Here is a 272075-nt window from a genome sequence, read left to right on the forward strand (position 1 = left end):
TTCAAATCATCAATGTCATCATGTGTGGAAAAAAAAATTCTGATGTTCTGCTGTTTACAACAGGTCCCCTCTGTGTGCATCTGGTGGAACCTTTATTAATGGGAGGTAGAGTGGATTTCAAGTCCACAGATCAGAAAGAAACAGGAATAAATGATGCAGCATGCCAAGGGACAGACTTCCTTTCAAGCCAGTGACAGCTGAGGCAGCCTGGCTTTGCTACCTTGAACAGTTAGAGATAAAGTGGGCCCCTAGCAGCTGGAGAGGAGTCCCAGTGCAGAGGATGTTTTTAACCTCTGCTCCAAGCTTCCAGCAGAGTGAGGCAGGAGGTGATAAAACTGAGCCACTGTGCCTTGATGGCTCAAGATAGACTTGACACTGCCAGGACAGCCATATCAGCCTGAAACTGTGCCAGCTCTATTAGGGAGTACAAACCACATTCCATTCAATGTCAAAAAGGAAACAGAATAGAGATGTGCTATAGGCAGCAGCTATGGGAAAAGATAGAGTGTTCTGCATTCAGCTTTGAATCCAAGCTTTTCACTTCCCTACCTTGGTGACAATTTGGATCCCACAAAATCAAGAGGATTTAATGCAATATCTTATTTTTGTAATTCCTTTTAAGCAGAGAAATGAAATAAAAGACTAGTTCTTTAAAACTAATCCTTTCATACCTGCTATACTCCAACCAAGAGAAAGCTATTTCTTTCAAGGCCCTCATGTCTGCTATGCCTTGACTCCTGATCTCCAGGACTAAAGACATCTATAAAACCAAATGGAGATTCTGGCACCGCTACTATTCATATTTAGCTTTACAGAGTTCAGAGGGGTATTTTATTGGGAAAAAGATCAATATTAAGAGCTGACACTTCAGCTGCTGATGTTTATTATACATTACTAATTTATTGTTAGATTCAACTTTTCCACTGGGCCCAGAGGTGCTTCTTTACCATCCCAGCCCCTCATCTGACCTCTTGGGTTCTGATTTCTCCCTTTAATTCTCTTCATTACACCCCTGCCTTGCCACAAGGCCACCTCTGCCTCCCTACTCCACTACATGATTTTCCTGGCCACTCTCCACCCACACCTGGACCAGAACATTCAAGTGGTGGGTCAAGGAAAGAAAGCAGCACTGTAAGTTCTTGGCTGCAGAGAGAAAGAAAAGACCCACCTGGAGAATAAAAAGCCAGCAACACCATCAATTGATTCTTTTTTCCAGCTATTCATTAAAACATGCATATATTTAGCCTACTAATATCACACAGGCTCCACATATAAGCAGAAAACCTCATTCTTTCTGGCCTCAGTCTGACTTGCACAAACCACATCACCCCAGAAATAACAATGCCATGACAACAGTTAAAGGAAAGGATCTGGAAAGCTTCATGTGGCGTTAGACCGCAGCACAAGCTCAAGCCAGTACAAATACCAGAGAAAGAAGTTGCACTGCTTCCTGCTGCTGTTTATTTGTATAATTAATTGTCATCCCAGCCTCAAAAGGTGATGAGGATGTTTGCAATCATGGTGCTTGAGACCAGAGACCCCTCACTTCCCGCTTTGATTGTGGCAGAAAGCGCAGCTGCCTAGAACACACCTCGGTCACGTCCTCGGTATCCCACTGTGCCAGCCCCCATCCAACAACAAACCACACACCCTTTGTGCTTTGGGGTTTAGGGGTACCATGGGTAACCCAGGCTATTCCCCAAGTTTTAAAAGCCACCCAAGAACTCCCCCTTGTTAGTGTACAGTTGTGCTACCAAACACTCCCAGTTATATCAGGACCCCAGAGAGTCCCGTATCTGGAAGTCAATATGGACCCAAATTACTTTCTCATGCCATTATCTTCTCCTGTCTTTTCCCTCATGATAGGGGAAAGCACAGCCTGCTGTTGCTGTATTCCCTTGTGCTTTCCCAAACTTCTTTTGCAAGCATTTCTTCCAGCAGTTGGCCCAGTACCGCACTGTGTGCGGTTCGTGAAGGGCAGCTGCGTTTCCCTGAAACACCCCTGGCTATGGAATCGTTCCGGTGGGTGCAGTATGGCTCTCCAGCAGCCTTACTCCCTTCACCCACGCGGCTGTAAGGCGCGGGCTCTCACACACACACTCGAGCTGGATGGCTCCGCGTTCCCAGAGGCAAAGAGTCAGGAGGGCTCTCCCGTATGGCATCTCCACGGACGAGGTTTATTGCATCCTGCCGCGAAGGGAGACCAGAGACCAACGAGAGCGGGACCAAGCAGTCCCAGGGCTTTTGTACCAGAGCAGAGGGAGCATCAGGGACCAAAGATCTGAGGGCACGGGGGTGGTACAAAGGCAGGACTAGGGAAGGGGAGCCAATGGGGAAGGTCTGGGGGTGTGTAGGGTAACAAGCCAATGAGACAGACCAAGTCTGCATGGCACCACAAAGCCTGGTGGGAGAGGCTTCTCCTTGCTCGTCATATTCGGGGGTGTTCTTAAACCTCGGAATTGGTCCGCCAGCGGGCCCCTGCTATTTCGGGGCTCCGTGGCCCCTCAGCCATCACAGTCGCTGGCTCGGTCACCTCAGCAGCCCAGGGCAATCACTGAGTATCAGCTACACGATCACCCCTGGAGAAGGCACTTAGGAAAGACTGAATCCCATGTCTAGTGGGGCAACAACCCTGTGGGCCTGATCAGAGCTTTCCAAACAGATGGGCACAAGTACAGGCACTCAGAGACGCTGCACAGACACAAAGTCTGATGGCTGCAAGCAGGATTTCCAGCCAAGCTCTCCCAAAAGGATGCCCACCCCGGATCAGGACGCTCTGCTCCACAGGATATCGTCCTCCGCAGCCAATCCTCAGCTTCCCCTCACTGCTGCAGCCACATGAAGTGGTGCCTGACCTCTGCAGATCGAGAGAAGCAGAGTCAGGTGGAGAGCGAGGTGTTTTAATGCAGTGATCGCACTGTGTGGGCTCTCTGCTCGAATCCCTGCAGAAGAGGCTCACACTAACTGTTGTTTCTGAAATAGCTCCATCAAAATCAGCACACAGCACCGCAGCCAACTCTGATAACACTTCCATATCCATTCACACAGCAAGAAAAATGGGGAGAAAGGAGAGGAGCAATTTTACAGGATGTGAAAATGGAGCCTGTAGCAGTGACGTACTGCAGAACTTGTTATTTTCTCTGTAGAAATATTTCATGTCATGCCTCTGACCCGTGAAGATAGTTTAACAGGGAACATTCCAAACCAATTTTTACAGTTATTTTTTTGCCCTCAGGACTGAAATATAAAAGTAACCAGACAATTTGTGCAGCTTCTGGTAAAAGAGATGAAATAAAAAGGCTGCTATTAAACAGCTTTATAGTAACTACAGTATGCCAGAATCATCATACATATATTAATATAATACTGCTGCCTTCCACTTGCCTCAGCCCTCAAGTGATAAACCAGAAAAAGTTATCCCAGCAATTGCCTGGAGCAGTGAACAGTGTATTTACACGCTGCACTGGGCATTTGTGGGGTTTAGGGAAGAAATACCATTTAAACAAGCACATGTACATTTTACATATACATAGCACAGCACCTTTCTCTACCTGCTGCACCATTTATATTTTACGGGGATCTTTGCAGCCCAAGGAGCCCAGTGTTAATTTAAAAGCTGCATCCTGCAGAGAGAGTGGATGTTTGCTCTGTGATTGCCATCTTGTGGCCACAGAAACCTGTCCTGCTCCATGTTTACTGCTCCCAAACAAATCCGTCTTGGAAGAGGCAACCTTTTGGCTATTCCTTGAGCTGTAAGGGGTAATTTAGAGCTCTGGCTGACAAAAAGCCACGTTGTGGTGTCCTTGTGAACAGATCAGCCAAACCCCCAGCCCTGTGCACCTAAATATTGGTGGGAAAGGATGAAGTTGAGCAGCTCCCAGGTGCTCCATGGCTTCAGCACAGCAGGAGCAGCAGCTGACTCTGCTTTCCCAAGAGCATGGAAACAGCCTCTGGTTGTTGTCATTAATGATATCGTTAAATCATCATTTGATGACTAATGAAATACAGCTGAGGTCACACAGCAAGTCACTACAGGAAAAGAATTCAGCAGTTCTGGAAATAACAGCTTTTATCTTTATTTCATCTCACCTGAGAAAGTGCACATATGTTGGTTTAAGTGGAATTTATCATCTCTTGATTGAAAAAATACCAAATACTATTTTTGATGAGTACCTTAAAAAATACATCTCTTCAAATATATACATTAGAGAATATATTGGCTAGAATTCACACACTGCTACACAGCATAAGCACAAAAAATAAATTATTAAAATTACCACCCACAGAGTGTCTTGCCATGAGTTTAGGGTATTTCATACAGTGAGACACCACAAATCTGAAGGCAAATGAGACTTTTCTGCTGTGGTTATAAAATTTATCATGCAAAACATCATTTTATCCATGCCACCAACTGAGTATTTTGATCCTTGCTCTCAGACTCATTGTGTAGTTTAGCACATCTCCAGCATGAAATATGAATACATTGTAATTCCAACAACCACAAAACCCGGAGGCAGGAGCTTGGAAGGATTCCCAGCAAGAACTGTAAGGGAGAGAAATCGCCCAAACTCTTTAATGCTCATTAAAGGGACAAATGTAATTCAGTCTTAGATTTCCCTAACAGGTTTCAACAGAAAGGGAGCCTTAAGGCTTTCTAAACAAGAGTTGAAAGATTAAACAAACAAATAAAAAACCTACACAAACCCAACAGCAACTTCTCCCTTAAAAATTGCCCTCTGAATTGGGCACCATTCTAGATCCCAAAGTTTGCTGATCCCTTTATTGTGTTCTGGTCTTCTCTGGAAGCACCCACCTTACCCACCCACAAGAGATTTTTATTGTAAGAATTCCTATTTTAACAGGTGCTGGTAGCTGCTATACAGAAAGAGTAGTTTTTAAAAATCGTCCTAAGAGCTCATTATATGAACATGGCCAAATGCAGATAACAGGTACCTGTTATCTTTCTTCTTTGCCTCTCCTGAAATCTGTTCTACCCCAGTTCTTGTGTCCTCTAGAACTTCCAGCTCTGCCAGTTCTTGCAATAAATTACAGCACCCACACATCTTACCCCTTCTGTGTCCATAGCGTAATACCACAAGACATTGAAGAAGGGGCAGTCAATAACTAACTCATGTAAGCACAAGTTAACTATTGGGAGACAGCAAATGTTAGTTCAGACATCAGAAGATGTTAATTACAAAGCCTGAGAAGCTGAATTCACCCTAATCTTGTCAAGATAGAGGGGACAAGGATCATCTCAGAGATTGCTGAATCATTTCTCAAAGGACTACGCATGCCCAGGGAGAAAGGTGAAAAGTTCACTGCGAGGATAACTACTGGCCTTCATCAGAAAGACCCCCGAGGAAGAGGAGAGGCCTTCCTCAGCGCGACCACCAGGACACACAGCACACACATGGCCCATATGCTAATGACTTCTGAGAAATAATTTGTATAACCACACCTGTCCCAAGGAATGTGATGAATATTCATAATTTAACCCATAATACTTGTGTTGTAGAGAGCACCAGGTGTGTGTTTGGAGGAGCGATCCCCACACACCCGGCGCGCCGAATAAAGCAAATACCCGCTTCTCTGACTCTGTCTCTGAAGTGTCTCCTGGCCCGGTTGAGGCACGATTCAACATTTTTCCCTATTTCATCCCTATTCTGGGATATCTCCATCAGGCTCTTTTAGCCTCCCCTTTTCCAAAGAACTGACTGGAGAAACAGAAACATCTGCTAATGGTACCAAACCTTTTCAGCCAGGGAATGCCATTTGTAGTCTCCCGGCACAGATCAATATGTAAGTGCTTTCAGAACAAAACCAGCTCAATTATTCCACCCAAGGCTCACACACAACAGACTAATTGGTTTAATTATTTGGGGGGAGACCAGTTCTTTCTTTAAAAAAGAAAAAAAAAAAAAAAACCAACCCCACTACATCAGGTAGACCTTTCTCTTGAGATCAGCACTAACCCACCAAGCACAAAGCACGAGGGCATTCATGCTTGAGGCAGTCCTTTACCTGCTCCACAGACAGGAGGGAGAAAAATCTACAGCTAAACCTGTTGCAAATTGGAAATAGAAAGAACCACACATATATACACAACACAAACACTACTTTCCTCCTCTTCCTCAGCCTCCCATCCCTGAGCCATCCTGCTCTCACTGAGCTGAGGACAACAGACACCTCAGGTTCCCTCCTCCTTTTCTCAGTACCCCGCTGGAGAACAACAATCAATACCAAGTTCACAGGGAGAAACACAAAGCTTCAGCCTGACAGTTTTTCCCATCCTTTTCTAAATGTCCTCTGCAAGCAGTGAAAGCATCCAGCTTGGGCTGCAATCCCAGCTGCTCTGTATTCATCTTCATTGTGACACTTGGAGCTTCGACACCCAGCCAAACCCACCCAATTAGTGCATCTCCCTCCTGCAGCACAAATACTCCATAACACTCAGCTCAGACTCAATTTGCTTGTAGAAAAAAAGAAAAAAAAAAAAAAAGAAGGCAGTAGAACATTAGGTGTGGATTTGACTCATTGTGAAAAAGGAACTTTGATTGTAAGAAAAGTAAAGCTTTGCAGTACATTAGGGAAAAGTGAAGCAAAGCCATTCTAGGAGAGGCAACTAGTAACAGATGTAATCAAAAAAGCCACTCCCAATTCCACTCCAGATCTGCCTGCAGCTGTGCCTCAGAAATCCGGGGCAAAGCAGCGAAGGGCAGAGGGGAGCCCCAAGCCCATCCCAAACCCCAGCTCCCTGCACACACAGCCCCAGTGCAGCACAACAGCCAGGAGCCACATCTGTGCTTCAGAAATTCCCTGAAAAACAACATGAGGGGCTGTTTTATCCCTTAAAGCTTTGTTTCAACTGACCTAAAGCAAAGAACTTCTTACAGTAGCCAGAACTCAGATCCACTGGTTAAAAGAATTACATTAAGAGGAGGCCATAAATACCCTCCACACATACATCCTTGCAGGCTCTTCCCTCCAGATTGGAGCCTCATCCCTCCAGGTGGTCTAGTTCTTCAGAAAAACAACCCTTTCAGTGTCCTGAGAGGATGAGCAGTTCCCTACCCCAACATCAGCAGTTCCTGCTCCCTCCCCAGGGAGGAGGCAGCTCCCAAGATCAGGCTGCTCCCTCTCCCTGCCAGCACAACCAGCAGAAGGCAAAGAAAATCTTCCCCTTCACTGCTCGGTCCCTCCCTCCCTTAAGGGAAAACAAACAAAAACCACGAAGCAAACAAAGCTGGTATCTTCCATCAAAGCCCTATTCAGAAAGGTTCCCTTAAGTTCAAGAAAACCAAGGGCTCCGAGTTGAAAGTCTTAATTAAAATCAAGCCTTGGAGGCTGTAGATGGCTGGAACAGGAGCACACCCTCAAACCTCACACTCGATTTCTCCCCAAGGAATGGGGATCTTGGAATTACAGCTCAGTCTTTTGGCAATCAAACATCAAGGGGGCACAGAGACACACTTCAGGCAATCCCCAGCCCCAGCAATACCAGAGACAGAGGATTTACCCCAGAGGAGTGATAGACACATTAATAATTCCAACAATGAGCATTGTTTAAAAAAGATGACACAAAGGTCTCCCTCTGGGGGAACTACACGAATCATAAACTGGCTTTCTCAAGAACATTCAAAATGCAACAATAAAACTTCAATCAAAGAAAGATAAGCACTAAAGTGAGATTAACAATGTCCAGCACTTTGACATGTAATATGATCCAAAAGTAACATGAGCAACAGGAACAGCAAAAGAAATCCTGAATACACTGATGTAGTTTTTCCTTTAATTTTGGGAGGTCCAGAAACAGAAGAGAGACTTTTCCTCTAGATCCCCCTCTCCAAGTCTGACCTTTGAGACATTAGAAAGAGGGTTAGTTCCATTTTGTGTATGATTTCCTTGGAAATTTTACTGCCCTCTTGTAGGAGCCAAACCAGCAGCTCAGCATTATTCCAGTGTTTATTGGGATGCAGGGCATACACTGCTCACAACCATCCTGCAGGGCTGACCATTGAGGTGGTTATTTAAGAACTGCTGCTCTCACTTCCACCCACCCCAGCTGCAGAGAGAACCAAAGCAAGGCTGCACATGGCCAGATCTGTGACCTGTATGTCATGTATGTTTACGTGGAGGCCGGTGGGCCTGCTGGACAAGGAACAAAAGGAGTCCCACGGTGGGATAAGTCCTAGGTTCCTTTCCCACTTATGGTGACTGAAGGGCTTCCCCCAGAACACTTTGTTCTGTTAATGTACCCCAGTTCTGCTCCCTGGTTGGCTCCGTTGGCCACCACAACCCTGGTTACCTGATATCCCCTCAGGGCTTCTCTATTGGTTCCCTTACCCTGGACCTCCCATTGATCTTCCCAGGGACTTCTCTGGAACCTTGTGTGGGTGCAGAGGCATTAATATCTCTCTTGTAGAACCCCATGTGAATACCCTTCCTGGTGATTCATCATCAGACTGCTTTGCCAGCTGTCTGATGTGTGTGAACATGTGTGTGCCAGCATGCTGGCTGCTCTGAGAGGCTCCCTTAGAGGCATTTTTGGGAAGGCTGCAGCATTTTACCATCCAGTATCACCACAACGTGTTTAATTCCAGTAAACACAATGGACCCTCTCTGGTAAAAGTTTACAAAATATTTCATGGAGGATGCAAATAAACTGTGCTGTAGGTGACTTTGTTGGGGTCTTTGAAGCCAAATTTAGCAGCTTGCCACAGTGACCAGTCCTAGTGAGAGAGGAGAGGACAGAGAGAGGAGGACAGCTCAGCTGGGGCAAGGCTCATAAAGACACGCGGGCCACACGATCCAGGAGCTCAGGCAGGTGACAGTAACTGCCCTCTTTGGCTGCCACCATCTCTGTGGAACGCAGGAGTCTGGGCAGCTCTTTGGGACTGGACACCTGAAGTTAGGTTAGATTAACCTCAGCTTAAGTGCTTCAATAGAATTTTAAATCTTCAGGGTAAAAAAACCCAACCAACCAAAAAACCCAAGCCACCGAATTATTTGTTATTAATTTAGTTTGAAGAGGAAACAGAAGGTAAACATCTTTCTTAATGAACTTCCAGTATTCTGTCTGTGGTGTTTACTGCTGTTACTAGTAATACATCCCATCAAATAAAGCATTTATTTTAATTGGCTCCTTGAGTGTGTGATCAGTTTGTTTCTGCAGATCTTTGACACATCCACATAAGACAAAAACTCAATGCTTGAAAGCAAGGTTACTGTAAATCACCAAAAGTGACACGTTTTCATGAACTTACTTAAATGGCTTTTTTCCTCCTGATTACAGCATCTATAATAGCATTCTCTTTGATCAACTCTTTGACTTCCACAAGTTCATATTGGTTCAAACTCAGTATTGGTTTAGGATAAAGTGTATGCTGAATTTGGTCACCTAGTGTAAACAGACCTTGTCATGACTGTATTAAGTGTCAAAGGACTGGGCTGGTACCCATTTCACTTACATAGTCCAGCAGTAATTAAAACATTTTTCCTCTCAGATATAAATCTCTTTATAAAGAATAAATGCTATTCTTAAAATGCACATTAGCATGCCTAGACCTTGTGTTTTCAGAGACACGGCTAGTCAATGTCTAATGTGGTGAAAACAAAACATTACATGTATTTTCTACAAAGGTTAAAAATTCAGAACACAAAACTGTGAAGCTGGGATACAACACGCAAAATCAGAAAGAACAAACAGTGCATTCAGAAATTCCAGCAAAACATGAAATAAAAGTGAAATGAAAAAGAAATAGAACAAAAATAATTAAATGCCTTTATGATCAGGCTCAGTTTACAGCCCCCACCTCTTGTTTACACTGACAGACCCAGGTTTGGGGCACCACATCACTCACACCATCCCTGGTGCTGCCTCAAACAGCACTTGCTGTTAAATGGTCATCAATGTGAAAAGGAGTCTGAATGGATTTCTCATTATGAAATTACTTCTGGTGGCACAATATTATCTCAAATACTCCAAAGAGCCACAAAAGGATCATTATTCCTTTAAAAAAACCAAACCAACCAAACAAAAACAACAACAACAACAAAAAAGACTTTCCCAAAATTTCTCTAAAAGGGTGTAATAGCTTCCTTTGGTCTGAGGAGGAAAATAAACCCAAAACAACAACACAAGAACCAAACCCACAAACCACATAATGGGGAAAGGGAAATGGTTGGGTTTGGGTTCTTTTTTTCCCTTTTTTTTCCATCATGTAATATCCTGACTCCCAACGGAATATTTTCACCGGGGAAATAAATGGTTTTCTAAAGTTCATTAAGATGAATGGGAAAAAGACAAGTGCCATCATGTGGCACCAAAGTGTGTAAAATTTGTGTTGATTTTCTCTAAATGCATAGCATTATTAAACACATACACATAGTAGAAAAATCTTATAATTTAAAAAAATCTGTATCTGCCAGAAATCCTTTGAACTTACAAAGTCAATCAAATTTCAGAAGCATCAGCCCCCAATTAATTCAGTGTAACCCTCTTTAAATAATGCTATGTTAAAGATAAAGAGACATGACTGAGAATTTCTGATGCATCATTACTTAAAGAAAAATATTAATAGCTCATGAAAATTATGTAAATTAGGAATGAAAAATGAATTTGATGATTGGAAGGAATAAAACCAACTCTGTGGGCACAATCTGAATGGAAAAGGAGTAGCCCATACTCAAAAGAGAAACTGCTTTACTTCACAGCTGTGCATCACTGAAACAAAATAATAATAACAACAACTCAAGTGCATCATAAGTCCATGTCCACAAATCTTAAGGGGATGCTGCATGAGAGAAAACTCCATGGTTCTGATAGGAGATGTCAATCAAGGGTGATGCCTCAAAATCACTTTACTAAACATGAATGCAGAAAATACCATACAGAGGAAAAAAAAAAATGTACCAAGCTCTTGTCATTTATTATCTCCCAAGACCCCTCAAACCTGAAGGAGGAGCTGCCTCCTGTTTCATGACCAATAATGAGGAAGGTTACAGGCTCAAATTTGTCTCTTTACAGGACTACAATGTGCCTCACTAGAAAAAAGTCATTCCCATCAGTGCTGCCCACACAGTAATAACTAGTTTAAATATAGTTATTAACCTCATAAAATCTACCAAAATTAGAATTGTTTTGTTTAATGACCAGCCATTTCTTAACAGCTGATGGCATCCACTGTTTCTTGTATTGTGTTTCTTATTAAAAAAAAAAAAAAAATCAAAGGAAAAACATCACTTCAAAATTCAACATCTTGGCCTTGTTTATGTTCATCTTCAATCAACTCCTTCAGTCCCCCATGCAGGTGCACAGCAGCAGCAGCAGCCCCTGACACTGTAGCAGGGGGGAATTTTCTTTGTTTTCTCCCAAATTTGTCCTTGTCCTCTGCATCTCCAATACCAGACCCACAGTCACAGTCCAGCAAAGGCCCTAATTAGAGAAATGCATTAAGCTGAAAACACAGTGGTGTTTCCTGTGGCACTGGAGATGGATGCTCTGGAAACACAGACTGAGCACTCACTTCAGTGCCAGCAGGAATCCAGAGCGTTGCCTGCAGGCTGAACTGGGAATGAACCTCCAGTTGCTTTTGTAGGCAACATGTGGCACATTCAAGCAACATTACTCCATATAAACATAAGAAACAGGGATTTACAGTTTCTACTTCTCCTTCTGCCTCTCACAGAACTACTTTAAATAAGCCTCCCCAATTTCCCGCTACTTCAATTTGGGAAGCTGAGAAATGCTGGATGTAAAGTATTACAGAAGTGTACTGTATTCCCAATTCTATCACCAGCTTCAAATTATTTCAGCATGAAGTGCTATCTTTTCCCTGAAGATTTTTATCCAAAGAGACAACAATCCAGAAGCAGTGTTGAATAGGTGCCTCTCTAGACACAAAAAGCCCGAGTCAATTATGTGCATAACTATGAGCAATTCTAACTTTGAACAGACTTCAAATGAGAAAATATAGTGTTGAATTTACATCAAGTTAAAAAAACAACCACATTTCAAAATTATTTTCTTTCTTTTTTTCCTCCATTTCTCCAGATCAGGCTTTGTATTCCTACTCTACCCCCTCCTGTGACAGGAAACTACAGCATAATTACCCCTTTTATCAAACCACAGGCTTTATCTTAAAACCAGGTAAGATTTCTGCCTTCCACAACTCCAACAGGAAAGTTGTTTCCAAACCTCATCCACATCAACTATTAAAAATATCTTTCTTTCAAATTTGTTTATAAACAGTGACATGGATAAATATGTGATTCTTTGCACCACCAGTGTTTGGACACCACATTTATTTACTCCTCTGAGAGGGTTCTACCACAGGGTGCCCAGGACAGCACCAGCCCATCTCAATCTCAAGGTGCCAGTGCTTCTGTGCAACCCTTTAGGTTCATCATCCATTATCAAGTTCCATTTCCTTACCCAAACTCCCAACATTAATAACATGGATATTGACAGATGATCACTTTTCCCTCACCTTAGCCAGGAATTGGAAGCAAGGCATTGTATGTGAACATAAAATAGGTATAGATTATGAAGGAAAAGTCTTCAACACAAATAACTGCACAATGATTTATGAATCAGTTTTTTGGACAGATGACAATTAATGAAGTTTAATTGCAAGAAACAAGGTAAAGTGTTAATTGAAAATACTACCATATTGTTCACCTGTTTATTTTTATGGTCTATTTTTCCATTATCCAAAAGAAAATGGATAGACTTCACTCAGACCTTCCAATTTATACATGTTAATGTTATTAGTAGATACAGATTACTGAAAATCTTCAGGTTTTACTTGTTTGGCCACTTGGATTCCCAGACTGTGACATAAGCTCTGAGTCCTGGCTCACAAAATTTTTTGTTGTTTGCAATATTCGAGTCGACTGTATGTGCAAACAGTGTATAAAGGAAAATTAGCCCAATTTCCATGTGTGTGAAAACACATTTCTAGAACTTTAAGTCAGATTGCACTTGATAGGGTGTCTCAGGCTTAAAGTAGCTTTTATTTGAAAGACTTATTTGAAAGCACAAGCCTTCCACTAGATTTTACTAAATGCATTCTCACCTGTCTTTTCTATAACATTCTAAAACCCTGATTTGACTTCATCTGTGCCATGCAGAACTAAGATGCTGCTGTGAACATTTTCAATGGGAGTTTGCAGAAAGAGCAAACCACAAACAGCTTCTGCTAACGAAGGATGCTGCTAACAAAGGATGCTGCTATTTCACAACATAAGCCTCATGGAGCAGGAGACTGAAGACAAAGCAGCACTTCGCCCAGAGCTGGAAGACAATTGTAGTGATAAAATAAAAAACATTATTTAGCTGTTTCACCAACCTCTATTTACACAGGTCCTCAAAATGCCCAGCTGCACTGCCCTTTTCCAAGGCTCTATCATTATTAGCTTGTTACACCCCAGTGGTTTCAAAACCCTAACTTTTTGTTCCTGTCATATTCACTATTTTATAATCTTTAAAAGAAATAGGAAAGGAACTCTGTACTAACCTATAAAATATTATTTACTCAATAGGTGGATGGTTTCTTTCAAGCAGTCACTACCAACCTCCCATAGCTACAAACAGAAATGATAAAGTACAAGAAACCTTCACACAACTCTTTGAAAAATGCTGCATTTCTGTGAACAATAAACACCTCCAGTATCACTTTTCTTATTCCATAAAAACTTTTATTACCTTTTTTCTTCCCTAAGAAGATGGGCGAGCACACATGCCAGTGGCTGCACTGTGACCAGTACAAGAATGTGGTGTGGAGTCTGTACATTCAATTTCTGACTTCAACAAATAAAGCCAACAAATGACATGGGAAGGGGGGGAAGAAAAAAAAGTGGAAAGAATGAAATCCCAATCTTAGAGGGAATGTGCTTACACGTAAGAGGAAGGATTTCAAAGGAGATTTTCCCATCCATACAAATACCCACTTGGTACTTATAGGAAAAAAAAACAAAAGAAAAAAAAAAAAAGGGAAAAAAAAAAAGGAAAATTATGTTATCTGGACAGCATGTTCCTGTGGGGTTTTGTCTGGAGCACAGGGGGTATAGGCAGTAGCTGCAGACAGACTGCCAATAAAAAGCACAGGTGAGTGACTCCTGTTTTATACCCCATCCCCTCCACTCTCTGCCTGCCCACGCTCCAGAAGAGCTCAACACCTTCATTCCTAACTGCAAAACACCAATACCTGCAGATGGAAGGTCCTATCAGAGAAAAATTGCTCTATTAGTAATAAATTAGAAGTTAAACACTTGCCAGGTCAGGGGATTTAGATGAGGAACATGAAGTTGTTTTATTAAACTAATTTCTTCATTGAGTGCAGATTATTTGGAATCATGCTCTTACAGTTTTATCTTTGAGAGGTAAAAAAAATGATTGCAATGGGCTAAGGCAGGTTTACTTTCCTGGAGTTCTTTGGAATGGATATCTTGCATGATTGAGCAGAGCTTTGTTCAATTCTCAAAGCAATTTACTAGGATTGAGAACAAAACGTTTGGTAGAGCAAGTTGTTCAGTCCTGGATGATTACTTCTTATTCCAAAACAATTACAATAAAGGGAAAGTGGGTTATGTTCCTGTAAAAATATGACTCTTTCCAAGTAGCAGCAGAGAAACACATGGATACACAATCCCAGTCCACTAAAGAAAACAGAGTCAGTCCATATTTTGCCAAAAAGTGCCTAATTAAAACTCACTGCTTCTTCATTTTTAATAATTTCAAAAGAGCTGTATAAAGTAGGATATATCCCCCCCAGTAATCAGAAATGTGCTTTTTCCCATTCTGTGTTATTAGTTCCAGTTCCATGCAGGTTGGAAGTCGCTGGTGCAATGCTGAACCAAACACAAGCAGAGCAAGGGTATTGCTTGGGACTGAACTTCAGATTATTGGATCAAATAAAATGAAAAGCCATTGCTTTGCTCTGCACTTGTTCCATTGACAAAGGGCTTCTCCCAGCTCTGGAAATGGGAACTCTTAATTGAAAAGCTTTGGGCTGTGTTCCTCATACCACTGCATACCATTTACACTCTGGAACTGCAAGTGGGGGAAGGGAAGGAAAGCAGCCTCAATTTTCAAAGGTTTCTGCCACTGTAAAGCAAAACCTATTTGGAAAATTGAGACCTCATCAGCTTTTATCTGAGGAGGGAAAGCAGGGGATAAATTCATTTCAAGTCTGTGATAAGGTTATTGAATAAAATGAAATACAATAAAAATCATTTAGCAGCTAGAGAAAACATAAAGAGAGACACAGAGGTTTGAACGCTCAGGCTTTTCATCCAGGCAGTCAAATAGTCAGCAGAGTTTTAACCTTTACATAAATAGCTTGCTTTCAAACATTTACTAAGCCAACAACACATCATTCAGATGTGATCAAGACACATCAACACCTAAATGCTGTTCTGCATCACAGTTCATACAACTCCTGAAGCCCACAGAGCCCTACATTTCCCTAACACTTGGGACAACATAGGGAAAGCAAAACTCGAAAAGACAGTTGGTGACGACTGTGGATTTATAAGAATCAAGGAGAACTAGAGATGTACCAACATATGGGTCTGTCATTGAATCCCAACAATTTATTCCAAGGTTCCCAGGTGGTTGCTAACAGTTGTTGTTAGTTGGCTTAGCAGTGCTGGATGGTGAAGTGCTGTGACCTTCCTAAAAGCATCTCCAAGGCAAAGATGCTCGGAAGGACCACCACACTCTCACACGTGTGCACACACACGGATAGCTCCTTAAAATAGGTCAAAGGCAAAGAGGCAGGAAGGGTCTTCGTACGAGGTTCCATGGGAGTTTAACACAGCCACGCTCGTGAAGGGTTCCAGGGACGAAGACAAAGAACACAGGAGGGTCCAGGTTTATATACAGGAGCAGAGAGAGCATCAGAGACCAATGATCTGAGGGCACAGGGGCGGTACACAGGTGGGGCTAGGGTAAGGGAACCAACAGGGAAACTCTGAGGGAGTGGCAATGGGGCAAGGGCCAGTGGGGAAACAGGGAGTGCAGAACCTTCTAGGGCAGGGACATAAAAGGTATAAAGGGGCAGGGAGGCCAACGGGCCAACCAGGGAAAAGAATTGGGGTACATTAACAGAACAGAGCATCCTGGGGGAAGCCTCTTTTGTCATCCTAACCTGGGGAGGATCTCTGATACTAGGGATTGTCCTACCAGTGGACTCCTTGTCCCTTGTTCCATAGGCTCACTGGCTGCCACAGCTCCCCTTTCTTTATTAATTAAAAAGGCTTCCCCTAGGGATTTCAAAAGCATACATCTTAAACAACCAAAAACACACAAAACAACAAAATACAGCCAGAAGCACTCACAACCCAACATCCCAGCAAGTCCTGAAATCTTTCAGGGGATTTTTCTTCTGGATGCTGGCGTGGATGCTTTTCACAGTGGGTGGTGTCTTTTGGCTGCGGCACAGTCCAGGCACCCAGAGGATGGCAGGGTGATAGGTGTTGGGTGCTGCTCTAGCAGGTGCTTTTCCAGTGGAGGCTCTGGTTACAGGACAGCGGGTCGGTGGTGGAGATCTGTGCCGTCTCCATTTCCACACTGTGCTCGTTTGGTCTTCTGGCTGCGCCCTGTTTGTCTCGGTCGACATCGTGTCCATGGGAGCAGTATTTGCCGGGCCAGTGTAGGGCTTGATCTTATCTGGCAGCTCCCAGTTACCGTCCCTGGCTGTTTGCTTCCTCACCCCAGTCCAGTGATCCTCAGACCCAGCATCGGAATCTGAGGAGTCACTGCTCTCCTCCTCCAAAGAGGAGGGAGCTTGCCTGGCAGGGGTGCAGGGTTTTCGGCAAACCGGAGCAGCCTGATGTTGTGATGCTGAGATGGCATCCATCTGGTCACCACCACCACCCCCACTTCTGGTCCTGGTAGTGTGGGAACTGGAAGCGGGTCGGATCCCAGGACGGAGCCGCCAATGGAGGGGGTGGGAACACAGGAAGGAGAGGCAGGGTCTGTGGCCAGAAGGAGATCCCCAGTGGAGGGGGGAGATCCCAACACAGACATGCCCAACGACGCAGGGGAGGAGCTGGGAATGGAGGAGGGGCTGCACGTGGGGACACACGTGGGAAAAGGCGGGGGGGCAGCGAGTTTGTAAAATGGCCACTGCCGCCACATGGCCGGCGCCATTTTGCGTGGTCAGAGGGAGGGCGGGAAAACTTGGAGAGGGAGAAGACAAGATGGCGGGGCTGGCCACATTGCCAGCACCATTTCGGGAAATAACTGGGGGTGACAGAACTGGGTACACAGGCATAGGCAAGAGGGTTAGGGAAGAGCCTGGGACAGCCTGGCCAGTGCTGTCCAGGGAAGGGGACAGAGAAGATCAGGAGATGTCAGGGAGACAGCAGCAACCCTGCGCCCTTGGGCGGGATAATTCTCCCAATCTCTCCTGAGGCAGGGAACAGGGGTCAGGAACACGGGGAGAGGAAAGCAGCGTAGGGGTTTTCAAACTGGAGTTAACATTTCCCAGCTGTTCCCCAATACCCTCAACAGCTTTTACTAGCTTGTAAAACAAATAATCTTTTCCTGACATAAACAACCAATGCACAAAACGCTTTAAATACTTAAATAACCAATGAACAAAATGTTTGGAATTTTCCCTTGAAAAATGAAAATTCCCCCAAACAAGGCCTCCCACAACTTGGAGAAAAGCTTCCTACAGGAGACAGGTCAACTCAACCCCCATCTCCCACTCTTCCCAACACCCAAGAAAAAAAGAGGTTAATAGAAAAGGATATAAAAGTGACCCATAATACTCACAACAAAGGGTCAACTGAAATTCTCAGGGTGGTCCAGCAATCCCCGACCAATCCTCTTTCCCCAGGAGGGTTGCTGGTCACCTCTCGGATCAGCCTGATAGAGCTCAGAGCTCTCTCTGGGGAAGTGGCTGCGCTGAGAGTGACTTGCTTCCAGCGGCTCAGGCTGCTATAGACGCTTTCAGGGACGCTTCTGAGAGCTCCTTGTTCAGGCACCACTTTCTCACAGTCTCCAGCAGCTTAGCAGTGCTGGATGGTGAAGTGCCGTGACCTTCCTAAAAGCGTCTCCAAGGCAAAGATGCTCAGCAGGACCACCACACTCTCACACACGTGTGCACACACACGGATAGCTCCTTAAAATAGGTCAAAGAGGCAGGAAGGGTCTTCGTACGAGGTTCCACGGGAGTTTAACACAGCCACGCTCATGAAGGGTTCCAGGGATGAAGACAAAGAACACAGGAGGGTCCAGGTTTATATACAGGAGCAGAGGGAGCATCAGAGACCAATGATCTGAGGGCACAGGGGCGGTACACAGGTGGGGCTAGGGTAAGGGAACCAACAGGGAAACTCTGAGGGAGTGGCAATGGGGCAAGGGCCAGTGGGGAAACAGGGAGTGCAGAACCTTCTAGGGCAGGGACATAAAAGGTATAAAGGGGCAGGGAGGCCAACGGGCCAGCCAGGGAAAAAGAATTGGGGTACATTAACAGAACAGAGCATCCTGGGGGAAGCCTCTTTTGTCATCCTAACCTGGGGAGGATCTCTGATACTAGGGACTGTCCTACCAGAGAACTCTCTCTGTCCCTTGTTCCGTAGGCTCATCGGCTGCCACAAACAGCAGATCCCTTCAGTGGAAGACATTTGTACCTGGCAGCAAGATGGCAAACAAGCTTGGGGAGGGATACAAGGTTTCTTCCCCCTTTCACAAAGTTCTTCTGCATAACAGAGCTTGAATTATCCCCACCTGCAACTTCACCCCAAACTGCCTCATCCCAAACCAATGAGAGGGCATTGGCTGCTCTCAGGGCTTCATGAAAATAGTGACTGTTTGCAAAAAACACTTTTCCAAAAGACTAAGGGCCACATTCCTTAACCTTCACAGTGCACAGATGTAAATGACAACAAAGTAGAAGAGAAAGTACAACAAAGGACCAAAAAAAAAAAAAAAAGACAGAAAAGGAGAAAAATCTGAGGATAAGTGGATATTTTAACATCTGTGTTCCTCTCTCATTTACATCTCTGGGCAAAGATGGCCAGCACTGCAGCTAATTAGTGCTAAATCTGGTAGGCAATTTTTGGATGATGAGCATACCTGTCTATAAAGAACAAAATGAGACCAACAGCTTAGTTTGAAGGCTAGAATGAGCAGCCATCAGGTGAATATTTTGTGTCCATGAACCAGAAACTGTCTCAGAGTACTAAAAATGTTTGGAGTCCATGCCTTGCCTTACCTCCTGAGACAGTTTTGAACTACCTGCCCTACCTTGGTGTGTCCAGCCCAGCAATAAACTCGCACTTGGAAAATCAGAAAAAATTGCAGATCGGTGCTTTTAGCAACACTCCAGATTTACAGTGGGCTTTTTTTCTCTCTCTCTAATAGATAGATCTTTTATATAAATTAATTAGGTACAGTTGAAGTGCTGCTGGTTGAATATTAAAGCATCTGCTTTTGCTGCCCATTTGTACCAAGGAGCTCGTTGAAATGCCAGGTTGCTGCAGATTTTATGCCAGCCATGTACAAAAACAATTACTTGCAAATGAAGCTGACATCATCTGCCCTCCTGTACTGGAGGCGTTCATCAGATGTCTTACCTCTGCCATGTATCACTTGATTCTCTGAATTAATCTGCTGGGTCATGAAACCTGCTCATTTTAAGTTTTTAGAAGATTGTAACAGATTTTTAACCCTCTTTCATGCTCTTCAAGTGACTCTAGCATCTAATTCATGGCTAAACAGCAGAATAGATTTACTTACCACTTCAGAATGAAAAACAAAGTTGAGGAAAATGGATATACTTTTACAAAAATATAACCTTGCAAACCTTTTTGGGGCAGACAACATGTTTATGGCTTTGTGCTTGCCTACAGCAAAGGAGTTCTGGTCCAGGGCTGGACTTGCAGATGCCCCCTTAAATACACAGTAAAATTATACAGGGGAAAGGAATTCAGGGGAGAAGCTGAAAATGGATTTTTTTTTTTCTCTGTGCATACAAACAAGATCAGCCCCGGGAGAGGATGAAATCCAGCCATGGAACCAGTCCTTGAGCAGGCTCCTCTTCCCAGCTTCCCCAACTGGCTCAGCTGAGCTCTCCCACCCCTTCCTGGAAGGATCCATGACTCCTGCCCTCCCACCTGTGTCACCATGACAAAATCAAATGTTGCTTGAACACTGGGGAAATCTGGAGACAGCTCTTGTTCATATATGCATGCCTCAGACTACTTTTAGGATTTTTTTTTTAAATTCCAAAACTGGTGCCAAGGGACTTCACAGTGGTGTGTTTAGGGCAACAGACTGTTCAGCCTTTCCCCCTTTCCCAGCAGCAGCACATGAGGTTATTAAAGACTTACTGCTTCTAGCTCTGGTTCCAGGTTACAATTAACATCCTGAGCCATAGGAGCTTTGCAAAAGCTATAAATTTTACCTGGGTTGCAGAAACTTACTCCTTGCTTTATCCCACTTGGCCTAGTTATATTAGAAAGGAAGAAGTGAGATTGATAAGTAACAATGTAGGGGAAAAAATAGAATTTATCACGCTGAAAAGGCTTTAGCCCTGCAAATGAGTTTTTTGCAGCAGTTCTCAGAATCAGGAATGGTAGAGGCAGCACCCCTGGGTAGGGCTGCTGGACCAGGAAATCTCAACAGCCCAATCCCAAAGGCACTGCAGGCAAGAACAAAATTCTGTCCCAACATCTAATAACTACTTCCCACACACATACACCTTTAAAAAAAAAAAAAAAAATCCATGTTTTCATTCAGTTGGATAAAGATTTACTAGAATGAGAATCTTTCTGCCTGAGCAGAGAAGTGGGAAAGGGGGAAGAAAAATGCCCCATATCAGAACTGTGTGTTTTTACTTAGTATTAGACAAGGAGAACATATGAAGTATTTAAATTTTGATTTGAACCTCAAAGAACATCTTGTTCTCTGGGGTAGCAGAGTCCAGCAGAGAGAGCACTTACCCACACTAACTACTCTGCATATGGTTCTTCTGAGTAAGAGCACCAGAAGGCTCTTTTTATTAAAATCTTGACACCTTTCTTTGCTTTTCAGTTGAAATTTTTCCAGCTATTTGCACATAAAATCATGCCACTCCTTTGCAGAGCTAAGACATGCTTTTTTCTGACAAAGTAGGAGGCCTTTTTTCATGCTTACGAACCATCCATTGCTCTTTTAGCTTTAAAGGAGCCACATCAGCAAAAATATTGCCAGAAAGAATTGCACCCAGGTGCAATTCTGAACACCGCAGCTCAAAGCACACTGTGGATGCACCAGGGATAAAACCAGGCTACAAGACCTCCAGGATAACTGGCTACATGCAGAGTGACCAAATTCAACACTTGTAGCAGCATAAAAATCCCTGACATAAATGAACTCAGAGCATAACTAATTAGGAAACTGATTTCAGGGGTTGCTAACATTGGGGGCCCATGGATTTCCTGGTCACAGCAACACATTATGGTTCTTTTGGGTTTTGGATTTCTTTTTTCCTACTTTTGTGAGCACAGATTAATGATGAGTAACCATGGGTTTTGTCAGATACTGTGGAAAGCTACTCAGGGCAGAGAGGAGGTGGCACAGAAACTCAGCAGCTGCTCCCTCCTCTGTAAACTGGCAGCCCACCATGTCCTGGTGAATCAAAACCACAAGTGAGGAACAAGGAATTAGGGAAAACACCAGAAAACTGGTAGGCAAGCTCCTATGCTGGCAATAACTCCTTTAGGCCTGGAACCCTACAACTTTCCTGTTACAAGTATGTGAATGCAAACAGAGCTCTCGTGAAAGGGATCCTGCCTCAGTCCATCCCTGTGATAACAGCAAAAATACTGTACTCCAGAGAGTTCACCGTGTTTAGATTAACTCTTCCATCCTCAAGACATTAAAGAAAGCCCTTTAAATTCCTTCAGGGAATACCCTTCTCCAGCACCCAGTTATTATCAGAATGCCAAAGCTAAAAATTCCAGAGAGACAACTGGTCAGAGCCCTTACCTGGAGCTTCAGCTCTGAGCTGCACCAAAGCAGATCATCAGTATCACATACCCAGACCAACAAGCAGAGATTTAACATCTGGGAAAAGGATTATATTGTAGGGAAACTCTTACCTGCCTTCCCAAATTCAGCCATGCCTTAACCTGGGGTGACTCTAGAGCCTCCAGCCCTAGTCTGAGCCTGCTCACAGGGAGCTTCCTTCAGCAGAGCTACCCCACCCCACCCCTCCTGCCACAGCTGTGTCCAGTTAACTTGGGTACTGCCAGCCTTGACCAGTTCCACTGGCCTTGCTCCAGCACAAATCCATCTGTGTGGCCAAATGGCTTGGATGGTCACAGCTCTTAGGACAAGTAAGAGTGTTTTTGCCTGACATGGTGAAAAAATCTGGTGCTCTCGTTAATAAATAGTCAGAAATGGAGAGATGTACCTGCTGCTTCTGAATTCTGGGGGAACAGGACCCAGCCTCATGATTTTGATGATTTTTCAAGGGCTTGCTGAGTCAATGCCTCATTTGCAAGGCTTGGAGGTGAATAATTGATATTACGTAGGTCTTAAGTGTTTAAGCCCATGAATACCCCACTTAGTGAGTGCAGGAATAGAAGGAATGAAGTCCAGGCCCTCTGTGACCACATGTGATTCAAATTTCTCCCTCTGACTCCAGCCAGAGCACAGGTGTTCAGCATCTCAAAAATCAAGGGTATCTGCAGTCTGGGACCATGACCTTATAAACTTTCATCCAACCAAAAATACCTGACATACCCAGCTGATGTATTTTTTGAGGTAAAATCTTCAGAATAAGGTACAAATACTCATGAAATGCACAACTCCTTGAAACACTTTTAAAACTCCTATGCATCCATTAAATTAAGTGACATATAAATAAACATACAGATCTGAGTTCTTTACAGTGATCTCACTTCTACTATATGTGTGCTAGCATATGCTCTGGCAATTAATGATGTTTGTAAGTGCTGTGATACTACTCTGGGCAGGGACTAGCACTTGATATTGATGAAGTCTTAAGTAATTTTGTCTAATACAGTTAATGAAGTATATGCTACTAGCTGGAGTATATCAATCTCTTCACTTTAATGGCAATATATATATAAATTCATTACCATAAAAATTTACTAAACTCAATTTTTGCACATTTTCTTCTCTAGGCCTCCTTACTAGGCTGATCTCTGGAGGTGGCATGGCCACTCATAAACCAAATTGTGTCTGTAAGTGAGATTCTCACGTGCTTCACAGAAACATGTGCTCTGTGTCCTTGAGAGCAAAGGATCATTTGGTATCAAAGTGCAGGTAAACTATGAAGGGAGTAAAGTAATGAAGCAATGACATGCTCATTAGGAACATAATCTAACTGGAGAGTAGCCCCATTAAACCACTGGTTAACTTTACACAGTTTTAAGGCTGTTACAAGTGGTAACAGCAATTATGTGCCTCATACTTTTAGATTAAGGGAGTTGGCTGAGCTAGAGACTTCCTGCAGCCTTCTCTGAGTCTGTCTGAAAGCACAGGAGAGGTTCCCAGAGGATAGGCTGGGGGAAAGGCAGAAAAAAGGTACGAATCTGGGGATTCCTTAAAGCATCAGCCTGGAGCAGCCACAGGCCATGCTGCTTTTACTGAAACGGGCACTGGACACAGGCTCAGGACCACCCCAGACCTGTGGGACCAGCTGTCTCTAATTATTACAGTTATATACTGAATATATAACTGAAATACTGATGCCCAGAGACACCCTGTGCCCGGCAATCTTGCTATCTAAAAGCAGTAGAAGAAAAATTAGGTTTCCCCTCGCCTTGAGCATCTTCCCCACACTGAACTGCAGCCTTGAGGTGCATCACCAGTGGAGCATTAACCTTCTCCTTGTCCACAGCCCTTTGCCAGTCCTTCTGCAGCTTTCTTGAACAGAAAAGCATCCAAATAACATCCCCTTGCCTCTGACCAGGATAAAGAAGCTGTTTCATGGCAGGAGCAGCGCTGTGTGTCCTTGTGAGTGATGTCTGCATGGGTTGCCAACAGCCCTGCCTGTGTTGGGCGAGAGGATCTGGGCAGGGGTTTCCCCTCCTGCAGAGCCCTCCAGCAGAAACATGTTCATTACTGTACTTAAAAGTTAGCAAAACCTTCCAGAGCTGGGAAAGTGGGATAGCACAGGCCTGACCTGTTCATTAATTTATCATATGTGCTTCACCTTCATTTGTTCTTGGTGATGTTTTGCATAAGCACACACAAGTTTCTGAGCTTAAAACATGCTGGAAAATGTTGGGTTTACTCTCTGCAAGTAAAATACCAAATCAGTTATGCCAGCTTCAGAGCTTCACATCCTTTCAGAGCACAAACTCCCACTCATTTATTATTCTATTTGGAAGATCTTGCATGGTACTCAGACTTTCTCCCTCTGGGGAAAATCAGCATATGGCAAAGGCAGGAGTAGAGCAGTAAACGCATTCAAGTGAAGTCCTGTTCCACTGGTTTAATTGCTCTGAGGTGAAGACATAATTTGCTGGAGGATCTATTTGCTGGAGGATATTTTCAAACAAATCAGTGAGTTACTGTGGCTAATTTTAAGTGCAAGTTCCAGAGGTATCATTCAGCTTCTTTCCAGCTAGAGGTAGGAGAGTATGGAACACACTGCACAGCTCGGTGTGAATTGTACTGAGGCAGTTGCTTACTACCACATCCCAAGTTCAGAGAAGCAATATAGCATTAATTCATTATTTTAGCAATAGATCCAATGCTGTCTGCATGCTACTGAACACTTTTTTTTCAAATTATCCTTTGAGTCTTGCTGCCTGCAAAAATCATGGCAGATGAAAATTTTCTTAGACAGTTTCTTACAGACTTTTTTTGCCAGGTGGTGGGTGATCTTTCTACTCTTGTGTATGTCACAGCCTCTAATTATCAGACCTACCCCTCAGATCACTGGAATTCACTTTATTGACAGGGAACCAGACAGCAAATCTAAAAGATAGTCTTCAGGCTTTGTGTACAAATTTTCTGCTCAGAGATTTGGGGAGAAGTTTCTTCCATCTCTCAAAGGCTTTATTTAATGGCTCTCATACAAGTGAAGATAGATGCTTACAAAGTGTTTAGGACCTTAGAAAAAACCTAGTTAAAAGCATCTCTAGCATTATTAGACAGGTAGAGAGCAGGATATTTATTTAGTTTAAAACAAAGGTAGTTATTTCTACATGGCTCTTTTAAATTTTTAGACAATTTTATTGCATTTATTTTTCCCACAGGTCTCTCCTCCTCATTCCTGGCTTGCAATTTCATCTGTACCCACAAAGAACCTATGAATTGTTGTTCAAGAGTGAATTTTCTGCTACAAACTGAACTTTTGTAAGATGAACATCTTTGCAGAAACCTGCCAGAACTGACAGATTAGTACAAAATACCAATACAGATGTCAGTTCCCACAGAACCAGTATTCTTCACAAAAATCTCATCAGCAGAGTCACTTTTAAGTATCTGGGGAAGAAGAACAGATTGGAGAGTCAATGAAATAACTTCAGTATCATCCAAGAATTGCAAATCAGTAGAGAAGAAAATAGCAGGCGTGCATGCAAGAGCAGAACAAGGCACAGCCTTCAGAGAGACAAGCAATCTAGTGGTGTTTTTTTAAAAAGTGACAGGAAATCAAGAAAATAAACTGAAATTCCATTTCTGACTCATTTTAGGTAATTTATTTCACCTCTGAGATGAGCCTAGTATTACTTACTATGTAGTATAATTAAATTACATCCTTGCCTTGACAAAGCCCTTCTGGAGCCCCACACTGAAGGCTCTGCAGGTACAGATGATAACAATCCAACAACACAGGAACATTTTAACTTTGCCCTGCTGGGCTCCAGGACACAGACATGAGTTAGGTACAGCCTTCACCTTGAGACAGTCAAGTGGACATTGCACCTGCAGTAAATACAAATGGCCATTGCATTAATGGACATTACAAAAGGATGAGTTTTAAACAAAACACTGGGTTTTTTTCAAGTCACAGCTACCTGCACCTTTCTTTGTCTGTGCCTATCCTGACTTTTATGTAAACAACTTGAGGAATGTGAGCAGCACAGATTCAGCTTCACAACCTCTGAGGGGAGAAGTGTGAAGCTGCAGCATTTTTTTCAAAAGCTAGAAGAAAGTAAAATACATAATCCCCATCCTACAATAGTTTGATATATAGTCCTGAATTTCAAACAGGTTTTCAAATCTCCAAGAGCTTAGACTAACCCCGAAGTTACATATGTCTGTTTGGGAAGTTTAACTGTAAAATTTAAAACTTTTGATTGACCCCATTATAATCTCTGCATTGCTGAATTCCTCAGTATCTTTAGAGTAAGCCATTTGCTACCAGGGCTGATGTCACACATCACTTAAACCAGGAATAAGAGTCACAAAAGAAGACTTTTCCACTCAGCTGGAAACAGCATTCAATCTTGGCTTTTTCTGTAAGTGAAACCTGCACACTTGAGGGATCCCAAGTACAGCCTCTATTCTTTCCCACAATTATGCTTGAATAAGTCATTTCATCCAGTTACAACAGGCCAAGACAAATTTGGGGATAGAAAAGCAACATGGTTCTGTCAAACAATGTTCCTATTTTTTTTTTCAAGATAGAAAACTTTATTAGAGATTTGCTTAATTTTTGCCAAGTATCTGTCCATAATACTCAAACTTTTACAGTAATTAACATTAATTGGCACATAGCACTTCATTCCATAGCTTCATCTCAGTGTGGTGTAGAACACAGCTGAAATTCTGCAGCACAACATGGGCTGAGAACTGACAGCCCATGAATTCTGCTGTAGTTGCTACAAACTGCTTGGGGGCCTGGCTCCACTAGACAAATTTATGCAGATGAAAGACCAGTTTGTGTTAATATAGACATAAATATTTTTATGAGCAATAATGGCTGTTTCATACAAAATTAACCCCCAGGAATTTGTCTCATATTCATGGATCCCATGTCATTTTGCTGTGGCACGTACCCGACCACTTCTTGGCTGTCCTCAATTAAATGTAACCTTGAATTTCCTATTATCAAAGACCTTCCCATTCATTTTCAAATTGCAATCACTTCATCTCACAGTGTAGTAATCTTCCCTCTAGCCTTCCCTTGTTGAACTGAAGCATTATGCAGCCAGGACAGCATGGTAAGAACCATCCCACAGGGTAACAGATACTTGTATTTCATTATGAATTACTCTTGGCAGCACAAATTCAATATTCTGCAGAAGCCACACAAGGAATCTGTGCACACGGGGCATAATTTTTATTTCTATAATCTAGTTCATATCTTGCAATCTGTGAAGAAACTGTTTCTTCTACAAATTGAGCTGGCTTTCTCCAGAATTTAATCCCTGTGTGCAGAAAAAGGTAGCTTGTGTGGTATCCCAGCCTGCTGGAGCACACACAGGCATGGCTGTGACTGCTGTCATGTGGAACTCGTTTGTATAAATGAAGGACAACATTCTCCAAGGAAGGAAAATGCAGCCACAGAGTACAGTTAGAGTCAGAACAAGCTCTTGCTGCTGCAATGTGTTCATTAGAGAAGCTACAGGGGAAAAAACTCCAAAGCATGGCATAATTAATTAATTCTTAATGCAATTCCTCCCAGTATAGGCAGGGATAATAGTTTTTCAGCAAGTAACTGAAACAATCTCATGAACAGCAGGTTTCCAAGTTTTGAGTGACTACACAAGTTTTTGAAAATTATTTTTGAATTGTAAATACTCAAAACACCTTATCTCTTCCACAACTTTGAAATATGCATTAAAACAAAGATTATAAAGGAATAAAAAGCCCTTGTGTTTAAACATGGAGTACAGACCCTTATACACTACACTGCATCAGGATTTGCAGACAAGTAACTCAGCCTTCATAAAACGGATGAATCTACAAAAACCCTCAGTTGAAGTTCCACTCCCCCCCAGTCTCCAGCTGTGTACATCTGTAAAAAACATCTCACTGCGCTGAATATCTTAAGTCAGTCCCAATTCAGTGAAAACTGACTGAAAATACAATAGAATTCCAAAAAAATCCATTATAAATACAGACCCCTGACCTTCTGGCAAGGCAGGAGGAGATCAACGGAGAGGAACTAAAGCCAAGGCTCCTGCATCACCTTTCCCACCTCCCCTCTGCTTCAACTCTTCCTCCAACCTGTTTAGGCATAAGAAGACATTCAATACTGCACAGACAAAATGAGGTCTCCCATGGCAGGAAATCTTATGTGCAAAATACAACACTCTGAAGACTCGGATCTCAATTCGGCACATTTTCAATCTCTGTTATGAAAACCATATTGCAGCCACTTCCAAGTGCCTGATCAGCTTATAAGATTTCATTCAGATTAAGGGGTCTCAAAGCAATTTAATCAGATGTATAACTTGCATGGTTTTAATAACAGGAAGAAAATACACGGGAGCAGCTGCCTCTGTTAGTGCTCCAGAATAGGTATTGCCATCTCACTGTGACACAACAGGGGACAAAAATGTCCAAGTACCCAAGAGATGCTTTGTTCCAGAAAAAAACAATTTTTGTTCCATAGTTTCAACAGAAGAAATCCAAAAAAACCACAACAGTGTGTCAATAAGTGCTGCTGCTGTTTGTCCAAAGGAAATGCAGAACAAACCCAGCAGGATTCAGTGGGAGAATCAGTGCAGGTGTTTGGGCGTCTGAGAGACCCCCAGAGGGATTGGACAGACTGATTTCAGACACCCTCCAGAAGAATTCTGCATCCTCCCTGTAGATATAACAATTTAGAGCACAAAAGGGAATTTAGAGGGTCACCAAAGGCCTTGCAATACTTTGAGAAGCAGCTCTTGGCAGGAAACTAACTCCTTTCCAAGGTGTGCCATGACTGTCACAGCCCATGGATAGGTTCAGCATATCCACAGAGAGAACCTAATTTGCTGTCTGATCAGCAAGCAGTTGGAAAAATCATGTAGCAGTTGAAACAGTTCCACATGGAAGAGATTTACAGAACCACAACTTCCCCAATAATTTTGAGAGCAGCAATCTTGGATATTGAAGGAGACATGAGAGAAAAAAAAATCATTCAGTCCTTCAAGAATTTGCTAAACCTGCACCACAAACACAGCTCGTGGACAGGTGCAGGGTCAAATAGCAAATTCAAGACAGACAGAGTTGCAAACCCAATAATTTTCTAAATACCCAGTGTTACTCTAACATTTAGATAGGTTTTTTTTCTTGGAGGTTTCCTTTTCTAAGCACCAACCAGCCTAATTCTCTTTAGCTTGCAAAATCAGACAAGATCACAGCCTGGAGGGGAAAGGCTGCCGAGATAAATATTTCATGGGCTACATCAATAAAATTTATTTTGCCAAGGAGAATGGAAGGAGAGGAAAAGCAGAGAAATAATTCATTAAAAGAACTTGAGCTTAGCAGGGCTGGGGAAAAAAGCCATGCTAGTAAAAAAGGAATTAAACACAGAGGTTTTAAATAGGTCAGAAGCTTAAGTACTCTTAACACATGGCAAACTGACAAAGAGCTGATCTTTTCAGAATGAGAGTACTGCAAAGTGTATACTTAACAGTAATTCACCCCTTTCCAAATAAATATCCCCAGACACACAAGTAGCAGTTTCAGCTCCTTCCTATCATCCAACTTTTAAGACTTGCTCAGTACATGAAAGTGTCATTGCTCAAAACCTATTACAGAATGCAACTGGTACCTTGAGGTCTCCTTTATTTCTCAGAGCAAAAGTCTTCCCTGATTGATATTGGATAGGGCAATAAGCTGTGTTTTCCAGAAGACAAAAATGCAGCAGCAAGAATTAAGTTATTTAGTTCAAAGCTTAAACTTTCCTGCAGTGCAGTAACCCAGCAGCCTAAAATTTGCAACTTGCATCACATATTTTGCAAAAAATGTTTCACTTTTTCTTTCTTTCTGCCACTATTTGAAGCTATTTCCAGTGATACAAAAGTAAACAGAACCTCAGTTTTATGACACCTTTTCCATTTACTCCCCTGCTCCATCCAATCTGGACCTCTTACAAACAGGTCAGCAAGATGAGCAAGGAAAACCAGCAGAAATTCGTTGTGTTTAGGCAAACAAGTCCAGGACCCAGTAATTCCCAAATTCTAACCCCAGACCTGCCAGTGACTTGCTGTATAGCTTTGAATCACTGGATTTGGGCATTTTGTTTTCAAATGGGTAAACTGGAGAAGCACATACTCTGCAGAGTGGAACAGTCTCAGGACATGTAGATTAAATAGCATTAAAACCCTTCACATCCACTTCAGTGAGATTTGGTAACAGGCAAAATTTACGTTTTTAGAAATCTTTCATTTGAAATTATTAAATAATTTTATGGGTGAAATCACACTACTTAATTTTACTTAATGATGAAATACAGAGATAAGGAAAGAGAATTACTTGGTAACCACAAGCAAACCATCTCCCATCAGCAGAGCTGTCTCAGGACAATCTGGTCAATACCATCCAACAGCCAAATGTTCTGTAAGTGATGCTGAGCTGCCCTCTAGTGAAGTCAGAAACCACTTCCAGCACCTGGATTTCTGAAATTCAGGACTCAGTCCCAAATACATTTTAGCCAGATTTGTTTATAACAGAAGAAACCTACAGCAAGCATCTTAATACAGTGTGCTTATGATTTAATTTTACTCTTCTGTCCTAGGGTCTTTAGTTTAGGTTTAGATTAAAGATTGTGCTCAGTTTAACACCTCCAGAGCATACCCTGCTTTTTCCAAGATTTGTGAATTTAAATTCTCATTTTACAATGAATCACTGGCAAAACCATTTCAAAGACCTATTATATCTAAACATATGATAGTTTACTTTTTAAACAGCATGACAAGAATTCATCAGTATGCTCCTATAGTCAAAATTTTTGACATGGTTATAGAATTACATTTTTCTCATGCTCAGAGTACATTTTCTGGGATGCCACTTTCACTGAAAGTGAAATGACCTCAGTGCTGGTTACTGGAGCACCTTGACTGGTGCTGTTACTGCCCAAAAAGCTCCATTGTGGGAAGGGGTCAGACATGACTCACAATTTATTCTCAAAGCAGGGTTTTACTGTAGCAGGTTCCTAATCAACCTTTTTTTTCATGAATTTAAGCAGAACAAGGTGGCCACATCAGGAAGAGAGAAGAGGTGCAGGATTTGGCAGCAGATGAAGCAGCAGCTGCTGTACCCCAGTCCCTGCTGGGGAACCCTGATGGCATTGCAATTTCACCACTAATTTAAAAATCATGTGAAACTCAGGATTCTTTGCTTTCACAGAAAGGTAAGACTGGGGTCTTCCTTAAGAATTAAACCCATGTTAGATGCAGTTGTTTCCGTGACACAGGAGGCAGGAAAGCATAAATAGGGATGAGGTTTTTTCACCTCTTGCTTTAGGGCACCTTGAAGCTCCAGCTGGGAAGTTGGGCTGAGCTGCAACACCAACATCAACAGGGTCTCAGGGGAATGGGCTCCTCCAGGCAGCAAAATGCTGTTTCCAACCCAGCCTCAAGTGAACCAGGCTGATGGAAAAGCTCCTGCTTATAATAAATGCATGGAGCACAGGTCAGTTTACACAAAATTTCTGTTTCAGCACTGGAATATTTCTTATGCTTATAATAATTAAGACATTTAAGCACTTCTGGAAGACACCAGCTTGAGTGCCAAGCAATAAAATCTTACTTGTGAGCTTACACAAAGCACTGGAATAAGTTGAAACAAGTTGCCTGGAAACTTACCAGGTATATTTATTTTAAAAAACAAACAAAATTTTAAAATACATATGTTCTATTAGTATTTTGTAACTTCCATATAAAAAAAAAAAAAAAAAAAAGTTTTGATTTTGTCAGCATCCTTGTATCTGCAGGTTACAACACCTGGGGAAAGACCAGTAGAGAGAATTTTGTTAGTATTTTCCAAACACTGAGCCATCACAAAATTCTATGCAAGCTTAACATGCAGCAGTCAGTGCTGCTTCCAGTCTGAACAAGTTCAGCCTCCCCTCATTAACACAGTTTTTGTCAATCCACTGTATTACTATCAAGGCTACAGGTTTTTCCAGTTTCCCAAGAAGACATTTAAGTGCACAATAAAATCCTATCTACACACAAACTATGCTTCAAACTTCAGTAATTCATGTAATGGTAATTTGAAATGATGCAGACTTGTGGAGGCTCACAAGACACCAGAACAGGATCAAGCCAAGGACCTGCCAGCCTGCAGCTGCTTATCAACATTGCTGAGTTTGATTTAAATATAATCAGCTCAGTCATGCTGACAGCAGTTTTTAGTTGAACTATCAACTTGCTGCATTATCAGAAAAGCTGAGAATGACAAGGCCAGTCCTATTCCAGCCCACAAGTGACCCAGGCAGGACAGATCACACAGGGCTAAGAAATTCTTCCTGCCATCTGTAAAGAAGTGGAGGCAGCAAAATGAAAATTTTGAGGCTCCTCAAGCCAATATTGTGAACAGCTCTAGTGCTATTTTCACCTCAGTTACTGGTTCATTTTCCCTGTATCTTCTTTTAGAAGGATGAATAATGTTTCAGCCTAAAGAAAAAAGAAATTGAGAGATTTAAAACTTCTCAGTAACCTGTTGAGGGGGCAACACAAAAAAACAACAGCTCTTCAGCAGTGTCACTGAGTATCCTTAGCTAATCTGAAACATGGAGCTTTGAAACAAAGATAGCAAACATCCACCTGCTAGAATTACTTAAGTGCCATTATAGTATGCAGTTCAAGTTCACATAAAGGACAAATCACAAGATTTATTCACATTTAGGAATATTTCTAGAAATTTTCCCTGTCAGTCTTGGTAAATCATTAAAATCTCATCTTAAAAATAAGCAGTTTTTCAAGCATCATGAAGTTATGAGTTGAAATAAAATAAATATTCCTGCTTAGATTAGCACTACTCCTCACCCCTGACCACACCAGCAGGGGAGGAAAATAAAAAAGTATGGAAACAGGGTGTATTTCATAATCAGACAATAAACAAGGGTTGTTCTCCAGCAGGGAAAGCCAACTCCACACTCCAATAACTCATCAGGTGAAATTCAGATCAGGAAATTAAACCTTATCACTTACAGTCATCTGCCCCATCTTACAGAACACAGATGTTATCTGGGATTAATGGACCTAATTTAGTACGTACCTAAATAACAAAGCTTTGCCTTTGTTATTTGCTACAGAGAAATATCCACTTCTGGGAGAGAAGTCCATAGATTGAGTAAGATAAATCTGTTTTCTCCTGAACACTGGGAAGTTTGAGAATACAGTGTATGAAGGAAGGTGCACCTATTGAGAAATAGGTGAGAATTTAAAATTAGAAAAAAAAAACACTAAAAATGAAATTAAATTACAAATCTATAATTGAAGGTCAATGTTAAGTTCAAATGTTCAGTTATATTCCTACCCTACATGACTCCATATATAGAATTCTGCTGGAATTCTACTGGAGAAAAGGAGCAGGGAACACACCATGGAACCAATTATTGCAATTCTCAGGCCTACAAATCCTCAGAATAATTCAACAGTTCCACTGTTGGCAAGAATTCTGATAAGGCTGGCAAAAAAAAAACAACCCTAGTAAGATGGTTACAGTTACCAGCTGCTGAAAACTCGCATTTGTTGCTGAGTGATATTTACAGCACTGAAATAGAACCACAGACTGGTTGGGTTAGAAGGAACCTTAAAGTTTTCATCCAGTTCCAACCCCCTGCCATGGTCAGGGACACCTTCCACTAGACCAGGCTGCTCCAAGCCCTGTCCAACCTGGCCTTGAACACTTCCAGACATTTTAGAAGGCACTTTAAAAAGGTAAAAAGGTAAACTAAACTACAAAATGTTATTTTCAGAGCAACTTTACTAAAGAAAATACAATTATATTCTTGTAAATGCAGAGTGTCTTGGCCATGTCCAGATCTGGTTGGTCCAGCACATTATACAGTATCTGTATCTGCTTCTTATCAGTTTTATTATGTCACCAGTATTTTTATCAAGATATAAAAGAAATATTGCAATAAAGAAGCTGAACCTACCAATTTGACAGCCTCATCAGTGTCACGGGAAGCCACTGCCAAAATCTCAGTGGTGGGATTGAAGGTCACACAGGTGGCAGAAGTAACAAGGTTCATTATGGCTTTAACTGGTTTAGGACGGTTTTCTTTGAGGCAAGTATCAGTAGTGTATAAATTTACAACTCCAGAAGATGAACTAAAGAATAAAAATGAACAAAGATTATTCCAAAAAGCGACATTTCAGTACATATTGCCTTGTTATCTATAGCCACCACTCACCAGGAAATGTAATTTCCAATTAGTTAATGGAGTTTGTAGTAATATTTTGTTTGGAGCTTGATTTTCCTTTGGAATTTATAACAGTATTTATTGGAGGGGTTTAGGTTTTTGCTGATTTGGGTTTTCTTTTTACTTGTATATTAAGAGACTCAACTCTGATGAGCCCATCTCCTACCACGTGAATTCAAAGCAAGGAGAGTTTGGTATCAAAATGTTCTGAAATAACTTCAAGTTTTTTACTGTGGGGGGTTTTTTATAACTGTAGCATAAGTTCATTTAAAAATCCTCTTCTGCAGTGAGTTAGGAAAATACTCCTGTGTTTATTTGCTGTTCTCATTTAAAAGAATCCAGACACTGGCTGAAACTGCATCTCAATAAATGTATTTGGAGAAACAGTTTCAGCCTGTGGCTTTGAGTTGAAGCCCTTCTGAAAGGCTAACATGTTGCCTTTCAGGAAACAAATTCAGAGTACAGGGAAGAGAATTAGAAAATGGAGAAGACCCTGAATCAACATTCCTATTACAGTATTTGTAATTTCTGTCAGTGTGATTTCAAAATTAACTGCTGGACCCATACATGGCAATACTAACACCAGTATCACTCCTATTGTTTTAAGTGTACTATGGTATTTTATATTTACACAGAAAAAAAAGTAAATTATTATCATAAAATAGGGAATATTCATCTATTTATGTCTATTCTAAGCTTATTAGAACCAAACCATGTTCCTACACTCTCACCAGACACCCATGAGTTTACTGAAGAGCTTCAAAATGAGAGCACGAGAAACTGTCAAAGCTGTCAGTCACTTACCCACATGCCACATACTGGTTATTTTTTGAAACAGCAATGCACTTTCCTTCCAAAGAACCTTCATCTTCAAATTTGTGTAGACACTTTCTGCTTCTCACATCCCAAATGAAAACTTCACCTTCCTCTGATTACAGAATGAAGGATATTAGAGAAACCACATATACACATCACTTCGTTGGTCTATTTTGCTAAAATAAATTTAATTAGATGACAACTAGAAGCTCATTTACAACTATCAAATATAGGATATTTTTAAAAAACCCCAACAATTAAAGGCATACTAAAATAGTTAACTCCATTCTTTAACGATTGATCACTTAGTTGTGTTTTTAGGTGAGATACTGGCATAATTTTTAAAATTATTTTTCTAAAACAGTAAGTGACTTCTAAGAACTCATGCAATTAAATGGAATTATGATTGGAGCTGTTGGAATACTCACTTGAATAGCTGTATATTTTACTGCTGTCTGGGGTGAAAGCAGAGGCAGTGCACCTTCCATTCACCTTCATAGTGCTGATCAGTTCTTTTGTCTGTAGGATGGAGAACAATGGTGACAGAGATTCTACCAAAAATCTATATTAAAGTTGTTTCCTGTCCCACAAAAATCTTGAGTTAGCTGACATTCAGAGAACAGCACCAACATTTTCAGTGCCTGCAGAGCAGAGCACAAGCTCCTGAGTCCGACTACAGCTGGATCAACAAACACTTGTTTGCTCCCTCACTGAAGGGCCTGAGTTACACAATAGAACTGAACTTTCTCCTTTAAAAGTATTTTTCCCTGTGAAAGTTTAAAACAAATCCAGCTGCCATCATATGGCATTTTAAAATTCAGCTGAAAGATTGCTCTATGCATTATGAATCAGTATTTGGCATGATTCATGAACAGGGTACAACAGCATGCACTAGCATGACTCCCAAAAAAGCAGTCCTATATTCTATCCCCAGGTGCCTGTTCCCATGCTGTTTCCATTCCTTTTGCCAGCACAGTGCTCATGCAAGCAGCTGAAATACAACACTGACATATGACATCTTACAGCTGAAAACCCCACGGAACTGCCCTGAGCTCCACCAGCCCCACGGAGCTGCAGAACAAAGTCTCAGAGAGCCCAAAATAATTCCCTAAAGCTGCAGTGGGTTGATTCAGCAGCACATTTTTGAGGGCTGTCACAGTATGTGTCATACCTTGGCTTCAGCTGAAAGTTAGATTGCCTTGCAGATGAGACAAAAGCAGATTCAAAAGGGAAAAGGTGCCAAGGAAAATGAAGCTACATGAACCACGCAGAGAAAGTACCTTCATGGACAGCAAGTGAAGGTAACCTGAGGTTCCAATTAGCAGCATAAATGATCCATCTGGAGAGAGCTCGAAGTTTCTGAGAAATTTTTCCTCCACACCTTTAAAAAGAGATTTGAAACTTGAAATTGGTGTAATTTATTCTTTGACCTCAACATTTAGAGGTAGGATGACTAAGACCTGACTCCAGCTTTTCATTTCTGCAATATGCTGTCACAGTGAAGCTGAACTCAACCTTCCTCCTGTGTGACAATTAATATCCCAGAAAAATTAACCCTCAAGGTACTTTATTCTTTGAAGACAGGTTAAAAATACAACCTCCAACTCACTGCACTTCCTTTTAAAGCAAATTCATGTGCCATCTTTATTTGGGACAGCTTGAACTGTGCCCGGACACTCAGAGCTGCAAAACATACCTCGTACTTTTGGGATAGGGATGATACTCCCAGCCATCATGTCATACACAAAGAACATACTGTGGTGAGTGCCAGTGGCTATAACTTGTTCTCCATCCATACTGAAACGAGCCTTATAAATTGGAAAACTCTCTAAATAGATGCTCTGTATTTTTGGGTTCCTTATACCGTCCACCTTCAAAAAAGAAAATAACAAACCAGGTTGTCATATTGAGGAATATATCAAATACTTTTACAGAGAAAAATCATATCAACTACCCAGATGAGACTTAAGTAGTAAGACCACTGTGAAGCAGTGAACTCTTCCTATCTCCTACAAATGACGTGGTTCTTAGCTCCTCACCTCATGTAAGAGGCACTCCCTGCCTTTCTGATACACCTCACACCTTGTGCCCTTCCTCATCTTGCCCATGCTTTGTTCAAATCATCACTTCTGTTGTGCTTTTTCTGAACAGAAACATCTGCTTTGATTTGGGTTTTCTTGCAGCCCTGTGGGAATGTCACGTTCCACTTGTGTCTGATCATTTCACTGATACTGGGCCATGCTAAAAGTTCCTAAATAACATTAGGATCTTTAATTTTCAGAGGAGCAGGGCAGTGTCTCAGGATGAGCACCTGCCTGCTGCAGCACAGCAATTTTACAGTCTTAAAGCAAAGTGGCCAGCTCGCCCCACTACAGGCTCTCCAAACAACTTAGGAACAAAATCCTCCTTAGTCCTCATCACTGCAAACCTTCAAACCAAACATTTTTAAACACAAATCTTCAGCTAAAAACTCTGGTACAACTATGTTTGCCAGTACTCTGCATGTGCTTGGTGTGAAGTCACAGATAGAAATTCCTTCCGAGATGCCTTTAACCGAGGAATTTCAATTGTAACCACAGACATTACACCCAGTGTGCAGAGGAAGAGAAAAAACAAGGTCTACCACTCCAGGCTATTTCATGTACACTCAAAAAAAAGGTTCTGTGTAACATCTGCAGAGTACAGACTGATGTTCTTCACCTGGAAGAGGGACACAGAGCGATCATGCCCAGCTGTCATCACCACTTGAGCTGAAGGATGAAACTGCACTGTCACCAGTTTTCCATTGGCAAAACGTTCCTGGTTTGCAGGAAGGCAGGTGCTCATCTACAACACAGATCAGACAGTTAAAACAATCCCAACAATCACTTGTGCTGAATAAAAAAACCAATTACTCTTTGTGCTACAAGACCTCAAGCCTGGTGGTGAACTTTTGTGCAGCATGAGGTGAGCAGGGCACACACAGCCAGTTCAGGGAGCTGCCCCAATGCAAACACAGGCTGAACTCACCAGCCTTTCTACTGGCTTTAAAACTGAGTGTAAAACCAGCTGCATTCTGACTCATCTGAGATAGATGTAGGAGATAGTGTGAGAAATACTCATTTAAGGCTGTCTTCTTAAAGACCATTTCAGCAGCTTCAAAGTTGTGGGAGAATTCCATCCTTCTCTGCAGAACTTAAAATCCTATTACAAGATGCTGTTTAGAGTGCAGAAAATTCTTACGTCAAACAATCCACCTCAGTTTATTGTTTCATGCTTTCACATGAACTATTCAATTTTTACATCCTCTAGAGCTTCTACTTGCAGAAACAAATGCACAGAATCACTAATTTTATACACAACCAAAGTGTGCACCTAAGTCCAACTGAAGTGGAAAAATAAGGTTTTTACCTTTAAAATCCCTCTTGGCAGAGACTCCGAGCTCGTGATGTAATTGCCAGTCCTGCATAGCAGATCATCATCTTCATCACTGTCACCTCATTAAACCAAAGCACATGGAAACAGCTAATTGCACAAACATCCACAGCAAAATCAACACATTCCTCACTGAAACAAATTAAATTAAAGCACACTGAAGGAGTAAAGCTGACTTATCCAGCATATTGTCACACTACTGAAACTGAGAAGACATCAAAAGTAATTCTTTTCTAGCAAGCTGAACAAGGAATCACAGAAACACTTATCAGAATAGTATTGGACATATTTACTATCACTCGAGGTCCTTTTGGATTTCTTCCTGTTTTCTAGATCAGCCCAGGCAGGAACTCCTCCCATGGCTTGCTGAAACCTTGCAAGAAAAAGGGGGAAAGAGAAAAAACACGTAACTGTTGTGAGACAGTAATTTCCTTCTATGAGTTAAGTACTTAGAAGAAGCAGTCAGAATTTTGCAGGATTACTTGCACTTAGAACACAATGCAAGCTTTTAATTTAAAAAAAAATTTAAGATTTCACTGTTGCTTGTATAACTCCCTAGAAGACAAATTAGTTTGTGCACTTTGACTAATACAGGTATTAAACAAACTAGTCTAGACAATGCTAATGCACATTTCATTTAAAAACACTGCAAATACTGCAGGAAGCACTGGCTTTAAAGAGGCCACATGAGCACAGTGGCTAGACGAAAGTGACTTTGAATATCACATAAATGTTATTTTAGCTCACAAAATTGTTGGGTTGGAAGGGAGATCAACCCTCTGGAGATCACCCAGGCCAACCCCCCCACCACAAAGCAGGGTCATCTGGAGCAGGTGACACAGGAACATATCCAGGTGTGTTTGGAATGTCTCCAGAGAGAGATTCCACAACCTCCCTGGGCAGCTGTTCCAGTGCTGTGTCCCCCTCCATGGAAAGAAATATTTTGTGCTTTAGTTTATGGTCATAGCCCCTCATCCTGTGCTGGGCACCACTGAAAAGAGTGTGACACCATCCTCCTGGCACCCACCAGGAGGTCAATGATCTCACCTCAGTAAAGTCAGCCACAAAAACATTAATGAAACTCACTGTTCCTCAAGTCTTTTCTTTAGTTTTTTCTTAGTAAGCGTTGTCTCGGCATCACTTTTCATGAAATCTTTCCTGTACTTATGGGTCATATCAACACTAGAGGGGAAGAACACACAGAACACAAAGATCGTTCAAACCAAGGCCACTTCAGTCACTCCCAGGCGTAAGACGTCATTCCCACCACCCAGTCTGAACTTACTTTTCCTCGGCTTCATCATCCTCATCCACCCAGGCTGGCTTTTTGGGCAGTAAGTCACCTTTCGCTTCATTTTCCACCTCCGAATCGCTGGACTCTTCCTGGAGGCCTTTACCCTCCGCAGCGGTAACCTGAAAGCAACCGAGCGGGCCGTGTGAGCGGGGACACGGCCCGGAGCGAGCACCGAGCCCCGCCCGCTGCTGGCTGGGGCAGGCCCGGAGGATGATGTGCCGTACCCGCCGGGGCCCGGCCAGGCGCCGCAGCAGCTCGTCCTCCTCCACGTTGAGGCTGTCACCGAACACCAGCTCCTCCAGCTCCCGCTCGGCGCCCGACACGCAGCTCAGCGCCTTCAGGTGGCGGGCGCGCCGCGCCGCCTCGGCCGCTGCCTGATCCGCCACAGCCGGGCGCCGCTTCACCCTGCGCTTAGCTTTCGTCATTTTGGCCGCCTTGGGCAATTTCGCCGCTTTCTTCGCCGCTTTCTTCGCCGCCTTCATCCTGGGCGCTTTGCCCGCAGCAGCCCCGGAACCGGAACACGTGCGCCCGGTCACGTGCCCCCGCCTGGCCCCGCCCCCGCCCGCGATAGGCTCGCGCCTCCAACCCGCCCCCGCCCCCTGTGACCAAGCCCCGCCCCCGGCGGCGAGGCGCGGTCACGTGACTTCTTTCTTTGCCTCCCTTTGCCCCCACCCCCCCCGCCCACCCGGAGTTCCACGTGACGCGGCCACGTCTGGGCCGCTCCATTGCGAGCCCGCGGGGGGGGACGCCCCCGTGAGGAAACACGCGTCTCTCACCGGCTGCTCATCGGCCCCTCACCGGGACATCCCGCGCGCACCGGCACTCGCTGGCGGACATGGCTGTTCTTATCCCCGCAGTCCCCGCCTTGGCGCGGGGCGCTCCCCCCCGGTAACGAGTGTTTTCGCCCGGCGTGGGGGGACATGGCGGTGGGGCCGCCCCGCGCAGCCTGGTCCCGGCGGGGGCGTGTCCGCGCCTGCGCAGCCGCGCGCTCGTGTTGTTGATGTCCCGGCGGCCGCGGTCGGTCCCGGTCGGTCTCCGGCGCTCGGAGCGGCTGAACCGCCCGGGCCGCCCCCGCCCCGCCGGGTCCGGCCCCGACCGCGGGCACCCGCAGCGCCTGAGCCCCCGGGGCGAGCGCGCAGAGGCAGCGGGCGGCTCCTGCCCATGAGGGCCTGATGGAAAACACAAAGGAGCTGGTGAGTACCGGAGCCCGCGGGAGGCGCGGCCGCGGCGGCCCCGCGAGACCCCCAGCGCCTGAGGTGGGGAGCGGCGCGGGCTCAGCCGGGGCCGGGAGCGGAGCGACCCCCGGTGCCCGTGCGGGGGGAGGCGGCCCCGCAGCGCGTGGGAGGGAGCCGGGGACACCCCCGGGCGTTGCGGGGGCGGCCCCGCGGGGTGCGGGGGTCTGTGCCCGCCCGGGGCGGGGGCTCCGGGGGCCGGGCCGGCGCTGCCTGGGGCGCTGCTGCTCGCGGAGGGTCCCGGGGAGCGGCGGGGGAATCTGGCCGAGGCACGTGGGGGCGGCACGGCGGGACCCCTTTGTTGCGGCCCGGCTGTGCAGGGGCGGGTTTTGTCCTTTCCCCTCCTTTCTCCTGCCTCGGAAAAAAGTTTCAGCTTCTCCAGGGCGCGCTCGGATCCGCTTCTCCCCCTGCTCCGCTGCAGTGCCGGGTTTCAGCAACTTCCTCCTGTAGTTCCAGCCTTTAAAGTTCAGTTGTCCAGCGTGCTCATGTTAAGCGCTGGGGAGTTTTCTTTAATAACAGCACTCAAAAGTTTTGGGTTCTTTACGGCCACTTCCCCCCTCCCCGTGCAATTTTTATGACTTCTGGTATTGCTACTTTGTTCTCTTTGTAAGGAACAGTAAACTCGTGAAACCAGTTTCACTTTCAGGTTGTTGCTGGAAATATTTGAAAGTGTAGCAATTTCTGCCCGGCGTGGCTTTAAAAATTAAAAGTCCTACTACAAAGCGTATGCTGACTACGGTAAAAACTCTTGTGTGTGAAAAAGCAATTTATTTTAAAATGTGGCTGGCAACTGCTGTGATTTTTCACATCTAGACCAAGTCAAAACTGAAAGCTGCAGGGCAATCTCCTGCATTTTAAATTAAAATTATTTGGCAGGTTTGAGGAGCCGCATTTACCTATTTATTGTATTCAACATCTTGATTTTGACTTAAAAGGAGTGGACTAAGGCTATGAGAGTCTAATCTGGAGCATTTAATGAGAACTAAAACAATATGTTCCCTTAAAAAGGCAGTAAAACTTGGCAGGTCAGTTGTCTTTACTCATTCCTTCAGCCTAGGCATCGTTTTGTGGAAGTGTGTAATGTAGGCTGTAGGGAACTATGCAGAGGGATCTTGTCTCCCAGGAATAGTTTAGGTGTTGTTCTTGAGAGCATGTGGGCTTGTGCATGTGCAGAAGGATTGCAAGCTGCAAGTAAGAATTCTCTTAATTGTTCCCCAAAGAGCGAGGTGCCTCTGGCAGCAGTGATAACATGCACAAAAGTTCCCTCTCATTGGCTTTGATTTCTCTTACCTTCTAAAATTTGATTTAATTTTGCAAGGCTTTTGATACCTTCTGCAAACCACTACTGCATTCCTTCATTTCTCAGGTAAGTTGGTACACTCTGGGCATGTGGGATCATTTGCTGAACCTGGCTCTGAGCACGTGGAATGAATTCAGGTGCTGAAGACTTTTGATTTTGGGTTGGTGGTGGTTTTGGGGTGTTTTACATTTAAATTTGTTATTTTATTTGGGTTGGGGGGGGGGTTTTGTTAGTTTTCTTAATGGTAACACAGTGTTTAAAGTGAAATATTTGCCTCTTCCAGATACTCCTGTAAGGGCTTTGTAGAAACATAATGGAGTTTGTAATGGATTTTTAGTTTTCTCAAAATTCAGATATTTCACATATTAATCATCACACCCTCCTCCAAAATTTCCTGCTAATGTGATATATTTTTTTATGAAAGAGTCTTCCCTCTTGTGTGAAACCCCCTGGGGAAGAGGCTATGGACAAAACCATTGGCAAACAGCAGAAACTGGCTTCAGACAAAATGCTGTCATACATAGCAAATGAAGAGACAGGAAAAAACATTTCTGTAATTTTCCAGCAGAGATTTTACTTATAATAAGAGTGGAAGGCACATTTCCAGATAGAGGTGAGTTGTTTATATAAAAAAAGTAAGTTTGGTTGGTTCTGATTTCCAGGAATCCCAAGATGTTTAGCTTTGGGGGATTTTGTTTGTTTGTTTTGAATTAAAGCTGAAAGTGTGTTTTCTTTAAATTGGTACCATGTTTGAATTTTCTTTTTTGATCATGTTCTGAGGCACAATTAGGCTTCAGTTCCACAGGGACAAGCTACTATTCTAGTGTAAATTCAGAAAAATTGTAATAAATTAGTACAATAAATTATTGTAGTGTTTCCTAAACATCCAGAGCTGAAACTAAGTTTGTAGCATAAAGCGTCAATGAACTTTTGAAAACAAAACCTCTGCATCAAATTTAAGTCTAACTTGGAAATACCCTTAGATGCATTAAGGATATGTGATTAAAGTAAATCTGTCTTACAACAGACCCTTGGCTTGAAGGTTGTGGTGACCTCATTGTTGACGTTGGCCTCAGATCCCATCTCTCCACGGTTCTCTCCTGTTTGGGGGGTTAGAGCTGAGTATAGGAAGCAATGCCTCTGTTCAGGTGCTGGTGGGCCTTTGCTGAGCTACAGCTCTTGTACTCCAAGCTCCAAATTGCTGCCATCCTGAAATCAAGCCCCAGATTGAATTCAGTAGTAACAACAACAATTTGGAGTGGTTTGAAACCTTTCTGTGGCTGTTTTGGATCCTCCTCCTGTGGCTAGATGCACTTAGCTGGGTGCAAGAGGTTTGGTTACATAATAATAGGGTGCCTTTCTTTCAAGTTTTTACCTTCAAAACTCTTTTGCATAAATTTTGCCAATGCTTGAGCGTGGTTTTCATCAAGCCACTAAAGCCATTTCCTGAGTAAGTGTTTGATGTCTAATTAATGTGAAATGGTTTTTGTTTTGGCCTTGGATTGCTCACCCTTGTGCCCAATTTTTTGTTGTAAGAATAGTTATTACACTCAAAGAATGTATGCTATAATGTGTTGATCAACTTCAATGTGTGTGTATATATTTATATATATAAAAATATAAAAAAGTGTATGTTAAGAGTGAGAAACTGGTTATTTTCTTATTTGTTTAGAGTTGCCTTCCTGCTCTCAGGGAAACCAATTTCCTTAACTATATTCTTTTATCATACCATTTGCCTTATGTAATGCTTAATTAAAAGTATTTCTTAAAAATACTCTGTTGCCAAGTATTCACAGGGAGGAGGGGAAGAACAGGAAAATGGGAAGTTGAGCAGAATAAGAAAGCAGTTCTTAAGAGTTCCTTTCCCCACCCATCCCTCCAATAAAGAAAAGTATGCAAGAAACCCCCCGAGCAAATAGTATGGGGTAATTTGCCAATGCTGCTCACCCTCCCCTTCACAGTGCTCTGACTAAAAACCTCTGTTGAGGAACCAGTAATCTTATTAGGAAAATAAGCCTTAGCCAGAATGCCTGAAAGTTTGTCTTGTTCTTTTGTTTGTGCATTGCTTCTGCTTAATGTACAGATAGACTCTATTAGTGGAGTAGTTACTCAAGCTGCTGCTCTTTTGGCATTAACCAGCTGCAAGGTTCTGTTTTATAGCAAGCCAGGCTCCTGCTCCAAGCAGTTTCTGTGGATAGGCAGGAGGTTGTTCCCTGGTTTGTTAGAAGGTGAGCACTGGCTGTGTTTTGAGGAAAAGACAACCTCCTCAGCATGGTTTTTAGTGCTAAGTCCAGCTTTGAAGAGTAGGAAACTGGTTTGATGTTGATTTGAGGGTTTTGTTGTTGTAGATTTTTTGCACACCTGTTTTTGAACGCAAGGCCCCGCAGCTGCTGTGGGGAGGTGCTGCCTCAAGATAGACAAGGTGTTGCTGTTGGCTGTGGAGCCTAAAAGGACTCAGCAAGAATTGCATGTCCTTCACATGCCTAGAAATTACTTCCAACATTGCTTGTTCCATCACCTCACAAGGAGTAAGATGACCTGTCATTTCCTGGGTCCTCCTTTTGCCTTTTTCAAAGATGGGAAGTATAACAACAAAGGGACAGAGAATGCGTGCATAAGGTAGATGGTTCCAAGTTCCTGGCATCTCTGATGAAGCTCACCATAGTGTATTAGAGGCCACCAACACTTCAGGAAGTGTTGGTGAGATGGTTGAGAGCTTCTGGAAAAAGATTGAGGCGCTAGAAAATTAGGAATGGGCAAATTTTGTACTGAAGTTTCAAAAGAAAAAGATGCAACCAGTCAGCAAGAACTCAGCAGGAATTGCAGGCTGCTGCTGTACCAAAGCAGCTGCTTTATCTTGTTTATAGCTCTGAGACATACATTGTCCTTTCTGTAAGGATGTGTCTTCAACCTTTGAATTCAGAGCAATGCCCTAACTTTTTTCACTTTCAGATGTTAAAGCTCCTATGCTTTTGTGTATCCAAATTCTGCAGGAAGGGTTATCAAAGCTTCCTTATATTCACTTATTTCTATAAATGCTGTGTTTCAATATGGGTTAAAAAGAACCTTTGTGGTGTTTATTATCAAAATAGAAGTGTTTTGATCTGCTCTAAGAAAATTCCAGCATAGTTATTTGTATATCATCTTCCCTAACTTTCACCTACTTTTGTGTACGAAGTATTTTGGGGTTTTTTTTTTTCCTGCAATCTCTGCCTTTTTGAAATCTCACAAAACATTTTGAGTAGTTTCCCCAGTTGCAATCCAGGTAATAACTGTAAATTAACATTAAGCATGTCCTGCATAAATTATCTGGCAAATATGGTTGTCTTCTGGCAAAAGCTGGGATACAAATGTTTTAGAAAAACTACAGTGTTATTTTTAAATGGTAAGCAAAGATGCTGATTTGAATTGCAAATTTGATGTTCAAAAATTTTGAATTGGAACAATTTGGCTGAATATTAAGTAAATGGAAAGGTGATACATGAGATTTGTTTTGACAGTGTAGTTAAACTCAAAAACTTGATGATTGCTACTTTGGAAATTGTATAATGCTGAAGAATGATTTTTCCTAATTGAGCGCCCAACTTTCCATTTACAAAGAGAAACTATTTTCCTTCTCATCTGTGGATATTTTGGCAAAGAAAACTTACCAGTAATATTGAGGTTCTAAATGGAAGTTATGCAAAAGAACAACGAAAAGAGCCAGGTGCACTGCTGTGGTGGTCACCTTACCCCATGCTCCAGCCTCTGGTCCTTCACCTTCTCCCCAGCTGCTTGGTTCTTCTTCCACCTTCCCTGGCAGTGGGAGCAGAGCTGGCATGGGGAGCTGGAGGGACTGGGAATGGGCTGCACTTCAATTCTTTCTGAGCTGTGACAGCATTTCAGATCTCTGCCAGCAGAGCACTGAGCAGAGCTGCTGCCCTGTAGGTCCAGGGTTCTCCAGTCTGGAGTGGGAAGGGGGTACCCTGAGAATGGCTTGTACTGCAGCTTCCATAAGAGGGCTGAAGGCGTGGAATCACACCTTGGTACAGGATGAGGCCCTAATTTAGTGAAATCAGACCAACTGACTTAGGGAGGATGAGGGCATCAAGAGGGAGATCCTTCCCTGGGCTCTGAAACACCACAAGTGTCTGTCCTTAAAACCTCCTAAGCATCACAGTGCTCTGGTAGTACTGCTGGGAATGGTTCCTATGGAATCCCACTTTATACCTTAGCAGAGACTGTGGTCAAGAGAACTTAAACGGTGTGAGATGTTAAGGAGCTCCTGAAATCTTGAGGAAGATTACTAGTTTTCATCTTCTGCTCTGAAAATTCCTGGCAGTGTTGGCAGGATACTGTATCCATGGCAACATTGTGCTCAACTTCTGCCTTAAGCTGCACACACGTGCACGCACAAACAAGTCACTGGTGGTGCATGTTGGTGGCAGATGGGACAGGTGACACTGCTGCCAGCACGGGTCAGGGCTGGGCTTTGTCTGCCATGGCTCAGTGCTTCCTCTAACAATCCCACAGGCACCCTGATTGCTGGTGTCAGCACCTTCAGGAAGTTGTCAGGTTATGCCCTATCCTAAATTTGATTTGATTTAATACAATTCTAATTTTTTTTTTTTTTTTTGCTGAGGAGCCTATTCATAATTAACATTACACTGACTTTTTTTGTTGTTTTGTTTCAGAGCTACTGTGTGTTAAATGTGTTTGCATTATTGCATAACCTTTTGTGCTTACTGGGTTTTTTGAGGATTTTTTTTTTAATAATTACATGCTAGGATTGGGTCAGTGTGGAAATCAGTTTTTCCTTGTAGCTGTTAGGAAATTCTTTCATAATAGGATTTATTCAGATTGCAAAGGAGAATATAATATAATAAAAGGATAGCATGGCAGAAAAAGGCTTGAATGAGATCTAACAATAAAGATGTTCAGGCATACACTCTAGGAAAGAGATTTGGGGAATTGTGATGAGATCTTGAGGCTATGAATCCAAATGCAATTTAAGAAGGAAAAGCCCAATCACATTATTTTTCTGTCTACTCTGACTTTTAAATAAAATTAGCTCTTGGAAAAGGAAGTTGAGGGAAAGGCTTTCTTAATTTTTCTTCTGTTTCCTTGTCTGTACTTCATTCCCCTAACTTGTGCTTCTATTGTAGAATGTCTTTGTTTTCTCTTTAGTTGTTATTTCCTCTCAAACTTAGTAAATACTGTTTAAGATTTTGGAAATAATTTGAAACTTTTTTTTTTCTTAATGAGGGCAGCTCACATAGGAGTAGCCTTGTTTCAGTAGAGCTGTGTAAGATTTCAATAAAGTAAAAACTGTCACTGTATCAAAGTGCTTGTGGTGGATGTGCCTCAGAAAAAGTACATCAGTTAATCTCTTGCTTCTTTAATGTCAGTGCTGGAAATTGCTTAGCTGTCATGCCTTCTTCAAAATTGTGTGGTTTTATCCTACTTCAGATTTTTTGATTATAGAAAAACTATTATGTAACAAGTTTTTTGTATATGACAGTGTCAAATTAGTCACCTTTCTATCTTTCAGCATTTGTACAGACCTTATTGCCATAGTAACTGAGCTCTTCATAATGGTTAATGTATTAATCCTCAGAACAGCCCTGTGAGCTGAAGAGGTGTTCCTGCTTCACACGGGAGTCATGGACTCATAGGGGAGCTGAGTAATTTATGGATAACCCCACAAGCCAATGAGAGCAGAGAGCCTCTCATTCCTGTTCCTGTGGTATAAGTGACCTCTTGGTTGAACTGTCTTTTCTCTGCCCAGCCTTCTCAAATGAATGAATTTTAGTAGAATTGGCTGCAGCCATCTGGAATGTGCTGATTTGCATATAAGATCCCTGTGGCTGTCAGTGTTCAGCGCATCAGGCTTAATGCACTCTGAAGATACCAAGGAAATTAAATGTGTGGACAGCTCCTGTGTATTCTCAGTGGATCATGAGATAGATTTTTTTTTTTTTTCTTCCTGTATATCACAATACCAAAAATTGGCCAGTTTTGATTATACCAATGCTCATGTAATTAGCAATACATGGCTCATGTCTGTGCTGATACATCAGTGCCTTAGAATATCTGCTGTTGAAGACTGACCTGTGAAACTTTGTAAGCTTGACTTTGAAATCTTTGCTTTCGGAACATTCTGATATTCTTTGGTTTTTTTTTGTTGTTTGGTTATTTTTAATTTTTAGACAGAACATAGTTCCCAAGTGGAAAGGAAACGCCGAGACTCGTTCGGGATGTTTGACGGTTATGATAGTTGTAGTGAGGACACCAGCAGCAGCTCCAGTTCAGATGAGAGTGAGGAGGAGGTTGCTCCTTTGCCATCCAGTCTCCCAATTATCAAGAACAATGGGCAAGTTTATACTTATCCAGATGGCAAATCTGGCATGGGTAAGTATGTGCTGTGTGAGTGCAAGGAGTTGGATATTGATGGGATTTAGCCTGTGCTGGGTTGTGAGGGTCCAATCCCGAATGTTGGTCCCAACTGAAAAGGGACCAAAGCAGTTTGAAGGGTTTGGATTGGTTGGTTTTGGGAGGGGGAATTGTTTGGGTTCTGCTAAACTGAAGTAAGAGAGGGTTTGAATCCTGCTGACAGGGAAGAAATAGTATGGGAACATCTGCCCTCCTCTCAAATGCATTGTCTATCTGCACATGCATGTGTGTGTTCTCATGTGCATTGGTTTTATTCTTGGAGCTTTGAGGACAACGTCAGTGTGTTCTCTCTGTGCCAGGCATGCCTTCTCTCTGCCCTTTATGTTACATACACAATATGTTTAAATATATTTCTTCCTATTCTAGGAAAACTTAATTACTGCTACTGTGTAAAACCTGTTAGTGTATACCTGTTCACTCCTCACTAGCTGTGAGCTGGAGGATACTAGGAAAATAAATCTAAAAGGGAAGATTTCTTTTGTTATCAGGGAAAAACATTCTTTTTGAAATCCTAGTGGTTAGTGTAGAGCTCTCTCTGGGCAGAATTTTGGTATTGTCTCACTGGCATTAGTTGGTCTCTAAGTCTTACTCATCATGGAAAACACTGTGGGTGATGCTGTCCACCTCTGAAACATGAGTCTAGCCAGAAGAAAACTTTGGTGGGCTGGGATACTTGGGATATACTAATTTATGAATCAAACAAGAGATCTGGTTTTATTTCAGGTTGGAAATGTTAAATATTTAGAAGAAATCAAGATTGGCAGGCCCAGATTCAAAGCAGATGTTTCCTTGAGAACAGTGAAAAACCAGAAATCAGCTTGAGCTGCTTTAGCTGGATTATTCATTTGCACCAGGGGTGAAATTAATAGGGAGCAGAAAGAGGCACTGTGTCACCAGTGAACTTGAGGTTCTTGGCATTTCACTGACATCAGTGGTGGTGCTCTAAATTTTAAACTATTCTCCTGTGCAATTCTCTTTGGGGTCAAACCCTCAGATACCATTTGATGGTGCCGCTTCCAGTACCTTAATTCTGTCTTCAGCATTCTGAATTCTTACTGTGATTTTTAACTACACTCTTAACATTTTGGGGATTTCTTTTCTCTCCTCTGATTAGCTACATGTGAGATGTGTGGGATGGTTGGCGTCCGGGACGCTTTTTACTCTAAAACCAAGCGCTTCTGCAGCGTGTCGTGCTCCAGAAGCTACTCCTCCAACTCCAAGAAGGCCAGCATTCTGGCCAGGCTTCAGGTAGCGGTACAGACACCAATTTTTTTACTTCCTTTCTATCGTCTGCGTGGTGAAATTGGGCTTTTGTACAGATGGCTGCATGTTTTAAGATAAGTTTCTTGGGTTTGAGGGTTTTCTTTATAGAGCTGCAAAATAGGGATGTGTCCGTTCACTTAAAATACTCATCGAATGCTCACCCAGGCGTTTTTGTAGTGTTCAAGAAAAGATAGAGAATTGTCAAGAAATATCATTATACCCTGTCTCAAATTCATTGCAATAAATGCCAAGAGATTGCATTGCTATAAGTTGGATTAAAAGTTCTTCCTTTTGACCTGCTTTTTAAGAGATATCTTTTTTTCAGGTAAACAACAGTGAACCTATAATGCTGTTCAAGTTGGAATAGTAGTACAAACCCCATCTTTTGGACATTCCTTACTACTGGTTTTTAAATTTATTTTGTAACACATGTAGTTGTGTGATACTTAGTCTCTGTGTACTTCTAATTTTAGTTTAAATCTGCCAAAGATAGCTACAGACCTGTGGAAATTTCCCAATGAGAGTTTGAAAATGTGTTATTTATTTGGGTTGATGGTTTTTTTTAGGGTAAACCTCCTACAAAGAAGGCTAAAGTTCTACAAAAACAGCCCTTAGTGGCTAAATTAGCAGCATATGCCCAGTACCAAGCAACTTTACAAAACCAGGCAAAGACAAAAGCAGGTAACAACATATAAACAGAGCTGAGAAAAAAAATAGTGAAAGATTTGTGCCTCATTAGCAGCTTCCTAACTAAAATAACTTTTCCTTAGCAGCTGTCCCTGTGGAAGGTTTCAGCTGGGGTAACTACATCAATAGTAATAGCTTTACAGCAGCTCCTGTTACCTGCTTTAAACATGTGAGTATTTCTCAGTTTGTGCTTTCTGTCTCTATGTGTGTATGAGTGACTCCATGGGAGTTCTTGAATTCATTTTTCCAAAACATTCATATCCAAATGTCTTTCTTAATCTATGAAATATAACTCTTAGTATGACTGCTTTTTAGATAATTTATCTGTCCTTTAAAACCATTCTGGACACCATCAGTTACTTTCATCATATATATACACTCTAATAAACAAAAAGGAAGGCTCTTAAATACTTGGGAATTGTTTTTCTCGTGTTCAAGTCACAAAATTATCCCATGTACTGCAGAGTAACAAACCAGCCAAGTCAAGCTGTACTGAAAACAGTTACAAAAGGCTTTTTAGATTAAGTCAGGCTTGCTCCATTGTGTTGGACTGATCTTTTCATTACATATTTGGTTTTGGGGTTTTCTTTCTTACTTTTTAGTCAGACTCTCCCTGTCAGTCATGCTGCCAGGTAGTCTGGTATGGGTCAAAATGAAGGCTGTTTAGAAATCTGAAATTTAAAAAGTTAGTTTTCTTTGTATTAAAGTTTAAAAAGTTTCAAACAAAAAGACATTCTTTAATGAGTGAGGAAATTGGGGGATGGGGAAAATATTTAGGACCATCTGTCTTTAATGTGTTTGTAAAATTCCAATAATTAGGCATTGTTTAAAATATTGTCAGTACTTTCTGTCTCTTAAGAAAAAGCTTGGACAGAAGGTGTTTTCTCAGCATATTTTTTAATTTGAGAAGTTGAAGTGTTCTGTGTTACAAAATTTTTGTTTTGCTCAAAATTATGTGCTGAAAGTTACAATCAAAACAAACATTTTGCTTCATGGAAGTTGTCCATGAGGGAGAAGAGACATATTTTCTCTCCAGCTCAGGAATTCCTGCTGAGCCCTGTCAGCTCATAAAACAGTGGGAGTTGAGGGCTCCTGGCAGTTGGCACTTTGTGAATAGTACCCTTTATGCTCAGAGGCCTCAGCTACTTCCCAGAACAGAGCCTTGCATTAGGAGAACTTGGGGAATTTGTATCAAATTCCACATGCTCAAGTCAGCATGTTTGCACTTTGCTTTCACAGCTATGTACATGTAATAAGTGATTTGGTAAGCCTATATCAAAAAGTATCATTTGATAACAGGGGTTGTGCTATTGTATCAACAAATGCCTCAGGATGGGTGGCATCCTCAATTAGACAGCTGCAATTGTCAGGTCACTTGTAAATTATGCTCCAGCATTCCAGTTTATTAAAAGGAGTTGTATGGTCCTTTCTCCCTGCCTCGTTTGTTCAGCTGCACAGTGCCCCAGTAATGTGAACCAACACCACACTCATGGTCACGTTGTACCTTGAAAGTTTTCACAAGATAATGGCAACAGTGCTACCAAGTAGCCTGGAAGTTGTTGCTTTTCTATCCTCATTTTCCTTTTTCATACAAGTGAAATGCAAATCCTACAGTTTTCTTTGGAGATTTCTACTTCTTTGGTGGATGTGAGTTAGTGTCATAAGGGTATGATTTGCTTTTAACTTTACTGTAATTATTTCTTTGAAAAGTACATTATTTAAACCAGTCAGAATCTGAAAAACACATCAGTGCTCTCTTGTTAGATCCTTCTTTGTCCCACTCTCCACTGATAATTAAACAATATTCTTTTTTTTCTTTCTGGAAAGATTATTTCTGTTTTCTGTGTACTGTATTGCTTTGATTTGTAAAAGATTTTATTAGTTGATGTTTGTTTACCATCTAGATTATGGATTTCATACACCTGTATGTATGTGATGGAATATATAAAGCTTATTCTGGTCAAGACCAAAGTTTTGAATTGACAGTAAAATCATGACATATCTACCCTTGAGTTCATTATTCAATAAAATACATCAAATTTACTGGTTGTACTGGGTGTACCTGTATGGATATTTGATAGGGAACATTGAGATCGATATTAAGGAAAATTTAAGGGAATTATGACACGTGAGATTTAGCTTATTATTTTTTTTTTTTTAATAACCTGGCATACTTCAGTATCTCAGGTCTGATGTAGATTTCCCAAATCAGGTTTTCTGGTTTGTTGTTGTTTTTGTTTTTTTTTTCCCCCCGGGGATTTATTTCTTCTTCAATTTAAAATAGTTACATTTTAGAATTAAAGTATCTAAATCTTGAAAGTTCTCTCTTTCTCTTTATCATAATAATTAATTTCATAGTATTTTGATGTGCTTTTTGTGCTTCCATGTTACCTTTATTCCAGACTTGAGTAACACTAATGAAATTCAGTATCAATAATATGGCCATGCCCATGAGTTCAGAGTTCAGTAAACAGAAGTAGGGAACTGCTTTGTTTTATGCTTTCCTACAGGAAGCCCCTGACAATGCCAGAATTCCCATTTGTGCACCTTGCAGCCTCTTAGCCTCTTTTTTTTTTCTTTTTCTTTTTTTTTTTTTTTTTGTCAAATTACATTAATCAGGCACACAGCAGTAGCTGCTGCAAGGAGAAAAACTCAGTTTAATGTTTTTAATATTGAGTTACAGCTTAGTCACATACAGTGAGCTCATTGCTGACCTGCATTCTACTTTTTCTCATCTAAACACTTTTTATTCTTTTCTATAGTTGCTCTTATTAGTTCAAACTGTTCCTACAACTAAAAGCAAATTACAGTGGTTTGAGTTTTTCAATACTACTTATTGGACAATTTCATGCACAATTAAGAGTAATTATTGATTTTCACTCTGTTGCTAGTGAGAGGCACATTTCCTGAAGTTCTTTCGTCCAGCTGAATTTTATTCTGAGCCAAAATATTTTCATTCTCTTGGTTTCTTGTGTTTTTAAACTATATCCAGTGTGATTTAAGGGAGCATTTCCAGGATGCTACACTGGGTGGCAGTGCTCTGCTTTGAAGGTTTTTGTTTAAACCCTTTTGCACATTGACTCCTCTGGCATTACCAGTTGTTGGGGCACTGCTCACACACGAAGTTTCAGCATTCCGTACAATCCAGGATTTGGTAGCATCACCATCAGGATTTGCCATTTAAATCCTGATTTAATTTAAAGTCTGGAATCATGGCAGTGTTGATGCCATCCAAAACTTTTGAAGCCACTTATTTAAGCCATGTGAGCTCTTTGTCCAGCTGTGTATGTGGGGATACTTGGCCTTTAGGTGCTCCTGTCAAACAGGCCCTTCCTGACTGCACCTTACCTTGCAGAGAAGGCCCTTGGTGCTCAGAGATAAACCCTCCCAGGTCATGTCCTGAAGCAGGAAGCCAGGAACCAACTCTTCCTTGTTTGAGAGTGATGTGAAGTGGATCTCTTCGTCATGAGTCTGAAAGGTAAATTTGTTCTTACCTGTAAATGATGGTTCTGCTAGTTCACACTATGCCAATCCAGACTGCAGTCACCTTCCAGCCAGCAGATAAATAAGACTTAACACTTCTCTAGTGCTTTCTGAGTTTTTAAAAGCACTCTTCAAACATTGATTGATTAAACAGATGAGACAGAGGAGAGATGAAGAAAGATGGCTGTCACAGCCCTGGTTTATCCAGGTCTTTCTGCCTTAAGAATATCCCTAATGAGTGAAGGAGACCAAGATGGTGCAGTGTAGGTGGTGTGCTGTAAACCATCCCTCAGGACAGTACCATTGTCTGGCATTTCAGCAGTGATGCTGCACAGGATGGCTTCCTTCTTGAAGGGGTGAGCCATATGGATTGGTGTAGGAGAACTAGCAGAACCAATGTTTTCACAGACAAGGACAAATTTAACTTTCTGCTATTTCCCTCTATACCAATCCACATTCTAGAAATGAAATTTCCATTATAGGTTGATGTCAGGAGAAGTGTTTTGATATACTTTTCTCTCTGAATCAACTGAATAGATGAGCAGGCAGTAAAACATATTTCAATTGAGTGCAGCTGGATTATGAAATTATTCAGCACTGCTATTTTTGATTGTTTGGCCTCATCTGTATCTCTATACAAGGCAACAAGATTTGCTAAAATAAGCAGTTTGAAAAGTTTATTTCCCCAGTTCAATTCAAAAACCTATACATGTCAATTTAGAGAGGGTAGTGAATATGGGATGGGACTTAAGTTGTATCTGCATATTTTGTGTGTGAAAAATAAGCCGTCATCTTTTCAGTTGGATTTTTCCCTGGCTGCCAGTTGGCAGAAGAGAGCTCTGTGGTCTAGACTGGTGTAGATGGGTATAGCAGAACATGAAGAGACCAGGCTTCAAGAATAAAAGCTGGCATACCTACATTTCCTTTAGGAGTTAAAACTGGTTTTAAGTTTTGTATAGTCTCAAATACTTCAACTAGTGAAGGGTTTCCCTTTTTAAAATAAGTTCAGCTTTTAGTGCTGCTGGTGGCAATTGCTGATTGCCAGCAAAATTCCAATATTGTCATTTCCAATCATTCAAGATTTATCCAGATTTCTTCACTTGTAGCTCTCAGCAAAAATTCTGTGCAGTTGGAGGCTATTCCCACTGAGTGGTTCAGTTCTCTGGGTTTGCAAAGAGCTTTGTAAATGAGACATGGTGCAGAGCCAGAGGATCCCTCCTTCAGTTCTCCCTGTGATAGCTGGGTAATCTCTGAACTGATAAGAATTTATTTTTCTCAAATTTATGTGACTGTTTTTCTAAAACCCAAAATATGAATCTCTCTCTTCTGGGTAGTCTCAAGTTTAGTGCAGACTGAGTAATTTTCTAGCTTGTTACCAATATAACCTCATTTGAGTTACTGTTAAAAATTTAGGTTCTTCAGCACTGTGCATTTCTGGTATCTACAATACCATCTTTGACTGACATTTCATGATGCTCTGTTCCACAAAATGTTCTTCTGGAGATAGCAAACTTAATGTAATTTCTATCACCATCTTCTGCAAACCCTTACGAGTTCATCAGGCATGTATTCCTTCTTGTTCCTAACATATTCCTCACACAGGACAGTGTGAGGGATCTTGCTGTGCCTTTCCTTCTGGTGTTCATTAAAAAGGTGCCACTCAGAGCCTTCTGTTCTTTTTGCCTGCTCCATGGAGGGATCACTTGCAGGTGATGTGAAAGCCTGTTCCTTTGAGAGGATGTGAACCAGTGGATGATAAACCCCACCATAATAAATCATCAGAATAGATTCAAGAAATAATTTTTAGGCATTCTTCCAGCAGCATGCCTGACTTTCAGAATTTAAAGGTTTTGATGTCTGTGCTACAGGTACCATAGTTTTCTTGCAAGTAGAATTGCATAGGAATTCCACCATTCTCACTAACATCTGTAGTTTGTTCCTAATTGAAACATCATAGATAAAACTGACCTGTGAGAATGTACAATTTATGCTTAACTGATATTCAAACTTGGAATGCTATAGGTTTTTTTCAGTAAATACACAGGAATAATTGGATACAGTTACAGTATTATGCATAAGCATCAAATCAAAACCAAAGTAGGTCCTCATAGAAACAGTGGTTTCTAACCATATGTTTGTTATGTGTATATTGAATATTTTATCTTTTTAAGTTGCTTGTAGAGCACTGAGATAACAAAAAATGAATATTTTCACATGGTGAACTGGTGACTTTTTAACCCCAACCTTGACAGGCACCCATGGGGACTTGCTGGGGTGATATTGCAGAAGGAGTGCGAGTAGAGGTTCCAAACACTGACTGCAGCCTACCTACCAAAGTCTTCTGGATAGCTGGAATTGTAAAATTAGCAGGTAAATGTGTTTTAGTTGAAATTAAATTAATCAAAGAACTGTGTGAAGGGATGTAATAATTTAGTCAGTGATCAGCTGGTGAGTGCAATGCTGGCACTGGTCAGGTTGGCAGAGCTGTGTCTGTAGGTTACACGTTGTAGTGTTGCCACTGTCCTACAGTGGCTGCAGTGATGCTTGAGAATGTCTATCCTTGGTTTGGTTTTTTAATATTGCCTCAGAGTGCAGTAAGAGCAGTGCAGAGCAGATAGACTGTATAAGAGCTGGCAAGAAGCCTCATTGTACAAATCACTTGTCTTGGTAAAAAGTTAGAAATTCAAGGTGGCAGATCTAAGATATGAAAAAGCAGATACTGTGTGTAATTAATTTTGTCCTCTTACGTACAACTCCTAAAGGTTTATAGTTCAAGAATTTTAATTTTAATTAAATTGACTTACATGATAATACATGCACATTTATCAAAGTAATCCATTCTGTGCATTAATAGCATCCTGAAATGTGCCATAAAAACAACTTGCTATGAAAAAATTACATTTAGAAAACCCATAATGTATATGATGAGTGGACAAGAAATATTAATACATATTTTATGATCTTGTTTAATTCTTGTGGGTTTTTTTAAATGCTTTCTTTCAGGCTACAATGCTCTGCTGAGATATGAAGGCTTTGAAAATGATTCAAGTCTTGACTTCTGGTGCAACGTTTGTGGGTCTGACATCCACCCAGTTGGTTGGTGTGCAACCAGTGGGAAGCCCTTAGTTCCTCCTCGAAGTATGTAAATAGTGGCCTTACTGACTCATGTCAGAGTCTCTTTATTAGACTGAATTTGCTCATGGTCCAGATATCAAAGTATTCTTTTACCATAACTCTTTCAACAGTTATGAATTAATAATTTTGACTTTTGGAAAAATAAGAGCTTGACTGATGCTAAAGTGTTTCTTGGAATAGCCCATCTGATGGGACTCAAAGCTTTTAAGATCAGGGTGGCAGCAGTTGGCTAATCAGTGATGGGAACATACACTGATTTTATTTGTACTTTGTTATTAAATTCTTTACCCTGACCCATAAACCTAATTTTGGGTAGCATTCATTCTCTAAAGAGGCTTTTTGTCATTACTGTCATGTAGGTGTTTTAATAGTCATCTGGGATTTCTTCTTCACATGTTCCAGACTCTAATATTGTCTCTAATGGACAAAATTAAATATCAGTGGCTTATTTTTTCCCCTTCATTTGCAACAGCTATCCAACACAAATACACAAACTGGAAAGCTTTTCTAGTGAAACGACTTACTGGTGCCAAAACACTTCCTCCTGACTTTTCTCAGAAGGTAAGGCTGATGCAATATCAATGATGTTCTGTAAAGAAAATTGCACCACAGTGTGAAGAACTGAAATATTTTACAGTGGCACATTACCTTCTCTTGGAGTGAAGGTGATACAGTAGTTTCTTCCCTTAGATACAGTTTTCCTTGGAATCCCTTCTCCAGTTACGTCCCCACTTGTTAGTATGTATTTGGAAAACTGCTCCAGAAAAAAATGCTTTCTTTAAAAACTAGTTAGTCTATTTTAATTTTAAAATACCCCATTTAAAAAATCCACAGAAAACCCAGAAGTACTCATGAGTTATCCTATGATATGTAAGAAAAATGAAAAGTGATTTTTCTAATTCAGGAATTATTTTTATCATGCACTATTTCAAGAAACTGAACAGAATATGTTAATATAGCATGGATCTAGAAGGAATGAAGATCATACTTTTAAATCTTAGTATTTTTCACCTGCTCTGGACTATGTTTTTTTTTCTCTTAGTCATGTCTTCAGGTGTGGCAGCTGCTGTATAGTGTGCTGTAAGTTTGCTTACCAATATTGTGAGATGATGTTGCATATAGTTCTTAGTAGAAATATAAGACTTGACTTGTTGTTTTACACTGTATCTAATGTTTAAAAAACAAAAAGCCCTTCTGCAGTTGTTAATTTTTATTTAAAAATTGGCTCACTTAGAAGCCAAATTAAGTTGTCAAGATCTCAGTCCTTTGGGGAGGTGGTAATGAAAAGGGCAAATGACAGATACTGATTTTTAAACACAATCAATTTTCACAAAGCAGATTAACATCTATTTCCATTCTCTTCATTTCTTTTGGAAAAACTTTTGTGAATGGCCAGCTTTAATTATGTTGAAGGTTTGTTTTCCTTGCCTTATAATGAAGTATTTTAATCCTGTTTTTAAAATGCTGTATTTTGAGTGGATGACAAAACAAGAACAAAACGTCTTGAGGTTTTTCTTGTTAAAATTGTTTCTCAAGGTAACTTCACCCATTGTTAACAACTGAACAAACTTTGATTATTTCAGTGGAAAATTCCTTGAACTTGTGAAGGAATTGTATCTCATCTTAAGGGATGACCTTGAAACAATTGAAGTACTGTAGGATCTATTCTTAGTTTTCTGAAACATTTTGTTACAATGAAATAGAAGGGAAATAATTTGTGTCATTTCTTCAGGTTGATTCAAGTACTTGAATTAAATTACAAGTGCATCAATACTGTGCTTTAATAGACAGGAGGCTATAAAGCAGAGGATATTCTTACAGAATATGTTTTGTGTTGCATCAAGGTGTCTGAGAGTATGCAGTACCCATTTAAAACTTCCATGAGGGTGGAAGTGGTGGACAAGACTCACCTCTGCCGGACAAGGGTGGCAGTGGTGGAAAGTGTCATTGGGGGCCGCCTGAGGTTGGTGTATGAAGAGAGTGAGGACAAAACTGATGACTTCTGGTGCCATATGTACAGCCCACTCATCCATCATATTGGCTGGTCTCGAAGTATAGGACACAGGTTCAAAAGATCTGGTAAGTTTGGTTTGGGTTAGAGGTGTTTTGTGGGCACTGTTGGCTGGGAGGAGTCTGGCTTAAGCAGTTCTGTTGCTTTGTACAATTAATCAAACTATCCTGAATAATGACATTTTAAAACATGTAATGTGGCCCAGGGGTTTTACCAATTATATTACACTCAGGAATTTCAGTTAAAATTATAATTAACTGTATTATACAGCAGTGGAAAAGCCACAATAACCTTGAGGTTGATTTGTAGTATGTTGATATTTAGAAGATTCAATGATAAACAAAGGTCAACAAAATGTAGGCAGAAAAACCTTTAACTGCACAATTCAAGCATGGTAAACGTCACTTTTCATGCTGATACCTGGAATTACAGCCCTGCTCCACAAACTCCTAGTTTCTCCACACCTAACTTTTTCTTGTACAACATGACATGGACAAGTATCCTAGTGGATACAGAATTTCTATTTACTTGCAAGTTTAAGGACTGTCTAATATTTTATATTGCAGTATTTACATGATTTAGAGGGCATTAGGGGATGGGCAGGGGAAGTGAAGTGACAGTCTAATAGAAGGGACACAATTAAGGCCCTTGCTACCTAAAATACAAAAGTAATTGTAATTTGAAATAGTTAAGGTTTCTAAACAAAAAAAAAGTCTGGGTTTTTTATTATTTCTCTGTTCCTTTGAGCTGGTATCCCTTGTCAGAACCAGAATTTCTGTAAAGCATTTCACAAGGCTTCCCTTCAGGGAAAGGCCTTCAGTTTTCCTAATGATTCAACTTTCACTGAAACCACTTATAAACAGATATATAGAGATATAGATACATATAGATAGATATATTTCAAGTGATTGTGTAGTTATATAAAAATATATGTAGAAATGTAATTTTCTGTCATAGCATAATGCAAAGTAGTTTACCTGCCAATTTTTTGCAAAAGTTTTTATGTAGTACTTTCATCAATTTTGTGACATAATCAAATGGTCTTGTAAATACTGGATATTGGTTTTTTTTCCAAAAATGATGCTTGTGTTATAGAGGTAGCTCAGATTGAAGTCTGCAAGGAAAACAGATGGATTATGTCCTCCTGATTTTTGTGGGAGTGTTGCTAGAAACTGTGGGCCTTCCACACCAGTGATTGTATGGTACTGGTAAATATATTCAGAAAAACATATTGTTTGCTCTGTGAACAGAACTTCTGAACAATATTATAATACTATTATTATTCCCTGTAGATATTACAAAGAAACAGGATGGACATTTTGATGCACCCCCACACTTATTTATGAAGGTGAGTTCAGTAGCTAGAACACTCTTTGCAGAGTTGATTGAGGACTTTTAGTTCCTGTTATGTGTAAACCAGACCTGAAACTATTTACATCCTGGCCCAGCACAAGCATTTCTGCTTTTATTACCCAATCTGACCTCCTTGATATAAGCAGAGGTGGTAGAACAGGTATTTCAGTCTGTTGTTTTGGCAGTGTGGGGGTGTGTTTTGTTTGTTCCAGGCTCATTAAATTCTTTGTTTCTGCTCCTGTTCTGTGATTCTTCAGGTAAAAGAGGTTGATGCAGCTGGAGAGTGGTTTAAAGAAGGAATGAAGTTGGAAGCTATAGACCCCCTAAACCTTTCAGCAATATGTGTGGCAACTATCAGAAAGGTAAAAAAGCAAATGTGCATTTTTGGGAGGCAGAGAGGAATCCTTTTTCACTAACCTTTATTCGGGCTTGAAACAAAAAGTACGAAACCAAAACCAGTGCAGTTCATTCACACAGTGAATGGGGTATGTCTGTTAATTGTTTATATACAACTGCTATGAAAATGTGCTCATGTAAATTTGACTTTAATCTCTGGAAATTCAGCCTTACCTTTACTTAGAATGTATGTGTGAGATGAATTTGCAGGAAAATCTTGTGCTAATTATACCAAGTGTTTTGCAACTGTTCAAAACCAAACCTCATCTGGCTGACTTGCAGAAGTCTATGAAGATATTTTAAGGCTGTCCTTCTTTCTTAGCTTGATTGAAAGGGAGCCAATCCATGTGAAATCTGCTTTAAAAGAGAAAATGTAAAAAGCAGCTTAGCTGACTTGTTTAACCTTTCCAGTGAGGAGTATGGTTATGGTTTTGAGTAATGGTATACCGAATATCCTTGCAAGGTGAAGAATAGACTGAGTTATAAAGCTTTAGAAGTAGAGCTGATGTTCACAAGAAAAACAAACTGGAAATCAGAAAAAGGAAATGTTGATCTCATAACTTTGCAGTTATCAGAGGTACATGTGACAGTGGTATTCACAATCCTGGAGACAGGTATGATTTGGAGGGTTTTTTGTTATAATTGAATGTCCTTCTAAGTCGGTTTCCATTATTATTGAGTTACTTTCACTCTTTTGAAACATGGCATGCTTTCTTTCTAGCCTTCTCACCCAGCTGAAGGTATTTAATGTGGAATTTTGTTTCTCTTTACCAAGGTGTTAGCAGATGGCTATCTTATGATTGGGATTGATGGCTCAGAAGCAGCAGATGGGTCTGATTGGTTTTGTTACCATGCCACTTCCCCTTCTATTTTCCCTGTTGGTTTCTGTGAAATTAACATGATTGAACTAACTCCACCCAGAGGTACAGGTAGCATTCTGACACCTTTTATTGTGAATATTGCTCAGTGATATTGTATGTGCCATATGCTTTGTTTCTTAACTCAGCCTACAAAATTCAGGTCACTTTTTAGAACTTCCTTAAGTCTGAAACAAATCCAACAGCTTTACTTTGAAGTGATCTGAACCAGAGGTAGCCAACTCTTCACTTAGAAAAAGTTTGATTATTGGCTGAAATAATTTGCATTTGCTGTCAGAAATTCAGGATTCCACTAAGTCAGTGGGAAGAGTAGGAATCACTAAAAGGGCTATTCTGAAAGTGTAACTGGTTGAGAAGTCCTAGCCACCAAAACAATTAATGAACATTGTAAAGAATCTTAGGCTAATTCACAATACCAGTCAATTTTTGGAAGGCTATACATAAACTTGAGCTTTAGGGCTGTACACTGAATAAACCCCTCTGTGAGGAAAAGCTGTCTGTCCACAAGCACATGTGCCTACAGAAGACTTTGCCTCCCTTTTCCCATTTTTTGCCTTGGTCTGGCACTTTTTAAGAGGATTATAGCTGTATAACAGCAGATGACAATAATTTTCTATGGCTTTTTCCCTCCATTCTCATTCTTGCAGGCTTCTACTTGTATTTAATGAATTATTTCTCTAGGTAATAACTACAGTGTAATGCAACATGAAGAAAGTAATTTCATATCATTTTTGTTGTTGTACAGTAACAACTCTCCCTAGAGTGTGTGGAAAGTGCAGTTATACAGATATAGTTTTATTTTTCAGTCAGCTCATTTAGTGAATTTATTGCCTAGAAATTCATGGGCACAAGCATCCCTCAAAAATCTGAGGTGCAGAGACTCTTGCAATAGAGATACTTTTATAGGAGGAAATGCTTGTATATTAATACATATCAATCATTTTAGAAACACATATATATGAAACTGATGAGACACAATAGGAGAAAAACCTGCTTTTGGTGATGAGACTTTACCTCTTCACTCTTCAAACACTGCTTTCAGAATGTGGGTTTTGTTGTTAGCACATTTATGACACTCAGTGTTTCTTTTATCACAGCAACCTAATTCTTTACCTCCATGTACATTTTCCCTTTTACTGCAGTTTTTCCTGAGTCCTGTGTCATCAGTGAGAGGTGATTATAAGTCACACGTGCAATAGTCTAATAGTCATTTGGAAGAGGAATTACCAGCAGTAAAATACAGAGCATAATGCACATTAGCATTTTTAATAGGATCAAAGTGATCAAAGCTCCTTAACTCTAATAAGGAGGGTATTCTGCTTTCCAAATTATAGGCTGGAAAATGGACAGTTTCTTAATTCTGCCTGGTCTGACAAGGCCCACATGCACATTTCTTGTATGTGATGAACTTGAGTATAAATATATTGGTGTAGCATAGGAATGTTACATTGAGAAGAAAAGCATTAATATGCAGAACTGATACAGTATTGCCCTTACTAATTAACTCTCCAGCTGCATCTGTTCATGGAGATATTCCATAGCCAGTATGAGCACTCTTATCCACATTGCATTTAGTACTCTGGAAACTTCAGTTGCTGTGAAATCACTGGACTTTGCAAAGCTCATTCCTCCCAAACATCTTCATCCCATGCTGAAATCAGTAGAAGCTGAAGGCTTAGGCACTTTGAGGGATGGGATTGAATTTTGGGCTGTGAGTACTGAGTGTGGCAGCCCTGAGCTGCAGCCCTCTGCCCCCACAGAGGTGAGATCCCATGCCATGCCCACTGCACTGCGGATTTTCAGCATGTCCATCACTGCACACTGCTGCAGAGAAACCCTCCAAGCTGTTGTTGCTCCAGCTAGAATTAAAAAATTATTAGTTTAAGCAGTTGTTGAAGTTGCCCAAAGGAAAAGATATTCCTATGTTTTATGCATATTCAGTAGCAGATACATATTTTTTTGAGAGATTATTTTCTTCCCTTTATAATAGCTTTCAAAAAATCCTCTAATTTTCCATATTACTGCTATTTTTACCCTTATTAAACTTTTAAAATGTCCATGTTTATTCTTACCATTCTGTTCCTGACAGTTCAAGTGTTTCAATAGTGAAGCTATTTCCCCACAGGGAAGAAACTGGATGTGCTTAATTCCATTATCTGTTCTGGGTCATTTGTGTAGGGCATTTGTAGAGATGGAGAATCTGCGTGGACAAAAAACTTTCAGTTTAAATGATTAATCTTAAATGATACCTTTTATGTTACCCAGTGCTTCATTCTTCCTGTTTGTTGCAAATGGGCAATGTCCAGGTGACTGTCCCTTAGACCAAAGCTCACAGAGTGGAAGTTTCTGTTATTAATGTTTGACTTTTGTTGTCTTTTTAGCTGTAACACACTCCCAATGTGCTATTTTTGCTGTTGTTCTTACACATGAAGTTTGCAGTTGGTGTATGAAAATGTTGTTTAAAATTCACAGGTTATGCAAAACTCCCTTTTAAGTGGTTTGACTACCTCAGGGAAACTGACTCAATAGCAGCACCAGTGAAGCTCTTCAATAAGGTAATAAAAATTATACATGTTTGTACCAGAGTTAGTATTTTCTTTCTATTTTTGCATAGTGCATGGGATGGACCCATTTCATTAAATACAGTTTTGAAAAACTGAGACTAGAGATAAGAACCATTTGAGTAAACAAAAGTTGGTATCTCTGAAATCTTAGACAGATGCAGAGGTGCAGGAAACTTCATCAGTGATACTTAGGTTTTTTTCTATATTAAGTTGATTGAAGCTCCTGTTTCAGCACGGTGCTTAAGCTATCTTAATGAACATATCTTAATGAACATGTTTACTGATGTTTGCCTTGTTTGCTTCCCCAGGAAGTTCCAAATCATGGGTTTCATGTTGGCATGAAACTGGAGGCTGTAGATCTGATGGAGCCCCGGCTGGTGTGCGTGGCCACAGTGACGCGCATTATCCACCGGCTGCTGAGGATACACTTTGATGGGTGGGAAGATGAGTATGATCAGTGGGTGGATTGTGAGTCCCCAGACCTGTATCCCGTGGGATGGTGTCAGCTGACTGGGTACCAGCTCCAGCCTCCAGCACCGCAGTGTGAGTCCTGCTGTGTCAATAGTGGAAATGAATTTCGTGGGGGCTCATTCTCCTAACCTTTTCCAGTTAGCACCCCAGGCATAACGAAAATAGAACAAATTCTTGCTAATGCCTGAAAGTGCTAATTCACAGTTCTAATCTCTCCCACTTTGATGTTTAAAGTACTTCTGAGGTTTTTTTTACTATTTTTCAATGCCAGAAGATGCTGATTTAATGCAGGGAAAAAGCCTCTTACTTGTCAGTTCTGGAGGAGATCGCTGAGAATTTATATTGCTTTAAGACTGCCAGTGTATCTGTTTCACCTCCTGAATTTTGTAGAACTCAGCCTGTGCAGAAGCTGTATCTAATTTGTTACATCACAACTTGTCCTGTCAGATCAAGTGATAATAACTGATAACTGGATCTCAAGGGCTGTTGTTTAATGAGAGGGTAATGAGAGAGTTCATGTTGTTCAGTGCAAGTTGTTTTTCCACAATAAATTTCTGTCTTTGTTCTCTCACTAAGGAAAAATTCTGTAACTGTGTAGCAGTTTTGATGCATTCTGAAGTGTTTATTTTTTTAAATAATAAGCAGAAATTTTGAATTCTTCATTTTTTGCAGCATCAAGAGATAGCCAGTCAAGTTCATCCAAACAGAAGAAAAAAGCTAAATCGCAACAGTACAAAGGACATAAGAAAAGTGGGTGACAAAGTAGTGTTTGCACCTTTCCTGTTGTTTTAAAGTTTGTGGTCTCTGCCTAAGTCCCTGTTCTATTTGGAAATGTTTGTGTCTAAACAGGTGTTATGCTTAAAGGTGCAGTATGCCATAAAAGGAACTTTTTCATTGAGAATAACCGTTTTTTATAACTTCTGATAGGGCAGATGTTGCTCATAATAATAATCTATGAATTGTAGATGGACAATGGTTAAAATATTTTTGTATTCTGATATAATTTCAGTTAAATAATATATTGGCTGTGTAGTTGTACTGCCCTGTACAAAATACTCAGGTATCAACACAGTTTTCCCTCTGCTCTCTGTAACACAGGTGGAGGAATAAGAACCAAGTTACTGGGATCAGAAAGAATGAGGTGTAGAAAATTTGAATCATCATCTAACTGGCTCCTCTTTAAGACAAAAAAGCTACTTATTTGCCAAATTTTTTGGCTTAGGCATCTGTGTAAATTAGGCTTTTATATTACTTTCAGAAACAAACAGCACTGCTGTATGTGGCTGTTCTTGTCACAGTAAAACACACTAATGACATTATTGAGAATCTGAAGTGTTCAGGTTCTTTGCACAGTAGTTGATTCCCTTGGAATCAAATTGTCAAAATATCAAATTAGCTTGATTCATTTAGACTTGTTTCCAGAGTGTTTTGTTGTTGTGTAGAACTAATGTGAGGAATTAAAGCCTTATCTTCCTGGTAAATTTGTGAATGGATCTATTAAAGCCAATTGGAACCTTCTTCCCCAGTCGTTGAGAATACAACCTTTGCTGTGTTGACCTTGGGGCATGAAAAAAGTTGGCTGGTGAGTTTCACAGATAAACCAGGTGTTTGGGAAGTTCTTAGAACCTCTTGCTAAGTGCCTCAAACATTGCACTGGTTTTCCTTTTTGCTATTGGAGGAAATAAACAGTAAAACAAACAGTAAAATCCAGATCCTTTTCAGAAACTTGCAGCAGTGGTTTTTAAAATAGAATTCAGGTACTGGAAAACTCCTCATTTGAGAATATCCAGGGAATGTGAGTGCTGTTGGCTTAAGCTAGGGAAATATGGCCCTATGGTTAATTACCTTTGTGTAGGACCTGGTTTTGGATAATTCTGCACTGTCTGAGCAGATTTTGTTTATAAAGCTGTGCTAGACCATCGTACTCCTTACCTTATCCCTTTCCTAATACCTCTGCTAGTTTCTTGCTACCCCTCTTACAGTAAGTGTGACCCAAACCTGGAAGATTAATTCCTCTTACTTAGTGCCATAGGAAGCTTTAGTCTAGCTTTAGAAAATTTAGTCTAGGGAAATTTCTCACTAACCTGAGGTAAATGTTGGCTGTGGAAGCAAGGAAAACTTCTGATTGTGTTCTGGACTGTTTGCTCAATACTAAGAAATCCTCTTAATCACCAGAAGATGAGAGAACAAGGTCATGAAGAGTTAGAGCTGGTTGCCTCCTACATGGGTTTTTTCTAAGTAGGTTATGGCAGTGGAAGTGCTGAGTCACAGGAAATAGCACTAAAAATGTCTTCTGAAGCTTTTTCTTGTTCAGCACTTGTAAATAAAATCGAAGGTTATTTTGTAAAGGATTTCAGTCACAAAACCATATAATGCAGCAGTGATGTTTTTATGGTACCATGTAAAGTCACCACAGATGATTGATGAGAAATTCTGTGTATGTTGTAAATTAGATTAGTTTTAGCAGGGCAGGGTTATTTCCACACATTTTTCTCAAGTGTTCACAACACAGCCCAGGATGTCATTGAGTCATTCTGCTGTGTGTAAAGATGCAGATTTCTGCTGCAGTGTCCCCTCCTTCCTGGGAGCACTGAGAGTGCACATATTCTCTGGGAAGCAGAACTGATGGCATTGTAAACACTTTGGGAATGCTTCTGGGGATATGTGAGAATCTCCTCCAGTTCCCTTTCCAGTAGTGTTTGTTTCAGTGAGTGGGGTTTTGTACTGTGTGCCTGCTGCTCAGATGGCTGTGCAGGTGAATTCTTGAAGGGTAACCTGCCAGCATGCCTGGACAATTAATTAATCATGAAGGATGCAATATCTGCTGGTATTGTCTGCTTCCTCTTGGGTATATATATCAGAATAAGGTTACTGAAATCATAATCTGGCCTCCATATTTTCAAGGCTGGGATTCTGTAGACACCATTCTGCCTCATTAATCTCTCTAAAAGGCTCATCCTGAAGTTGTCTTATAAGAAGAATATTTAAGCAGGGTGTGCTACCTTTAGCATATGCATAATCAGTTATCTTTTCAGGACTGAGCTTTTGTTTGTCTGTCTGACAGTGCTGATAGGACTGAAGCATCAGCAGCCACACTTTTGATGTAGCTGAAGACACTGATTTGTGTTACAGATCTTGTACCCTCAATACCACAAAGAACATGCCTTGGGCACAGAATGGGAGCATCTTAGTGGTAAAGGAGAAACATGGTAATTTGTATGGGAAATGTTTTAATAACATTTTTTTCATGAATGCAGTGTTTAATAATTCGAGGGCATTTTAGAAGTTTTTTTTCTACACACTGAAATGGTTATTTATGTTACAGTAAGGCACTGTAAAAATGGGGAATACCATTCTAAGGGAATTAAGAGTATGTATTTTTAGAGGTGCTAAACTTTGTCTGGAGAGGATTATTTCCCCAGAAGCATCCTTCTGTCTCTTATTCACACACACTGAAACAACTGCAGCCTCAAACTGAGCCAAGATGTCTTGGGTGTCCAGGCAGAGGAATGTGTGTGACTGTGCAGTGTAGCTGCAGCAGAAGTAATTCCCAGCACTTGTATTTCATTGATAGAGCATGAAATAAGTAGGTCATGGTATTAAGCAAGGGCCTTGAAACCCTACCAGCAGCCTCTAGAATCCAGGGACTGCAACGTGGTTGTTGAGAACAATAATCCCAGTAATAACTGAATAGTGCCATTGTATGTGCCCTGGTTTTCCAGAATGGGTCAATATCAACCAGAGCCATTTCTCAGTGAACAGAGTTGCCTGATGCACTTTAACTCGAGCGTTTATTTTAGTTTGACTTGATGTTTAGAGAGGAAGATACCAGTTGGGAAGAAACCTGTCAGTTTGTCCAGCCCACCCATGGCAGGTGAGGTGCGGAGGAGCTTCTCTGGGGATGACGAGTTGGTTCCTCCTCCATACCGAGCCCTTCCAGCACAGACAGCCCCCGAGGCCTTCCAGCCTCCCAGGAATAGCCAGGAGTTCAGTCCCAGCCTCCAAACAGGTAACTGGTCACAGCAGTGTGTCACTGCAGAGTGGGGAGCTATGGTCCAGGGTGTCATGTGCTGACTCATCCAATCTTTCTTTTTCCTTTTTTTTTTTTTTTTTTTTTTTCTTTGAATTTTAGTTGTTTTGGTTTTTTTTCTGTTAGAGAGCTTTTCATTCTCGCTGATGCACCACGTCACTGAATTAATCATAGCAGAGGGTTGCAGCTGCTTTAGAACTTCAGAGGAAGGAGGCTTTGGTGTGGGTTGCTGAGAATCCCAGAGGGGCTCTGCAGAGTGTTAAAATACAAAAATGCACTCTGCATGGTAATGTGGATCTGGGAATACTGAATGTAAGTAGGTCATTAGTGTGGATTATCCTTTGCAGAGAAAATAACGATACACAATAAATAAACATTTTTGTCTTTGTATTGGAAAAAAACAGTTATCTGGGAAAAATATCTTTGGAATGTGTTATTTGAAATTTTGTGGATTACTAAGAAAATATATTTGAAACAGTGTAATTGTGCATCTGTATGACTGAGCAGAGAGAAACTCTTAATTCATCAGTAGTATTAAGGAAGGCGATTAAAATTTTGAACTTATTTAAGTATAGTTTGCATAATGTGAGCAATCTTCAATTATACAAGTTCACTTCAAGGGTCTGGTAGTTTTTTCTCTTCCTTTCTCCTAATATCTGTGGCAACATAATGCAGCAAATTATTGCTAACAAATATGTTGTGGCAATAAGCTGTCAGACAGGCTGGATGATGCTCTCCCTGCAGGACAGTTGCCAGGTTGATAGATTTAGCTTCAGATTTGCTTGATTACTCCCTTAAGCTTGCCTTAGTCTGCACTTAAGCTTGCCCTGTCAGCACTCTCTGCTGACTCTGGAATACATCCAGAACAGTTTCTCTTGTCCATGTGTTATCCATTAACAGACTGGGGGAAAAAGAACCCACATGCCACCTTTAGACCCTGAGGAAAACCTTTACTCTCTTCTGCACACCTCTTAACACTTCTCAAGGACCCCTTTAGTGTCACTTCATGTTGCTAATGCTGTGTTTAACAGAGCCTTTGATGCCAAAGGGAAGCCTTGCTTAGGGGAGAGTGTTCTGGAGCATCTATTTCTGCCCAGTTGTTCTTCTCTTATTCCAAATCTACACCTGCATTGCATTTCTATAGTGCAAAGACATGCACAGTCTGAATTTGTGTCATTAGATCTCACAGTTCCTATGAAACACCTGTGTTCCTTGGTTTCTGATACTCAATGCTTTCTATGATCAGTTGAGGGGAACTTTTCAACCCTGAGTTTTGGTAAGGCTGGACAAAATTCATTTTGTTTGTGGTGTAGCCATGTCATTGTCCAAAGGTGTTTGTGTTTATATTGAAACCAGCAAGACCACACCTTTTCAGTCTCTAGGAAGGAGGCATAACCTTGATACCATCTAATCAGTTTAGAACACGTTTGGGATTGGCCAGAACTCATTAATTACATACATATTCCTCAGCATCATTCATTGCCTGATGTTGCAGTAGCTGTAGGACAGATGCAGGGGATGTTAGTGGGGCTTTGAATGGAGTTAGTGTAAGGTTAGTAACAAAGCAGCATCTGCTCTGAAATGTCCCGTCCGTGGGAGATCTCAGTAAGGTTCAAACCCAATTCTTTCCCTGTCTGTATTGTCATGAGGACAGGAAAAAGGTTCAGCACTTCTTCACCTTGTTTGTATGGAGTGGTTTTGCTCTCTAGCAAGTTCCTGATGCTGCTTTAGGGTGCATGAGTACTTCACATCTTTCAGTCATCTGAAATGATCTCTTAAGCACTGAAATTCGCCTGTTGGACTGTTTCACTTTTAAAAAGAACCTACAGCCAACCTGGCAGAGGAGGAGATTGTTCCCAGAGATTTTCCCAACTCTGGAGCATATTGCTCCATTCATATTGGTTTTGAGAGGTTTGAATGTCATAGCATCAGACACAGTCTGTGTCCTGGCAAATCACTGAGACAATGTAGAAAGGGAGTACCTGGCTCATCTGCATCCCTTTTCCTTTAGTTGGATGACTTCCACTAGCTTTCCTTTTTCTTCTTTCAAGTAATTTGGTGTGTAGCTGTAACTAAGCTTTTCTGATGGAGGCTTGTAGTTAAAAGCTGTATAATAGAAACAAACTAAATGTCAGGACTTTGGTTCAAATGAGCCAGAGACAATCCAAATCATGGCAACTGCTGTTACTCCTGTTACCTGCAGGAGCTTCCTGCTGGGGGGAGAGAAGGGAAACAATGTGCATGGTGGGTTGGTTTGTATCCCTGACCTCTGTGTAGCCTTTGCTTAAGGCCTTGCAGCATAGCCAAGTAGCCAATTGTGTGTCTTATCATTTAGACAGCACTTTGTTGTACCCCAAAGATCAGGAATCTTGGTCAGAGATGGGCATGATGCAGGGAAAAGTACTTGAGAGAAAAAAATAAGAAAGGGATTGTGGGCTGTGTAGATGGGAGGAAGAATCTACTAAAGAAAGATGAGGAGAGCTTGCATTATGCTGCAACTTTTGACATCTACTATCTTAATTTTCAAATTTTATTTTTATTTAGCTCAAGAACTTGTTTCAACATAGAAGATGACATAGAATATTTGTAAAAGAATAATCAAACAGCTTGTAAGTTACTGAAGGGCTGTCAGTAGCAGCAGGCTATGAGTTGGGGTTTTTATCTTTCACTGCATATTCCTGCATTTCAAGACACATTGACAATGTATATAAACTTTATATTCAATAATTATAAACTTTGATACTTTTCTCATCCATTTGGTCATAGAGAATCATTTATTTTTGTATAATCAACCCTTTAATGTGGGTACTGCACCTTTAATGAATGTTTACATGTTTTGTTTTCAGTGTTCTTTTCATTGTGCTCATATTTTGATAATCATCTCTATTCATTAATGAAACAGGAAAAGTAATTGTGACATTATTGCTATTCATAACATCTTTGTCTTAGATCTCATTTCTATTTAATTTTGACAACAGACGAGAGAAGATTAAAACTACAAAAAATTGTTTTGCTTGAATGAAACCCGGAATCTTAAAATTTTAATGATGGATTGAGAAATCTTTGTCAATACATTTTGTTGTCTCACATAGACTGTGTGCTGTAACTGAGCTAAGTAATTTGAATTATAGGTTAACTGTTGGCCATTTCCAATCTCATTTTTACTTGCATAAAGACTAAATAGGAAGCAAAGTGGTTTAAAAGTTTAAGTGGTTTAAAATACTCAGATCTTGAGAAAACCTTGTAGAGAATATATTATTGTAAGTAATTTGAAGTCTGTTAATATTAGAGCATAACTGGAGGTTCCATTGGTACTCACAAAGTGCCTGCTCTCTGTGGGATCCTGAGTGTTAAAGCATTGCTAAAATGCAGAATATAAGAAAATGGGGAATCTGGGGTGCTCCCAATATCAATAATACTAAGTAAATTGAAGGAAAAGTTGCACTTGAAGTTACACAGATGTTTAACGTGAATTTTTGATTTGTAGTGACTTCATTGCAGCTGAAGGAGGAGTTGCTGGATGGAGAGGAGTACAGCTTCCTGCAGGGAGCATCTGACCAGGAGAGCAACGGCTCTGCCAGCTACTACATCAAACAGGAGCCCTGAGGCAGCTCCCAGCAGTGTGGGGCACAGCATTGGTGATAGGAAAAGAACCTTTCTCCAAGACTGACTGATTCTGTTCCCACTTGGATGGTGCAGTTTGGGTGACTGTGCCTGGGGCACTTTGCTAACTGTAGGTGAATTAGACTCAGTTCAGAATTTTTTGGAAGGGCGGGGAAACTATTTTAGTGAAAAAGATTTTTCAATTTATTAAAAACAAAAAAAAATGGACACTTTTGTGTTGTATTTGAAGCTTTTGAAAGAATTTTGTAATATTTTCAAGTTCAGATTTATTGTGCATTGTTAACAAGAACTGAAATTCTAATTTTTTGGTAAGATTAAAGTTTAATTAGCATGGTTGTGGGAAGCAGTTGGAGGAAGATATAGTTGCAAATACAAATGAACTGTCATAACAAATGAACCTTTTTGGTACAAGTTGGGAGACTTTTAGACTCTTGTGAACTGCACTGGTCACGCCTCTGTTTTTTTAATTGTGAAAATAAGGCTTTTAAGCCCTGATTTAGAGGCATAAATTGTGTGTGGAAGATAGTGCTGTAAAGCTCTACTCAGTGAGTAGGCCCAAGTGCAACGGAGCGGAGCCATCGCCTGAGGAAGATTTTAACTTTTCAAGGTGTTTTTATTTCATTTAAAATACCTTTTTCTATATAAAATTTTGGTTTTTAATGTTCCTTAGGGTCTGATTCGGTGCCCATTAATATCAGTAGCCTTGTCTCCATCGACTGCAGTGGGCATTGGATTGGATCTAGAAAGCCCTTGTCTGTACATGAATGTCTGTAGTCTTGGAATGCTTCAGCAGATGTTTACAGAGCCCTATGCCAAACTGGAACTTCAGAAAATTCCCTCATTGGAAGATTAGTTTTAGCTCTGAATTTTGACTGAAGAAGCAGCTTAGATGGACAGTCACTAAGGACTCCCTTGGTTATTGGGAAGGAACTTGTGAGTATTCTTGTGATTTTTTTTTTTTTTTTAATTTTTTTCCATTCAGGAAGCCCTAAATGTTTCCTTACCATCTTAAATATTTATCTGTGACCATTCAGAACTGATGTGCCACGTGGTTTCAGGTGAGCTGAAAGAAGCCCTACACTGTGGATTAAAAATGAGTTCAGTCCTGCATAGCCTGCAATATTCATGTTTTGCTGCAATAGTGTAACATAGGAGTTGTGACTTGAGAACAGTATAAAAATTACATGGTTTTAGTCTGTAATTCATAAACTGGATTTGCCTATTGCCTGGAATTCTTGTTTCATGTCAAGTATCCCATTAGCCCCACCTGGTCAACTTCTAGAATTTTACAAGGCAAAAGTCACATAAAAGGGTGAAAATGACAACCACTTAAACACAAAGTTTTTGCAGGAGCTCTTAGTAATTTGGATTTTATTTTTCCATATTTTTAACCTTTGTACATTTTTGTCAATGGAGTTGATGAGTGAGGTGCTTGATCAGCCCTGCAGAGCTGTGACTGGAAAAATGTGCATCAAGAGCTTTAGCTTTTACCAGTAAGGTTCATTAACTAAACTCTCAGGAATTATCTCATAAGTTCTGTAAGTGCTTCTGGGTCTTCACAGGTCCCCTTCAGAGCAGTACAACGACTCTTGACCATAAATTAGGGCTTAAAAAAAAAATCGATCAAAAATTATTAACATCTGTGTTCCTACAGCCTAAGAAATGCTTTAAGGATATCAACCCACAGAGCCCCAGGAGACCATTTTTGTATATTGTTGTTTGAGCTTAAAAAAAAAAAAGTGCATAGAAAGTTGAAAACCAGCAATTTGATTATTTTCTAAAAAATTGCTCTAACTTTGGGTACATAGTATTGGTGATATGCACAGGTTTACCTCATTCTATGCAAGAGGGGTTAATTATGTAAAGTTTTGTATTTACTACTGGAAGTAAAACATGTCCTGTATAGTGTAGGAATGTCTGGAATCCTTTTCTCCCTTACTGGTAACATTTCTTAAATAACGACCCATTTTTAACAACAGCTTCTTCTATTGACAGAATCTGTTAATCAGATTACAAGAATCTGTAACTTCAGGTGGTAAAGACATTTTAGCTCTCTAAAACAGCCATGAAAAGGACTTTGTTGGACCTGGTAGACTTCAAATACCTTATCTCAGATTCTGACCCACCCATGAAGTTTATTTTGAACAGCCTAGATTGGAGAAGTAGGATTAGAGACCATTGTAGTGACACTTTGAGCCTTGAGTGTTTGTTTTCCTATGTTCTCAATTTAACCTGCTGTAAAATCCAGCTCTGCGAGCATTGATTTGGTTTGGTAAGTACAGCACTATTGATTTATTTATTTTTTTTTAATGCAACAACTTGCAGGTTGTCCCAGTCAGCTGGAACAAGGTTCTCACAATCTTGCTTTCTTCTCTCATCAACAGCTTCTGACTTGAGTAGAAAAACTGTTGCATTAATTAGTGTTTCCTAAGGTAGAAGGTCGGGCTAATTAATGAGTGAGGTGCATTGCCAGGTCACGAAACTTGGGCTCCTGAGTATTGCCCAGGCTCATCCCTGATTTCAGAGTTGGTCTTCAAATGTCAAGAGGGAAAATTAGTCCTTAACACACTTCCTGTGCTGGAAAATGTAAGAATCTGTTCTGTCAGTCTTTATAGTATTCTTTTATTCATCAAACACTAAAGTCTTGTGAGGTGATGTCTGTTCTCGGGTACCTGTGTGACTTCAGCAGTTGGTGAAATGTCTTTTGTGTCTCTGAGTTCATAATATGCCTCAGTTGTGTAATTGTCAAGTACAGTGACATCTGTGCTAAGCAAACCGTGGAAGGAGCTGCTGGAAGTCACTTGCTGAGGAGAAGCTCAGGAAAACCTGAGCAAGGTGCTACCAGGGATGTGATCTCCAGAGAGCCTGTGGGGCGTCCCTGGGGCAGCTCCCTGGCTTTGCAAAGCATTCCCGTGGCTCTGGGATGTTTCTCTTGGCTTCAAGCTGTGGTACCTGGCTGAGAGAGCAGCAGATGTTGGACACCTGAAACCTTCAATGGGGTCGGACTCATTTTGGCATTTGGCACAGCAGGTTTTTCTGACCATGAGGCAGCCCAAGCCCTGTCCCTGCCTTGGCTGCTGCCTCTTTCCTTGCTCCAAATCTCTGCTGATCTTTGATTGTTATGTTATTTTCAGTAGAACTCTAACCTGTTCCTTGCTACGTCTGAGGAAAGCTACAGCAGTTATTGATTCCTTGTTCTACGGATACTAACACGGGTTTCAGTGTTTGTTTTGGTTTTTTATTGTTGTTTTCTGTGATGTGAATACCCTCCCTCAATCTTTGTACGATGGTGCTAATATATTTGGTAACAATCCTTTATTGGGAAGGGATTTTAAAAAACTGTGATTTCAGCTGAATTTTTCTTCCTTTTGATTTTTTTTCATATTTAAAATGAAAAGTCACAGCCATTTATACAAAAAAAGGCATCAGCTTTGGCCCCCGGGAAAATGTTGGGGCGGGAATCAAGATTAAACAAACGGGGTTTTTACATAATTTCTGTATGTATTTGATATATAGATCAATATCTGTACAAATTTATCTTTTATTTTCTTGGTAATTTGTGTGGTCAGTGAGAAAGTATTTAAAGCTTTCTCATGCAATGTACATAACTCAGTGAAAAAATGCTTTTGGAGAAATTAATGTTACTTTCATTTTTACGAGACTGCAGATTTTCAGCATGGATGTGAAAAGCATTAAAATTATAACTTTGTGTACAAGATGAAAATAATTCACTAAATTTGCCTTTTTTACACAAAATAAAAATTATAAAAAGTCTTTTTCTGAGTAGTGATTGTTTTGTTTAAAAGACACTCTTAGCCCTAAATGCATTTCAGCTTATTTCTCTCAAGATAATGCACATTAATACCCACAATCTGTAAAACCATGAGTATTTTAAGTAACTGGGTATATTGGTCTGATAGCAAATTGTGTGAGGCCCTGAGCACAAGGTAATGGGTTTGATAAGAGAAGGTGAATTAGATAATCATTTCAGAGAGCAAGCTTTGCACTTGGCTCTCATTTCATTTAGTATTAATGTTTGTATAAGGAAGGAAGTTTTGTGGTATCCCATTTTTCTTCTAGCTGTGCTGGAAATAGCTCCAGCCTCCCTTCAGCTCTCCCTCTGCAAATCTGCCACTTCTTGAGTTCAGCAGCTGTGCCAGGAGCACGTGTCAGTGGCTCCTGAATGACTAAAATGACTTTTATGAGTATTTGAACAGGGGTCTGTTGTAAGTGAACACACCACAAGGAATTAGTTCACACCCATTTATTTGACAGTCACTTTCAGCACTAAGAGAACCGTGGTTGCTCCCAGGGCAGCAGCTGGAATGAGATGAGGTGTTGGAAGGCACAAATCACTGTGGGAACCCATCACTCATAGATCCAATCATGTGCACAGGGCTTGAAGTCAATGAGCTCTGCTGGTTTGAACCACAGGTTGATCTCCTTCTGTGCACTCTCCACGGAGTCACTGCCATGGATGATATTTCTGTGGAAGGAGACAAACATTGTTCCCTATAAAAATACACTTTCAGCAACCTTGTTCTCAATTTTCTAAAAACTTGGACGAAGCATCTAGAGCAGGGAGACCATTGCTGTTATTTCTGGTAGTGTTCCAACACCCCCACCCCACCAAGAGCTAATTATGCCTCTCAGGGTCGCTCTAGAGCTACTGTTCTACACCAGCCCCTGCCTGAGCTTACGTGCTGCTCTGGGGAGGAGCTGGACTGCAAACAAAGTCAGCTTTGTACCACTTTCCTAAGCAGCAGCTATGCACTGTGACCTGCAAATGAAATACCATCAGACTAAGGTATCTACCACCAATTCTGGCTTTGTAGAATAGGAGACTACCAACAGCATTTGTGTTGGCAATGAAACAGTGAGTAGGAGTTGTTGAGTTTTGAGTATCAATTAACAGACTGAGCACAAACCTTCCCACTTGAATGCAGAAGTCACCACGGATGGTGCCAGGCTTGGAGTCTGCAGGGTTGGTTTCCCCCAGCATTACTCTCCCAGTTTTCACCACGTTGAGTCCTTCCCATACCTTAAAGTAAAAAAACAAAAAATTCTGTTAAGCCACACTTTTACAAAATACTGACAACTCATCTTTGCTCTACCATACTTCACAAAGAAACAAAGGCTCTACCACTAAAGAAATTAACCCTGCCTAGATTCTCTCTTAGGCCTGTAAAGGTGACAAGGGAAAAAGCATATGAACTGGAAGTACTTGTAAAAAGGACTGTCAGCATTGTTACTGCAGTGAAGGAGATCCTTCACCAAGCCTCAGAGTTAATGTACAAGGCCAACTCCCAACCCTTTGTCTTGTGGTGGGATGGGGACACCATGCTGAGTGTTCTCTCCTAGCTCACAACCACAGCAGGAGATGCTATTAGAGCAAGTACCTTGTTTTGGGAGGAATGTAAGAATGAATGACACACAAGATGGGTGTCTGTGTCTGAAAGCCTGACCTTGCCCAAAGCAGATTTTTGGTGCAGAAGACTCACTTTCAGGAATTTTGCTTTATGCATTTATATATTACGCATTTTAATACCCATTTTATATGTGCACTTTTTTTCTTATTATAGTAACTTCACTGTCTTAATTTTAACTTTTTCTTTTGCCACTATCAGAACTAGGTAGTTTGAAACAAATGTATCTGCAACAATATCTCTGAATATTCTTAATAATTTATAGAGCAAGACAAATATACTCAAGAAAGTAATCTTAAACTAAAATCAAGCCACTTACCATGGCCACAATAGGTCCAGAGTTCATGTATTTAACCAAACCAGGGAAGAAGGGGCGGTCTTTCAGGTCAATGTAATGTTGTTTGAGAAGGTCTTCAGAGGCCTTTAAAAGGGCAGATGTAACTTTAAATATCATTTTCTGAGTATCACTGAACAGAAGGTGTTACAGGTGTAAGACTGTGAGTGATTAGATTCACTAATAATTAATGTTACCAACAATGCTGCAGTGCTATTGTGGGTATCAATGTGAGCTCCTGCTGAAACATTAAGGGAGTTCTTTGTGGCAGTGCTGGGAATTGGCAGTATGATTTCTTTGCACTGCAGTGACCCTCAGCGATAAGCAGAGTACGGGATTCCTGGGTGATGTTACCCAACACAACCTTTCCGCCAAGGCCATTCCAGCTCTCAATCGGGCTGCATTAAACCACTGGAGCAAAATTCGCTTTTTCTGGAAAGGGGAGAAGCCGCGTGCTGGGCAGGAAGCCGGGCCTGAGGCGTGCTCCAGCACGGCCGCCATCAGATCCCCGTTCTGCCGCAGGAGAAGCCGCAAGCGGAGATTCTCTGCGTGTGGGTGTGGTGAGCCCCCCTCGGGCAGGGCAGGGACGGGGTTTGGGGGCAAGCCGCGGGCACTCACGTGCACGAACTTCATGGCCACGAGCCGGAACCCTTTCTGCTCGAACCGCTTGATGATCTCCCCGACCAGCCCGCGCTGGACGCCGTCGGGCTTGATGGCGATGAAGGTGCGCTCGCCGTTCCCCGCCATGGCGCTGCGGGCGGGAGCGCGGCGTGAGGGGACGCGCGGCCTCAAGGTCGGCGGCGGCCATGGCGGCACCGCCCCGCCACGCGGCACCGCCACCGAGCGTCCCCCGGCCCCGCCGAGCCCGGCCCGGCCCCGCCGAGCCCCGCCGGGCCCCTCCGCCCGCACCCCCCGTGCCCTGCAGCGCCGGGCCCGGCCCGGCCTCACCTTTCCGGAGCCGCTGCCGCCGCCGCTGCCGCCCGCGCCGCTGCCGCCGGAGGAAGAGGCGGAGGAGAAGGCGGGCGGGCCGCGGATCCCCCGCCCCGCGCAGAGGAGGAGCCGCCGGGCCGGCGGCGCTTCGGGGGCGGGACCGCCAGCACCGAGCGGGACCGGGCCGGGCCGAGATGGGCGGGGATGGGATGGGCTGGGACGGGACCGGACCGGATCAGACCGAACCGAACCGAACCAGGCAGTGGCCGCTGCCGGGCCCCGCGGCCGGGGGGCGGCTCTTGGCCAGGCCCGGCCGCACCTGTCGCCTCCGCCGCCTCGAGGGTTATTGATTTACAGACGCAGCAACTGTGGCTTAAGCCTTTAAGGCACTGAAGCGACGGCGGATGTTTAACACAACTGAATTATTTTTTACTCATCGGTGCTGGCTTGGCTGTTTTCAGGTATCACCGCGGTCTGAGGGCTGGTCCTGCCAAGCCGGCTGCACCGCACAGCACGGCTACAGCTCCTCGAAAGCGTATTTATCCCGGAAAAGTGATGTGGGATCCGTAACCCAGGAGCTTTATTGGTAACTTTATTGAGAAGATGAAGCTGCCAGCTGTCAAAACCTCACAGTGCCTGAACCCATGTCACAACATGAAGCAGGGAGGATGTTACTTTTTATGATGTTCACTACTTGGCCCTTTTGTTGATAAAACACCTTTTCCTGAGCAAGTTACAATCGCACACCATCACTGCAAGTGGGATATCGATGAAATAACCTCTGCAGTCCTTGCGTTGTCTCTTATTGAGGGGCCAGTGAGTGGCTTCACAGGGTCAATTAGTGGTTTCACACTGGACCTGCCCAGGCACCTCAGCCGTGCAGGAGTGCTGGCCTCCACGTTTTCGCAGTCTCATCACATTAGAAACACTAATCAGCAGCCCCCTGACAGCCCCCACATCTCCGGATAACCCATATTTCTCTATTTTGTGGAATCAGGAAATCTTAAGTAATCTTTCAAGCAAAGATTAAACTGGAGACTATTCATCCCGTACCCAGGTTTGTCACATATTCCCTTTCCTCCAGCTACTTTTAACTTAATTGTTTTTCTTCTATAACACTGAATATTTTCAGAAGAGTATCTCACAGCCTCACCTACAGCTTCATAGTTAGAGAATTTGTTCCCTCTCCTTATACTCATTAATTAAATATAAGACAAAATATTTTAAATTTCCTTTTATTTCACTTAAGAAATACTTCACTTAAGAAAATATTGTTTTATTTTGTACCATCTCTTTTTAGGAGTTTGATATCACCATAAGGTATCATAAGTTTTCAATATTTGCTGCATAGTTCAGTATTCAGATACAAGAACTCACTGTGGGGGGGAAAAATCGTGGAGTTTGAGCAACTGACTCCATGAAATTCTTGCTCTTAGTGAATAAAATATTGCAGGGACATAAATACATAGTATCAATCCCAACTACCTCATCCAGTACAGCTTTTGCTCTTGAAACTGAAACACCTTCTGCATTATGATGACTGTACTTCTTTGCATCATTAAATAAATACAAAATGATAGTGCTAAAGTCACTTCTGAAACAACTTATCCAAGGATCGTTTGCTTTGTAGTTCCAACTACTAAGGAAAGGACACAAATGATAACAATGCTAAATTATCAGCTGTTCAGCTGGCAAAGCAAGCACCACTTACTGCTCTGTGCAATATCAGACAGCTGCTGCGCAGAAGTGGCTGAAGGTAGAATCTCCCTCATCCATCCTCACATTAATCTTCTTTTCACATAAAAGGACATTTCATTAAGCCTGGCCGGTTAATCTTTCCTCAAAATGCTAAATAAATCCCACGTGGAAGGGAAAAAGAGCAAGCTGAAATAGTGTCAGTGGGGAGGCCAGTTGTCATTTTAGCCAGAGCTGAGCTCTCTATGGGCACAGCATGTTCTGGGGAGAGAAATGGGCTTTTTCTGCAGCTGTTTTAGGAATGGGGACACACTTGATATTAAGTAAATCCTCAACATCTGGGCATATTAGCAATGCATTTACACCACTATCAATTGTCCTCTAATGTTTTAGCAAAGTTAACCCCTGACTCCGAGTCATTTGCATATTTATTTACCAAATAAATTGTTTACCCATTTTTTTCTGTTTACCAAAATACCCTCTATGACTAAAAGTACTTCAGAAGAATATATCTGTTATCTGCTCCGTGTTTTCACCTCATATCTCTCAACCCCAGAAGCAGCTTTTAAAAAGTGCAATCCCATTTATAACTTGACAGCTTTTAAATCAAAGGAGCAGCAAGCACTGACTCTATTTTAAACATCCACAACAGAGCAATCTCAGTGTTTTCTGAGGTTTCTACCAGGGAATTCTTTGGAATAGCTAGAGACTGGCAGCTGCTCACACACAGTGGGGATATCAGAAGAGCCAGGCTGGGTGTTAATCATAGATCCACTCATGAGCACAGCTTCTGTAATCAACCAGTTCTTCAGGAGTGAACCATAAATTGATCTCTGTCTCAGCACTTTCCACAGAATCACTGCCATGAATGATGTTCCTAGGAAAAGAAAAGGTGAATATAAGAGTAAGAGAATTCTTAAAGTAAAGTAAGTATCTTGTTTTGAAGTGGTTCCCATTATGGACAGGAGCTTTAAGTAACAGGAAAGTAGGAAAAGACACAGCATAGGCAGTGCCAGCTTTGCTCCTCGTTGTCTCTGGGGACAGCCACAACTTGATTTGCATCCCTAGATCCTAACATGACATGGGCACAGGGAATGGCAGCTCCATGTGTAAGACAGAGAAGGATGGAGCACAGTTCCTGCAGATATCATGACATAACACTTGGCATTTAGTGCCTTTGGATGATACCAGAAGTTTTAAAATTTACCTTCCAACTTGGACACAGAAGTCCCCACGAATAGTGCCAGGCTTGGAATCAAATGGATTGGTTTCCCCCAGCATCACTCTTCCAGTCTTAATCACATTAAGACCTTCCCACACCTTAAAGAAAAAGAAATTTCCACTGAGATTATTAAATTTTAGCAGCAGTTAAATTATACCATCCACAAGAACACAGGGCTGGTCCATCATGGCACAAATCACCATCTGAATATTTGTCATAGTGAGACATACTTTATCTCCAATTCTTCTGTCGGATTCTTGAAGCATCTGCTCACATGGTCCTTTCTGTACAATCCTCCTCCTCACCCAGTGTGGGGAGAGAATGATTTTCCATCTCAGTATGTCAAACAGCCTCACAGAGCTGTCTGCTCATGGGAGAGCTGGACCTCAACTATTTTACAAATACATTATCAAGGAGAAAAAGGGAAATAGAGTAAAAGTATTCCACCATCCTTTTTCAGTTTGCTTACTACATGGCATGTCAGTGGGGCTTTTGTGCAGGTTTACTCTTTCTCAAGGTCCTGGTTTTGATTCCCTTTTGTCCTGTCCTCTTCCTCAACAAAATGACTCAAAGGAGAGAAAGATTATGAGAAAAGATTAAAGAAAAAGGAGTTAACAGCACATCTTCCTAATTATAGTATTTGAATCCAGATTTTTAAATCCTTTTTGAAATAAACTAGAATCCAACAGGTGACACAATCTCATTGCAGGGAAGACCATCAAGCAGTGTGGTTTTCTTGCCGGGAACTCACCATGGCTATGACAGGTCCTGAGTGCATGTATTGCACCAGGCCATCGTAGAACGGCCGGTCCTTGAGGTCGATGTAGTGTTCCCTCAGAAGGTCCTCAGAGGCCTGGGTTAAAAACCATCCAGACAGAGAAAAAAGCTTACAGTAAGAACTTAAGACCGTAGTGAAATCACAGAGATTAACCACAGAGCACTGGTAATCCTGAAACTTGCACGCACTTCAAAATTCTGCATTTCTAGCATCTTTCTAGGAGCACTTTTGGTCAATACGAATTTGAACTGTTTGCTTTAACCCCAGCTCAACTTAGAAAAGTTTCTGCTGCCAGTACAGGCAGTTTATGTGACCTGTGATTTGTGAAAGATACTCAAAGATATTTAATAGGCATAGGATGCACCTGAAAGAATATTCTCTTCAGACTAAGGACATCAGGTTACTAAAATTAGTGTGCTTAGCACGTCTAAAGCATTTAGCCAGAGCTGGGAATTGGAACTTATCCAAAAACATCCCAAGTACGACTTCTCAAAATTTCAGTTTTAAATGTTACAGAGGCCACATTTGTTGTTATAGCATGCTGCTCTATTTGAAGGCTGTAGCTGATACAAAAAAGCAGACACAGCAGTTAAGGAGAGCTTACATGTATTAATTTCATGGCCACCAGTTTGAACCCTTTCTGCTCAAAGCGTTTGATGATCTCCCCCACCAGCCCCCTCTGGACCCCATCGGGCTTGATGGCGATGAAGGTGCGCTCATCGATGGCAGCCATGGTCCTGAGGAGGGAGAGAATAAAAGTTGTTATTCCAGGATTGTGCAAAATTGTGTCAAATCCCATCCCTTCTGCTACCAGTGTAATTAGATTGGCTGCGTCTGAGGGTCAGTAATCCACAGTCTGCAACGTTTGGACAAACCAGTGACCGCACACGGGTTTCCCCAAGTGCTGCAGGAGTGAGTTTGAAGCAGTGGAAGGGTGCCAAGTGTAGGAACAATCAGCGAATACTGAAATCAGAAACGCTCTGAACGGAAAGGATCGCCACGGATCCATCTTCCAGCGCCGTGCAGTAAGTTAATAGATTAACCCACAATTTCACCTGGAAACCAGCAGGACCGGAGGGGCTCCGAGCCCCGCGCCGCTGCAGGGCCGTGTCCGCGCACACCTGAGCGGGCAGGGGAGGGACGCGGGGGGCTGCGGGGAGGCTCCGCGGGAATGCGGTGACGCTGTCCGGGGACAGAAGGTCCCTTCCCGCTGCACCGCAACCCGGTTTACCCGCTGGTGGCCCGATGGCTCTGGCAAACCTTGAAACCTCGTCCCCCGCTGGCGGCCCGGCGGCCGTGGCAAACGGTGTCCCCCGGTGGTGGCCTCTGTGAGTGTCGCAGCCCGCGTCCCCCGCTGTTTCCCGGTGGCTCTGGCAGCCCGTGTCCCGCACCGGTGGCTCTCTCCAGCCGTGTCAGCGCGGGTCCCCGCCCGGCTTAGCCGTGCCCCCCCCGCACCGCGGTTGCCGTGGCGACAGCGCGGCCTCCCGCCCGCAGAGAGCGCCGTTCCCGCGGGGGCGATTGGGGATCGATCCCCGTCCCCGATCCCCCGCCCGGGTCACACCAGCACCCACCCAGTGCCTCTTCCCTTGGAGCGGGGCTGCTGGGCTCACCCCTTCCAGCATTTCAGCCTTGCCTGCTGGATCCCGGGTTTTATTTAACAAAAGGCACGTCACCTTATTTTAATAAAAATCTCATTATCGTGCTGTTCTGCTTGTGTTTCCTCTTTAAAGAAGGTAATTAGTTTTGTTTGGTTTTTTTCCGGTTATACTGTATTAGCTCTTTGAGTCAAAAGACCCCTCAACCAGTTACCACTGAGCTGCTTTGCCTTGAGCATTTTATTGCCTTTGAGAGAATTGAGGATAAAGCAACCGGATGGAAATCCGTGCTTGTCCTGGTTTTGTTTCCCAAACTGGGATGAACTTCCTGGGCTCCACTCCCTGGCTGCTCTTGAAAGCAAAACAATGAAGATTTCACTTCCCTCAGGGCAGGACTTTACTGCTTGACAGGGATAAGTTCAGCTTTTTGATAACATGGATTTCCTTTCTTGGGATCCCTTCTCTTCCCCACAATTCATGACACATCCATGTGGTCCTTTGAGTTCTGGTGGGAGACTCCAGATCTGACCTAAGCATCTATTCAACCAACCTGTTTCGTTATATTCAGGGTCTTTTGTCATCATACTTTCCAAGATCTCTGATTTAATAAATGGTATTTTTAAAAAAAAAGCATCATACATTCTAGCAAGACCTCCTTGAGGTTATTTTGGAATTAGAGTTTCTGAGTATTCTCCTGACTGTGCCAATCCAATTTATTCTCTTGCTTCAATACCCATTTATTTAAGATGTTTCATACTACTTAAACAAACTCTGATGCTGTAATCTTCACTATGGAAAAATAATATATAAAAATAGAAGAAAGGTCTCTAGAAACAGGATGTTTAGAAAAATATTAAGTTTAAAGCAGCAATAGGGCATTTATTTACAGCCCTGTTAAATCTACATAATTTAATGATTAAAGCTTAGGACTTGCCCTAAGGTGGGCAAGCACAACTTCCAGTTTTACCACAGGTCTGCTCTGTGATCTTCACCAAGTCTTTTAACCTCATTAAATAAGGGTCAACTCTGTCACTTTTGAGATTAATCCATGATTAGCAGAGCAAGTTGTACATCACATGGTGCATGAAACACCACAGAAGAAGGCTTCGTGTTATTGTTACTGTACAAAGGAACTTTTGCTGATTGCAAATTTTACCAAGATCACTTATTGGAAATGACATGTTTATCTAAAATGTGAAGAAGTAGAGAGTCTAGACAAATAATTTCCAAAAAATGGACTGATCATGGGAGAGAAGTAAACACCTTCAAAGTTCTCAGTGAGTGAACTAAGTGTAATTGCTGAGCTCAAACCATTTCCACATTACTTAAAACCAGTAGAGATTTTTAAAACTGGCCTGAGGCAAAGGACTGACTGTGAATGTCTCCAGACTTCAGGAGAACAGCACAGCTCCAGCTTTGCTGGTTTGGCCCCAGCTTTACACTGGTCTCAGCTCACAGCCTCTGTCTGTACCACCCAGAATATTTGGGGTTCTCATAAAAAATCATATTTTGTGCTGTGGTCCTCTTGCTCCTTGTAACCAGAGTCCTCACTCTGACATTTTTTGTTGCTCCAGGATATCCTACTCTTCATTTAGCTGAGTGAGCTATCATTCATCAGTCTTTACCTTGATTTCTGTTGTGCTTTAAGGTATAAAGCACTATAAAATTAAGCTTTTACAAAAATTCCTTCCCCTGAGTAAAGTCCCAACTATACTCTTCTAACCCCAGAGTGATCTGAGGGCTAATTTTCTTCCCTGGTAATTTGCAAATCAATTCACTTTCTAATTAATTGTTACTTCTAGGGATAGATTTTTCTTATTACCCAGAAAACTGATTTTTTTGTCAATCAGTTCTTTCCACAAGAATGGGCTGGCATTGTACTCCACTAATTACTAAAAAGAGCCACTACTTTCAAGTTACAACGTCAGTACTACCAGGTTTGTTTGTGCTGTTTCATATGCTTGACCAGTGTGCTAAATTGACAGCTCATCAAGGTCCCTTAATCTCCTGGCAAGAAAGTGGAATATCATTCCATACCTCCTTCTGGTTTTAATCCACCCCTGAGTTTCTGACCTCACACTGACTGCAAGGTGCATATAAAATGTGATCACTCTGGTAAGACTGTCAATAAGACACATTTTTACACCACTTAGACTTGTCTCCCAGGTAATTTTGTAGTTTGGCATCTTTTAAAATACTTCGTTTTTAAAATACTCTCACTTCCAGGTGAGAGAACCCCCAGATGGCAGGAAATAAAACACAAGCACAAATAATGGCCCTTTTACCTGTACTTGTCAGTTTGACTGCAAGTCTAGTGGCAGCAGCCAGCCTGTTCAGGGATGCTCCTGCTCTGTCTGGGAAGGAAAGCCACATCTCCCCATTTTGCTGATAGAAACAGGATAAAAATAGCATGTCCTCAGAGCCACCTTTGCCACAGGCTGCCAGCAGACACCTTGACCCATTTCTGCCATCTCACATCCTTGAGCTGGTGTGTTTGTGCCTTTTGCCAAGTAGGGTGGCAGTGACTGCAAACCCTGCACAGAGAACAGGATCTCTGGAAGATTCAAGGGGATTGGCACTTTTATCCTCACATCAATCTGGGATCTTCAGAGCTGTCCTCACATCATACAGAGTTATGCATGAACGTGGTGAGGTCCAGGTTAAAAATCCATGGCGAGGAGATAATGTCCTGCCAGCCTTCTCCCAGGAGCAGCACGGAGGTACCTTCTTACTGGAGCTGTTCCCAGCCTTCCTGCAAGGTCTGTTCGGGCTCAGAAAAGAAAAAAACATCCATGAATAACCCTCTACCCCAAAGGCTCTCAACACAAACCACTGAGGTGAATGGGGAGCTATGTACGACCTAAAGGGAGAGAGAAGTCCAGACACACAGATTCCCTCAGCACTCCTGCTTCAGGGAAAGGCTCTAATCTGTGGCAGACAACAGGCAAAACATGGAGGAATTGCAGTTTTTCTCAGTGTATGTCTTGGGGATGGGTTTTTATCCCATATCTATTTTTGGGTTTATTTTTGTTATGTGTCTGGGGCGGTCGCTGCTCCCCCGTTCCCCAGCTCCGAGTGTATTGCAAAGGGTGAGAGCCAGCCTGGGATGTGCTGGAGGAGCTCAGGGTGAGGAATGGTTGCTTCCCTCCCATGGGGCGACTTCGTCTCAGCGGCCACGCCACGCGGCGCCTTTGCCGAGAGGTACTGTTGCTGTGTGGATTTTGCCCATTTCTTTTTTATTCCTTTCCCTTCGGCACTGTGACTGGGGCTCGCTGGCTTGCTCCTCAGCTCCTTTGCTTGCCTGGGAGCCCAGAGCCAGTGCGTGCTGCAGGGAGCACGCTGTCCCCCACCGGGGCCGCCCCCTCTGCGCAGCCTGACCCTGGGACCGGGCATCGCTGGTGAGCTTCCCAGAGGAGCGATTCCCTGCCCAGCCCCGCTTGCTCTGCCGCTGCTTCAGGGATTCCTGCTACGTTTTAACCCGACGCCCGGACACCCCGTGGCTTTCTGCTAGGGCTGCGGAGTTTCTGCTATATTTGTTTGCTACCCCTGGTGTGCCCACCTCCGCCATTTCAACCACTTCTCTGAGGTTTCCTGCTGCAGCTCATTCCGCCATCCGGAGGGGCAGGGGCCGGCTGCCGCGGGGCTTTGCAAAGGAAGCTCCTTTTCTGCCTCTCCCGCCGGCCCGGCCGCCATCGCCGTGAGGGAGAAGCACCTGAGCTGGCGGCACAGCGCCCCCTGCAGGCGCGGGGGAATCGCCGCGCCCGCCCTGCCCGGCCGGGAGCCAGCAGCGCCCCTGGCGGCCGCGAGCGGAACTGCAGCGCCGGGAAGGTGCCCGCGGCCGGGAGAGGCTGCGGCCGGCTCCTGGTTCTGGTGGTTGTTGCTGCCGTTGCTGCTGTTTGTTTGCCTTGTTATACACACATATGCACATATATACACGTACAGAACTGCTATTCCCTTCCCATGTCTTTGCCTGAAAGCCCGCTAATTTCAAAGTTATATTAATTTAGAGGGAAGGGGGTCCCATTTTCCATTCCAAGGCAGGTTTCTGCCTTCCTTGGCACCCGTCTTTCAAACTAGGATAGTGTACAACTGCTAAAGAGAAACAGGAAAAGAATAATCCCTTCATAGCAATCATTTCCAATAATTTAAATGAAAATTTCATTTGAAGAGATGGATAAGGGTACACACAGTGTCTTTTAAAAATTAGTTTTTAGCTGGAATTATGTCATTTTTGGGTCATAATTAAAAGGCAAACAGCTTTTCTTTTGCAATGTTTATAAATAAATTTGTACTTCAACAGCCTGTGCCCTGGCCACACCATGTTAAATATTAGCTTGAGAGGATAATGATGTGTAAACAGCACTCACAATAAATCAAATATACAGGGCTGGAGTATTTTCTTCTTTGTCATTCCCACGCAGACTCACTGGCTCGGTACATGAAGAGACAAGGCAGCACATGCATTTAAAGCACAGTGCCTGCCTTAGAACCAGTCCAAATGAGAGAAAATTAAGTGCAAGGCTCTGCTGCTCTCCAGTGGAGCTGAATGCAATCACCACAGTCAAAATTCCACCCCTTCTGAAGCTTTCTGCTTTTTCTTAAGCACTCATTTCTTTGTTCCTGGACTGCTGCTGGGCCACCGAGTTACTCAGCTGTACATGTGCTATTACATAACGAAAAATACTGATTTCCCCAAGTTCGAGTTGTATGATAGAAATTGCACCAGAGGAGGTTTAGAGGGGATATTAGGAAAAATTTCTTCACTGAAAGTGCTGTCAAGCCCTGGCAGAGGCTGCCCAGGGCAATGATGAAGTTACCATCCCTGGAGGCATCTGAAAAATCTGCAGATGTGGCACCTGGGGACACGGTTTAGTGGTGGCCTTGGCAGTGCTGGGTTAATGGATGGACTTGATGGTCTTAAAGGGTTTTTCCAACCTAAATAACCCCATGATAAAAATGAGGGATGTGAAGCAACTCAGAAAATTTTCAATCTCAGTAGGCATTTTCAAGTTTACCCTAAATGTCTGTAACAGCTCCCATTATTCCCATGACAGAACACATGATCCAGAACGGAACTCCCTGTTCCAAATCCTAGGAAAATCAGTCTCTCTCAGCAAGTGCAAGATGCCTTCTAAACTGTATTAGTGCTAAGAAAACAGGATTTCTGGTATTATCTGGAGACCTTATTAGAAAGGAAAGGCCCTTTTGCAGCCAGACACAAGTCAACACAGAGTCCCAGGCACAGTTTGGGAGCTGCAGAGTCCCAGAATCCAGGAGCTAAAATCCTAACTCCTCCAGTCATCCCTCAGTGAATCACTGGGTCTATTTGTGCCTCCGTGGGTGTGATAAACAGATACCCTGGGAGCTGTCAGACTGCATTGCCTCACATCTGACAGGCACAGAGGGAGCTGCCCAAGGGGCACCCCCACCCCACAACCCAACTGGAGCTCCCTGTCCTGCTCCCACACTAAGGGACTAAACTTACTCCTCCTGTCAGGAGCCCCCAGAGGCTCCACCCACAGCACCAGGGCTTCAGTGTTCACTCTGGTGACCTGGAATATCTCGGCCTGTATCAGGAATAGTGTGGGCAACAGCACCAGGGAAGTGATCATCCTGCCATTCCTGACACTGCTGCGTTCAGTTTTGGGCCCCTCACTTTAAAAAGGACATTGAGGGGCTGGAGCGTGTCCAGAGAAGGGGAACAAGGCTTGTAAAGGGACTAGAAAACATGTCTTATGAGGCTGGGTTTGTTTAGTCTCAAAAAGAGGAGGCTCAGGGGTGACCTCACAGCTCTCTAGAACTGCTGACAGGAGTGTGTTGTGAGGTGGGGATGGGACCCTTCTGCCTTGCCTGCAAAAAGAAAATGGCCTTAGGCTGAGATAAGGGAGATTCAGATTCAATATTAGAAAAATTTATTTTTACTATTGGTGTGGTCAGGGGTTGGAAGGGGTTGCCCAGGGGGTTGGTGGAATCACACACTGGGTGATGTGGTTTAGCGGTTTAGGGGCTACAGTGGCAGTGCCAGGTGCATGGTCAGACTGGGTGACAGAACCACAGGATGAACTAGGTTGGAAAAGACCTTTGAGATCATCCAGTCCAACCTGTGACCCAACACCACCTCGTTAACCGGAGCATGGCACTGACTGCCACATCCAGTCTGTCCTTAAATACCTCCAGGGACAGTGACAGCTCCCTGGGCAGCTGATTCCAATACTCAATCACTCATTCTGTGAAGAATTTCTTCCTACTGTCCAACCTGAACCTCCCCTGGTGCACGAGGGCTGTGTACTCGTGTCCTGTCCCTTGTTCCCTGGGAGCAGAGACCGATCCTCACCTGGCTGCACCCTCCTGTCAGGGAGTTGGAGAGAGGGATAAGGTCTGCCCTGAGCCTTCTGTTCTCCAGGCTGAGCCCCCCCAGCTCCCTCAGCCGCTCCTCACAGCAATCGTGCTCCAGACCCTTCCCCAGCCTTGCTGCCCTTCTAGAGGTCTCTTCCACCCGTGACGATTCGGTGATTCTGTGACCCCTGGCACGTCTCCGACAGCCCAGCCCAGCCCCCCCCGACCCCCGGTGCCGCCCCACTCCCGCCGAACGCGCTCCCCGGGGCCGCGCCCCCGCCCGCCGCCCCCGTGACGTCACACGGCCCCGCCTCTCGGTGACATCACCGCGCTGGCCCCGCCCCCGCGCTGGCCTCACGGCCGGAGCCCCGCCCAGCGCCGCCGTCCCGGCAGGCCCCGCCCGGCGCGGCGGGTGAGGTCAGAGGCGCGCGCCGCTCCCCGCCCGGCCCCGTCGAGGCTCCGCCGCCGCTGCCGCCGCAGGAGCCGCTCCGAGCAGGACCCGCCGGGCCCCGCCAGGCCCCGCACACCCCCCCGCCGCCGCCATGGAGCTGGCGGACGGCGTGGTGTACCAGGAGGACCCCGGCGGGCCCGGCCCCGCCATGATGTCGGAGCGGGTGTCGGGGCTGGCGGGCTCCATCTACCGCGAGTTCGAGCGGCTCATCGGGCGCTACGACGAAGAGGTGGTGGCCGAGCTGATGCCGCTGGTGGTGGCCGTGCTGGAGAACCTGGACTCGGTGTGCGCGCACAGCCAGGAGACCAGCGTGGAGCTGGAGCTGCTGCGGGACGACAACGAGCAGCTGCTCACGCAGTACGAGCGGGAGAAGGCGCTGCGCAAACAGGCCGAGGAGGTGAGCGCGGCGCCGGGCCGGGGCCGGGGCGGCTCCGCGGGGGCGGCCGCACCTTCCGCGCTGCGCCCGCCCGGGGCAGTGCGGGCGGCGCCGGGAGCCCCCGCCGGGGAGCGAGAACCGGGGCTGCCCCGTCCGGGCGCGGGGCCGGAGCCGCCGGTGACGAGCTGGGGTCGCGATGCGGCTCGGGAGGAGGATGAGGAGGACGGGGAGTCCCTCCCGGGCCGTGCGGCTCGGCCGCAGCGGGACCCGTCCGTGCGGCTCCGTGTGCCCGCGGTGCGCTGAGCCGCTCGTCCCGGAGGGATCCCCGGCAGCCGCTGCGGAGCGCTGCGCTGCCGGTAGGGCCGCGGGAGGGGAGCGGAGCAAACATGGAACCGTGCGCCGGCTGCGCTGTCACGGCCCCGCGGGATGCTCCCCGCGGAAGGAGGCGGGTTGTCCGTTTTTGCAAAAATAGTGACAACGCATTGCAAAACCCATGGAAATACACAATGTCTAGGCTGAAGCTCTTCAGAGTTGGCACATAAAGCTGCAGGCAGCAACAGGTGGTGTGGTCTCTCCAGTGACATCGACTGTGACTTGGGATGTTAGATGGTTTTATTTCAGTTTTTGTACCAAGAGTCGCTTCAACATAAATAAGCTTGCGGTGCATTATCTTCTGTGACATTATAAAGCAATACAATAGGAAGCAGCTGTGCAGGATAACTTCCTCTAGCTCATTGTCTTGTCAAACTCCTGAAGGAAATTGGATTGGCAGCATTATCTGTAATAGAACAAGCCATCTTACAAGTCTATTTCCAGACTCCTTGCCCTGTGCTTATCTCTCTGGTTGTGCTTGCCTTCTAAATTTGCCAAAAATCAGAAGAACAACCACACTGAGGGTAAACACTGTATTGATAGTGAAAGCTTAATTTAAAAACTATTAGCCCTGTACAAATATTTGTTTGTTTCTGTTATAAATGAGTGCAAAATGTTGTCTGCAGGTTATTCCAGGACTCAGTTTCTTATGAAGTGCTGTGGTATGAATGGTGTCCCCCCAACTCTTGGACTTGATAGATGGTTCATCCTCCTTGTCAAACATGTGGTGGTTTTATGATGCCTTATGGACTCCAGTCAGGGGACTGGAGTTGCCACACTATTTCTGACACAAGCTGATGTAAAAAGCTCTTTTAGAAAATATGGTTTTATTGAGAGTAATAGGAAGAGACTGACAAATACTTTCTGAACTAATTAATGAGAAAATCTATCAGGCTTGAAGCACAAGCAGCATTTGCCAAATTGAAAAAAGCAGGCCTTGGGCAGCAGGACAGAAACCATACCAATACGATGAAACAGAACATGGGGTTAATTGTGTTGCTGTGGCTCTTCAGGAGCTTTATGTGCCTGTATTGGTAGTGTCCTTCACTGCCATCTCCATTTCTGTGTGTCATGATAAATTAACATGAGAGGACAGGCTTTATGCAGTCAAAGAACCAGTGCTCATGCTGCAAGACAGCTGACTGATGCTTTCCAAAGTACAGTTAGACCAAAGACCTTATTTTCATGGTAAGATTAAAGGTCATTTTTGTGATGTGCTGAGGTCATTGTGCTGTACAGGTGTGGAAGTGTCAGGAACAGCCTGGTGTGTTCAGGAGAGGCATGTGTGTTAGTCAGGCATGGTTGTTGAATTATGTTTTTTGATGCTGAGGTAACCTGATGGGTGCAGTATGGTTGAAATAAAAGGAGGGAACAGAAATTTAACACTATTTTCCTTGGACAAAAAGTTGCTGGCTTAGCAAATTTCTTTCATTGTGGAGTTTGGTTGTGTCATCTGGTGGCAAAAAGGAGAATTTTGAGCTGCTGAGTTCAATATTTATTATCATCTGTTCATAGAAATCACACAATGATTTGGGTTGGAAGGGACCTTAAAGTTCATGTCACTCCAATCCCTGCCATGGGCTGGGACACCTTCCACTAGACTAGGTTGCTCCAAGCCCTGTCCAACCTGCCCTTGAGCAGGGATGGGGCAGCCACAGCTTCTCTGGGCAATTAACACACCTTCTTTTACTTTCTGCTTGCTGTTATAGGAAATCTTATTTACAGCAGTATCTTAATGAATGTTAAATAGTTTACTCTTGGAGTAGGGGTCTCCTTACCCCATTTTTGTAATTTGCCTTCTTTATTTCCTGTGCTTAAAAGGTGTTACTAAAGAAACATCTTCAAAGTTGTTGCCTGTGGATTTCTGAAATAATGTTTTATAAAATTCATCTTGACAGAAGTTCTGGGCCTACTTCTCACCCCTCTGGGTAACAGTCTGGATCTTTGCAGTTGCTGCAAAGTCACTTGTCTGAGTTCTAATGTTGTAGGTGTTTTGATTCCTTTGCTGAAGGAACGGAGGAACCAGCTGCTCTGCTGTTCTGCTTCCAGTTCTTACCTTCCCACTTGGTGACTGTGAGGCAACAATTCATGCCCCAGAGAAGTGGGAGAGGAACCAGCATTTGTGCTTCTCCTATTTTATACCCTGATAAGAGTTACTTCTGCAGCAATGTGCTGTTCCAGACCTGCACTTGTGGTTGGCAGGTGTTTTGTGTGCACTTGAAAACAGGATAAAATCTACTCCTTTTAGCCATGCCAAATTAGGATATCTTTTAGCTTTTCTGCTGTAGGTGGGATTAAGCTGTTTTTGAAATCTTTTGCAACCATGAAAAAGGATTTACCATCAGTAAAATTGGTTTAAGTCATAGCATGAACTTGATGTCTGTTTTTCCTTCCCAGAGGTAACTTTCTTCCTTAGGATTGTAAACACTGTGCAGTAAGAGTTTAAGTTTAATTTTTCATTTGAGAGAATAAAGCTGAGATGCATTTTACAGAGGACTTTCACTCCATTTTACAGCTGTCAGGTTGTTTTCATTTTCATGTGTTCGTCTGTGCCCAAGTCCATCTGAGCTGGCTTTTTAGGTGATTTTTTTTTTTTTTCTCCCTGCTCCAGGAAGAACTTGCCATTGGCTGGGAATCTGGCATTGTTGCAATACACATTGCTGAAGGACATGTCATGGAGTAATAAAGATTGCCAAGTGGGTGGGATCCTGACATCAGATATGCTCAGCATTGCACCTGGCTCCTGTGACAGGAAAACAAATCCAGATATAAAGAGACAGAAGATGACCTAAATATAGGAAGAAATATTTCATTTGGCTAATAATGTGCTACTGAGTGCTTCAATGGTTGTGTGCAGGACTCAGGGTTCCAAGTGTGCTGGGCTGTTGTGTAGTCTGAGTTCATATTTATTGCAAAGATCTCTGCAAACTTTCAAGTAGGTTTAAAATTGATTACATAAAGATTTTTGAGTTTAGTTTGTCAGGGACTTTTTCACACTTTTTATATGAGGTCTTTAAGAACAGGTTGGACAAAGGTCTGAAATGACACACTTGATCCTGCTGGGGGAAAAAGGGAAGGATTAAATGGGAGTTGCCAAACATGGCTGATGAAGGTATCACAGGCTGGGTTTCAGTAGCAGACACATGCAGGAGGAGCTATGCATCACATCCTGTGTTACACCTCATCACAGCTACTGAAAATTAGGATCCAGGCATCCAACACTGAGCATCAGAACCTGGAAACAAGATGACCTTTTAAGGATCATTCCAGCTGTATTTTCTGTAATCTTATATAATTTGGTCTGGTTGTTTTAAAGATAGGTTGGTGTCCTTCAGCTTGCTCTTAAAAAAAAAAAAAAAAAGTAGCAAAAATCTCACTTCTCATTAGAGTTGTAAGATACATCTTTGTTGCCCAAACAGGACATCACTTAAAATGAGGAAAACTAGATTTTTGTCTGTTTTGTATAACCAGTAGCTGGAGTTGAAATGAGAGGATGGCTGTTGAGTGCCTAACATGTTCCTACATATGCTGCTGTATTTACATTAAACAGTGCAGGAGATATGCAGTATTTGAGTGTATTGTCAATGTAAATGAAAAAAAAAGTCTTTTAATAAGGGTGCTCAGCCTGTCCTTGGCTGCTGTGGTGGTTTATGTGACTAGTTCTTCTGTCATACTTGTGCAGGCTTAGTCAAGATGTGGTGATCAATCTGCTAGGTCTGTGTCTATGATTATACTATCACCAGAAGGAGAAATGAAACCAAATAAAAATATTAAAAGTCCAAAGTTCTCAATCCCAAGATTTGATCAGGTATAGTTTACAGCAGGGGAGGGAAGAATACTCAGCTGTAATTACAGAAATGCTTTAAAGCATAGTAATGTAGATTTGAACTTCAACAAAATGGTAACAAAACTGTTCAAGGCAAAACCAGTTTTACCACTTGCAGTTGAAGAACTTGAGAGGAAATACAAAATTATATCTATCTTTAGTTTCATGAGTAATGACGACATTAGTGGCTCTGAATGGCTGTTAGTTATTCATGAGTGTAATTGTCCCTGGCCTTTTGCAAGCTATGAGACATTTTTGGGAAATCATCAGAGAAACAAACAAAGATGTTACAGTTTTATATTTATTCTTTCATGTTTTCCCATGTTTAATGTAACAAACTGTGCTGGTCTTTAGCCCCAGTGCCAAATTTGCATCAAACTTTGAAGCCCTTTTTGAAAAGGGAGTCTGCCAAGAATAGGCCAGACATGACTTGAATGTAAAGAGGGCAAAAGTCTTGAATCAGTTACTACAAAGAAGCCATGAAACAAGCTTAAACATTGAGGTTTTCAGCATTACATTGAGTAACTAATATTCCCAAACTTTGTGTGGAGGGGGTGGAAAGATTTCTGCACATCTGTGTTTGAAGAGGGATTTTCGATGGCAGCACCCAAAGCAGAGCTACCAGGGCTGTTTCTCAATTTTGTCATGGTTTAGCTTCAAGCACAGTCATATGAATGCCATGCCCAGTCCTGTGATATCTGTGCAGAGCTTGTCTGAAAGGAACTCCTGTTTCACTTCATAGATTTTGCTGCATTTCTACATCTGAAGTACTTCTTAGTCAGAAAATTTCTTCTGATGACCCTGCTAAACTGAAGCCCTTTTCATAAGGTTATGAATTTCTGCTTTTGTGAAAGTTCTAAAACGCACTGGCTAAAATGTAGTAGTAGTTTATTAACAGTTGATGTGTGATCATTTGAAATATTTTTCCCACTAAATTTTCCTAACAATACATTGGAAAAAAATACTCCAGTCAGATGACTGTTTTCAAGTTGCTGCCTTCACTGTCTCTTTTCTTCCGTGTGGTCCTCAGGTGCCTTTGCCTCTTTAACTGTCTTGGGTGTTTGGGGTTTTTTCCTGCAGAGGTTTCTGGTCTGCTTTTTCTCCGTGTTCTGTGAGCCTTCTGCATAACTTGTGTTGGTGGCCTTGTCTTTTTGCAATGCAGAGCACAGAATACTGCATGACCTAAAACGTCTCTGGCTATTAGAAGTATTCTTTGTGCCAGCAATACACACTGAATTTGGCTGGGGCCAAACCAGATAAATAGCAAAAAAAATGTGCTATTAAAGCTGCTATAATAGTGTGTTGGTAATTTTATGTTGGGGGATGAAAACACTGATACATTCATCAGTGGACTCCATAATATGGGGAGTCACAAAGTTTGTAAACCAAGGTAACAGAAGGTGACAGTGATCAGCACAGAGCTTTCTGTGCAGTTGACAGATAGTAGATGGTTATTAAGGATTTGATGAAGACTATGAGAATTTATAGCAGAATTGGGTGGGAATGGAAAAGATACCATATAATTTTGGTTGGCACTACTGCTGGTGTGTCCCTGTTGCAGTGTCTGTACCTTTGTGACTTATAGGTGAAAATAACTTCACTGATGATCGTTCAGACTACAGATACCAAGACTCCCTGTGTTCATGTGCACTGATGGCAGTTGTTGTACATTAAGTTAGACAATAATGAAATAATTCATATTTATGTTAATCCCAGCAGGTTCTCTGGAGTAGCTGGCACTTAGCTGATAGTTATTACACAGTATAACCTAGGCTGGGTGCTTGACTGACAGACCAGGACTGAAATAGTTCTTTGTGTTTAAATCTATTTGTGGATCTATTCAGTTGTTTTGGAAACCACCTCGCACCTTCTTGGCTGTGAAGGGCTGCTATGTTGCTTCCTACCTGCGATAAAACCTGTAATTAGTTGTTTAGTCTAACTTGACTATTTTGTTGTTGTTTAGAAATTCATTGAATTTGAAGATTCTCAAGAACAAGAGAAAAAGGACTTACAGACCAGAGTGGAAGCATTAGAGTCACAAACTCGGCAACTTGAACTAAAAGCAAAAAACTATGCTGATCAAAGTAAGTAAGATATGGTGCACTCCCTGTAAGTGATATTAGTGCATTTTAAGTTTTGTTCTGTAAAGTGGTAATACATACACTAAATATCTGTGCCCTCTGATTCCTGTACTTGGACAGATAACTGGGTTTAACTCTTGTGCAAGTCTGTTTTCTTTAGAATTAAGGCAAACAAATCAGATACAAGCTTGTGACTTGTGATCTGATTCTTCTGGTATCCTGCTTGTATTGTTTGCCTTTTAGACTGTGCTGTTTTCACATTTAGCAATTTCTTCAGGAGATGCTTAGATTACTTCCTTGTTAGTGATGATAAAACAAACTATTTTGTTTCTACTGAACAGTTGTCTGTGCTAAAATAAAGGTAATCTTTGGGTTTAGAAGCACAGCTGGGATGAGGAGAGCATTGATGGTGATTCTCATTAACTTTTATATAATTTTTGCTGAATTATTTATTTCTATGAGGCATTTAGTTTTTATAGAAAAAGAGTTTAGGAAGAACACTTCCCTTTTTAGAGATGTTCTATGTAATTAAAAAAAAAACCAACTTATGGAAGCTTTGGAAAAAGATGAGAGTGATCAGTTGTCTTGAAACACTTGAAGCTACATATATTGTAGTGTAGACATTCTGCTGGGCTGCTTCTTATCCAGCCACACAGTCATTGAATGAAACTCCATCATCAGTTTTTCTGCTTTTCTACTTGGAGCTTCTAAGCCACCCTCTGTTGATGTGAGACTGGTGTGTTCATCAGTTAATATATAGCTTTTATTGCTGGGCCCTGCAGGAATGTAAAGTGAGACTGTGACAAGGCTGAGATAAGATCAGTTTCTAAAAGCAGTGCCAGTCGTCAAGATAGCCCCTTTTCACTGTTCTTTCTTCCTTTATTTCTGCTCAGCCACATTTCCTGCCCCTAACACAGCATGTTACAGCTCTTTTCCAGCTGAAGCTCTGACACTGTTCGTGTAAAGTTTAATTTTCAGTGGCATGGCTGAGTCTATAGCAGGGTAGGGGAGTGTTAGTCTGAGAGTGTTAAGATGAATGTAGGTGGTTATGGGCAGAATTTTACTTAAATTTGGACAGTTTAGAATGGTGTTGGCAAATCTTAGAGACATCACCTGCTTCATATCCACTGTTCAAATATTCCCAGATTCTGTACAGGCAGGGATGAAGGAACACTTCAAGCAATCTTTCCTAGCAAAGACCAGGGTGATTATTTCTTGGGATTGTCTCTTTGTAGATGAAGTCAGGCTAAAATGGGTAATTGTAAAGCAGATAGTAGAGACTTGTACCAGAAAGGCTGTGATTCTTGGGAATGGGGGGGGGGGGGGGTGTGTTTGAGCGGCACAAGAAGGGAAAAGAAAACATTGTAGCAGGAGTTAAGTGGTCTGTTTTGGTAACAAAGACACTGTTTCCAGAAGGCCTGTGCTCTAAACCCACAGCCCAAACAGCTCCTTCATGGGAGACCCTGGTCTCTGACAACAAGATTATGGATCAAGATTGCATTGTATCCTATAGGCCATGGCTTTATTCTGTTAATGCAATCCAAAGGACAAAGTGGTTGCACAAAAAGGAAAAATTCAGTTGGATTTCTGGCAATGTATGTGGCAGCATACCTGGAGTTTCTCTAATAGAAGTTACATTTACTGTGTGTTGACAGCAACATTTTATATTCCTCTCTGAGTCTGTTGGTGTGAAATTCTCTTTTTGCTTTGAAGCCTTCAAATATATGTATGATTTTAAAGTTTTAATTATATATTGTGTGTATGTGTCTATATGATAATAATGAAAGTATTTGCCCAAGAAACTCAATTGTTCCAGTAGAAGCACTGAGGGGTGCTAGAACTACTTTTTTGTAAGAAGTAATGTTGCTAAAAACAGTTATCATAACTACATAAAGCTCTGGTGATAGAACAATGGCTTTTAGACATTTCCAAAATCTATTTGTTGGAGAAAAAAGTCTTTTTATTGGAGAAAAATTTTCTGTGTTGGCAAAATTGTATCTTTGGAGAAACAATTGGGCTGGGTTGAACACAGGGTTTGCTTATGCTTGGGGTTGATAAGCTGTCTGGGACAACATGAAAGGCTGCTGGGAAGATTTGACATGCTGCTGATGCAGAGCAAGATCAAAGGGGACATAACCACATTTGCTGAACATCTAATGAATATTATGCAAGTGAACTGGTTTTTTTAGTGCTCTGTATTTCTAAGGTATGAAAACCATACAAGTGTCTATATTCTTGAAGCAGCTTAACCTTACTGCATTACCAGGCACCTGGCATGTTGTACCATCCCAATCACCGATGTGTCACTTTAATTCAGCTCCAAGTCTTTTAGCTATATTTCTTTTTCTCTTCTACTTCCTATAGTACTGCCTGTGCATCTAAATGAGGCTCTGGTATTGCCAACTGTGTTACCGCGTCGACATTGAAAACAGTGGCAGTGTTATTATCACTGGTAATGAGAGTTGCAAATGCCTGGCACAGAGCAAGTAAGCAAATAAAACCTGGCTTTGGAGTGCAGAGTCTGAGATCACAGCATCAGTTCATGACATGATTAATAGATTAGAATGAAAAACAGGTAAAACGTGGTTCCGTGTCGTACTTCAGCTGCAAGACTTTTTGCTTCTTGTGGCTGCCTGTGCTCTGTGTTTTTCCTCAAATAAGCAAAGCCTGTGAGAACAAGTTTTGTCCATTAAAAAGTTTTGAATCATTCTCTTGAACACTGTCAGTGCTGAGCATTTATTGAAGACTTGTCAGCTGGGGCAGCTCTAAAGTTACGTGGTTGAGTTCAGCTTGATTATATGTGCTTAAACGTGTGTGCCAGTTAAAATTGCTCAAGAAGTTATGGTTGTTATGCCCTGAATGAGAAGTGCTTGTTTGTGCAGTCTAAGTGATTGTCACACTAAATCAAAAGAAAAAAAGAGTATTTCTTTGCACTTAAATTGACCCTGTGGAATTGCATCCATAGCCATGTATTCAACCAGTTAGGTTGGAATAAAGCTGCCGTCTGAAGTTGCAGAAGTGAAATCAGGAGGTTATTTTGTGTGGGATATGCCCAGCCCTTGCCCTGGAGGGATCTCTGCTGAGACAAGAGATTTCGAAATTGCCCAGCAGGACTCCCTGAAAAGGCAGCCACTTCTTGGGTCATGGCGAGGAAAAGTGGACCCACAATCCTTTGAGAGACACTATGCAGATCTTTCTGTAACCCATTGGTCTGTCCCAGACCCTCTGTAACCCATTGGTCCCCTGCTGATCCCCTGTATCCCTATAAAAGGAAGCCCCCTGGCTCTGTGGGAGGGAGAGCTCGTCCCTGGCTTTCCCCTTCGCCAGAGGGAACCAACAATAAAGCTACCTCTGTGCGGAACCAGCCACACGGGCCTTCTCATCTCTCTCTGGTCTGGCTTGGCCTGGAGGCTGCCCTGCAGAGCTGAGCTGGAATCACGAGCTGACAATCACTAAAGAGCTGACAGCCTCTGCAAGGGCCCCTCTGCCAGCAGCTGAGGGAAGACACTGGGCCTCAGGAAGGCGATTCCTTTCAGGACCATCTCTCCGGACCAGTCACCTCTTCCTGGGTCAGAGCCACGGACCCCACCACCAGCTGTAATAATTTTGTGTCAACCAGTTGCTAAGCTCCTGTGGTTCACTGACTTCTTTTCCCTGCATCAGAAATGGAGACAGCTGCTGCCAGATGAGTGAACTACCTTGAAGTGCTCTGTTCTTTTTTAGGAGGAAGTGGAAAGAGGGGGAGATGACAGCATGACGCTGCTGGGAGGACTGTGAGCCTAGCTGATGATGAAATCCTGAGTGGTGGGAGCAGATGCACTGGAGTCACCACTCCTGCATGATGTGTAGCATGCAGTCCTGGTAGTTGATGGGCTAAGTTGGGTAGTTGATGGGTGGTTGCCTAAGTCAAGTTTGCTGCCAAAAAATGGTGCAATATGTGGCATCCTGGGGTAATTTCTTAAACTTTACAACTGCTTAAAGGAGAGCAGAGGTGTAAGGATTTGTGCCTTCTATTTGAGCGCAGGAATGTGCAGCACTGGTGAAGCTCCTTGGCTTGTGATCCAGCTTTTCATCTTGTTTTGCACTGCTGCTCTTGGCTGTAACTTTTTTGGGTTGCCTCTGTCCCTCGTGTGCTCTGGCTCTCAGCAGTACATGGACAGAGGGGGGGGAAAGGCAGTGCCTGCTCTTGGGGTCTGTGCCATGTGGAAGGTCAAGCAAGTTAAATAACACAAAGGTCCTGGGGATTTGTTTAGGAATGATGTTGATACAGGCAGAGTTTTTAGAAGTTCTTGCTGTGGGTCTATAGTAAAACTTTTACTGAGTGTCAGCAAACGTCTATTTTTGGGTTTATGACTTATCTAGAATTCATGTAATTTTTTTCTTCTTCTCAGCAGCAGAGGGCACCTGTGAACATGCCAATGCCAGGTGTTCAGTAAATAACATGCTTCTGTTCTGCAGTGGTGTGTATCTGAGGCCAATGCTACTCTTTGATATAGCCTTAAACATTTCTTACAAGAGCTTGAAAATACCTGACTTCCACATTATTTCAAGTCTTTGCTGTTGTGACACCCCCTAGTTCTACTTGTAATTTGTTTGCAGCATTAAAATGTTTGAAATGTCAACCTTGGACCTGGAAAATAGAGGGCTGTTAAAAACTTGTAACAGCAATATGCAGCTCCTCGTTTTTCCAGCAGTGCTCTGTGAAGGCACATGATACTGGTGGGATAGTGCTCAGTCTCCAGTTACAGGAAGGGATAAGATCTTCTCAGAGCTCACGTGATGTTCCACTGAGTTTGGGGTGGGGGGGGCTACAGAGGTTTATTTTAGTTTGCTTACTTGCCTCTTCTTCTGGGAATGTCAGTTTTCTTTATGTATTTCAAGCTATAAGTTAATTAAATTTTTGGGAGTAAAAGATGACTGTAGTGTATTTTGACTTACTACAGGAATGGAACAGCTTTGGCATAAGCTTTCTGGAGGAATCATTCTTGGAGTAACTTATTTATTAGAGAATCTGAAAAACACAGTGTCTGCATGACTGAAGTGCTTTCTGATGGAGGTGGTAGGCTGTGGGAGTTGAAAGATTTGGCTCCTTTTCTGGATCTGCCTAGTGCTAAAGTACAACCAAGATAACAAACTGCATTTGACAAGGCAACAGATATATCCACATACCTCAGTTTATCAAACCTGAGTTTTGTGCTCAAGATAGATTATATTTGGGGAAAACTACATTTTTAAAAGAAACCCAACAAAACAAACAACCAAACCCCAAACAAGTATAATCCCAAGAAACAACTCTTGGGTTTTGGAGCTGTAAATGTTGTGACACAGCTGTTGGGATGATGGTATTTCCCCTGTCAGGTGATACTGAGCAGCTATTGCTTGCTGAAGGTTTTATTTGGGATATGAGACAAACACTTTGGCAGCTGACCTAAAAACATTTGTTATCCTCAGAAGCTAAACAGAATTATTGCTTCCATTGGCTTCAGGAGAAAATGCAAGACCAGGTTTTGTTGTGAATGTTCTGCAGATGTTATTTGATATTTGATTTTCCTCTGAGCTCTCAGGACACCAGCATTGCTGTAATGTACACCCAGGCAATCAGCCTCTCATGGATAATCTGAAGGCATCCAATATCTGAGATATCCCTGCACATGGGATATCATGCAGTTCATGTGGATCTGTAGTTTAGCAGGGAGACTCTGATGTGAGCTTTCAGCTGTGAAGTTTAATAGAAACAGAAACTTCCCAGAAAATTGTTTTGAGATTTGATTTGTGTATCTACACAGATGGTGATGTGAATAACCAAACACCTCAGTCAGTAAATGCTGTTTCTAGGGATGGCTCAACTGGTGTTTTTCTCAAGGAATACAAGGAATCTTTTCAATAGATCCTGGAGAGAAGTTGAAAAGTTCAGGTTTGTTCAGTGGGGGTTTGGATTGTTCCTACTTCATTTTCACAGACTGACAACAGCAGAACTAATCTGATTTCCAGCAAAGGAGGAACAGAATGGCTTAAGTTCTTGTGTTTCTTGATTAGCAGATGTGGAACTGAACTGTTTGCCAGTGTGTTCTCAGTGTGGATGTTCCTTGTCTCTGATGATGTCCACCATCATCACAGGTTTGTTTAGCAGGCAGATTCCCCCTGCCCTTTGCTACACTGTGCCCCAGGTTCACTACACCTGGAAAATCCTTCTGTAAGGAGAATTATGAGTATCAGGGTGTGCTAGAAAGGGAGGTTTTTCTCCTGACTGTGCATTTCCCAGTGCCTTTCCTGGCTGCCTGATGCTGTTCCCAAACACCTGCTGTCTGTGTGGTTTTGGGAGCCAGCAGCCCACTAGATGGAGCAGGGGGTACAGCTGGCTCCAAAGCCTGCACCAAGCTGAGCTACAGGACGCAAGGCTAAAATAAAATGGAGCAGGAAATTAGAGCAGTGATTGGTCTGCTTTAAACTTGGCTATTAATATACCTGAGCAAAAGTGGTGAGAGTAGCTTGAAATCCACTGGTGTATAATTAAGTGCTCATGTGTGTTTTTAAATTAAGGGAGTATTGTAGTTTATGTGCTGGAGTTTGGTTGTTATACTGATTCTGTTGCTCAAAATATTGCAGTAAGTAAGAAAATTACTTTAAATGTCTCTTAGAATCTTACATTCCTGAGTTTTCACTGGCTTTAAAAACAAATCCAGTCTGCTAAAGCTTCTGTGTCCACACTGACTTCATGTGGATTTTCTCAGACAGGGACTTGCTTCAATAGCCAAACATATAAATGGAGCATCCCACTGTTTGCAAAGCAGTCAATCAAAAGTTTTCTTAGTGAAACACTTCTTTGTGCAGAGACTGGGCAAGGAGTTGGATTTTTGACTTGATTTTGTATAGAAGTTTCTTGTATATATTCTTGATTGTTTGAGTTTCAACCTATGTGAAGAATGTCCTGGCATGTGGTTGTATTTATATTAAATGTTGTAGCAGAATGTTTAAAGAGGTTTTTTCTTTTGTTTGTTTTTTGTTGGGTTTTTGGTAACAAATTGCAGGGATTTTGTGTGCCTGAGACATAGTGCAAGCTTGAACAGTCCAGAAGTGTCAGGGATAAGACCATTGCTGCTGCATATGTTGATATTTCCTGTCAACAGAGCATTCTTGACAGCTAAATTATCTTCATAATTTCGAGTGCCCTACTTATTAAACTGAGATCTAGACCTGTAGTTCACAGTGTAAGAGCGACTTGAAGATGTTGGTCTTGCCAAGGGGTTGAATTTTTCACTTGTTTTACAAATCAGTTTTCTGTGCTGGTTTGATTTGCAGGTCTTACCACTTCCAGGTTAAACACTTGTTTGATAGCTCAGTGCTCTTTTCAGTCCATGAGTGATGTGTGTGTTCTTTGGCAACTACTTCGGAGGTCATAAGGTCCTTCTGGATCTACGTCTTAACTTTGGTGTGGGACCTGCATTAAAGAATGGAGCTGGATGAAAGCTGTCCAAGGAGAGTCTTCAGACACTCCTGGTGCCAGGAAAGGCTCCTTAATGAGCTGGATCTCTGTCCTGACTTGTGTAGGAGGAACTTTTAATTCCTCTTGAAGGCATCACACTGGTTGGATTTGCCATTCTAGCAGGTCTGTTTCTCTTTCTCCCCCTCAGGCTTATCAGGAGTTTGAGGCAGAGGACAACATACAGATGAAGGGTGTTCCAAACTTGGTAAAAGCCATCAGACTTGGGAGGTAAGCTCTGACTTTCAAACAGGCAGGGTGGGCAGCTTAGCTGCCTAATTCCTCATAATGCTGTCAGGAGACAGAAACTCCAGTTTCTCTAGTTTACTATTATATTAAATCTCCCATTTTTAGGCTTAATTGGTTTTCTTTGAGAGAACTTTGATCGAGATTGGTACCTCAGGTCATTAAAGGTGTTACAACATTGACAGTGCTGGAGAAGTTTGCAAGGAGGCCTTGGGTTTGAGTTTGTGGTGATGTTCCAGGGGGATGCTTTCTCATCTGCCTAAAAGCACTAGAATATTTGCATTTTATGCTCATACTTATGATGCTTGAAGACCTTTATATTTTTTTCCACTTAAGCTTCTAAGAGTAAGTAGTGCAACTTTTTTGTTGCATGTTATATTTAGCACATGTATTATCTTAAACAGTGTAATCTTGGAATGTGAGATCTTCCTTGATGTAACAAGGCTTTGTAATGGCTTTGTAAAGACACATTGCAACAGAGACAATGGATACTTTTGCTTTTAGGATGTATATTATCAAACTGATTTTATCATCCACCTATAAGAATTTGACATCTTAGTGGAAAAAAGTCTGAGACTGAAATATCAGAGGAACTTTTTGTATTGTTACCTAAGTCAAGCTGATAGGAACTATGTCTGGTTGGCACTTGGCAGGCCCAGCATGTGGCAGGCACTGCCAGCACACAGCTCCATTCCTCTTGGGGTGTTATCAGGGCCAGACTTCCACTCCTTTGTATGCTGGTGTATTAAAATGGAACTGGCAACAATTCAGTTTAAAATGTGCTTCTGGGTGCCAGTGAAAGGCATTTTTTCCCTCCTATTTAGTTTCCTGTTACTGCTGATAGGAATGTTCCTTTAATAGTGACTTAAGTTTCTCCACATTTTTGGGGCAAGAATCTGGTGGTCTTCCTCAAAATTCTTCTGACTCTGTGTTCAAGTCAGTGGTGGTCTCTGATCCTCAGGGAATATCTGATCTCTTGCAGTGTTTAATTGGAAAAACAAAGTGTATTCTGTTGGTTATTTTGGCAAGATCTTATCTTGATGGGAGGCATATTTTGGGTAGAATAGATTTCTGGTGCTGTGTCTCATTCAGCTGGTATTGGAAAAACCAGTTCTGAGGACTGTTACCGTGGTGTCTGTTGAGGGTGTGTAACTTAGTGTACGTCCTCTTCTGGCTGAAACTTCCAGCTGTAGGAGTGTAATGTGTTGCACAGCTGGAAATGACTTCCAGAAGAAAGTGCTTAATGTCAGTTATATCATCTTCTGGGCCCTTAATAGTTTTAACCTTTGTACCTAATGAAAACAGTGGTCAGATCTAATGGAGATATCCCCCTTGACTATACAGCATCACTAGCTATGTACATTTCTCTTCAATTACTTGATTCGAGGAGCTATTTATTATAACTGGAACATTAAAATTTTAAAACATTTTAAAGCATTTCTTTCTTCACAGATGGAGAAAGTGGTGTGCTCCTTTATGGCACTTCAGTGCCTGTGCAAGCGTGTGTTCTTTCCATAACAGTGGGAAATGCTTTTGTGGATTTCCTGGAGGCTGGTTTTGGGCAGCTGCAAAGAAGGGTGTTGGTAACACCTGATGTGGTGTTAATCTTCATTAAATGCACTGTTGAGTACTTTCCCAGAATCCACTTGCAGAATTCATCCCTGGAGTTGGCTGCACTGTCTAGACACGAGCTCATGAGTCGTGTTGGGTCCATCACCCTGGTTTGTGTGGGAGCTCCTGGCAAGGCCAAACTGAGCCGTGACTTCGCCACCCAGCGTGAAGCAGCAGGGAGGCTCCTTGGACACTGTTGGTAGGAGAGGGAGATGGTTTCAGCAAACATGAGCCCCATCAGTCCTGCAGTTTGCACTTTCTGATTTCCTGTTTTCCCAAAGCAGGTTTAGCACAGTGGAAAGGTTGCCAGGGTGATCCTCTGGGAGCTGTGGCACACAGCCTGGGCACAGTGTGTTCATGTGGGAGCTGCTGAGTATCTCTGCTGGGCAGCTGTTTAGCATCTCATAACTCATGACTACGATGTCAGGCAAAGATAGTGAATAGAATATGGTCTGTCATATCATAACTTTGATAACTGTAAGTTCTGACTCTTGTTTCTGTAGTCTCTTACCAAAGGCTTCCATAAAACTGCACTTCAAGTGCACAAGGAGACTTAAAACAACTTGTGTCTCAAAACAACGAACTGAACTCTTCCATTCAGTAGTGTTCTGCATCACATAAATATGTATTTTTAGATGCATGCATTGTGCTGTAAAATACATTTTTCTATATGTTGTGTTATAGATACTTGTGCCTCACTTGCTGCTATTTGATCCAAAGAACTTTTGTTCCGTTCTAGATGAGGGCAGAAATGGAAGCATTCAATCTGGCAGTGTTATAAATAATATTTGATGTAATATTTTGGTCAGATATTTATAGGTGGACTGCAAAAGGTTCTGTGAAGGAACTTAATATTCTTGTAAGAGCAAGATTAGATTAGGAGTTCAGAATGTTTACACAGATTTGAGTGAGTAGACAGTTATGTATTTTGGTTCCAGCATTTGACTCGGGAAAAGACTTTTTTCCATTGAAACATACTTATGATAAAATACTGTGCCAAAATATGGATATATGGATCAAAAAGAAATGGTATATCGAGAACTAATTTTCAGAAGACCCAGTTGGCAACATGAAAATACACAAGTGGCAGAGAAGATCTTGGCATTTGTCTTCAGATAATGTGTGTCTGGCAATGACTCTCTGGAAACATGGAACTATAGATTTGAACTTTCCCAGGGGTATTTAAACATGGCAAGTAGAATAAGCTCAGTTACACAATTTGATACACATGCTTATGTCACATAAATATTGTGTTCAAAAATACCTGAATAAAAAGATGGAATTCACATCTAAGCAGCAAAAATGTTTTGTGTTTGAGTGACAGGATAAGTTGTGTGTAGAAGGTTCTGAATGCTGTTAATTTTTCTGCAAATTAATTGCTTTGGGATATCACAGTTTGTTTCAGCTCAGTTTCATCTGAGCTGAAGCACAGCACAGATGAGCTGAGCTGCTTGGTTTGTTTCATCTCCTTCTAATAAGAACGTGCTGTCTAAAATTCTCCTAAATCTACTAGGTGTATTTTTAATTTCTTGGAATACCTACAGAAGTATTTAGATGTTTTCTTCCTTTAAATCTTTTGCCTTAATGCTCAGTGAAGTGTGAGTGAATGCCAGTGGGAATCCTAATTTCTGTACTGCATAGGGCTTGAGCCTGTTTTAACAAATACCATGGCTATGTTTGTCCTGGTTAAACACCTCTGGAAACTGTGTGGATGTGTTTTAGGGAACTGATGCAGGACCTTAGCTGGAGCCCATAGCTTCATCTGGGATTGAGTGATGTGGTCTCTGCCTCTTGCTATGGTTTCCATGTGAAACCATCTGGATTGGGGTGAGCAGTAAGCTGGCCTTGAGCAGAAAAATCCCCTCTCACTGGCCTAGCAATCAGCAGGGGAAAATAGAACTTGGGCTTTTTAGGGGAATGCAAATTGCAAGATTGTGCTGCTATTGATGGATTTAGGAAACTCAGTGATAAGAGCTTAGAAAACAAAAACACTGACATACTTTTTATCCTGCTGTGTGTTATTCACTACTAGGAATACTCTAATCTGCTTACTTAGTCCCAGGCAAGTCAATCTCACTAGAACTCTGAATTTAGTTTTAATTCTTCTATTTTTTTTTTCTTCTTCCAGTTAGCAGACTTGAGGAGCGTGAGGCAGAACTCAAGAAGGAATACAATGCACTTCATTCAAGACATACAGAGGTAGGTTGTTACACCAAGATGATTTTGGGGTATCTGTAAAAACGTGGATCTGTGGAAAACCTTGCATTGTGAGCAATTGGGAAAATTGTTGAATGTTTTGGTTTGTACACTGAATTATAACCAGGCTTCATTTGGTGATGTAATTTTCCTCATTCACATCTAAGTGTCTATTTCTCAATGCTTGATGACATTTGTCATTTTTATAACTTTGTCAGATATTGAGAAGTTTTAAAAAGGAATCTGTTCTTCCATATTTCAAAGGCAATTTGCCAAAGCATGCTAATAAGCTTCAGAGAAATAGAAATGAAATTACATTTTCATACTCTTTCCATCGATTTTCTGTGTTGGTTTTATTTGTACCATTGAAGGAACAAATACTTTCAAAACCTGGCCTACTGGGATTTGTGATTAAAGGAGTTCCCTGCCATACTTTATTGAATGCTATTGAAAATGGGATTTGCTGATGAAGATGGAACAATTTTGAATTTGTTATTTTAAATAATTAAGAGCCACACTGTTTAAGTTAGGTCCAAAGCACAAAAACAGGACTTGCAGTGCTTTAGTTTTCAGTAGCAGGTTGTCTTTCCCATGCAGGGATGTTTTACTGCCTAAGTCATATACATATTTTAGTGAGGAAGTCACTAGGTGCTTTGAAGTATTCTGATTAATCTGGAGTCCCACTACTGAGCACAGTTCTTCTCCTTACTCTCCTTGCTTTGCCTGTGGAAGGTGAGAGAGCTGTTTTTAGATCCTTGTTACCTACCAAAGAGGGCAGTGCCATACTGACTGCTCCCACTCCAAAAGACCCATGTGGGGAAAGGGGAAGCAGATGCAGGTGTCAGATTTGGTTATCCTAAATACTTTCAGCCATCTCAGGTGCTTTATACTGACAGCAGCTGAAAAGTGACTTGGAACCACAACCAGTCTGTAGTGCTCAAGTATTGTGTGACAAGACTTCTGAAGCTCATAAAAATATTCATATATCTACTGAAATCATAGCATTTTTAAAATCACATTTGTTACTAGATAATTGCTTTAGAAGGGAACATCTCTTGAAAACTGGAAATCTAAGTAAAATGAGAAGTGACAAATCTTAATGCTGCCAGCTGAGGTTTGGCATCCCTTTGAACTGGAAGTACTTCAGTGTATTGGGTGCTTGCAGAATTCTGGTTATTGTAATTAGAGCCTGTGGGATCTGTCACAATAGAACTGGCAGGTTTTTATTGAATCCTGTTTCACAGAGTTCAAGATTAAACTAAATGTATTGGGCACCATTAATTCAATGAAATGCTAATAATATGTTCTGAATATCTTTTTACATAGGTTTTGCTCCAAAGTGGACAACAGCCTCTGCTGGTTAGATTCCAATTTATTAAATGCTTTTACATCTTAAATTCACTCTCTTTGGTGTAGGGAGAGGTGTTTCCTTGGGCTTTACTATTACTGGGGTGACTGTCCTTTCTTCATAAAGAAATAATTTGTAGTGCACCATGGTATATCCATACCTCTGTTCTCCTAAAATCAGACCTCCTGTTTTCTGTACTCCTCCCTTTCAATATGACTGCTTCCTTCTTTCTTTGTTTTCCAGACCATTGTGAGTCTTGCAAAGATGCACCTCCTTTAAGGGTAGAGCATCTCAGCATTTTAATGCTGTATCTGGTGAATGTTTGAGGCTCAGGGACTGAAATAGCTGGGAACTGGAAAGGACTGGCTGATAATAATGCCCATCTCCCCATTCCCTTTGTGATTCCCTGCTTCCCTTTCTCCCAACTAATTCTAACACTTTAGGTCTGTGTAGTAACTTTTTTCTTTTAATGCAAGGTATTTTGGCAGGTATCCAACTTCCTTTCAGCATTTAGGTTTATCAAGTTTATTGGATCAAATATTTCTATCAAATACTTGTTTCTGAAACGTTTTTCTTCCATGTTTTACTAGGAAGGGATACTTCTTTCCTTCTGAGTCTGCTTCACTGTTGTTTTTACAAGTGATCCACTTGGTACTTACTGAAATGGCAATTGATTTTCTTTCAATTGACCAAATAATGAACAGAGCATTAGAAAGATTATTTTTTTTTTAAATTTAGCTCTAAGGTGTTGGCAGTGCTTACTTTGACAGATGTCATGTTAAAGATGCAATGTGACTGCATTTTATGCAATCTTAATTTCTAGCAATTTTTCCTCTCTTCAGTCTTCAGTATTTGTTTCCTTCCACCTCCCACTCCCCCTTATTCTTTATTTCACAGATGAGTATTTCAGAGTTGGATGTCTTTCTCTTCCAGCTCCTGACCTGAGTGAGGTTCTCTATCCATGTCCTTCATGATACCCACCCTTCAGCCCTCCCTACCTGCCTTTGCTGGAGTTCACTGCCCAGCAGAGGTGCTGGCTCAGCAGCCCAGGGAATGTCACCCATTTTCAGTCCCAATGGACCAAGACATACTGAAACTAAGTCAGCTTGGGGAGTTCCACCAGGGTTGTGAAGCAGAGAGCTGAATCAATCCCTCTCCACAGTGTGTGTGTTGTGGTGAGAGCTGGGAGTTCTCCTTGGAGCTCAGCCTGCCAGAGACAGGGCTCTGCATTGCAGCTCCAGCACCAGCCTGCCCAGCAATGAGGTGTCTGCAGCTGCAGAGACAGCAAGGCTGCCCTGGCTGGGGAGAGCTCTGGGGACAGGCTTTATCCTCCATCACCCTTCTGTTAAATCAGCCTCTGTCTTGCTGCTCTCTGGAGAGGGAGGTAGGCTGGCTGGTGTGAGTGCAGGACATCCCATTAAGCCTCCTTCCCACTAAGACTGTACTTGGGCTAACTGGCTTGATTTTGAATGGATTAGGGTCTGAGAACCTGGGCAGTTGAGATGGCAGATTGGAAGGTGGGGTGTAGCAGGTAGTGAAGAGGATAAAATTTACAGTCAGAACAGAATGGATGGAACAGCCTGAACATGTTCTGACATCTGTGCTCTGATTCGTTGTCTTTCCTGTGCTTGCAGTGGGTTTTGATCTTGTGCTGATTGTACTCTGCTCTAACAACCTGGATGAGATGAGTGACAAAGCAGTGTGCTGGAGCTGCTGAGGTGGAACTTCTGGAACCTAACTATGCAAAGTCTTGTTTCCATCTTTCTGTGACTGTAAAGGACCAGATGCAGGAAGCAATCATACAGCCAAGGGCAGTGTGCTGGAAAGCAGAATGGTTGACAGTGGTCTAACACAAGAATCTTCAGATCTTTGCTCTCTAGACTTAGAAAGGAATTCTGTCAGTTGCCTCTTGTATCTCAAATACTGTTCTGTTTAATAGGATCTGGCTTGTTTTAGTGCCTGGATAAAAGCAGGCCTGTCTGCTCTATGTACCTGTGGGGGCTTTTTTGCCTTTGCTGCTGAGATGATGCACTGCTGCTGGTGTGTCTTTCAGAGCAAACCATTCAGGGTGGTTTTGCCTGCTGAGTAGGAGGTAAAGGATCTTACTTTTTTCTGCAGAGTTAAAGGGCATAACTTCATAACTATGGCACTGGCTTTTTAAAGGCTTGGCTAAGGCTTTTATGTTTATTACTCAGTTGGGGAACTGAGGCAAAGCAATACTTGAGCATCTTCTGGAGAATTGACTAATATCTGTGGCCTCTCTCTGCACAGGTTTCCAAAATAAACCTCTTTTTTCTCTATTTAAGGAGGTTATTATTTTTCTCCCTTTGGAAACACCAGGCCGAGGTGGTTCGATATCTTTCCCTGACACACAGAATATGGGCTTAGTTTAATGAAGCATAATTGGGCCATGGAAGTTTCTCAGTGTTCTGCACTGATACAGCATGACAGAACAGTGAGCCTGGCTCTGGCATTGGGAATGGACTTGGTCAGGTTCATTAGGATAAACATATCCCCAGCAAGTCCCTGGGCAGGAGACAGGAAAAGAAGGCTAGTGGAGGTGTCTGCTTGCAATTACAGCTAAGCACGGGCAGCTGTCGCATTGTCTGTGAGATTAGACTTTGGATATCTGTTCAAGTAAATACTTTTCCTAAAGCCTTATGCTGAATGTTAACAGCTTGATCTATAAAACCTGGGTTTAACATATTTACATTTTACTGTATCTGCCAGCAACACCTTCTTGTGTGTGGATAAAGATGCATCAAGCTCTCCAGTGGAAATTGTGCTTTTACTTAGGTGAGAAACTCACCACAAACCCTGCAAGGAAAAAAGGTACATGGAAGTATGTTTAGGACTTTGAAACTGAATCAAGGAGATTCTAGAAATATCTGTTACATCAGTAAATCTAGATTATGTGGGACAGAGAAAGATCTATATACACGCAGTTAGGTGCACATTCCCAAAGGGAGGAGCTGCTTGTGGCCAGCCTGATTGGATGTGCAGGATAAGCAGTGAGGGCTGTAGCACTGAGCCTGGTGTGACAGCCAAAGAATTACTAAAACCTGCCTGGGGGGAGCTAAAGCAGTGACACAAAAAGGAAGGAGGAGCGAAAGAGCAAGGAAGGTATAAAGGAGATGCTCTCAACCTGGTTAAGGCAAAGGTACAGGTAACAACATCCCCAACATGGCATATCCACATTTGTTTGTGACAGGGAAAGTGCCAGGCTTGTGTACACTGGGAGTGGTTATATTTGTAAGAGTAGAAATTGAAATGAGTGCCAGGGTGTTCAGTGTCTGTTACTGAGTGCTTAAGATGTAGAAAAACCTTGTAATATTTCTGCAGTTGTAAAACTTGTCACATGCCATATGAGGAAACCAATCCGAGTATTTTTTTGAGATGGAAAGACATTGCATTCAAAGGGAATGGATTTCATGTTCATGCTGTAATGTGTTTAAAAGCTTGTTGTAGTCAGTTTGCACATGTGCCCTAAAATCATTAACACCTGAACTGTGAAATGCTGTTAATTAAGGTAATTCTTCCAAGTTCTGAGTTTATCTTTAATCCCCTCAGCTAATGGTAATTGAGCAATGTGTTTAATTACAACAATGCTGAAGTGCTCTGTGTTTGTGATGTGTGTTTCTTGGAACAACTGGTTGTATTCAAAATACTTGTGGACTTCATGGGCAGCAGAGCGAGCTGTCAGTAGTGAAAGGTTATGGATGATTAAATATTGACTGCAGCTTGTATTGAAGAGAAAGGGGGTAGACATAGTCAATTATTTATCATCTGTTCTCTAGCATAACTTCAGTAAAAACTTGTACTGAGGGGAGAGCAATTCAATCAATTTAAGTCTATTTTTAAAATGTTAGTAGTATTAAAACCTTTTTATTTTGACAGCTGAATAATCTCAAAAAAGCAGAACTTCTAATCAGATTTTGAGCACTCAGAATTCTAGTGCATTAATTCATTACACGTTTTTGGATCAGAATGGCACTTCATGGATATGCCAAGGCTTGAGGGTCATTTAGATTGAAAAGATTTTTGGATGTCATCTGATTCAAATCCTAGTGCTTTTGGAGCGAGTCTTCAAAATTTTTTTGCAGATAAAGCAGTTAGTGGGCTCACTTCCCAAGCTGCAGTATTTAATTTATTACTTAACCTTCAAATTAAGTTTATGAAAGTTGGGAATTCACACACCATTTCTTATGACTCTATAGCACCAGCTGTGAAGCTCCCCATCCCATGGGGAGGGAGGGAGGGAGGGTGAGGAACTCTTTTCCTTGTGGACATTATTCCAGTATTGTCAACTTTTATCCTTGGGACCCTGGGTCGAGGCAGAGAGTGGGCTTTACATGGTGGTACCACTGTTCTATTTTTTTGGACACCACAGGCACATATAGCCTGGATCTGTGGAGAAATTGCCATGGAGTGCTGCACATGCACATAGAACCTTATGATTCTATGAATCTTAAGTTGCCATGCAGCACTGCACATTTTGTTTATAATTTTATTTTTGGGTTCCTATAGCTTACGTGCATTGTGCTGAAGTATGTGATCTACAGATTTGCTTATTTTATTATCAGCATCCTTTTCAGCTGCAGAACAATATAAACTGAACAGTCCTTTAAATTGACCTACCCTTCAGTCTCTGTGGGTAATAAATGTGATGAGACATTTCAGTAAACAAAAGAACATACTGAGAGGAGGGAAGAGAGTAGGTTAAAACCATGTCCTTTGCAAAACATGAAAGTTCTATGGGTTTTACTGACCCTATTCTTTTTTCCCATGTGTTAGTAGTTCCCTGGAGAGGTGCTAGTCACTCATCTTCTGTTCACTGGCTGAAAACACAACAATTGTTCTGTTTAAAATTTTACTTTGAGAAACCAATCGGTGTGCTGCAAATGGGGGTGTTTGCAGGCAGGTCAGCAATATCTTCCTCCTGTGATGAGGGAGTACATGAACAGGATACAGAATGGTCTAATGTGCATTTCAAAGTTATGCATTCTTGGGGCTTATCCCCCGTGGAATTTCTAAATTAATTTGCATTATAATAAATCTGTGTAAAACTATGCAAAGGAACGATTGGAACACCTAGTTTTGCCTGCTTGGTTAAAATGGAAAAAACCAAATGTGGATAGTTGAAGGTGGAGCTTTCAATCCTTTTGTTTGCCTTTGTGTGTGAGCAAGCATTAAAAATCAGAAAACAAATGGGATGGTCTGGTGAAACGCTGCATTTTGTTGGAGGATAAATATTGTAAGCTTTTGACAGCAGTTCAACTATATTATATAATGTTTCTCTAAAAATAGCATGGGCTTTTTTCTGAATTATTTTTATTAGTTCAGGTGAATGCTGGGAAACCAACATCTGTATGTAGCCAGCACTAACATAAGTTACTGATTTGTAGAATATCTGTCAGTCAGGATATCTTAAGCCCGTTTGTTTGATCAAAGAAATCTGAAACTAAGAGATATGTTCCTATGTAGCTAATGGTGGCAAGCAGGATTTGAGGAGAAGCTGGCGCTGAGGTTGGTGGCATCTGAAGGTCAAACTTGGATACATCAAATCTGACTTGAGAGTAATACATAGATGTAGGTTTCCAGGTCCTGCTGAGTTCAGTCCTCATGTGTGCAGCTGTCCCCAAAACAAAAGGTTGTATAACACTGGTTGTACAAATGCCTGGTAATATCACTATTCTGAAGTGTTTGTATACCCTTTGTAGAATAGCAGAAGAAATTGTAGTTCTAAAGAATAGGTTTTTTTTATTTCTAGAGGAAGCTGTTAAGATGTGACCTGAATATGTCTCAGGAAAAAAAAAGTACATTAAATTCCTCTGCAGTACACCTGTGATTTCTTTCTTCCTTTATTGTTCCTAGAGCCACATTCATTTGTGAACGTGAGTGTTGAAAGTGCTAAAAATACCAAATTGCATGTAGGCTTTCCTCAGGCTTTCCCAGTCTTAAACTCAGAGATGTGTGTCCAGATGAAGTCTGTGGAGTGATGCAGTGATACCTTCTCCCCATGCATGTCCTGGATCAGTTACATGCTGAGAGCAGCATCCTTTGGCCACGGGAGTCAGAGCTCATTAAATAAGTTATGTCTGCAGGAGTCACCGTGCTGTTGGCCTGCACTTGTCTCTTGTGAGAAAGAGAGCAAGCAGAGCTCATTTTGAGTGCTAAAAATCCACAGCCACTGTCCTTCTAATGAGATGTCAGCCTAGTTAATTTAAAACCAAACTTCCCTTGTAGAAACTACAGAAAGCTTAAGTTTATTTGTATTTTAGAAGAAAAAAGGAGAAGAAATGAGTACTTAATATTTCTGCCTACAGAAATAATCTGATTATTAGCCCGTGGATCCAGAATGTTTAGTATGTGGCATATTGTCTGACCTTCACAGTACTTTGCAATTAGGCCTATAGTGCCTACTATGTATCATGTAAAAACTGCTAATATCTGCTGGACATAGAGGTCTCAGGCTCAAAAATATATTTGAACATGGTACTTCTTTTCCAAACTCATGTTTGAAATATTGCATGCATTTTATTTACCCTTAGGATGTTTCCTGTGCATGAATGCACAAGTAAGTTCTCCAATATTTTTAATTTATTATGGACTTCTCTTCTGGTTTGTGGGTTTACACACGGTATAATTTTGCTGCTTTCTTTATTTCTTTAATGTCTCTAAATACTTTTACTATTTAGCACTACAGGGGGAGAATATATTGGTCAAGAACTTAGCAGTTGTAGTACAAGTAAATGTTACTAAATACTTCTTGCTGTTTTTGTCCTTGTAAACAGATGATTCACAATTATATGGAGCACTTGGAAAGAACCAAACTTCATCAGCTAACAGGGGGTGATCAGCTAGAATCCACAACACACAGTAGAATTAGGTAAGCTATTTATTGCTCTCTCACCCTGAAATGAGAGAAAAAAAATCCATTCATTTGTGTTTGCAAGACTTTGTTCTTTAATCCTACAACAACGGTTCGGCTGAATCGGAAAGATTCGTTGTATGATTGGAATGCGGTAAGAGAACAGCGTAGAAATCCGTAGAAAGAGGCTTTTGCTGTTGTGCCGCTAAGCGTTGAGATATAGTTTGTACATTAATTAGCCTTAAACAATTTCAGCTTTTTGGCGTGTTTGCGTTGGGGCAGGCAGGGAAAATGTCAGCGGCTGTCCCGGCACGGCCGCGGTCCGGCCGCGGCTTTGTGTGCAGGGCAGTGGGGGTGCGTGCGTGGTACCCGCTCGTCCTCAGGGCTCGCTGGGAATAGATTATGCAGATTGGGGAGCTTTGGAGCCTATGAACCTTGCGTGGAAGGAGGGAGAAGCACTCCCGGGCTGGCTGTGCCTCTGCGCTGCTGCATCGATGCTGCGAGGAGCGGCGAGGGGGAGGAGGGCGGTGATGTCATTGCTCTGGAGCTGCTGCAGGAGAGCGGAGCGCCGCTGCTGCTGCTGCTGATGGCATTGTTTTTGTGGCGGCGGCTGAATGACAGACTTTGCCTACAAAGATCCCCCCTCGGCCCCTGCGTAGCCTTCTCGGAGCCGGCGTTCCACCATGCCAGCGCAGCGCCATGAATCCGGGCTGCATGCTGCTGTTTGTGTTTGGCTTCGTTGGCGGGGCGGTGGTCATTAACTCGGCCATCCTGGTGTCGCTCTCTGTTCTGCTGCTCGTGCACTTCTCCATTTCCACTGGGGTGCCGGCTCTGACGCAGAACCTCCCGAGGATCCTCAGGTACTCTGACCCACTGAACCCCGGCTTCGTGTGTCTCGCTGCTCCCCTGCTTTCTGTTCTCCTCCTTTTTCAAACAGGGACAAATCGGAGATGGAAATGACATATAAATGTCAGGTTTTGTTGTAAATGTGTCGATGTACAGAGATACAATCCGGTTTTTTCATTGCCTTTTATTTGAGGTCGGTTTGTTTCTTTTCTCTGTGCAAAGCTCTTAACATCAGTTTATTGTAACCTGCTGCAAAAGCTGCAATGTTAATGTCAGGGATAACACGTTCAGTGTATTGTCAGGTACTTGGCTGATCTTAGCATAAATGTATGCAGTCCGAGGCTTTGGACTATTAAACTGCACCTGTTTTAATCAAAAAGCTTATGTAAGATAAGTTAATTGATGTTAACACCACAGTAATTAGTTGATCACATTACTTTCAAAAAACCTGATTATTGGTTGGTGGAGGGAAAAAAATCTTTGATTATTTAAGCATTAGAGTTCTTAAAGCCTATTCACTATTGTTCAGCCAAATGTTACCCTCTCCTCTGTTTCTGTACTTGTATGGCAAGTTGCCAGCTGTCTGTCCCCTCCCTCAGGTTATGTTCTGTTTGTCCTACGTGCCTGGAGCAGTAGCAGACAGAGATGCATTAGAATATTGTGGCCAGAAGTAGTCTTGACATGTTTTAATGCTATAATTACGGATGGAAAACAGCTGGAAAAGTTTTAAAATGCAGCTTTCTGGCCTGAAAACTTGACATATTTTACCTGTGGTTGTAAATTCAATAGCAAATTTTATTTTAAATGGAAAAAATGCTGGAGATTAGTGATCTCTGGAACAGCTATGTGACTTTTTCCTCCTTAATACTAGGTGCATGTAGACTTTGTATGGTAGTATGCTTTTAACTTGGGTCTCTGAGCGCAGAAGGGTTGTTCCAAAGGTTTAAAGGCTCTCAGTAGATGAAAGAAATACCAATCTATACCAGTAGCTGATAAAAAACTTGAATGAATATTTAAATATGAAGAAATAAAATAAATTTCAAATGAAACTCTATAAATTGATCTAGTTAGTAAGGCTATGTTTGTTTAAAAGGGGGGAAACCGAAACCCAGAACAAATATTTCCCAACTCTAAAACCAAACAAAACCAAAACAGAACTTCATATTCATTAACTTATAAGATATTTTTTTAATTTTAAATAGTCAGATGGTTTAAGAAATAGATTTTTTTTTTGTAACGTGCTTTTCCTCCCCTGGAGTATTTAATGGATTTGAGGGGTTTGGGGAAGCTATGCTTTTTCCTGCCCCTAGTAATTTGCTTTAGGAATTACAGGAATTGGAATTCACTTCCTTAGTCTTTATTCATTTTAAAAAAGAGATAAAAATGTAGGATGAAGGAATCTAATTGTAGAAGAATTGTTTCTATTTTTTAACACTAGTCAGATTTTAGAACTGAGCATCTGGTTGCTTATCCTGAAGGTTCCTGTAAATGCTTCAGTGCATCACTTCAAAATATTAGCTTAGGCTTTTAAAATACATGTTTCCATTCTGCTTGCTGTGGCATTTTCAGGTATTTTTTGGGCCCTGGGAAAGCAAAAGAGGTTCTTTGCTTTCTGCTCAACAAGCAGTGAAATAAATTTAAATTGCTTCAGTCTAATCAGATAATTTAACGCAGATACATAATAACCTTCATTTCCAAAATTAGCGTCTTCTGCAAACTTCATTAACTGTACAGCCTTGTGATGCACCTGACCTCTGTTCTAACACATCAAAATATGTTTATTATAAAATTTCTTTCAAACTAATCTGGACAAAAAAGCAACGTCAGGTGTGAACCATTTTGGTACCCATTTAATATCCTCTCTTTGGAGGATTGCAAAGCAGATCAGTTTTGTGGCATGTCCTGCAATGAGGAAATGTGCTGGAGCCTCTGCCTAAGGGCAGGCCCCTCCAATGCAGCTCTATCAGCCCCTGAAGGGCAGCTTTTCTTCTTCCTTTTTGTTCCTGCACTTCTTATCCAATGAAATGGTCTCAGCCCCTCTTTTGACATAATCTCAGCTTCTGTGGCATGTCTTTTGTTCCCCACATGCCTGAGAGTTGTGGGAAATCTAAAGCAAAGCAGAACCTGTTACAATAGTGGGAATCCTTGGAATTCACTGTGGGGTTTCTCATTCCAGCAGTTGCAGATGCTGGAACATTATCTGGTGTTTTGAATTTTGTAACCCAGATTTTGCTTTACTCACTTTGCTGCCTGCTTTGTTGTGCTAAACTACTTCACAATTAATGACTTAATTTGGAATAATATTTCTGAAAAGCCAAGATAGCTCCAATGTGAGAACTAGGTGCAAAGGTTTTTCTGACAAGAAGCGTCTTTGTACACCTGGACTGGAAAGGTTCATGCCAATTAGAATTGTTTGCTGTTTGAACATTGTGGTTTTGACAATGTAAAATTTACCAAAGGGAGTTTACTGATTAATGGGTAAATAAAATCCCTTCTTCACTAACTTTTCTTCGAAGCAAGTAAACAAAAACATGTCCAAAAATGCTTAGCTTTTGCTTTTTAGCACTCCCTGCCATATTTTTGCATGTATTTTATATGCAGATACTAATTCTGCCTAGGTTATGTTTAATTTGTGAAGGGCCTTGTGAAAGAAAACATATGTGGTTGTGACTTTTTACAATGCTGAAATGTGAAAATCATGCCATCGCTTGTGCACACTTTTATCTTCTGCCTCTACTATACTTAGAGCTGTGCTAGTTGATTACAGTCTTTTTTTTCTGCATTACATTGTTCTGCCTGAACAAACACTTTGCTTATCTCAGTTCTAGGCCTGGCTGATATTTTTCCTTTTCAGGGCTGGCTACAGCATCCTATGAATGGCACTGCACAGAATGGTTTTGTCTCTTGCTAGCAGGAAGAACGACTCCTTTTGTTCACTGAGCACACTACTGACCTGGGGATTTTTTGTTTCTTTTGAGGGTTAATACATAAACCTTTGGAATTTCCAAATGCTATTTTCCATAGGGAAGTGAAAAGAGTGAAGAAGTGAAAAGTTGGGATGAAGTAATTTGCTTTGCTGGCACAAGCTTTTGTGCAGCTTTAGGGTGAAGTAGAGGGTTGAACTGATCTTGGGTAAAACTACACCATTTTTGGCTGAGCCATTTGTAACACTGGTAATTCCCTGACCCAGTTCTTTTCTCTTACACAAATCCATGTAATTTCTGTGATCTTCAGGAATAAAATACCCAATGATTTGAGAGGAGTTGCTTGAGGCTTACTGTTTACAGTTTTGCAAATGCTTCAGCTGATGATTTAGCTGTTTGCTGTTGTAGAAGTTATGTGGTTTTATCTTGGAGAAAAAGGTGCAAAATGGTATTTTTAATAGTGTCTGCTGAAAACTGTAATTCAATCTGAAATAAGGAAGCACTTTTGTCTTATGCTTCTGTTGGTGTTTCATTTCTGTAAAACTTTTGTTTGCTACAGAGTAGCTGCAGTGTAAATCAATAACTGCTATTTAAAGCCATGGAATTGACTGTTGGCAATCATGTGAAATGAGGAATTATTGGGTGCTGTGGCACAGTCTGGGTATGCTGCACTGTGTGTTTAATGGAGCAGTGTCTGCATGTTTGAACCTGGAATTTCACCACTTCCCTGCTGATTTCTGAGGCCTACAAGAAAATAAACTGTGTGACATCTGAGATGGCTGATGAACCCTGCCCGTCTTTCCAACAGGAAGGAGCGTCCCATATCCCTGGGCATCTTCCCCTTACCTGCAGGAGATGCTCTCCTCACACCCGAGGCTCAGAGGGAGGCGGCGGAAACGCCCGCGGCGGAGCACTGGAAATTCCACGAGCTGAGCCAGCCACGGTCCCACACCAGCCTCAAGGTGAGCACAGCCTGGCTGCCTTGTGTGGCAGGAGAAACTCCCATAACAGATCCTTGGGAGAATGAAAAAAAAAAAAAGGGAAACAAAACCAAATTGAAAGAGAGGAGGGAAAGCTCTAAAACATCTCTGTATAAGCCAAGTGCATTGCTTACTCCAGTGAGCTTTGAGGGAACTTTCTTACTGCAAGAAACAAAGTTTTGGGGGCATTTTCCAAATGAGTGATAATACAGGTTAGTTCTCTTCTTATTCTCAGCAGTGGGTCTTTTCTTTCTGGCTAAGGACCCTTTCCAAATGTTCCAACTTGTTTCTCCACACTAGATATGTAACTAGGTAGTGGGAACAGTCTAATTAGCTTTATTAATGCTGCTTTAGAAGGAAAGCTTCGGTTGCTACATGGGCAGTGCTCTTCATGCAGCCTCTGCCTACTACCAGGTGTATAGTGTAGGTAGACCACAGAGCTGAGAATTACCTAACTTTCCCGAATTAGCCTGGGATCATGATTTCCCTTACTTGTAGCTTGGCTATAATTCCTGAAATTGTTCCATGTTCCAACAGTGAGAGGGTGGAATAGAACAATCTGCAGGAGTGGAGGAATGGGGGAGTGGTGTTGGAGTGTGATCAGTCTGGCAGTCTAGGATGCACTCGCAGCACAGCAGGAGGAGGATCTGCAAGGTGAAGAACTCCAGAAGGTGTAAATCCTCCCAGTATATACTTCTTGATGAGGTTTTCTTTGAAGACTGTGGATGTGCTGTTATTTCTGGAAAGGCATACAGTTGAGAGGAGTTTCCTCTTAAGCAAACTTAATACCTGCCTAGCAGGGGAATATTAACTGATCAGAACTACAAAAACTCTTTGGAGGTAATAGGAATCCATTTATTTATCCTGGAGGTCATAAGCAGGTAATGGAAAGAGTAAGTAGTGGTTAATTATAGGCATATCAAAGTGACAATGTGAGTTTGCTTCTAAAAATTTGTCACTTAAAAATGGTGCTAGTCAGGAGGTTGGATCTTGAATTCATCCAATTCCCTTTGTATTATGCTAATTAACATCAGTAAATTGGCAGATTTTAGAAAAGCTGATTGAAGTATAACTTATGTACAATAAATACAAGTTATGATGAAGAGTAGGTGGAGATGAGGTGGAAAGGGAAGCTTCTGATTCCATCCTTTCCCCTCAGAAAATTGAGTAATCCATATTGTCAAAATAAGCTTCTTGGTATAATTCTTCCAAAAATAATGCAGTGCTAAAATGAGAATTCACAAAATAGCACGAACTGTAGTTATTCAAATCTATTTATTCAGAATAAGTTCCTTGAGTCCAAAGCAACATCTTTACTTTGTAGCTGTGAGTGTAAAGTACTTCTGAAGTTAACCTGTTGAATAACATGATATATTGAAGTCAAAACCAGCATATGAAACTTTTTTCTCTAATATTTTTCTCTAATACTTTTCTTCTAAATACTTTTAACATCCAGTACAAGGCACAAACAAGATTCTGTTGCTTTCTAGCATCTATTTTCCATTCATGCCTGAACATTTCATTAATGGTCAGTGTTTCCTCCAAAAGTATCACAAAGAGGAGGTGGCAGAGATGAAAAATCTGGGTATTCTGTAGCTTGTGCAGTAGTGACATTGCTGGATATCATTTGAAGATGACACAATTATGTACCAGCCATTCTTTTCTACTCATTTCTGCACAGCATTGCAGCAGATGAGTTACTCCTTCAGACTTATTTATTGAATTTTTAAACTGCTTTTTCTTTTTTTTTCAGGAAAAATCTTTTGGCAGCATGACCAAAGAAGTATATTTTGCTAAGTCAACACAGCCCTGACTTTCAAATGTTTAGGCTTTGAGATATTCCCATTAATTGAGTGTCACTTAGTGAAATTGCTTTTCATTTTCTTTAGTTCTGGAACAAACATTTGTAATAGTTTAATCTGTGCAGTTTCCAAGAGTAAGGTAGAACAATACTGTAGATAATAAAGTCAGAAATAAAAACTAGGTGGGGTGATTTGAAATTCCCTTAGGGAAAGGACCATTCTATTCACTGGTTCTTGTTGTGCTATCAAGCTATTTTTCCTTGAGCTTTGTGTGTGAAAGTCAGTGATCAGTTTGTGCTGCATCAGTTAGTGGATGCTCTTGGAATACAAAGATGTAGAAATGTTTGAACAGAGCCAACAGCTCTGCTGAGGTTTTATTCCTCGTTTGTGTGAGCTCTGGATGCCCTTGGTAAGGGGCACCACTTCCTCCCTTCTGTATCTGCTCACTCAAGTATGAACTATTAGCCAGGGCCTCAACTTCACCCGTTTAAAAGGCAATTGGGTAAATTGCAGAGAGGTTTTTTCTTTTCTTTTATTCCTTTAGAGGTGTCTGTATTTCTGAATACTTTTGACAGAAAATCAAATATTAATAATTGGCTGTTCTGCAATTTACTGCAAAACAATGAGAACTGTCAGTAATTGATAGGCAATTAGTGCTGAATTTTTGTTTTTAGGGCTTGCAGATTCAATGTGGGGATGTTACTACAGGATGCAAGCTTTACATTTATGCTGATATACATAAATGTGTGTTTTACTCCCTGTCCCTACACAAATAAAAATCTTACTGTAGTAAGTTCTAAAAGGAGAAATCTGTAAGTTACAGTTCATAGTAATCTTATGCTAAGTACAAATGAAAGAGTTTGTATCTACATGCAGGTGTCTTCTGTGGTTTTTTTAAAATAACCTTAAAATTCAGTTTCATTTCCTCCACAAAAAGGCATGCTGTCAATACACTGAATTTGTGCTTTGCAAAATCTAAACCTGCTTCGTTCCTGACAAGTTCCAAGTTTCCTGAGATAACAGTCACATTCTCTTTAAATGTCACTCACTTGTCCAGGAGCTTTGCTTTCACCTCTGATTCCCAAACAAACCCTGCAGGAACTTTTTATCAAAATTTACCGTCCTGCCTTCATTTTGCACACAGCAGCTTCAAGTTTCATCTTTATTTTCCCCATCAAGATTCCTCTAATGGTGTGTGCTAGAAACTATTGGCCTAAACAGGCAGACTTGTTTTCCTCTCTGCAGTGAGCTGTTGTTCACTGTCATGTGCTGCTTAAGTCATAGATCAGACATCTGGTGTGGGTCTGGGCATGAATGAGGGGTAAAATGTGAATGAAGAAGATGAGAGAAAGGCCAAAAAAGGGCTGTTGGTATATTCAGGTAGTGGCCTCTGGTTGTGTCACAGACAGTCCACTCTGCCCTCCCACCCAGTACCTAATGCAGCTCTGTGAGTAATGGTCCTAATCTGGAGTCTGGCAGCTGGATTAATTCCATAATTAATGCCATACTTGTGGGTCTTGACACAGTGTCACTGTGAATTGTTGCCAGGAGTCAGCTTCTGAGGAGGAGCTGTCTACTGATGTTCCATGGTTGATCTGAAGTCCAACTGGACAAGTAATGACTGTAGTTCCATGTCTCATTCCCAGTGTCAGCCAGCACTCACAGTTCACACTGGAAAGCACATAAAACCTGAAGTTTTTGCAAATATGCCTTGAAATGTTCAAGGCCAGGTTGGATGGGGTTTGGAGCAACCTGGTCTAGTGGAAAGCATCCCTGCCCACAGCAGGGGGTTGGAACAAAATGATCTTTAAGGTTCCTCCCAACCCAAACCATTCTGTGATTATAATTCTATGAATTACTACACTTTTATATCAGTTAAGTCCATGTTTGCATCAGTGCTTCAATGTCTGCTTTTTAAGGTACCATGTACATTCTGAACCATTACTTTCATAACAGCTTTGGGAAGATTAAGCAGATCATTGTGCAGCTAGAAGGACTCTTAGAATGAGAAGGCTGTTTGTTGTCTGGAAGACTTCACAGAAAAGCACCCTGAAGTTGTAACTAAAATTATCAGCTAAGATCAAACATTACTATTAAAAATAAAGGCATTTTAATGCAGCTATAACTGCCTTAACGAGAGTGAAACATCCATAGGCTAAAGATGACTGTACTGGCTTAAAATATTCTTTTTATTCCTCTTCCTTTGCATTTGCATAATTTTCAGTAAAATACAGTGATTTTGGTGTCTGTTCCTTAGTTTATATGCCCAACACTTCTAATAACACTTTGTGTTCATTTTTTACTGGTGATTGTGCAATTCTAGGATGAGCTCTCTGATGTTAGCCAAGCAGGCTCCAAATGTACTACTCCAGCATCCACAGCTGCTTCAGATGTTCCTGTGCTGCCTGCTGAAACACCTCAAAAGGATAATGTTGAAGGGCTTGCCAAGGACACAGAGATGTCAAATGAGAAGCTGGATTTAAGCAAGAATATTGAAGTACAGGTAGCTCAAGAGACAAGGAATGTGTGCACTGGTGAGCTGCTTTAACTTCTTAATGGAGGGTTACTATGGACCTCATATTGGATCACTTATTAATTGTCTTTTGTTGTGCCACAAATGGAAATGGGGTTTTTTACTCAATATTTTAAGGAGTACAGAATATTGGTCAGAGATAAGTCTGTTGTTTATTGGTAACTTTAGTCCTTTTTTCTTCAGAATTAGAATTATTTATGACATTTCTTTGACAGTAGAAAAGGCACAAAGAGTCATGAAATGTTGGATGTCTTGGTTTCAGTTGCAGAAATAGTAGGAAATAACATAAGGTGACTTGTGTTAAATTCAGGAGAGACCTAGAAATTCCAGTGTCTGCACTAGAGTATCAAAATCTGTGGGTCTTTTCATTTAATTACCTTGATAAGTCTTTGAACAGAAGTATCCTAAGTTGGTAATTGCTTAAGAACTACTACATGTAGTTAATATGTCATGATGATTTTGTTTATGGACATTTACCACTTGCTTTGCCCTAGGGGGAAATGAAAATGAAGAAAAATCTGAAGTTCAGGCAATCATTGAGTCAACTCCAGAGTTGGATATGGATAAAGATCTCAGTGGATATAAGGGTTCCAGGTAAGTTGTGTGTTGTAATTTGAGGAAGAAGACAAATTTTAGAAGGTTATTTAAAGATTCTGTGTACAGGAATTTTCCTTTGTCCTGTCTTTGTTTCATTCTTGGGATGAGATGGATAAAATTACCCTGTATGGTGAATCTTAAGGGTGTAAGAGCTTTGTGAGAAAGGAGCTCCTTCTCTGAGCACAGGAATATTTTGACCTTTTACTATTCAGTTCTCTTGCATTCTTGCTATATTAAATGACTTCCAGTTTAGCTGAGCTGTCTGTTCTTCAAGCATTTGGGCTGACTAAGTCCTGACACAACTGAATTTCTATAGGCCAAAACTTGATATGCTTTAATTTATTAAAATACTGTCCAGCTCAATATCAGCAACTGCTTTAAGTTTGGGATCTTGATGGCAAAGCAGTATTTGAAAATAGAATCTAGAACTTGTAAGCCAGCTGAAAGCTTGTGGGGTTTGTTTGGGAGAACAAATGAACTACTGGTAAAAAATATAGAGAAAACTTTTCTTCATTGTGGGAATGTTTTGTCCCTGCTTTTTCATGTCTTGTTTAATTCTCTGCCCAGCACTCCCACCAAAGGCATCGAGAACAAAGCATTTGACCGTAACACAGAGTCACTCTTTGAAGAGCTGTCATCTGCTGGTTCTGGCCTAATTGGAGATGTGGATGAAGGTGCAGATTTACTGGGTAAGAAAGGTTATTTACAGATGCTGTATACAGCAACTTTCCTTTTTAGGAAGTGCTTAATTATTCTTGCTGGATTTATTGTTAGGCTTCATTTGCATTAAAATTGTTCGAGTAGCATCCTAAGGTAGTCATTGGAATGCAAAATCAGAAGAAAGTGTTTGTTCTTTCTCTCTGTATAATGATGTCTTAATCTTTTGGGGCACTTCCTACATTATTCTCTATTTCATTTCTCCCTGTATGTTCTCTTACATAAGGATTTTTATCTCAAGGGAGGATTCTTGTCTTGAACTAGTTTTAGATAGTTTTATTCAGGTCGTGCCTGATCTGTAGTGGCCTGGCTTTATCACCTCTTTAGGGATTTTAACTTAAAAGAGAATTGCAGCAAATGAAATGGTGGTAATTTGAGACTCAAACTGTTAATTGATAGGGGAGGGGAAACCCACATTTCTCCTTCCCCTAAGCAGCTTTCTGTTACTTCTATGCTGACTGAAAAAGTGTGAGTTTCGAGTTTGAGTTGACCAAGATCAAAAAGGTCATCAGAAGAATAATCTTTGTATAAACAATATAGCAAGATATTTTTGGCTATATAATTGTTCAGGCCTCATTTTGAAATAATGAAAGCTGATAGTATGGAATGTGTAAAATGCCACTCTCAGGTGCTTTAGAAATTGATTGTGTGCAGACAATCAACAGCTTGTTTGCTTCTGTCCTCTGACCCAGCAAAAATACAGATTGTTAGGCCTCTTAAAACTCCTGTGTGCAATCTGGATTTCTGGTTGTTCATAGCTCCTCCAGAAACTTACTTTACATCAAGCAGGTGACGTTTCTGCAGGTATTACTCTCTAGGAATAATGGGCCTATCTCCAGTCTGAGATGGTTTTTCTTTGTTGTCACTCTGAGCAGTGAGGCTCTCCACATCCTTACTGCAACATACTTCATCCAAAACTCTTGGATGTCACTCCATTGTTCCAGGGACAACTAATCACACATTCTGCATGCAAAACTACAGATACTGGAGAAGTACTAATATGGAGCAACATCCATCCCTTAGCTGTGATAAATTGATTAAAGAAATCAAATTATTGTCAGGATGTCCTGATTCTAATGCTTTCTTTTCCATGGGCAAAAAATAATATACTTTTTAGTATAATTTATTAAATTTTTTTTCAGTGAGTTTATTACCATTTTCTGTAAATCTATTGCTGGAAACACCAGTGTGTGCAGACTAAGCCTAGGGTTATTACCTGCCTTTGTGATGCAGAATGTGTTGTTCTGAAAGTTTATTTTAGAATTGTCATTTCACTTTGAGGACAACCATAGTCCAAAACCTGAAAAGCCCCACCTGCATCCAGGATAGTCTGTGTGTTTCAAGCATTTGGATCTGTACTAAGTGAACATTAAACTTCAGTATGGAGTTGTGTAAATATAGTTAATTGGGATTCTCTAATCTGTTTTCTCTTGGGCTGCATACCCAGGGGAATATTCTGGTGTGTATGCTTCTTTTTTCAAAAAATCTTTGAAATCTGTTGCTTCTCCAGTTAGGCATTCTTGGCTGCTGCTCTCATAAAATACATTCTCTGCATTTTTTTTCCCTGCTTGGTAACTTTTTTTTTGCCATTGCACTCTGGCTTTCTAGTTTTTGTTCTTGCATTGTAAAAGATCCTGAAACCTGTTGGATGTGATCCTGTATACTTTTATCTGTGAATACTGAAAATGTTTAAAAAGCAATAGCAACTTGAATAAGATCTCTTGATGGCTGTAGTATAGGGGATTTCTCCAGATATTGATAAACTAACCATGGCTGATCTAAGTTACTTCATTTACTTTTAATCCAAAACCCAGAGAGGGAAATGTCAAAAGTGGGAACTTTGACTTGCATGTCTATTTACAGATTCCTTTTTTCTTTTTTACCCAAATACCTTTTAAGTCTTCTGCTGCCAAAGTTGCTTAGAAGATTGTGATCCTAAAGTATTTTAAAAGGCCTCCACCATTAAGATACCTTTTTCATTCATTATGTTAATCTTGAATTAACATACTTTCTACTGTTGTCTGTGTGGTAATTATTTTGCTGTGCTAGATGCAAAATAATTATTCTCTCCTGAAATTATCTTTTTTTAAATTCTGAAAATTATATTAGGTATGCAAAAAATAGGGCGAGAAATTAATTTACAGAAATTGGTAACATTAGTTACATGAAAAGTTATGTTCACTTTTTTCCATAATAGCATATTAATTGGAAACTTCTGAATGGCTTAGCATTTTTTCCAAAGACTGTGCTTCTAAATTGTTTCACAGAAAGACTTTTATTAAGTTAGTGATTTTTATAAGAGGTTTAACCAATGGAAATGGTTGTGACAAACTTAAATTCTTCAACATCTGTCTTCTGTGTAAATCCTGCTTCTAATCACATCACATCCCATCCCACTTCAGATTTTTGGTGGTGGCTTTGTTTTAATTCACTCTTACTTTCCTAAGTCTAAACCTTTTATTGCTCCTCGCTCATACTACACCTCACATGAAATGTTTCTTGTTCTTGTTTTTGCTCTACATGGAATGCATGGGCTTTAAAGACCATAATTTCTTTGGTAAGGTATCATTTGCTCTGGGGAAATCTGCAGGGCTTTCACAATCTGAGTTTTATTCAGCATGTTTTGTGTCTATAACTGATATGCTTTGGTATCTAACGTGGTGTAAAAGACAGTTGAGCATTTTAAACTTAACTTTTTGTGGTCTAATTCTTCTGCAGCATATGCTGTGTTTGGTTTCTGTCTTAGTATAGTAGCATCTTCTAAATATACAGAGTAGCAACACTGGCCTGTGCTTAGCCAGGGATGTCTTTGGGCCTTAATTGAAGTCAGATTGGGAGAAGGTGGAGGGGAAAGCTAATTGTAGAAGGTAGGTTGGACCTGAAACTTTGGATAGCTCACAGTTCTTCTGACAAGTTTGTCATACTTTAAATTCAGTTGACTTTAGACAATGGCAAAACATAAGTTTTGTAAAAACATCAGTTTTATTTGCTAATTTCATGTGTTTGTTTCCTTTGGAAAGGAATGGGGCGTGAGGTTGAAAACCTTATTTTGGAAAACACTCAGCTGCTGGAGACAAAGTAAGTGAGAATGTTTATGTAAAAAATACTGGCTTTGTTATTTCATTATATCATCAATATCCTGATACAGAATTGAAACTATACAAATGTGCTTTGAGTTCTAAGAGTAGTGGGGGTGTGAGTATTTTGAATTTGTAGGTATATTTGGCTGAGTTGGTCTTCTAGAAATTAAGGACCTAAGAAGCAAAATATGTTTTGATCCTTGTAACGCTCCAAGAAATGGAGTGCTATGTCCTGATGAGATCAACTCCCTCTCAGAAACACAGCTGTAAGTGCAGAGGCAAATCCACTGGAGCACTGTTTAGGAATTTATTCTAAGCAAACGGATTTACTAGTACATTTTTCTAATAGAGAGAATGTGAATGTCTTTAAATGTAGGAGATTTGGTGAGGAGATTATTTGACCTCTAAGAAAGCTGTATCTTTCTACAGCATCTCAGTAAGAAATGTGTAGGTCTTCAAAAATAACACCAGGCTGAAACTGAACTGTGAGACCATGGTCATCCTTGTAACCATGTGTTTTCAATGTTTGTGTAGAAATGCACTGAATGTAGTGAAGAATGATTTAATAGCAAAGGTGGATGAATTGACCTGTGAGAAGGATGTACTACAAGGTGAATTAGAGGCTGTAAAACAAGCGAAACAAAAGCTTGAAGAGAAAAATAAAGAACTGGAAGAAGAGCTGAGAAAGTAAGTTTAATCCTGTGGTTGTAAAAAAGAAAAAGAAGAAAAAACCCTACAGTGGTATTTAATGCAGCTGGTTTTTATGTTGTATTTAGGGCTCGGGCAGAAGCAGAGGAAGCAAGACAGAAGGCTAAAGAGGATGATGATGTAGGTGTATATGTGTGTGTGGTTTTGTGTGTGTAATTCAATGGGACATTAGAAGCCCACGTGTTTAGTGAGTGCCACTAAAATTTACTGCCTAATAAGTCGTGGTAAAGTTCCTCCCTGTATGGGAAAGACAGAAGATCTAAAGAGCACAAATGAACTTAAGCTGAAAGTGATTAGTTTGCTTTCTTTCCTCTGTGACCACTATTATCACACTCCTTTTTTGAAGAGCTGTTTTCATTCAGATTGTTGCATACAAAAGCTGGGAGGAGAGGAAGGTAGAACTCCGATTTCCAAAGCCCCAAATTATTTGAAATCTGGAATTGTGCCCTAGCCTGGCTGTTAGCAGGAGGCTGAGGGTGGCTCTGCAGGGCCCTGTGGTGCTCCTTTGTCCCTGCCATGGTTGTTTCCCTGTGTGCCCAGAGCGACGTCCCCACGGCGCAGCGGAAACGCTTCACACGCGTGGAGATGGCCCGAGTGCTGATGGAGAGGAACCAGTACAAGGAGAGGCTGATGGAGCTGCAGGAGGCTGTCCGATGGACTGAGATGATAAGGTGAAAAGGCTCTTTTAGAATCTTGCACAGAGCTGCTTGTGATTTTTAGCTGCAGAGTGATCAGGTCAGCAGGTTCGCTGCCTTTGGCTTGTTTTCCTCATTTCCATGAGGAGCTTTGTTTTTAAATTATGGGCAGATAATCTGTCAGAATTGCTCTTGGTGAGACCTCAGTGAAGATGTGTTACTTTGTATGATGTGAAATACAGACATTTTTTCGAGGGATGCTTATTTTGGAACAGTTACAAAGGTTGATAATTATTGATGCCTTTTCCTGGTCTTAAAATCAAGAGTCAAACACGATTAGAAGGGGAAAAGGGATTTTACCTTGGTATTTATTTTGAGGATCCTTAGGTGTACACATCCAGGTCATATGCATCGAGATGCCCCCGCCAAGTCTATCTCTGTGCCTCTGTTTCTCCCCCCAACATTGGGTATAACATTATAGGTTTTACTAATTAGCAGATCTATCAAAGATTCCCCAATGAGAGGCTCAAGTGAGCCCCCCTCCCCAAGGAACCTTCCCCTGGATGGTTCTATCTTGGTTTACAGAATGTGTTCTGGAGAGGACCTTGGGGTCTGGGGCACACTGCTCTCTAGCTACAAAGCTTCTAAAATGTTTGGTCTCTTAGCTTGACAAACAAGTCCAAGAATGTAGGCAAAAAGTACTAGGAATACAGAAGTTGTAAAAAGGTACAACAGGGGTATAAAAGAAAAGGCAAAAATCTTCATGGCATCATTGTAAATAATATTAATCTGTTGGGCAGTAAAAATTACTCTGTGTACACATACCTTGTGATGTCAAAATAGGGGTAGTGTAGTCTTCAGACTGAGCATAATTCCTTTGGAAGGACTTGGGTTGTTCAGGATAAAACAGTTTAAAGCTGTGCAAAGTGTATTAAATATAAGCAATAAAGGTGGTGATTTGGTCTCATTTGTATCCTGAATATTCAGTTGTTTGGAAGGTATGGTTTAAAAATGTAAGTCTCTTGCCTCAGACCTCAGCCCAGCTCATCCTTGTCCCTGACCACAGGGACCAAAGGCTGTGGTGCTGCCTGCTGGCCATGGACAGCTGTGACATGTAATTGTTCCCATTGTCCTCATGCCTGTGAGCCTTTGGGAGGAAAAATGCACATTCCCACAGCCATGGCTTGTTTTTCTGTAGCTATTGTCTGCTGTAGAAATCCTCTCTTATCTGTGGCTACGAGAACACTCACTTTATCAATTATTTACTGATGTGTTGAAGATTAATAGGCTTTAAAACAAAAAGCAATGGTTAAAATATTAAATAAGGAGCAGAATAATTTAAAATAGTTTGCTGCTTTCTTTGAGCTGTTTTCCTTACAAAATTATGCAGACTTGTCTCTACTGTCTGAAAAAGACTTGCCAGTTGTTTGGGATGCAAGGAAATGTGGATGAAGTTTATTATTCCCTCTAGTGGGAATTTCAGTGTTGTGCTCTGATCAGTAAAGAAGTAGCATGTGAAAAAACAGGCTTTGCTATTTTCAAGATTTAATCCTTTTTTTAAAAATAAGAGTTACACGCTGTTCCATTCCTATTCCTTTTTTAATTATTGCTTACTCAGTAAACTTGGAATTCATTTCTTGTAGAGCATCAAGAGAAAATCCAGCCATGCAAGAGAAGAAGAGATCAAGCATTTGGCAATTGTAAGTATAGAAACACAAATCACTGGCAGAAGTAAATAAAGACCCTAAGCAATTAGCTGGCACATTTGTGTATGTTAGCTAATTATTTTTTGGCAGATGAAGTTGTCTTAACCTTTCTCCTCTTGTTGCCCAGCATGCCAACTCGGTAAGACTGGTCTGGAAGACTAAATGTGTTGTAAGCTGCAGCATGTAGTGAGTGGCTGTGCACTTTATGAAGTTAAATGCCAAAGTGCTGGAATTTTTTTTCTAGCTGAATATGCACCAGGATTCTTGTTTTGAACATTTTTTTCTGGATTCATTTTTATGATGAAAAGTAGGAACCTGAATAGCACATGTGGATTGCATTTATTTCAACTTCCTTTCCCTCTGTGAAGTACAGCTTACTGATTGTTACATTGCCCTTGCTGACTTCAAGCTCTTTAAATCTAAACTAGTGTTTTTCACAACAAGATATTTGTCAAATAATCCTTTGGATGTTGTGATTTGCTGATAATTGTTTTATCTTTTTGCCTAGAAAATAGTGGGGTTTTTAAAATGCTCTCTGCATGAACTAATGTCCTTCATGGAACTGTCTTCCAGGTGTGATGTTCACATCCTAATTTTCTTGGTTCCCTGTGGATGTTAATTTGAGATGAAGTTCCCATTGAATTTGATAAACAAATAGGATAATAATCCTTGAAGAATTTTTCTTACTGACATGACTTTTTGTGCTTTGAGAGTGTTACTGAGTGTGTGGTGGCTGCTACTATGTTGGGCTCCAGTTTCTTATTTTAACTGTCTTGAGCAGGCTGGCATATGCTGTGTTTTGCCTGCATAATCAAGTTTGGATATATCTGACAAATCTTGACTCTTGTCTTTTTCTCTTCTAGTTTTAGCAGGCTCTTCAGTTCTTCCAGCAATACAGCAAAGAAACCAGAACCTCCTGTCAATGTTAAATATAATGCTCCAACCTCGCACATTACTCCGACAGTCAAGAAAAGAAGCAGCACCTTATCTCAATTACCCAGTGACAAATCTAAAGCCTTTGAATTCCTCAGTGAAGAGTAAGACATTTTGGTTTTATATCACTAGATATGCTCTATCAAGTGTTTACTCTTTTAGTCCTCTGAGATTACTAGCATGCTGCTAAGTGAAGTATAATGTTCTCCTGAAGTGTATGTTGATTCATAAGGACTCAAGATAGTGCAGAGTGAAATGTGCAGCAGTGGGTGAATACTCTGAGCACCTGGCTGAAATATTCTGCTTGCTAAATACCACTGTCTTTCAAAAAAGTGCATTTAGGCATAGGAGGCAGCACTTGGTACACTTTTATATGCAAATGCTGTAGCTGGGCAACAACTGTACAGGTACTTAAGGTACACGTAAGAGTCAGGCTAACAAGTATCTGTAATTATTTTTTTTTCTCCTCTTCTTTGTTTTGGCAATATATCCTTTTGATTTACAACTTTTAAACCTCTGAGTAGCAGTACACAACCCAAGTTAATTTCCATTGAGGATGCTGGCAACAGACTTTCTGGTTTTGCCTGGTTTTCATCAGTCCCTTAAAAATAGCCAACAGGAAACCTGATGTTTTGATAGGTGAAAAAAACTAGGGATACCCTTGGTAACCCAGTGCTTCCACAGAAGTCTTGATTATTGAGTTTAACAGCAATTCCTATTACACAAGAGATTCTAAAGAGCATAAATAAGAGGTTCCTCAATCCTGATTCTTGCCCAGAACTGAAGCCAGTTTAGCCTCACGCCGGGAGCAGAAGAGGGAGCAGTACCGCCAGGTGAAGGCTCATGTCCAGAAGGAGGATGGCAGAGTGCAGGCTTTTGGCTGGAGTCTACCTCAGAAGTACAAACAGGTATGATGTTTTCAAATGTAATGGTAACAGCTTCATGTCTTGTCACATTTGAGTAGGGTATGATTTCACAGCTTGAGTGATTCCAGCTTTTTTTTTGTTGAATTTTGCGGTAAAGAATCTTTCTAAGAGAAACAACAATTAAAAACTCTTAACTGTGTTTAATAAAGTCTGAGAAACTGATTCCAAAGATTGTAAACCTCTTTTAAAGGGAAAGCTTTTCCATTTTGTTTGTTTGTTTTTTACCTAGGTGGCAAATGGTGGACAGGGTGAAAATAAGATGAAGAACTTGCCTGTACCTGTTTACCTGAGACCTTTGGATGAGAAGGATACTTCTATGAAGGTAGGATATTTCCAGTGATGATAGAGAGACTTGGGCAAACTGTAGCTCGAATATTTTTATTTTGGACTCAATTGCATTCTTTTTCAAACTAAGGTGTTTCTTTTAAAAACATAGTAAAGAAGAATTTATGTCTCAGTAAAATGTACATTACTTTAATTGCAATTAATAACTTAAAATAGATTGTGGATGTATAATAATGTTGATATCACTTAGTGTATTTAACAATGCTCTGTCTCTCTTTTTAGTTTGAGATTCAAATGAAGCATTTCTTTGTCTCCCAAGCTGTGGTGTGCTGTAGGGGTGAACCTGTCAGGAGGGAAGACACGAGATGGAGGGTCTGTGGTTGGTGCCAGTGTGTTCTATAATGATGTGACTGGTGTGGATGCAGATGGCAATAAGCAGCAAACAGGATCCCAGAGTAGCTTAGATAAACTAGACCAGGAGCTCAAGGTAAGGTCACTGCAAGGCACATTTAATAAATTACATAGTTATATGTCTTTACTGTGTAACTGTAGAGTAATAAAGTATTTTCTAATCAGGTTCATTGGTAACAAATAGATTTTTCTTGGGTAGTCATTAGCTCAGGATATTTGGGTTATTGAATCAGACTACAAAAATACTTTGATTCTTCCCTTGCTGGCAAATCTCAGGAGCAAATCAATTTTACATCAAAATGACATGCTGCTTATACCAGAGCTGCCTCCTTTAAAAACCATTTGTGACAGAATTGTTTATGTTCTAACTGCCATGAATGGAATTCATATTAAGGGCATAAAAACAAAGGCTTAATTCTGAAGTGCTTTGGGATATCACATTGACCTGTGGTGATACTGAGTATGGCAGTTGGCATGTCATTAATGTTCTTATTTTATACTGGTCTAACTGTATAATTATGCAGTACAATTATAATATTTTCTATGTTTTTAAGGGAAGTATGAAATATGAGGGAGCTTTATACTTCAGATACATTTTCACCTACAGAAATAGACATAAATATGTGGGAAGTTAGATATCTTCAATGCTACTGTAGAATTACATGTAGTTACTTGTTCTCTATGTAAGACCATAAAAGATCAAAGGTAGTAATTCTATTCTTATCCCCCTTTCTGTTGCTCATTTCTGCCTTTATTCTCCTTCAGGATCAGCAGAAGGAACTAAAACATCAGGAAGAATTATCCAGTCTAGTTTGGATCTGTACTAGCACACATTCTGCTACAAAAGTTATCATTATTGATGCAAATCAACCAGGAAATATTCTGGACAGTTTCATTGTTTGTAATTCTCATGTGCTTTGTATTGCCAGTGTGCCAGGTAAACACTTGGGCTGGTTCAGCTCCTGCTTTTTTAACTGTTTCTTATTCAGCTTTTCTTATGCAATGAAAACCCACACATTTGTTACTTAGTGTGATCAAATGTTACTGTAACACAGCAATAAGAAAGTGTTTAGTTGTACAGAAAATTATTGCAGTTCTACCCTACTGTTCCACTCTTGGCTGGCTCTTGACCTAAATTAACCAAAAGTCAGAGAGATGTCAGCAGCCAAGGGGAACTATTTTGTTTGATGTACTCCACACTGTGCAATAGTGTCAATATTTCATGGAATTGTGAACATCACAAAAAGAACAATATGTTGGTTGCTTTTTTGACCTCTTCAGCTTCTTGAAGATAAGCAGCAAGCCTTGGAGCTTCCTGCAGAGGGAATCCTTGTTGCATTTGAGTGTATTTTAAGTCTTGAAAGTATAAGAAGGTTGAACATGAGAAAAACAGTTTTTCTTCCAGAACAAAGGATCTATTGCACCTAAATTCTTCATAAAGATGTAGATAGATGTCCTTGCATACGTGCACTGTTATGAAATCTAATTTTAGAGGAAGATATAATTAAAATAGCAGTAAGCTATTTGGAAAACTGCAGATTGAAATACAGTGAATGACATTTTAGTGCAGCGTATGTCGATCTTGCTTTTTTTTTGTGAGCTTTGTGACAGCATCTTCCATGTTTGCTGATAATGTTAAAATAACCTTGTAGATAGGGGTTGTCTGCATGTTTAATCTCAGTTGCTGGAGAGCTCATTCAGTTTGAAGCTTAGTTATTAGACAGAGAAGGGATTCTGTTTCATCCCCATGAAAAACACCCAGTGACAGGACCTAAGGAAATGGCCTGAAGTTGTGTCAGGGGATGTTTAGGCTGAAAATCAGGAAAAGATTCTTCCCCAGAGGGTGGTGGGGCACTGAAAAGGCTCCTCAGGCCAGTGGTCATGGCACCAAGGCTGCCAGAGCTCCAGGAGCATTTGGACAATGCTCTGAGACAAAGGGTGGGATTGTTGGGTGTCTGTGCAGGGCCAGGAGTTGGACTGGATCCTTGTGGGTCCCTTCCAGCTCAGGATATTCTGTGATTCAGAGTTTAATCTCTTTCAGGGGCAAGGGAAACAGACTACCCTGCAGGAGAAGAAGGGTCCCAGGAAGCAGATTCCAGCCAAGTGGACAAATCCTCCCTGTGTGGCAGCATGACCAGCAACAGCTCTGCTGAGACTGACAGCCTGCTGGGGGGCATCACTGTGGTGGGCTGCACTGCTGAGGGCCTCACGGGGGCTCCTGGCACCCATGACACCAATGGGGCCTCACCTGTGGCAGAGAAACAGTCAGGTTTGTGATAAACATTGCAGGTGTGTCAGGGCTGGCCAAACACCTTGAGGTGCAGCTGGAAATGAGTGATGCAACTACTGGGGTTAACAGCGTGTAAGCCATGATGACATGAACTCTCTGTAAATCTGTAGATTGTAGCTGAAAACTTGGTGGAGGTGACATGAAATGGGAATTGGCAGCTGCTTCTTGCAGGTACTTTTGAGGGAATTCTTGTGCCTGCTCTAGAGAGAGATTTTAATGTAATATTTGAAATGCAGATCTCGCCAAAGAGTGACTAAAATAAATGCCTTGGATTTTGAAAAGTCTTAATAGAGATTTAAGTGAAACTCTCTATAAAATAATCATTTTTACTATTTTCTGTCATGTGCCCTGCAGAACTGTGGGGTTCTATGATTGTCAGTGGATATTTGGTGGTTGGCCTTGTTCACTGCTGTCCTAGTTAATAATTTAATGGCCAATCTGAGCCATCACTCACTGGGTTGATACTTAAAGTGCATTTGACATTTGTTTATACAGTGCAACCTGCTAAAATTTGGGCATTTCTGATGCGACTTTTTTTGATTCTGATGTGGAAATTGTAATTGTCTGGCTATAACAGCTGTTCACTTCAGTTTTAAATATCAAGTTCTGGCTGTTTTAAACAGTAGCAAATTCTATCGCAGTTGTTCAAAGTTTTTCAAATTTGTTTGTTTCGTAGATATTGCAACTGAAAATAATTCAGTAGATGAAAACATTCCAACAGCAGAGGAGGCAACAGAAGCAACAGAAGTCAATGCAGGGACAGGAGAAGACACAGCTGATATTGCACAAACTGGAGTCTACACAGAGCATGTCTTTACAGATCCCTTGGGAGTGCAACATACAACAGAGGCATCTCCAGTGTATCAGCCTAAGTACATAGCCTCAGTCTTCATACCTCTTACAATGTGTTTAAAAAGAGAAATAAAATGTTGGTGGGAACACAGCATGGAGACAAAATGACTACTTTTTTATTCTTGTTAAGTGTGTGGAGGTTTATATAAGTAGTCTTGGTACAAGACTAATTTGTGACTCTCTTCTGCCATTCCCCAGAGATAACAATACTGACAGGCTTGAATGGAACCTAGTTTTCCTTGTAAAAGTAAATGTCCACTTGAAGAAATTCATTGTTATTGAGGTTTTATCTGTATTGTACTTTCATGTGTGGTTACTGTGTTTTTAAACACCTCATGTACTTCAAAAGCCAGTGTAGGAACTCTCAGTAGTGAAGTAAACCACCTGGGTTATAGCCTGAGTAATCTGTGCACTCCATTAAATGTATTTTAACTGGTGTTTTTTTTCTAGTACTGAGTCAGAGTTATATAAGGATGTTGCAGTTCTGCCCAACGAGCAAGATCTAGTGAGAGAAGAAGCACAGAAAATGAGTAGCCTTTTACCGACCATGTGGCTTGGAGCACAGAATGGATGGTAAGGAAGTGCTAATCGTGTTACATTTATTTCTAATAATTACTTTAAACTTGCTTCTTGTGCCTACAGGCCTGATAACTGTCTCGAGTCAAGATTAAGTGCAGGAAGATCTCAAGAGAGCCAAAATCTTGAATGCTTTGCTGCATTTTTAGGCATTATAGAATTCAAAGGAAGTATTGTAGGTGATTAGCAAGCCCTTTTTTGTTAGATAATGCTTCATCTGCAGAAAAATTCTGGGGGTTTTTTGTAGTCAAAGAAATTGCTATGGTCTGTTAATTCCATAACTTTCAGTATATTAGTATGCTAGAAAAATAGATTGTACTTTTTACTGCAGATGGGTCTGCAAGAGAGTTTGTAATGCTTTAGGCCTCTGAAAAAGCCATTCTGCTGCTCATGTAGTTCTTGCTTTCACTCTATACATAGTTTCCAGTGGAAGATGAAAGCTTATTTTCCCTTTGATTGTGGATTTCAGTTTATAAGGGTTTTGCTTGTGGTTGTTTTTGTCTGGTAGTGCTTTTAATCCCTCCTGATTTGTCTTTGCAGCCTGTATGTTCATTCGTCAGTGGCCCAGTGGAGGAAATGTGTTCATGCCATTAAACTTAAAGATTCTATTCTCAGTATTGTGTAAGTCCTGAAAGAATGTCATGTAAATCATAAAGAATTTCTGTTAAAATACTTTCCAAAGTAGTTTTATATTTCCTTCTCAGATACTGGGAATGTCAGTTGCCATGACTGCCTGCATGTTCCTTGAGGGACAGTGGAAAAACATTTGGGAAGTTAGGAAAATAAAAGGAGTCTTGTACCTCTTGGAAATACATAGCCCAAATGATAGCTATGCAAAACAGTTACAGGTTACCATCTTTGCTGTTTTCTTCAGGCATTGTAGCCAGCTATTCATTAATTTCAAGCTCTCTGAACTGAATTTTGACCCCTTGTTACATCCCTTCTCTTGAGCTATATTGTAGAAATCAAAACACTAGGGCTAATGTGACTGTAAAAAATATGCTGTAACATTTAAACCTGCCTTCTGAGCAGAGCAGTCTGACAGAGAGTGGTGTTGTGCCTCCTTTTTCCCCAGACACGTCAAAGGAATAGTCTTGGTTGCACTGGCAGATGGGACCCTTGCCATCTTTCACCGGGGAGTTGGTAAGGATTCTGTTACACCTGGAAACCAGGGAATTCTTAACAGCAGTCAGGAAAGAAATGTGCCATCTACAAGTAATGTTTTGATAATGTATTCCCCTTTGGCCTTTTTTTGGGTTGTCATGAGAAATATTTGTTGTTATTTCAGTTGCAGATTCAAGTACCATTTTTGCACTGTTCTGGTGCATTCATGGAATATTTTCTTACTCTGAAATGGAGAATGGGATAGATCTGAGCTAAATAGGAAAGAGCCATGTGAAAGTCCACTCTGATCATCTCTCTTGCTTTTTCATCATACTCAATAGTCATGCCTTCTGTTTTGTTAGTGTTAAAAATTATCTCTGGGCAAGTCCTTCGGTGAGAATTTTGTAAGCATCCCTTCAGAATTTCTGCCCAAACTGCTCCTGAACCAGCTCCATTCTTCAGCCTCCAGAAATAGGACCTGGAGGGGAAAGTCTTACTATGAGCAACTGGAACTTACCTCTTAGCTTGTTTTTCCACAGCCTCTCTATTAATTTCATCTTTCCCTTGTGATGTTTAAATCCCTGTGCTCAACATTTAAAAGGATTAAAAAGGTTTCACAACACTAATGCCAATACTGGAAAAGATGCATCTGGGATGAATTTGTTTTTAGTGGTTTTGTTGGTTTTTCTTAAATCTCACTGTAGTGGCTTACAATCCCTAAGCCTCTCTAGCGAATGTCGTTGATGATTTGTGGCCTTAGTTCAGTCTACAGAAGAATTTTACTTGGTGTTGAATGACCAAATTTAGTATGCTTTTAGTAGATTTCGGGTGCCTTTTCTAAGATCTTGCAGCATATTTTTAAAAAATCTGCACTGGCCAACACTTGATGTTCAGCCAAGCAGCAGGTGCCTGGTGCTCTGTGGGAAGCTGTTTGTTTTCACAGGTACTGGTCCTAGTCAAGCAGACATGTAGCACTGGGTAACCTGCTGATTTAAAAATATTTTGCTGGGTATTTAACCTGAATCATCATACAACTTTATTTTTTTTTAAAAAGTAGCATTTGGGATGTTAGTTGCTGGTTTTTTAATGAGGAGCCTAGCCATAAACTTGTATTGACTTACTCAGATTATTACAATGCTTTAAAAAAATTAGACATTTAAGATAGTTGCTTGTACTTCTAAATTTTCTTTAAACTAAATACAGGTTCCTATGAGTTTTGCTTTTTGTTTTCCTCCTGTTTTTGCAGATGGTCAGTGGGATTTGACAAACTATCACCTCTTGGACCTGGGCCGGCCGCACCACTCGATCCGGTGCATGACAGTGGTACATGACAAGGTCTGGTGTGGCTACAGGAACAAAATCTATGTTGTTCAACCAAAAGCCATGAAAATAGAGGTAAGTTGAAATGGTGATTAAAATAATTAAATGTTATGTTTTAATGCTGCAGCTCAGACTCCAGAGTAACTCCAGAAACATCTGTTTTCATCAGTACGGAAACAGGCAACCAAGAAAATTTGTTTTAAGAAATAGTATTACATTTTCTTAAGGTGTTTTCATTGTTTTGGAAGACTTAAAAGCCATGATGAGACAGTTCTCACTTATTGAAACCAGTTTTTGGGAGGCTTAGTTCTCCACTTCTAGCTGGCCAGAAGCTGGAAAGTGTTCTTGTGCAGAGCTTGTAAGGCCAGCTCCCAGCTTATTCTGTGTGGGCCTCATTTTGTTCTCCACCCACCTGTAAACTTCTCTGTAATCTGTCTTTGCACACTTCAGTGGTTTGTAAGTGTTAATTTGGAATGTACTCTTCCTCCAGTTAGAGAAGAGTTTATGCAAGGTGTGTGAGCTGGTGTTTTATCTGCAGTGTTTAATCTGTCATCTCAAGGGCAGAAAGTGGCTGAGGTTTCTGCAAGCCTTGAGCAATATTAGTGCTTCAGCTCCTGCTAATTGGCCTGAGACATGGGCCAGGCCTTTGAGGGTGACTGCTCAGCTCTTCTGAAAATATCACCCAATAATAACCTGTTTTTATGAAGAAGACTATAAATATATATATATATATACACACACAGATATATATGGGAAAACTGAAATGAAGTTCGTATAAGAGTGAAATAGATTGTTTTGCTGGTGGATAATGTGTATTTTGCACAGGTGGGTTTGTTTGTGAGTCGGTCATGACAGAACAAGGAGGAAAGGCACCTTTTGGGCACAGGTACCTTGTGCTGTGGCAGCAGGATCTCAGACCAAAAAGGCTCCAGCTTCTCCCTTCTGTCAAGGGAGACAGAAGCTGGAGCAGGCTGGGATGAGATGTGTAAATGAAGAGAGAGTAAGAAGTTACAGCGTTGAGATCACACTTAGGGAAGGGAATCAGCAATTTTAGAGCATCACATGGTATTTGAAACGGAGCTAAGCACTGTCTGTGATCTTGCAGATCAGAGGGTCGTGCTTGACCTAAAATTGCCAGTTCCGACTGTGAGAGAGTAACAGAGAAACCTTTCTTTCTTTTCCCTTTGTTTCACCTTCTGATTTGAACCCCAATGTTTCACAGAAGTCCTTTGATGCCCACCCAAGGAGGGAGAGCCAAGTGAGGCAGCTGGCGTGGGTGGGGGACGGGGTGTGGGTGTCCATCCGCCTGGACTCCACCCTGCGCCTCTACCACGCACACACCTACCAGCACCTGCAGGATGTGGACATTGAGCCCTATGTAAGCAAAATGCTTGGTAAGTTCCCAGGGAGAACTGGTGTGTTCTTGCTGTCTGCAGCTTCCTTTTCCTGCTGGGGATCAGGCAGTTCTCACTGCACGTTTGAGGCAAGGGTGGGTGGAAAGGCTGGTTAAAATCAGTTTGTGCAGACTTGAATCTGGAAGTAGAAGCCTAAGTCAGTCTGTCAAGCATGATGAGGATGATGGGTCATCTGTTACAGTCATCTCTTACAGTCTGCTGACCTTACCTGATGTGTAAAGTGTCCTTAAAAACTCAGAACTAATGAGGAAAATGATGGTTGGGGTGGGCAAGGCACCAATAGAGACACTACAATCTTTCTCGTTTTCTATACTGATACATTTTTTTATAGCTAAAAATGGGAGGAATCCATTACCTGCCTGGAAAAATTGCCTCTTTTTTCAACCTCCCTTCTCCCCCCCCCCCCACCAAATTTTTATTGCTATTGAACCTAATAAGCTTTCTGATTTTTTTCATTAATATCTGTATAAGAGCAGTTTGACTACCTACATTGCACAATAAATACAAGCAATTAGGCCCTGGGAAATCCTTCACAAGTCACTGCTGTGCATTGCACATGGCTTGTCAGCCTTCTGCTCCCCTCATCATGCTAATGGATGAGAAATTAATTTTAATGCATGTCAAACCAAACCACTGTCTTAGATCTGTAAACTCACTTTTTTGTTTGTTTTAAAAGCTGATAAGCCCCAAAAGATTTTACTGTGCTGCATTGAGGAGCTGTTACACCTTTTTTGCTTTCTCATAGCTAATGTTAGACTCTTGCAGTAAGGTTCTCAATTTACTTACAGTGTTGTAGCCTTCTAGGTTATCTTTACAACTTAAATGTGCTCCTCTACTTTGTTTCTGCCTGAAGTGGGAGGGAATTAACTTGTCTGTGTGATTTGGGAGTTGGATTTAAGAGTCTCTGTTGTAGAACTAAAATTGTTCTTGCTCATAATTTTTGATGAAAAGCATCTTTTGTTTTTAGGTACTGGTAAACTGGGATTCTCATTTGTGAGAATCACAGCACTTATGGTGTCTTGTAATCGTTTATGGGTAGGAACAGGAAATGGTGTCATCATCTCCATTCCATTAACAGAAAGTAAGTAAAATATCAATGAATAGCACTGTGCAATATGCTGTAGACACACAAAAAAAAGAGAGTATTAAACACTGTTTAGATGCTTGCTCATGGATGGAAAGCTTCACTGCCAGGTCTGACTCTTTCAGGTTTGTAACAGATCAGGCCTGTGTGATGTTTAGCACCTAAATCTGTGCATGTGGTTACAATTCCTCTGAGAAAATAACACGTCTCCAGAATCTCCTGTGCTGCAGTTTGAGTAGAGTTGGCTTGAATCAAAGGGATACTTTGGAGCCTTAGAGGTGTTCTGAGCATTAGCAGCATTGACAAATGTTTATTGCTTAGAAGAGACATCATTACTTTTCTAATTTAATGTTATTTTTGATTGCCATATGATCACAAAGTAGATTTTTCTTTGATTTGAGCAAGTTGGTGTTGCTAATACAATTTGATTGGCTTTAGTTCTTGAGGAGTCATACAGTGTGGGTATAAAGGACTGGAACAGGAGTAGCACAGACTGCTTTAAAGGACACATTCAGAGTTACAGAAGCTGTAAACACATTCTTCAAACAGGGCACTAACATCCAGGTCAAATTCCAATCATGTAAATCCAGGTATTTGCTTAATAACAGATCCCAGACTCCTGTCATAGGCTGAAACTACTTGAGGGCAGTTGAATCTCAGGAGAAAAGAACAGCTCAAGGGCAAACCAAATCTTAAGTAGGTGAAGCTTGGAAAGAGTCTCTGTGGAAATTGATTGCATTTAAAGAACAAAAAGAAGCCTCAACACTTGTGCCTGAGACTAATGTTATAACAGGTGGACAGAAGTTTCAGAAAATAAAATGCAGACCTTTGATAGTCCTAGTTGTACTGTTGCTACCTAGAAAATAGTGCAGTCTAATAGGTGAAGTTTTAGGGTGATTTAATAGTGAAAACTCTTCATGTGTTACCTGCTTTGTTGAACAGCACACACATGCATTGTTTCTCATATTGTTCCATTGCATTGTCCATCCATTCAGTAAATGTCTTTTTTTTTTTTACCTTGCATGAATGTACTAAGGAAGGACAGACTTCCTGTCATGGATTTTAAAACACTTTAAATCATGCTTTCAAAAATTATAGCTCTTAATTTGTGTCAAGCTTAATTTAATGTTTCCAGAGGAGTTTGTTTTAAACCAGGAGTGAACATGAAGAAATCCCTATTAAACCTGTTTGGTTTCATTTCAGTTCTGTTGACTGGTTGTGGGTCAGAGCAGCCTTTTGGGGATAGCCTGATAGTGGGGTTGAGAATCCTGGTGAGGAATATTAATGAATTTAAAAGCAGTCACATCCTTGCATGAGCAGTGGCATCTCTCAGTCCCCTGGGTCTCAGTAGCAGGGCAGCAGATGATGTTCCAAAAGGGTACTTGAAAACATGAGTTGTTCTATATTATTCTGGAGCCTCCTGCCAAGGAAAGAGAGAAAGGGGAAACATTGCTAATCAATATTAAACTTTAAAAACACGTGACAGTGGCAGTGCTTTTGTGGTCCAGTTTGTTCTGAAACTTCTATAACAAGATGCTGTTCTTTGTGACTTTTGATTGAATCTTCTGTAATTAAATATCTATTGGTTTTTTTCAGGAGCTAAAATTTTAAGCTCTACCTTATCAAAAACCAAAATATGAGTGGTGGGTTCTCATTAATCCTTCTCCTCTACTGTCATACCTATCCATTTCCCCTTTCCTCCTTTCTCACTAGCTGTAATCCTCCACCAGGGACGTTTACTGGGGCTGCGGGGTAAGTGCAGATCCTGAACCAAAACCTATTTTCAGGCTTCTAATAGCCACTTTGAGGCTGTTTCCCACTCCTTATAGATTTACCCTTTGTATGTTCCTAAATGTTTTTCCACTTGCAGTTACTGCATTGCAGCAGTTTTATGTTTGCTAAATGGCCACCAATCTGCTCAGCAGTTTAGCATATCATCCTGTGTTGCAGCTGAACTCTCATACAGACTTTGTTTTTCTTCCAGCCAATGTGATACCACATCTTGTAACTTTGTCATTAATCCACATCATTTGCTGTCTTGTTACAAATCACTGTTTCTTTCACTACTTTGATAGTCTTTGGAATGGAGATGGCTTGTATGTCTAGCATGAGTACTTCTCTGGTTTAATGTATTTTAAAACTTCTCAGTAAAATCTAGATGTAGAATGATAATAGGGTAGCTCCTTCATGCCCACAGGTGGCTATTTCTAGAGAATTTTTGCTGGCAAGGGGATACCTTATGATTAGTTGGAATGAAACTGTCTTTAATTACATGTTTAAGTACATGGAATTTGCTCATACTGAAACACATTAGAGGTATTTATTTTCTATGAAAGATACAGTCCTGTCACAAATTATTTTTTCCCAAAAGTAGGATATTGAAATCTGGTGTTTATGCTAGACTAATAAGAATCCTGCTCCATTTTCTGATGTACTTAAAATAACGAAGCATGCAATCTTTTTCTTTCCAGCTCTGTCTTGAATTGGCATTGCTGCCCTCCTGTTTCATTTTTATCTAAGTTGGCTTTAGCTTTTAGATGGTACCATAAGGTTTCTTAACAAATAACCACTTCAGCAATTTGTATTTTGAAGTAGAAAACAACTCCTCTTCTTTTACAGCCAATAAAGCAGCAGCAGGCTCTGGAAACCGTCCGGGGAGTGTGATCCGTGTCTATGGAGATGAGAACAGTGACAAGGTGACTCCAGGGACATTCATTCCCTACTGTTCCATGGCACATGCACAGCTCTGCTTCCACGGCCACCGGGATGCTGTGAAATTCTTTGTTGCAGTACCAGGTGAGGTTTTGTTACCATCTTCAAAAGGGGTTGTTTGGTTTGGTTTGGTTTGGTTGGTTGGTGTGGTTTTTCCTGCATTCACTTAGTTAAACACAGTGTTTTTAGGCAAAGATAGCAAGGGTATGAATTCATACTTTCAGAAGCAATGTATTGTATTTTAATTACAAGACTTGTCTGATTGCTAAGTGCAGCCCTGTTTAATGGGAGGAAAAGGGCTTGGTCACAAAAAAGGACTTTGCTTCCTTCTGTGAAAAAGGTGCTGTGCTAAGAGAGCACTTGCCTGTTAAGAAGGCACTCAACTGCTTTAGGCAATCCAGTGACCAAGCACAGATGGTTTTACTCTGAGATAAGGCATAAAAATGTGTTCTGTTTTTCACCCAGGTCAGGTTGTTTGCCCTCAGAGTAGTGGTGGAACAGAGCTAACAGCTGATAAACAAGCCCAAGAGTCCTTCAACCAGAGTCCCTTAAAATCAATGTTGGTGATAAGCGGTGGAGAAGGATACATTGACTTCAGAATGGGTAAGAAATCTGAGCTTTAAATGAGTCATACTTCATACTGAAAGGTTATTAACCACATAATAACTGCTGCTGTAATTGCAATGAGTGCATTTGTGTGGTCAGTATATACAGTCTTTACACTGCAGGGATAGAAGTATTTTTATTCTGACACACACCTTCAGCTTCTCCTCCTCCTCCCAGTAAACCATGACCTTTGAGGTGACTGTAAGAAGGTTTATTTGAAACTCTGCTTTGGAGTCATGTGCCACCTTGTGTTTATGCTTTCAGTCTTTCTTTAGCAGGTTAATCTTCTGTCTCAAACTGCTGGAAAACATGTCCTTAGTTACTTAAATATGCAGACTGACTGTGAAAACAAGTCGTGTTAAGTGAAGAATGCTCAGTGTAAAATTTACTCAAGGAAGGGACAAAGTAGATCTCTTATCTCTGCATGCCCATCTTATTTGTTCACTGCTTTTCTTGGATAGCACTTTTGCATGATCTAGCCCACAAAAGAGCTCTTGTGTAAACATTCTTTTTTTAAAAAATGAACTCTTTGGGGAAGTAAAGTGAAAGCTGTTGTGATGCTGTGCTTAGAATCTGCAGCTGGAGGCCTTGACAAAAAGCGCATGAAAAGGTGTCTGCACTTGACAAAAAGTGCATAAAAAGGTGTCACAACTCTTAGGCCTGCTTTTGACCTTTTGCCCAAATCTGTCTGCAGTCTTTCAAAACCAACCAAACAGCAAAACAACCCACAAAAACCACTACAAAGGAAAACCCAGGAGGGCCATCCCAAATCCTGTCATCCCACTAATCGGTGCCAAGCAGGTTCCTGGGGTGCCCCTGTTGGATTTCTGTGGGAGGCAGGGCTTGAGGCAGTTCTGTGCCACCCTGCAGTGAGGGCTCAAGTGCTGAGCTCCAGGGCAGCTGGAACAACCACATTGCAAATGTGCATTTTGCTGTCCCTGTGGCATGATGCAAAGCTGTGAGCTGAGTGTCAGTGCTGCATTAGCCCAGCCAATGCCACGTGAGCCCAGCAAAGTGGTCAAGAGCAATTTGGGGCTACTCTGTGTTTAGACTGCTCAGCCCTCCAAAGGAATCTAACCAGAACACCAGCCAAAATTTGATTTGGCACCTTCCTGAAGGTGTAGGTCAGTTCCTGTTCCCTCTGATTAAAGTGACCTTCTCCTTGGATTGATGGTTCTGGCTGTCCATGTGCAGTTCAGTGTCACCTTTGGTCCCAGTCAGCTCCTGTCATCCAGAGTTCAGGTGTAGCTACAAAACTGCTCTTCTTTTTGAAGAGCAATAATGGAGAATATGTTCAAGGCTGTCTTTGCCACTGTGGGCAGAGAGTTGTGGCAAGCTGGAGTAACTGGAACAGGAGGAAAGAGTGGGAAAGATTGATCATAGACATGAATATTGTGTTGTCTCACTTGTGCTTAATTACAGCTCTTGCTCCAGAGCATTCATATGTTTGTGTTTGTCCCAGAACACTTTCTAGTGGCAAAACCATCTCTGTATCTGCCTGGTAGTTTGCAGATTTAGGAGGTCTCTCTACCTTAAAGAGTTATAAGTAATGAAACATGTAGAATATGGATACTTATGAAACTACCATTATTTTTTGGTCTAGAACTGAAGAACATGGCCAGCAGAACACTGGGCTCTGAGATAATTATGCAGCACACTCTGTTTACATTCACATACTTTAATATGTTTTTATATCAGCATATGGCAACTTCTGCCTTTTTAGTGTTTTGCTTGTCTTGCTGCATGTGGTGTTGACGCTCTTCTGATTATTGGCTGCCTCATTCAAAGCTGGTTTTTTCCAGGTGATGAAGGAGGAGAATCTGAACTCCTGGGAGAAGCTCTACCACTTGAACCTTCTGTAGCCAAAGCTGAGAGGAGTCACTTGATAGTGTGGCAAGTCATGTGTGGCAGTGAGTGAGCCTGCAGGATGCAGTTGGAGACCTTAAAAACAGGGAAAAAAAACAAAAAGCTTCTGCATGTTTTTTTATTTTGTGAACCTGTTTCACTACATGATGTTGAAGCATTTCTTTGCTGTTTAACTTTATATTGCAAACCTGTCATACCTTTACCTATACAGGAATTAGCTTGTGCTGTTTTACTGCACCCGTGTTACATGGAACAGTGTGAGGAAATCAGATGTTTCTCCAGCTGGTGTGCACACCACAGTGAGCAGCTGAGACAGTTTTACTGTACCACAGCAATCTAATGTGTTCACTTCTTTGGTAGTCTCACTTGAGTTCAGCTTTGTTCCAACTGAGCTTCATTTCACCGTATAATGCATTGGGTAAAACAGCAAAGTTATTCCCAGAGTATGAAAAAAATGGACAAATTAGGAGATGGATTATTAAGACTCATCCAAATACTCAGTGAGGGCTAAAGCAAACTGTGTATTTCAGCTTTTGTTTTCAAACCTGGAAGATCTTGGTCATATAGTGTACACAGTTGAATTTGTTACATTCATCAGAATTTGGGGGGGGGAAGAGGAGGCTGTATAGGAATTAAAATGAAAATATTTAAATAAAATCATATTTTCCACTATTGAACCTTAAAGTTTGAGAACTGCTGCCCTCAGTAATGAGCAATTTTGAGCATAATGTTTTTCCATCTCCCTGATATGTATGGAACAACTCTGTTTCCAAAGGGTATTCTTATTCTGATTTAAATTGGAAAATAACTGTATAATTCTCAAACAGGGGATATGTTTTGTTCTTTTCTTGTCTTAACTCCTTATGTACTAAGCACTAGAATGATCTTCTCTGCCTAGTTGGTCAAACTCATGAGGCACTACATGTGTGAAGGTTGGAGACCTCAATTAGAGCATGAGAAAAGACTGAGAGTGTACAGAAAAAACCCCACATTCTGCCCAAGTGAGATTGTAAAGGAACTGTAGTGCCAGATCATTAGGTACCAAATGTATTGTTTTGTAGCTCCATACCCCAATTTAGTAAAAAAAGTAAATAATTTAGCAGCAATATTATCAGGTAACACAAAGATTGAGAAAATTACTGAAAGTCAGGAGACTCTAATATTAGGCTGACATTCTGTCTACTCACCATCTATTTTTTTAACCATAAATGTGAGTTCAAGACTGTCTTCCTTTTAAATTGAAATTTCTGCATTAGTATCAGACCTAAGTTAAACATTTCATGATTTCTGTACTTCAGAAGACTAAAAAACCCAGATTTGCTTTTTCATTTAGTCTCTGGAAAGTAAAAGTTTTGAGGGGTTTTAATAAACATCCAGCATTTACCCCCAAAAGACTGGAGCTGTTCAGATTAGTAGAGAAATTTAGTAACTTGATTATGTGAGAGAACTGAACAGTTTCAGAGGAGTAAATATAGAAACACTTTTTTAAAACTGCCTAAACATTTTTATGCAATAGGAGCAGTTCTGGTCTATCAGGCAAACATGTGTTTATATATTTTCTTAATTTTTTAAATGAACACATTTAGCTGAGGTCTATTGTGTAAATATATATTTAGGCAGCTTTTTCAAATGCATATCATAGCTGATAAACCAGAAAATCTCCATTCAGGTCTACTGGTTAGATTTATATGTATAAATACTTTTTAAGCGACATATTTTGTACACAGCTGTTCCTCTCGTAAATATGTATTTAGGACATGAACTATGTAGTAAAAATCCTTATTAAAGATGTCTAATATCTTGGTAGTATTTTTCTCTTCAGAATGCCAAAAGTGATGAGAGCATGTTCATAATTTGCTTTCCAAATTCATCTTGAATGTCACTCTTAAAGTACTTTGGCTTAAATACAAAGTCTGGAAGCTTATTAAAAATTATACAAATACCAATTATACAAAAGTAACCTGACTCAACACTCTTAGACCTATTTTAAACTTACAGGCATGTATGCTGAACATGAAGCACATCTGAATTAACTTATGGGATTGGATGTCTTAAGAAAAATGCTGTCTAAACTTTTACTGTTGTGCAGAATCTTCACTGTGAGTGGTGCAGTTTCATTGCTTTTCCTGCCATTTTCTTGATTTTTTTTTTTTATTTTTCTCTTTGAAAAACACAATCTCTGAAGTTTTTGACTTGCTGGTTGATTGTCACATTCTCATGTCCTCAGAAAAAAAGCGCACAGTTCTGTTCCTTGGTTCTTGTAGGGTTTTGTTATTAGAGACGAGCTGTTTCCTCTGAGCAGCGTTACTGCTCCAGCTGGAGCACTGCAACCTGGCAAGTGTGTACCTGGTCTTTTGCCAAATGGAGCTGGCCCACTGTGCCATTTTAGTCACCTCAGTGGGCCACCCTTGCAAATCTTTCAGAGAATGATTGATTGTTTCTGTCCAAAAGTGGAAGGGTTTTAAAGCAGACAGTAGTTGAACTGTGTTACCACTATGGGTGTAGATAAAGGCATGTGCACTTCTCTGTATTTCTCATTTAAAAACTGTATCCCCTGTCCTAAGGTACAGTAGATTAACTGGGTCCCTGTTGTCATCACAGTGTGCTGGGCTGTATAAACTCCCCTTAAGGTCACTTTGAAGGGTGAATAAAGCACGCAAACCCCAGGCACTGGGATGACAATACATCCTCAACTCCGTCTCAAGAATGTGTTTATGCATTACACTCGTGATTAAAGCATCATATAAATAGGAGCTAATCTCTTGATAGCTACAGCTTGTTAATAGTTTGGAAACATTTCGAGCACAAAATATGCAGCACATGACTTGCCTGGGTAGGGGTGCTTGCATGGTGAGGGTGAGGCTGCATTGTCCATTCCTTGGGAAGGTCTTCCTGCGCCGGATGGGATCGAGCTGACGGAGCGTAGACACTTTATCATAGGCTGCCTTAGTAACAAACAAATGTTAAATCTGTTTTATTATACTAACTGTTCTAAAGAACGTGTGTCTTTAAAAAATGCTGTGTAACTGAATATTTATTTCCATGTGAGTATTATAAAAGTTACCAAAGGATTAAACCTGACTTAGCACTCTGTAAGTGGCCCTGTTGAGGTGGGGCATTGTGAAGGCCCTGCTCTGTAAAACGAGACACGGTAAACTCAAATACAGTTCTTCTTTAGGGAAATTAAATGTTCTTTTCTAACAGGGTTATGCCATATTGTAACAACCTATGTTGCACCTCAAAGCATTTTTCTATACACTAAATGTCTCTCCCACCCTCTAACAAGATTAAGTTTCCTTTATTAATTTTGTTGATGCACATTTCTCAATCTTTTAAACATATATTTTAAACATTTTATGGTCTGTAATTTTTGAAAGTTTTGTCTGTTGGACACTTTACGCTGAATTTTACTTGCCTCTGTAATCTGAGATGGATTCTACAGCGTTAAACTTGCTGTCTGTTAAAACTTGAGGCTTCTTTTCTGTGAGCAGAAGAGCTCATATAGCAGTGTAGTTATTTCAGTATTTATTTCTATTATTGAATCCATGGGGTTCAGAATGTAACTTTGTACATGAAATATATATAAATATGTATATGAAACATGCATATGTTGCAGTGTGTTCTTTGTAGTCTCATTAACTTTGCAGAGTTTTGGTGCTATCAGAAGGCACAACAATGGGGATTTTACACTAACACCAAATATTGCCATTATCATTGATGTATTTGAGTCTGTCCAGGACTAGTGTTATCCTGCTCTCTCATACTGGGCCCAAACAAAAGCTGTGAAGAAAAGCTGTGATGTCTGTGCCTCTCTTAAGATACAGATCTGGAGGAGATCTGCTTAATGTAGCTTGGATGAAATAGATGCTGACCCTGAGATTTCTTTTCGAAATTGTTTTAGCATGGATTCATCAGAGCTCAAATGCTTGCTGGTTACTTCCTGCTCAGCAAAGGAGATGATGTGTTTTTAAGGCAGAAGAATGAGGATGTGGTGACTGCAGAAACAGAACACGTGGCCAGGGCCAGGGTTTCATGTTTTCCCAGCTCACCTGGCCCTTTCTAAGCACATTTGTCCCAGCTGTGGGTCCTGATCAGTGTTTCAGGAGTGCCCTAAGAACCCCTGGCTCTTCCCAGGGGTTGGGGGAGCCCCTCTTGGTGCAGAGAGACCCTTCCCAGCTGTGCTGGGGATGCAAAGCCCCCCTGCCTTCCCCGTGAGTGCCACTGCAGGTGTTACTGCTGCACTTGGGCACTGGTGAAGGTCCCACATGAAGTTGTTTAAAACCTCCAGAACAAAAAAATTCTTCAGACTTGCAGGTGCAAACACTGGAATCATCCATGGGTGAGAACCACCAAATGTCCTGTTAGCACTGTTATACCAACTTGAAACTTTATTAACCTGCTGCTTAACAAACCCACCATAATTTTTGCTCAGTTAGTGGAGTTTTCCTGCAAGATTTTTGCCTGTCCAAAACAGATGTCCTGATGCATTTCCCTCTCCTCACAGTGATGGTTCTGGGGCTGTGTCCAATCCCAGGCAGGTCACACACTGCCCTGTGCTAAAGCAGAGTGTCTGTACTAAAAGGGAAGAAACATAAATCTTCCTTCTGGAAGTTTCAGCTCTTCCAGCATCCCTGGAGCCCCTCAGGTCTGTGCATAAGTAATCGAATTTTTCAGATCTGGTGTTGAGAGAGATGTGAGAATAGAGTTGTGAACTGAGCTAAGGTGTTACAAATGGTGTTTGGAGACTGAAGTTTGAAGCCATTGGAAATAACAAAATTGTCTGCACTGGGCATGGGCTCATGGGAAAAGCACTCACTGTTTCTGAGGCAGATTTTTCAAAAGTTCTCTCAGTTACATCAGTGTCCTACACCAATAGGTTCAGTGCAGAATACACACACAGTTAATAAACTTGTTCAATGTGAATGCTTTTATTGAAAACCACTTTTTTTTGCTTGAAATAAACCTCACACTGATGGAGACTATTCCCCATTTTCAACTATGGAATAAATAGTAACCCAAAATCTGGAATTCTTTTTGCCTTCAACTCCCATTTTCAGCATCGTGTCTGAGCAATGAGGTCTGGAGCTGGTACTGAACATCCTGGTGACCTCTGATGCACAAGTGCCCCTTAATTCTACTGTAGAACAAGCTGTGAGGAGCCTCTGGCCAGGGACCACACCAGCTCCTGGCAGGGCCTGCAGGGACTCACTGTGATTTTGTGTAGTTACACTTTTTTTAAAAACACCTATTTTGAGTGCAAATTGTTTCCTACTTTTTAAAGCACTTTAGGATGACGGTGGGAGGGGAGCTGATGGGAAGAGATGGGGATTGGTGCTTGGTACACTCTGCTTGAGCTTCTGGCCAGGAGCAGTCCGAGTTGTGACACAAGATGGTGCTCTTAGCCTTCAAACGCAGCGTGGAGCCCGAGCGAAAACTCATTCTGTGGAGCACTCCCTTCTCCCGGCCTTCCTGCAGCAGCCAAGCTGTTCCCTGGAACAGCTCTCCCAGGTGAAGCTGTTGTGTCCCAGGAAGGATGGAGGAACCCAAGCACTTGGTCACTCTGGGGTTCAGGAGATGCTCCCCTGCCCTCACCCCTGGGGATGCTCCAGTTGGGATTTGCCTCTGTCTGCTCCGGAGCTGGGACCTCCAGCACAATTCACCTAACACTTGGGAAAGGGAGAGCTTTTTCTTCATGCCCATGCTGGGCACTGGGATGGAGCCAGGCAGGGTGGGGGAGGAGATGGGGCTTCTTGGCACTGCAAGGGCTGAGCAGCTGCTCCCCAGCACTCCCCTTCCTGCTTCTTCTCCATCCTTAGGGAAGTTCTGTTGCAGTTTGCAGGTGGGATGTTAAGGGCCCCCTTCACTCATTCCCTGCCTGACAACAGCAGTTCTGAATCCATGAGCCAGCAGCAGCTGTGGCTGCCAGGGCTGATGCTCCTTACATCTACCCCGGACCTTCCTCTGCCCACCTCCAATGCCCAGGGATCTGGGACATGTTGGGGAGTGCTGCCATCTCCTGCTCCTGAATGTTGCTGTGTCCAGGGACCTTTTAGGCTGTCGCAGATTTGCAGTTTAAATGAGGAGGGAAAGGGAAAAAAAAACCAAAAAGCCATGTTGGAAACCTTCCCAGACATCATATCTGCTTTTCACTTCCACCTTTCAGTGCATGGGGCTGAGATGGGATCAGCATCCTGGTATCCCTGAGGCCCTGCCCTGGCTCAGGGCTGGCAGGGATGGAGCTGCCACCATCCAGGCCCTTTGTGGTAGTGACAGCAGAGCTTCCTCCCAGTGTCATCCTTAGACTTTCCCAAAGCTCGATCTGCAGACACAGATCTCAGGGTCTCCTTTAAAAATTAAATTAGGCTGATGTTTGCTTTGAGTTCAAGGAAAAAAGAGAGCTGATGGTGCTGCCCTGGGTCAGAGCACACACCCTGCTGTCCTGGCTGGTGGTGGCTGAAAGCAACACCTGAAGGAGGGAGCAGGAGCGTGGGGAGGTGTCCCACAGGTCACCCTCGATCCTGCTGTGTCTCCAGGCTGGAAGAATCACTTTCTACCTTCTGGAAAAAACTGGACTGATGGAAAATGCTGCAGCTGTCTGCACCCCAGCAGGAATAAATTCAGGACATCAGACAGCTCACTGGTCTGCAAAGGCAGCTGGAATACCTCTGGAATACTCTGGATGAGAATGATAGAAAATGTTACACTTGTTCTGCCACTGCACGGGTGCTCCTGGCAGGTGCTGTTGCAGGGATGCAGGTGCAACACATGGGTCTGTCCCTGCTTGGGGCATTTGGATTCTGTTCCTGCGATGGCACAGAGATATCTGTGAGATGAGCAGCACATGGATCAGGTGTGAAGAGTTTCAGTCTTTCAGGCTGGACCTGGTTTGGGGTGGGTAATGGCACCAGGAAATGTTGTCAAAGGCTGATGGGGGAGGCTGAACCTGGGGGGAGGAAAGGTGCTGAGGACTTTTTTGGCTGCTAATTGATGTGTTCAATGAGAGAACAGCAGGATGTGTGTGTAGGTGGGGAAAATTGAATCCTTGTCAAAATTGCCCAAAAGGTAATGAAAATCCCCAAGATAAGAGAGAGGTGAATTGTGCAGCATCCACAAACCCATTAGAGTCCGGTTGAGTCACTTGCAAATAAACACAGTGTGGGTGCTTGGGAGCTAAAAAAGCTCTTCTGCCCTTTGCAGATGTGCCTGTGTCTCATTCCCCCTGAGAAGGAAGGAAGGGAGAGAGGAAGGATGGATGCTCAGCCAGGCCCAAGCTCAGAGGTTTGGGGGTAGCAGGACCAGCCCCCCTCCTTGGCATTGCAAACTCAGCACCAGACACAAGGTACCCATCCTTGCCTTGCTCAGGGCTGTGCAGATTTCCACATGTGGAAAGAGAAAATGAGGAAGGGCATTTCCAGAGGGAAGGAAGGCACCAGGAACATTCCAGCACAGTTGGCTGGCAGTACCAGCACTAGAGAACACCAGGACAGAATAAAGGTTTCATGCAAAGGGGATGAGGACACAGCTTTGCTGCTTTCTGGGTGATGACCTGCCATCAGCTGGGCACAGCAAGTCAATGACTTTGCAAGTATTCTAAATCATTCTCTGAACTTTCCAGGGTGCTCAGGAGGTCATTTCACCATAGCAACCTGCATCTGCAATAAAGCCCCAAATGTCACCTCTGGGCCAAAGCTGTGGCTGAACTGCAGCAAGCTGTGAGCAGAGAGGAGGGTGTGCAGCTCTGGGCACAGGGCGAGGTGGAGTTTACACCATGATCCCTGTGGGGCTGCTCATCCTGGGAAGTTACAGCTCTTCACACCCTTCCCGTCCAGGCTCTGCTGCTGTCCTGGTGTGCAGGAAGCTCAGGGCGCTGCTGGTCAGAATCTCTTTGAAATGCCTGCAAAATGGCCTGTTCTCAAAATGGCCTGGTCTGTCAGAAAGGCTAGAGGCACAGGAGCCCCTCTCAGCTGACAGCAGATGAAGGGGAAGGAAAGGGGGTTCATCACTTCACTCAGCCTGGCAATCACACAAATGGGTCAGAAACCTTCAAAAAGAAGCATGGAGGAAACTTTTTGGAGGAACGAAGAGACTTTAACAAAGCTCTGCTGAGCCACCAGCAGTGTTCTGGGCTGACAGCAGCAGCACTTGGGTGTTGAAGTGTTCTTGTTTTGTGAGCTGGGCTTTGCAAGCAGTGTGACATGTGATTTGAAATTAGACAGAGGAAGGTGAAGGAAATACGAATAGGTCCTTAGGAGAGTTTTCAGAAGGAGGCAGCACTGGCAGAGCTTTATCTGCTGATGAAGTGGCAGTTTCCATGCTCCTCTTATGGTTCAAGCAGACTTTTCTGGGCTCTCAAAGCTCAAGCAGCTGGGTTGCATGATCCCAAGCTGGACTGTGCTTCTTACTGCTCAGTGTTGCTTTGGGTTGGTGTCTAAACATGATAAAATGTAGGTCTGTTCTCAGGCTGATCCCCAAAAGACAAAATCAGAGCAAAAAAGCCAGCTGAGACAGTCATGGTCAGACTGCAGATCAGACTGGCACAAGTCTGGAGGTTTTCAGGGCTGGTTGTGTTTGGTCCTCCAGCTACTCTAGACCCAAATACTGGCCTCAGGGCACAATGTCCAACATACCTTCCTCCAGGGAAGCTTTGGTGTTTGGACAAGAGACATGGGAGCTTTGTTCCACAGCTGCTGTTAATTTCCTTTCTTGTTTGTAAAGATTCAATTTTTTAGGTATATCTCACACCCTGCTCAGGCAGCTCTCATCACTTCTCACCACAAACTAAATAAATCACTGATGCTGCAGATCTTTCTTTCCCCTCCAGACATGGATCACCCAGGGATGTTCCCAAGGGTATGAAGCTACTTCAGGGCAGTGGTCACGGTCCCAAGGCTGCCAGAGCTCCAGGAGCATTTGGACAACTCTCTCAGGCACAAGAGTGGGATTGTTGGGGTGTCCTGTGCAGGACCAGCAGCTGATCTTTGATGATCCTTGTGGGTACCTTCCAACTCAGCATATTCCATGATTCTAAATTGCTCCTTCATGGAAGAATGTGTTGGATGATAAGTGAATCTTCAGGGAAGCCTCCAAGGTGGTGATGGCATCAGAGTGGGTTGTGGTGGAGAGATGCTGCAGAGTCCTGCCCACAGCTCTGGCATCGCAGCAGAAACACTGTCAAGCCCTGGGGCAGACCCTTCTGCAAGCCAAGACTTGGATATGACCCCTCTATTCAATTTATCTCTTCAAAGATTTTGACTTGCTGTCACCTAAAGAGATGGAGAGGGCTGAGAAAGGAGCAGTCTCACCAGCAAACACTTTCTGTCCAGGGCAAGCACCAAGGGCCAAGATAGGGGTGGGGTTTTCCCACTTGACACAGCCACAGTCCTCATGAGAAACTGAAGGTTGGCACTTCCTGCCTCTCCTGTGCCATGGGGCAAGTGCCCAGCCACCCTCCAAGCCCCCATATCTGACTATCTGACTGCCCAACTGTGCTTTAAAAGAGCCCAAATCAGGAAATGCTCCAAAAAGAGCTCACTGGGGTGCTGGAATTGGAGCCCTCTTTAGTAGTAAATTACGTAAGTCTGTAGGTCATAGCTCAAGCTAAACCTTTTATAGGCCATAAATCCACATTTCCTGGATTTTTATAGCTTCTGGTTAAAAAGATAAAAATATTTTGTGATTGGAATAAGCCAGTTGATCACCTCTTGACATAAATTCTGTGCTGGGGAGAGCTCCTCATCGCATGAGCAGGGGGATGTACCCTGCAGGAAGCCAAGGGATGTCCCCAGGGGAAAGATGGGCATAAACAAAAAACAAGGCATTGCCAGGTGTGTGAGTACTGTAATCAAGGGTCTTGGCCCGTGCCACATCACCATATGGTGACACAACATCGTGCCCTCCCTTTAAACCGTGTCAATATCCAGCATCTTTATTCCTGCAGGTTTTATGGCTGTGGATGGTGCAAGATCTTAAGCAAGGCCTTTAAGCTTGGAGTTTGTTTATTTGCTGGCTATCTCCCTCTCTCTCCTCCCAGCCTGTAGTTTGGGATCATTCCCATTCCGCTCTGGATTTTGCCTCCTTGGTTCAGCCTGGGCAGTGCTGAGCAGGTGTGTCTGAGGCGTGACTGTCCCCATGAAGTTTCCTTAACCATGTGGCACCAGGGACCCCTCTGAGCCTGCAGTACTCCCTTGCTACCCAGTCTTTTCCTGAGGATCTTCTGCCTACCTGACTGTTATTTTTCTCTGAGGGTTTTTTTTCCTGCATTTGTGCTAACTTTCAGCTCAAACTGCGCTTTGACTCATTTTAATATTGTTACTATCTCAAACCTACTCCTTGTCACATATCTGGGGAGTAGGCAGGAGACATCCAAGAATCTGAAGCCAAAAATAGGGAGAATAAGAGAAAATAAAATGATGACTTTCAAGCTCTTCTGACTCAAACCCAGTCTAGCTGTGCGGCCGCAGGTGCCTGGGGCACCCTCAGGGGAGGCACCCTCAGCCATGGCCACACAGTGGACATCAGTCTCCTCTTCCCAGTCCCAGTGCTGTGCTCCTGCTGGTCAAGACTGTGCCATGAAGTTCTCCCAAGTCTCAGCCCCTGCTGGCTGCCATGTCCTTCAGCCTGTTCACACACCCCATACACACCGAGCAGGAGCACCACTGGGGTTGTAGCTGCTTTAACTTCTTTTAGAATAATGTTTGATTAACTCATGTGTTTGTTTTCAAAATCCTCACCTTTTTCATGCTGGTTTTAACTACGACTCATGCTTAGAGCTGAACTGGTTTTAAATTTCCTTATTCCAGTCTGAGCTTTCCTGGTCCCAGAAGAGAAAACGGCTTAGCCAAGGGCTGTTGTGGTATTGAATTTCTCCTGTATCGCAATGTTGTAACGCTTGAGTCAAAGGTTTCCAGGGAATAGCAGCTCAGTTAAATAATCCTGCTACTGGAGGAGTTAAAGAAGAAAATTTCCACTCAATCTCATGCACAATATTCTATACAGAAAGTGAAAAGCAGTATAAATTGACTTGAGAGGCACCTTTTAGCTGAGCATGGTATCACTGGTGTGGGCACTCGACCAGACACCGGGCCCACAGGCGTTGGGGTGGGCACAGCAGCAGGGCTGGGAACCAAACATGATGGGGCCCTCTTGCTCATCCCCTGTGGAGTTCACTGGCCTACAAACACCTTTTCCTGGGGAAATGGGGCACCCAGGAATGGGCAGTCCCTGCTAGCTAGGGGGACTCTGCCATGCTCTGCAGGCGTGGGTGTATTGGGAGGGGTGAGGCAGGGGCTTCATCAGTGAGGAAAGGGCACATCCAGGTGTCTTGCCTTGATAATTTCAGTCACTTGAGCACCAACTAGGGTTTGGATAAAAGCTTGGATTGCAACCAAACCAACCTCTCAAGGGCTGGGAACTCCCCACAGAAGATGCAGCTGCTGGGGATGGAGCAGCAAGCATCGATCATCTCCAGACTGGAAGATGGCTCAGAACTGTGGCTTCTCCTTTCCAAACCACCATGAAGGAGATGCTGATATGTCTGAGCCTCACACAGGCTCCCTGCAAGCTGCTCCTGCATCTTGTCGGTGTATCCATGTCCCAGGTACTCCTGGGAGCCACTGGGGATGCAGCAGTGGGCTTGTGCCCCGCGGGCTGACCGTGCCTTCCCGCCCCTTCCTGCACTTTACCCTCCCTGCAGGAGCGGGTGTTTCATCCCCTGGAAAACTGCACAGCTCCATGGCTGGGGGTGAAAGGAGTGTGGTGGAGCCCAACAAAGAGCAGAGGGGCAGTGCCCCAACCGTGCCAGGCATCAGCCCCCTCAGAGCACTGTCCACACAGCCTCTATTTTTGGCAGTGTCCGGCCGGGAGCCCAGGACACTCCGTCTCTCCTGTTAAACCCCTGTGTGTTGCTGGAGAGGCACTTGCTTGATGCCCAAAGACACTCAAGTGCTTAATTATGACCTATAGCTCTGATGGATTGTATCACCACTATTTTTAGCGCTCTCACTTCTGGTATGAGCCCTGTATCTCTCTCTTTTCAGCCTTTTATTTTCAGTTTCTTGTTGCTGTTTCCTAAGCTCGTCTCCAGCACCAGGTGGGCAGCAGCTGGGGAAGTATTTTTGTCTGCAGGCAGCACAGGGGACAGGACCTGCCGGTGTGGGGGGACAGGCACAGTTTTGCTTGTCCAGCAGCTGACACCCGGCCAGGGTTGCAGCCAGCATGTGGCAGCTGAGCCCCAAATCAGAGCCCCATCCCAGGGCAGCACCTGCACTCTAGGCATGGCTACTCCTGCTGGAAACCCAGCCCACGGTGGGTCTGGCTCAGCTGTTTCCAAAGACGGCTGAGGATACAGAAATGGGGTGTTGTGCTGCTTTGGGGGCCTTGTTTTGTGGTGTGCAGCACTGAGGTGTGAGCTGGTGAGGTCTCAGCGAGGGAAGACACATCCCTGCTGCACATCCTACACCAACGTGGTCCTCCCAGCATGGTGGGATCATCCAGAGGGGGGGGAGCAGCAGGGTGACAAGGGCACAAGTCAGATAACTCTGAGTCCATCCCCTGTCCCTCTCAGCTCCAATTAGGGAGACGGGAGTTGTGTCACCCCTCCCTTGGCACCAGGGCCTCTGGCAGGGACCCAGTGAGCTGGATGGGACAGAGGGAGGAAACCTGGCCCCGGGGGCAACAGCAGGGCTGGGAGAGGAACATCCCGGGGCTCCTGGCTGCTGACAGGGGGACAGAAATAGCCCTGCCCAGTTCCCTGGAGGGCGGGCACACAGCATGGGCATCCATAGGGAAATCCTCCCCTGGGGCAACGACCCAGACAGTGTCTGGCTTCCTCCCATCAGTGCTGCTTCTCCCAGCTGCTTCCCGCTGGTTTACCAGCATCACTCCATCCCCTCTGTGCAATCCCTTCCCTCTCTGCAGGCCAGGAGTTCACCTGAAGGCCATCAGAGGGATTTAAGCTTTTAGCAGAGGAGCAAAGGGGTTTTGAAGAGAACTAAACCAGCCCTGCTCCTCTGTGTGAACTGCTGGGCTGTGAGTCTGGTCCCTGACTGACAGGCTGGGGTGTTCTGTCCTGTTATTTTATGGAATAGCAAGGCATTTCCTGTAAAGCAGCAATCTGGAAATGCCATTGTCATGGGGTCTTGGTGGATGTCTGTGTTGTAGGCACTCAGCTAATCCTGACTTAGTGTGTGCAGCTCCTGTGCCTGCATTGCCCCAGTACAGGTGTCACTGCCACCACCACATCTCCCAGCCAGCATCCAGAAGTGACAGCACTGGCTCACAACCTGGATTTGGTGTAGGAACATGTAAACACACTCATCTGACCATAATAAACCAAGCCTGCAGCCCTGAAGCATAACAAAGGGAAGTCACATCTTAGTCCTGTGTACAGGCAATCAGGATGTGAGCAGGTGAAGAGCACCAGGAACTGAGTCCTCTCCAAATCCATTGCAGTTCTCCAAGAGCCTTTGCAGGATGTGCTCCTGGAGAGGATGCTTTCCTATGTCAGCCCGAGTCCTGTCTAGTCTGCAGTCAAGCAGGGGCTTCCAGACCTCTGCCATCAGTGCTGCCACTTTCCCTCTGCTAATTGAGGTGTGGGAAACACATCCAAGGTGGTGCAAGACAGCTGGTTACCTCAAAGTGAATCTTCTGAACTTAATTATATTTCTCCTCCAGCAACATATGCTGAGGTGGAGCTGGGGATGGGGTGATGATGGATGGAACAGGCAGATGCAACAACAACAGGGGTGGGCAGGGGGAAGCAGCATCTCGGATCTTGCTGGCATTTGTGGAGTGTACAACTGACAGGAACATTTTAGGGCTATGAATACAAGCTGACGTGTGCTGGTGTGTGCAAGCCATAATCCTGCTAGGACAGGACATGTGACAGCCTTCAGGAAAGGGAATTTTAGGCAGTCTCTTCCAGACCAATTCCCTTCATGTCAGCGTCTGGAATTTGGTTTTTCCATCCATTTTTTCTTTTTTATTGTCGCAGGTTTTTATGGCTTCTTGTATCAACCTTGGTGCTAAGACTGGGTTTATTTAGTGCTGTTTTTCTGCTGTAGCTCCCCTGCTGCTGGTTCCTGCTGCAGCCAGGGCTGAGCCCAAGCCCAGGGCTTTGGTGTGAGGTGTTACCAACTGGATGCTTCCACGGGCATTTATGGACTCAGATTTTAGTAGCAGTCAGCGGGTGGCTGCAGTCCTGGGATGAATATCAGGCAGGACCATGGAATTCTCCCTGACTGACAGGCTGATCAAATGTAATAGCAGGGTATTTCTGCTAATTAGCTGGAACTCGTGGGCTGGTGGTGTGTAGCACACACGCACGTATCTGCCTGTGGATAGTGGGGGCTCTGAGCACACAGGGTGCCCGTGTGAGAGATTCACTTCACACCAGACAGTGTGGGAGGCCCAGCTGCTCAGCAAAGTGATAGGCCCCAAATTTAAGCTTTTAGAAAGCTCCTTCTTCTCCACCTTTCCTTTTTTCTTTCCCTTACATGAACAGAACAATTAATTAATGGGGCAATCAATCCTTTGGACTGCTAAGTATTCTTTAATACACACACTGCCTTCCCCCCTCACTAATTTGGGTGGCAGGAGCAAGGTCTTCCTGTGTGTATTCAGCCAGTATGAGGAGGTTCACCAGGCCCTCTGGGCAGGGTGCTTTGAGGAGTGCCAGTAACAATGTCCCTGTGCTTCTGAATGTGCAACCTCTGTAAGAAAACCTGGCTCAAACGGGTGGGTGAGATGATCTGGAGCTCTGCTGCAGAGAGCACTGTCTCCACGTTGCTCCTCTAGGCTGGAAACACAGCTTCAACTTGGGCTCATGGGCTGGAAAAAAAATTAGGAGGAAAGGGTTATGTTCATGATGGGCCTTGCCTGAGCTGTGGCTGGAAGCAGCAGCATCTCCTGGATTATTCCCTCCATAACACTTTTTTCCCTAAAACCTTTCAGACTTGGGCTGGTCTCCAGCCCTTTGAGACAGAACCAAAGCCCCCCTGACCCCGCGCTGATGAAGCGGATGTGAAAATAAAGCAGGTTGGCTATTTTTGAGCCATGAGTAAGATCAAGATGCTCATGTCCTGACAGACAGCAGGCACTGCTGCACAAGCCTGTCACCCGGGATGGGGTGAGTGACTGAGGGCACCCACTGCATGCCCCAACTCCAGAAAAACGGCAGCCAAACCCCAAACAGCCAGCAGAGCACACGGCATGCCTGGTGCCTCACTAGGCACAGGGTATTTGGATAAGGATATTGCTTTTACCCCCTTTTTCATGAGCCACCTCTTTTTTTTTAATGTGTGGCTAAAACAGACCATGGAGTAAAATTCCTAAATACTGAGGAAGAGGGATAAGAGCCTGGACTTCCTGGTTCTCCAGCCCAATAAGCCTAGTGATCATTCTGGTCCTAAGAAAAAGGGCAGAAAATTCGGAAACTGAGGGTGATGTTTTGGCAAGGGCAGGTAAAACCAACACCAGCAGGAACTGGCTTGCTTATATTTTTATTTTCAAAGGTGTTATGAAGGATCTGTTCCATAAGGATCCCCAGTGCTGTCAGCTCCAGTAGCTGCCAGGTATTTAGCTGAGGGGTACTTAGGGAGGCAGAGGTTCAGAAGAGCATTCATGCATGTGACCACTGGAATGGCATCCAAAACCATGGTTCTGAAACTTGCTTTCATTTGGGAAACACCCCAGCTCAGGAGGTACATTTTACTGGAGAAGAGACTTTCAGAGCTGAAGAGTAGGATGGAGTTTTCTGCTCTGTAATTTTATCTGTGCGAGGGCTTGCAGTCACTTTTCTATATCTGCCTCCTTCCATTTGTGAGTAAAAATCTGGGGGTTGGCTTTTATTTTTTCTTTCATAGTTTCTTACCATTGCTGCAATGAAAACAGTCCTCAACCATTGCCATTAAAAGGTAAAGGCAGGGAAGCACTTGTACTTCAGCAGCCTTCAGGCTTCAAAAATACCGGGGATCTTGAACTCCCAGCGCTGGAACGGTCAGGATGAGGTCGACAGAGACAAGAAATCTGGTTGCCCTTTTCCTTCAGCTGCAAAGGGCAGTTTGTGTTTGTGTTGAGCCGCGAGATGAGGGATCAGGGAGAGGATTCGGTTTGGGAGGGGGATCAGCTGTGCTGTCACTGCGGGAGCATCCCGCCGAGGCGCCGGGTCACCTCCTGCATCCGAGCGCCTTTCCCTGCCCTTTACAGCCCTCAGAGCGCTCCTGCCGGGGCTTGCCGGTGCCTCGGCTGGGATTCCTGGGATCAAATGGCACGAACGAGCCGCCCGCATCCCTCCCGCCTCTCTCGGCGCCCCGGGCAGCTGCGCTGTTTGTCACCTAGAGCAGGGGCCGGAGCCCTCCGGGCCGTGTCACAGCCCGGGAAACGCCCGCAGCTTTCCAAGGAGCCAGGAATGGTGCTGGCTGCCTCCCCGTGGGAACAGCCCCTCGGCAAGCCCAGGGCGCAAATCCCGAGGGTGCAGCTCAGCAATTCAAATGTCACCACTCAGGTGCAGCTTTCTTCACCACAGCAGGTCTTACTTCATGTATTTATTTAGTGTGAGTAACAGCAATGTATTTTTACTCAAGCCCTTCTGGTGCTCCAGAATTGATTTTGCAGCTCAGGCCATGGGCTTCGGTGAAGATAAGCTGGAAGCAGCCCAGTTCCTGGCCACGGACACTGCGAGTGGTTCAGATCTGGGTTTACTCAGCTTTGCTTGGTTTTCTTTATCATCAGCCAAACCAAAACCTTGGATCCAGCTCCCCATGAATGGTGGTAAACTTTGGATCTGAGCTCCTGTAATAAGCAGTTGTTTGCCCTGGCTGGAGGCTTATGACTCTGCAGGAAAAGATATTTCTAGGTATTATTCCTAAACAGAGAACGACAGTCGAAAGAAGAACCTTGTCCAGCCATCTCATGTGTCCAACTCTTTGGGTTTCTAGGAGAAATGAGTACCTAGAATGAGATGATGAATGAGATAAATAACATTTAACTGGTGCTATAATGAACCTCAGCAACCTGCAAATTCATCTCCATTGCTGTTCTGTGAGAGAGCCTTAAAAAAGGCTGCGAGTTACTTGCCAAATCCCCTGAAACACAATTGGAATTGAGCAACCAATTCCCAGTGGTGTCACTTGAAAAATCCCAGCCCTATCCCTACAGGGAGACAGAGCTGCAGGTTAAAGACGTCCTGAAAAGGCCTGGGTTCCTCTGTGTGGGATGGCAGTGGGGAGAGGGAGGATGGTTGTGTCGTGTGTCATTGAGCCCCTGGAGACACCAGATTTGGTTACCAGTTCCTGGATAGCTGGAAGGTTAATTCAGCCATGGGGGCAGAGGGGGATTTTGAAATGAGCTCTGTGTTCTCTGGCTGCTGCTACAAGTATTGACAACAGGCCAGAATGGGTGGAAAAAAAAGGTAGAGTAAGACCTGGCAAAGGATTCTAGTGGTCCTTGGGAGGAAAACTAGGGATATGCACACCACAAGGCCCCAAGTTTGTGCCCAAACCCCCAAATAGCTTCAAACCAGTGGATTCAGGCTTTTGCCCTGGTGTGGCCAACCCCAGCACATGGACAGGGTCTGTGGCCAGGTCTGAGCTTGGCCTCCTTGTTGGAGCCCTCTTGGCAAGAGGGAGCTGCCTGCCTTGCAAAAGGCTCAGCCCTGTTCCTGGGGTTGAAACAGAAACCACAGCAAAGAGCCAAGAGCTTTTCCAAAATGACTTTTGGGTTCAGTGTTGGGGAATTTGGCTTAGGTAAAGCTTATGAAGAAATTCCCTTCGTCTTGGTCTCTGGTGAACTTTCTGATTGCTCAAAACTTTAGAAGAAGAAATGGGGGAGGCATCTGGAGCCACCTACCTTAATTTGGGTATAAAATACCAGGGAGGTCAATCTTCTGGCTGTACATGTTCTAAGAGTGTAGCCAAGAGTGCAGCAAAGGAGTGAAAGTGGGGATCACCCTTCTCTGGGCAGCAGCACCTCTTCACACACTCGCTCTTGAGTCTGTTCAGCTTCCAGCCAGTAAAAAAGCAGAAGAAGCTCCATCTCTTCTCCAGATGTGCATGCCCAGATGTGCACAGGCAACTGAAACAGAAACTAGGCCACGGCAAAGGATGAACAGAAGGCACATGACACCGAGTCTGTGTTTGTTTTTAAGATCATCTCTTTATCCTTTTTTCATTAAAAACCAAATGGCATTTTACATCTCATAAGCTCTCCCTTTGCAGTTCTCTAGCAACCCTCTGTGTGTTAATTGGATCATCCTCACGGTGTCTTTATGGAGAGGGGAAGCTCTACAATCCCAATTTTTAGGCAGATCAACTCTATCAAAGAAAATCACCCCCCACACACACGTCCCACCTGCCAGGAGCACACGAGGGTGAGCCCCATCATCCCACAGGAACAGGGCTCCAGAGGGATGGCTCACCTGGAAAGGCAGCACACACCCAGCCCCCACATCTGTGCTGATAATTTACACCTCAGTGGATGAGCCCGGGTGGGATCAGCTGAGGGGCAAATCAGACGATTTCCTTACAGGTGAGGTTTCTCCTTTTTCAGAGGGAAGTGGGAAGGGAGGGGCAGATTGACAGCATCCCTCTACTGACATCCTAATCCCATCCCAGCCCAGATTCCTTCATCTGTCTTGAGGTGGGCTGGAAGGAGGAGGGAGAAGATGGTGAAAGCATCAATGCAGAGCGGAGGGAACATTTCCATGACTTGTAAATCTACCTTCAAGCTTGGAAAGGACAGACTGAAACATGTTTGCAAATATTTGGCATTTGTCAGCAAACTGTGATTGCTTACTCATTCAGAAGGGGCGAAAAAAGAGCCATGAAAGTAGTAGACACAGCCAAAACCTGAGTAGGTCTACAAAGAGGATTCCCTAGATTTAAGCTCTGTCAGTGGGGCCACTTTCCCTGTATGAAGAATAACAAAATTTCCCCCTGCTATGTCACATTCAGATGTTGCATGCCCAGGGTTTTGTGAAGATTAATTATGTTTATGCTATACAGTAGAGTTTAACAGTTATCTGTGAATTTCCAGGAAGAGAGGTTATTTGCTAAGGCATCGTGTAGGGCTCAGCTCAGTCCAGTAAATAAGCTGATGACTCCCTTGGCTCTGCTCCTTGGGCATTTCTTTAAGTGCAGCCTTGGAGCACACTGTTCTTAAATCAAAGCATAAAAATAACCAAACCAGTATCAAGAATTGTAGCAGCTGGAGGAATGGAGGTAATAAACAAAGATAAAACAGCCTGATAACAATATCCTCTTACCGAAGGAGAATAAGCACTACTCTGTAATGGTGAAATACAAAACCTTTCTTGTGAAAAGGCATTGATGTTCCCAAAAAGGAAGGGGAGAACAACCCAGAGCCTTAATACAGCATGTGTGGGAACTGAGAGCGTTTAACGATGACAACACTGAGCAAGTATCTCATCTCCAAAAGTTTGGGCTGCCTGACCTTTAGCAGTGCTCAGGATTGTGTGTCTGTTTAGGATGTCATTAAACAAGGCAGGCTTCCTCCAGCAGAGCAGTGTGTGGAAGTCACTGGAGCGGGTTTGGAGAGCGAGATTCCAGAGCAGCTACTCAACGGACTCGGAAAAGCCACACACCAGAAATAAACCCAACACAAGGAACTAGTTTTGGATAATAGCTCTTTACCTCTTGGTAAAGTTGGTAACCTGGTTTCCATGGCATGCCCAGTGCAAATCCCAGGGCTTGGTGTGCTGGAGAACTGAGGGTGGGATTGGAACATCTTAAAGGCAAATTTAGATTGACTGGAATAGTCCTTGGGATCACGGTAGTCGGGAGAGTGGATTCTGTGTGATCACTGACAGCTTTGTGTGAGAGGGAGGGCAGGATGGGAGGGAACTGCTGGTGCTCAGCCTGGAGTTTAGTGCTCTAAAGCCAGGGGTGGTGCTAGGAGCACATCTCTCACAGCTGGGTAAGCTCTGGGTGGCATTTGAAAGCCATTCTATAGAGTAGAATAATGAGTGTGAAGAATTGTAAGGTAGCTTCAAGACTGACGTTAATTACCCACTAATTTTCTAGCTGTGATCCATGAAACACTTGTTGCTGATCCCCAGACAGATGGCTAGTCACATAGGACGGGCTTCTCCTCTTTATTTCCATCTGCTATATTTCATTAAGACAGCTAAAAATAAAAATATCCCTAATTGTTATTTTTCCATGCAAGTTACTGCTACAGTGATTTGATGCAACTGTGAATAGAAGAGTTTCCAAGAGACAAGATTTTCTTAATTAATTTGTGATCTGTGTTGTGAAAAGTGACTGCAAATCCCTACATGAGATTCATCATGAGCACTACACTTACTTCTAAGTGCTATTTATCTAGAAGAGTCAGTTCAAAACATTTTTTTTTTCTGATATAAGAAGAGAAAAGAAGCTGCTGTCTCTTCTGAGCAGAAGAAATTGCCATTTTTAGGTTCTAACCAGCTGTAGATGGTGCCTACGAAATGGAGATGTAATCAAGGAGATCCTTCAGGCGTGAAATCTTCTTTCCCTTGGTGTAGTAGGAATATCTCCAGAAACAGCTTTTCTGCACAGCTCCGAGCCTCTTGTCAGCCAGCACGGTGCCCAAAACCCCCCTGAGGGGGGAATGCATTTTTGGGAGGTTGGTTGGTTCTGTCTTTCACAGATTTTTTGGCCTTAGTTGAAGTGTCTTTGTGAGTGGGGAAGATAGGTTCTTGCACTAGCAGTTTCAGAGTGTAGTTCCTGATGTATTGAAGTGTTTTCCTCGGAAGTTGTGGTCCCCTCTACTCAGATTGCAATTTACTTCTTTTCCAAAAGAGACAAAAGCTGGTATAATTTCTTTCTAGTCCTTCCATGCCTTTTCCACAAATTCTTTCAGGAGGACAGAAGCTCTCCCCTATTTCATGATGAAGAAGTTTCAGTACTTTTTTAGAACAAGGAACTGTGAGGTGACCCAAAAGCCCCAAAGGAAGCACAAACAGAGAGAACAGGCAGTCCAGCAGCTGCAGCTTGGTGTGATGAGGAGCTCCAGGGACTCAGCTAACACTTGGTCTCCAGAACTTTGGATGAAATCTGGGGCTGGTATCTTAGACCTGGGTTATTTTTATCCTCGACTACACAAGCCATTGCTCTAGACCTCCTGAATGGTTACCACAGATATTTATGGGAGAAGAGGTCTATAACTTTACTCTTTCAGAGTTTTCAAGGTCTGAAGCCAGTGTGCTATTTTGGAGCCCACAACCCAAATCACCACTCCTGCTGTGTCTCAGTAACACCACCCACAGCACAGAACCTTTGTTCTCACCCCTCCTTCATTAGTTGCCTCAGCTCAGAAAAGCAAGCGATTTCCTCACCCTCCTGGCAACATTCCCACAAGGAAATTCCTCCTCCCAAGCCATAGCCACACAGCCAGTCACACAGTCCTTCCTCCTCTTGCATCAGGCCATTTCCCCATTTGCTCAGGCTCTTGCTGCTCACCCCAGCCCATCACCCCAGGAGAACCTTTGGCTCCGTTCATGTGCCTGTTCTTCCTCCTCCAAGAGCAGCTATTTGAGTTCCACCCTAAGAGCACACTGACTTAGGCCCCAGTTTAGCAAAGAATTTTATCACATGCTCAAGTGTAGTCGACTTAGACCTTCAATCTGTTTTTAGCTTATCAGAGCAGGGGTGGGTAGAGCCCTTGTCCTCTTATGCACGCCCGGGTCCCGGGGAGCTCAGCCGTGGATGAGCAAAGAGCAACATGCCTGAAACTGAGCAGGAGCTCAGATAAGCAGGACTGCTGAGCTGGCCTCCATCCAGCCATGGTGCCATGTCTTTTAGGGCCTAATTATCTCCACACCACACTGCCGAGGTGTCGGCCCCATGGCAGTGACACACCGCGGGTTATTGGGTGCTTCCACCCCAACTCACCACCTCTGCGTGGTAATTAAACTCTGGGTAAATTACATTTGAGCCTGTGCCTGGCTCAAACATTGCCTTGGATATTGGGAATCCTGAATAAGGACTTCAGGGTTAATACTTAGTAACTTCAGAGCAGAGAATGTGGCTAAAGTAGGGGAAACCCAGTGATTGCCTCAGTCTGTATTTTATTCTGCTTAAACCACAGTGTAGCTGTACACAGCAGCACCTCATTTTCCTGTAGGGCCTCATCAGAACAGAATGAGGCTTAATGACAATAGCTAAAGAAACAGACACCATGGATATCACTGAGCCACTTAGGACATTTACCTTCAAAGTCTGGCATATTTAATTCAGCTCATATAAAAATTCCAGTGGTGAAGGGTGGAGAAAATTGAATGCTGAATGAAGACTTTTGTTTTCCTGAACAGAGCTGAAATGAAGAAGCTGGGTGGTGACGATCAAATTTCTCCTATAGGTCAGAAGTTCAATGTATCATCAGATTTCATGTCATGGGGCTGCTCTGTTCCTAATTGCATCCAGCCAGGACTCTGCACATCACTGAGCTTTTACTCTGGGCCCCCTCCATAAGATATATACTATAGTCAGAGTAGTAACTACATCATTTAAAATGTATTTTTAAGGGTGAATCATTACATTTCAATCCTACAACACAGCAGAAAATGAAATTAGTTGCTGGCTTGCATTCATATAAAATCTAAAAACCAGTACTTAACTGGATTGTCACTACAGCAAGTTTATTTTGTACAGATTTAATACAAATGTTAAGCTACAAGCCTCTGGCAGCTGTGATCATGGATTCAAAGGTATCTGGGACCTTGCAGTGATAGAGGAACCGAAACCCTGTGAAATGTGGCCTGAGGGCTCAAGGCCTGACCTGGGTGGAGGGTAGATGAAGGACAGGAGCTGAGCTAGGTTTGTTCAGTAGGTGAGAGGGGGATCTGAGCCAGCAGCACTCTTTACACAGGTCCTGAGTGATCCCACTTCATAGCTGCATTAATTATTTATGCATCTTGGGGAGAGAAGCTATAGCCACATCTCAAGCTGAAATAAAAATAATAAAAAAAAAGAACACAAAAAAGCCCCAACAGCTTAGCACTTAGCTGATGACTGACTTTTTGAATAATTTAAGTTCAACAGGGACATCCATGGTGGACTAGCATGACCTCCTATGGACATCTGTTCATCTGCTGAATTAAATGAGACCAAGGGAGCATGTGAGCTTTCTGGCTGGCCAAATCACAATATTAAATTATGGCAGAGGAACAAAAGCTCTTATGTTGTGGGGCAGTGGCTGAGAATCAGGTTGGGGATCTCACCTTCATCCAGCAGCTAATGAAGGTTAAACCACCAGACCTAACCCAACTTTACATGGTGCATGTCTCCAGCAGAGCACCTTCCAGCACACCTCTGCTTTGAGAAACCTCTGTCTCATGTGGTCATTAACTCTCAAGAAGGTTTACCCTTCCTACACCCAGGGCAGACCATTTGTGACCTGCAGTGCATTCTCTCCTTACTAATTCGTCTCCCAAACGTTTTCATACTGAAAATAAGGCTTTCACAGGTTTCAGCACATTCTGGTTTCCCATGTGAGGAAGAAGGAGGCTTTTGCTGGTGCTGCACAACAGCTTTGAGATGCAGTTTGGGAGGGCAGTGCCAGCCAGGAGGAGCAGGGCTGCACAGAAGACACGTCTGTGTTCCTCAGATGCTACGAACTTCTCTGAAAGCCAAGAAACCTGAAACTGCAGTGGCAACTCAGACTTCCTCCCGCGATGGAGTCGAGGCAGGCTAATTTTAGTCACCATGCACTATGCAAATGATCGTTCTGGAGCTGAGTTTATTTTTTAAAGTGCTGACTGCCAAACTTGCTGCAGGGCATACACTCTTCATACGGGTCTTAGAGAGGTTTGAAACCAGCTCTTCAGTCGGTGGTGCTGCATTTCAGATGGGGTGGCTCAAAGGGGCCCTGTGAGAGAGCAAACTTCCAGTAGGAAAGGTCTAGGTGACTAGTTTAGATGATATACTGAATTTTAGCTCACCAGAATTAGCTGTTGGTTGGGTTTTCTGAATATATTTTTGATTCTATGTATAGTTTTTCTTAATTGCCCTCATGAGCTCACACCGTGGGCCTGCAGGAGATGCTGGGAGTGCTGGTATCTGGATCATGCCCAGGATCTGCAGATAAAGGAAGCAGCCCACTCCTGGGTTTGAGATTTATTCTCTAAATATTTGGCACATTCACAGAGTTCACTTTTAAGTGGGATTGATCTGACTTCCTAGGAAAGAAGTAGTTCTTTGTAACATTGCTATTAGACTGTGATTCACGGCACTCATTTGAAAGGCAGAGGCAGACATGGGGAACACGGAGCAGCAGCAAGGCAGGGTACCCTTCCAGGAAGCCCAGGCTTCATCATGGACAGTATATTGTTACATTTCTCTTCAATAACTAAAAAGATTTAGCATGCAGACATTCATCTGATAACTTTCACAATGTCTCAATCACGAGTCATGCTATGGCTGAATTGTTCTTTGTGTTTAAATGAAACAATTCTCCATTATTTCTTATCAACTTATCATGGAGACCTTCAGGAATTTTCCTTTCTCAGCTTTGAGAATAACCACTTCCAGGTTTGAGGTCTTACCCATAACCTTCAAGGCATTCATCCATCCACATGGGTTTGCATGGACCTGGGTGCAGAAAGGGGCTTTGAATCCTGAACTCAAAATTACGTGGGAGACTAAAAGCAGGAGCTTGTTTTCAACTGTGAAACTATTTTAAAAGGAGCTTCTGTTTTCTGCAGCTGATCTTGGATCTTCAGCCTAAGTGCTCTGGATGTGGGGCTCAAGCCCTAGTGAGTGGTCAGAATTTCTCCTTGGAATTTGCTCTGGGTTTTAGGCAGGACTCAGAGAAAAAAAATGTGCATGGAAAAACCTAATTTAGACACAGAGGTTGTGAAACACCCAGTTGCACTCAGGGCATGGGAAGGGACTACACTGAATTCCTCTGAATGCAGGGAGCTGCAGCCTTGTGCATTTATTTCCATTTAGGTGCTGATTTTGTAGGAGTCCAGCAATGCTCAAAGACACTGCCAAGATTAAAATAAGTAACTACAGGACTGTGTATACAACACGTGGCAGCTCCCCAGCCATTGGAAGGGTAGGACTGAGGAAAAATATATTTTCCATCATAAAAGCCTGGAACAATCCAATTCCTTTTGGAATTTGGGGGGACCCAGGGAGCTGGTGGGTGCTGGATGTCAGTGGCTCTGTGCAGAGCCTGGGCAGCCACCACAGGGGGCTGAAGGCCATGCAGATGGAAATGATTCACCTGCCTAACTCACATATTCCCCAAAATGTATCTTCCATGATAGTGGAGCCAAGTCCCAAACCAGGGAGCAACGAAGAGCCTGTGTGGGGATGAATGGTGTGTCTGTGGTGTTGGGTGTCCCACGGGGACCAGCAGGCCCCACGCTTCCCTCCCAGCGTGGCTACGCTCTATTTTTGTACATTTTCTGTGTCATTTCATTGCCCCTCAGCTTCATATTAAATCTGACCTTTCCACTGCACTTGACTGGGGAAAGGTAATCACCTGCTTCGCTTTCTTCAGGGTTATACATCATTGTGTGTGACAGGTAGATAAGTGCACCTGGAAAATATGGTTGCATGTGAGACTAGGCAGGAAAAAATATCTACGAGTAGGTCAGGATCCACGTGAAGACCTGCCAGACCTGCCTGAGTGCAAATACATTTTTCAAGCCAGATGTTTAACTCCCACTGGCTCCGTGAAAACTCAACAATTGCAGAAAATCTTCTTTTGCTTTGAACAGTGGTGAGAGACTCCAGTCCCCACTTGCATGGCCCTGAGCAAGCACAGGGAGGGAGGCTTCTGTGACTGATGATATTGCAAAGAGTTGGGAAGCTAGGAAGGAAGAAAAGGAATGTTTTAGGTTTCATGCAGTGGCTAGAGATGGATCTAAATACTGCATTGTGCAGGTCATGGTCTGGAACTGAGGCTGGGACTTGCACAAAATAAACATCACCCCAAAGCAGATTAATACCTAAGTGCATCCTCAAGCATCAGGGGAATTTTCCCTGGGAATAACAATGACGTCACACAAACAGCTCTGTTAGAGCATTCTCACAGAAATTCAGAGACCTCTTCTAATTAATGCAACTATAAAATACATTCATCTAGTGTGGATTTGATTTGTTGTACACTGTGGATGTTAACTGCTGGAAAATGGTGGCAATTCTGAAATGATGGCAAAGCTAATCCAGCAGGAAATGTGAAGGAACATGGTGTGGCTGCTGCTTGGGTCAAGCAATGCACGTTTTTCTAAAATAGTGTCTATTACACACATCCAGGAGCAGAGTGAAAGGGTCTGTCCTGGGATCAGTGTTGCTACAACTGCTTATTCTTACTGACCTTTATAGTATCTTGATCTAGTGCCATTCAGAGAGCCTGGATACTCAAGTTATCACCTCCAACAAGGGGCAGATGGGACAGGGTCAGCTGCAGCAAATGCAAGATCAGGGCACAAGGTGGGGTTTGAAAGCCCTTAATTAAGGTGAAGAAAATACCTTGGTGTCACAGCTTGTTCCATTGGCTTTTCTCAGGTAGAAGCTCTACTGAATGTAGAAGTGATTAAAGAATAAGCCAAGTCGATACAGAAGCATCATCCAACGAAAACAAAGGCAGTTTAGCTAAAATTGGTTTGAAGATGCTCATTAATTAGGCTAAGGTAAATTTGCATATATGTGGGCTTGCTAATACTCTTTCCCCCCCTCTTCTTACCTAAATGGGAGTAATTATTTCTCTAATTATGAGGTAATTGTGTGGCCCTGGAATCACTGATTACAGATGCACTCCTCGTCTCCCTGTTTTGCCCGAATCCAAGCAGAAGAGAGGGATGCTCCTCTGGGATGTGCTGCTATTGCTTTTGGCTGCAGCCTTGACCTTAAAAAAGAGGAACAGAAAAAAGTGAGTAAGCTGAGCTATTTATAACTGAACTAATTATTTTGATGTGCTATGACAGCAGTGGAATCTGTTTTCTCTTCACTCAATTATGGCAATGGAAGAAGCTTTCAATACCCTTTAACAGTGTTTGTTGGCTGAAGTACAAACCTTTGCTTAATGTCTTAAGATGCAGGATTTTGAAACACAGGACCAGGGAGCACAAGGTGTGTTGTGTTTCTGGCTGACATGAGTAGTACTGAGGAGCTGAAAGGGGGGTGCTGCTGTGAAAGAAAAAATCCAGAGTTGGGAGGGAAGGTGGCAGACAGCAAATCTGTGCAAAGCTCTGTGTGAAATTCTACAGGTCAAAGCTCAGGTGGCTTCTCATAAGGTGCTTGGTGGACACCACAGAGTTTGAAATACAAAACTTTACTATTCCCAGGTGGGGAAACTGAGGCAGAGTGCTTAACTTGGCAAAGGTTGCAAAGCAAGTTAATGGCCAGGGAGTGACAATCTTGGCCCATGGTCTCTGATCCATTCAGAGAAAGTGGATTCACACTGTGTTTTTTCCTGTCCCTTTCCTGCCACAGTGCTGTTCCCATGCACAAATTCTGTGAGGAGTGACCTGCTGGGCTGTAAATAAACTGGGAAAGGTGGAGGGGACAGAGGGGGATGTCTTGGCTGAATTTTTTTCTTGCCCATTACTGACAATTTCTGCAACAAAAAACTCCCCCTGAGCGCTGTGATGTGTTTTCTAGGTCTCTGAGGAAGCTGTTAATAAAAGCTATTCCTGCTCTCTGTTTTTGGAGCTGGACAAGATAGACTTTTTCTTATTTTAAGTTTTTGAATTAAAAAAAAAATACATGGAGTGGATCATTATATTTAACCAAGACAGAATTGGAAATCCTAAGTTTTTGTGAGTTATTTCTGGTAGAAAAGCACTGTTGAAGCTCAGGTCCTCCTCCTCCAAGGTTTATAAAATAGCTTTTCTTCCTTGTTCCTCACCACACTTGGGGTGTTCCACAGCTTGTCCCTCTCCACGACCACAAAACTCCTGCCAGAGGATTTGCTGTGTATTCCAAGGCTTGCTTTACTGTGGCAAGAGAGGAGGAAAAATATCTGCCCTCTCCTCCTTTAACAGCTTTGATCGGGTCCCTGAAATCTGTGCACTTCTCAGATTGCTTTTGGTGACCTTTCAGGCTCTCAGAAAGCAGGTGCTGTTTATGAAGCCTTTCTGTGACTGCTGCTTTGTTTCCCTTTGATTTATCCTTTTTAAACCCCCGGGGTCAGGCAGTTGCAGGTACAGTGCAATATTCATGAGAGGCTGATTTATGCAGGCACAAGGCTGTGCAGCAGGATTACAGGGTACTGAATGTTATATGCAGCTTTAATTTCTTTTTATGACCAAAGGATACAGTCAGAGTTTCTCAAATGTGGAATTTATGAGAGCCTCATTCATACAGGGTTTAAAGGGCCCCTGTCTCTGTGCCCTGCTCAGATGGGGCGATGGGGTGAGCAGTCTGTGCAGTGTCTGCCAGTGAACAAAACTATATAAAAACACATCCAGGGCAGTCAGTTGGACACTGAAATGGCCTCTGCACGCAGAGCTCAGGCACTGCTGAAGGATCTGTGCAGTCCGAGCCCCTCTCTGAGTTACAGAAAAACAAATTCCGTGAAGTATTTGAGTCAAAAATCTTCCAAGCAGGCATCTTCTGTGCAGTGCAGTGCCAGAGGTTAACTTCAGGGCTTCTGAAAGCGATGACAGTGCAAGCCAAGTAACAGAGGGTATTTGTGCTAAGTCCAGACATTTGTGGTTAGTCCTCCTAACCTCCTGCCCTGTGCACCCATAGGCACAGTTCGCTCCTCTTCTGGCTTAGTTTTGCACTTTGTATCTTACCTGCAAGTCCTCTCTCCTGAGAAGGAGCCTGTCTGCTCACAGGAGGAGCAGGGTTTGTATGTGTCCAGTAGCTCACCTGGAATTTGCATTGGAGATTATCAAACAGCCTGGCATAAAATTCAAGATATTAAATGCAATAACATGGCTGGGAACAGAATGTGCATGTCTGATGCAGTGAATTACCCAGCCCTCCCTTGCTTGGAGTGTTACACACCACATTACTTGTACTTGCATCCCACAGGGCTATTTTGGGGAGAGAGATGGTTCTTTGGAAAGTCACTAAAGTTTTTGTAGTGGAACTGGAACTGTTGGTATATTCAGAAACCTGGCAGCGGGTTCCTGATGGGAGATGCCTCTGGCAGCCTGTGACCGTCTCCAGCTCCAGAGTCCCTGGGGGAGGAGAAAGGGGACCTGTTCCAGCCTCCATAAGCACATTTCCAAGTCTGGTGTCTCACAACAAGGCACTTTCTGTTCGTGGTGCTCCAGGATGGTCAGTGCGTGGTGCTGGCAGGGAGCCCCCGGTCCTTGTCTCACGGAGGCTGCAACCACCTCTGAGCCCAGCCTGGACAAGTGGAAAAAGCCTTACCCGTCTTCAGCTTCTATTTCTGCAGAAGGGGAGCTTTTCTTTCCATCTTCCCTGCCTGCCATGCCATCCAGGAAAACAAAAAGGCACTGCTAACATCTGCTCTTTTCTCCTCCTACGCGCAGGCTCTTTCTCGGCTCCCTATTAAACCCCTTCCCACGCAGCGGCGTAGGCAGCTCCTGCGTGTACATCTTGGAGTACAATTTTTTACCCCCCCCCTCCCCATCCCCTGGGAGCAGTATTTGCAAGAAATGACTGGTGAGGGTTTATTTTTGTTCTTTGCTAAGACTTTTTGGTTAGCGGGCTCCTCGTTCTCCAAGCGCGGCTCCTCCTCCGGCGCTCAGCCTGTGCTCCGTGCGCGGCGGGGCAAACACGGATGCTCCTGGAGACACCCCGTGGGGGTGGGAAGGGATGCAGCAAGGGATGGAGAACATTCCCATTGCTAAGCTACGCTCAGGTGCATTTACTTCTACCAGGAGGGGTTACTAAGGAAACGAGGAGACAAATCTCTGGGAAAAACACAGGCACTCCTAATGAGCAACAAGCGCTATACTTGTCCTTCAGCTTGGATGTTTGGGGTCTGTTCTTTGGTCCCCCGTAATTGGAAAGTGTCTGATTTTTGAATCTGCCCTCACTCTCTTGTCCCAGGCTTGTCCCTGGGGCAGTGGCAGGGTGCTGAGCCTCCACCGTGAAACACACGAGCTCTGAGTCACTCCTGCTTCTGGCAAAGGGAACGGGAAAATCCATCTGGGCTCATTCCATCCTGAAAAACTTGCCATGTTTTGCAATTTGCGCTTGTTTTTGTTTTTTTTCTCCTCCAGTGGGAGCGGGCTGGCTTCTCCTGAATCCGGCATGGCTTTTTGTTGCAACAGGTAGAAAGCCCTATCAAAACAAATTTTGCTGGAAAGTTTAATCTGGGAGGTTCAAAGCTGAACAAAGGTGCTGCTGTGCAGGGAGCTCTGCAGAAGATGCCCAGCTGTTTCCCACAGCCCCACTCAAGCCCCGTTGCCAATTATCAGGTTGTGTGTGTACCTTGCATTGTTCCTGAGGCTTTTATGGAGGAAAAAGTTCTGTAGGAAATTCCCTGAAGGGTACAAACGAAAGGCAGAGGCACTGGAAGAGGTTGGACTTGCTGTTCTGGTCCCCTCCTGCACAGCTCAGGGGATGCGAGGCTGGTCTTGTGGTGCTGGGGCTTGGACTGTGCAGGCAGGACCAGAGAGCAGAGACCTGCAACACCCCCAAGATTTGCCAGTCAATGGAAACGAGTGATTTACTGTAGCAGAAATAGCAATTATCCTTGGAAATGCAACAAGGTGATTAATTGCACCACGAGCTGCAATCTCAAGAGCACATACTTCATAACATCAGAACAGAAAGGGTTTTAGATATAGTGTTACTCTAGAAGAGGAAAAATACAGTTTTCAAGTCAAGTAATCAGATCCAAACACTGAAAACAATTCAGAAAGTGCTGTAAAAGGAACATGAATAGGAGCGACATCATTAAAAAGGAACCTTTCAAAAGGATTTATAATCCCCAAATGAAGCTCTCCAGTACTGAGGCAAAGAAGAAGAATTAGTTGGTTTTTAATTTTAATTGTGTTTTCTGAATAGTATGTTTAGTTTGGGAGGATGTGACACAATTGTGTATTTTCCCACCATTCAGAAAGTATAATTCAAGTTATCACAAGGAACACTTTCTCATTAACAAAAAATAATCTAAGCTGGCAAACCTGATGGGTTTTGCAGTGAGATTAACTTGGGGCTTCCAGAGTGTTTAACTCAGACAAAGGGAAAGTTCAAAGAGAATGGTTCCATATATTTTAGTATATAATTTTTTTTTCCTGTGAACACAGAAAATTACAAGTGATGGTTTATGTGGGTTTTGATAGATTTGCAATGCCATTAGATTGCACCAAGGCCATACTGAAGACATACTTCTTTTAGGCTTTGCTATCAAGAAATTTAAAATGCCAATTCATTGGAAATTAATTCCAGAAGAAAGGAAGGGAAAAGATTGGTGTTCTTATTTTTGCTTACCCTTGTGTGCAAATGGCAGTGGGCATGGGGAGAAAGTGGGGAGGCTTGTAGCAACGTATTTATTTTGCAGCAGGGAAGGGCAGTGTGGAATTTTTTTTTATCTGCATGGGAGGGTCTGTATTGTAACCAGTGGCAAATATCTCTTGTCCAGCTCTGATGGTTTCTAGTGATAGAAAAGGTGTGTATGAAGCAGATCAGGTTCTTCTAGAGGGATCAGTGCTTTTCCTACGGGAAATAACAGGTTTTCCCCAGGCACTGAAGTGCTGTTCCATCCAACCAGATCCACAGGGCTGATCCAGAGCTGAAACCCATGAAAAGTCCCCAGGGCAGCTGCAGCTTTGCTTACTCTTGAGAGGAATAAACTGCTTTACACAACTGTATTTACCCAAGGGGTTGTGCTACCTTAGGTGTCTGTTTCAAACAGAATTCCCAACACAGGTACCTGGGGGATGTTACCCCTCCTGGGAAATGCAGAGGTGCCTATGGCACAATGACACCTGAGTTGGTCCTCTCTGTGGTTTTGGGACAATGCTGATACTGAGGACAAAAGGGAAAACAAAGGAATTTTTTTGATGGGACGTTTCATAGCTTGTTTCAGTATCCTATATACTGACTTTGGGAGCATCTTTAAATTACCTGAAATGCAGTTGCACACTATTCCCACTCTGACCTGGGATATCACTATTTTGCACTTTTTAATAACAATGCAAAATCCCTAAGGTGAGGGTTATGCTGAGTAGTGGCTTGGACTCAATTATTTTTTTGTCTGGTTTTTGTAATATTGTGAATATTATGGTGCTGTTTTAAAACCAGAACAGTTGAGCCAGCAAGCATGGTCACAGCTTTGAATTTAGTAGATCTTTCATTATCTGTCTGGGAAGGGGGGAAAAAGGGACAATATTGTCCTAAACACCCCTGCCTGATACCCAGTCTCTGGGCAGGTATCGTTGAGCTGAGCTTGATCTGCTTTGGCACCAGCACAAACCCCTCTGGACTACCAGATCTCATGGGTTCACAGGGTGGTCAGGAAGAGCCAATGATGGAAATATTTTTGGGATGAGCTGGGATTCCCTCTGAGATCCCAAACAGCACAGGAAGTGTCGCTATTGAAAACTAATTTGACATTGCAGAGCACAAACCCATTCGGCCCCCCCCGGCTGTTCCTTATCCAGCTGCAGCTCAGCGCTATCAGGATCAAAGGGTTTGTCAATTATAAGGAAATTCAGGGCCCCACAAAGAGGAGTTTGAGTTTAAAATCACTCTGGAGTTTGCCCAGATCCATTTGGTGTTCCTTGCACAGCAAAACCACAGCACAGCTTCAGCCCTACTCTGATGGAGACAAATTGCAAAATTCCCATTTTTGAAACCTACTTCCCCAAATAAATAGTGAGTAACCCAGGCTTCATCCAAATGCTCTGGTTTCTTAAACAGGCCCAGCCCTAAAATTCTGGCTGTGAGCAAACAGCCTCTGAAAAGTTTGGTGTGCTTAGAGCATTCCATTAAAAATAAAAAATGAAATTAAAAACTGGCATAAAATAAAAAAAAATGTGCATGAGGGAAGGGAATTTCTGCCCTAACTTTTAAAAGATATTTTTTTTATTTATTTATTTATTTAATTTTAAAAACATCCCTGGGCATTGCCAGTGCTGAAAGAAGCATTTTAAAACCAAAGCAAAGCTGTTAAGCCTTCAAGAACTGCTGACAGGGAGAAAATACTGGCATCTGCTCTTCTGCCAGTCTTTAGTGTGAGGGTTTAACTTCAGTCCCCCTGAAGGATGTGTGGATACCCACCTTGCCCAGCTGGCTTCATCCCTGCTCCTGGATCAGCCCCATGCACACACCTGATCCTAGTGTGCCTGACAGTCTGGGTCTGGAGGTACAAGCCCAAAGCTCCATCAACTTCTTGGGCCATTTTTTGGCTATTTCACTTCTCCATGTACTCAGAAGGTTGTTACCCAGCAGATTTTTATTTTTTATTTGGATGCTGCAGGGCTGATGGCCGATGGGTTTACCAGAGACCTGATATTTAAGCCCGTGCCCTGTAGGGAAAGAGTCACTGAAGCATGGGTCTGTTATCCCAAAATAAGTGGGGTTTCTTCATCCAGCACATTTCTCAAAAGATTTTCCATGAGGCACCACTGAGACTTCAAAACAGGGTTTTCCTGCAGTGGGAAATGTGAAAATGCACTCGAGAATTTGCTCTGCTGCTCATAGAGACAACCAGTCCCAGCAGGGAGGGATCACCATCCCAGAGTGTTTTGGGAAGTGGCAGCACAGGGCTCCCTCTCACGTGCCTTCTACAAAACCTTGTGCTGCTGCAATTTTAAGGCTGACGCTGGGAATGCTGGCATCAAGCAAATCCTAAAAATTTACATTTCCCTAAGCACCTGTGCAAAAAAACCCTACAGAAAACAGATTATGCCGCTTCAGCAATGGGGCAGCAGGGCACCGTGAGCTTCAGCAATATCAGTGGTGAGTCTGATGTTTTATTTTTTTTTAAGCCCTTTAAATATTTATACCAAATCACTCAGGAAGGAATTCTTTCACTGCTGATAAAATTTCAAAATGAAACTTGAGGAAAGCACCTGGTTTTAGACACTTTATGGCAAGGAAGAAGCCCAGATCAGCTGTGCAAACACCTGAGATTTATTTGGGCCACTGGAGTTAATAGGAAATGCAACTCTCCTAAAGAAATGACATTTTATTTTTGAGCTGTTGAGGAATGCTGCATAAGCCATAAATGACAAGAAGGCTGTGTGCGTTCAGGAGGGCATTTGGTTGCAGGGCTGGGTTTTGGGATGCCCTGGGTGCATATTCAGGGTGAGTTTGGTTGGAAGTTCCATGGCCAAGGTAGTAGCTTTAGTTTGGGACCAAGGCAGGAACAGCCACGTTTCCTCCTGTTTCAGGTCACTGAGTTTATGTCCAAATCACCCAAGCTGACTTGAAATGCTGCCAATATGGCCTAAGATTTGCAAGTCTAAGTCTAACCAGGAAATCTCCTCTTGATGAAAGTCTGGGGAGGGAGAGAGGGCAGGATCTCTGTGTTATATGAGCATCAACAATTCTATGTGCAGTGAGTTTTGCGTTCCAAAGGCACATTTAAAAAAAGGTAAAGGTTTGCAAAGCCCAGCTCCATTTCATTTCTACCTAAATTTCTACCTACCATTCCATTTCTATCCAAACTTTGCTGGTTTATATTAAGACATCTGAGAATATGCAAACCCCTTTATCAAACTTTTTCCATGAAACCCCTCCTTTTTCCATGAAAAATCTCCTGGCAAACCACCCCAAAGGCACTGACACCAAATCCAGTTGAGCTGTGGTCATCTGGGAACAACTCTGCCATGTTGTCATTTGGGGGCTGGAGGGGGCTGGTCCCTATGGGGGGGACATCACCATCCCCCCGAGCTGGGATGGGGACCCAAAACCCCCAGGGACACCTGTCTGGGACAGAGGTGTGACTGTGGTAAGTTTGGATTTGCACAGAACTGGTTTGGCAGGGCTGAGACACAAAGGTCAGGGAGAAAGGGAATGTGGGGTTATTTATACATGGGGTGCTCGTGGCTGGGAGCAGCAACGTTTGATTGGGGACCTCTCAGATGGAACCCTCAGCACCCAGGGACACACTCACAGCCTGGCCCACAGTGTGTGTGTGTGTTGCCAGCAGGTTTCCTCCCACCCTGCTCTCCAAAAGAACCCCCTTAGGGGCTGAGCTGAAGGGCAGTTGTGTGAGGCTGAACCTGCCTGGCCTGGTAGCAGCATTGGTGGCATGAGCTGGGGGAAAATCCAACACAATTCAGGTCCATGTAGCTGAAGCATCTCTCATCTATGTGCAAATGCTGAACTGGCACAAGGCAAAGTTTCTTTTTTTAAAGGCCAGTGCTGGTTTGTGCAGTTTAATGATTTTCTCAGATATCTTTTTAGTTATTTATTTCCACTCTCTAAAGGCTACTGGCTCTTTAACATTTTTTAATGGTATTTTCTGAGCGTGTTCTCAAAATTAAATGTTGCTAAAAGCTGCCTTGCTTAAGAGGATGGGGGTTTGCAGAGCACTCGGGCCTGATTCAGCAAAATCACTTGATTATTTTCAGTTTAATTTTACAAAGTAGTTAAGCACATGCCTACAGCAAGGTATGTCCTTAAGTCCACCTCTGCTCAGTGAAGCGTTTAAACACGTGCTTTGATTTAACCAGAGAAAAGGGAGTTTGAGCATATGCTTAAATATTCCTCAGACATGGAACCTGAGCAGGTCTGGCAGATTATTACCCTCCTGCCTTTCCAGAACCGGTGGATCTGTCACCAGTCACACTGTTAAAAACACCTTTAAGAGAAAAAACACCTTATAATATGCTATTTCTGGTAAAAGCAAGAGCAGCTCCTCCCCAGTTTGGGGCTGGAGGGACTTTTGCCAGGGCAGGGAAGGGAGTGATGCTCTGGAGTGAGTGAAGCTTTGTGGCTGTGCTGACATCTTGCTCTATATTTGGATGTTGTTGTCCAGGCACAGTGCAGGTCACTGCCTGAAGCCTGTGGGTGTTGCTGAAATACAGATAATAAATGGCTCGTGTGATTTGACAGAAGCCACTTTGCTGAGTACATCCAAGGCCTGTTGCCTTTCCTGGGTGTGCTGATTGTGATGGGGGTTCTCCAGCACCCTTTCTGCTCTAAGGCTTCAAGTGTGTTGGTGTATTTAAGACTGGACCTGGCTGAAGGGAAAACTCAGCCTGGAGATGTTCAGGGTAGGGCTTGGCACTTTGTCAAAATAGTCAGCAGAGATGGTCTGATGCTGGGTTCAGCAAAATCAGGCAGGTTGAGATCAGCAGGGCTTCCCCCAGGATCACTTGTTTGGTTCCTGTGCTGAGTTTCTCTGAAACCTGGGAGATTGACAGCCCTTGGATCTCAAATCAAATTATCCTGGAAAGCAGAAAGGTGCCAAGCCTTGGCTGAGCCAGAACACAGTATTTTCTGGGACTCAGCAACTGCCTTAAATCACAGCTTCCCTCATCCAAATTTGGAAAAAGTGCCACTCAGATTTTTGATCCAGAGCTGCAGTGCCGTGCTGTCATCCCGTAGCTGCCACAGACGCAGGACCAGTGGCCAGAAGGGGTGACCTCATCCTGTGTGTTGCTGTCTGCTCCATGTGAGCAGGCACCCATCAGCTGTGGGTAAACAAAGACCTTCCTTCTGTATTTAAAATATAAAAATCTCTTTAAGAACAGTGAGCCCAACAGCAGTGGTCCCAAGTATTCTCCCCGCTGCTCTCTCTGGTGCCAAAGCGTCGCAGTGATCGGGATCCAGGTGAGCACTGGGTGGGATGTCTCCCATCCTGCACTTGGAAACCAAAGGGATGATGAGACACAATGGTTACAGCAGCACTTTGGGTTCATTTGATGGTGATTTGAGCAAAATTTTCATTTTCCAACTTAAGGAACATCCTTGTTCCCACTAAGAAAACCAGCTGCTGATCACAAAGTTCCAGCACCAGGGGAAGGAGAGCAAATGGATAAAAAAAATTGGTGTCAATTTTCAAATGGTGATGATCCAAGTACCACAGGAAAGATCAGATCTATTCCCAGCTGTCCAGCTGAAGCTCATCCTTTGCATGGGACAAAGCAAAAGTCTGGATCCAGAGAGCTCTTGAGGTTTTTTGGATTCAGGAATCCTCCCTGGTTGAAGATGTAGCTCCCTCCTCGCCTGTCTGGTCCCCCTCTGTTTGCCTTGCAAAGCTCTATCAGTATAGACTCCCTGCTTGTTTTCACCACGGCATAGGGGACATGTAACAAATCCCTTTACTTTTTCAGAATATATTCCTTCCCTGCAAAGCTCTTGACTATTCCTATCTTCTTAAAAAGTTGTAAAAAAAAATAAAAAAGTTGTTTGTGGTGCTAACAGTATGGAATGAGCTAAAGCTTTATGCCATTTTTAGCCCTCTTGGAACAGAGAGAATTGGAGGAACTGAAAATATATGCTTAATCGCCCCCAGGAAAGACTGCCATAATATTTTGGGTTGCATAAGCAAACTAAATTGGAAATCTGGAATCTATTCAAGACCTTTTGATCAGGGAGCTTTGCAAGTGCAGAAAAGTAAAAACACAGACAGATGGGGATTAGAGTTGAGCATCAGGAGAATAATTTCCTCTTTTAATTTCAGTTCCGCCAACATATAAAAAGCATTAACAATCCAGTTACGTAACGTGCGTCAGAGCCTGGCTGGACGGGGTAGGAATTCTCACTGTAATTAAGCCATTACCCAGCCCATGTTTGCTGCATGGAGGTGGGAGTCTCTCTGCACCAGGGAAAGACTCCCCCTTCCTTCAAAGATCTGGGCAAATGTCCTGGCCAAAATTAGAAGCAGTTATCGAGGCTAATAGGAGCTGCAGGGGGTTCAGGGAAAATTGAAGCCTGCTCTGAGATACTGCTGGGCTCACAAAATCCAATTGACAATCGCTTGCAAACCCCAATCCACCCTATTTCTTTCTATCTTTGTCACTAAATCAGATTCAGTGGGAGAAGGGAGATCAGACTGAGGAGCAAGAGGAGATATTTTTGCTGATTGTTTGATGCTGGGAACAATAGTACATAATATATTTTGTGTTGTTCTAATAGTGGGATCTTTGAGAGAAGGCACTACAACATCCAAAGGCTGGCAAGAGTCCCGCAAATTTGAGGCTGCAAAGGCTGGCAGATGGGATTAGGTTTCTGTTCTTGCCTGTTTCACTCTGCTCTGGGCATATTTTTGTGCACAGTGGTTGATGCAGAGCGATGCAAAAAAGCACTAAGAGGATGGTCTAAATAGGACCACTTACATTTCAGGATCAACTCACTGGACATGGCTTCTGGACAGGTTTTGAAGAGTGTCTGATACCCCAGAACATCCATATAAAGAACTACTTGCCTACTGAAAGAACTACTTGCCTACTGGGATCAGCTCCCTAGACTGCTGATGTCTGCAGCCTTTAGATAAAAGCTACTCCTTCCAGGTAGCTGATTTTTTTTTTTTTTTGGAGATGTTTTTGAGAATTTCTCCATGCAGATTTAACTGCAGTTACTTTTGTTCACCTTTCACTCTCGTTACATGAACTTAGATGGGAGTAGGAGTGAGATTTCATGGACTGGGTCTGCTTTTCTTCATTTCAATTAATATGGCATATAGGAAGAGATCTGTATTTTTGGCATTGCTTTATGATACTCTGCATGAGCTCAGAGGAGACTCCAGGCAGTCTCTGCAGCAGGAGTAGAACTGTCCTGGGAGCTTTCCTCCCACCCTGAGAAATCCCAAACTGGCCAAGACAAATCCTGGAGCTCTTCTTCTAAGGTCCTCACCCCAGCCCCTTGGGGAGAGGTATGGTGTGGAAATCCTGGCCTCCTGGAAAATCTGAAACAGGGTCTGAGAGCAGCCCATCACCTCTGGGTTAGAGATGCTTGAAGAGAGCTGCTGTGAGAGCAGCTGTGAGGAGGACTTAGGGTGCTGGTGGATCAGAGGCTGGGCATGACCCTAAGTGCGCACTGGCAGCCCCAAAAGCCAACCACGTCTTGGGTGCCTCAAAAGAAGCTTCACCAGCAGGTTGAGGAAGGTGATTCTGTTGAATCACCCACCCAAAACACTTTGTCCCTGGGGCTCCCACCATAAGGAGGATGTGGACCTGCTGGAGCAGATCCAGAGGAGGCCACAGAGATGACCAGGGCTAGAGCTGCTCTGTTCTGGAGCCAGGCTGGGAGAGCTGGGGTGTTCAGACTGGAAAAGAGAAGGCTCTGGGGAGACCTTAGAGCCTCTTCCATGCCAGAGAGCTGGAGAGGGACAATAGGCAAGGGCCTGGAGTGGCAGGACAAGGGGGAATGACTTCAAACTGACACAGGACAGGTTTAGTTAAGATATCAGAAAGACATTTGTCCCTGTGAGGGTGCTGAGGCCCTGGTACACCTTGCCCAGAGAAGCTGTGGCTGCCCCATCCCTGGAAGTGTTCCAGCCAAGGTTGGATGTGGCTCTGAGCAACCTGGTCTAGTGAAAGGTGTCCCTACCCATGGCAGAGGGGTGGAACTGGAAGGTCTTCAAGGTCCCTTCCAATCCAAACCCTTCTGTGATTCTAGGAAGGCTTAAGTGCTGCACTGGGGTGTGTGGATACACCATCACTTTTCACACTGAATTGCTGAGCAAGTGGGAGCCCAACCATTAGTTGAACCTGGGGACTGTGGTTATTTCTAGACCACAAGAAGACCACAACAAGAAGAGTTAGTCATGTGTGAGCAGTACTCTGCAGGCTGATGTGCCACAATAAATAAATAAAAATAAGAGAGAAGCATTAAAAAATTAGTTGTACACATGAGTGGCACATCATTTCCATTCAAATGGGTTATACCGTAGGTGCAGATGAGATCATAGGCTGCTATTTAAGGAGGAAACCTCTACTTACATAAATGTCTGATTATGCAACTGTCATGGAAACCAGAGATGACAAAGATGTATTAGATTAGCTTGTCCATTCCCTCGGAGTGCAGGATTGTTCCTTGTGGTTTATTTTTCACTCAAGATTTTGAGAACTGATTGGTGGCTGCTGGGTGCTGAGCTTGAGAAGAAAGTATTTATAGTATGAGCTGAGCTGTCACTTTTCTAAAGGTGATTTTCTTTGGAAACTCAGGAATAGAAGTGTTTAAAGTCACTGGTCACATCCAACAACCCTCACACCAGTGTCTAGCTCATCCCTGTACTTGTGTGCTTGGAGTATCGTGGCTTTCATTCCCTAAAATACAGACCTAAATAAATTCCCTAAAATACAGTCTTGGAGACTTTACCATTCTGCCTGATCTTTCTTTAGTTTTCATCCCCTGACTCTGTTGTCTTTCCAAATAATACTCCATTTTCTCTGGTTTTGCACTCTGCCAGTGTGTCCCTCGTGGTTGTTGCTTAGCCAAGCTATACAAATTTAGCTGCTCTTAATCTTTTCTCATAGGTCAGTCTTTTGAGCCACGTTCATTTTTGCTGCTGCACAGGGAAATCAGCACAGATTAGTATTTTAATCTTCTTTCCCTGTTTAAAGAAACCCCAGGACACACACTGAATGGTTTTCCTGTGACTTGAAATTAAAATGTTTAAAAGTTAGTGTATTTATATCTCTTTTTCTCAACTTTCACCTCTAGTTCCTCTCAGTCATTGATGTGGCTGATCTTCTGCCTTAGAAATGGTGCTTTTTTCAAACAAATTGAACTTCAGTTTGGTTCCTTATCATGAACAGAGTGATGTTGTTATGTCATGAGCTATATGGTTTAGTCTCACCCATGTTCATCCTGCAGAATTGACCTGAACTGGTTTTAAATCAAACCCTCTGGGCTGTCCAGTCCCACCAGACATGAGATTTGGGAAGATGCATAGCAAGACAAAGACAAAAAGATTAATGGTAAATACCAGTGATACTTAGCCTCTTTTTTGTCATCTGGTCCCTCTTTGTGTTTTCTGCTCGTTCACAATGTGTTTGGTTGCTGTTACTTTCCTTGAAGGTGGTCTCCTTGTTCTCTCTTAATCCCAATGGTCGCTGAACTCAACTTCTGCTCCCTCATGTCCAATTCAGATAATGATAAACAATTATAATAGGTATTTCTTGTTCTTAAAACCTATTGAGGGCCATGCTGAAAGAGTTTTAAGCAGTAAATGCTTTTTATGTGTAGCTGGACTTTAGCCAGGATTGCAGGGTAAATTGAATTCAGGCCCTGTTAGACCCCAGGAAAGAAACAGGCTGGAGAGTTGGCCTTGTCCTCTGACAGGGGGTCCCAGAGCCAACCCATGCCTGACCATTAATGATGGATGTCAACGATGAAGCTGCTGCTGCAGAGCACAGGGAGAAGCTGATACCTGGTGAACATGAATCCAAAATACAAAAGGGCTTCTTTCTGAACTGTTGCATCAGGCTTGAGAGCTAATTCTGGTCTTGCTGAAGTAATTTGGAAAACTCTCTTAGTGTGGGCACAGTTGTCACTGCCAGCCCTGCCAAGCACCTCAGCAGTGACCTACAACACCTTCCCTATCTTGCTCCGGGGCTATTTTAGCCAGGGCTGTCAGTGGAGCTGAATTGTTCCATTATGTGGTGGCTTTGCAATGTGGGAAAGTGTTCAGGAGGGACCACTCTCTAAATGAGAGTGACTCAGTCTTCAGGGCCAATTCAGTCATTATTTATTTATTATTTTATTTTTTCCTGAGGCAGCTGATACAGGGAGCAATTACAGTGGTAATTTTTCTGTGCTGTGGATCTCAATTGACTGTGCCATGGAGGGACCTGTGCTTATTTCACATCAAACCCCACTGCACGGCAGTGCTTTCCAGGCACTACTGAACCGAGACAGATTTGACCCTAGAGATGAGAATTTGAATTGTAATGTCTCACCCTGGATATCCTCCCATCAGAGACAAGACAATGAAGCACAGTGCTTGTGGGATGATTTAGAAGACAAAAGCACTCCAACTACTAATTTTAAATCACAGCAATTGGACTACATGCAGCCAAGCTGACTGGTTTCGGAGCAGGTCAGATGAGTTCCAACCTCCTCTTCAAGTATTTAAGGGAAGTCCTTAACAACAAGAACCTGCTTTGTTGCACTTCTTAAAAGAACAAGTTACTCCAAGGAGAACTTGCTGGGTCCCCTCCCTATTTCTCTGCAGCAGATGCCCAAGTTGCTGCTGTCCCCGGTTCCACAAATAGACATATTTCCGCAGGAATGATCCCTGAATTTCATCTAAGAGCCTCTGAGAGCCTTCTAAATAATTTCAGCATGAGCTATCCTTAGGAAGTTAAAATCAAAGGCACAAGGACCAGCATATTTAATAAGATGGAAATGGCAAAATGAGAACCACATTGAAGGATTTGGGAGTTTTCTCCCTGTATGGATTCCGAAAGGGGTTATGGGTTTGCAGTGCTCTGGCAAGCACAGAGATGCTGGGCATTCAGCATAGGCAGTAATTACATCTCCTCTTTCTAAATTATGTTATCAGGAAACATCTATATTGTTTGCATGGGTCTAGATTATGCTCTGAGAATAGAATGTTCCCTGCATAAAGAGCACGGCTGGAGTAAATCAATGAGGATGCACTCAGAAACATCAATTAAAGGTAATACAAGTCTTTAGCGTGGTATCAGGGAGCGAGCAGAGTTTGAAATTCTGATCTGCCCAACCCATGCCTTCCTCCCTAGGAAAGCGACAAAGCAGAACTACTCAGAAATTCATAAGGTTTAAAAATAAAATACTTGTCTCCTCTCATCCTCATCTTTACTCAGGTTTTTACTCAGTGCTGGTTCCCAGCATAGTAGATGAGTGTAATGTTTTTCTGCAGATCTCAGAGTTCTGCTGGGTTAAGGAGTTGTCTTTCTGCAAGTATCACAAGTTGAGTACCTTGGGTTTGAGGTACATGCTTTGGGACACCTGAAATCTGATTGCCTGAGGTGCCAAGAGCCCACCAGTGATCCAGTGGAAGTCAAGAAAAATCAGGTTCTGGGCTCCTTCAGAGCAGCACCTAGGAATTCAGATTTTCAAAGTTGATAGTGGTGTCTGGATACAAAATAACAGCAAATCTGTGATAGAGGTGGGAACAAAATTTAGACCCTTTTACCTGTCTGGTATGTAACACCTGGAGCTCATCTGCAGAGGGGTGAGTAATCTGGCCACCTTTGGACATCATTAGTAAGGGACGTGTACGTAAACGTCATCACCACATTCTCCGCTGGTCCCAGAGATTTCCTGTTATTGGGGCAAATGAGAAATTAATGTGAATCGTCCTTCAGCCTATTAATTCTGCATACCCTTTGCAGACATTAATTCAAATGCAAAATCTGAGCCTGGCTTTGAGCCTCCTCTGTTCTCCACACAGTTCATGCACAGGATTCCTGCTCAGGCACATTTGTTACCTACGTGACACACATCCATCATCGTGACTGTAATTGTGAGAGGTGGAAAATTTTCTCCTTGCTACTCGGAAGGAAAAAGGACCTTGCGAAGAATTTATAAGCTTCTTCAGCTGAGCTAATTATTCAGGAAAGGGTATTTTTCACTGCAAGGAACACAGGGGAGCACATTCCATTCATAGTTCAAATGCCAAACAGCTTTAGCACCTTCGGTTTTAGTGGCTTATTTTATTAATATTAAGGTGGTGGAGGGGGGGGGTTAGTGTTTTGGGTCTTTTTTTTTTTTTTTCTTAATGCTTTTTCCCTTTGGGCAGAAAGCTGCTCCCTTTTCGTCACAGCCTGGATAATGAATTGCAGTGTACAAAGCCGGTCATACAATACGCAGCAGCGGCAGCGCGGAGCGAGAATCTTTGGGAAGAGTTTCCATAGAAACATTGACGTCCTGCTGGCGAACAGGACACCGAGTTCCTTCAATGGGAGGTATGGGGTTTTAAAGGAGCAGCGAGGTGGCGGGAAGCCAAGCCAGCAGAGCTATGACTCTGCATCTCCCAGCAGAATAGGGGGTTAGAGCTGGTGGGAGGGGAAGAAAAAAAAATAACCCAATTACCCTCGCATTATCAAAACGTCAGATTTGATGGTTGCTGCTTGAACGGTGCTGTACAGAGCCCGGTAAATAATTAAACTGCTGACCGTAACGTGTGCGAGAGCTGGCAGCCAAAAATCATAAATACTCAGAGCTGTGAACTAGCAGCTTCTAAAAAATCTTGTTAGGTTTTGCCACAGATTTCATCCCCAGAAGCCTTAAATTCAGCACAAATCGGCATGACGCAGGCACAAACCTCCCGGGGACGGGCAAGGTTGCACCCGGCGATGAGCACTCTCCCCTTCCCTGCTTGTCTTGGAATGAGACAAGTGTTTTGCCAGTGTTCCAGCTCTGTGTTTTAAATAGCCCCGTGTCTACCCAGCTAAATAGTGGCAGAGCAGCCCTGTCTGGAAGAAGGCTGTTTCTAGAAGGAAAACAGTCAGAGGAAATGTTTTTTGCCAAAAACGTTGGAAATCATACAAAACAAAAAGGCAGCATGCAAAAGAATTCGCTGCTGAGCGCTCCCCAGTGTTTTTGTTCGGGTTCACAAAATGCTTTGTTTCAGAGCAATTCCCAAATAAGACTAATGAAGGTGACAGAGTCCCTTCTCCGAAAACATGTGACCCACCCCAAGGCCCATCTGACGACAGGGATGTCGAGCAGAGCCTCCCCCTGGCTGTGGGGGCTCTGGCTCCTGAGCGAGCACATCTCAGCCTGAGAAAGTGAGCAGCCATCTGACCCAACAGGGTCAGCCTTCATGGCTTCCTCCAGCTCTGACTCTGAGCTGGATATCTCTAGCACAATTCAGATGATTCTCTGGGGTACCTGAATGTATTTCAGCATCTTATGTGTGTCACTCTCCCAAAGAGACTCATAAAATGGCTTTGTCTGGGAGGGATCTTAAAACTCATCCAGTTCCAACCCCCTGCTATGGGTAGAGACACCTTCTACCAGACCAGGTTGCTCCAAGCCCCATCCAACCTGACCTGGAATACTTCCAGGGATGGGGCAGCCACAGCTCCTCTGGGCAATCCATGACAGGGCCTCACCACCCTCACCAGGAAGAATTTCCTCTTTGTACCTAATCTAAACCTGCCCTCTGTCTGCTTTAAAAATACCCAGTACCCAAACATTGTCTTGGGGTGAGTCACATGAGATGAGGAGCACCCATTGCAGCTCTTCCTCTATATCTCTCCAGTGCTGATATCTCAGGGGTGACTCGTTGTTTATCCAGCAAACCCCTGTGGTGTGGGGTTTCCTTTGAGCAGGTGAGCTGGTGGGAAGCTGTGCTCCACTGGGACAACATGGAACAAGGAGGGAACTTTGCTCCATGCAGGAGCAGGTGCCGTGGTCTTGAACCAGCCTCGTCCTCTGTGCAAGAGAGCTTCTGTTATTCAAAAGCATCTTGCAGGTTTCCACACATCTTTTTCTTGATCAAATCCCTCCAGAGTGATTATCAGGAAACACAAGGCATCTGCAACCTCATCACAACTGAATGGGAGCCCCGGGTGCCCTGCACCTTCCACAGTCTGCTCCAGACAGTCTTCAAAGGCAAACCACTGCAGTGTGGCTGCTGACCTTAATCCCTGTCCTTTGCAATGCTCAGAGACTGTGGCTATTTATACTGCTCTTATTGCAATGCTGAAAATTCTTTGCTGAAAGCTAAATTATTTTAAATCTATATGGGTATGATGCCACATGAAGTTCTGGTTTATAATTTTATAGCAAAGACATCCATTTATTCAGTGGGCTCCAGGCAGGACGTTTGATACAGGATATGGCATTGATCTATTTGCAGAATGTTTGCAAGAAGATCCTTTTGGTTCAACCTGTTCAGCAAGATTCACTGTAGACACGGGAAAACAGAAAAGTTGGTGAGTCAGAAGATCTCAAAGAAGTGTCTTGAGTTCCAGGGACTTATTCAGATTGTTTCACAGGATGATGGCAGGAATTGCTTTGAAGGGAATAGGAAGAGAGGGTAAGACAGATGTCCATCTTCCTGAGGAGTACTTAGCTTTTTTCATCCATTTGTCTCAGTGTTTACTTTACCCTGTTTTGTGGATGTCGAAGACTTAGAAATAAGGACCCATTTAGAATGAGAGATGTTTTACTTGAGCACTTTGTCCTCACTTACAACTTAGGGGAATTTGAAGGCTCATTATTCTTTCTTGATTAACATCCCTTTATAAGGTGTTCAGCTAGCATGACAATGAACTTGATTTAAATATCCAGGTAGGCTGGATTTGCATGTGCCAGGAAAAGACTGAAGGCAAACCAGACCCCACACCCACCATGATAAAACAGCTGGGTCAAGGTGGGGCTGGGGACAACTCCTGGAGCTGATCCAGAGGGGCAGGGGCTGTGCCCAGCCTCTGGCTGGCAAACACACAGCACATGGGACTCACGTGCTGGCATGGATCTACTTGTGCCTACACAGAAAGAGAGTGCTCAGTTCTACTGAAATAGGAAGAAATCCAGGTAGAGCAGGGGGATGCTCTGCTCTGACTGCAGCTGGGCCCTCTGAGCACCTCGGCATGGTACTTCTGGAAGAGTGAGCAATAAGAGAAATTATCTACTTGACTGGTATTAAACTGGTGCACTGCAGCTGTCCTGAATTTCTCTGAATCAAATCTTATCACAGCACGTCCTTTGCCAGAGGTGCTCTCTCTTCTCTTCCAGATGATCCACAGAGCTCAGTGCTGTGCTGGGGGATGATTTTAGGTGAGGCATAGGCACTGCCCCAACCGAGCTGCTCTCGCTCCAGCTGAACAAACCCTCTTCAGAGACACTTAATGAAGTTGCACTTAAAAGACCTGGTGGCCCCTGATCACCCCTTTGGTGCAGTGCTGAACTGGGGGCAAACTCCTCATTGAAAAGGAAGTAATTCCCATTAAGGGCAGATTTATGTGCTGCTGGCAGCACCATGCACTGTGCCCGAGGGGCTGCAGCGATGCCTCGGTGATTCCATACTGGCTCGTGCTTGGTGGAGAATTCCTACAAATATCTCTGCATGCTGCTAAAAACTTGTGTTTGGCTTAAAAAAGGAGACAGGCAGTTCCCTTTTCATATCTTGTAGTGAAGAGCTGTCAAAGACATGTAGATGTCTATATTCAGGCCTTTCTGTTCAGAGGAAGCATTGGTGCCCTGCTCGCTGGCTGAATGGGGAAGGTCTTCTTCTGTACCTGAGGCTATGTGGTTATTCCTTTGAGTGGATCTTCTTGAAAACTGCAGCCACGAGGAACCACAGCCAGCAAACACTTTGCAAATCCACTATCCAGACCCACTGCTGCTCCTGGACTAGAGCCCGTGCAAATAGCAGGGAAATTGTATTCCCTGTGATACATCATTTGAGCTTTCTTTCCAGCAGATCCTGCTTCTTTTTCACATCAGCTCCTCTGCTGAATCTAGGACGTGGGAGATGCTCAATCCTGCCTCCTGGGCTCTCCTTCATCAGATTTACAATGTTTTTGTGCTCCAACAGTAATCACAAGCTGCTTGCATTAAATGCCACGCTACTGGAAAGTCTTTCCAAAGGGCTCTGAGTCCTTGATCATTCCTTGTAATAGTAAAAAAAAAAGTATTTCTTTCAATAATGAAAAATTAATTCCCACTTTATCTTTCAAAATGGTGGTGGATTTCTGTGCCTTAGATGTGATACAAGCCTATTGCAGTGGCCATTTTGAACACCTAAACTTCCTATAAACAGCTGAAATTTCCAAGGTGACGATCCCATCGTTTTAAACATTGCCTTGGAGAGTGAGCGCGGGTGCTGAAGAATAACAAAAAGAAAGAGCAGATTTTTTTAAAGATGGGAATTTGATACCAAAAATTAAGCACAGCCATAACAATTACAGCCATCTAGTGGGCAAAAATTTTTTTTAAAAAGAAAAATAATATTGACATTCAATTTCAGCAGTAAAGTACTTGTAAATGAAAGATGTCTAGCATATAAACCGGGGAGCAGCTTTCACTGTTTTGTTGATTTGGGTTTTTTTACCTATTCTTCAGGAATACATAAAATCTCAAATATTTTCCTTCTTGCACTGTAGTCTACAAATATTAGGAAAATTAGATCTCATCTGGTGCTACTGTTTTAACGAGGGACTTGCCGAGAGTATCCAATGAAGTGTGTTATTGCTCACACTGCAGCTGAAGGGACACGACTGAATTTTTTAAGAGAGATTTCCTTTCTCCAACTGGTTCATTAAATTTTAAAGTTAGATATATGACAACACAAGCTTTAAGTTAAGTAGTTGGCAACAAATCAACAGGCTTCACAGAGTGATTAAGGATCTCTTTCTGCAGACGCTTTGTACATGTTCTTTTGGCTCTTGATGTCATCCATCATTTCAGGAGCCCCTCGGGCTTCACAAGGTATTTCATGTTGATAGGATCTCTAGTGAATTTCTACTGAAAAAGCAAATTGGAAAGGAAGCATTTCATCTGAATCTTTGCATATCAAAAGGAAGAAAAAGTACATCCTTTCCTTTATCTTACTTTTATATGGAGCATATGGGCTGAAACGCTGAACTTCAGATCTGAACTCCAAAAACTCCAAAGCATTTTGATTTAGCCCATAATAAAATCTGCACTGGGATTTCATAACAACGCTTTTTTAATCCACCTCCAAGGAGGGATAAGATTCTCTGTGAGCGGGTTTGATCTCTTAGAAGTTTTTGGGTTTTTTCTTCAAACTTAGTCATCTGTATTCAAGATTTTAAATACATATTTACAGAACAAACAAACCTCTCAGAATAACCTCTGCAGGCTTTTGATCGTATGCCTCAGAGTGGAAGAACAGGCTATAGGATCTCTTAACTCTGTGACAAGGAATAACTGGCTGTGAATTTTGGAAATCCTCTCTGGCATGTGTTCAAGCCGGTATTAATGCAAACCACCCCATGCCAATCTCCTGACTCACCGCAAATGGCAGCTCCTGACACTCATCCCATCGCTGGCCTTCCCTAGGAAGAAAACAAAGCAGCTCCTCCCTTCCTTCCTGAAACCTCACGTGCCCCAACTGCTTCTGGATAGGGGCATCTTCTGTTTTTCCAAGTGTTTAACTTGGGGAGTGAGGCCAGTGGATCTTGAAGGGGTGTTTGCAGCAGTAAAATTGGTCTCAGCTCCCCAGTCCCTGGGCACAGCGTGTCCTTCAGCCAGTCCTGGTGGTTTCACACTCATGGCATGAAAATCTCTCTGCAGCAAGTATGTAAAATTCTCTCTGTGCAAATCTCTTTGAAGACAGATATATGTCAATTATAGCATTACGTTGCTTCTAAATTCTATATATATTTATAGGACTCGATGGTCTTTTCCAACTCAAGATACTCTATGATTCTATGGCATTTGTGTATTTATATATAATTTACATAGTGTATAAATATCCAAGTAACCATTATCTAGATACAGGCAACATTTGCAAAGGAAAAAGCTGTTAAAAAACCACAGTCCTGCAGAATCTTGTGTGTTGGAGGAAATCTCGTCCCACACTTGCTTGTGCCAGTTCCAGGAGGTTTTTTATTCCATGTCCTGCAGGCGAGATGTGAGGAGTGAAGGGCAGAGGCTATGCTGCTCTAACCATTAATTTCTTGACCTCTGACAGTTTTGGTTTTTTTTAATCACAGCCTTTTCTAAGAACAGACTGTGCAGTATAACTTGCCATATAAAATCCTGGATAGATATGGAGCTGGATTTGTGATGCAGTTACTGGTATTTCATTAACCTTTATCTTGACAAGTGGAAATAACACGCAGTGATTCAGGGGAAATTTTTCACTTGCAGAGAAAAATGGTGCCAAAAGAAAGCAAGTGGGCTACAAATTAATAAATACAAATCTCAATAGCAGTAATCAACTTCCAGCTGGACTTGGCCGCTTGTCTGTGTTTTGGATGCATCAGGGTTGTTGTGATGATGCTCTGTGGGGCACAACACAGCCATGGCTCAGGAGCCCATGGGTGACCTCAGCCAGCCTAGGGCCAGGGTGGCCCCCCTCCAGGCTCCCTTCTCTGTTTTTTCCCCCCAGGTGAAGATATGGGCCTCAAGGATTGTCCATCCCACCATGGGCTGTGGCCTCTCCATGCTGTGTCATTTCTTCAGCCTTGTGGTTCCACTGGGCTTAGCTGCTAAAAGGCTTTTGCTCTGCAAAAAGGCTGCTTGTACTCCTGCTCCTGTTGATGTGGATATGCAACCACCAATCCTCCAAAACCCCAGGGAGAACCTTTTGTAGGAGGACCTGAGCAAAATACAGCCTCCCTGTATTTTGCTCAACTCCTCAACTGCAGCCTCAATGGTGGCCAGCAGAGTCCCCCGGAGGAGACAACAGAGCTGGTGAGTAATAAGGATAACTGATGTTTTTCCAAGTGAAAACCAGCCTGACTCACCACTATTTTGTTTCTTTTATTGTTATTTGTATTGCTCTGATGCCAGACAGCAGATCTCAGTTATTGAGCCCAGGGTTTTATCACCATATAACAGGAGAAAGTGCCCGCTGAAATGCCTCCAGACTAAATCAGTAGGAGGCAAAAAAGAAAAGGCAAAGCCACTTGCTCACTGCTGCCCCGTAATTCAGGGCTGAAAACCCACAATGCCCTACTCCTCACTAAGCACCTTCACTCACCCATGGTGGCGTTTTTTCCTGCTGGCCTTGCCTTGCTCTAAGCTGAGGTTTATGAATAGTCAATATCTTTTGTTTTCCAAATAAAAGATCTGCTGGGCGCACGCGTTCCGGGACCCTTGTGCTCCAGGGGGAGCACTTGCTGCCGGCAGGGGCTGCTCAGATCCAAAGCTTTTTATCGAGATCCTGATCTGAGGCATCAGGAGAACAAAACATGCCATCAGAAAATGAGCAGGAGCGGGTAGAACACCACAGGTATGGCAGTGGTCACCCCATGCCATTTGCTCTGGCCATGCCATCCTCCAGTGAGCAGCACAGTCTTGTACAATCAGCTCCTCTGTTAGATGAAGTCAGGATCTATTCCTGGGCAGGAATGCCATGGAAAATGTCTCCTGGAGCTGGTATCTGCCAGGGATAATGTCTCTCTCAAGCCAATGTCTAGCAGAGGGTAAGTTTCCTACTGCTTGAGATACACATCAGCTTCTCAAGGCCTTTGCAACACGCTGGGTGCTGCTGATGCAGGGAGCAGTCATACCCACCACTGCACCTGTCAAACAGAAGAGATCCCACGGAGTTCAACAAAATATCAGGGCCTGGATCCATGCATCAACAGAACCAGAATGATTCCCAGATCCAGAGAGAAAAGCACAAACAAAGAGAACCTAGACAACAAAGAGAACCTAGACGTCAAAGAGACAAAAGCTGGCTGGGAGATGAATGCAGAAAAGCTCTGCACAAGGTCTGGGGTTTAATGAGAGCTGAGTAGGATGGGACTTGGCATAGACAGAAGCTATTAGAAACAGCAGAGAAGAACAGAATATGTAGATAGCGAGGGGGAGAACAGCTGGAAGAGGAGGTTGGGAAGAAAACAGGTAGAGGGGTACAAATTTTGGCTTTTGTGTACCAGTAATACAGCTACAACCCTGCAAGATGTGGCCTAGCATGGGAAAAGCTAGATGGTTCCAAAGGATCCCTGCAGGAAGCAAAGTTGCTCAGCTGCTCTAGGGGGACAGAAGTGGTGGTAACGCTGAGAATGGCCACTCCAAGGCTTTCTCCTGACCCAAGAGTTGGAGGCAGTTTCTCTGGCTTTGGTTTGGGGGTTTTGGTGGGGGTTTTGTCTGTTTGTTTTGATTTTTCTTTTTATTATTGTTGTTGTTTTGAGGGGGTTTTGGTGTTTTTTGTTGTTTCTTTTTAAGGCAGATTCCAGGTGGGTTTTGCAGTGGCCGCTCTAACTCCTGTCCCAAGCTCCCCGGTGTCTCCAAGCACCCCAGCATTTGCTGAGAATGACCCTGTTGTGGTTTAACACTCGCCCAGCGCCAGGCACCCACAAGAGCCACTCGCTCACCCTCTCCTGACACAGCTGGGCAGAGGAGGGAGAAGGAAAAAAAGATTAACTAATGCTTCACGAGTGAGATAAGGACCCAGAGAAACGTTTCAAGGGCAAAACAGGCTTAACTTAAAGTTACAAAGTGAATTTATTACTGACAGAATCAGAGGAGGATAATGAGAAATAAAATAACCCCTCAAAAACACCTTTTCCCCCAGCCCCTCCCTCCTTCCCACCGACAGCGCAGGGAGACGGGGCACGGGGCTTTGCTCAGTCCATCCCCGAGATTTCCTTCGCTGCTCCGGGAGAGGAATCTTCCCCTGTGAGGCCGTGGGGTCCCTCCCACGGGAGAGCTCTCCTGAACTTCCCCGCCGCGGGGCCGCTCTCAGGAGCAGCAGCCACAGCGCCCCTGCTGCAGCCTGAGCCCCTCCCACGGGCACAGCCCCCCGAAACTGCTGCCCCGGGGTCTGTCTGCCACAGGGTGCAGGGCTCCAAGGCCAGGCTGCTCCAGCCGGGGAGCAGGGCCCTCTCTGCTCCGGGGCTGCCCCTGGATCCCGGCCTCCTGCAGGCATCCACCCGCTCCGGCACGGGCACCTCCCCAGGGGCTGCGGGTGGATCTCTGCATCCCATGGATCCCCAGGGGCTGCGGGTGGATCTCTGCATCCCCATGGATCCTCAGGGGCTGCGGGTGGATCTCTGCATCCCCCGGGGATCCCCAGGGCTGCGGGTGGATCTCTGCATCCCCCGGGGATCCCCAGGGGCTGCGGGTGGATCTCTGCATCCCCCTGGATCCCCAGGGCTGCAGGTGGATCTCTGCATCCCCCTGGATCCCCAGGGGCTGCGGGTGGATCTCTGCATCCCCCTGGATCCCCAGGGCTGCGGGTGGATCTCTGCATCCCCCTGGATCCCCAGGGGCTGCGGGTGGATCTCTGCATCCCCCGGGGATCCCCAGGGCTGCGGGTGGATCTCTGCATCCCCCTGGATCCCCAGGGGCTGCGGGTGGATCTCTGCATCCCCCGGGGATCCCCAGGGCTGCGGGTGGATCTCTGCATCCCCCTGGATCCCCAGGGCTGTGGGTGGATCTCTGCATCCCCCGGGGATCCCCAGGGCTGCGGGTGGATCTCTGCATCCCCCTGGATCCCCAGGGCTGCGGGTGGATCTCTGCATCCCTGTGGATCCCCAGGGCTGCGGGTGGATCTCTGCATCCCATGGATCCCCAGGGCTGCGGGTGGATCTCTGCATCCCCCTGGATCCCCAGGGCTGCGGGTGGATCTCTGCATCCCCAGGGGCTGTGGGTGGATCTCTGCATCCCCCGGGGATCCCCAGGGGCTGAAGGGGCACAGCTGCTCCACCATGGTCTCACCACGGCCCGCAGAGGAATCTCGGCTCCGGCGCCTGGAGCACCTCCTCCTCCTCCTTCTTCACTGACCTTGGTGTCACCATGGTGTTTTCCCTCACATGTTCTCACCTCCTCCTCTTCTCTGACTAGAATCCAAAATCTTGTGACTTTGTTTTGATTTTCTTCTTAAACATGTCATCACAGAGGTGTTACCAACCTCTCTCGCTGGCCCAGGTTTGGCCAGCATCATGTCCATCTTCAGAGCCATCAGCCAGCTCTGCCGGACATGGTGGAATCTTCCAGCAGCTTCCTCACAAGAGCCATCTTTGCGGTCCCCCTGCTACCTAAAACCAGGCTGTGCCAGACCAATACAGACCCTAAAACTGAACTAAGCCTGTGCCAAATGCCACCTCTGTGACAGTGGCTTGGGCTCACCATGGCAGAGGTGTTGGTGAAGCTCTGCTGGTCTGACCCACCATGGTTGGGGTATCCCAGGCTGGCATCATCACCCAGGACCAGCCTTCACCACCCAATAGCAGCACAGCAGATGGGCAGAGGGTTGAGGGGTTTGTTTGAACTGATCTCAGCTCACATCTTGGCTTGGGAAGACATGCCTGGCATTCTGGTCAGCAATGACTGACTCTTGAAGTAAATCATCAGCCATTCGGGAGGGCTGTGCCTGTGTATTAGGACAATTATTGCTTTCTTCCAACCTCAGCTGTGCAAAAATGCATTGCTTCTCTTTATGAGAAATTCTCATCTCCGTCTGTCAGTCATCTTGTCTCAGTGGGGAAAAAAATCCCCAAGTCCTGTCATATCAGAAAATGAGAAAATTATCAATATCTAGAGTGTATGTGAAAAATAGGAGCTCTTTCTCCATTTGGGAGAATGAATCTTGGTTGTAATGTCTTATAAATGTTAGCAGCTTCTCAGACATTCAAAAATGTTAATGATCCTGAGGTACCAAAATAGCTTGCCTTGGAGTTCTCCATATTAAAAATACTGTCTCGCCCTCTGCAGCCATCTCCAAGTGTCTCGGAGCTGAGTGGTCCTATACATCACTTTATGCATTCAGGAAGCAGAGGCAGGATTAGTACATTCATGCAAACACAACAGGCTCTGATGATTGCCTGCGTATCAGGAGTCAGGATCCAGCTCTGGTGCCTGCGATCAGCTCAATAAATACTATCAGCTTCTGCCAAGCATAGGAATAGAAGAAATCTGTCAATAGCTGTAGCTCTGAATAGGAATCCTTGAGTAAAGGAAATCTCTCTTCTTCAGATTTCCACTGGCCTCTCTCGGGGAGAGAGAAGGGAGCACAGAGGTGACAGCTGGGCTATGAGGGGGTCCCATCAGTCCCAGGATGATACCCCACCCCTCCCCATCACAGGGGTGTCTGAGCCAGTCTGGGGTCCTTCTTCCCCTGAAGAGCAGCCACTGACTCCACCTGCTGCCCCTCCAGGGAAAGGTGAGTGTTCAGGTGAGTGGGCTCAGCTTCCTGTCCTCCTTTCCTAGAGCCACACACGAATCCTTGTGCTGCCCAGGGTCTTGTCCTGTTGCTGCCTTCAAAAGAGTTGATTTTGGAGTCAGCTCCCCATGGGAAACCTGGGAGCCGCTTCTTATCCCTCGGGCTGACTCAGACTCCAGCAGAGCCCAGCTCCTGTGGCTGCACACAGCTCTGTCCCACTGCTTTGGGCTGTCACTCATGAACATGTTCCTTTGGATGCTTCAGGGCAGCCTGAAGCAGCCAAGGCTGCCACATGCCACCACATCCTCTGGCATGCAGAAGAGTGGTTTTCAGATCTAAGCCTTATTAAGGCTACCTGAAATCACAGGTTTGAGTCCTGGCTCCACTGAAGCTGGCTGGGGGCTCAAGTGGAAGAATGTGGCAGAGCTCGCTGCTTCTCCAGGCACTCCTGTGGTAGGACTCACATCTGAATTTGCTCTGCTATTTTCCTTTTCGAATATCTGTCCCTTTTGCTTTTATGAGTAATCAACTGTTTTATTTCCCTACCAGATTAGATTGTTCCTCTCACTTTAGTTTTGGGCTTTTGCAGCTGAATGGGACCCAGGAGACCCAAGCATAGAGCATCGGGACCGAAGACACAGTAGAACACAAAAAGGGCAGCTGGTGCTCAGCAGACACCACAAGTCACTTCAAATGTCTTTTGTTTCTTAGCTATTGTTTGGTTCAATGTGATACCTGCAGCTTGAACAATAGGCAGAAGCAGGGTATTGCACTGATGGACTGTTATGGAGTGCAAGGTGAGGCTTCAGTGTGGGAGGCCAGAGGCAGCACATTTGCCTAGAAAGCCCTGGTAATGCCCTTCCAGGCAGCCCATTAGCTGAGCTCCTGATGTTTATTGCATTTCTTTGAGCCTGCACTGGGGAAGTTTATTTAAACAATTTGGTGCAGGGAAAAGTGGATGTTGGCAGGGCTTTGGGTTCCAGCCATGAGTGGATGGAGCTGTGGGAGTGCTGCTCCTGGAGAGAGGTCCAGGCCACCCACACGGGCTCTTCCTCCTCCTGCACCAAGGTGTGCTGGGCCCTGAGGAGAGGCCTTCAAACCTTCTTTGATTCAGGTAGGTTATTTCTGGGATGCTCAAGATGGATGCAAGTGTCCCACTGCCCAGCTCACAGATCAAAGTCCCCATAACCTACTGGGACCCGAGTTCCACCCCATCTGGGCATTGTGTTGTGCCCCCTCTGCTCTTCAGAGGGCAGAGGACAAGAAACAGGGCACTTTCAGACACTTTAGCAACTGCTTTCTCAAAGCTTGTGATGGTGCTCTAAAGGGAGTTACTCTCTGCATGCACCAGTCCAGAGCTTTTTGGATGCACCAAGTGAACGAAATGTGAATTCTTTCTCTTTTTTTCTTCATTAAGTTCCTCTGTTCTGAAGCTGAATTGAGTTTTCTGATCTAATTGTCCTTCCCTTTCCAAAGAAATGGAATGACTTTTAAAAACTGCCTGTACTTTTATACACCCAACATCTGGTTTTGGTAAAAATTCTGTAACTTTTTAAACGCTACTTGCAGTCTAGAGGAAAAGAGGGTGGTATTTAGTAGATGATCTTTGCCCTCATTTTTAAAGAAAAAACCCCCATCCATTACTTCTGCTGCTGACAATTGAGAAAGCAGTTGGGCTGAACTTTTAAGTGAACAAACACTTATGGATCTATTTATACTTACCCTGAAGCAGACTACCACAGGTGGAAACACTGTAATTATTTCCTCTCCCTGGTTTCCACTGTCCTATAAAGATCTCCTGGAGCAGCTTGTTAACAAGTTACTGCTGCACATGGTGAAATTAGAATCAAGTCCTTATTAACAACCAAACCAAATTGACTAAAAATTACTAAAACTAGCAGTAGCAAAGGTGAGAGGAGCTGCTCTGAGTCAGCTTTTGCTGCTTAGCCCCCTCTATCTAAGAAGGCTGAGAATTACAAATGACAAATGTGGTTGGCAGTTGAGGGGGGACAGGGACCTGAGAGGGAGTGGTGGGGAGATGCAACATCAGTTTTTCCTGTGTTCCTTTTTCCATCACTGCATGTCTCCAAATTAATTCCTCTTCCTTAAGAGTCCCTCTCCTTTGTTATGATCCCACTCTTCTCCCATCCCCTTCTCCCTCAGTTCATTTCTCAGAGCAGATGATCTCCTCCACTCACCATCCAGGCTAACTCTAGTTTCAGTATCAAAGATCATTTAGGCTGAAAATAGCTTTTACTGGGCCCATGTTACAGCCCAGGAGTGCCTGGTCACCAGATAGGATCTCCAGCTGCCCCTCAGTCGGGGTTATCCATGGGCCAGTACTCCCAGTTCCATGGCCTCAAGCCATTGTGCTTCATCACAACTCAGGAGGGTTGTGGACTCCGTTACAGCTGATTATGAACCAACTGGGAGGAGCTGAAGAAACAGGGGAAAAAAATCATTAATATTCGTCCAGACAGCCTGTTCTTTAGAGATTTTTAGTTTTCATGGAGTGGTTTTAGGGTTTTTTGAAATGACATTAAATTGTTATAGCTTTATGTTAATTAGGAAATGGCCAGTGGTATTTACTGTTGCCTTCTGGGGTACAGAGTCCAAATGACTCAGTTATGAAAATCAGCCTTATACTGTTCAGATGCATGAAATGTGGCCCTTCAGCTCCAAGCATGAAGTAATGATGCCTCTGGAGCAAGAGGATGGATGTGCTACAAATACCAGTGCTGTGAACTTCTGCCTCCCCTGCAGGACAAGGGAACAGCACCCTAAGCTGTGAACGGGTAGAGGGTTTGGAATAGCCTGGATGGAGTCAGGTGTGCTCTGTGTCTTAGTGACCCCCTGAGTGTCCAAGAGCATCTTTACTTTGGGAAGATCTTTTTAAAAGCATCTTTACTTTGTGCAACCTGCTCTGGGTAAGCCAGCACTGGCACGGGGCTGGATCAGACATCTACAGAGGTCCCTTCCAACCCCAACCATTCTGTGATCCTGTGATGGTATTAGGAAAAATTTCTTCACCGAAAGGGCTGCCAATAATTGGAACAGGCTTCCCAGGGCAGTGGTGGAATCACCATCCCTGGAGATATCTAAAAGACTTGCAGATGTGGTACTTGGGGACATGGTTTAGTGGTGGGCTTGGCAGTGCTGGGTTATAGCTGGACTCGATCTTAGAGAGGTTTACCATCCTAAAGGATCCTGGGATAAGATTCTGCATCCATGGCAGACTGGTGGGGGCAGGGACAGAGAACTGGCTGTGGGGAGGGCTACAATGAGTCCCTAAGGTGAGAGTCATAGTAGAGATTTCAAAATCCTCACTACATTAAAGGAGTAAATAGTCTGTCTTGATAGCAGGAGATGCAAAGCAGGTACCAATTCAGTGCTGCTGTACAGCAATATCCTCTGGAAGATTTGCCAGACGGCTGGCAGCAAGACTTTTAAACTGACTTTTTTTCCCAGCCAGCCATATCATCATCATCCATCAGACAGTCACTTTGGACTGACATTGCAGAGCGTGGCTGTCTCCTTTTTGCCTTGCTCCTGTTTATTTCTAGCAGATTTATTTATATCTGGAACTGATATAAGTGGCACTATTTCTTTGTTTCATTAAAAGATTCCTTGATCTAAACTTTAAAAGATTTGTCTTTAGAGAGATCAAAGTCAACCCAATGTATGTCTGGCACCCCTACATTTTTCTGATATCCCAGTCTTCAGGTAAACCTGGAAAAGACATTTTGTGGCAGAGTAGTAAGCTGTGGTGACTGGGTTAAAGTGGAGCTGGCCATGAATTCTTGGGTACTAATACATGCCTTTTGCCCAGGCTTCTTAATTATTATTTTCCAAGAGGTGAAACAATGTTGACAGAGCTTGCACTGTCAGATTCAAGTAAAGGTAAAACCCAGTGCCAACAGCAAGCATGGAAAATTACATCCCACTGCCCAGCAACTCACAGTCAAGCAAGTAAAATATGATTTGCACAGCTGAGCAGAGGCATTGTCAGGGTGCTAACCTAGGAGCCAAGCACTCCTAAATCCCATCTGTCACGACCTGTTGCTTACTCCTGGGAAAACTGCATGCAGACAGCTCCCTAAAAGAGGCTATTAATTCTGGGTACGTTATTTATTAATTTTGGGGTGTGAATCTTTATGTCCCATGATTTCTAAACAAACAGCGGCATGCTCTGACTAGGACAGAGCTGTCTCATTCCTTCCTGTTGCTGTGGAAGGCATTTTTTCCCAGCTTAGCTCAATTATTCCAGGAATCAGCAGGTCTCAGTGCACACCCAAGCCTCTCTGCCTGTTACCTGCCAGTGCCATGGAAAGGACGGGGTGTTTGCGGGTGCTTTGAAGGAGAAAAGCTGAACAGAATTGCTGAGTGTTATTGTGGAGGCTTGGAGTATGTCCTGGACATGAATCATCTTGCTCTTTCTGACCTACTGTCCTAATTGAGAGTCATTTATTCCTCAGATGCTCGTCACTGCCCAGGTTGTACCTTTTCACAATGAAGCAGCAGCCTGGAGCTGCAGGTGTTTGCCCCACTCCTTCATTACATGACAAATTACAGGATATTTAGTAAACAGACTGCTGAATCATGGATCCTCCCCAAATGTGACCCCAAATCCCTGCCCCTTTGTTTTGCTGTTTTCTGTGGCAGGGTCAGGCCAGGACATGGCTCTCCTGTTGGCTATATGAATTTTACTGCTGTGCATGTTCCAGTAAAATCAAGGGCCTTAGAAAAGGGATTCTGTGGAAGCTTTTTTGTCAGGGCCTTTACACTCATTAGTTATAGATTAGAGCACAAGCCGCAGGGCAGGACCAGCAGAGGTGCTCCTGTTTGATCGAGCAGGTGTTGCTGCTTCCTCACGAACCTCCATCGCTTTGTGGCTCAGGGATGACCGATGTCCCAGCCTCATTTTTCCAACACATTTAAGAAGCGTGCTCTTCCCCGACCATCTTGTATCTCTGTTTATTAAAGGGAGGACTGATTGCCTGCTCCAAGACACCCATAGTGACGGTCTCCCTGGCCTCATCCCTTCGAAGAATTTCCATTTGAGGGTTTATCTTTGCTGCAGAATGAGCTGGGACTTTCAGCCAAGGGTGCTCTGCTTCCTTGCTCTGCCCACACTCCTCCTGGCAGGGTAACAGTAAATGGCAGCTGAGTAACCCACCAGTTGCTGTAGATGAAGAGGTTAAATGTTGGAGTGGCTGCAGACATCAAATGCATCACTCCCCTCAGCAAATCCCCTGGTGCCTCCCTTGAGTCTTCCCAGTGATGTTCTTCCTTGTCATCTAGGCACATCCCTGATTCAGCTGAATCGGGGACATTAACAATTAATTGTCCCCATTTGGATGTCACTTGGGCAGGCTGCTGTCAAACATTTAGCAAGAACAATCTGGATAGGAATAATGGGCTTTCAAAGCACACTTCTGGCAATATAAGTGAGAGAGAGCTGTCAAATGCAGCCTGGGCTGGGAGTAACAACCAACACTAATCTGTCTGGAGAAGCCATGGATGTTTTTATGTACTTCATTCCTATCTTTGAAGGGGTCATACAGCACTTTTTAAAATCTCAGAATGTGTTGCTTTCTTCACCATTAGAGATTCCTTTTTTTTCCCCATTACATCTTTTAAATGTGCCTTTATTTTGCAAAGGTACAGCCTTTGTGCTGATCAACCAAAAAAGACCAGATCCTTAGTTCCGGCTGGATTCTGACCCAGCTTTAGATCAGCTCTGAATTTTAGATTTACTCCCCCTTACTGTATTTATGGTGATTTTTTAAAGTCTGTTTTATTCTTAAGGGCTTGTCTCTGGAAACACATTTCAACTATATTTCTTTTTATTCTACAGAAGGAAGCCCTTGGAGAAAATATGATCCAACTCAGAAGAAAACTTCCAGGGAGCAGATCTCCTGGCGTGAAGGAACAATTGCATTATTATCTCCCTGAAGCTGGAGATAAATGGGATTTATCCTCTTTGGGGCAAACAATTTACCAGACAACAAAAGTTAAAATTCCTGGTAAAGAACAAGGTTGGGCTGTGCAGCTACAAGTGCTTCTGGAGAATCTAAGCCCAACGTGTGAATAAATACTCTTTATTTTCTGAAACGAAACCAGTCCCACATATAACGGACACAAATTTCAGCCTCTTCCTTACTCAGTTTTCAACAGCTGCTCATGCAATAGTTCAGCCAGCCAGAAAGGAGATGTTCATAGATAGCTGGAAACAAAATCAATTTCTGCCACTTTCATGACCGGTTTCACTCCCAGATCCTCCAGCTCGGGGCTGGCTTCTTTTGCAAATCCTTGTAGGTGGGATGGCTGGTTAATAATTGCTGTAATTCATTTAGGTCATAGCCCTTTTTTTGCTCTTTCTTTTCACTATTTGAGGGAGAGTTGAAACAGAGATCACCCAAGGCATGAGTACTAGTTTGACTTATTGCCACAGTCAGCTAAATCTGAGCTCTCTGCCCAGTATCCATGGCTCAGTTCACCTCAGGTCTCTGGCACTGCTTCTTACAATTGCCCTTCTTCTACTTAAATTTCAAAACCTTAGAATTGTTCTGGTTTTAAGGATAATCACGCAGTTACACCTAATGGGTATGAGGCTATTTTCAAGATTAAAAATATTCCTTTTAAAATACTTGGGTCTGTATTTTCTTGCTCGTGTATGCGGGTACTTTTATTAAAAGTCTGCTCTGAGCAGTGTCGTGTGTATGCAGCATCGGATTAGACTAAAATGAAATTGTGAGAATTTATGGAAAAGCTTTTTGTGAGAAAACATCCTCAGCTATGTAGCCTTAGAAACTAGAGAGTTAGTGTTGGAGCTCGGAGAGTGACTATGAATATGGAGAGCCAGGAGTTGGAATAATCACAAGGGAGGCAACTGCACCAGCCAGGATGAAAGATGAGAATTTCAGCAGAAAATTGATCAATATAACGAAGCAGGGGGAAGATGTCTTGTGACAGCAGCTGGATTTGTAGCATCTAGCCTCAAACAGGAGCATGAAACATAAGTTTGCTTGGAGGAGGAAAAAAATCAATCAGATTTCACATAGGATTGTGAGACTATAGAAAGCTCCAAGACACCCTGGAACGCTGCAGCATTTACCCTAATCGGGGGGTGAGTCAGCCTCAATTATGCTCAGGCAATTTTATATTCAGTTTTTTATGCGTTGGCGACAAAGCAATTTAGATAATATGGTCACACAGCAGAATCACCTTCTTTGCAAATCTGAGTTCCATTAGCTACAATAAAAAGTATGTCACTCTGAGTGCTCATTTGCCAGCGTGGAAGATAATCGTCATGTGGGATCAAAAAGAAATCTCTTCTTCCCATTGCCAAACTCAATGCAATTGTGTGACATGGCTGTTTTATCCCTGCTTCTGAAGATCTTAGTTACGGCTACTCTTGAGACTGCACAGATCCACTGCTGTGTGCAGGGGCCGTCTGAAGTCTTCGCATTAATAATAGCACATGAGATAATGGCTCCTACTGGGTTGTGTGTTCTAGAGAAAACATTCTGTTCTAATGAAGTGGGTCATATATATGCAGGTACACGAGGGTGGCTCAATCTGTCCATCACAGGGTAAAGAGCTGTGACCTGTGAAACAGAAGAATCTCTGTGAAATTGTATTATTGGCAAGTCCCAAAAGCACTGTCCTGGGGGATTTCAAGGTGCGGCTTTATGCAGCATTTTGACATCAGTTTGGGAAAGCTGTTATGCTAATATGACCTTTTGCTTAATCTTTTAAGGCACTTATTATATTATTTTGGCAATTATACCTTTAGGAATCAGAAGTTGGAGAGGAAATGAGTGATTTACTATTTAAACCGAGTGATCATTTCAATGCCAGTGACAGATTGAGTCTCCTATGAACTACTCCTTACATGGACAGGATGCACAAACTGTGTAAAATCCACTTGGTATGTCTCAGGAGCAAACACTCAGCTTGAATCTTCATCCCATTCCATTATTCCTGTCTCCATGACTCGATGAACTTTAATAGGATCTGAGTAAGGACCAGATCTGTAGCACAGCAAGCTCAAAGAGAAATTCCCATTGGCTTTTTTTCCCCCCCATGGATAATACCCTTAAAGATTCAGGGTCAAACCTTCAGCTGTCATATCCTGGCATCTTTCCACTCAACTAGCTCTTCGTGTCTGTACAAGTACTAGGTTCCTGTTCAGCTGAAAAGAAACACCCTTGTTGGGTTTTTTTGGTTTGTTTTTAAATGAAGATAGTTTTCATGATCTTCTCATAGGAGGATCTTCAGATTGTATTTATCAAGACACAGACATTTGAACTCATTTACTTTGAAGTCACCGTCACTCACACTGTCACAGCGTGACAGCACAGCAGGTTAACTCAGCACTTCTCAAATCAGACTGCCTTCAGACCCAGTATCAACACCTCTAACCTGTGCCTTTCCTAAAGGTGATATTCTGTCTGTTACCTGGTAGTCACTAATTAAACTCTCCAAGTCCTGGGCTCAGAATAAAACACTGTTACTGATAGGAATAGTAAGCAGAAAGGCATAAGAAACCCACAGCCACATGCTCCGGAGAAAAGAGATTGCCTGAAAGCTTAAAATATGGATGGCTTCTTACTGAGCTGCACTGTTCTTGGTTGTTTTAAATTCTTAGCAAGAACCAAGGGAGACCTTCTGGGGATGTTAAAATTGTATTTTGTTCTGTATTTTATTGCAAAAAATTGAGGCACCTTCCAATTTCAATAATAAACTGACAGTGCAGGGAAACATCCTTCCTCCCCTTCTCATTCAAGGTGAGTCTACATCACTTTCTTGAAGAACTAGAAAACAGTAAAGGCTTCACTGATCCTTCCTAAGTAAACAAAAAGCATTTCTGGGAGAGCCAAAGGCTGCAGATTTGGCTTAGAGGACATTACAACTAGCCAGAAAAGGTGGTATTGGCTGGATCTTTGCCTAAATAAAGTTGAGTTTCCATTTATTTCAAAAAGACACCCCTGGTAATTCTTAGATGATATTTTTTTACCCTAGCTGATGATAATCAGAATGTCAAAAAAAAAAAAAGCAGAATTTTTGTGTTTATTGGACCGTTTTGGTAAACAGTCACCCCTCCATTGCTCCTTCTTTCAGTTTAAACCAACTGAATAAAAGCTATTTCTTTGTACTGAGTTTTTTTCCCCATTTATTATCTACTTTTTCACATTCAGTATCTCTCTTGAATAAGACTGAACAGTTTTCCTGGAATTCCCTTTTCAGGAAATAAAAGATTTACTTGCTTCTTGGAAAATCCTAAGTACACAAAATTCTTAAGTAAATTCCTAGTGAGACGTTTCCAAGCTACCTTCATCTGTTCAGAAACAGAAAGGGCAAAAGATCAGCCCTTCATCTTCAGTGTTTATTTTTGATCCCCATGAAAGTACTGACAGTTTAAAAAGCAGATTTCTGTCTCTTTAAAACTGTTTATGAATCATTGTTTGGAATGAGTGTAGTAAAGCACTTGAAGCTGATTAACTTAGAAGTTCCATGGCTATCAGCTAGGACAGTCCTCACCTCATAATTTTATCTATTAACAGATACTGCACAACTAACTGACATTAAACTGGCAGGATCCCAATGCAAAGGTGAATTCGAGGAAAAAATTATATTGGATTTTAATAAAACTTTCTTCAAAGGTCAACCTCTCTAAGGTATGAAATCAATCTTCCTTCCTCCTTCTTCAGCCCTCTTATTCACAGTTATAGGAAATTCTGATGCTCATAAAATATTTCCCATTCCCTCCCCCTCTTATTACAGTGCCTATCCACCTGTGCACATTACTTTTCACAGCAGTTTTAGGTTCCATACTCCTCATTTCGTTCTTTTTAACAGGCCTTCTCAGAATCTGTACCCCATTCTGAATATGTGGCTTATCAGGCTCCTCCTCAAGAACAGATCCTGCCTTATACCATCTTCAGGCAAAAAAACAACCCACATTTTTACTTGACGTTTCATCCTTGAAGGTGGATGAAACTTTGGGAAGAACAAAGCTTTGGTGCAAAATCTTTATTTCTCCTTATTTCTCCTTCTTACCCAGCAGCTGCTTTCTGTGTCTTGCTCGGAACTCCATCAACTTTTTCCAGGTAAGCTATTATATAGGTAGCATTCCACTTAGGAGAGTGATGCTCTTGTGAGCTCTGAGCTCTAATCTCCTGCAGATCAGTTCCTTTTACTGATGTTGGCCTGGCACAATTATATATATATAGAGAGAGAGAGATTTTTTTTTTATTTATTTATTAAGAAGAGTCACTAGTATCTAAGAAAGTACCAACTTAGAAGGTTTTTTTCAGTGTACTTGCTGCACAAAGCTGTAGATACCCAGATCTGGAACCTGCCTTTTAATCTGTGGCATTCAAGCTCCAGCTCTTGGTAGCCAACTTTCTAAAATCTTGGCATCACCAGAGCTGCTAACATCACACACTGTAACAGCAGAGCAAATCCTGTTGCTGGTGTTTGGATTTGCCTGCCCAGCTGAGCTGTGGTGCAGGCCAGACCCAGAGCATCCCATGGGAATTGATACCCAAACTTTCAGGGTTTCCAGGATGGGATGCTCAATGCTGGGCTGTTCTCAGGGTCACAGCCCATCACTACTGTACCCTCTGCCCTTCACTCTCCCCCTTTTGCTGCAATATTTCCCTCCTTCCACTTCAAGGGTTGTTCCTCCCCCTGTGTCACAACTGTATCTCTGCCCAGACCAACAGACACTGCCAGGTCCTCCTGCCTCCATCCCTTTCCTGCATGTTCCCAGGGCACTACTCCCATTCCTCAGCCCCTGAGCTGCAGAGGGCCAAGCCTGGGCACAGCCTGGGCTGTTTGCCCCGGGGGCAGGAGGTTGCACAGAGTCATGGCACACATCCTGCCATGTGCACTTCCTTGGCAGCTTGAGCTGTGCCAGCCCCTGCCCGCCAGCTGCTCTCCATCACTGGGAACCAACACGTGCCCCTTCACAGGATCAGAGACAAGCTTGGGGCTCTCCTAGAAGGTGACCTGGCTGTTTTGCCTGAATTCTGTTCCTGCTTATTTTTTACTCCATCAAAACAACATCACTTACAAGGTGATTTTGTGGTTTCCCACCTCAAAAAAACTTTGTGGTCAGAGAGCTCCTGGTACTGGGCAACACCTGATAGGTCCAAACCCCCTCTCTAATCTGTATTTATGGAAAAATCACTGCTGGTAAAGTGAAATGTAAGAGAATCTACATTCCATTTCAAACTCAGTGCTAAGATATCTGCTGGAGAGCAGCCAGGCCTGGTTGCTCACACTGATAGATGGTGGGGAAAAGGAACACATGTTAAAATCAGCAAATGGATAAAACTGGGCTAGAGAGGGATGAATACAATGGGGAAAGCTTTCAATTTTTTCCATTTTTTCATTTCAAGATCAAAGCCCAGGCTCCCACGCTAAAAGGAGAATTGTGTTCCCAAATAGGAAAATGTTAAAAAAGAGACTGCACTATATTCAGGAATGCATGATACAAAGCTTCATGTCCACCATCACGATAAATCTTATATACTCTGTACAGCAACATTCATTTAGCAGAGAAGAGGATTCTATGAAAAGGACAGAGATGGGTGGTGGAAATTCTCAGCCTTTCTTCCTACAGCTTTAAAATTCTTGTCCTCGTTGACATAATTAGTAAAAATTTTCTTGGTTGTATATAATTCCTTTGAACAACTTTTAAGATCAACAAACTGTATTTTGGATTTGGACATTGTGTTGATCAATAAATAATACTAATTTAGATTTTTAAAGAGTGCTAGTTATTATTTGAGGAACCAAATTTAGACTTCTTTAGCAGAAAAGAAGGTCCTTTTGTTGAGTCTGTGCAGTCTCTTGCAAGCTTTTGTGGTAATGTAGTTGTTTTACAATGCAGAGATCTTGGATCTAGAGATTGTTCTGCAGAGATCCAGACTGTGGAAGGTGTAGTTCAGTTGCTGATGGCTGTCTGCTGGCCAGCATTGCAGGATCTGGCTACGAACAGGGCATGAGATCAAACCCTTCTTGTTTAATATAGATTAAGAGAGTCTTCTTACTTCTAATCTCACTCCTGCCTCCTGCCCTGCTCTGAAATCATTGTGTTGATTTGCTCTGCTAGGGAAGACTTGTCAAGGTCTGTCAGGAGAGATGAGAATATATAGTTTTTCTTTTCTTTTAAGATTAATCTTCCAGCTGAATAGAACTGGCAACATGAGTGAAATTTTGCTGCTGGAGTTATTTTGTATTGATTTTTAAAGATTTTTCTAGCAGGGAGAGGCAGACTTTTTGTTATTGCTGTGTATTAATCAAAAGGGCTGAAAAACACTGCAGGCCCTACTCTGACCCTTGTGGATCAAAAAGCCAGACGAGATTTTAAGAATACAAATGATCCTGGATTAAACTCTGGGTTTAAGTGTTAATAATTTAATACTGCTACAGTTTGGCCACCTACCTCTGACATGCTGTATGTGGACCACACTGTGATCACTGCAGTTTAAAAGGTATTTTTTCAGACAAGCAAGGATAAATCAAAACTTTCACTGAAACACTAGAAGTGGGGTTGATCCTCAAAGAGGTTAGTCCTGGGCCAGTGACCCATCTTTAACATTTAGAAACATAGCATCGTTTGGGGTGGGAGGGCCCTAAAAGATGGTCTAGTTGCATTTAACACCAGATTTTTCTACAGCATGGACTGCATGAGAAGCTTCCTTTCCATAAGCCCCAGAAAAGCACATCCCAATTTTTACAGCTTTAAAGGATCCCATGGCTGCCTTGATTACCAACGTCTTAGCTCTGTACATTTAATTCAGTTCCTAATGCTTCTCATGTAGCACTAAAACCATTTAAAAGAAAGTCTCTGCTTTTACAACCTGGCTTTTTTTAGCAGCTCAGCAGCAGTTACCGGGTTTGTAAAGCTCCTTATGAAATCTCACCTGAAAACACTGATCTGCAGCGCTGTGCAGTTGTTCCCACTTCAAAGGGAAATCTGCTGCTGCCACCCCAGAACTGAGTGCAGCGAGAGCTGAACCATCACCGGTGGCTGATGTCACCTGCCAATGCGTGTTTGTTGTTCTACGGAGACTCCTGAGCTCTAATATCAAAACAAAAACAAAACAAAACAACCCCCTCTATTTGTCTTTTCACCTTCTCTGTTTAGGGAGTTGTTTCACTTTGTCTCTTTTTGATCAAAACAAATACCCAGGGCTTTCTTTCAGATTCCCAGAGATGCTACAGCAGTTCCCAGTAGTCTCCCAGTTGCCAGTGCTTGTAATGTTATAATCTTCATCTTTTATTTTCCCTTTGGGGTGCACAGAGACAAGTGACCCAGTTTTCATTGAAGGCATGTGCAACCCTCAAGATTTAAAAATGGGTGAGAAATACAGGGATAAATTGTAAATATTTTGAGTCTTAATCAAGACATTCAAGTTGTTTGCAATACTGCTATCCCCGTAGCATCAACATTGATATGTCTGAATAAAAACTATGTTTTACAGTGAATTAAGCCTTCCATCAGAAATAAGCTGTGGATGGGAAAACCTCTTCTTTCCCTTAATATTTCAGCTTTTGGGTACTGCCTCCCATTCTCAAATATATTCTCAGCTTCAAAGGGTTAAAACCCCAGCACTTCCAAATCTCTCCCGGGGCCCATGTAGCGCTTATACCAAAACGCTTTACTATTATACAAACAGAGCAAGAGGCGGAGAATTTAAAAAAAACAAACAACCCCCTTCCCAATTTGTCCTCCAGAACCGGGTCCTGCTGGCGGCGTGAGGGAAACCGCCCCAGCGCCAACCCTGAACACCCCGAGGGGTGCTTAAAGAGCAAACCCGGGGATGTTTTAAGGAACGCCGGGGTGAGCCGCATCCCAAAAGGACCCACTCCATTCCATCCCCTGTGTCCCTGGAGCCCTCACCTCGCCCCAGGCCGGCGCTGAGGGGGAACCACCTCCCCCCACGGGGCGCTCCTGTTCCCCCCAAAACCCGGCCTGACTCCGCCCCCCGGCCCCGCTGGCCAATCAGCGGCGGCCGCCGGGGCGGGCAGCCAATCGCCGGGCGTTGCTACCTGTGGGGAGTATTTTTAGCCGCCGGGCGCGGAGAAAGGGTGGGCGGGTGGTGTGAGGGGCCGCGCCTCGCCCCCCTCAGGAAGGGGGCCGGCCTGGGGTGCCCGCTGTGCAGGCGGCCCCTGCCAGCCCCGCCATCGCCGCTGCCGAGGCCCCCGCAGGCCACGGCGGTCATGGGAGATGTAGTTCAGTGCTTTCCCCCCCCCCTTCCGCTCCCTTCCCCGCCGGGCTGAGGGGCGCGAGGGCAGGGTTTGACGTCGGCAGTGACGCAACGGGGCTGCGAGGCGAGCAGCGCGCTGACGTCAGAGCGGCCCCGCGCGCCGCGCCGGGGGGGAGGGGAGGCAGCGGCGGGCCCCGGGCGGGGGCGGGGCCACTCGGGCGGGGGGCGGGGCTTGGGCGGGGCGGGGCCGTGGGGGCGCGGCCGCGGGCGGGGCGAGGGAGGGTATAAATAGGGGCGCGGCGGGCGGCGGGGCAGAAGCCGAGGGAGTGCAGCTGCGGCGGCCTAGCGCGCCCGTTGTGGGGGTGTGAGCAGCGCTGCCCTCCCCCCCCTTTCCCTCCCCCCCCTTTTTTTTTCCGACCCTTCCCCCTCCCTTTTTTTTTTTTCTTCTCTTTCCTCTCCCCTCCCATCCTCGCCGAGGGAGCCGGCGCTCGGAGATGGGGGTCGGGTGCTAAGCCGCTCCCCCCCCGCCCCCCGCCCTCACACCCCCGCCGGGACTGTTTGCACTACCCCCGCACACCCCGGGTGAGTACCGGCCGTGAGGCGCGGGGGCAGCGCGGGCGGGGGGCTGAGGCAGCACCGCCCGGCCCCTAGGCGGGGTGCGACGGGGCGGTCACGACCCCGCGGGGCCGGGGGGCACCCGGTGGGTGCAGGGGCCCCTCGGGGAAGGGGCTGGGGGAGAGGGCACGGCCGGGCTGTGAGGGGTCGCTCCCCCCCCGGGGCCGCCCCGGCCGCGCTCGGGCGGGGAGGAGGGAGCGGCGCCGGCTGAGTAATCGGCGCTGGGCCGCTCCGGGAGCGCCGGCAGCACCCTGCGGGACCTGCCCGGCTGTGAGACGGGCCCTGCAGCCCCCACCCGCCCTCCAGACATCCCCCTTCCTCTTCCTCCTTCGCTTTCTTACGGGCTCAGAAAATGCTCTTCCTCCTCCCGCTGCCGCCGGAGCTCCAGGGCTGTGAGCAGAAATTTAATGAGACCCGACTGCCTGGTTATGTAACTCCCGCTGCTTAAGGCTCCTGCCAGGGCGCTGCTGCCGGGCCACGGGTGGGCTCGGATCTCCCAGAAATACTGCCGTCTTGCCATAAATAAATAAAAAGAACAAGTTCGAAATGATCAAGCCGATCTGTTTGATCAGCTGCTTTCGTACCGTGAATCAGTTTCGCGTAGGAAAATTTACAGCGTCAGCCCGGTGCGCTCTGAAAGGGAGCATTTCTTTCTTAAAGGACATGGGGGAAGGGAAACAGCACAGATGGATTAATAAATCATTTTTAAATGCCCCGTTTAACCACCCAATCAGCTTTTCTGTACTGATTGTGCCCCTTTTGTAAATATCTTCTGTTTGCCCTTGATCTTTTCCTTATCCCCACCCGGTGCTGATCCAGCAAACGTTTAAAGGTCGCCTTATCATACAGCCTTTCAAACTATTCCCATACCATGTTGGGGAGAACACGAGTGGCTTGGAAATAGGGTTCCAGACTTTAAAAGGAGATTATTTGGCACAGGAAATAAAAAAGCAGCATAGTCACATTGTTAATATCAAAATCCTTTAACTTTGATTTCTCTAATCTTTAGTGACAGCTATGCTAAATTTTGTTCCTAGTGATGCTCTGCAGAAAAGGCCACTGTTAAGTGAAATTTTCTTTGGGCTTTTAACTTGAGCCAAAAAAAAATCCCCATATTTTGTTTCATTGGAACTTTTTGACAAAGGTGTGTGGTGTTTGTGCACATTTATCCCAAGGTACTGCAGGATTTGTGTTAGCAGTACGTATGCTAATACCTGATTCTTGTCCCTTCTCTAACTTTAGACAGCTAATTTCTCTTCTGTCCTTTGTGAAGGAGTGGCAACCATATCTTGCATTACATATAAAATGGAGTCACGGAGAAGGAGAAAGGCAATCGGGTTTGAGGCTGTCAAAAGCCCTGTTAGCCCTGGAACTTTTTGAAATCTGAGCTACAGACAGTGTGATACAATAATTGAGTATATAATTGCATCTTGCATCTGAAAATAGAGAGTAATTTGTAGAAAGAGAAAAATTTGTGAATTAATTTATCGGTCCTGGCCACCCTTCTGGCAGAACATACGTGCAGCTATTCTGTGTGTGCTGACTGCATTTCAGTGAGAACTGTTGGATATGCACAGCGGACATTTTCTCCTCAGTTTGCATCATTTCACCCATGCAAAGTTTAGGGAGAAGATTTGCTTGGACTTAAATGTTGCATCATTTTAGGTATTCACGTGAAACCTTCTAAAGCAATTGTTAATATTTTTCTAATTCTGCAGTCTACAGTTGCAGTTAATATGCTTCCAAACTTTAAAGTGATAAATGACCCTTGGACTAAGACCTTGCAGGTTAAACGAATGGTCTGGTACTAAATTTTTCAGCTGGGTACTATAAATCATCCAACTATGGGTTGGTAATTGAACCCTTGACAGGCTTGGCAGTTCTGTGATGTCTTAAAAATTATCCTTGCTGCTTTGTGAATAACTAAGTACCCAGGTCATGTGATTTGGAAGTGCCCCATGTTGTATATGTAAACACAAGCCCATCCTCTGCAGTGTTGTTTGTAAGTCACGCTGAACAGAGCTGACATCCTCACCTTCCACAGGCAGGAACAGAAATAGTTTGATGTACGTTTTTTCACTTAAAAAGTAACCTATTTTCTGCAGAAAGTGAAGCTAAAAGAATAGACCTCGGAGCTTGATCTTACACTGTTCTTATTTGGATGTGTTTGCTTTTGTTTTTTCTTAAAGGAACAAGAGCACTCAAGCTGAAGGATAATAATAATCAACTCGAATCACCACTTTGAATGAAATTCTGTTTCCCTGTGGCATCTTGAACACTTTCTTCTTCGGGTTTTGAAACAGACTTATAACTCTGTGGCACAGCAGCTATGCAGCTTGAAATCCAAGTAGCACTCAATTTTATTATTTCTTATTTGTACAATAAGCTTCCCAGACGACGTGTCAACATTTTTGGTGAAGAGCTTGAAAGACTTCTGAAAAAGAAGTATGAAGGGCACTGGTATCCAGAAAAGCCATACAAAGGATCAGGGTTTAGATGTATTCATATAGGGGAGAAAGTGGACCCAGTCATAGAACAAGCATCCAAAGAGAGTGGTTTGGACATTGACGATGTTCGTGGCAACTTGCCTCAGGATCTTAGTGTTTGGATTGACCCGTTTGAGGTTTCATACCAAATCGGTGAAAAGGGACCAGTGAAAGTGCTTTATGTGGATGATAATGAAAATGGATGTGAGTTGGATAAGGAAATCAAGAACAGCTTTAACCCAGAGGCCCAGGTGTTCATGCCAATTAGTGACCCAGCATCTTCAGTGTCTAGTTCTCCTTCTCCTCCCTTTGGTCACTCAGCTGCTGTGAGCCCGACCTTCATGCCCCGCTCCACTCAGCCTTTAACCTTCACCACTGCCACATTTGCTGCCACCAAGTTTGGCTCAACCAAAATGAAGAATAGCGGCCGTGGCAACAAGGTCGCCCGCACCTCTCCCACCAACCTTGGCTTGAATGTCAATGACCTGTTGAAGCAGAAATCCCTCTCCTCCTCCATGCACTCTCTCTACGGGCTTGGCCTAGGCAGTCAGCAGCAGCAACAGCAACAGCAGAAGACTTCTGCCCTGTCTCCTAATGCAAAGGAGTTCATTTTCCCCAACATGCAGGGTCAAGGTAGTACCAGTAGCATCTTTCCTGGTGACAGCCCCCTTAACCTCAGTCCTCTCCAGTACAGTAATGCCTTTGATATGTTTGCAGCCTATGGAGGTCTAAATGAGAAGTCTTTTGTGGATGGCTTGAATTTTAGTTTAAACAACATGCAGTATTCTAACCAGCAATTCCAGCCAGTTATGGCTAACTAAAAATAAACCGAAAGTGAAATCCAAGTAAATACTATTGTACAAGTTAAAATGCACGTACCCAAGGGTGTATATTTTTTTCCACCTCTTGAGATTTTTTTTAAGGCTTGTAGTATGAATACATTCAGGCTTGGTTAGATAAATACAACATGCATCATTTTTTCATTTGCCAACCAAGCACAAAATTATTTTATACTGACTGTACATTACAAAAATATACTCTCAAAAATATGGCCTCTTACAGTATTTAAGATATAGCAAGGAAGTGGCTAATTTTTTCATGTGTATATATATATATGTACTCAGACATATATGTATATATATTAAAAAATTGGCACTAATAGGTGGGTTTATTGGTCTTTTTCTAATTGTATAATTTAATTTAGTACAAAGTTTGTAAAATATCAGAGTATATATATTGTTTCTACAACATGGTATTGCATTTATATCTTTTTACTACAGTGATCTGTGACAGCTGCAGCAGCTTCATGTTGTATTTTTTTTACTGAAATTGTAAGATATCCATCTTAAAGACATCAATTCTAAAAAAAGTAAAAAAGTTGTGTACAGAATATTCCTTAGTGGTGGAATTAAAATGTACGAAATATTTGCTTTTTTCAAAAGAAACACAAATTGTATTTTCTGTTAAAAGTTTAAAGATTTTTGCTATATATTATGGAAGAAAATGTAATCGTAAATATTAATTTTGTACCTACATTGTGCAATACTTGAAAAAAGGTATAAAAGTATTTTGAGTCAGTGTCTTACATGTTAAGAGGGACTGAAATAGTTTATATTAAGTTTGTATTAAAATTCTTTAAAATTACCCGGCTGTGGTGGTGTGTGTGTTCTTCGTGCCCCGCTGACAATCCCAGTGCCGTGTTCCTTGTGCTGCCAGGGATGCCCCAGAGTCTGACTCAGGAGTAAAGGGAAGGGGGTGGCTCTGTGGCTGCACCTCATGGGGGGTTGCTTACCCAAAATACTCCTGACAAAGCACAGAACCCCATTAGGGACTTGCCTGCAATTATTTCAGCAAATTCCACTTGTTTTTTGTAACTGCAGCTCACTGAAGCCAAAAGGGAATTCTATTTTTTTTTTTTCCTTGATAATTAAGACTCTTAAGCTCTGTGAACGTTGAGTTATGGGGCAATGGGATGTGTCTGGCAGGGACTCAGGTGATTCAGTAACATTTCCTTTCCATGTCATCGGGATTATTGGAACTATTCTCTCGGGAGGTCCTAGACCAGCAAATCAGCGTTCTGCCTCTGTATTAGGGATTAATAGCTCAGAACCAAAACTGAATAAAAGTGCTGATTTACAGCTTACTAAACCCATTGTAAACTCGCATTTTATATGCTCTACTAAAAAGAGAAATGTAATGCAACTATACTGTGACATTCTCAGGTATTTATTTTAGCAGATTTTACCAATTTTAACTGAAATAGATTCTCAAAATCAAATGGGAGTGGGAGGGGAAAGAATGCAGAGGCTGACAGAACAACTCAGTTTTTCCAGGGCTATTTTGAAGTTGCATCCCTTACTCTTTTCCATCTGCTCAGCAAACAGTGTTCCTTGCTAAAGTTCCTTGTCAAAGGGAAGAGAAACTGCTTTAATGTGTAAATCTGACAAAGGTCAGCTTATGTTCCATGGCAGCTCCAGCCGTACAGAGACCCAGTGCTAAGTGGATAGTCCTTGGCTCTTGGCAGTGAGTTGTGAGCTACAGACAGAGCACAGGATTAAAATGAGCTGAACTTCAGTGTTCTGACACTGGAATTTGAGACCCAAGGTCAGTCTTTTCCTGTTGGATGCACTTGATGTGACAAAAGGTGCGACTTCCACGCACACCCCCCTCTTTGGTGGGAGTGGAGCTGTGGTGGCAGCAGCCTGTGCTTTTCACACCAGTGTGAGCTCCCTGCTTTGGGCAGAGGCTGGGAAGAGCTGGCCGGGCAGAGGTGGGAGGCTGGCAGTGGTATCCATTTCCAGTGCCATGACAACCAGTTCAAAAGCAATAATGGAGAGAAGGGTTTTTTTTGGCGTTCATCTGTCTGTGTTTAACTGGCTCCCTTTTACTGAGTTTGCCATCTGGTTTATCTTTCCACTCACGGCACAGCCGCGGACAGCACTGGCCTTACAAGCATCATTTGGTACCTCATTTTAAGTGGATGATTTTACTTTTAAGAGGAGTTAGAAAAATGCTGGATCAATTGCTGGAAAACAGAGAATGCCAGCTCTGTGTATTATTCCTATTTGAATGCCTAGACTTCAGGATTTGCTACTGTTTTACTATTTACAGCACGATACTAATACCTAAACTGCCCAAGAGGTTGAGCAACTCTGACAGTGGAGACTCTTCTTGTGTTCTGTAATATTTCTATTCCTGTGATTTAAACTGATATCATTTGTTTTAAAGATCAGTGAGCTTATCCTCTTCCCATGCTGATTTGTTCCCTTCCACTGTAACCAGCTCTGTGTCTGAAGGGCCATGCAAGGAAAAATCGTTTGGAGCACACATTTTTTGCAGCACCTTTCAATATAAAGATTTGACAAGCAGGGTTTGGTTCTGGTGCTTTGCAAGGAGACAAGTCAGAAAAAGAGCTTCAAGTTCTCTCAATGCAAGTGTGGAGATTTTTAATGTTTTAATGATTTTCAACGTTTAAGCGTGAATGATTTTTTAATCTTCTTAGAGGAATGAGAGGTGCCTGCTTTGTGTTCAGTCTGCTTCACCCAGTTATTTGTTTTCTGCTGAAGTTTGGTGCTGAATTTCTAAGATCAAACATTTACATTGCAACATTCTGTTCTCACCGAGTGCCAGGTCAATCGCTGGTGGCACTTGTGCACACCCAGTGTTCAGCTGTCAGGTAAATGCACTTGCTTGGATAGAAAGGACATAAAAAGGGGGAAAAGGAAGTGTTTGCTTGGTGCAAGTTCTCTTGTATTGTCTCATGTGAACATGTAATTTGCTTCCTTAGAACTACCAGTGTGAGTTAAACCTTGGAAGGTGACTTTAATTTACAGTGAAGGAAAGGGTAGAAATATGTGACCACCTCAATGCTGCTTAGTGCCTCCTATCACCTCACCCCAGGTCCCCACTCAAGCACAGGTTCAAGGCACTTTGGTCTGTAGGGCTCACTTAATTCAGCGCAAGTCAGTAACTTCTCAAAGTTGCAGTCTAAGATCCCTGAAGCTGCTCAGAGGCTCCAGCGTGGCTGCACAGAGGGTTCAGGGGACAGCTACAGTCTGTGCTGTGTTCATTCTGTGCGTAGGGAGCAGACCTCCCTCTTGATCAGGAGTCTGGTAATGGCCACCAAAATTGAACTGGTTTAGTTATTTCTGCCGCGGGAAGCTGGATCATGGGTGGAGTTCACAGAGCAGTGCTCCTTTGCTGAGTCCTGTTCTCCAGGGTCCCTGGAGCTGGGTCCAGGGCCTGGCACTGCAGCTCTGTGAGTACAAGTTCTGCAGTTCTCAGCTTCAGCTCAGCTAATTCATACACTTTGAGGATGGGCCTCTGAGGCACCTGATTTAATTGAAGCTGTCTCTGCTCATTGCAGGGAGTTGGACTAGGTGAGCTATCAAGGTCCCTTCCAACCCAAACAATTCTATGGTTCTATAAGCCACGGAAAGATCATTCTTCCTTGATGAAAAATTAGAAAGCTGCTGAACATTGTTTGTACAATCTCCTGGTGCACAGCCAGGGCAGATGATCCCCCAGTGCTTCACCCTCTGCTCCTACCACATCCCAACCTGCAAAAGCCTGGTGGGAGCAAAAAGCCCAGCTGCATTCTGAACTATCAAGTAACCAAACAACGAGTTGTTAAATCAGCTCTTTGGACCGACATGGGATCAAAGCAGAGTTCATGTACTGATCTGATGCCCCAGACTGTTCTATTAACGTTTCAGGAATAAATACCTCAGGGTTTGTGTTGGTAGTTTTGGAGCAGATGAAGCAAACCGGTGGTTCAGCACTCTTTTTTATATCATCAGCAAGTTGATTTAAATTGAGTGTTCAGAGTTGGCTGCATTCCCCTCATGAGTTGCATAAAAAGTTTGCTAAATTGAACTGCCAGAGCTGTAAAATCCTGCTGAAGGGACTGTTTCCAAAGATCAGCGAGAGGAACGGTTAAACTGTTACCGTGGAAGTGCTCGTGTGACTTTTGTCCTCTTGGCTTTATTTTAGTGACAGTAGTAAGGAGTTTTGCCTTACAGAAGGGAAAAAGCATTAAGACTTGGGAACATAAACTGCATTCCCTTTGGCACTAAGAGTTCTCTACCTCATAGACAAAATATGATCAGTGTGTGGAACAAATGGCAGGTGTAAAATATTTTTAGAAAAACCTTGGCGTGCAGTGCAGACATCTCTCAACCCCCATCCTTTATTCTGTCAGCTTCGGTTTGTTAAAAACAACCTGTAGTACCGATGGCTGCAGTTTTGGTGGAACTTGCTGTAGTTTTCATTTGGTGATTTAGCACTTCAGAGGCCTGGAATCAGAGCTCCTCTGTGCTGAGTTTTGGGACACTGTTACATTTACACAGTCTGTCAGCCATGGAGCTCATTGTGCTGCTTTCCCTTGTCCCCTTGGCTTCAGGACTACCAAGAGCATAAAACAAAAGAGGACTCTGGGAATGTAGAGCCTTAATTATTGTTTAGTGCCCCTGCGAACTTCTCTGAGAATTTTTTTATCAACTGGCTAATGCATTTAAAACCAGGCCTGGAAATCCACGTTCTTTCCTTGGCAGAACGTGTTCATGCCCTGCTACACCCATAACCATGGCTTCTCTGCCTCCCACAGCATCCTCAGTACGACTGAGTTCTGTGTTGCTCCCTTTGTTCACCACCTCTTGCTACTTGCTGTGCTGCTCCAGGCTTTCACACTGCTCCTCTCTTCACCCAGACTCCACTTTTCAGAGTTCAGACCTCAGCTCTGAACTCTGCGGTGCTGAGGCTGCTGTGCCAGGGGAGACTCCGCACGCGAGGCTCCAGCCGGAGAGGTGCCCTCTCCCAGCACCTCCTGGGCTCAGGCTTTGCTTGGCTTCACTTCAAAGACGCAGTGTAAAGAGCCCGGGAATGTCAGAACACAGGGAAGGGTTGCAGGAGGTGCTCTCAGTCCCAGGGAACGGGGTGAATTTGCTGCTTGGGCAGCCTCAGTGATGCAACAGCCCAGGAGTTTTCAGCCACGCTGATGGAAGCCAGAGGTGGCAGGTTAGAGAGGAGCACGGTGTCATAGGTGACAGCTCAGGCACCCCAGTCCAGAGCTGACTCTGGGCAAGCCACTGCCCCTTTTCTGTGTTGTTTCCACCTCTGTCTCCATTGAAATCCGCTGTTAGCAAGTGACAGACTTTCCGTGGCTGTTTGCTATAAGGAACTTCATCCAGTTTCTCTGTGCCACAGGAACACCCTCTGAGGTTGACCTACCATTCCCTCCTTTTATTGCCTTTAGTCTTTGTGGCCTTGGAGTGTCTCCATTGTACAGTTCTCTTAACCTGGCTTAGGTGACCTTTGTGTTTTGAAACAAGGCATGCCTATAAAAGTGAGGCACTGGGTTCTCATTGTCCATGGTATGTGGAGTCTGATTCATCCCCTCTGGAGCAGTGAAATCTCACATACTGACTGTTGTGACTCTCTAAAAGAGTGTCTGTGGATGTTTCTGTAGATATGAAAGCATATATTCCTCCAGTACAAATCACGTGAAAATTTTGCAACAGCCTACCCACTGAAGTTGCTGCTGGTCAAAATTAGATTTGCAGTCAGATTTTATAAACTAAAACAAATTCCCCTTTGATTTTCATTAGACCCTGATGTTAAACATCCCATGTGCCAGCAGAGAGACAGGGCTGCCATGCTATGAACTATGAATCTTCCACAGATCAACTGAGCAAGAATAGATTTGGTGATTTTAAGCCCATATTTGAGCCTTTAACTCCCTGTTGAGTCTCAGATGTTGTAGGTAACTGCAATGTGTTTTTAAAGCCCAGGGGTCTGTGTCTTTCAGGGTTAACCAGGTACACACAGCACCTCTGTAAATGAGTGGAGGAGTGCAAAATTCCAATTACTGTTGAAAATATTAACACCCGGGGCAATTGCCTACTTTGCAGGTATATGAATACTACATATTGAATCTCATGTTGTATTTATTAACTGCTTTGAGACATAGCTCATATTTTACTTGAGAAAATTGCTATTTCATTTTTGAGTAACGGGTACGGATGTTCTGCTCTTGTGCCTTTAGACTGTTACAGTGCTGTCCTTAAAGATTCATTTCAGCATTGCTAAACCAAATCACTTGAGAAATTGTGATTCAGTCTTCCAAGAATATTTTAGAAATGGTGAGGTAATCATTAATAATAATCCATCTCACACCATATTAATTTATCTTCTGGGTGTAGAGATAAATAGATTTCAGAGTTTTCTAGCTTCTCTGCACAAGTCCACTAAGAACTTATATTTATGTGAAAATTTAGGTCCTTAAGAAATCACAGTTTCCCTGGAACTGTCACTGCACAGGAAACAGTATGGAAGGGATAGTGATGAGCTCAGAAGCGCTGGCAATTAACCTCAGCTGTTTAATGGCATCAGATTTCTAAATGACACAGGAGGACTGAGACCTGCTACCACCCTCCTGCCCATGTGCTTTGCATGACAGATTTGGCAGGCTGGTGGCAACAACTGCAGGTAACCATCTCAGATTAACTTGTACAAACTGATAAGGGACGGAAACACTCAGTAAGAGATCAACCACTGCATCTCCAACCTCTCACTCCTGACCTGCAAGGAAGGTCTCCAGAACTGCTTCAAAAGACAATCCACGTACTAAAATTCCTGACTCCAGGATAGAAAATCACATAGATATTGATTGCATATTACATTATGGTTTTTGCTACCACCAGACATCCCTAGGCAATAATTGTTCCTATCTCTCTTACTCTCTCTCTGTGCCATAAATGACATCATCAGCTGTCCTCTGGCTAGCATCCTCGCTTTGATCAACAGGAACCAATCACCCTTTCTCTCAAATTGCCTAATTCATTAATATAATGAAGTTTAATACGGAACAATTATTCTCAACCTGTATTTAGCTCTAAGGTTATTGCTTCTATTTCAGATCTGAAGCAGCCTGATGTGCCTGCAATCACGTGTGGTTTTTCTGAGTGTGCCGGCTGACCTAATAAACGTCCCTGCCCTTGCCTCACTTCCATCTCGCCCTGTCCTCACTCCAATGCCTCTGCTGCACCTCCGGGCTTGTTCCTGCTGGGCTGAGCCTGCCAAGGAAGGCACAGCCTCAAGGAGCTGCTATGGGAGGTGCTCCACTGGCCCAGTTCAAGGGGGAAGCACAGGCATCGTGTGCTGAAGCTGCTCTGTCTGCACTGCCCATCCCACCTCATCTCCCAGTGCTGCCTGGCAGGGGCTGGTGGCAGGTAAGAGAAGCTGCTGGTGACACTGGAGAGGTGGGAGCAAGGCTGGCTGGCTCATCTCATTAGACAGCACTCATTTGGGGGCAGTTAACTTTTGGATGTCAGTAAAGTTGTCTTTCATTTTCACTTGGTATCTCTATGGTTTTAAGGATTCAGTGTTTGGAGTCTCTGACCTGCCCAAAGTGAGATACCAGAAGATCTGATTAAATTCAGCATCGGGATCTCATCTCTATACATCAGTCCTTTTTTCAGTGTTCTGCTGTACAATCTCTCTCCTACCTTGTTTATTCCTTGAAATTCCTAAGTTTCCTGCTGCTGATGTTCCTTTCTGTTTTCCTTCCAGGTCTCCCTTAAAACTTGCTTTTCTTAATTTCCTTCCCAAACCAAGCTGTTCTCCCCTCCTGCTTGTCTGAGGTCTGTGCCTCACCATGTATAATTTGCAGTGTATTATCTGATGGAGACTGTAATCTCTCCAGGGCAGGGCTGTGTCCTGCCCTGGACTCACAGTTGCCCGTTTTACTCTGTGAGGCTGAATAAGAAGGACAGAAATAGAAGAGTACACAGACACTCCCAAATAAACTCTGTTTTGTGATCTGTGTTCCAGAAACAAATCCAGGAACAATTGTTATTAGTAACGTGGTTTATGCTGTACCACTGAGGCTTGGGAAGAAGTAAATCCTTTAGGCAAAGAAACCTCCTTTACAAAACATTTGTGGAATGTATTTATCTAAAAATACAAGGGCTTATGTTAGAAAACAATGTTCCTCTGCTGATTTACAGTTAACTGTCAGTGACAACGCAGGACTAAAACCTTTTAACCAGCCCTGCTGTAGCAATATCTTAACTTTATCCCTTTCCTTCTCTGCAGCATCCCTTTCAAGGCTGATTTCCTTGGCCTCTGCTGCTGCTGTTGGGAGAGTCCCACTCACTTGGCTCTCCCACTGTGAGAGGACCAGAAAAGGAGGATGGATGAGGAGCAGGATGACCCTGCTCAGAGAGGTAAAGGTTGGGGGTGAAACCTCAACCATGCAGGACAGACTTCTTCCTTTAGAAAACTGAAACTTCCCTCTGTGCATATGCTAGGGGTAATGCGTGGCTAATAATGCATCTTAAAATGCATTTTGGCCTGGGATCTTAGGTGACTTTGGCTTTTTGCTGCCTGCACAAATGGGCTCTGCACACAAACATCTCCCTCGTGGAATTAGAGAACCTAGCGCCGTGTAAGCTGAGATGAGGATCAGCTGCGAGCCCAACTTGGAGGTGCCTCCCTCCAAAAGCCAGAGTGGTTACAGAGATTGGATTTTGACTTTGCCTCTTTTCCAGAGAGATCTGGGGCTGTCTAGCCCAACCCTGCTGCCGGGGGCATTGCTGCGGGGTGGCAACTGGCCCGTTCCCTTTCCTGACATTTGCATTTGCTGGAACAAAAGGCTCATTCTGGCTGCGGCCGGGCTCTCGAGCTGACCGGCTCCCAGTTGCTTTTTGGAAAGAGCAGTGCTGGAGTGCCCGGTTTGAGCCCTCCTGTGGGGCACTGTCATCTTGGATATTTTGGTCTTTTGTCCTGTATAATAAGATATCTGTGTTATTTGCAAGCAGTTAGTCATCTGCTAGTCAGAATGGGTTTGTTTCCCTTGAGGATGTTTAGGATCACATAACTCTTACAGGCAAACGGGAAAATGTCTGAAGATGTTGGGATTAGTCATATAACTGCTGCAGTTATCTTCATCCAGAACCTTTTCTTTCACTCCCTGTTAGAGCTCCTGAACTTGAGGGCTGTACCCAACCTCCAGCCTTTCCCAGAACGACATTTATCTGGACAGGCTGGAAGACAAAGAGGCTGTACAACCTCTATCCAGTTATTTCTTTCTTTACTTGTTTTTTCTTTTTTTTTTCCATAACCATTTGATAAATCGTGCCGTGGAGAGCTGGAAATGGGAACATATAACCTGCTCTCCTACTCCTGCCTTCCAGGAGCAGTTCTGATTTCTCTGGGCTCCCATTCTCGTCAAAACAAGGAATAACCCCATTTCTGTGTCTTGCAGAGGAGCTCTGAGGTTTCCTTCTTGCCTGAGAGCTCTGGCTGACCCGGGCCTATGCTACCACTGCTGTTGTAAAACACCTCCTAATCACTCACAGGCTTTTATCCTCAGAAAATCCCACTGTGGCATTGCTTTCCCCAGCATTGAGGTGGGGATGGAGCAGAGCCAGGCATCCCCTGCTGAGGTGAACCCTGGGCTTCTTTTCTCCTGTGAAAGATCCCTCCCACAGCAGGGGAAAGGGAAAGTATGATTTGCTTTCCATCCATTCAATGTCCTGTGCTTGGTCAGGATGTGCTTAAACAGGGGACAGCTGATAATGGGGTGTTTTCAAGAGAGCTGATCTTGAGTGGGACTAAACAGCAGTGACTGGCACTGCAGGCAGGGGCACAAATCCTCTCTGCTGGGATCACTCGGGCTGTGCCCACAGCGAGGATGTTAATGGGTGTTCTTCAAGGCTCAGTGGAATCCCAGCAGTACAGGGACAAGCCAATTGAGACAAAAATGAAGGAAAATTGGAAATTGGTCACTGTTATTTGTAACTCTTCCTTTTAGAAACAGAGCCCAAAGGGTCACCAAACCCCAGTGGATTTACCCCGATGGTCCCTCTGTGGTGCTGTCAGTGTGGGGTGAGGGGTCTGTGTGGCACTCAGCTGCTTTAGGTGCTGTTTGCATTCACAGAGGTCAGGTGCTGGAAGGCCACTTGCAGAGCAAATGCCTTTGCTGTGCACCTTGTCCCCGTGAACTGGAAGAACCTGAAGGACGGGTGAAATGGGGACCTGCAGCCAGCTCCTGCCAGGATTCACTTGGGGATTGTTCTTTCCTCAGTCCTTCCAGAAATGAAGTAACATTTGCTGGGAGGTGCCTTCCACCGTGGCAATTGGCCCACGAGGTTGTGCTGAGGCACGGCCGGGACTAGGATGCACTAAAAATATAAGTGACAAGTGTAAACATTCCCTTTTGCCAGGGTGGGAGGGTGTCTGCAGAGAGCTGCCAGGGACGGCCAGAGCAGAGAGGGGCACATGCTCTCTTCCTCTGGGTTCTTTTGGGGTTTTTTAAAAAGCACTTACTTAAAATTCTAACAGCTCCACACGTTAAAATCGCAGCTTTTCCCCTCATCGTGTCGCGGTAGCCACGTTTCAACAGGTCGGGGAAGAGACTGCAAGGGGGAAAACGAGGAAATGAAGAAACAGGAAAAACCTACGGAAGGAGAAATGCCTCCCCCTCCTCCCTGCCCTGCGGGGCTCTCCGGTTCGTTTTCTTTCTGAGCCCTAAAAGCGAATACGAGGATGAGGAAGGAGGCGGCCTCCGCCCCCTGCGGAAGGCCCGGCACAGGGACAGGACAAGGTGACACGGGGTGCCACGTCAGCTCCTGCCCGGGGCTGCCAGCAAAGGTGGCCACTGAGAGCCACCGTGTGCCAGCGCTGGCGACTGCCGGGGCACCGGCTCGGCGCAGGCAGCGGAAGAGCCACGTGAGCATCTCCTCTTTGTCCTCCTCCTCCTCCTCCTCCTCCTCTCCCTCCTCTCCTCCTCTCCCGCACAAGCTCTCTGCGTGTCTGGGGAGCTGCCGGCTCTGGGCTCGTGTCGGAAATGCCCCCCCAGGTGAACGAGCAGCACCCACCCAAGCACCTACAAAGCCAACAACAACGTGCTTTCCCCCACCTCACTGGGGGTTTTAAGGGAAAGCAGCTTTTTATTTCTGACTCCGGCCATCCCCCATGTGCAGGTCCAGCAGGAAGGGGTAAAATTGTGTTTCAAGGCACTTCTGCTCCAGAGTGAAAAGTTATTCAGCATTTACAGGTCCAGGTCTTTAGAGATATTTTTATTCCGTGCCCGCTCTGCTGTGCCTGAGAGTGATGTGTTGTGGATGCTTCCAGTTAACAGTGCCTGAATGTAAACAGTGCTTTACTCCTATTTACAAATGAAAAGAGATTTCTTTTTTCTTAGTTATGTTTGCAAAAACATATTCATGTTCTGATTTTCTTTATGCAGAAATTAAAGTACCTGAACCCCAGGGCAGGGAGGGTTTGGTGAGCAGAAGGTGTAGGAGCCTGGCTGCACCGTGTTGTATAAACAAAGTGGTGGTTTTGAAAGCAGACCTAGAGGAGTTTGAAATGCATTTATTTAGGCAAGGAACCCACCTGCTCCTACCAGTAATGGATTCACAGAGCAATTGTGTGTTTGCTCAGCTCACAGGCCAGCAGGTTTTACATATGTTACATGACTTGCACCAATCAATACAGAACGTGGACACGTGCTCACATCTGGAACATATGAGCCATGAAGGCAGGGATTGAATAGTGACCTTGTTAGCACCTGGCACTATCTGGATTTCAGGGTAAGAAAATATTTTTTGTTGTTTATTTTTAATGAGCTGTTAGATTTCTGAGGCACACAGTGGCAGTGCCCATTTCACTGCTCGACTTGTGCAGGATGCAGCTCTTCCACAGGCTGGGAGCTGCCTCCCTCACGTGGCTGGCCAAGAAGGAAAACTCCAAATTCCATGTGAATGTAGCACAGGACAAGGATCACAGCACTGGATCAAGGATCTGCCCCTGCTCACAGCACTGCCAAGGACATGGCAATACGTTTTAATTCTGGCTGTGGAAGTAGGGAAAAGAAAGCTTTATCCACAGAGAAAAAACCCTAGTTCTTTATATGGGAAATATGGAATGGAAGCAAACCCCAAGGCTGTACCTAGAAACACCTTCCTGAGCTCTTCAGGGTGCCCATAGCCCCTGTTTCTGGTTACCTATTCATCTCTCACAGCTCCCAGAGGCTCCAGAAACCCCCCATCTTTCCAGACACAGTTCTGGAAGCAGCACTTTTTCCATGGTGCTGGAGAGCCCTTGCAGAGCTCCATCTCCGAGGGCTGGGCCGGAGCATTTGCCCCAGAGCCTGGTTTAAAGCCCTGTGTTCACCCAGCAAAACCCAGGGGCTGATTTGGCAATACTGTCCCTTGAGCAGACTGGTAAGAAAAGTGGAGGCCAGGAACTTCAGCTGTATGACCTTGTAATGCCCAGAGGCTCCAACCCGTGACAAAAATCTTGCTGGTCAAGGCAATTACTAAAAAAAAAAGGGGAAAGGAAAAACAACCCAACCAAACAAGCCTGTTGTCTGTCCAGATTGCCAACTAAATAACCTGTAAGCTGCAATAATTCTGCAAAAGATGCTCTCCGGAGTGTTTTTTACTGTGAAAGTGGTCATAAATAATAATAAAGAAATGCATCTGTGTGTACTTTACAAAGCAAGGGAAAAATTTCTTCCTCTTCAAGCCCGTGGTCTGTGAATAATTTGTGAATAAGAGGAGTAGCTCCATCTATCTTACACAGCGTTTGTTACAAATCATTTGCTCATGTGTAAATCTTCCTGTCAGGGCGGGAGCAGCAAATCCTCCTCTGTTTTTTGTCTGCCGAAAAACTTCTATAGATAAACACGAAAAATTGGATTGATAAGTGACAGGTGTAGGGCTGCACCTTGGGGATAAATATGCTCCTGGAGTCTGCGGTGGAGAGGCTGTGACAGCCTTTACGAGGCAGCTGGTGGAGGATTTCTGGCACTATGTGCTGAGCCACAAAGGCTAATACTTTTGTAGGAAAACAAAAGCCAAGCCAAAAAGACCATCTCCAAAAGCTGCTTCCCTCCCAGGACACCTACAGCGAGCAGGCAAACAGCCACGACCCGACGGAAACGCGTCAGAGCATCCCACCTCGAAGAAAACTCCTTTAGAGCTCTCAGGAGTCCCTAGGTGGCAACACTGCTCCTCCAGACCCTCCTGGGAGCCTTGTCCTGCCTGAGACAGCGCCGAAAGCTCCAGCTTTAGAAGTTCTGTGGCTGAGAGGGACCTTAAACTTTCATTCACAAAGAAAACTGAGGAAGGGAGTATTTGTTTAATGCTGGTGGTGGCAAAGGAAAAGTGTAAACCTGTGATTGCTGGAAGGCTCTGCCATCTGAAGGCAAACTAAAAGAATGACCAAAAAACTCCATTTTATTTGTTTATTTAAAAGCAATAACAGGATTTTAAAGCCAATTTTGTGACGGTGGGAGCTGTGACTCATGATTCCTAAATGCTTTGGGTTGCCACACCTGGTATTTCAGGGGAAAAGCACCATCAGAGACCCAACAGATAAAGAGATTTTGGAGTAAATCCTGCTGATAACACCTGTTAGATTAGTAGATCTGAGAAAGCCATTAACTTTTTCCTTTTAATCTATGTTTATTTTCTGCTGACTCTCTGTGCCCACTGGCCGCTCCCTCACCAAAATCCAAACCTCCCAATAAAAGTAGCAATTCCATTATGTCAGAGATCAGATACTTTCACCCACCTCTTGATGAGGTGACCTTTGGAGCTTGGCTAGCACAGTTAAAATTGAGGATTGCAGATATTATAACCAAATACACAATTTGAATTTCATCCCGGGTTAATTACCTGAGTCGTTCACATCTGTTAGTGACAATAAATTACAGCAGAAATGGAGAATTTGGTTGCAATGCTGCTGCAATATTCACTTTTTAGATGATCTGCTGGTCAAGTATTATCCACTGAAGAGATTAATGAATAATTTTGAGTAACTGAACCAATATCTTTAGAAACTGTGCAATTTGCAAACAGGGAGAGAGAAAGCCTCAAATAAATTACACATTGTGGCTTTTCCCTCCAGCTCTGGAAATGGATTTAATTGCCTTATCACACTCCCTACCAGATAATTTTTTCCCCTGATAAACCTAAAATCTCTCATCCTGTTTTGCTAACAAGACAAGGGTATGAAATCAGTGAAGCAGGACCCAGCTGCCCAGCTTGGCAGGGTGATGTTGCTTCCCACTTAGAGAAATTAACGCTTTTATTAATGAATAATACAAATTAGTCAGCCAGGTGTCTGCGAAGCAGTTGAGCGAACCAGGCCGAGGCCAGCCCAGCCTCGGGGGGAGGATGCTCCTCCGGCAGCCGCAGGTGAGGAGGCTGCGAGCGGGTCCCCACGCGGTGCCCCCGCCGATGTCGCCGCCGATGTCGCCGCCGATGTCGCGACACCCGGCGCCACCTCGTGTCGGGCGCCGGGAGCGGCTGGAGCCTCCCGTCCCCATTTCCAGCCACCGCGCGTCGTGGCAGTGCTGAGGGATACGGGCTTTTTTTAAAAAATTTGCTCTTCAGTATTGCCAAAATAGGAAGCTGAGACCGTGTGAGGAAGACCTTGGGTCACGCTGGGGCCGCGGTGGGTGCCGTGACCGTGGCACACTGTTGGGTGCTGGTGCTGGCTGTGGCTGTGTCATTAAATTGTGCTTCGGGCAGTGCTGGATGGAGAACCGGCCCCTGCCTGTGCAGTGAGGGTGGAGAGGCCCTGGCACAGCCTGCCCAGGGACGTGGTGGATGCTCCAACCCTGGAAACATTCAAGATCAGGTTGGATGGGGCTTGGAGCAACCTGGGCTGGTGAAAGGTGTCCCTGTGCATGGCAGGGCATGGAAAGAGAAGCTCTTTAAAGGTCCCTTCCAACCCAAACCCTTTGATGATTGCACAGTTCTAGGATATGGTGAGTCCTGCTGAGGCTGGTGAGACCCCCTCTGCCCCACAGCTCCCCTGGAATATCCTGGTTGCACCTTGCTCTCTGTTCAGGGATGGAGAGATTCGGCCAAGGCCAGCCTTGGAGGCATTTCCAGAAGGAGCTTTGTGATTTCCAGCATCTTTTCCAAGCACCAGAGATGCAGGAATTGTGGGGATCTTCTGAACAGACTCAGGGCTCCAGAGCTGGGTTTGGGTCCATGCCTGTTGTCCATCCTGCAGCACGGGCTGCTTGTGGGGGCAGATGCTGGTGAGGTCCCTGTTTTAGCAAGACCTGATATTATGGGGCTGGGATGTGGCTGAGATTTATCTGGTGATCTCAGGAGCACGTTCCTAATAGCAAGGACCATTCTCTTAGCAGGGCAGCAACCTATCCAGCCTGAACATGTGCCAGTGCTGCTGGGATTTTGAGAAGTTCACGGACTTTAGTGCATGTTAATGGGAATGTTGCAGGTCATCAAGCTGCTGGCACTGTTTTGAGAGGTGTGATGTGGAGGATCTGCTCAGAGGGCTGCCTGCACACCAGAGCCAGGCTGGACTCCCCCGTCAGATCCATGTGTGGATCACCCAGGTCTGGAATGGGAGCAGCTTGCTTGAGGTTGTCATAGGAATGCACAGCCAGGACTCACTTTCCCCCCATGTATATTAATCAATATCACATTTCATCTGCTATTTTATCATCCTGTCACTCGGCATTACCTCAGCTCCTCACAGTCAGCTCGTGGTTTTGCAGCTCTGAATAATTTGATCTCAGTAACAACCTTCATATTCCACCTCTCCCATCCATCTCCCCGACCATGTCCACAGGTTCCCTGGGGCACTGCCGATGACTTCTCCTCACACTGAACACTGACCTTTTGGTCTCACCCTTTCCTTCTGATGTTGAAACCAGTTGTTGGCTCAGGAGGCTGTCACACCTCTCCCAGACACAGGACAGCTAAATGACTTTAAAAGCCTTGAGTGAGGGAGCTGGAGCTCTAAGGCCTTGACCCAAGTCAGCTCCCTCAGCTGGACCATCCCTGTCCTTATGATTGCTTCAAAGTGTCACAGAGCATCACTTCCCTCTGTTGAAGTACACACACTCTTCCTTCTCACATCCTATTTACCACTCAGCTGTGAGTTTTAGCCTCTCTTACAGTTTATACCAGACTTGCTGAGTTTTCATACCCAGCCCTTGGGAACCCTTCTCTAAAATTAGCCCCATGTTTGCCACCTTCTGTGCTCTGGTCCTGCCACGGACTGACGCAAAGGTTATCTGCTGCAGTTAATGGTTAAGCAATGTTTTATGTAAGTACTTTTACCCTTGGGTGAAAAACATCTGATCCTGGAGATTTATTACTGTTGTTTTCCTGTTTATTTCAAACAGTAGAGGAAGCAATGTCCTTTACACGTGTTACAGTCCCCCCTTGGCTCAGGGGTGTGAGGAGCAGAGCAAAGGAGAAAGAGAAGGCACAAAGCCCTTTATGGGTAGCTCTTTTTATGCCAGGTAATCCAGTCCAACTGGATTGCTGTAAGAACAGTTTAAGGTGAAAAAATGCCTGCCCCCCCCCGAGGAATCTTTCCTCTTTCTCTTGTCTCCAGCCTTTTCCTTCCCTCCTGCATGTCTGGGACACATGAGAGGGGTTAGGAATTGCCAGGTGGGACAAGCCCAGTGGCCCTTTCCAGCCTATGAGCACCAGTCTCCTGCCCCAGGGTGCAGTACCAGGGGTCTGGGGGAGGCTTGACCCCAGCCCAAAGTTCCCTGATTCTGAAACACAGACATTCAGCTCTCATTGCCTTTGTCAGAGCAGGTCTGTGTCCACCAATGAGCCAGGGGTTTGGAGGAGACCCCCAACATCTTTTGGCAGGGACAGCTGGCTGGGAAGAAAGGTGGATGTAGGGATGGGTACAGAGAAAAACACCAGAGTTGGAGAGTTTCCTCACTGAAACCTGACCCACCTATCAGCCCTTGGAAGACTTTCCATTTGCTTTCTAAACTCTGAGACCTAAATGTCATATCATTTGCCCAGCCATAAATAGCTGAGAATTAAACAGACTGTGCTGCTTTTTTGGCTAATAGATATGTCCTCTAGTGCTGCAACCTTATCTTCAAATCCCACTGTTGTTTGTGTTGGAGATCAGGACCCCAAGCTGACTTTTTTTTTCCAAGATTGAAAGTGCTGGCAGAACATTCACTCAGTTGTGCAACCTCCATTCAGAGGTTCTCAGGTCCTGGGCATGGGGCTCATTTTTTGCCCTTTGACAGCTGCTGTAAATCAATACAGCAGCTGGAGGTCACCTGTAGTCAATCAGTAAACAGTGCTGGAGGAGGGGAAAACACTAAATATTTGGTATTAAAACAGGCTTTAAACTGGATGTTCTTGCTCAGGCTGACATTTTCACAGCCGTGCCTTTAAAATCTGGCTCCATCCAGCCTCAGTAGAGGTACCAGCCCGGCCATGATCTTTTCCTGGTAATTATCCACACGGAGAATTTCCCAGCACATGCACATGCTCATGCACATGCACGAATTACAGCCAACTGGGGCACAAGGTGCTTCAGGTGGAGGAAGTGGGTCCTGTGGTGCAAGGTGCTCATTTGGTGCCAGCTCAATTAATCCTCCTTTTTGCAGGAAATCATTAGGTGTTGGCTAAAGCTGTGCATGACCTTCATCACAACCACCTCCCTCAGAAACTGAGACCCATAGCCAGCGGGGATTTCTTGAAGGGGTCTCTAATTTATTGTAAAACAAGTGGAAACTAAGCTCTTAAATACCTTTGCTGTCTGAATCATATTCCAGTGGCGTCATCACCGCTGTTTGCTCCTTCTTCTGGAGCTGGTTGCCCATTAAATCTTCTGCCTGACCTCATCTAGAGTCTCTGCAATGAGAACATGCTCAATTGCCTCTTTCCTTTGAGCTCAGCAGCTCTGGGCACCGTGGCTGATGCAGGATCTGTCTCTGAGTAATCACCCAGCCAGCTCTCCGTGCGTGCAGCTCCCTGTACCCTCGTGCCCTGCCAGCTGTGTGGCACCAGCCCTGTGTGGCACCAGCCCCACGTGCAATCTGTGTGCAGCAGCCACATGCCATCACTTGGCTGCTGCTGCTGTTTGTCCCCTGTTAGCAGAGCGAGACACAACCACCTGTGACTCCTGTTAGGATCCAGGAGCTGGATGGTGTCCGTCCAGCTGCAGGGTTTGCAGATTCGGGGGTTGCACCTCTCATCCTCACTCCAGGTTGGGAGATGGGCACCTCACACTGGTTCAGGGCTGTCAAGTGTCCACCAGATCCATCCCTGAGCCCTGGAGAACTCCTGCAGGTCTCAGACCCAGCCGATGTGGGTCTGTTCCCAGCTTCTCAGTTGGACTCAATGATCTTAGGAGGTATTTTCCAACCTTAATGATTCTATGATTCTGTGTTGCTTCCTGGGCCAGTGTCTGTGGGAAATGCTGTTTCCCTCCTGTCTGCATGTGGAGGAAATCTTTGACATCAGCCACTGGCCACAGCCACGTGGCTTTGGAGGTGGCATCAATCCCCCAGCTCTTCCCTGGAACCTCACACAGGCCCTGGTGCTCCTTCTGAGCCCACAGCCATGCAGGGAAAAGACTCAAGGAGGCTTTTCCCTTTCTCTCTCTCCTCTCATACATTTTATACAAACTTTAAATACTGGCATTTCCTTCCAGCTTTCTGACAGCCTGGGAGAAGGACCCCACAGAGCAGGATGGAACCTGAGTTCATAAGCAACACAAAAGGGATTTCCTGGTCAGGAGCCACATGCCCGTGCCCATTAGTCCTGAAAGGTGGAGCAACATCCTCCAGCACTGGCCCCATGCAGCAGCATCCCCGGGCTGCTGGACTGGTCAGGCTTGAATTTTAGGCTTCTTAAGGGTTTAATAAGAGGCTGAACTAAAATACTAGCTTTGAGTGGAGAGCTGAATTCTTCAAGGTCAGAAGGTGGAGAGGCTTGGGGTTGGGGTCAGTCCGGTGCCACGGGGAGGTGTGGTGCTCCCAGCACTGCCAGGAATGGTTTTTTTCCTGGTGAGCAGGCGAGGGATGCCTGTGGCACTGCTCCTTCTGCCTCAGGGTACCTGTGATGGTTCTGTGCAGTGGGACACAGCCAGGGGCACCCGAGGGGCTCAACAGGACCTGGTCATGTCTGCAGGTTTGGGCAGGAGCTACACAAGAGTGGCTGTGCTGTGTCACGGAGCTGGGCTGGTCTGTTCAGTGTCCATCTCACCCCAGCACACTGGAAAACTGACCCAGAATGTCCTCCGGGATCCCCTCACAGGAAAACACTTGCACACCAGGCCTGTGTGCCTGAAGGGGGCTGGCAGACACACCTTGCACAGCCCTGGCTCTCAGTGCCTCAGAGCACTTGCACACTGAATGTTTTAAGTGCCTGCTGCCTTCCCAGGGGATTCACCAGGAGGGAAAGCCAAGAAAGCACTTTAGACCCCAGGCTTCAGCACTTCACTGTGCTGGCTGGAGCAGCAATGAATCCTCTGCTTTCTGCTCCCAGCTACGTTTGCATCCCAGCTCTTCTGGAACAAGCAGCTCCATGTCTCTCGAGTCATTCCAACACTCCCGAGACACTTCAACACTCCCACACTTGCTAAATCCCTTAACTTTAGGGGAAAAGGAGCCATACAAATCCTGTCTTATTAAACCTTCATCCTCCAAAACCTTCATGTTAGTATGGCAAGAACATGCCACTTCCTACAGCTTGCTCAAAAAATGGCAGATGAGCCATGGGACAGTGGTGGCTGCCACAGCCAGGGATGATCTGGTGGAGATGCCGGCAGCAAGGTCAGCATCTCCCATCTGCAGAAAATGATCTCCACAAGAACATACACAAACATTATGGGCCTTTAATTGGAGTTTTTTCACATACATTTAGGAAAGGTACAACAAAAACCCAGCAGGTATTTTCTTGGTCAGCAAAACCTGGTCCAGACTCCTCTCTCTCCCTCCCACGCAGCTTCTTCTGAAGGTATCCAAATAACTGGAGATTTAGATCCGTTCTTGTTGCAGGAACATTTCAGAAATAACCCAAGCCCAAACCACTGGGAGAGGAGCCCAGTTCTCCATCCTGCAGTGGTCTCTACCCATGGCTTGGCTGCTGGTGCAGAGCATGGAATCAGGGGAAGCAGAGCTGGACTCACATCCAGCTCTGTTTCCCTCGCTGTGAGTTTTCCTCCCCGCAACAACCAAACACCCAACATGCACAGGCTTTGGGGGGTGCAGATGTCCAACATCTGCCTGTTTAATCTCCTTCCCCAGCCCTTGCTGTACCCTGTCCCAACACAGGCCTGCAGCAGCACACGTGTGCCCACTGCCAGCCTCGGCCACCCCACAGCGAGCCCATGAGATGGCACCATGGGGCAGCACTGCCTGCACCTTCCTGCCTCCCTTCCTTCCTCTCACCCGGACGTGTCTTGACACTGTTCCAGCCCTGAACTGGCCCTTTATGCAGGGCAGCAAGCTCTGAGCTCTGCCACAGTCACTTGGCTGAGCCCACAGAATGAGGGGCAGGGACAAGGCTCACTATGCCATGCTTGCCCCTCTTCCCTGCAATCACAGTCATCAGCAAGGCAGGATGTTTCCAGGATCAGCCTTTTCTTTATTTAAGGATTTTGTATAGGCAAATGTTATGTTTTTTGGACACACAAATGTTAAAATGATTGATCCTATGCGTACTCACCTGCTCCCACCCACAGCCCATGCTGGCTGTCTTAGGGAATTCATTCATACACCCATATACAGTGGCCTGGTGGAAAGTGTATTCTGAGTTTGAAAGACTCTAAAAAGGCTCTAAAAGGGTGACACTGATAAAAGTGTCCACTTTGTCTGCTTGTGTTTGTGCAGTTCAGATTCAGGAGCTTTGTGTCTGCCTAATGCAGTTTGCAGACTCTGTATTGCAGTTTCCTAGGTTGAATTTCGTTCTGACTCCTCTTACTTTGCTCTCTCATCTATAAAAGCAGGATTGCTACTGAAAATAAGTAATAGATTGCTGTGTATGCTCAGGTGTAAAGGCTTTTCAAAAGCAAGAAGCTGGCAGCACACTGCTGTCCTTCTGGCTTGGAATTCTTGTGATATAAAATATATTGATTGAAACTCAAATAGGGAATGAGGGTGTTTGCTGACCTTGTTCTGGTGACAGAAAAGTCATTTCAGGGTAAGACTGTGCCTTGAGCTTTTACAGGGACCTGTTGTCCTGGGCATAGGATCAAGGGAGTTTCTCCTCCAGTAAGGACTGCAAGATAGGTAGTAGTTGCCATTTAAAAATGAGGTTTTTAAAAGGAAAAAAAAAAGGAAAATTGCAATTAAAAGAAGCAAACTCATAATGTATAGGTTGGTTAAATGAGCACAACTGTAAATATAGGCAATAATTTACAGGCTTTTGTCTTGAAATACTAGTGCTGCTATAAGGAGCCAAGCATGTGACTTAAAATGATGAACCAGACTGAAAATGAGACAGATTAAATTGACATTATATATTTCTTAGCTGTGTACCAACTAGCCAAACAAATGCTATGAATTCCATCCTTTATGATGGAAGCTACATAAAAATTGTATAATTACTGCAGTGAGTCACCTAGTTAAATGGCACTCCTATATGGACAAATTGATTTCAATGCAAGATTAATGGCCTTTTACTGCTGGTTTACGTGCCTGCCAAAGACCAAACTACGTTGTTGCTAAGCATCATTAATGGATTACAATAGGGGTTCTGCATAATTCCTACAGTGTATCTTCAAACAGCATGTTTAGTTTGGCACTAGCCTAGCACTTGTTAGCCCTACTAACACACAGATCAGGGTGGCTCACAGGCGTGAGGGAGGTTAATGCAATCCTAGGAACTCTTTCAAAAGCTCACAGGTTTTCTTGTGGATGACTTCGCGGAGCTTGCGCACGCGCCGGATGCTGGAGGTGCCCACAAAGCTGTCTGGTTGTAGGACGGCCATGCCGTTGTGGACGTCCCCCATGATGATGAGCTGGCCATCCACTGTGGTCATGTTGGGACATGGGCAGCTCCAGTCCATGTTCAAAAGCGTGATTTCTAGTGGCTCCTTCCCCAGGAATTTTAATCCCATTTTTTCATCCTTGAGAATCTCCTCCACTGTCACCAGGGCGTGTCCCGAGTCTTGGTCTTCGGTCAGCTCCGTGATGCGCCCCAGGATGACAAAGTCGCTTTTGCAGAAGCTGGTCACCAGCTTTTGGCGGGGTTTGCAGGCCTTGCAGTGCATGTTCTTCGGGAAGGGGCACATCTCCTCGCAGGCCTCCCGGCTCTCAAAGTTGTTCTCGTTGCCTCCACACCCGCCATAGATGAAGGACTGGCACTGCTTTGTCAAGCTATTGTAGGCCCACCTGGGCTCATAGGCCTTGCAATGGCCTTGGAGGGCTGGCAGGTTGCAGATGTTGATGGGGCCGTTCATGCACGTTAGCATGCAGCTCTCGTAGGTCTCAAAGTGGTTGAGGTTGCTGTTGCAGTTCCCATAGATGAAAGTAAAGCAGTTGTTTTTCTTGGCATCATAGTACCACCTGGTCTGCTCTTCCCCGCAGTCTTCACTGTCCGGCTGCTTCAGGCACTCATCCGTTGGAAAATGTGTTTTGTTCTGGGAAGCTTCCTTGGATGTGGGCTCTCCTCTGATGACTGACAAAGGGAAATCCGCCCGGAGGAGGCCACCACTGTTCTGGGCGGTGCAGGTGTAGATTCCCGCGTCCTGCAGCTGCGTGTTGTAGATGACCAGCTGGGCGATGTTGGTGACCACGACATTCCCTCTGACATGGTTTGGCTTCATGATGACTTTGTCCTTGCCATCAACCTGCTTCTCCCACGTGATTTCTGGCTTGGGTCTGCCTGTGACGTCGCAGAGGAAGCTGACGGTCTCTCCCACGTAGACGGACTGATGGACGGGGTTGTTCACCAATGTGGGCGGCAGGATATCAACCACCGTGGTCTCGGAGTAGGCGGTGGTAGGGCGAGCTGTTGTTTCTGGGGGGATAGGGCTGGTGTTTGGCCAGGTGAGATGGTACCTACAGGTGACCACGTTCAGTGTAATGCCTTTGATGCAGGCCTCTGCATCCATGTAGCACTTGTTGTAGTAGGTGAGCCCGTCGGAGGCACAGGTGAAGCTCGGCTCCTTCTCACACCTGTCCTTGCACTTGCAGACGGGCTGCCCATCCCAGATGTCGCACTCTGAGCCTTGCTGGATGCACATGAAGCGGTCACAGGTGGCCTCTTTGGGCATCCCCACAGGCCCCTTTTTCCCCTTGATGTCCATGTACCGAGCGGCCACACAGCTCTTGGTTCCACAGACATTGGGGCAGCACTTCTCAAAGGTCTCGCACTCCTGTGGGGAAGGAAAATAACCTGATCATTACTGGGAACTGAGCAAAGGTCTTTTTGGAGACTCAGCAAGCAGAGAGCCCAGAAACTCAGCTCTGCCACAGAAAGCCGTGGTCTGAAACTCAGTGTCCCCACTGTCAGTGAGTAGAAACATTCCCTCAGCATCTCCTGGGGGGTTCTGAAGTGCTTCAGGAGAAGACTCTTGGGAAGGAAAATGTAATTCTATTTCTTAAACACAAACCTCATCATAAGTCTTTACCCCAGAGTCACATGGACTGCTTGACTACGAACCAACCACCCCCCTTCCACGCTCTCTGAAATGCCTGAGGACAAGCCCTGAGAAACAAGAGCAGATGGAAAGTCTTATCATATGGCTGTAGGCAGTAATCCTTCTTATTTTCCACAGAAGTATGTAAAGTATTATTTGAATTCCCTAACAGCCTGCTCTTGGAGGTGAAACTGCCAAGGATTTGTAATTGTTCACAATGTAGAGGAAATAATAGAATATCTCAAAAGTAAGGTAATTTTTGCTCCAAAAATAATTTTTCTATGGTATTTAGAAAAACAAACCCCAAACAGCTCATTATGGCTTCTCTGTCCTATTTTAGTCCTATTTTCAAATGCAGCATCGCTCTTCTAGTGATTTATTACACCCCGCCTCGGCTACAGTCAGCTCTAAATTGTGGTTAATTTTAGCAGAATTTTCATCTTCTGTGCAGAAAAGGTATTTGATACGTGTGATCAGGGCTGCTGGGTGGTTATGGATTACTTCAAGGGACCAGGAACACTGCTACCATGTGCCCAACAGGGCACACTTCCACCGTGTGTTAAACCTCTACAAGCCCCCTAAAATCCATCAGCTTTCTCCACAAGTGAGAACAAAATGATTTTTAAGCTACCAAGCTAAAGAGCTTCCCCTGAGTCCAGTATCCTTTCCTTATTGGGAAAAAGATGACCTAATACCAAAACTCTTTCCCCATTTCCAGCTGCACATTACTAGGTTTCAGAAGCAAAGCTAGAAACCAGGATGGGGGAGGTTTTCAGCTGGGGTTAAGGAGTGTGGCTTGGCAGAGTCCTTGGCTGCCTGCAGTACACTCACTTCATCCAAGGTCCTGGGACTCTGTGCTGCCACAAGGCAAAAGGGACTATTTGTAGCCAGTGGCTTCTGGCTTTCAGGTTTTGACCAGTAAATTATTAAAACATCATCATCTGCTGCTGCTTCTGCTGGGGTTTTGAAAGTGTTTTAGTGTTCATTGCTGCACCTGGTAGTTGGAACAGAGGTGGCTTATTTGGGAATGGCAAAAGTAAAAAGAGCACCTTCATTTCCTAACACATGGGATCCATCTGAGTAAATGTCTTTGTTTACTTACGGCCAGAAATTTTGTCTGTTTTTCCCCCCTTTTTAGCATTGCAGAAACAACCTGGCTACAGAGCACAAACCCAAACACTTTTTTTCAGCACAGTAAATGCTCCTGTCAGCCACGTTTGGGCTATAGAAGCTTTGTCATGGGACATGATGTAAGACGCAGGACAAACAGGTATTTTCAGATACCAGCTTGAGCTGGCAGTGCTGACAGGTTGAAAAATTAATTTTAGGGTTGTAAGCTAAACACATTTTGAGCTGGGAGCATCCCACAGAACATCTGCCTGGTCTTTTTAGCCATGCCCTGTTCTGCACCCCAAGCAAGCTTTGTGCTTCAAATGCAGCAAAGGCTGATGATTTACATACTAAATTAAACTATTTCATACAGGATTCCTCCCAGGAATATAAAACATTGATGATGGCCACCAACAACAAAGAGCATGATGACACTGTTAAAATACTACGGATTGGCCCCAGGGCATGCTGAGTTCTGGAGTATCAAATTCAGACGTTTCTTTTGACATGAAGACAAGGAAAAGGATCAAACAGAGCAAACAGAGCAAAAGTGACAGCTGGCACACACCTCCCCTCTTAACTGATAACTCATCAAACCTTTCTACGTTATATAGGTCACGGGTCAACTCAATACATCCGCTGTCTGCATGGGGTCCTGCCCGGTGCCAGCGCCCTTCCAGCTGGGACAGAAGGCTCCCACCAAGCCCCCCAACAGCCCCAGCAGAGCCCATGATGCAGAGACACAAAAATGTGCATCACTCACCAGGTCGGCGTCACACTCCCTCTTGCAAGTGCTCTGTGCGTCGACCCACAGGTTGGGGTTCATGTCATTGGGGCATATCCCAGCGTGGGAGTACCGGATTGGAGGTAGGGCTCTCCCTTTCAGAGAGACCTCCAGAAGCAAGAGGACACTGCTCTTCCCCAGCAAGATCCACATCCACCGAGTGAACAGCACCAACAACATCTCAGAACTTCTCCAGGGCAGTAGCAGTGTCCGAGCTGGAAGTAGTTCTTGTTTGCTTGGGATTGCTTTTTTTTTTTTTTTTTTTTGGGTAAGCCTTAAGTTTTTGAGGAACCCAGATGCACCTGACTTCGGTAAAAACTTCAGCAAGCTCCTCTTCTGCCTCTGTTGATAGTGCAGTTTGGTCTGGACCTCATTGGATTAAAGGTCCTAGGAAGTCACCCCCTTATTTTAAGAGAAACGCTACTTGTGCGAGCAGAGTTAGCTCTATTTATACCCTGCCTCTGTTAACAAGTCAGAAAAAGTAAACTTGATTTCTTTGACAGGCACACGCTTCCTATGTCCTGGTGGCAGTCAGACAGATTTGTTGCAAGAAAAAAAAGCTGGAAAGAGTTCAAAAGGCTGGAACTGGCATGGTGGGACCCCTGCATGTTTCTGAATGCAGGGAGGCCTTCTTAACCCCTTTAGACCTAAAGTACTTCCCTATGCTAAGAATGGCATTTACTTCTGAAAGGGGACTTGTCTAAGTAACACGGACCCGCAGTCAGGGGATTTCCCCACGGCAAGGGGCTACACAGTCACTTGCTAAAAGGAACAAATAATAGGATTGAAGCAATTAAAGCCAGAATATCGTCTTTTAACAAAGGAAGTAGGGAAGAAATAAGTTATTTAAATTTAGGATCAACAAAGCAGAATGTCTTCGTAACTTCTCTCTGGGCTCCTCCGGGCTTTTTTCTTCTCTTTGGCGGGGAGATTTCCATGATGCTGGGTTTAATGCTGCCCTCCAGTCCCACCAGGAAGATGTTAAAAGTGTCCCTGAATTCCTCCACATTTCCTGACAGCCAGATCCCATTGTACAGTGCATTGCTGATCCCTTTAACAGCAACAACAAAAAAATAGTAGAAGTTCAACTCTATGGAAACCTGCATAAAGGAATGTACAGCATTTTTGCATTGGGGGGTGGGAGGGAAACTCAGTCAAGCCGAGTTCCTCATTCCCTGATTATTACAGCAAGGGGCTGATCCTGCTCCTGCTGAACACATGCCAAAATCCAGAGATGAGTGGCAGAAGTCTGAGTTGCTCAGCACCTTCCAGGATTAGGGCCTCTGGGCTGAGTTCTGGGCTAGCTTGGGTGAACCCTGCATGTTGCTAAGAGCCTCCTGGGAGGATCAGGTAAGTTTGCATCCCACATGGAGGTTCTGCAGGGTTGGACCAACAGCGCTGTGCCTGGGCAGGAGGGAAGGGTGTGCATCCACCCTGTGCTCAGCACTGAGAGCTGCAAAGCCAGGCAGAGGCAGCCCTTACTTTTTTCCATCGGGCTTATAAATCCAGGGTTGTTTTTCATGGCTGAGTTTGGACCTAATTCTCCCCTGAGTGATGATGGCTGCCAACCAGTACAACCAGCAGTGAATTGGGTCACCATGGGGCTCCTGCTCGTCCCCTGGGGCCAGGCAGCAGAGCACAGTGACCTGCTGGTGTTTCCTGCGATCGCCTCCGGGAAAAAGGGAGGGCAACCTGGAGCCGACCTGCCCTGGGCTGTGGCATTTCTGTTGCAACCCAGGCTTATAAAAGGGGCTGTTGCAGCTCTGATTTGTGTGCCTGCATTAACCATTTGCATAGTATTTGAATTTCATGGGATGTGCAAAGCGAAGTTGTCCAAATTAGCTATTTATAAGGAGCAAAGTCAACTGCCAGGCAGCAGTTTGCATTTGATTTATTCACTCTGAAACTTTAGAAACCTGCATGACACTTGTACAAAGTGTGGCTGTGTGCTAAATGTTTTATTCAGTACTTGTTTACAAAGACAAACGCAGCACCCTGTGATGCCTAAAAAAGCCAACCAAAAAATGACACATTCCGAAGAAGTACTTAAAATTCTTACAGCTCTATTAACAACAAAATTGCATGTATTAGTGGTTCTGTTGACTAAACAAAGACACTTTCTGTTGTAAAACTGACTACAGATAAGCTTTGGAACCAGCTGTATGTGGGTCTTGAGGAGTGCAGGTACCCTGGGTGCTGGGGAAGCTGCCTTGATGACCTCAACAGCCACTGCACATGCAGGAGTTTTCCCTCAATCCATGGCATTGCCACAGAGTAGCCATGGATGTGATTTTCCCCTGCCAGCTTTAATTTTTTATGGCTGTTTTACCCCTTTACCTGCTGGATCTTGCAGCCTCCATCTCCTCTCCTGCTGCCAGACAGCCACGTCCTTGCTAGCTTTGGTGAGTGAGAGACACACTCGTGGGCCACCGTAGGTGGAACTGTTCCAAACAGGAAAAAAAACCCCACTATCTTATTTTTAACTGTCTCTGACCAGGGATCCCTTGCCCAGAGGCACATTTCAGCTGTGGGGGAGCAGAGTGGGGCTTTGAAAAATCAGACACTGGTTTGCATCAGACAGACAGAGCAGCCTTCTGCTCTGCTATGTCCTCCTCCATCCACAGAGATATTCTCCAGGGACAGGTAAGTCCCATTGCAGCTTTCTGCTTTCAGCTCTGAGGTATCATGTTCCTGGATCAGCCCCTGGGCCACTTGAGCTCAGCCAGGAGAGAGGAAAACATTGCCATAAATCTCCCTGTGAATGTGGGCAGGCAGCTCCAGACGGCAAGGAGGCAGTGAGGGCTCCATACAGCCCTAGACAGCTGCCCTGTCCCTGCCAGGACATCCCAGAGATGCTGTTACCCAGCCTGAGGAGCACATCCAGGAGGGAACCCACTAGAAAGGCTGCCCTGGGTTGGCTCGGGGACAGTGGGGACCCTGATTATCCCAGCACGGACAGCCAAGCTCAGACTAATGCACTCACCACCTCCTGGGTTTCATTGAGGGCTGTTTCCTTGCCTGGTTTAAGTTAATTTAACTCCACTGACTTCAGTGGATCTGACTGGACACTCCAGAACACCATCAGTTAATGCCAGTTGTGAACTGGGGTCTCTGTCAAGGTCCCCGGGCCCAGTTTTTCTGTTCCTCCTTGTGGATAAAGGACTGTGCATTTTTTCTTTAATATAAACAATAAAGTAATCCCCATTCTCCATTGCTATGAACAAATCCATTATGAAAGCTGATTTTATGGCTTATCTTATCTCAGCCATGTCAGACACTGATGTGCTAAAGGTCTTCCCAAAGGAGATCAAGTCTTAGAAGCAACCTATTACTACCCCACAATCCCGCTTTCTGATGGAGATACTGGAATGAGTCTGCAGGATGGAGAACTGGGGTGAACTTCTCTGGATCTCAGATGGACAAACCTGAGCCTGGATGGCACAAAGCAACGTCCTGGGTCTGCTCCCAGCAGTGGAGACATTGGTTTGTGACCAGCCCTAGACCTGAAAAGGCCTCCTAGGATGCCCAAGGTCCTGGTTAGGGTTGTTGATCTAGAACTGGCTTAACTGTTGTTGGGTTTTTTGTAAATTATCATTTCTTTGCCCTTTTTCCTGCCCTCCTCTTCTGTGCCAAGTGTTGACCCAGTGTGTGGTGTGACACCTTTTAACTGAGGAGCGAAATGGGATTCTCTGGTGTGCAGAGAAGTATAAATGTATCTGTGTATTTTTACTTAAGCCACTGTTAAAGGAGCAGCAAACTGTTGATCATATTTACTAGGCCAGCAGTCCTCATCTGGAGTTACTCAGTGGAGGGTGGATTGATTTGCTGGTTTTATTGTGGAAGGCTCTTGGCAGGAGCCGTCACCCTGTGATGTTAAAACTCCAACTCCCATTGATCTCTTCCTCAGCACAGGGGCCCTTCCAGCCCCAGCCTCTCGTGCTCCCTGGGCCCGCTGCCAGTGGCAGCCGGGTTTGCCAACACAAACACGAGCCACCCCCTCTCCAGACAGGCTGTGACTCATCGCTGCTGTGGCACTCTGCTGCCTGAGGCATCGAGACCCTACCCAAGGGCTCCCGGCTGGCGCGGGGGTGCCATGGGTGCTCCCAGCACCTGCTGCAGATCAGTGGTGGGGTGAAGGTTGGATGCTCTGCCTCTGAGAGTAGCATAAATCAAAGACTCTGTCTGGTCCTTGAGGCCGCCTTCCTCCTCCTCTCGCAGGACAGCTGGTGATGGCAGGGCCTGGTGCCAACTCCCTGCACTGCCCACAGCAGCAATCAGCCCCTTCTTCCAAACAGGATGCCCAAACCTGCCCTGCCCACTGGGACCCTCATGCAGGCAGCTCCAAGGACAAGCTCTTCTTCAGCCCCACCATCATCATGTACCCTCTGTAGGTGGCTCCTTCTCCATGCACAGCTGAAAATGTGATGCCTGAACAGAAAAGTACTCTACAAAAACCTGTTTCATTTAGACAGTAACAACGTTCCAGGCTGTATGTAAAGCTTATTGCACTTAAAGCTGATAGCCAGACATTTGAGAGGAAACGTCACTGCCAGATCACTTTTGGAGCACAGCTGCCAACTGCTTGTCTCAAGCAGGACCATTGCTTCCATACTCACAGGGAAATACAGATAATGCTTTGGGACCTCAGCTTTATCTTGCTTTGGACTGCAAAGAGTCAAACCTTCCCCTTTGAGCGATATCCTGAACCTCGGCAGGACCTGCTCGGGAGATGGCCGGGGATCCCAGCTCAGATGCCTTTCCACAGCCCTCACAGGACCACGCATCTCCTGCTGGCTGGACGGTTGGCTGAGCAAGGAGGAATTTTGGCAGCGTGAGATGCACCTGAACATCAAAGCACAGGCAAAGGCTGCTGTGCTGGCCCCATGCTTTGGGAGCACATGTACACGGGGCAGGCAGATTTGGGCTGAAGGTGTACAACGGGAACAGCCTGCCTGGGTCCTATTTCGGCTCTCTTCATGTGCATAATTAGCAGCAGAGGCATATTTCAGTTTTCCCCAAGTTAAGATAGAAATCTCCCTGTAAGCACCCAGAACTAACAAGTGCTGGTTTTGACTTCTGAAATAACATATGTGAGCAGATCCCAGAGTGCAGGGAAGGCTCAGGGGGCACATTTGACATGGAGATTGCTCACTGAAAGGAGCTGCTGTTGATGTGCACGCTGCCTCACGTGCAGCTGCTCAGTAAGCAGGAGTTAATGTGGTTAGACAGAAGGGCTCAGTTTGGAGAGGAAAATCAGTAATGTCAGGGAGTTTATTACAGGGTTATGGGCCACCTGCTAGAACCCAGCATTAGGTCTGCATTGCACTGTGTTTCGGGGAGAGCTGATGGCACTGCACTCAGACAGGGCTAGTGCCAGAATTATTATTTTATGCCTCGGCAGATGGCTTCTGCTCAGGGGTTTTATCTTTGAGTGCAGACATACGACTAATCATCATTTGCTTTCTCTTTCTCTGCTAACGTAAGCTGGGCAGGAAGCAATTGCCAGTTTGATGATGGTTCATTATTGTTTGGTTTATTCTGTCTGAAACAGCACAGCAAGAGGCACCAAGGGTACAAAGGAAGATAATCAACCCGTTATCAGTGAGATATGGGGAAAAGCTGAGCTCAGAAGCTTGTCTTTCACCAGCCTATCTCTTTCTGTCTCTGTTTCAGAGACAAAGCCTAACATATCCCATAGATAATTCGGAGAGGCCATGTTGGTATCTTTGGATTGTCAAGATTGCAAAGATGAAATGTTGGGAATGGGTTCATCCTACCTTAGAGCAGGAGGATCTAAATTACTTCCTAAAGTCCCTTCCAGTTCTGTTCTCTGTCACTGTCAATGCTGAGCAAGACCTGCTCCATCAATTAAGCTTTGAGTTAGGGAGATCTGAGGTCTGTAATGCAACCTGGAATGCCAAGAAACAGAAATCACAGCCACAGTGGCATCAGTGCAGGGCCACTTTCCGTGTTAGACCCTCTCAGCTACCTGGTGTACAGGCTGGGCCAGGTCCTGTCACCTGCTGAGCGTGGCAAATACAGACACCATGGACACACAGCTGCAGCACAGGGGCTTGAGCACCTTGTTTTGTTGCAGGTTTTAGGAATTCATAGTTTTATGACAAGCTTGAGTAACAGCACTTTAGGGAACTGGTGCCAAACCTGTGGTGTGCAAACGGAGATGTTGAGCTTCCAGCACTGCTGTGGCTGTGTGAGCCATAGCATAAAATCCTCAGGATTGAACTGGTATATTTATTGTTGTTTTTTATAACTTTCAGTTGTTCTGGTTGGTTCCAGCTCAGTCTGAATCAAAGCTTAGAATAAAAGTGAGGTGTAGGCCTGGCACATGCTCAGGCTGAGTGCTCAGCACATCTTTCACCAGAGCCAGTGGAGTTTCTCCAGGAACGTAAGTTAATTTAGTTCCCTGTGTAGAACTAATAAATATTACTGAACCCATTGCACAGATTCACTTCAGTCTGAAAATGACCCTAATTTAACCTCCCTTATTTACTTTTAGGAATTTAAAGCTGGGAGGAAATCACTTGCTGAGTATCACACAGCAGCAGCCACAAAAGGTTGGAGTCCCAAGACCCTGCTTCCAACCCCATGGGCACCATTTCCTTCTAAAAAAGCAGGTTCAGTATAGAAAAGTCACATTGCTTTTGTTTGTGATGTGATTCAATTTATATAAACAGTAAGGTTTTAACCTGCTGTACTAATTTAACTTAACCCCAAGCCTTAATTCCCTGTGATTTCAGCATGAAGGAACCATCTCTCTGTCCCTTGGGACTGATCTTTTTTTAGAAAGGTTATGAACCTTTTAGTGGAGGAAAGTTTGTGAGGTGAGATTAAACTGCTGCAGATTTGCATGATTTTGTGCTCCACTGTGAGACTTTACCAAACCACTGAATCTGTGGAAGTTTGGAACCCTCATTGTGGCTGGGAGCCTCTCCAGGAGATGCCGAGCAGCTCCAAGCAACTAGGCTTTTCATCAGGCAACGAGTGTTGGCTTCTCCAGACAACCTGGAAGTTCCAGAGCTCCTCCGAGGGTTTGGTATCCACAACTTCACTATAAACAAGCTAATTTCCACAAAATGGAACTATTTCCATTTATGCAGATACCATGAAATCCTTTTAGCATCAGTTCTGCCTTCCTGGAATTTAAATCTAAATTAGGACAAAACTCCTTTTTAACGGAAGAGTTATTGCCCTGGTTTGGCTTTGCTGGCCGCTAGCAGTCCTGGCTGTCACACAGCACATCCGCTGTCCGCGCCCAGGGGGTGACCTCTGCCAGGAGCAGTCCTTGCCTTCTAAGTTGGGCACATTAAGAGTCTTTCCAAGAGGTGAACTATTTTGTTTTAGTTCGCCCTGTGTGCCACCAGATGCAAGGCACTGGTTGGGCCCAGACAACGGCCAACAGAAGGCGTTAGAGCAGCTCTTCGGGGCTACTGATGCCCTTCCTGGATGTGCCCAAAGGAGCTGAAGTGCAGTTTTGGTCTGTGACGGTGCTCCTCTCCTGGCATTCATTCAGCAGCACATCTGAACACAGGCTGGAGGTATAAGCGATGTCTGCAAACCAGTGATGACCCACTTCCATTGATCTTTTGAGCAGCTAGCCCATCCTTCCTGCCCTGGCAATGGGATGTTTGTCTGCATTCAACAGCTTTTTTTTTTTCACTGTTGCTCTTCCTGATTTCAGCTAATTCAACACACATTCTTATTTTGAGCTTTTATTTTTCGCAGAGTCCACCTGCAGCCCACAGCACAGCAGGGTCTGCTGAGATGCAGCACTTTCCTTCCATGGCACTTTTGGAGATATCGGGTCCTGCCTGACAAGATGGTGTCTGGCAGAGCGATCGCAGGTAACATTTAAGAGATTCACATGGTTTAATCGTTACAGTTTCCCTGTGCCTTTAGGGCAAACACGTTGGGCTCAGCGCTCTGTCTCACCAATTGCTGGGATTGTGTTTAATGACAGACACAGCAGACGGTCTTTGAGCTGGAGGGTACAAAGGAACCGGAGCATCATTAGCGGTGAGTGTTTCAAACGCTCTGTAATGGCCTGATTTTTCTCCAGTTGAAGTCGATGTAAATATTCTGCTGACTTCAAAGGGGAGCGGGGTGAAGTTACGGCCAAGTACTCTTGGAAATCCCACCCAGTGCTTGATTTTTCTTGACCTGAACGTCAGTTCAGTCAGCTCTCCTTCCACAAAGGAGCTTTCAGGAGTCCTGGAAAAGCCGCCGGAGTGCTTTTAGTCTTGGGTTCACATGGTAGCAGCATGTGAATTGTGGCAAATCTAGAGAACGATTCAGCCCTCCCAAGTCCTGACTCCACTTCTGCAGATGTCTGGCTGGCATCGCTCTTGCTCTCTCCTCACTGACTGTGGGGGAGTTTAGGGCGATGGGATTCCCACGGAGGCACCTCAGTTCGGTGGGGTGAACTCCTGCAGTGGGGCAGCAGAATGTGGGGTTCTCTCACAAGACCTTCGGCTTTGCTGTGCATCAGCCAGGAGAACAAGCTGGTCAAAATGCCTAAAAAATCTTTACATTGTGGCATGAGCTGTGGCTTTATCTCTTCCCAGCACAGAAAAAATCGTCTTGAATTATTTTTCTCCTTTTTTTTTTTTCCCCCCCAGGGGAGTGTATGTGTGTGGTTTTCCTTTCATAATTTTACACGTTTTCTTTTGGGCTTCTGCAACACCATACTTTAAAAGCTCTATGAGAGTGGAAAATCAGACTTTTCTATACATTTCCAAATATTTCCATTAACTAATTTCCTTTTGAAGTCAATCAGATTTGTCAGTTTGGAACTGTTATCTCCGCAGGAACCATTCCCGTCTTTGCCACTGACTTTGTGAGCCCAGACCACTTGCTCTCTGCACTACAGCTTCCACCTCCCTGAAGGGGACTATAAAGCTCACAAGTGGGTCAAGTGACATCAGTTTATCTTTGAAATCCCAACTTCTTCCCATTCCCACAGAGCCGTGTGTGAGGGTGAGGTGTGATTTGTTGCAATCGCAAAACTGTTGGGAAAAAATGGTGAATGCAAAAATTTTATCTCCAGCCATTTGTTCACATCTCTTCAGCTGCAGTTTAAGCACAGCCCTTTCTAATTCACACACACACACACACACACACACACACACACACACACACACACACACAGAGTTTTGGGGTTTTTTTTAAACTTTGCCATGGCCAGAAACTTAACAGTGTAACCATTTCAGGACATATATTTGTACTTTCTCAGCTCCTTTTTGATTTGTCTGAGGAATCTGGTGTGCCCATGGCCACAAAAAAAACAGGTTAGTGCACAGTAGAGGCTTTCATGGCCACTAATCTTGATGACAAAATTATTCGAACAAACACTTCTTGTGTCACCAATATATATTATGTAAAACCTTGTGACTTTGATTATGCGTCTATAATACAGATTAGTCTGTTTGGGTGTTTGGTGCTGACCTCCAATAAGCTCCTAAAGTATTAGCAAGAATTTGCAAGTGACAGGCAGGCAGAGGTGCTGTTCTGCCTAATCCCATTCTCAAAACTCTGGCTATATATGTCTGAACAGTTTCTGCTGCTTTCCTTGAGGCACCAACCAGGTTCTTTCTTCTCAGCCCCCTCCCAGCCACCTTTGTCCTTCTTTCCACTGCTGTAATGTGTCACAAATGTTGGAAGATTTCACTAACCTTGTGGACTAGAGCCAGGGAAACAGCAAGAACAAATTTAGAATAGGAGGCAGAGAATGTACCAGCTGGGAGGTGATGCTGTCAATCTCCATGGAGACCTCTTTAGTTACAGCTTTGCTAATTACTCTGATGAATTGTATAGAGGTTGAAAGCCTGGCCAAGTCAATAGAGAGTTCCAAATTGACTGGCCGTGTCTTCAGCCCACGAGGGATACACAGGGGACAGCCCCTCGGGGTAACCAGTTATGATTTGCACTGGGGGCTTTCTCCTTGATGGCCAAAACACAGCCTAAGGAGAATCCAAACACCTTGGTCTGATCTTCTGCACGAGGCCAGGTTCTTGTAAAGAAAAGACCTCTGGAGAAATAAATGTAGATCTCATCTTAGCAAAACAATTTTTTTTCAGGCACGCAAGTGAACCGTCTCTGTCATCTTGTGAACTTCCCACAAGAGCCAGCTCCTGCAGGAGATGAACTGGGACAAGATCCACAGAAGCCTTTTGACTCAAAATGCCTAGACAGGACATGCCACTATGCAGGATTCAGGCAACTAGTTATATCTGCCTCTTATCCCCAGGATGAACGTTTCATGGATTAGTAGAGCAAAGGGAGGGACTACAGACAGGAGCAGAGAGGAATGCAGCCAAAAGTCTGGAGAAAAAGCAAAGGCAGTCCCTTGTCTGCACAGTTTTCTGGGTTAGAATGTCTCTGAGCTCAGAGGGGGACTGGGCTGACACCTGGGGATCCTGCCACCACCCCAACATGAGCAACAACCATCCTCAGGGGGAGAAGTTTGGATCCACGGCACTGCAGCTCAGGGTTGTCATTACTTGAAGCCAAACTGGCTTTAGACACTAATCCACTGAACAATTTCGAGTTGTTATCAAAATCTATTGGACTTCTTAACCACGAGTCCCTGAGCTGATGTACCACATCCCTCAGGTTCCAGCTCCGTGATTTGTTTGTTCAGAAATTATTTATTTGTTCTACAAATAGAAACAATGTTAAATTAACAACAGGAAAAAAAATCAGCTGTACATCATGCCTGATTTCTAAAGGGATTTGTCTGCCTGAGCAGATCTTTCCCTTGCAGATCACCATTCCCCCAAATATCAGTGCCATTTTCCAACCTCTTCCTGTCAAATTTCACTCCATGCTGCAGGCATGTGCAGCTGTGTGCATGAGTGTGTGCTCACACCTGCTAAAATGTCCCTCTTTAGATGCTCAGCTCCCCATGAGCCCCTGCAGGATGCTCAGCAGGGCTGAAAATCCATGAGATAGCTGGTTGCATTGTAATTCAGGGATGCTCCAGGGTGCTAAAACCTGTCCTGAATCCCAGTCCTCTGTACCACTATAAGCAGAGCAATTCCTGCCGGGTGATTTAGTGAAAAAGCTGTCATTTAACGGTCAAAAAAAATTCTGGAGTTCACTGGAAGGATTTTTTTTATCTCATTAAAAACAGAGGAACTTGAGTAGAGCCCTATCCACCCTGACTGAGGTGCTCATCTTGCCTGGCAGTAGGCAGCTGGAAATTTTTTGGTTCAAAGCTTGTTCCCTTTGGATCCTTTGGCAGAGGGCAGAACACAAGGGGCACCTCCAGAGGATGATTTGGCTGTGCTATTTTAGACCCTTGCCCTGGGAGGAGGTGAATCTGCCTCTGTGCTGCATGTTTCCCCCCCACGGACATGAAGTGAGTGTTGGGTGACACAGGCCCAGACTTGGTAACATGGAGGTTTGAATTCAACCTAATTCACCTACAGACTCTCACAGGGAGCTTCCATGGGGTCAGCACAAAAACTGGTATAGCATAAACTGCTTCTCCCATGTGACTTTGACTTCCTCCTTTGAAATTGTCTCCTCTGCCTTCAAACTCTCATTGAGTTTGCTGCCCAAAGTGAGCAGCACGGATAAGTTTAAATCTAAGTGAATATTGGGCTTGACTTTTAATTCCATCTTTATTCTCCACCAGTCCTTCCATTTCCCTGAGCCTTAATCCCATCACAGCTTTAAATTTGTGTGTGTGCATTAAGTATCATATTTAAGATTTATGACTATCCCTAAATCTTATTTCTAACAAGTCCACAACTGCAGTATTGGTTTAAATTGCCAGAAACATTATTTTGGTGGGTTGGGTGGGGACTGAGTGTTTCAAATATGATTGTACAGCTGTCAGTATCACTGTGTAACTGGGAATTAAGCCTTTAAAAAGATGTTTAATCATAACTTTCAGTGACTGAGAAGTTGGTTTAATGGAGTTACTTGGGGAATGAAACCTGAAATGCAGAGGGAATAAAAAACTTCATAAGCCTTAAAAAAACCCAGGAGCAAACAGCAAACAGACAGACCATGGTTTCTCCAAAAAAGGAGAAAAGAACCAATCCAGAGGATCAGGCACAGTCAGAAGCTTGCATAAAGACATATTAACACTTAACCAATAAAATCTGGAAAACTTGCTGTGGGGACAAAGACTGGCCCAAGCCTCTGCTGTGGCTGCTCCAAAGCTGTGACAGCGAGGTGCTGGCTCTGCCAGGCGATGCCACGGGCTCAGGGCTGTGCCCACGGCTGCTGAACAAAGAGCACTGAGCACCTGTAAATCAAACAAAGAAAACAAAACATCACCGACCTGTGCTCCACACACACAGGCTCAGAGCTCAGCGTATTCCCACTGAAGGCCAAGGGCACTTAACATTTGGGAAGCAAAGTGGCTGCTCTAGCCATGAGCACCGTGTGCCATTCCCAGCAGCTTCCAAAGGCGACGGCCAGCGCTCAGCCGGCATCCAGATCCTGCAGGCCCTGCTGCTCTTGGCAGGGAGGCGTGTGCGTGTGTGCCCTGCACAGGTACAGGCACAAACCCAGCTGCTGTGTGGGAAAGGAGCAGGGACAGGACAAGTTCTTGGCTCTGCTGGGAGCTGGTGAGTGTGACACCAGTGCCAATAAAGGGGCAGGGGACACACGCGTGCGAGGGGGTCTGAGGCTCCACACGGGGGGCACGAGCAGGAGCGTCATGGCAGCGGTGTGGGGGTTTGAGTCAAGGGAAATTGCTGCTAATCCTCTTCCACACAGCCCTCCTTGCAGGAGGAGATCTCAGGACTCCAGGGAGAAGTACATTGTGTAACTAAGCAATGGTGAACCCAAGCTCCATTTAACAGGGCTTGGCACAGGCGCAACAGAGTAGGATACTCATCCCAAGAGAGCGTGAGAGAGAGCATCTTAGTGCATCACCCGCCGGCTTCGAGTCCTTAAAAGCCCTGTGTGGCTTTGGGAGAGGAGCTCAAACAGAGGGGGGGGAAAAAAAAGCCCATAACCCCCCAGAAAGCAGCTTCCTGCACCAGCCTTCCCTGCGCTTGTGTGGAAATGTTGCATAATGTCCCTTTGCACCACACGAAGCTTGGAAATCTGCAGGATCAAAGCTGTATGGAGACACTATGGATGTGCCGAGACAAATTTAAAGGCATTTCACAATTATAACAAAAAGCACAAAGCCGCACTCCGGGCTCCTCTTGCTGTTCCACTGTGACATCTAGTGGCAGTGGCACTGGAGAACGAGGAATTGCTGTTCCTGGTTTTAGGCCTGTCCCTGCACTCACTTCCTGAGTAGCTTTTCCCCATCCATCTGAGAGTTGTCTTGTATGATATTGGAAAAAGCTCTTTTGCCACTAATCCTATTGGATTTTTACAGATGTAAGAAATTGGGATTTAAAGATTTCACAGTGTGCAAGAGAGCATCCTGCTTCCAGGAATGTATCACCAGGTCCCCACTTGTGTGTGCCTTGTCTTTGTTTTACAGCTTTATGGCACAGACACTGAAAATAGACAAAAGGGATCGTGGGTTAAAGAGTGATCATTTAGGATGCTTTTACTGAAAAAGCAAATGAGTTAAAATGAAAATATTCAGGTCACAGCTGTGTGCAGTTGAAGGCTGGTCTTCCAGGTCTCAGAGGTTTGAATTTGCCGTTGTCACCAGGTAAATCTTGTTTGCAAACCATTTTCCAAATCCAGTTGTTTCTCATACAGTTTGTTGAGTCTTTTGGTAGCAGCTGGGCAAAACTTTTGTTCAATCTGTTGCATGGGATCAAAAGCATGTGATTTGGTGTGAAAAACTTGCCACTGAGTCACCGTGTAACCTTTGCCATAGTAGTTAAATATGTCACTTCTTGCTTGTCCCTCCTGCCTTCATGAGTGTGGTTTGCAGGGCTGCTTCTCTCTTAGAGAAACATCTGGCCTGTGGGCCTCTGCCTCTCCCGACTGATTAAAAGGAAGATGAGCGTTTGTGCTTTGAAGCTTCATTGGTATGGAGAGATATTTAGGAACTGTTTGGATGGTAATGCTGCAGGCATTGTCTTTACCTAATTGCCACAACCGCCAGAGAAGGAACAGCAGAGCACAGCAACAGCAACCCAAGTCCTAAATTAAATGGTAGGTTGAAAATAATGTCACTAATAAGAAAACTAAGCCATAAAAGAGAGGCAATGAAATAAAAAAATAGCTTAGTGAAAATTTCTCCTTGGTGGCAGACACTGATGTCAAAACAGAAAGCCTGGAGTTAAATGAGCTCCCCAACACACGCCACAGTGATTTAATTAAGAGTGTGAGCAACACACTGGAGACGGAAGGGCTGGGAACAGGGGCTGCCAGGGCTGGAAGTGTCTGGGGAAACCCGTGGTGGGTTTCACTCCCAAGCCATGGATTTTACCCATCCTTGCAGTCCTTTCCCAGCCCATGGCAGCCTCACAGCTCGAAGGCAGGAAACAGGCTGGTTAAAAACACCCCAAAAAGGGCAAGGCCACTGTGATGGATGAAGGGTTGGACTCGAAGACCTTGGAGGTCTTTTCCAACCTAAATAATTCTATGATGTGCCTTTGCCAGGCAGGCAGTTTTTACCTGCAGCTTTTCCCCTCTTCCCAGGAGCTGTGTCCCCTCAAACCCCCACAGAGGGCTCAGGATGTCAGGTGAGGGTGGGATGAACCCGTCAGAGGAAACACTCCAGTCTTGGATTTTCACCCTGCCCCCATCTCAGTGCCCGGGGTCGGGGGTGGCACAGAATCACAGAATCACTGGGGTTGGAAGGGACCGCTGGAGATCACCCAGTCCAACCCCCTGCAAGGCAGAGTCACCGGGAGCAGGTGACACAGGAACACATCCAGGTGGGTTTGGAACATCTCCAGAGAGGGAGACTCCACAGCCTCCCTGGGCAGCTGTTCCAGGGCTCTATCACCCTTAGTGTAAAGGAGTTCTTCCTAGTGTTGAGGTGGAACTACTTGTGTTTTAGTTTATGGTCATTGCCCCTCGTCCTGTAGCTGGACACCAATGAAAAGAGTGTGACACCATGCTCTGACACTCCTTGGGTATATTTAAATGCACTGATGAGATCCCCTCTCAGTCTTCTCCAGACCGAACAGGCCCAGCTCTTGCAGTGTATCTGCATCAGAGAGATGCTCCAGACCCCTCATAATCTTTGTGGCCTTCGCTGGACGCTCTGCAGCAGCTCCCTGTTTTTCCTGTGCTGAGGAGCCCAGAACCGGACAGAGAACTCCAGGTAAGGGCCGTACCCCGCCCGGGGCAGCGCCAGCGCTGTCCGCCCGCCCCAGGCCCAAGATGGCGGCGGACGTGAGGGCCGGGACGGGGCCCCGGGGCGGGCAGGGCCCGGCTCCGCCGCGCTGAGGCCGCCCGGCTCCTCCCGACGGGCTCCGGAGCGGCGGGGAGGGGCCGCAGCCGGGCCGAGGGGGGGCCCTGCCCGGCGACCGTGGCCCCGGCCATGAGCGGCGCGGCGGAGGCGCGGGAGCTGGAGGAGCGGCTGCGGGAGGCGGCGGCCCTGGGGGACGTGGCGGAGGTGCGGCGGCTGCTGGGCGCGGGGGCGGACATCGACTCCCGCAACGAGATCAACGGCTGGTGAGGGGCGGCGGCGCCGCGCGGGGGTCCCGGCGCTGCGGGGGACGCGGGGCGGGCCGGGGTCGCTGCGGGGCCCGGCTCTTTCCCCCGCTGCCCTTCTCTGAGGCGGTGTTCGGGGTGGTTGGGCCCGGGGCTCCCCCTGACCCGCCATCAGGCGCGGGGTTGAGGGAGCTGGTTCGGGGACGGAGCTCTTGTCTTTCTTAGTTTTCCCATTTACAAAAACGGAAAAGCTAATCTCGGGAGGCTCGGAGATTTACTGCTAAAGAGGATCACGATAAAAACAGGTCGCCCTCCTTCCACCTGTCACAGCGTGTTTGCTCAAGGTCCTCGTCCAGTGGCTCGTGTGGGACAGCAGTGAGAGCCACTCTGCAAGGCAAAGGAGGGCCCTGCCCTGCACAACTTACACATTCAGAACTTTTAAAAAGTGCCTCAGTGAAGGAAACTTTATTCCCAGTTACCACTTTATGCATAACTCGGGTGAAGTAGGACGGGGCTGGTGAGGAGGAGCCAGAATGAGGAATGCCAACCCTTCTGCTTCCTTCCCGCAGGACCTGCCTGCACTGGGCCTGTAAGCGGAACCATGCCCAAGTGGTGTCCTGCCTGCTGGAGGCTGGCGCAGACAAGCAGATCCTCACTGCTAAGGGAGAGCTGGCGGCACAGCTAACATCGAAACCAGACATCCGCAGGATTTTGGGAGGTACCCTTCTCATCTTCAAAGTTATCTAGAATTCTTGGTCTAAACACTAAAGTGGTTTTAGTGCTTCTATCTGAGGCAGTAATTGACAAAACCTTGGCTAGGACCATTGTATCTCACTAGATAGCTCTGATTTATAACTGGAATTCATATTTGGGCAAATAGATGTGCAGATTTTGGGTAGAAAGGCCTTGTGTTCTGAGCTGTGTCACCAAGTGGAAGAGCTGTATGGTTTGGGAAGTGTGCTGCTGCACTCTTGTTTGCTGTCATCAAGTTAAAGCTGGCATGCAGGCTGCAAATGAGGGCTTTCACAATTGTACAATTTGCTGTGGTCTGACCATGATCAATATTACAAATCCCCTCAAAACAACTGTTATCACTCAGAAGTTATGCCTTCTGAGCACCTTGTTATAGTGTGACTTGCCAGTATGATTAATTTTTGCCCCGTAATTCTGCCATCCTACACTTTTCATATGCACAGCAAACCCAGTTAGATGTGTGTGACACTCCTGAACACAGCAAGTGCCATCAGCATCTAGGTACTGTGCTCCAGATTAAAATTCTTAAGTGCTTTACCTTTGGAAATGTGCTGTCTTCTGCTAATTTGGGCAAGGTGCTCATCTCTTGGGCTTAGTTTGTGGCAAATGACTCACCTGTTTTTAACATCTAAACTGTCAAGCACATGTGGATGAACTCTGCTCACAGCTGTTTTATTTTTCTGTCTGTTAAGCTTTCTTGTGTTTCCTGGGGAATAAACACATCACTTACCTTCTTTCCTAGTTTTTATTCTGGGAGTGTGGTATCATTGAGCAAATCTTTCTGAACTGCTTTGACATCACTGTTTATGTTCTGTAATCTTCAGTCAGGCAAGAATGTCACTTACTGCAGTGCTTTTATGCAAGAGAAGAGCTTGTTTGGGTATTACAGCAAGTAGTCACTTGCCTGAAGAAGTACTGGGTTGAATTTGCTGGCCTGGGTCATAATAAACTCTTTACAGCAGTGCTATTAAAAGCATTTAAAAATGAGATTGAGTAAAAGACTCCTGGTCATCCATTTGAAAGCGCTGGAATAACACTGCTAGAAATTATGTGTCTTTCAAAGGTTATTTTTTTCCCCCACTTTTGTTTTTAAAAAACAGAATATACTGAAGATGTTTATAGGTTTTTCTTTCACTTTACACCTACTGGCCTCCAAGTGTTACATGCTTGTTGTGCTTAGTGTCATTCTTTGATGACCTTGGAATGTGATGTAGTGTCAAGACACAATAGGAAAACTAACTATATTCAAAATGAGAAAGATCTATCCAATAACATGATGGTTTGTTTTCTCTCTCCATCCCCTACCCCTCATTTTTGAACTTCATCAATAGAGGAAGAAACTGAATGTCAAGGAGTGAAGGATTTAAATTTGCCCATTGTTGCAAACTACTTGGCCAACCCACCATTCCCTTACGTTTACACCGAAGAAAGCATTCCAGGCAGCTTGGCAGAATCCCAGAATGAAAGTGCTTCCATCTCTTCTGCTTCCCAGAGTGAAACCAGCCCTTGTCCATCAGCAGCTCAGGCCGAAAGCATCTGCACGCCCACGTCGTGCAGCAGTGATGAGGCTTTCCCGGCACCGGATGCTGCGGCCGGGCCTCCCCCCATGCCCACTGTCACTGCAGCCTCAGCGTGTGCCACCCCAGGGGTGCCCAACGGCCCCGGGTGCCCCCCGGCCATGCCCCCCAGTCTGGGGCTCTGCTCCCCGGGAGTGCCCAGCCAGGCCATGCCTTTGCAGCCCGACACTTCCCCCAGTGGCTCCGCACCTGCCTTCCAGCCCTTCTTCTTCACTGGAACATTCCCGTATAACATGCAAGGTAAAGAGGTGCCGTGGCTCATCCTTCTGTTACAGGTACTGGGTGAACAATGAAGTTAAGTAATAACTCCAGACTCTAGTAGAAGAGGGGCAGAGATGTTGAATTCTGTGGCCAAAAGTGCCCTGACCTTTCTCCTGCTCAGTTAAGTAAAATGTCTGTTATACTGTATTTTAGCCATGGTAATACTTTGCAAAACAACAGGAAAGATCAGTCTGTGTAACATGAAAAATTAAATTTTACACTGGATTCCCATCAAATGCAGATCTGGTAGTTTGGTAACAACTCGACTTTGTGACTGGAGGGATCAGTTTCAACAGTGTTAACATGGTTTCTCCTTTTTGCTGGAAGCTCCTGTTACCTGCACAGTGTTTTTCAGTGAGAGCACAGGGATTGTATTAGAAAACCTGAATTCAGAAGATAATGGTAAATACTGTAATGTTAGGTTTGGGTTGGTTGTCTTTTTTGTTGTTAACCTTTTGTTTCTCTGTCAGAACTTGTGCTCAAGGTCAGAGTCCAGAACCTGAGAGACAGTGACTTCATTGAGATTGAACTGGACAGACAAGAACTGACCTATCAAGATCTGCTCAGAGTGAGCTGCTGTGAACTGGGCATTAATCCAGAGCAAGTAGAGAAGATCAGAAAACTACCCAATACACTTGTAAGAAAGGTAAGAACAGAAACCAGAGATTAACTTGACTTGGCACTTTCCAGACATCAGAGAAGGTATTTTTGTAAAAAGATTGGCAAAATGCCACCTTTGTTAAATAAAATCTGACTTAAGATGACAGATTCAAAGGGATGTTGGACTTCTCTTAAAACTCATCGTAAGTTAAAAAAAATATTCTTGTCAAAATAAGCAGAGTATTTCTGCTCCTAAAGCATATGGAACTATTACAGCTTGACTTTTAAAAAATGTATCAGAAACAGTGCATTAGGATGCTTTTAACATAATTGCCAAGTACTGCTTCACTGTCTGTTTGCCTAAAAAGAACCAACAGTAAAAGATCTCCACAAATTGGCATATGAATAATTTAAAGATATGCTGTTAACAGATGAACCTGCTCTTCTGTTCCAAAAATACACATTCTGGAGGTCTGTAAATGAAAGTGGTCACAACTCTTGGTTAAGTGACGTGCACAAATATAGCCAAATGATAATGAGATTCAAGAAGAAAAAGTTTGAGGAAAAAAACCAAACACGCAAACCTGCTACACCTTTAAGGAGTATATGCTGATAGGATTTCTTTTTTCATTATTTTTTGGCATTATTTGGTGTGATGTCCCTGGAATTTTAGTTTTTACTTCCTCTAGTTATTTTATAAATAATAACAACCAACTATGTCAGGAGTAATGTGTTATTCTGTCTGTTTCTTACAAGGACAAGGATGTTGCCAGACTCCAGGACTTCCAAGAGCTGGAGCTGGTCCTTGTGAAAAGTGGCAGTTCTCCTTTCCGGAATGCTGGGGCCGCACTGGCGGAGCGGCCGTGCTACAACAGCAGAGCATCCAAGCTGACCTACTGACCCTGGGAGCTGCAGTGTGAACACCCAGCAGTGACACGTGCTGCCTTTGGAAGGCACAGAGTTAAGTGTGTGTAAAACCTTAAGTTATTGTTAGGGTTACTATTTTAACTAATAGTTTATATTTTATATTTAATATCCCATTTGCTTTTATTTTTTTACTTGATACTGTATTCAGCCAAGGGATACCTCATTTGTCTAGTAAAATCACACACTTCCAATGTATTTCAAGGAAGTTTATTGGTTGTATTTGGCAGCAGGGGGCACTGAAAGACATAACTATGGATATGAAAATTATGTTAAGTACACCCACTCTGACCAAGTAAGACTCATGGGAAGGTTCAGGAAATTGTGTGTCTCTGTGTGTATATATGTATTTTAAACTTCCTCATTAAATTAAATGAAAGAGACACACAATGAATAGTTGCTCTCTAAAAATATAAATGTGCAAGTCCTTAATCTCTTGCCCCTCACAAACACTCACCAAGACGTGTTGTATAGATACTTAATGCTTACAAGCAGCAGGAGAAACCCTTTTACTGAGCTAAATTAAGTGGAATATGCATGTCCATATTTATTATTTCCCCTGTGCGAATACTGTACCTCCACCAAAAAATGCAAGTCTCTCTTAAATGTTCCTTAATTAAGTCCCAATCGAGTTAAAGTGCCCTTTCAAGAGAAAGCCCTTGTTTCAGGAGATGGGGAGGGGATCCCCAATCTGTGTCCGTGGTTTTATTTACTTTCTGACCGGTGAGAGCGTGTGCATTACTCACACCAGGTGTCAGTATTGTGAAGACAGGAAAGCTCTTTGTGGTACTCCCTGTACACCAGCAGTTCCAGGGGGGGTGGTGGTTTATGCTGTGTGAGGAGCAGCACAGCAGTGTCCTCATGAGAGATGCAGCTGGAAGGAACACAGCGTGCGTTTATGTGCCACTAGATGGGAAACGCACCACGAGCGAGTAACGAACTCGGAACTTTCATCATGCACAGTCTACTGTCACTGTATGTAGCATTGTTTTAGCCAGGTGAGTACTGAAAAGGGCTGAATGCCTCTTGGTGCTTTCAACTTTTTTTTTCCCCCTCTTCTTTGTGGGGAGTGAAAAAAACCCCAACTCTGGTTAAGCTACAGACTGTTTAACTTTCATTTAAGCAAGTCAGTAATGAAAAAAATCCACCTGTGGGTTAAAGTATTTAAGTCACAGCATTGCTGGAGTATAAACAGCCTGAAGCTCTTCCTGATAACATGGCAGCCTGCAAAGCTACACTTCTGGAGGCTGTTTTCTTTTTTACCAAAAAATATGATGCTGACCTTTGCACCAAAAACCTTAATTGGGTCGTGAGGCAGGTGGAGGGGTGAGGAACTTGCTTTTTCTGCATGAGCTGCTTTTTCTCCCCTCCCTTCCCCCCGCCCCAAATTGTATTGATTTTCCTTCCATCTCTGCTTTATGAAGCTGCACCAGAGCAGTTTCTGCACAGCTGGTGCTGTGTTTGGTGATGATCTGGACTGCAATGTTGACAGTCGAACTATAAATAGTACAGCACCACCATGTTCTGGTAGAAGCAGCATGGCTGCCACCCTCCCTCTGTCCTGCTTTACCTTGGAAGACTCCCTCAAGCTGCTGCATGCCAAAAGAACTCAGAAACACCTCTTCTGCCAGCAGAGGAGATGCTTGACTCTGGGCTCAGGATTTCACCAAGTTATTGTTAGGCTTAAAATTCTTGCCTACTGCAGTCAAAATAATTATCATCCTTTCCCCCCTGTTCCATACACATCACCTCAACCCAGCTAACTTCCCATTCTCAATCCTGGTTTTTCTCCAGCCAGGAGCTGAGCTACTTTAATGCCAGATTCAACTCCTGGGAAGCTCAAGACTGTGACACAGTATGAAGTAAAACTTCTTAACTAAGGTTCCTGCTTTGTTTTTCTTGTAGGACAGGAAAGAAGGTTTTATTTTAACAATTGTGTATTTATCTTTACAGCATAGCTTGGAGGCTAGCTCAGATTATGTGCAATAACTGTCTGAAAAACAGTAGTGGTTAAATGGCTCAGAATTAATAAGTGTATCTAATTTCTTTCCAGTTCCTTTATTTAGGAAATAAATTATTTAGGAAATAAATTTAGCAAGTCAGTGTAAGGACGTTCTCCACTAATTACAGAACATTCTGCTATAGGGCAGCTGGTTTAAAAAGATTTATTTGCTCTAGTTTCCACCAATAATAACTGTTAATGTATTAAGACTTAAACTCTACTCATAATCTGACTGTAATAACAGTAAATCTATGCATTCAGAGAAATATTTTTGTATGTTTTATGCAGTTTGATAAACTCTAAGGCACACTAGTTACATTAACTGGTTTTTGTTGGGCTTTTTCTTTGAACAATAAACTGATGGAATGACAACTGAGATTAAGTTTACAAAACTTACTGTTCTTCCAAGGACGACTTTTGTTTGCACTACAAACTTGTACTGAACTGACATTGTTACTCTTCACTTATATTAAAGTATCAGTTGTTTCAAGTACCTCTATCTCTTCATTTTTCAGGGTGGGGAGTAGGAGGATGTGAGGGGGATCATTCTAGAGTGGACAAGACACTTGAAATTTTAATGCAACTTTGAAAAATTGTAATAGGCCAGTACATTTTTAATACTTAATAAAAGACTGTCAGCTGCCAAAACCAGTATGGAGAAAGCATGTAAGAGATGCTTACTGAAATCAACTACTTGCCTTTTGCCTAGCATTCCTAGAAAATCTGGGATGGTGTTTATCCTGGGCTTGAGCTCTGAAGATACTTCTCTCACACAGATGAATCTCTGTGGAGATGTTCATACAGTCACATCTGGGGGTAGTTACTAGAAAGGCACCATGTTTCCTATGCTCTGCAAAACAGAATTTTCCTTCGTCTTCAAAGCATTAAAGACTCCCCTATGAGACATGTCAGAATCTGAATCCCAGGCTAATTACTACAAGGTACATCATTTTATCATTTTTACTTTTGCAAAGTAACGGGAAATGCAAATCCTGTACCAAATACGTGCAGTGGAAGGTGCAAGACAAACATTTTCACTGCTGAAAGAAGTGACATATGCAGGCAGAGGCTGAGTCCAGTCTCACAAGTTCCAAAAGGAAGAGGTGTTCATCCAATGTCTGCAATTGGAATTTAGCTATAATTTCACTTGTTCCCACTTTATTTTTCCCTAAAAACACCACCACACCCACTCTCCATCCCCTGTGCCCCTGCACATGTGTCTGCTTTAGAACAATAGAAGTCAAAAAAGGACCATGGCTGTAGTATCACCACCCAGCACTACCGACCAGCGAGACCAAGGTGCAGATTCCTCCTGAGTGCACTTCCACACGCAGGCCACACAGATCAGCACAACAGTGTTCTGTCCATGGCTGACTTCAGTTGCATGTACAGTCAAAGCCTGAATACTAATGGAAAAGATAATGCTCTTTTTA

At 43.8% G+C, this 272075-nt stretch overlaps 8 protein-coding genes and 6 long non-coding RNA genes across 29 annotated transcripts; 8 read left to right on the forward strand and 6 right to left on the reverse strand.

The window, feature by feature from the left end:
- Positions 1 to 23159: 23159 nt before the first annotated feature.
- Positions 23160 to 25664, forward strand: LOC138120059 (uncharacterized). The gene is made up of 3 exons (XR_011155717.1): positions 23160 to 23293; positions 23871 to 23986; positions 25237 to 25664. It is a non-coding gene; the product is annotated as an uncharacterized lncRNA (long non-coding RNA).
- A 72-nt stretch (positions 25665 to 25736) lies between these two features.
- On the reverse strand, positions 25737 to 40336 carry UTP18 (UTP18 small subunit processome component). 2 transcript variants are annotated; one of them, XR_011155716.1, is made up of 15 exons: positions 40044 to 40336; positions 39811 to 39938; positions 39612 to 39707; positions 38819 to 38898; positions 38502 to 38587; positions 37812 to 37937; positions 36808 to 36982; positions 36392 to 36492; positions 35540 to 35630; positions 35100 to 35223; positions 34029 to 34203; positions 33143 to 33285; positions 32480 to 32538; positions 31726 to 31863; positions 25737 to 25906 (listed from the first exon to the last, which is right to left on the reverse strand). XR_011155716.1 is itself a non-coding variant. In XM_069032494.1 (14 exons), exons 1-13 carry the CDS (start codon positions 40299 to 40301, stop codon positions 32514 to 32516), a joined length of 1608 nt encoding a protein of 535 aa, XP_068888595.1. In that variant the 5' UTR covers positions 40302 to 40336; the 3' UTR covers positions 31696 to 31863; positions 32480 to 32513. The 2 variants fall into 2 exon arrangements, 1 of the variants encoding a protein (XP_068888595.1); XM_069032494.1 differs by lacking the exon at positions 25737 to 25906 and having other exon boundaries at positions 31696 to 31863.
- A 305-nt stretch (positions 40337 to 40641) lies between these two features.
- Positions 40642 to 76452, forward strand: MBTD1 (mbt domain containing 1). 5 transcript variants are annotated; one of them, XM_069032489.1, is made up of 16 exons: positions 40642 to 41012; positions 48540 to 48741; positions 49898 to 50037; positions 50613 to 50727; positions 50817 to 50902; positions 56469 to 56586; positions 57220 to 57354; positions 57824 to 57912; positions 59196 to 59430; positions 60655 to 60710; positions 60973 to 61077; positions 61887 to 62034; positions 64462 to 64544; positions 64862 to 65096; positions 65697 to 65774; positions 72542 to 76452. In XM_069032489.1, exons 1-16 carry the CDS (start codon positions 40992 to 40994, stop codon positions 72658 to 72660), a joined length of 1965 nt encoding a protein of 654 aa, XP_068888590.1. In that variant the 5' UTR covers positions 40642 to 40991; the 3' UTR covers positions 72661 to 76452. The 5 variants fall into 5 exon arrangements, with proteins under 5 accessions (XP_068888590.1, XP_068888592.1, XP_068888591.1 ...); XM_069032491.1 differs by having other exon boundaries at positions 49898 to 50031; XM_069032490.1 differs by having other exon boundaries at positions 40643 to 41012; positions 50820 to 50902.
- Positions 76453 to 76927: 475 nt separating this feature from the next.
- On the reverse strand, positions 76928 to 79492 carry LOC138120108 (nucleoside diphosphate kinase). The gene is made up of 5 exons (XM_069032559.1): positions 79387 to 79492; positions 79057 to 79189; positions 78424 to 78525; positions 77607 to 77719; positions 76928 to 77164 (listed from the first exon to the last, which is right to left on the reverse strand). Exons 2-5 carry the CDS (start codon positions 79183 to 79185, stop codon positions 77047 to 77049), a joined length of 462 nt encoding a protein of 153 aa, XP_068888660.1. The 5' UTR covers positions 79186 to 79189; positions 79387 to 79492; the 3' UTR covers positions 76928 to 77046.
- Positions 79493 to 80589: 1097 nt separating this feature from the next.
- LOC138120107 (nucleoside diphosphate kinase-like) lies at positions 80590 to 84692 on the reverse strand. Of its 2 annotated transcripts, none has more exons than XM_069032558.1 (5): positions 84635 to 84692; positions 83668 to 83800; positions 83037 to 83138; positions 82271 to 82383; positions 80590 to 81940 (listed from the first exon to the last, which is right to left on the reverse strand). In XM_069032558.1, exons 2-5 carry the CDS (start codon positions 83794 to 83796, stop codon positions 81823 to 81825), a joined length of 462 nt encoding a protein of 153 aa, XP_068888659.1. In that variant the 5' UTR covers positions 83797 to 83800; positions 84635 to 84692; the 3' UTR covers positions 80590 to 81822. The 2 variants fall into 2 exon arrangements, with proteins under 2 accessions (XP_068888659.1, XP_068888658.1); XM_069032557.1 differs by lacking the exon at positions 84635 to 84692 and adding an exon at positions 84324 to 84470.
- Positions 84693 to 91429: 6737 nt separating this feature from the next.
- On the forward strand, positions 91430 to 154364 carry SPAG9 (sperm associated antigen 9). 7 transcript variants are annotated; one of them, XM_069032855.1, is made up of 31 exons: positions 91430 to 91842; positions 97983 to 98103; positions 109566 to 109636; positions 110960 to 110992; positions 117776 to 117870; positions 122431 to 122584; positions 126728 to 126938; positions 127432 to 127531; positions 128102 to 128223; positions 131272 to 131329; positions 131866 to 132018; positions 132108 to 132159; positions 132580 to 132710; positions 134318 to 134374; positions 135244 to 135417; positions 136092 to 136221; positions 136469 to 136561; positions 136844 to 137011; positions 137701 to 137872; positions 138977 to 139204; positions 139902 to 140097; positions 140528 to 140650; positions 141194 to 141274; positions 141729 to 141796; positions 143004 to 143152; positions 144300 to 144471; positions 145460 to 145573; positions 147290 to 147328; positions 148196 to 148372; positions 148754 to 148891; positions 150697 to 154364. In XM_069032855.1, the coding sequence occupies exons 1-31, from the start codon at positions 91537 to 91539 to the stop codon at positions 150810 to 150812; spliced, it is 4002 nt and encodes a 1333-aa protein (XP_068888956.1). In that variant the 5' UTR covers positions 91430 to 91536; the 3' UTR covers positions 150813 to 154364. The 7 variants fall into 7 exon arrangements, with proteins under 7 accessions (XP_068888956.1, XP_068888958.1, XP_068888957.1 ...); XM_069032857.1 differs by lacking the exon at positions 147290 to 147328; XM_069032856.1 differs by lacking the exon at positions 110960 to 110992.
- An 11329-nt stretch (positions 154365 to 165693) lies between these two features.
- Positions 165694 to 169221, reverse strand: LOC138120064 (uncharacterized). 2 transcript variants are annotated; one of them, XR_011155722.1, is made up of 3 exons: positions 169173 to 169221; positions 168605 to 168841; positions 165694 to 167707 (listed from the first exon to the last, which is right to left on the reverse strand). It is a non-coding gene; the product is annotated as an uncharacterized lncRNA (long non-coding RNA). The 2 variants fall into 2 exon arrangements; XR_011155723.1 differs by lacking the exon at positions 169173 to 169221 and adding an exon at positions 169106 to 169163.
- Positions 169222 to 177232: 8011 nt separating this feature from the next.
- On the forward strand, positions 177233 to 211278 carry LOC138120063 (uncharacterized). Of its 2 annotated transcripts, XR_011155720.1 has the most exons (7): positions 177233 to 177398; positions 177518 to 177637; positions 188938 to 189104; positions 194324 to 194489; positions 200615 to 200919; positions 205153 to 205351; positions 211197 to 211277. It is a non-coding gene; the product is annotated as an uncharacterized lncRNA (long non-coding RNA). The 2 variants fall into 2 exon arrangements; XR_011155721.1 differs by lacking the exon at positions 188938 to 189104 and having other exon boundaries at positions 205153 to 205339; positions 211197 to 211278.
- Positions 211279 to 212865: 1587 nt separating this feature from the next.
- Positions 212866 to 219324, reverse strand: LOC138120065 (uncharacterized). The gene is made up of 3 exons (XR_011155724.1): positions 219261 to 219324; positions 218281 to 218438; positions 212866 to 212949 (listed from the first exon to the last, which is right to left on the reverse strand). It is a non-coding gene; the product is annotated as an uncharacterized lncRNA (long non-coding RNA).
- Positions 219325 to 219884: 560 nt separating this feature from the next.
- On the forward strand, positions 219885 to 224312 carry TOB1 (transducer of ERBB2, 1). Its single transcript, XM_069032513.1, has 2 exons — positions 219885 to 220149; positions 222372 to 224312. The coding sequence occupies exon 2, from the start codon at positions 222512 to 222514 to the stop codon at positions 223487 to 223489; it is 978 nt and encodes a 325-aa protein (XP_068888614.1). The 5' UTR covers positions 219885 to 220149; positions 222372 to 222511; the 3' UTR covers positions 223490 to 224312.
- A 6386-nt stretch (positions 224313 to 230698) lies between these two features.
- LOC138120143 (uncharacterized) lies at positions 230699 to 237628 on the forward strand. The gene is made up of 4 exons (XR_011155747.1): positions 230699 to 230896; positions 231762 to 231892; positions 234033 to 235264; positions 236575 to 237628. It is a non-coding gene; the product is annotated as an uncharacterized lncRNA (long non-coding RNA).
- Positions 237629 to 243306: 5678 nt separating this feature from the next.
- Positions 243307 to 249629, reverse strand: WFIKKN2 (WAP, follistatin/kazal, immunoglobulin, kunitz and netrin domain containing 2). Its single transcript, XM_069032607.1, has 2 exons — positions 248950 to 249629; positions 243307 to 246812 (listed from the first exon to the last, which is right to left on the reverse strand). Exons 1-2 carry the CDS (start codon positions 249148 to 249150, stop codon positions 245301 to 245303), a joined length of 1713 nt encoding a protein of 570 aa, XP_068888708.1. The 5' UTR covers positions 249151 to 249629; the 3' UTR covers positions 243307 to 245300.
- A 7087-nt stretch (positions 249630 to 256716) lies between these two features.
- LOC138120094 (uncharacterized) lies at positions 256717 to 261035 on the forward strand. Of its 2 annotated transcripts, none has more exons than XR_011155736.1 (3): positions 256717 to 256832; positions 256949 to 257004; positions 259065 to 261035. It is a non-coding gene; the product is annotated as an uncharacterized lncRNA (long non-coding RNA). The 2 variants fall into 2 exon arrangements; XR_011155737.1 differs by lacking the exon at positions 259065 to 261035 and adding an exon at positions 257796 to 257994.
- Positions 261036 to 264232: 3197 nt separating this feature from the next.
- On the forward strand, positions 264233 to 271132 carry LOC138120082 (ankyrin repeat domain-containing protein 40-like). The gene is made up of 5 exons (XM_069032523.1): positions 264233 to 264546; positions 265095 to 265243; positions 266610 to 267095; positions 267587 to 267762; positions 268473 to 271132. Exons 1-5 carry the CDS (start codon positions 264413 to 264415, stop codon positions 268614 to 268616), a joined length of 1089 nt encoding a protein of 362 aa, XP_068888624.1. The 5' UTR covers positions 264233 to 264412; the 3' UTR covers positions 268617 to 271132.
- The last annotated feature ends 943 nt before the right edge of the window (positions 271133 to 272075 follow it).

This window comes from Aphelocoma coerulescens, chromosome 18 (genome assembly GCF_041296385.1).
Source record: "Aphelocoma coerulescens isolate FSJ_1873_10779 chromosome 18, UR_Acoe_1.0, whole genome shotgun sequence".
Lineage (NCBI taxonomy): Eukaryota > Metazoa > Chordata > Aves > Passeriformes > Corvidae > Aphelocoma > Aphelocoma coerulescens.

Excerpts from the sequence above, each read along its gene's own strand:
- WFIKKN2 (XM_069032607.1), bottom strand. The coding sequence starts at position 249,150 with ATGTTGTTGGTGCTGTTCACTCGGTGGATGTGGATCTTGCTGGGGAAG. Across the intron at positions 246,813-248,949 it reads GGGAGTGTGACGCCGACCTG|GAGTGCGAGACCTTTGAGAA; the intron begins GTGAGTGATGCA and ends CCTTCCCCACAG.
- LOC138120082 (XM_069032523.1), top strand. The coding sequence starts at position 264,413 with ATGAGCGGCGCGGCGGAGGCGCGGGAGCTGGAGGAGCGGCTGCGGGAG. Across the intron at positions 264,547-265,094 it reads CGCAACGAGATCAACGGCTG|GACCTGCCTGCACTGGGCCT; the intron begins GTGAGGGGCGGC and ends TCCTTCCCGCAG. Across the intron at positions 265,244-266,609 it reads CATCCGCAGGATTTTGGGAG|AGGAAGAAACTGAATGTCAA; the intron begins GTACCCTTCTCA and ends CTTCATCAATAG.
- UTP18 (XM_069032494.1), bottom strand. The coding sequence starts at position 40,301 with ATGAAGGCGGCGAAGAAAGCGGCGAAGAAAGCGGCGAAATTGCCCAAG. Across the intron at positions 39,939-40,043 it reads GCCTGGCCGGGCCCCGGCGG|GTTACCGCTGCGGAGGGTAA; the intron begins GTACGGCACATC and ends GGTTGCTTTCAG. Across the intron at positions 33,286-34,028 it reads CTGATGAGGCTGTCAAATTG|GTGCACCTTCCTTCATACAC; the intron begins GTAGGTTCAGCT and ends ATTTCTCAATAG.
- TOB1 (XM_069032513.1), top strand. The coding sequence starts at position 222,512 with ATGCAGCTTGAAATCCAAGTAGCACTCAATTTTATTATTTCTTATTTG.
- MBTD1 (XM_069032489.1), top strand. The coding sequence starts at position 40,992 with ATGGAAAACACAAAGGAGCTG. Across the intron at positions 50,728-50,816 it reads CCAGGCAAAGACAAAAGCAG|CAGCTGTCCCTGTGGAAGGT; the intron begins GTAACAACATAT and ends ACTTTTCCTTAG. Across the intron at positions 57,355-57,823 it reads GCCCTTAGTTCCTCCTCGAA|CTATCCAACACAAATACACA; the intron begins GTATGTAAATAG and ends CATTTGCAACAG.
- LOC138120107 (XM_069032558.1), bottom strand. The coding sequence starts at position 83,796 with ATGGCTGCCATCGATGAGCGCACCTTCATCGCCATCAAGCCCGATGGG. Across the intron at positions 83,139-83,667 it reads TGGCCATGAAATTAATACAT|GCCTCTGAGGACCTTCTGAG; the intron begins GTAAGCTCTCCT and ends TTTTTAACCCAG. Across the intron at positions 81,941-82,270 it reads TTCTGTGTCCAAGTTGGAAG|GAACATCATTCATGGCAGTG; the intron begins GTAAATTTTAAA and ends TTCTTTTCCTAG.
- SPAG9 (XM_069032855.1), top strand. The coding sequence starts at position 91,537 with ATGGAGCTGGCGGACGGCGTGGTGTACCAGGAGGACCCCGGCGGGCCC. Across the intron at positions 109,637-110,959 it reads TTCATTCAAGACATACAGAG|GTTTTGCTCCAAAGTGGACA; the intron begins GTAGGTTGTTAC and ends CTTTTTACATAG. Across the intron at positions 148,892-150,696 it reads ATACATTGACTTCAGAATGG|GTGATGAAGGAGGAGAATCT; the intron begins GTAAGAAATCTG and ends GGTTTTTTCCAG.
- LOC138120108 (XM_069032559.1), bottom strand. The coding sequence starts at position 79,185 with ATGGCGGGGAACGGCGAGCGCACCTTCATCGCCATCAAGCCCGACGGC. Across the intron at positions 78,526-79,056 it reads TGGCCATGAAGTTCGTGCAC|GCCTCTGAAGACCTTCTCAA; the intron begins GTGAGTGCCCGC and ends GCCCTTTTAAAG. Across the intron at positions 77,720-78,423 it reads CTGGACCTATTGTGGCCATG|GTATGGGAAGGACTCAACGT; the intron begins GTAAGTGGCTTG and ends TTTTACTTTAAG.